Source organism: Cetorhinus maximus, chromosome 2, assembly GCF_964194155.1.
Source record: "Cetorhinus maximus chromosome 2, sCetMax3.hap1.1, whole genome shotgun sequence".
NCBI classification, from domain to species: domain Eukaryota; kingdom Metazoa; phylum Chordata; class Chondrichthyes; order Lamniformes; family Cetorhinidae; genus Cetorhinus; species Cetorhinus maximus.
The window spans coordinates 216,203,843-216,492,200 of NC_135880.1; the positions used below are offsets into that span (position 1 = coordinate 216,203,843).

The 288,358-nt window shown below is 43.5% G+C and overlaps 1 protein-coding gene across 6 annotated transcripts; it reads left to right on the plus strand.

Moving 5' to 3' along the window:
- Positions 1–441: 441 nt before the first annotated feature.
- Positions 442–242,956, plus strand: alg9 (ALG9 alpha-1,2-mannosyltransferase). 6 transcript variants are annotated; one of them, XM_078532466.1, is made up of 16 exons: positions 454–619; positions 6,401–6,593; positions 7,310–7,444; positions 9,835–9,905; positions 10,247–10,335; positions 16,169–16,304; positions 18,805–18,892; positions 21,275–21,380; positions 56,905–57,027; positions 63,933–64,087; positions 81,411–81,540; positions 83,506–83,653; positions 87,844–87,973; positions 120,080–120,165; positions 126,235–126,365; positions 242,299–242,956. In XM_078532466.1, the coding sequence occupies exons 1-15, from the start codon at positions 489–491 to the stop codon at positions 126,329–126,331; spliced, it is 1,818 nt and encodes a 605-aa protein (XP_078388592.1). In that variant the 5' UTR covers positions 454–488; the 3' UTR covers positions 126,332–126,365; positions 242,299–242,956. The 6 variants fall into 6 exon arrangements, with proteins under 6 accessions (XP_078388575.1, XP_078388592.1, XP_078388609.1 ...); XM_078532483.1 differs by lacking the exons at positions 120,080–120,165; positions 242,299–242,956 and adding exons at positions 179,153–179,329; positions 180,607–181,124; XM_078532457.1 differs by lacking the exon at positions 120,080–120,165 and adding an exon at positions 4,381–4,547 and having other exon boundaries at positions 554–619.
- Positions 242,957–288,358: the final 45,402 nt, after the last annotated feature.

Sequence of the window (288,358 nt, forward strand, 5' to 3'; positions counted from 1 at the left end):
TAGCTCTTAATTACAACACAGTTAAATGTCCTTAGCAGAGCTGCAATTATGTTGAAGGGAAAATTCACAAATTAAGGTACAAGGTGAAGCACAATATGTCAACTACCAATAAGAGCAAAAATGCTCCCAGCTCTGGTTACTTGGTGCTAAGGAGTCTTGGGACAGAAGAATGCAAGGTAAGACATCAATTTTCCCCCAAAAATAAATTACAGAAGTAAAACAATTATCTATATCAAATATTTAAATACAGTCGTTGACGTATTAAGTTGCCAAAAATAACACGCAGAACTTATTTTTGAAAATGGCTCAATGGCCAAAAGGAGCCTGGGAAATTCAGCAACAGGAGGCATCACATTTCGTTTTTAAAAGAGGTACTGCGCACTAGTAACGCGTCCGCTCTTCTTTGAGTGTACGTTTTGAGCCTCTCCGCCTCCCGTATTGGGGACGGGCTGAGCCTCGCCGGTCACCGTAGCCCCGGTTGGCAGGCAATGGCCTCGAAGCTAAGGCACCGAGCCAGCGGCAGAGGGGCAGCCGGCGGTGGCAGGCAGTCCCAGGACGGGAGCCTCCCTCCGGGGGGAGACAGCAAAGCGGAGGAGAGAAGCCCAGAGAGCAAGGATGGGTGAGTCGCCGGGAGAGGCTGTAGCCCGGTTCACGGTGGAGCCGGTGCATCGGCTGCAACCCTTGTCAACACTTTGCAACGTTCCCCTTGTCATTGAGCTGCTCGCCGGGGGCCGGCGGCCGGCACTCTCCACGGGGCTGCTGCTCAGTGCGCGTGTGCCAACTCACATTGCTACATTCATTCATTCTCGTTACAATTGTTTGTTACAATTGATTGTTGCAATGTTTTTCCTTCACTGTCACTCACTCCAGGGGTGCTTGTAGGACCCTTCTCACACAGGCAATTGCCCTCCTTTTAAATTCGAGATTTAAAAAAAATATGTAATATATATAAGAAAAATATACGAAATGGGAGTAAACCATTTGGTTCCTCCAACCTGCTCCATTATTTAATAAGATCATGGCTGATCAGATATTGGCCTCAACTCCATTTTCCTGCCTGCTGCCCCCCCATCACTCTTGGAGTCTAACTCAGCCTTGAATATATTTAATGACCAAACCCCCACTGCTCTCTGGGGCAGTGAGTTCCAAAGATTATTGACTGAGTAGGAATTCCTCCTCATCTCTGTTCGAGTGGGAGGACCCCTTATTTTGAAACTGTGCCCCCTCCCTAGTTTAGACTCCCGCACAAGGAGAAACATTCCTCTCTCAGCATTTACCCTGTAAAGCCCCCTCGGAATCTTCTGTTTCAATAAGGTCACCTCTTATTCTTCTAAACTCCAATATCGTTAAGATTTTGGTGAAGGATTAACAATTCTGGTCAGATTAGAGGAGATTTTCCTTTGTCTGTGCTGGGATACAGAAAATCCAGGACCCAGATCTGAGATAATCTCCATTTATTATATCCAATTCTAGCTGGGCTGGGTCTCTTCTCTCTTGAAAAAAGAGAATGCTGAGGGGTGACCCTGATTGAGTTCTTTAAAATGCCGAAAGGTTTTGATTGATTGGATACAGAGAGAACGTTCGCTCTTGCGGGGGAGAGTATAACTAGAGGCCATCGATGTAAGATAGCCACCGAGAAATCCAATAGGGAACTCAGAAGCGACTTCTTCACTCAAAAGAGTGGCGAGAATGTGGAACCTGCTCCCACAGGGAGTGGTTGAAGGGAATAGTATGGATGCATTTAAGGGAAAGCTAGACAAGCATACGCGGGAGATGGGAATAGAGAGTTACAATGGTAGATTTAGATGAGAAAAGATGGGAGGAGGCTCGACTGGAGCATAAACACTGGCATGGATTGACTGGGCCGAATTTCTGTGCCCTGTATCCTATGTAGCTACTGCCCTTCCTACCAATCTTGTGTCCTGTTTGCATTTTGCACTGTACATTACTATAAAAATTGCAGGTCTGTCATAGGCAATGGTCATGCTGGGTGCAATTGTAAGTGATAAATGAGGCAAATACTTTAATACTTAAAAGCAGTTTAGATTTGGAAAGGGAGGAAATAAAAAGTGGGGAGAAGATGGGGAAATATGATTAGTCGATAGTTCCAGTTAAATAGCCAAGGCTTGCAAGAGTGGAGTGGAGTGTGTTTGGAATTTCTGGGTCCCAGGTTTAGTCCTCAATCTATATTAAATCATCTTATTTTATTTGGGGCAGTACTGGGGGCATGACAACTCACCTCAGTATCCTCCAGGGGTGGGAATGAGGAAAATCAGCACCGAAGTTTGCTCCAGGATGCTTTGAATTGTCTCCAGTTCTACTCCATTAGGCACCAAAGGGTGGCTGCTCACTATAGAATTATACTGCCACGTTGAGTCAGCCCCTCATGGAGGGTATTGATTAAACCAAATCGTATAAAATGCTATCATACTTCTGCATGTGGGGCCTCGTTATGTGTAAATCGACAGCCTCAACCTTCAATTTTAGAAGGGTTTGGTCTAATGCAGAAAAAACGAACTGCAGGTAAATCTGGCACATTTGTTGGCATTAGTTCGCTTAAGCGGATGGGTTTACAGACTTGGTTGGATGTGTGGAGCTTTCAGCTCCCAAGAGTCGTTTCACAGAATCATAGAATGGTTACAGCACAAAGGGAGGCCATTTGACCCGCCGTGCTGGTGTTGGCTCTCCCAAGGAGCAATTCACCGAGTGCCAGTCCCCGGCCTTCCCCCTTTAACCCTGCACATTCTTCCTTTCCAGATAATCAATTCCACCTTGAATGCCTCGATTGAACTTACCCCCACCACACTCTCGGGCAGCGCATTCCAGATTCTAACCACTTGCTGCGTGAAAAAAATTTCTCCTCATGTTGCCGTTGCTTCTTTTTCCAATTACCTTAAACCCTCTTACCCTCTCGCTCTTGATCCTTCCACCATTGGGAACAGTTTTTTTTTCCCTATCTCCTCTGTCCAGATCCATAATGATTTTGGATATCTCTGTCAAATCTCCCCTCAACCTTTTCTTCTCCAAGGAAAACCGTTCCAACTTATCCAATCACATCCATGCAACTGAAGATGCTCATCACTGGAACCATTCTCGTGAATCTTTTCTGCACTCTCTCTACTGCATTCTCATCCTTCCTAAAGTGTGGTGTCCAGAAGTGGACACAATACCCCAGTTGAGGCCAAACCAGTGCTCAATACAAGTTTAACGTAACTTCCTTGTTTTAGTACTTTATCCCCCTATTAATAAAACTTAGGATGCTGTATGCTTTATTAGCCACTCTCTCAACTTGTCCTGCCACCTTCAATGATTAACACACACAAATACCCAGATTCCGTTGCTCCTGCATCCCCTTTAGAACTGGATTCTCTCCGCATTCTTCCTCACAAAATGAATCGCTTCATACTTCTTTCAGTTCGGGTCATGTTTGTTGGCTCACCACCCCCCGACTCCCCCAGCCCCCACCCCCAGCATTTCTTGCTCCCTGGCAGCCATTTGACTACAGGTTTCTGATTGAAATTGCTGATATTTTTCAGAGTGAACTTGCTTAGAAAGCACCAGCATCAGAAAGGTAGCTGTGCCGTTGTGGTTTGTTGCTGGATGCAGAAATTTACACGAGTTACATGGGTTGATACTGAAGTATGACACAAGAGGAATAATGGACCACACTTTTTTGTGTAATAATATGCTTGTTTGAATAACTGCGAAATAAGCAACAAAAGTTGGCGTTTTAAGCTTTTGGAGAACATTCATCTATCACGGGAATGGTGATGTGTGCGGGGAGGGGGGAGAGGAGGGGAAGGAGAATTAACTGTAGCTTGTAATAAAAGCTGAGTTAGCCACAATCTGGAGACTGCATACAAGCCTATTCAGATGGGGTCAGTTATCCCTGTTTGTACCAATGATAATGTAACACTGCTATGCTGTGTGAGTTTATTAGCTAAATCTATTAGCCTAAAGGACAGGTGTTAAATGAAAAATGTCTTCACCTGCAACATGGTTGTACAGCAACAGCTTGCATTTATATAGTGCCATTAACATAGTATAACATTCCAAGGTGCTTGCCTACTGCAGTTCGTCATGGAGAGGCAAGAGGTAGGAGGAAGGTCATGGCCTGTGAAACCCTTGCTGTCACTGATAATTGTTCATAGGAAAATATAACATTGCTTTAATCTCTCACACCATGGGGGTGCTGAACAGCGATTTCTTTCTCTCCTTTTCTGCTGCTGCATCACTATAGTGCTAAATTACATAGCTCAAAAAGGCCTGTTCAAATAGTTTCTGAATTACCGTGACACACCTAACCTAAATGGCAAATGAAAAAGAAAGTCACTGTAAAGAGAGACATGTTGCTGAAGCTTTTCGTCTTGCACTCATCAGGATAAACGCAAAAATGCCAAATTTCAAACGATCACACCAATTTATAACTACAGGAGAAAAGGATGTTGATTAGTTGGCAAGTCAACATTGATTGGCCGAAGCATTGCCATGGAGAAAGCAATAGGGATCTGTAGGCTCCCCAGGCTCTGGAATAATTCAAAAAAGGGGTAAGGCTCGAACATATTCCTTTTGTTTGCAGAGAACGGGTCCCTGTGTATGAATGAATGTTTCTTCTGGCAAATGATAAATGAGCCATGTTATGAGCTTGACTGATTGTCTTAAATTGGTTGTTAGCCTAGCCGTTAGCACACTCAGGGTTGTTCAGCAAGTGCTGCCCAATTGTGAAATTACATCTGACAGTAGATATTTTGTTTTGGGTTTTGCAAGCATGTGCCGGTTGACTATGGTCTGTACTCTGCCTATTATGATTCCATGATTGGGGCACTTGTAGGATGACTGGAGAATATTAAGGGCCATGCGTTTGGTGTGGTGTCATGAAATGGGATTATAAATTTGTTAGCAGGGTGGAAACAGAGAGAGTAGGAGTTGAGGTCAGTTTTTCAATGGTTTAAAAGCAGAAGCCATGTTACTTTTTGGCACTTACAATTGCAACAAGGATTCGTTTTCTCCGTGCTACTTAGAAAATTTACCAAAGTCAACCCTGCCTCTGCGTCTATACTTTGGAGGGAGCCCAAATGGAGAGACACTAACTTTGATTTTATGCTGTCAGTGACCCATTACAAGGACAGCATGACACCTCTCTCAAGGTATGAAGGGAATTCCATATGCCAGTGTCACCTTGTGGAGCCAGGGTGTTTGAGACCTTCACAGCTTAGTGATCTGGTTCAGGCCCTTACTCGAGGTTTGTTATCAACTTGATTGTAAAGCAGTGCCTGGATTTTGTGACGGGGAAACGGAGAATAACTGAAATTGTAAAGAGATTGCACTTGAAAGAGCTACACACTGTTGCTTCAACTGACCAATGCAGTTGGCACGCTTAATATGGTTTAAGTGGCACCTCAAATTTTTAATAATTAATTCACAGGATGTGGGCTTCACTGGCTGGGCCAACATTTATTGCCCATCCCTAATTGCCCTTGAGAAGGTAGTGGTGAACTGCCTTCTTGAACCGCTGCAGTCCATGTGGTGTGGGTACACCTACAGTGCTGTTAGGAAGGGAGTTCTAGGATTTTGACCCAGCGACAGTGAAGGAACAGCAATATATTTCCAAGTCAGGATGGTGAGTGACTTGGAGGAGAGCTTCCAGGTGGTGGTGTTCCCATCTATCTGCTGCCCTTGTCCTTCTAGATGGTTGTGGTCGTGGGTTTGGAAGGTGCTTTGAAGGAGCCTTGGTGAATTCCTACAATGCATCTTGTAGATGGTACACTCTGCTGCTACTGTGCGTCTGTGATGGAGGGAGTGAATGTTTGTGGAAGTGGTGCCAATCAAGCGGGCTGCTTTGCCCTGGATGGTGTCAAGCTTCTTGAGTGTTGTGGGAGCTGCACTCATCCAGGCAAGTGGGGAGTATTCCATCACACTCCTGACTTGAGCCTTGTAGATGGTGGATAGGCTTGACAGCTGCGGCATTAGCGACTGTTAACCATTTGCCTGATTACAAACGACTGTGTGTGATATGCAGAAGTGTAAGTGGTGGAGACTATTATATGATTGGAGATGCTGTCCTTTGAAAGAGATGTTAAAGTGAAGCCATTTCCTCTTGTTGAAATCCCCTGGCATGATTTGAAGAAGGGCAGGGAAGTCTCCCAGTGTCCTAGCCAATATTTATCCGTTAAACCATCAGCACTAAATAGACATCAGTGGATCACTGATCATAAACCAGTTGCCATATGTGCCTCCATAATAAATTTACATTCCAATAAGTGCTCCATCCTGTGAAGTGCCTTGAGTCATTTTAATCTGATAAGGTGTGATGTTAACTTAAGGTCTTTTTGTTACCTTTTTAAATAGTTTATTTCTTTTATGTACCATACCAAATCCTGTCATCCCTTTAATCTCATAGCTTGTGCCCAGTCCACTTTATTTCCCCTTACCTTCGATATTTACCCCTTTCCAGGCAACCAGGTGCTAAAGCAGGACAAGTGTGGGCACCCGAAGGTTCCACAGCCTTTAAATGTCTCATCTCTGCACGGTTCTGCGCAGCATTGCTCAGTAACATTTCAGACTGCGATGAAACGTTCAACTACTGGGAGCCAGTAAGTCTTTCAGAATCCAAGTTTTACAGTTGAAATGCGAGAGGCTTGTGAAGTCAGTGACTCGTATGTTTATTAAAACTACTATTCAGCTGAGGGAACAAATGTGAGATTTTAAAAAATTAATGTAACTTGTTTGCAGAAACTTTTAACTGTGTGAATGATTTTTCCCAGTTTAATTGCAGCGTGCAGTTTCTCAGTTTTTTTTTAATGCAGATTTCTTTCAGCACCGTAGGTGTTTATTGAACACTCCCTTGAGAATGAGCTTTCTTCTGATTCCCATGCCTTGGTACTTTATGTAGACTGTGCATCACAGTGTGAAGACATAGGTTGGTCCCTTTTGACATCCCACATGATGAGTTTCTGTTCTCAGCAAAAGACTGATAGTCAAAGCTGGAATGAGAGAGGAAAAGCCAGAAAAAATGCATGAGTAGACGAGAAGAGAGTTTGCGGCCTTTGCCTATCCTGACTGCCTAGGAAGTGATCTGTGGCACCAGTGAATGGTACAGAATAATGAGCCGAGCATCAAGACTGAATGTCGATTGTAACCGGCTAAATCGTGCCCCATAACAGGATCACAATTTGATCTTTTTGCAATGGGGTAATTTGGCTTTAGGTAAAAACGAGTGTAAAGTTTTAAGAAGGGTGAGTGGGGAAATGCGATCTGCTGTTGGGAGTTGATTAATCTTATAATTCATGTCTTCTTTCTTTGTTCCCAGACTCACTTTCTGCTGTACGGAACAGGATTCCAGACTTGGGAATATTCCCCAGTGTATGCCATTCGGTCTTATGCTTATCTGTGGCTCCATGTTTTACCTGCTTGGTTCCATGCAAAAGTTCTGCAAACCAACAAGGTACCTTGTTAATAAAAGACTTTCTGTTTGTAAGTTGATTGCTGGTCAATTACATTGATCCATAGAAGCATTGGGGACAGGGATAGGCCATTTAGCTCCTCACACCATGTTCTGCCATTCAGTTAGATCATGGCATCTCAACTCCCATTTTTTGGCCTTTGCTGCATATCTCTTAATACCCTCGCTAACAAAAATGATTTTTCAATTAACCCTCCCAGCTTCTGCAACTTGTTTTTTAGGAGAGAGAGTTCCAGATTTCCACTATTCTTTGTGTGAAGAAGTGCTTCCTGGCATCATCCCTATATGGTCCAGCACTACTTACAGGGTTATGCTCCATTGTTCTGGCTGCTCCAACCAGAGGAGTAGATAGAGAGAAACTATTACTACTGTCCTTCAGATAGAGCCCCACCTAGCCTTGCTTCTATTTGACTCTTGCCAACATTGCATGGTTGACTCTTAATACCCTTTGCAGTAGTTTAATGATGTCTCACACATCCCAGAAATAATGGGAATGAACTTAGAATCTACTAGCCCCTCTGGCATTCACATCCTCCAGAGCCATTGTTTCTGAAATCATGGTTTCTTGCTGCACAGAAGGAGGCCATTTGGCCAGCATACCTGCGCCAGCTCTTTGAAAGAGCTATCGTCCTATACCTGCTCTCTCCCCATACCCTTGCAGATTTTTCATTTTCAATATCCAATTCACTTTTTTGAAAATTACTATTGAATCCATTTCCACCACCCTTTCAGGCAGTGCATTCCAGATCATCATAAATTGCAGCATTAAATATGCTCCTCATCTCCTCTCTGGCTTCTTTGTCAATTATCTTAAATTTATGTCCTTTGGTTACTGACACTCCTACCAGTGGAAACAGTTTCCCTTATTTGCTCTATCAAAACCTCATAGTACGTTGAACACCACTATTAAATCTCTGTTTAACCCTTGTCGCTCTAAGTTGCCCAGTTTTCTTAGTCTGTCCACATAACTGAAGACCCTTATCCTTGATATCATTCTGGGAAATTTCCTCTGCACCCTCCCTCCCTGACATCCTTCCTAAAGTGTGGTGCCTACAACACAGTACACTAGCTGGAGTCTAACCAGTCATTTATGTTATTCTACCTGATGATGTCTTGTTACGATCCCTGTAGAGACCGATAATTTTTAAAAAGAGGTAGGAATTTCCTAGTGACTGACGGAAAGAATCTCATGACAATATTTCACATTTTAAGACTTTTTACTTTAACAAACAGATTAAAATCGACAAAGACTGAACATTACTCAATAGGCAAACAATATGCCAAATTACAGATAAGGTGCCTCTCCATAACTAATTAACACAACCAAAAACACGTTACAACCCATTTGGACGTTATGCCACGCTCTTAGCAGATATGTAGCCTTGACGATTAAGTCCCATACTTCTCCTTGCTTTTCAGCAGGCTCCCTTTTCCCTGCCACATCAAGGCGAGTCTTCCAGTATCCTTTGGAAGCCCCTTCACTCAGTCTTCTGAGTATCCTCGAACTGACGCTCAGCAGCAGGGCCTATTCTGGTGACTCCTTGGTGCTTAAATCTCCACAAGTTCCATCTTTTCAAACAGAAAATCTGTCTCCTTGTCTTCCTGCTCAGTGGATGATACAAAAGTCTTCCTCTCCGAGTATTTGAGCCTGAGTCCAGAAAGACCAGCTGCTTCTTTTTAAGTCAAGGTATGAAATCTATCACTTGATTTTCTATAGGTTTCAGCCTCGGTCCCTTTCCCCATGACAACTGAACCACATGGGCCTATCTCCAGACAGAGTTCAGTATGATTTTTACCGACCCCCATTCCAGGACATTTTGTTTTACCTTAAATTAAAGGAGATAGTTTGAAAACATAACCATTTAATAAAATCTCGCTTTCCTAACGATGTTGACACAAAAATTGCTCTTTTTGAAATGTAAAGCTTGAAGCATCAGCTATGCGTTCCTCTGCAAACCACATTAAAACGCATTGGTTCTGCTTTCTGCCATTTAAACAGTTTAATCTTGGCCCAAATTAATTGCCCAGCAAGGTTAGGATCTGGCGCACTGTTACTTTCAAAAATATTGATTCTGCTAACTTTAAACACGTTCATCACTGGACAAGCCCTTGTTTATATTATCCATTTTGTTCGTGAAACTGTATGTGTTCTCAGGTCACATTAGCTCATTAAAGATATGCAAACTTTGCTGGAATGAAAAGGAAGAGTGATGGACGTTTTAAGGGAGTTTACAGAAGTGCCATTAATGACATTATTATGAATACCACACTATATAAAGATCGGAGATTTTTTATTTATAATTTCAGCTCAGTAATTGACGTTTGACTTTGCAGCTTACCTTCATTTAATACAAAGTGTTTTCTCTTTCCAGGTTCTTGTCTTCTATTTCTTACGATGTCTTTTAGCCTTTTTCTGCTGCATTTGCGAGCTGTACTTTTACAAGTAAGTCAATGCATTTTATCTATTAGCTTAGACCTTTCCTGGGTTGATAATTTAAGAAAAGAATTGATAATCCTAGAAATTTGACATAAGAACAGGAAATGCAGGAAAAATATCCCATCAGGTAACCCAGCAGGGGTGAAGTAAAAACATAATGACCATAGACCACAATGATGTTTAGGTCATCAGAATTGTTGTCCAAACTCTCAACACACGCACCCACAGTATTAACCTATCCTTTCAGGTTTGTATTTGGAACTTTTTTTCTATCGTTTTAACTAATTGCATTTTAATTTGTTTAATGTACTGTCTCACTAAAAGTACGTATGCTGTTTGTGTTCTAGAGCTGTTTGTAAGAAGTTTGGACTCCATGTTGGTCGTTTAATGCTGGTGTTCATGGTTTTGAGTACTGGGATGTTCTGCTCAGCAGCTGGTGAGTAACTCCTGCATTTGGAAGCGAGAGTATGAAGTTAAATGCAAGCGTGAGAACGGCACAGCAAGAAACAGATCAAAGCTAATCTTCCTACTTATTACTTCATTGGGAAATTATCGCCGTCCCTTGATTTAAGGATGATTTCTGCTCAGTCGCGAGTTTCTGCCATGGGTCTTCATGAGATTGGACGCTGGGGACGGGGACGTGGGGGACCTTGTTGTTCGTGAAGGAAACAGTTAAACAAGTTCAATTGCTAATTGTTAGGTTGTTTGTCTAAGTACCCATTTGGTTGTTCAGCGGAGACTAGTTGTCTGTGTGGAGAGTTTTATGACAAGCAATAAAACTCTGCCTGAAGGAATCTGTCTGTCTTGGTTTCGGTCTCCATTTCTAAACAACTGTTGGAACTTAACAGTGGTAGCAGAGAATGGCTGCTGCTCGTAGGTAAAAGTTTGGAAACAGCTTTCTTTGGACAAAAGACTATATTTGGAGTTAACTTTAAGAGCAGAGTGATTTGGAGTCACTCAAAAAGAAAATGGCTGAATCAAAATGTAGAGTTTCGAGGTATGATTACCCACCGATGTTTTCTGTGAGTGAACGCTATGAGAAATGGAAGAATGAAGTTACTGTGTGGACACGGGTTACATCCTGGCCAAAGAAAAAAACAGGGAATGGCCTTGGCACTTTCGTTACCACACAAAAGCGAAATAAGATGCGAAGTATTTTCAGAGTTGGAGCCTGAGCATTTGATGAAGGTTTGGAAACATCAGATTTTACGGAGAAGATCTATCAAAAAGATGACTTAAATGCTCAAGAAGCCTGGTCCGATTTTGACAAATTTAGAAAGTTGAAAGAAAGTTCCACAGAAGATTACATAATGGGATTCAGTTATCTATATGCAAGATTGCAAAAGTTCCGTCTAGAAATTCCTCAATCGGTGTTGGTGTTCAAGTTACTAGAATGTGCCAAAGTATCGAATATGGACAGGCTTCTAGTTCTAACGGAAGTTAAGTTTGCAGAAAGACACCCGCAGCTAGAACAGATGTCAGAAGCTCTTTAAAAAAAAAAATCCTCGGAAAACATTCCTTTTCGGCAGCGTCCTTGGCACGACTGAGCCGTTCGGAGGTAAGACAGAAAATGGAGGATACAATGTTAACGGGATGGCGAGATCGTTTAGAAACAGGGCACAGGCATCAGTGCAAAAGGAGATTTGTAACTAGAAACAATGGGGATAGAAACGCATTGGACAAATATGGCAGGAGAAAAAAATTAGGGATTTACAAAATAAGAATTAACCTCAGAAATGCCCAGGGTGTGGTCAGTCGATGTTTTAGATGGGATTCAAAATACCATTATGCAATGAACTGTCCTAAACGATATAACGTGTTCAAAATTTAATATGAGACAGAAAACTCAGAAGAAGAAGGTGGAGATATTGATTGAAGAGAGGGCATTGTATTAGTTACAAGAAGTTTCAGCCCAGTGATCAATGTCTTGGTGGCAGAGTCCTTCAACTGTGTGGTGCTAGATAGCGGATACATGTCTCCAGTCTGTGGAATAGGCTGGTTAAAATGTTACTCGGACTCCTTAAATGACAACAACCGGAATAAGCTTAAAAGAATTTGAGAGTTCCACCACTTTTAGATTTGGAGATGATAATACCCTAAAATCTTTAAAAAGGGTAGTGATTCTGTGGTAAGATAGCTGGAGTCAATCATTTCATCAGCACCAATGTAGCGAAATACCATTACTGTTGAGCAAGTGCAAATGAAGTTGGGCATGGAGAATGAAAAGGCCATTATGTTTGGAAAACCTGTGGATTTATGATTTATGCTACCTGGACACTAATGTATTCCTTTAATGAAACCTAACTTTTCTACTAAGGAGGTTAAAATGTTATTAGCGTCAGGGGGATAGGAATTTAGAAGGCAAAAAGCAAATTGTGTTAAAATTACATCAGAAGTTTGCCCACCCTTTGCAGAGATTTAAAATTTTGCTAGGGGATGCAAGAATAAGGGATGGAGAATACATTAACTTACAGAGGAGATAAGCGATAGATGTGACATATATAAGAAATACAGAAGAACACCATCACGGCCGATAGTGAGTCTACCTTTGGAGAGGGATTTCAAAGAAGTTGTGATGATGGACTTAAAGGTGTGGGATAAAGAGAAGAACATTTATTTTACAATTCATAGATTTGGCAATGAGATTTAGCCAGACGACAATCATATACAGTGAAGAAAAAAAAATAATTGTGGATCAGGTATTGGAGAAGTGGATAGGCACAGGATTGGCACCACCAACGAAAAACATGGATGTAGTAGCTATGAATACAGCAGCAGAAAGTCCGTTTGGTGACGGAGTGTGTGAAAGGAATCATGCGGTTATAGATGAGAGGCTTCATAAAATATTGGCGGTTAGACCAAGCTGTAAATTAACATCAGCTCTAGCATGGGCTGTAATGCCAAGAGTTCACTGCAGATGGTTGGGGGCTATAGCCCACATCAGTTGGTTTTTGGTAGAAACCCAAAAATTCCTTCAGCCCTGAATGATCATTCCCCAGCTTGGGAGGGAGCTACGATTAGCTCCACCTTTCCTGAGCGTTTAAACGCACTACACCCGAGTAGAAGAGCGTTCCTTAAAGCCGAAATTTCAGAAGGAATTCGGCGAGCTCTAAGACACAATGTACGACCATCGGAACCATTTTCAATCAGGGAGACATGGTGTACTATAAAAGAGAAGGGCTTAAAGGGTGGAAAGGCCTAGGAGAGATTACAGGTAAAGATGGTAAAACAGTTATTTTACAACATGAGAACCAGACTATTCGGGAACACTCATCAAGGTTGGTTAGTAGACTATAAATTTGGGGGTTCGGAAAGTGTTGTAGGAAGGGATGAGGAACCATGTATTTCTCATACCCATATGTTGCATGATTGTGAGGACCAGGTAGCTGAAGTTGACAGTGTATCTGAGAATGGAGACAGTAATTTGGACAAAGAAGATGAAACGATTTGTCCCAGAGGACAACTGGAAGATTGTAGGTAGAGCAGGGAAGGCCACTGGAATAAAATAAAAACCGGTTAAACGTACGAGATAAAGGACAGGAGGTTGGGCCTATGGATTGAGAACATGAAGTGCAAAAACAGAAGGGCCGGAAACGCAGTATCAATTCAGACAGTGGGCCTGGGACTGACCATGCCTCTAGGAAGAGATCGCGAACTGTTGAAAGAACATCTATAAATGGGAGAGGGAGATCAAACAGTAACAGTCTGGAGCGTGATAGAAGGCAGGATAGAGGGCGTAGCTTAACAAGGTCAAGGAATGTGGCACAGACTGGTAATGCTACAAGGAGCAGAAGCCACGTGATCGAGAAATCTTAGTAACTTCAAACAAATTAGACGATAAATTTAATAAAGGCCAAACAGCAAGAACTACATAGTTGGAAAGAATTTGGGGTAAACACAGATGTGCCAGATAGGGGACAACCAGCTCTGTCTAATAGATGGGTATGCACGGAAAAAGATGGGACTTATAAAGCTAAAGCCAGGCTAGTGGCATGAGGGTTTGAGAAAAAATTGGGTACCGGGATATGAGTAGATTCACCTACGGCAGGGAAAGTTATGCTGAAGATCTTTTTAGCTCTATTAGCTACAAATGCTTGGGAATGTAAGTCCATTGATATTAAAGCAGCTTTTTTGCAGGGTCACCAACTTCAAAGGGAAAGAGGCGTATACGGTTTAAATGATGCCTCCAGAGTTTGGTATTTCTGTGAGGTCAGTTTTGTTAAAGTTGGGCTGTCTTCAGCTGGAAGCAGACCCGGCAATGTTTTATTGGCACCATGGAGGGGGAAACTTGCAGACATCTTTATGATGCATGTAGATGATTTTTTTTTGTCGGGTGGTAGTAGCGAACTTGAAACTATTGTCATTAATGGGCTCAGAATGGCGTTTAAAATTGGAAGTCAGGCTTCTGGTGCGTTTAAGTACATTGGATTGGAAATCAGGCAGAGCGGATCACACGTCCTTTTATATCAGCGATCCTATTTGGAGAACGTCAATCCCATTGTCATTAGTCATGATAGAGCCTCCCAGAAAGATACAGCGGCTTCTGAAACAGAAAAAGAGGAACTCGGAAGTCTAATTGGGCAACTCAGTTGGCTAGGCAAACAAACGAGACCGGACGTCAGTTTTGATGTTTTGGAATTGAGGACTAAAATGAACAATCCCAATGTTGAAGAAATCATTCAGGCTATCAAAACATTGACAAAATTAAAAATGGAGCAGTGTGTTTTCGAAACTCCCACCTTTGGGCGATGTTAGGAAAATGAAACTGATTGTGTTCAGTGATACGTCTTTTGCAAACCCATGTGATCGATTTTCGAGTGTGGGAGGATTTATAATATTTCTCATGGGGGGGGGAAAAAAGCAAATGCTGCCCTTTGGCGTGGGAATCTAAAAAGATATGAAGAGTTGTAAAATGTACGTTGGCAGCGGAGACTCTCGCCCTCGTTGAGGCGGTAGATATGGCTTCCTTTATATCAAAGGTGCTGGCAGAAGTTTTCAATGGAGAAGGGTATTTGGGAACGGTACCTATCGAATATCTTATAGATAGTAAGTCACTTTGGGGAAATGTTCACTCTACAAAGTGCGTTAAAGAGAAGATATTACGAACTGACATTGCAAGCTTAAAACAGATGCTCAAGAATAAGGAGATTGCCAAGATCAAATGGATTGATAGCAGCTACCAATTATCTGACTGCTTCACCAAAAGAGGAGCGAGCTCCATAAAGTTATTAGAGATCCTCAGAGAGGGATGTCTTTTTCTTTAAGAAAAAATACTCCTTTTGTGTGGACATATCTAAATGTGTTCTCTTTTCCTTTTTCAAGGAAGGGTGAATTTATTGAATGAAAAAATATATATTGATGTTTGTTATCACTGTTATTTTTTTGTGAATATATAATCTTAAGGGTTACTTTCTTTTTAAGAAGAGGGGTATCTGTTAGAGAAGAGAACAGTCAAAGAAGCTCAATTGCTAATTATTAGGTTGTTTAACTAAGTACCCATTTTGGCTATATAAAAGGGATAACAGCTGAGATTAGTTCCCTGTGTGGAGAGTTTTATGACGAGCAATAAAACTCTGCCTGAAGGAGCCTGCCTTGGTCTAAACAGCTATTGGAGCTTAATGGGTGCCACCATTGCGCACACGATCCTGACGGGTTGGTTGTCAGATTTTGGTGATGTGGTGAACCGTGGTGACTAGAATCACCTTGCCTTGCAGCCGCCTTCTACCTTCGCCGCCAATGCAATGCACGTTTTTCCTTTGCCTGTTCTGCCGTCGAGGACTTTTTGGAATGCACTTTGTCTGGCACCTTCCCCTGACCTTGCCACCTTGGGTGGCCTGACCAGGAGGAAGGAGCTCCCAACAGCATCGCTCAAGGGATCGTCAGAGCGTACGTACCTCTCCGCCGCGTTTAAGGTGGTGACCCATGGAGGAATTGGGAAACAGCAACTGATGTTTGAGTTTTTGGCTCCATCAGTCAGGCAGAGATGAAATCTTCTGTCTCTATGTTAGAAAGGGAGATAGCTTTTGGGTTCCTGGTCTTGATCATATCATGCGGGAAGGTGAGGTGGCTTTCTACAAAACCGGAAAGAGTTACTCTGGACGCTCTTGGCTAATCCCAGAAGTTGAATCAAGAGTAGCATACGTTCTTACCATGGGCAGCAGTTTGGACACCCCTCACGTTGCTGACACATTTGGCCTTTTCTTTAATAGCCATGAATATCAATGTGGTTTATTTGATGCTCTCTGTCTCTCTCTCTCTCCCATTTTCAGCATTCCTCCCCAGTAGCTTCTGTATGAACACAACTCTAATTGCAATGACTGGCTGGTTTACGGATAAGAATGCTGTGGCAATACTGGGAGTGGCAGCTGGAGCCATTTTGGGATGGCCCTTCAGTGCAGCTCTTGGGTAAGAATGTCTCGCTGAGGCACTTTGAAGTGGTTGAAGGTTGAAATTGTCTGGTGAGGTTGAAATTGTCTGACTTAAAGCTGCCCATCCTTGTGGAATGAATTCATTCAAAGGAGGAGGCCATTTGGCTGCAAGGCACGAGGAGGATGGGGGTGTGGGGGAGGAAGGGAGAGGGGACAGAGACAAAGGGTGGAAGAACCTGAACCATGCATTACAATCAGTTACACCCACCAAGAACAGATATGCAGAGTATAGACTTCTAATGCTGACACAAATTAACAGATCTTTTTTTCAAGAACATACTAGTTCAAATAAAATCATTTTAAAGAATTACCATTTTGTTTTTTTCTAATTCTTCCAATCCGTTGTTTCTACATGGATTATGGAGGCACCAAAGACAGACTGAGATAGGCAGTGTAAAGGAGCTGACTTAGTACCATTAATAATGCTTCGGAGTCAATTTTAAACGTTCACGTAGCTACCTGGCATTGTTGCATTCAATAAATCTTCCAAGTCAGTGCTCCTTTCTCAAAGTAAGAGTTTAGTCCATTGTGCCTCTTCAGTAGAACTATCCAGTCAGTTCTAGCCTTTCCCCATGGTTCTGAAGAAAGTCTTCCTTTTGCTTTTCCTCTATTATGGGTCCCACATTTTCTACAGAGTCTGAAATTACTATACTTCCTAAGGTTCTCTCAATGGACAGCAATTGAAGGATAGTAAATAGTGGACAGAAGCAGGGATAAGCAGGTCTGTTAAGAGGCAAATACCATGAAAAAGGGGTCAAATTTTTTTTTCCATTTCAAACATTTATACAATCTTCTTTAGAATATTAATATTGGATCTACTCATGTTCCTCACAGGCAATGCATTTGTCACGAAACTATAATAAGTTTCATAATATTACTGTGGTTTATTGTAAGGTAGGTTTATGGACGTGAGGAGGGAGCACTGATTTGGATAATTTACTGGATACAACGCCAGGTAGCTAAGTGAAGGAGTAATGATATTAACTCAGCTCCTGTACACTGTCTACCTCAGTCTTTGGTGCTTTCAGAATCCAGACAGAAACAACAGATTGCAAGAATTGAGCAAAAACAAAATGATAATTCTTTTAAAATGATTTTATTTGTTCCCTAATGTTCCTTGAAAAAAAAAGATCTGTCAATTTTTGTCAGCATTAGAAGTGTCCAACAGGAATATTTTACATATCTGTCCTAGCTGGATGAAACTGATTGTAATACACGGTCCTGATCCCTTCTTTCTCTCTCTCTCTCTCTCTCTCTCCTCCTGCCTTGTATCCATTGCATTGCTTTAGAAATGTGCATTGTGTTAATATTTATGTACAAGTTTATAATAGATTAAGTAAAAATCCATTAGATTTTGAAATAAAAATAAAAGATGAAGGACCAGTTAATGTTTATAGCCCGACTCAGATGAAAAAGAGGCTTCTCGTGTAAAGTCAACTGACCTCTTGTCTCCCTTCAGATGCAGGCAGAACGGTTGCATATTTCCAGCATTTCCCATTTATTTATTTTTTTAAGAACCCTTTATTCATTCTTGCGATGTGAGCATTGCTGGCAAGGCCAGCATTTACTGCCCACCCCTAATTGCGCTTGAGAAAGCGCTGCTAAGCTGTCTTCTTGAACCGCTGCAGGTCCACCCGCAGTGCTTTTTGCTGTAGCAGCGGAGTGGCTTGCTAGGCCATTTCAGAGGGCAGTGACGATTCAAACACACTGCAGTGGATCTGGAGCCACATGTAGGCCAGACCGGGTAAGAATGGCAGATTTCCTCCACTGAAGGACATCTGTGATCCAGCTGGGGCTTTTAATGATAATCCAGTAGTTTCATGATCATTGTTAATAAGACCAGAATTTTATTCCAGATTTACAGTAACAATTCTGTTATCCGGCACTCTACCAACCGGAATTCTCTATTAACTGGAATTCTGGGGCTGGTCTGTTTCTTTTTTTTTTTGATTGGCGATGTCAAACTCACCGGTAGTTGTTGTTATCAGCGACCTGTCCTTGCTCCTGTCTCAGCCTCCCATTGTTCTGCAGCAACATCTCCCCTCGGCGCTGCTCACTGTAATTCACGTGCTCCTGTGCCTCTGGTGGGACCTCAACACCCGCGTGATCGCCCTGGGAGTTTTCTGATCGGGCGAAAACGCGGAATTCACCTTACACCGTAGCTCACCAGCATATTTGATTAACCGGCACCTCCCATTCCCCGGGTGGATAACAGAGATTCTCCTGTGTTAATCAATAGAGTTTAACTTGCTTCAGGTGCTGTTGTGGGATTTAAACTCGTGTCTCGGGGGGCGATAGACCAGACCTCTAGATTACTAGTCCACTAACATTACCACAATGCTACTGTCGCCTTAAGAACCCATTGCATTTAGTCCTATAAAGAACATCTGTGTATGTATAAATATGTATAAACTCTTATTTTAAAATAAGGTGTTTTGTAAATCTAACCCCGTGACACATTTTCTCTTGCTTGTTAGGCTGCCAATAGCGTTTGACCTGTTGGTGCTGAAGAGGAAGTTCCAGAGTTTTATTATATGGGCAGTAGTGGCGTTGCTGCTCTTTCTGGTAGGTGCAGGGCCCAGAGGCTTGTCAAGGAGCTTAATCAAGAATTATGTGCAAAATGAGCCTTGTCCTAGCCCGAAGTATGGGTCACCCTTTGTGCTAGAACATTTATTCATGCCTGTAAGGAGCTTATTTGATAGATATTAGGCAGCTTGCCCCTGAAGCCCTTTCCAGGAGGGCACCTCTGGCAAGGCCATCATCTGTTGCCCACCCCTAATTGCCCTTGAACTGAGTAGCTTGGCCGTTTCAGAGGGCAGTTAAGAGTCAGCCACGTTGCTGTGGGCCTGGAGTCACATGTAGGGTAAGGACAGCAGATTTCCTTCCCTAAAGAAAGTGGGCTTTTACGACAGTTGACAATGGTTATCATCATCATTACTGAGACTAGCTTTATATTCTATATAAATTTAGTGGTGGGATTTGAACCCGTGACCCCAGAGCATTAGCCTGGGCTTCTGGATTGCTAGTCCAGTTAGTCCAGTGATATTACCACTAGGCCACTCTCTCTCCTGTTTCCGCCCCCCCCCCCCCACCAACCACCACCACCACTGGAGCCTCCTTTTCTCCCTTATTGCCTTCAGTTGACAAAGAGCCTTAATGATGGGGCTGACGGCACTGAACAATGTACAAAATACTTCCTGCGATACGAGCCCAATAAAGAGATTTTAGGACGCGATGAAACAAAAGCTTGGCCAAAGAGGCAGGTTTTAAGGGGCATCTTAAAAAGAGGAAAGCGAGGTAGAGAGAGAGACAGAGAGTTTCAGGGAGGGAATCCCTGAGCTTGGGGCCTTGACAGGTGAAGAGCAAGGGTGGAGCGAAGATAACTGGGGACACACAAGAGGCCAGGATTGGAGGAGCGTCAATATCTCAGTGGGTTGTAGGGCCTGGAGCAGGTGGCCGAGATGGGGAGGCCATGGAGGAAAGAAGAATGAAAACTTTCAAATCAAGGCATTGCCGGACTATGAGGACATATAGGTCAGTGAGCACAGGTTGAACCAGACGCCTATTTGGACTGCCTACTAATTTTTTTAAAATGAAGAATAATTTTACACGCTTGCTTTTGTGTTTGAGGATAAGGCATAGTGGCATATTTTGTATTTTGTTCACTGGTATGTGAAAAGGGAAAAATCTGTCTTCTTCCCTCAAGATTCCCAATTAAAGCACTGGGACTTATTCCCAATTAAAGCACTGGGACTTATTCCCAATTAAAGCACTGGGACTTATTCCCAATTAAAGCACTGGGATTTATTCCCAATTAAAGCTCTGGGATGTGTGCACGTTAGAACCTCTGTTTGCCCGATATGGCATAAACATTTTCTGTCGGGATGCAGCCTACTTGGCTAAACCCCGAGAACTTCTTAAAAACTAAAATAAAATAATGGCTCTCATCGTGTTTTTGGGTGCGTTGAAGAGGAAGTTCCAACAAACGGGCTTTAAGGATACTGCACAATGAGGTACCCGTGCAAAACTCTCTTCCCAACAAGTCCAGTCCGTCTCCTCAAACACCCTCTTGAGACATGGGGCGATGAGAGCTGAACTTGGACCTTTTCCTTCCTCCCATGAGATTTTTTGGCAGTTTCTCCCAGAGCACTCTTACCATTGCCTCCCTCCAAATTGCTCTTCCTAAGGCCACCCTGATGCATTTGTCACCTGATCTCCTATTGTGAGTTAAAGGGTTTACCAGGCTCTTGTCCACTCTGTATGATGCCGCTACATTTTTTATGCATTTTATATTAACCTTGGGACAGTCATTGCCCAGCTTCCCAGCCGCAAAGACCTTGGCGTACCCTCCTGTACCTTCTGATCAGGGTTGCATTACTTAGGAGGAACAACTCCTACCTCAGTTTCCCCCCTCCCCCACTGAATGCCATCCCTGTTCAAGGATGAGAACATGAATGAACGCTTTCATGCTCCTCTGTATTTTGGTGAGTCAGAAGGCTGAGACTTCAAGTCCCACTCCAGGACTTGAGCACAAAAATACCGAGGCGCTCTCTCACTGAGAGAGTGCTGCATTGTTGGAGATGCCACCTTTTGGATGAGACGTTAAACCAAGTCTGTACTCGAGTGAACGTAAAAAAAAAAAAAAAATTCCCATGGCACTATTTCAAAGAAGAGATAGAAAGTTCTCACCATGTCCTGGCCAATATTAACCCCTCAATCACAGAATCGCAGATTGTCTGCTCATCATCCCATTGCTGTTTGTGGGAGCTTGCTGTGCGCAATGTGGCTGCCACTTTTGCTACATTACAACAGTGACTACTTAGTCGGCTGTCAAGTGCTTTGGGATGTCCTGAGGCCAGGAAAGGTGCTATTTAAATGCAAGTCTTTTTCTTCACAACAAACTACTGAATTTACCTAAAAGTCTGGGTGTCTTTGTTTGTATTGCAGCTCCCCCTTGTGGTAGTGGACAGCTATTACTATGGAAAGATGGTGATTGCCCCCCTGAGAATAGTTATTTACAATGTCTTTACCCCACATGGACCTGACATTTATGGTAAGCTTTTGCTTGTGTGTATGTGTGTGTGTGCGGAATGTGTTTATGAAAGGCTTCTTTGTAAAAATGTGGTCAGATATTAAAAACAGCAATGTGTTTTTGTTAAAATATACTTACAAAAGTCACTGTGAGTTTGGCTTCGAATTACAACAGCTACCTTTGCTCAGTTTAATTGCTGCATTGTTTAAGGAGCTTTAACTGAATGTGTCCTGACGACTTTGACCCTCATGCTGCATTACCATTTCAGATAAAGGCAAGACGAACATGAGGGCAAAGTCTGTCAGCAATTTTTATGCCTTATGATTGATTGTGACCGTTATGCTGTTGGGTGCTAAACACCATTAAATCGTCATTTTAAAAGGGAACTGGAACCAGAACAAACTGAACTGAGGCCAGTTCTGTGTGGGGACGAAGTTCCCAAGAACAGTCATTGAACGTGTTGGGAATCTTCTCTCCAGATTTCACATTCTCTGCAGAAGAAAAAAATGAGGTGGTTAACGAATTAGAACAAATTAGACCAGTTACTTCAACAAAATATCTATTTTGTCTTGACAGTATGTTCTTGATAAATCATCAGCTTTTTTGCTCTATTATCCAAGAATTTGAATTGAGCAACGTTGAATAAAGGTACATTGTGTTTGGTTTTACAGTCAGATTTAATGAGACCAGATGGCTCAGTGAGTGAGATCATTTTCCTTTCACCTCTGCAGCCTGCAAGTAACAATTTTCTAATGGGGCATTAGTAATTTGAGCAGAATTCTCAGCAGAGCACTGAATTCGGTGATGGTGATATACCCAAATACAGATACGTTTTTATCAATAAATCCTACAAACAGTTGTTCGGTAATACAGAACTTAGAGAGTATTGCTGAAAAAAGACATGTCATTGAAGCTTTTTATCTTGCACACATCAGGTCAATTCGTAGGAACACCAAATGTAAAGGGAACAACAATTTATACTCCATGAGAAGAGAGTTGGTTGGAAGCGAGCTCTGACTGATAGAGGCATTGCCATGGAGAATGCACCAGTTAACTGATGACTAACAGTTAACTGCCAAGCTTTGTTTAAATTCAAACCAGGCAGCTGGACTCTGATTGGTCAAGGCATTACCCTGGGGAATGAACCAGAGAATGGCTGTCACCTACTTTGTTTAGTTGAAACAGGCACCCTCTGTCGCTCCCTTTACATTTGGTATTCTTGCGAATTGTCCTGTTGAGTGCAAGACGAAAAACTTCAATAATATGTCTTTTTTCAGCAATACTCAATAAATTCTACAGTGTATTTAAGTTTGATTTATAGAGACTGACTTGGAAATGGATGGTGAAAGTCCTTTTAGTAATTTGTGTTTAATTGGAAATCTTACTTGTGTATTTTCTACCCCAAATGTGAAATCCCAATTTTCAGAACACTAACCAGCTGTTAATATAGCTTGACAAGTAGACTAGTAGGTGAGCAAAATACTGAAGCTTTAATTTTCCTGTTGATCCTGTGTTATGAATATCATAATGCATGCACTAATATAATGGGAACAATTGCATTGTGGAAATCTGCATTACTAGATGATGATTTTGAAAGTAGGATCATTTGAAGAGTGTATTTCATTTTTTATTTCCACTGCATTGCACCACCTGACCACAGGATGGCTCTCTTGAGCCAAGAGCAAAGCTCTTGATATAAAACAGGGAAATATGCTGATTTAGCAGATCACTTGTAGTTGACCTTAGTGCTCCTGGGAAGTGGGGGAAACAAACCAGGGATACAACTCCTGATTGCATATGCTAGAATTTACGCAATGTGTCAGTCATGGCTCAGTTGGTAACATTCTTGCCTCTGAATCACAGAGTACCTGGTTCAAGCCCCAGTCCAGGGTTAGAATGCAAAAATCCAGGCTGACACTCCAGTACGGTTCTGAGGGAGTGTTGCACTGTCAGAGGTGCTGTCTTTTGGATGAGACATTAAACCGAGGTCCCATCTCTACGCCTGTGTGGATGTAAAATCCCCCACAGCGGTATTTCGAAGCAAGGCAGGGGAGTTCTCCTCGGTGTCGTGGCCAATATTTATCCCTCAATAAACATCACAAAAACAGATTATCTGGTCATTGTCACATTGCTGCTTGTGGGAGCTTGCTGTGTGCAAATTGGCTGCTGCCTTTCCCATGTTAGAACAATGACCACACTTCAGAAGCACTACATTGGCTGTAAAGTGCTTTGAGACTTTTCCAGTGGCCAGGAGAAGCGCTATATAAATGCAAGTTTGTCTTTTTTATATCCATGGGATGTGGGCATCGCTGACTAGGCCAGCATTTATTGCCCTTGAGAAGGTGAGAACCGCTGCAGTCCATGTGGTGTAGGTACGTCCAGAGTGCTGTTAGGGAGGAAGTTCCAGGATTTTGACCCAGCGACAGTGAAGGAACGGGCGATGTATTTCCAAGTCAGTGTGGTGAGTGGCTTGGAAGAGAACTTCCAGGCGGTGGTGTCCCCATCTATCTGCTGCCCTTGTACTTCAAAGGTGGTAGAGTTCACAGGTTTTGAAGGTGCTGTCTAAGGAGCCTTGGTGAGTTGCCGCATCTTGTAGATGGTACACACGGCTGCCACTGTGTGTCAGTGGGAGTGAATATTTAAGGTGGTGGATGGGGTGCCAATCAAGCGGGCTGCTTTGCCCTGGATGGTGCCAAGCTTCTTGAGTGTTGTTGGAGCTGCACTCACCCAGGCAAGTGGAGAGTGTTCCAACATGTTTCTGACTTGTGCCTCGTCAGGCTTTAGGGAGCCGGGAGGTGAGTTACTCGCTGCAGAATTTCCAGCCTCTAGTCTGCTCGTGTAGCCACAGCATTTACATGGATAGTTCAGTTTCTGGTCACTGGTAACCCCCAGGATTTTGTTGTGATGGTCAGTTGAGAACACGATCATGCTTGATTGTATTGCCTTCCATGGTCAAATAGCTTCCTGGCCATTACTGTCCGGGTTCATCATTGGAGAATGACCAGTGGCATGAACTCTATTCTGACAGTGAAGGTGTGTCGCAGCATGAGCCAGCATCTTCAGGGAAAGAAGGAGCATAAATAAGTTTTAATATACCATGTGCTAATGTATAGTTTTCTTGGGAACCAGTAAGCAGTTCCTGGATGATGGAATATGCTGAAAGACTCTGAAGAAGGGTTAATTTATAGGATTGGATTCTGCTGTACTGCTCTATCTTACCACAGGGTGGCGTCATTGAGACTAAAGCAAGGTTTGCTCTTTTATTTTAACCCATCACTCAAGGCTGAATGTTGATTTCTGCTTTAATGTTTCTGGCTATGCTTGCAATAATAGGAAAACGCATGATACAACAACAGCTTACATTTATTAGGCACCTTTAACATAGTGAAATGCCTCAAGGTGCTTCAAGAGCTCAGTGGCACAAAGATTGACACCGAGCTTAGAAAGGGCGCCAAGAGCTTGGTCACAGGACAGTTTTAAGGAGCCATTGGTTGCGGGATCTCTTAGCTCTATCGCTTGCTGCTTATGCTGTTTGGCACTCCTGTGTTATAGCTTCACCAGGCTGACACCTTTTTTTAAGATATGCCTGGTGCTGCTCCTGGCATGCCCTCCTGCACTCTTCATTGAACCAGAGTTGATCCTCTTGCTTGGTGGTAATGGTAGAGTGGTTGGTTGGGGGGGGGGGAAGAGAGGTAGAAATCCAGAGGGGTTTAGGGAGGAAATTCCAGCACTTAGGTCCCAGCAGCAGAGGGCACAGCCGCCAATGGTGGAGTGAAGAAATGCAATAGAATGGGAAGGGGTCAGAGTTCTCGGAGATTGTAATAGTTGTAAAAGGAAAGGGGGGAAGGTGATGGTGTAGTAGTATTGTCACTGGACTAATAATCCAGAGAGCCAGGGAAATGCTCTGGGGACCTGGGTTCGAATCCCACCACGGCAGATGGTGAAATTTGAATTCAGTAAAAATCTGATTGTTGTAAAAACCTATCTGTCCTTTAGGGAAGGAAACCTGCCGCCCTCACCTGGTCTAGTCTACATGTGACTCCTGATCCACAGCAATGTGGTTGATTCTTAAATGCCCTCGGATATGGCCTAGCAAACCACTCGGTTACATCAAACAGCGACAAAGTCTAAAGGGAATGGAACTGGACAGACCACCCGACATCGACCTAGGCACTGGAAACAACAATGGCAGTGTCAGCCCTGTCCACCCTGCCAAGTCCTCCTTACTAACATCTGGGGGCTGGTGCCAAAATTGGGAGAGCTGTCTCACAGGCTAGTCAAGCAACAGCGTGACATAGTCATCCTCACAGAGTCATACCTTACAGATAATGTCCCAGACACCACCATCACCATCCCTGGGTATGTCCAGTGACATACAGTCGGGAGCCCTGGGAATCCTCAACATCAATTGTGGACTCCATGTAGTTTCAAGGCATCAGGTGAAACATGGACAAGGAAACCTCCTGCTGATTATCACGCACCACCCTCCCTGAGCTGATGATTCAGTGCTCCTACATGTTGAACACCATTTGGAGGAAGCACTTGAGGGTGACTAGGACGCAGAATGTACTCTGGGTGGGGGACTCTCAATGTCCGTCACCAAGACTGGCTCAGTAGCGCCGCTACTGACCGAGCTGGGCGAGTCCTATAGGACATAGCTGCTAAACTGGGTTGTGGCAGGTGGTGAGGGAACCAGCAAGAGGGAAAAACATACTTGACTCTTCCTCACCGACCTGCCTGCCACAGATGTATCTGCCCATGACAGTATCGGTGGGAGTGACCATAGCACAGTCCTTTTTTTTTTATTTGTTCATGGGATGTGCTAGACCAGCATTTATTGCCCTTCCCTAATTGCCTTGTTCAGAGGGCATTTAAGTGTCAACCACATTGCTGTGGGTCTGGAGTCCCATATAGGTCAGACCAGGTAGGGACAGCAGATCTCCTTCCCGTGTAGAGACAAGTCCTGTTTTCACATTGAGGATACCCTCCATCGTGTTGTGTGGCACTACCACTGTGCCAAATGGGATAGATTTCGAACAGATCCAGCAACTCGAGACTGGGCAACCATGAGGCTCTGTGGGCCATCAGCAGCAGCAGAACTGTACTCAACCACAATCTGTAACCTCATAGCCTGGCATATCCTCCACTCTACATTACCACCAAGCCAGGGGATCAACCCTAGTTCAATGAAGAGTGTAGGAGAGCATGCCAGGAGCAGCACCAGGCATACCTTAAAAAAAAAGCTGTCAGCCTGGTGAAGCTACAACACAGGACTACATGTGTGCCAAACAGCATAAGCAGCAAGTGATAGACAGAGCTAAGCGATCCCATAACCAACAGATCAGCTCTAAATTCTGCAGTCCTGCCACATCCAGTCGTAAATGGTGGTGGAAAGTTAAACAACTCACTGGAGGAGGAGGCTCCACAAATATCCCCATCCTCAATGATGGAGGAGCCCAGCACATCAGTGCAAAAGATAAGGCTGAAACATTTGCAACAATCTTCAGCCAGAAGTGCTGAGTTGGTGATCTACCTCAGCCTTCTCCAGAGGTCCCCAGCATCACAGATGTCAGTCTTCTGCCAATTTGATTCACTCCACGTGATATCAAGAAATGGCTGAAGGCACCGGATACTGCAAAGGCTATGGGCCCTGACAACATTCCGGCGATAGTACTGAAGACTTGTGCTCCAGAACTTGCCGCCCCCTTAGCCAAGCTGTTCCAGTACAGCTACAACACTGGCATCGACTCAGCTATGTGGAAAATTGCACCATCTCCAACAAGAGAGAATCTAACCATCGTCACTTGATGTTCAATGACATTACCATCACTGAATCCCCCATTATCAACATCCTGGGGGTTACCATTGACCAGAAACTGAACTGGACTAGCCACATAAATACTGTGGCTACAAGAGCAGGTCAGAGGCTAGGAATCCTGCAGTGAGTAACTCACCTCCTGACTTTCCAAAGCCTGTCCACTATCAACAAGGCACAAGTCAGGAGTGTGATGGAATACTCCCCACTTGCCTGGATGAGTGCAGCTCCAATAACACACAAGAAGCTCGACACCATCTAGGACAAAGCAGCCTGGTTGATCGGCACCCCATCCACAAACATTCACTCCCTCCACCAACGGTGCACAGTAGCGGCAGTGTGTACTATCTACCAGATGCACTGCAGGAACTCACCAAGCCTCCTTCGACAGTACCTTCCAAACTCACAACCACTACCGTCTAGAAGGACAAAGGCAGCAGACACATGGGAACACCACCACCTGGAAGTTCCCCTCCAAGCCACACACCATCCTGAATTGGAAATATATCGCCGTTCCTTGAATTTTGCTGGAACTCCCTCCCTAACAGCACTGTGGGTGTACCTACACCTCATGGACTGCAGCAATTTAAGAAGGCAGCTCACCACCACCTTCTCAAGGGCAATTAGGGATGGGCAATAAATGCTGGCCTAGCCAGCGATGCCCACACCCCGTGAGCGAATCAAAAAAAGAAAAGTGGGTCAGGGTCTCTAGTTTTGGTTATCATCCAATAACACGTTTTAGGAAGTGTACCTGTGTGGACATGGAGTGAAGCCAATGCTGGGTCCAGGTGTGATGCCTCTATGGTTAAATAGTCTGCCGACCCTCACTCTTTGGTTTGACGGAGGGCCATTAGCCTTCAAGCTAGGGGGAGAACAATCTGGAAGAAGTCCCCTTTTTCTAGAAATGCACAGCTTCCCGATGATGTTTCTATTCATGAGGCTGTAGGGATTTTTTATTTTTTCTCACCCCCTTATAACTTTTGTTTTTCTGTGACCTGTATTGCATTCAACATCTCACTACAGAAACTCAGCTTGAAAATTAAAGGATTCAAACCCACCCCCCACCCTGCCCGCAACATATCTACTCTGTAGGCTGGAGGCAGTGTTACAGGGGTAACCACTAACGTTACAACCTGCTTTTCTGATTGTGGTTGTGTAATCCAAACTAATGTAGATTGTTTTTCCCCCCCTCCCCCCCACCGCCAAGTATTTATCCAATTCCTTTTTGAAAGTTAATATTCAATTTGCTTTCAGAAACCCTTCAGGCAGTGCATTCTACATCATAACGAAGTCACTGTGTTTATAGAGAAAAAAAACCCTGATCTCGCCTCTGCTTCTTTTGTTGATTAACTTAAATTGCATCAGGGGTGAGGGAGAGTATGCCGAAGGGCCATGAAGGCTCGAAACGTTAACTGATTTCTTCTCCGCCGATGCTGCCAGACCTGCTGAGTTTTTCCAGGTAATTCTGTTTTTGTTTGAGAGTATATACATGCAGCTTATACACACAGTGTCTTATAATCGTGCTTACATTAATAAAAAATATACTGTAAAGATTAGCTTCTACAAGAGCCTAAACTTCTACTGATCTTGTGGAGACTGCAATATTTTCGTTCCCAGATGGTGTTTTCTGATCAGTTCATAACATCGCAGAAAGAAAATCTTTCAGCGACTGATTTACATCTTTTGGAATCCAACAGCTTTTCCCTGATATCTAATCCTCTGAGCAGTGGATGAATAGACGGTAAATAATTAATTTCCAGGCTGTTTGAACAGGTGAATCATAATGGAGAGAGCAGGGCTGTGACACGCTGACCACTTAAAAAAAAACTGTGCGTCACTGGTTCAGTCAGCTGTCTCGGTGACGCATTGGTCCCTGCTCGTTTTCAAATCTGGCCTGTCAGCTTAAGCCATGCAGAACCTGCCGGGAAGCAGATCTTGGATGAGCTTCAATTATAAGCTGGAGGAGGAGAGTTGAATCATGACTTCCCCATCCCCCCCACCCCCCTCCCCTCTCCCTATTGCCAAGGTCGCGAGTAATATACTGTTCAGGAAACTCACTCCAGCCTCTGCGTGTGCTTGCTACCTTTTCTGATTGACGCTACGCCAAGATGTCTGATGCCCCTTGTGTAAAGGAGAGCCACCAATGGAATAGCAGTTGCATAACTTTCTTTTATAAATTACTCTCAGCCTGGGGAGGGAGTCCATGATTGCGGAGCAAGTTTGATAGGTCCAGTGGTCTTTGCACGTTCCAATTTTTGTAACGTTTTGAACCAATTTTCTTCCGCTTGCTAACTTGTCGACTGATATAAGCAGTTGACTGGAAGGGGCTGTAACTAACCCCCCTGTCCCGTGCCATTCGATTTCAGTAAATTGGTCTATAGTTTATTAGGGGACATTGATGTGAAATGATCCAAACATCGCTCAAAGCCCAATTTGACCAGTTACTTATTTAGCCTCCCGTAAGATTTTAAAAGTATCGCAAGTAATGCTGTAGACAAGGTCAATTTATATAGAGACGTAAACTACACAAAGAGTTTTAAATATTGCACAGGTTTCTGTAACATTCTTTACTTGGTGTGATCGTGGACTTTGCTGTGCATTTTCTTTCTTCAATAAAATAATTGTATCGCTCCTCCCACCTGTCTAGACCATCAATACCCAGAGTCTTGTTTGCGTTGATATGATTTAACCTGTGAATACCTTTTTAAGGGGAGTGATAATTATACTCGGTTAATTCCTAGATACTTTGGTTTTATGGGAAACTTATGACAACCAGGCATTCCTCAATTCTGGCCTCTTACCCAACCCCGCTTTCCTTTGGTGGCCCTGCCTTCAGCTCTCTCAGCCCCAAGCTCTGGAATTCCCTCACTAAAACTTTACCACCTCTTCCTCCTTATGAAGATGCTTCCTTCAAAACCGATCTCTTTGTCCAGGCGTTTTGTCATCTGTCCTTCTGGTGTGTGGCTGGGTTTAAAAATTCGTCTGATGACGCTGCTGTGAAATGACTCAGAAAATGTGCTAAAAGGCGCCATATAAATGCAAGTTATTGTTGTATTCTAGCCAGAAGCTGGGCAAATTCCCACATCGTTTAGTTGGGCATGTGACGCTGGGGTAGAACCTGAAGCAGAAGTGTCACCTGGGTTAACGAAAGCATCAGGAACTGCTGCCAACGAACGGAGTAACTCATTGAAGTCAGCCCTTTTGGCTCCTTGCACATCTGGTGATCGTTTCGGCTGCCCCTGAGCCCCTGTGAGCGCTGCCACACCCCCCCCCCTCCCCCCAAGACCTGAATTATTTCAAAATCACCACACCATTAATTTTTTTTAAAAAATTCATTTTCGTGGGATGTGGGTGTCACTGGCAAGGCCTACATTTGTTGCCCATCCCTAATTGCCCTGGAGAGCAGTTAAGAGTCAGCCCCATTATTGTGGAGTCACAAGTAGGCAGAGGATGGCCGATTTCCTTCCCTAAAGCACATTAGTGAACCGGATGGTTCAGGTTTTTGGACGATCGATGATCCTTTCGTGGCCACCGTCACTGAGGTGGACTTTTTCAATTTGATTCATTGAGTTTTAAATTCCACCAGCTGCCATGTCCCCAGAGCATTAACCTGGGCCTCAGCATTTCTGGGCCAGTGGCATTACCACCGTGTCACCACCTTCTCCTGTTTGGGAGAGGGAAAAGACACATTGTAAGCTTTAAAATCCTTTATTTATTCCACTAAATCAGGAAGTCAGTTTTGGCATTTATCTTTCAGTTCATTAGTTGTTTTTTCCTCTTTGCACCAACAGATGGTAGCCTGTAATTTAACACGTTTTCATGCTCTGGCATAATGAATGTGGTCTACTGGGGATTACTGCACGTTATCATTCCATTACACATAAAGAAACAAATTCCAAGTTTCCCTTCCTTTTCCATATTAACCTGGTACCATAACGTGTAGGGCTATAGAATTAATATTGGTGTCGTTACCCGCATTAGCAAGAGATGATTAAGATTCTGCAATTCTGAAGCACAAACTCTTTTGTTACAAGAGGGGGCCCATGTTTGTTTGGATTTTATTTTTATTTCAGAGGCTTCTCCCCCTTTTCCTCTCATTTCCCACCAATATCCTGAGCCACAAGCTAGTGTTATTTGGGAGGATAAACTGGTGGCTTGCCCCCAGTATTTGGGCAATGAGTGCTCCATCTTCGTTGGCAAAGTTCTGGGGGCAACCTAGGTCTCCCCATTCATTGTAACCCTCTTCCACACACCCACCCCCTCCTTTATACCAGTGCAACTGAGAGAGAGTTCAGCAAAAAGGCTGTAAGTATCTGATCCAATTTACCCTGTGGTTTCTAGGGTCAGGTACTATCTTTACTAATGGAATGTTGGGCTTTACGTCTAGAGGACTAGAATACAAGGGAGTAGAAGTCATGCTGGTTACACACACCTGGAGTACTGAGAGCAGTTCTGGGAATCACAACTTAGGATATATTGGCCTTGGAGGGCATACAACATAGATTTACCAGCATGAGAAATTGATTTCAAGAGTTGAATTACGAGGTGAGATTACGCAAACTAGGGCTATATTCCCTGCAGTTTAGAAGTTAAGCGGTGATTTGATCAAAGTTTTCAAGATCTGATGAACTGAGCGGTCACTTCTGCTGGTTGGGGAATCTAGGACTGGGAGGCCGAGCCCAAAACTTAGAGCCAGACCCCTCAGTACTGAGGGTAGGAATCATCTTCACCCAAAGGGTGGCAGAGGTTTGGAACTCACTTTTGCAAATAGTAATTGAGGCCCTATCAGTTGCTAATTTTACGATTGAGATTGGTAGATTTGTGTTAACCATGGGTGTTAAGGGATAGGGGGCAAAGGCAGATGTAGGGAGTTATTTCACAGATTCGCTGTGCCCTCACTGAATGATAGAACAGGTTTGAGGGGATAAATGACCTACACTTGTTCCCATGCTCCAATATTTTATTTTAGCTATGTTTATGTTCTTTCGAAGGCTTATTATAAATTTAGCTTAAAAGGCATGACTGTTGATTCTTTCTGTTTACATAGACACCAAATGTCAACCTGAGTGGTCATTGTATCCTAAAAGATTGTGGCCAAAATATGGCAAAATTCTATAGGATCAAATCTCTCGGGTTGGCTGGAAGGAGGTACAATGTGTCAATGTCTTATCAATTACATTGTTCAGGTTTGTTAGTGTCAGTTACATTGTTAAGGTTAAGAGAAACAGGCGATGTATTAATTGGCTTCGAGCACGTATAAATAGGGGATAGCTGGGACACTGGGTTGTGTGGGAGGAGAGCTGAGAGACTGAACAAGTCAATAAACTTTCTCAGAAAGTGCTGGAAAAACCCAGCAGGTCTGGCAGCATCTGTGAAGAGAGAAACAGAGTTTAACGTTCCGAAGAAGAGTCATATTGGACTTGAAAAGTTAACTCTGTTTCTCTCTCCACAGATGCTTCCAGACCTGCTGAGATTCCAGCATTTTCTGTTGTTAGTTTTGTTTTGCCCTGACAATTTTTGGCCAATTAGTCCAAGATTTTCCTCCCAGCACTTTTACATTCAAGAAAGTCCCTTGCATCACTGCTACCTCAAGCTCAAATAGATAAACTGATCATTCGCCTCATGTTTGTGGGATCTTACTGTGCACAAATTGGCTCTTTGTTTGGCTACAAAACAACACTTCAGGAATTGGCTGTGAAGTATTTTTGGATTTTTTGAGAATGTAAATGGTGCAAATAAATCCAAGTTTGTTCTTTGTTAACATATAGAACATATATTTTCTGTCTGTATTCTATCACTATGGATAACATAGAAACATAAAAAATAGGAGCAGGAGTAGGTCATTTGGTGCTTTGAGCCTGCTCCACCATTCAATATGATCATGGCTGATCCTCTATCTCAATCCCATACTCCCGCTCTCCCCCCCATACCCATTGATGCCTTTAGTGTCTAGAAGCCTATCTACTTCCTCCTTAAATATATTCAGTGACTTGGCCTCCACAGCTTTCTGTGGTAGAGAATTCCACAGTTTCACCACCCTCTGAGTGAATTTCTCCTCATCTCAGTCCTGAATGGCCTACCCCGTATCCTCAGACTGTGGCCCCTTTCTTTAGACCCCCGAGCCATGGGAACCATCCTCTTACATCCAGTCTGTTCATCCCTGTCAGAATTGTATATGTTTCAATGAGATCACCTCTCATTCTTCTAAACTCCAGTGAATACAAGCATGGTTGGCCCAGTCTCTCCTCAGACGACAATCCTGCCATCCCAGGAATCAGTATGGTGAACATTTGCTGCACTCCCTCTATGGCAAGTATATCCTTTCGTAGGTAAGGAGACCAAAACTGCACACAATACTCCAGGTATGGTCTCACCAAGGCCTTGTACAGCTGCAGTAAGGCATCCTTACTCCTATATGCAAAACCTCTTGCAATGAAGGCCGACATACCATTTGCTTTCCTAACTGCTTGATGCACCTGCATGCTTGCTTTCAGTGACTGGTGTACAAGGACACCCAGGTCCCTTTTGTACAACACATTTCCCAATCTATCAGCATTTCAATTATACTCTGCCATTCTGTTTTTCCTCCAAAGTGGATAACTTCACACTTATCCGCGTTATACTGCATCTGCCATGTATTTGTCCACTCACTCAACTTGTCTGAATCACCTAGAAGCCACTTTACATCCTCTTCACCACTCACATTCTCACCTAGTTTTTTCTCGCCAGAAAATTTGGAAATATTACATCTGGTTCCCTCATCTAAATCATTGATATATATTGTGAATAGCTGGGGCCCAAAACACTGATCCCTGTGGTACCCCACTAGTCACCACCTGCCATTCTGAAAAAGACCCATTTATTCCTACTGTGTCCCTTGTCTGTGAAGCAATCCTCAATCCATGCCAACACATTATCCCCAATCCCATGTGCTTTAATTTTGCACAATAACACTAATTTTGGTTTCCTTCCCCCTGACCTTTGAACCTCTTTGTAAATATCTTTACATATAAAAGAAGTTTTGAACTTTTTTGAGTAAGAGAAGGTTAAAGGGAAATGCTTTCATTTCTAATTATTATTGAGTGTACGTGCTTATTGAAGAACATTCAGCTTGCCAGCTTCCTCTACATCCTGGAAAGACATTGAACAGTTTGCAAACGTCTGAAATTTGACAGAAATTGAGCTTCTCTTGGGGCTACTGTTTTTTTTTCATTTCCAAATCTGAGTCAAAATGATTCACATCTAAAGTATTTAGCAGTCCCACTGAGAACTGGTGACAGAATATTCAGAAATGGATTGCTAAGGCAAATGTACACACCACAGTAAACGGAAAAGATAGAATAAAAATAAAAATACCTGGAAAAACTCAGCAGGTCTGACAGCATCTGCGGAGAGGAACACAGTTAACGTTTCGAGTCCGTATGACTCTTCAACAGAACTAAGGAAAAATAGAAGAGAGGTGAAATATAAGCTGGTTTAAGTTGGGGGGTGGGGGACAAGTAGATCTGGATAGAGGGCCAGTGATAGGTGGAGATAGCCACAAGATGTCATAGACAAAGAGGTGTCGAAGTTGATGATATTATCTAAGGAAAGAGCTAATAGGTGACATTAAGGGTAGAAAGCAGGATGAGCAAGGTACAGATAGCCCTAGTGGGGGTGGAGGGGGCGGTGGGGGGGGGTGCGGGGTGGTGGAAGGAATTGAAATAGGCTAAAAGGTAGAGATAAAACAATGGATGGAAATACATTTAAAAATAATGGAAATAGGTGGGCAAAGAAAAATCTATATAAATTATTGGAGGAAAGGGGGTGGGGATGGAGGAGAGAGTTCATGATCTAAAATTATTGAACTCAATATTCAGTCCGGAAGGCTGTAAAGTGTAGAATGCCTTTTCCTTTTCAGGCACATATAGAGTCCGAATAGTATAGCACAGAAGAAGTTTGGTATAGTTCACCCACATGGATTTTAGCAAAGCTTTGGTAAAGGTCCCACGTGGAAGACTGGTCAGAAAAGTAAAAGTTCATGGCATCCAAGGGAAAGTAACCAATTGGATACAAAATTGGCCAAAGGGTTATGGTCAACCGATGTTTGTGTGACTGGAAGACTATTTCCAGTGTGATTCTGCAGGGCTCTGTATTAAGCCCCTTGCATTTCATAATTATATCGATGACTTAGACTGGAATGTTGAGGGTATGATTAAGAAGTTTGCAGATGAAACAAAAATTGGCTGTGTGGTTGATAGTGGGGGAGAAAACTGTCGACTGCAAGAAGATATCAATGGACTGGTTGGTGGGGGGGGAGAAAAGTGGCAAATGGAATTCAATCCAAGTAGTATGAGGTGATGAATTTGGGGAGGACAAACAAGGCAAGAAATACACAATGAATGTTGAGAAATGTAGAGGAACAGAGACTTTGGTGTGTATGTCCACAGATCGGTGAAGGTAGCAGGAGAGGTAGATAAGATGATTAAGAAGGGATATGGCATACTTTCCTTTATTGGTCAAGGCACGGAGTAGAAAAGCAAGGAGGTTATTCTAGAATTGTATAAAACTCTGGTTAAGCCACTTAGTTTAGTTTAGAACATTTCTGTACGTTGCGTTACAGGAAGGATGTGATTGCACGAGAGGAGGTACAGAGGTGATTTACAGCGAGGTTTTCCCTTCCTCACAGGCACTGTGGGTATAACTACGCCACTTGGACTGCAGCGGTTCACGAAGGCAGCACCTTCATAAGGGCAATTAGGGATGGGCAACAAAGGCTGGCCTTGCCAGCAACACCCATATCCTGTGAAAGAATTTTTTAAAAATGTGTTGCCAGGAATGGAGAATTTTAGCTAGGAGGAAATTTTGGAGAGGCTGGGGTGGTTGTTTTTTTTTTGGAACAGGGGAGCCTGAGGGGAGATTTAATCGAGGTGTATAAAGATATGAGAGGCCTCGATGAAGTGGATCTATTTCTATCAATCAATAACCAGGAGGGCTCAGATTCAAACTAATTGGGTGAAGGATAAGGGGGGGAGGTTTTTCATGCAGGGAATGTTGATGGGGGTCTGGAACTCATCGCCTGAAAGGGTGGTCGAGGCAGAAATCCTTATCACGTTTTTATTAAAAAAAAGTTGGAAGCATTGTAACCTACATTGCTACAGACAAGAACTGGGAAGTGGGATTAAGCTGGATTGCTCTTTTTCTGCTGGCACAGAAATGACAATTCTTTTTGTGAGGAGGGTAGTCGGCCCAGCTGGTCTGTGCTGGCTTTTATTTTAAAAGAGCAACTCAGTTAATCCCATTTCCCTGGTTCTATCCCCACGTCCCTGCAATTTTTTCACTTTCAAATGTTCATCCAAAATTGCTTTAGAAAGTGACGGCTGAATGTGTTCCCACCACCACCCTGTCAGACGGCATACTCCAAATCCTGACCACTTGTTAAATTCTTTCTCAGTTCATCTCTGGTCCTGTCGAAGCCTGTAACTTCTTGCCTTACCACCTCCTCCTCCTTCAAAAGAAACTCTGGATCAGCCAAATCAGTCCCGATTCATGTTATCTTATTCCGACACCACAAGCTGGTTGTTGTGTGAAACATCGCTCGGACGCTCTTCAAGGTTGGAGCCATGGCATGGTGGTGGGGTGGAGCACACTGTGAATCAAATTCAAGCCAATTGGTGGAGCCAAAACCAGAACAAAGAGCTTTTCTTTCTTTATTGAGTTTATTGACTTGTTCAGTTTCACCGCTCTCCTCCCACACAACCCAGTGTCCCAGCAATCCCCTATTTATACGTGCTCAAAGACAGTTGATACTCATCACCTGTTTCTCTTAACCTTAGCAATGTAATTGACAAGACATTAACAACCCTTAACAATGTAATTGACATGACATTAACATACATGGTGTTTTATTCTGCATCAACCAACGCAATGCCTGGTTTGGTAAAGTCAGGATTACATACGAACATATGAACAAGGAGCAGGAGTAGGCCATTCAGCCCCTCAAGCCTACTCTGCCATATTATAAGATCATGGCTGATCTGATAGTAACCTCAAATCTGGATCCCACCTATCCCCGATGACCCTCGCTTACCAATAATCTATCCACCTCTTTGAATATTTTTAAAGACTTTGTTTCCACTGCCTTTTCAGGAAGAGAGTTCCAAAGACTCACAACCCTCTGAGAGAAAAAATGTCACCTCGTCTCCATTTTAAATGGGTGTATTAAATGGGGTTGCACCCCAACCCCATCCTACTTCCTGCCCTCATCCAACCTATGGGATTTTTGGGGTACCAGTGTCTGTAATATAAGCTTAAATTATAAACAAAAACAGAATTACCTGGAAAAACTCAGCAGGTCTGGCAGCATCGGTGGAGAAGAAAACAGTTGACGTTTCGAGTCCTCACGACCCTTCGGCAGAAGTTCTGCCGAAGGGTCATGAGGACTCGAAACGTCAACTGTTTTCTTTTCCACCGATGCTGCCAGACCTGCTGAGTTTTTCCAGGTAATTCTGTTTTTGATTTGGATTTCCAGCATCCGCAGTAGCTTTTAGCTTTTTGTTTCTAGGCTTAGATTATGTTGGAGAAAAGTGTGTATTACTTGGGGACAATTGGTTCAAATTTCTATGTGACAGAGTTCTTTCAGAAAGTAATAGAGGATGAAGGAAATCTGATGGATGCAGTTCATATGGATTTTACAAAAAAAGCCCCTTGATAAATTGCCGCCTGAGAGACTACTGCCAAAGATGATGGCACATGAAATTAAAGGGGCTGTTGAAACAATAATAGAAAAATAATTGGAAGCAAAAGACAATGACAGGAGCAAAAGGAGGTTTCTCAATGAGTAAAAGTGGTGAATTGTGTTCCAAAGAGGGCCATGTTGAGCCGATGTTAATTACTATATACCAGGCTTGTCCAATCTTTTCGCTTGGAGGGCCACGTTTTGGATTTTGTTTCGCTCGGGGGCGGGGGGAGGGGGTAGAAGCAACTCTGAGCATCCAAATCCTTTTCCTAGCCCTGGGCAGCCATCCCCAACCTGAGCACCCATCTTCCCCGGCCCGCCAACTCCGAGCACCCACCACCCCACCCTCAGGCCACCAGCTCCGAGCATCTAAACCCACTGCCTGTCCCCCAGCGTGCTGGCTCCCAGCACCCAACCCCCCTCTCCCCGCCATCCCAGCCCACCTCCTCTGCACTGCACCCCGCCCGCACAAGTTCTGAGCAGCCCAAACCCCCCCCCCCCAACCCCTGAGCATCTCCTGCGGTTGACTCCAATGACGTGGCGGGCTGGATGAAAATGCCTCTTGGACAAGCCTGCTCTTTACAGATTCGCTGTGGAAATTGTGAACAATATCAAACTTTATTAGTGAACAATTGGGAGAAAAGACAAATGGTAATGAAGATCATGAAACACTGCAGGAGTGGAGGGACTCGCATTGCGGCACAGAGGCAGCAGATGAAGCTGATTATGGGGAAAATCTGAAGTGATCCTTTTTTTGAGGAATATTGAAAAGAAACTCAGCTTAAACGGTACGATTGTAGAGTTGTGGAAGGACCTTGCTATGTCAATACTGGAATCACGAAAAGGTACTGGCACAAGTGTAGATACGGCATTTTTTAGTTTAAAAACAACAAATGGAATGCCTTGATTTTTGTACCGAGAGATATTGTACACAAAAGCAACACGTTGGCATTGAACGCGTACAAGTGCTCGGTTTGGTCTCAGTAGGAATGTTGTGCGACTTTTTGGACAATCTATTACAAGAAGCTATAAAAGCAACAGGCACCACATACATTCATTAGGACGTTACAAGGTGCAATAAATCACAGTTATGAACAAGAACCTGAAATTAGAGTGTTTTTAGAGTGTTGCTGAGACGTTCAAAAGGTTTTCCGATAGAGCCTGTAAGATTATGAAGAGTATGAAGACTAGATAAATAGCGAAAGATTGCTTCCACAGTTTGGTAAGATGCAGAAAGCACAGACATTTTAAGATAAATCATTTAAAGGCTCAAAGGAGGATGTTACATATAAGCTATTTATGCAGAGGGTGGTTGGACTGGAATCCTCTGGCACAAACTAATTGAAGCAAAGGTCGTAAACTTCTTAAAAGTTTACTATTTGCTAGTTATTTGGAAAGAGAAAGCTGAAAGGGTTTGGGAAAGGGTGGGATCAGACTGGGTTGCTCATGAAGAGAAAAACAGACTTGATGAGTTGAATGGCTAGTTTCTGTGCTGTGATGCTCATGCCATATGCCCCAAATGCGAGAGTTCCCTTCCTCTTCCTTGAGACTAACACATTTCCTCACCTCCACAGGCACAGAATGTCTCCAGGTAGTGGGAAGATTCATAATTTAAGATGTATCTTTTAATGTTAAGATATAGATGCTGTGTTAGTGGCCCCTGACTGTTTGCAGTGACCTATCATAAATATGGATTAGCTGATGTCACTTTTTTTAACAACTCCAGATAATCTGAAATTTAAAAAAAAACAGAAAGTGCTGGAAACGCTCAGCTGGCCAGGCAGCATCTGTGGAGAGAGAAACAGAGTTTTAATATTTCAGGTCAATGACCTTTCATCAGAACTCAAAAAGAAAGCAATGACAGAGAACAAGGTAAAGGGGACAAATTAAAATCCCATGGTGGAGAAGAACAGACCACCTTCAAGATGGACATTCCTGGAAGAGAAGCGGCAGTGAATTAAACGCTAACGGAAAAGCAAAATACTGCGGATGCGTGAATGCTAAAATGAAAATGGAAAATGCTAAGACTCAGCTGGCCAGGTAGCATCCATGTGGAGAGAGAAAAAGAGTTAATGTTTCCAGTCAATAATCTGTGTTTGTTGCCTATCCATTATGTTGGCTACTGCTTAACTCCTGAGGACGTCTAGTGGCTCGGTAGGTCATGCCACTGATCCAGTAGCTCCTGGTTCAAGTCCCGTTCCATGACTTGTTGGCCACGGAAGGAGCGATCAGGCCCCGGTTCAAACAGGTCGATAATCAGCCTGCTAATCCTTCCAACGCTTCTCCACTATTTCCCAAAGGGAAGAAGTGTGTGGGAAGATAGGGAACTCTTGCTGCCCCTACAAAAAGATACAGATAGGTTAAGTGAGTCGGCAAAGACCTGGCAGATGTAGTAGAATGTGGGAAAATGTGAAATTGCCTATTTTGGAAGGAAGAATAAAAGAGAAGCATATTATCTAAATGGTGCAAGAGTGCAGAGGGACCTGGGTGTCTTAGTGCATGAATCACAAAAGGCTAGTATGTAGGTACAGCAAGTAATTAGGGAAGCTAATGGAATGTTATAATTTATTGTGAGGGGAATTGAATACAAAAGTAGGGAGGTTATGCTTCAGTTGCACAGGGCACTAGTGAGACCACATTTGGAGTCCTGTGTATGTTATTGGTCTCCTTATTTAAGGACGGATGTAAATGCGTTGGAAGCAGTTCAGAGAAGGTTTACCAGACTAATACCTGGAATGAGTGAGTTGTCTTATGGGGAAAGGTTGGACAGATTAGGCTTGTATCCACTGGAGTTTAGAAGAGTAAGAGGCGACTTGATTGAAACATATAAGATCCTGAGGGGTCATGACAGGGTGGATGTGGAAAGGATGTTTCCTCCTGTGGGAGAATCTCGAACTAGGGGTCACTGTTTAATAATAAGGGGTCGCCCATTTAAAACAGAAATGAGGTGAAATTTTTTCACCAAGGGTCAAGAGTCTTTGGAACTCTCTTCCTGAAAAGGTGGTGGAAACAGAGTCTTTGAATATTTTTAAGGCAGAGGTGGATAGATTCTTGGTAAGCAAAGGGGGTGATAGGTTATCGGGGGTAGGTGGCATGCAGATTTGAGGTTACTATCAGATCAGCCGTGATCTTGTTAAATGACGGAGCAGGCTTGAAGGGCTGAATGGCCTACTCCTCCTCCTTGTTCGTACGTTCATATACTCCTGATGTGCCTGTCCTCTGAAGCTGGTTTGTGTGTGTGTAAAGATATTAAGTGTAGTTTATTTTTAGTGCCTTTTATGCTACCTTGGTTTTGTAACTGATGCCAAATGTTAATTTCAGCTCCTCCATGAATGAATAATCATTGTGTTTTTAAACCTGTTTCTCATTAGTGTGTTCCATTCTTCCAAATATCGCAGTTAGGCCACTTCTGAGCTAAGAGAAGAACATTTGAAAGTTTTTTGAGTCATTAATTTGATGTAACTATTTTTGAAAAGACCGTTTGCTGGTGATTTGTGGATCATTAATGGAATTACTGTAATTGGGCAAATGTAAAAAAGCGCAGAGGGCATTTGTAATGGTCACTTCACACCACCATTGAACTTGTAGTGCAAAGGGGCAGTTGGAGCCAGATCTGATTCCAGAGTGAAGCTCTTTTGCAATACTTGGGTCAGAAGAACACTGGAGATGGAGAAGATCTACTCCTGATTCTACTATTCAGTGTGATCATGGCCGATCTTGGGCTTCAACTCCACTTTCCACCAGCTCCCCACGTCTCTTGATCTTTGTCTATCCCAGCCTTAAATGTATTCAACAATGGAGCATCCACAACTCTCTGAGGTAGAGAATTCCAAAGGTTCGCAATCCCTTTGAGTGAAGTAATTTTCTTCCCCTCTAAGTGCTGAATGATCAGCCCCTTATCCCGAGACCGTGCACCACAGAGAGTGTAACTCGAGTGTGACAAAATGTGGAATGCAAAGGGCTCCGGAATAAAGATAAAAGTCTTGTTTTATGATTAAGAAAAATATGAACCTGGGAAATCAAAGTTAACTTTGTTCCTTCAATCGGTCTCATCATCTTATGGGCAAAGGTCAAATTCGAAGACATTTTGGGATAACTTGCTGGCCTGATGGGTGTGTTACTCCACGCCCCTATTCTCATTGGTGTATAGTGCCCCCTCTCCAGTTTATCTCCTCTCTTTTTCACTGTTCCTGTGATTTTTGTGTGTGCATAAGTGTTATATTTGGCTTAAATTCAAATGACAAAGGCAGCAGATTGCAAATCCATTTACTGTCTTAGGAACCATAAGTGAACCACTTAATCTTCAATTAGTCTGGCTTAGTTTCTGCCAGTAGTCAAGATAGGAAATGGCATGCCAAAAAAATGACTTCAAAATCTGTGCTCTTGGAAATCAGCTTGAACTTTTCAGTTAAGAATTTCTCTCCCAATTTCCTGCTTCTTTCCAGAAGGCAATGAGTGCTTTGTCAGCTGGTGTTCTGTCTCAGTGGATGTTCATGTATGCTAGTCGGCTGTTTGGCTGTGGGAGCAGCCCAGCTGATCCTGATCCTATCCTCCCATGACAGTAAGAATTTTTAACGATGAGACAATTTAAAGTCTCCATTTGGAGCATTTACACCAACAAGGTACTCGAAGCAACTGATTAAAGATGAATAATGTAGAATGTAAGATTAGAGAGAGACTCTGGACTTGGTGGTGATTATAACTTTTTTGAGTTAACCAGCTTTGCAGAATCTTTTCTTCGAGGTTTGGGTAGAACCTGAAAAGGAATGGATTGTAGAGGGTCTGGAAGGAGCATGCTTGTTGAACCAATGACTGCTTGTTCTTATTTTCCTCAATGGTACATAATTTGATGTCTAGCTTTCTTGTGGCTCAGTTCATAGCATCCTCGCCTTTGAATCAGAGGATTGTGGGTTCATGTCCCACTCCTGGAAACCAAGAACTGTGATTGTACTCGAAAGAGTTGCAATCTGTGACTGTTGATAACTCAAAAGAGTTTCATCTTAAACTTTAGAGGTGTCAGCTGTGGCTCAGTTCATAGCACCCTCGCCTTTGAATCAGAGGGTTGTGGGTTCATATCCCACTCCCGGAAAACCAAGAACTGTGATTGTACTCGAAAGAGTTGCAATCTGTGACTGTTGATAACTCGAAAGAGTTTCATTGTTTGCTAGTTGGCACAGGTGCCAATTATGGACTTTAATTGTCTACAAGCAAAGGCTTCAATTGGCAACACGAGCCACATCTGTAACCAAAGAAAATTTAACAAAGAATGTAGAGTGCTAGAGGCATCTCTGATCATTGTAAAGGGACTGGTATTGTTGACGCAGTTAATGTTTGTGTTGCAGTTTGTTCCCTGGTTAATGTGTTTTTAACATGCCTGGGCAGGTATGGGCCTGTCTGGTTGCGCAAATAAGACAAAGGAAACCTAATTTTTGCAGTGCAACATTTAATGCAAATTGGGCCAGCTGTAATATAAGCAGAAAATTATGGCTACTTGGGTTGATTAGAAGACAATGGCTTAACTGAGGGGCTCAATTGGTGTTCCACACCACAAGAACAGCTTATAACTGCATTCCACAGCAGATTGTTATGGTTCCTACTGTGCTTTGCAGTAGTTTATTAGAAAACGTCATGTAGAAGTTATTCAGCTTTGTGCCATTTATGCTAGAACACTCCATGCCTTAACACTCATACTGCATGATTATTATCAAAGAAATTATTGAGAAACAATTTCAAGTTGAGCAGGAAATTCTGTCTATTATAACAATGTATTAAGTCGTTCACTAGTCCCCTTTAGGGGAGGAAAGCTGTGCTCCTTATCCAGTCTGGCTTATATGAGAGCTTTCCTTGACTTTTAATTGTCAGCTGAAGTGGCCCAAAAAGCCATTCACCAAACTGCTTCCGAGAATAACCATCTTTGCCAAGCAAGCAGAAAGCCTGGGTGATTTTTATTTTTATTTTTCTATTTTTCCTCTCTGATTTTTTTCTTTCCATTTCCCTTCTTTTTCTTTTCCTTTCTTCCTTTACCTGTTTTGTTTCTTTTCCCCAATGCAGGATGCACGGGATTTTGTAGAGACATTACCTCTACACCAGCATCCCAACGTCCCCACCCCAGTAATGTTATTGGACTAGTAATCCAACTAATGCTCTGGTTACATGAGTTCAAATCCCACCATGGCCGCTTGTAGAATTTAAACTCAATTAATAATTATTAAAATGATTAAAAGCTACTCTCTAATAAAAGACCATGAAACTACCTATTGGTTTTTATGACAATCTGGTACACTGATGTCCTTTAGGGAAGGAAATCTGCCGCCTGTATCTGGTCTGGTCTACATGTGACTCCAGACCCACAGAAATGTAGTTGACACTTAACTTCCCTCTGAAATGGCCTGGTAAGCCACTCAATTGTACCAAACCGCTACAGAAAAGTTGAGAAAGAATAAAACCGGACGGACCACCCAGCATCGACTTAGGCACCGGAAACAATAATGGCACACCCTGCCCAATTGACCCCATAAAGTCCCCCTTACTAACGTTTGGGGGCTTGTGCCAAAATTGGATGAGCTGTCCCACAGACTAGTCAAGCAACAACCTGGCATATCATAATCGCTAGCCCCAGACTTCTCCATCACCATCCCTGAGTGTGTCCTGTTCCGCTGACGGGACAGACCCACTCGAGGTGGTGGCACAGTGGTATACAGTTGGAAGGGAAGAGCCCTTGGAGTTCTTGTTACTTGGGATCGCATGAAAGACTCGTGAGATTAGGTCAAACCTGGTCAAGGAAACCTCCTGCTGATTACCACCTACAGCCCTAATTCAGCTGATAAATCGGTACTTGCCATGTTAAGCACCACTTGGAGGAAGCACCGAGGACTGCAAGGTCATAGAATGTATTCTGGGTGGGGTCTTCAATGCCCATCTCTGAAAGGCTCGGTGTCACTGCTGACCGAGCTGGCCCAGTTCTGAAGGACATATCTGCCAGACTAGGCTTGTGGCAGGTGGTGAGGGGACCAACAAGAGGGAAAATCTACTGGACCTCACGCTCACCAACCTGCCCGTATCAGATGTATCTGTGCAATACATTATGGGTAGGAGTGACCATCATACAGTTCTTGCCAAGGTGAAGCCCTGTCTTTACATTGAGCATCCATTGTAATGTGTGCCATTACCACTGTGATAAATGGGATAGATTTGGAACAGATCTAGCAGCTCAAAATTGGGCATTCATGAGACACTGTGGGCCATCAGGAGAATTTTATACAACCACAATCTGTAACCTGATGGCCTGGCATATCCCTCGCTCTACCATTATTATCAAGCCAGGGGATCAACCTTGGTTCAATGAGGGGTGCAGGAGGGCATGCCAGGAGCAGCACCAGGCATATCTTAAAAAAAAAATGAGGTGTCAACCTAGTGAAGATACAACACAGGATTGTACCCATGCGAAACAGCAGAATATGCGTTAAGTGATCCCACAACCAATGAATCAGATCTAAACTCTGCAGTACTGCCACAACCAGTCGTGAATGATGGTGCACAATTAAATAACTAACTGGAAGAGGAGGCTCCACAAATATCCCACGCTCAAAATTGGGGGTGCCCAGCACATCAGTGCAAAAGACAAGACGGAAGCATTTACAAGTATCTTCAGTCAGGAGTGTCAAGTGGATGATGTATCTCGGCCTCCGGAGGTCCCTAGAATCACAGATGCCAGTCTTCAGCCAATTCAATCATTTAGCTGAATCATTCGTATATATACTGTGGTTACAAGAGCAAGTAAGAGACTGGGAATTCTGCAGTGAGTAACTCGCCTCCTGTCTCCCCAAGCCTGTCCACCATCTATAAGGCACAGGTCAGGATTGTGATGGAATACTCCCCACTTGCCTGGATGATTGCAGCTCCAACAACATGCAAGAAGCTCAACACCATCCAGGATAAAGCAGCCCGCTTGATCGTCACCCCATCCACCACTTTAAATATTCACTCCCTCCACCACCAGCACACATTGGCAGCATTGTGTACCATATACAAGATACACTGCAACAACATGCCAAGCCTCCTTCGACAGCACCTTCCAAACCTGTGACTCATACCACCTAGAAAGACAAAGGCAGCAGATGCAGGGGAATGCCAGCAACTCCAAGTTCATCTCCAAGTTCATCACCATTCCTTCACTGTCACTAGGCCAAAAACCTGGCCTTCCCTTCTTAACAACACCGTGGGTGTACTGACAAAAGATGGCCTGCAGCAATTCAAGAATGGGAATGTGGAACTCGAAACATGAACAGATCAGCCATGATCTTATTGAGTGGCGGAGCGAGCTCGAGGAGCCGAATGACCGACTTAAGCTCCTATTTCGTACGTTCGTAATGCAGCTCACCACCACCTTCTCGAGGGAAATCGGGGACGGACAACAAATGTTGGCCTGGCCAGCAATGCCCACGTCCCATGAAAGTAGGCGACCATTCGGCCCATTGGGTCCATGGTGGATAGTGCCTTGATGGGTGGCTAAAGCTGTACAGACCAGGGATCGAACTTGGAACGTTCTTGATCTGCATGGTTTAGCTAATTTCAATCCCAACAAACTAAGACACAAGACAGCGTCCTGCAGTTTTTCTTTTAATTGGATGTAGAATCTTGGCAGCTGATCCCTGCTTTGATACCCATTGCCAGGAAAGGAAAGGTTGGTTTCCATAGACAGCTATAATATCAGACCTTATGGTATGGATTAAAAATAATACTGCTATATATAAGGTGCGTGGGAGTGAGTGCATTAAAAATAAATGCAGCTCATGGTTGGAAGAACAGTGAATGGTTCCATCTTCACAAATGTGATGTTATCTTCAGCCCTTGACAGGATTATTTTCTCATCATTCCCACCCACCTATTATATTGTGTATAACCCAAGGTAACGTTGCATTTGACCTGAATAAACTGGAGCTATATTTATTCGAGGTGTGTGTATATTGCCACAAAATGGGGCAGTATTGACACCCTAAAGTTAACAAGGCCTGTACCCAAATGTAAGGGAAACATAGTAAGTGTGGCAAATCTGAACCAAATTCTAGAGGCATCAGGAGAATGCTTTGATGTCATTATTTTTAGAAACACAGCATTTCTTTGAAAATACTTCAATTTATATGGAATCTTAGAATAGTACAGTGCAGGAGGCCATTCAGCCCATTGAGTCTGCCCCAAACTTTTTGAAGAGCAGCCTAGCTAGTCCTATTACCCCACTATATCTCCATGTCCCTTCATTTTTTTCCCCCACCCTTCAGTTATTTATGCAATTTCCTGTTGAATCTGTGTTCGCTACCCTCTTCGGCAGTGCGTTCCAAATCCTAAACAGTGGTTGGGTAAAACTGTTTTTCCTTATGTCGCCTCTGGTTCTTAATCACCTTAAGTCTGCACCCTCTGTTTATGACCCATCAGCCATTGGAGTTATTAGAGTTTTTTTTACTCTAAACCATTCATGATTTTAAACACCGCTATTAAGTTTCCTCTTCGCCTTCTCTGCTGTTAAGGAAAATATCTCCAGTTTATCCATGTAACTCTAATCCCTCACCTCTAGAACAATTCTTGTAAATCCCTCCTGCAACCCCTCCAAAGCCTTCACATCCTTCCTAAAGTGTGATGTTTCAGCCTTTTGTATAGGTTTAGCATACTACTTTGTACTCTCTCTCTCTCTTTATTTATAAAGTACAGGATCCCATATTCTTTGTTAACCTATCCTGCCACCTTCAAAGATTTGTGTACAAATGCCGTGATGCCTCTGTTTTTGTGTCCCCTGTAAAATCGCACCATTTAGCTTGTAATGCCCCCATCGTTCTTTCTACCAAAATATATCATCTCACACTTTTCTGCATTGAACTTCAGATGCCAAGTGTCTGCCCGTTCCACCAGCCTGTCTTTGTCACAGAAAGTGGTTCTTATGACCTCGGAGTCCCAAAATTCATTTGCAATCCGATAAATACTTTTGAAGTTTGTCTACTATTCTTTTTCAGGCAAACGTGGCGGTGAATCTGCACACAGCGAGGTTCCACAAACAGCAGTGAGGTGAATGAGCAGTTAATCTATGGCTTATGTTGGTTGAGGGATAATTGTTGACCAGCCTCAAGAGAACTACAGCCCAAGAAATTTTCCATTACCTCTGCTCTCCGACAACCTTTTTAACTGCAAGGTCACATTTATTCAAACTCCGTGTGCCCATTGCATTAAGGCTCTTGGGTGGTAAATTAACAAATGTCAACTCATCAGATATGAGCCACATTGACTACATCACCTTTTTCTAACCTCTTGTATTTCTTCAGAGAATGCCATAAGGTTGTTCAGGCATGATGAGTCCCTGTGCTGACTGGCTCTGATTAACTCATATGTCCAAATATTTAGTAACTTATCCTGCATTGTAGACTCTAGTCCATTTGTGTTCTGTCCAAGGGCAGCTCCTAAATCATATGAGATTCTTGAGCCACTTATTGCAGAACAGTAGCTGAGGTAGTGAGCCTTGCCTTCCTTGTTTTGTTTAATTTTTGGTGTACCTTCTCCTAGGTGCATGGCTGCAACTAAGAGCCCCACCCTCCCTTATAATGACAGGAAGGTCACTTTCACACACCGATAAGACACAAGTACCCTCGCTGGATGTCAATCCAATATTCAGAACTAGCGCTTTGGTCTCTGTTTGCTGGGACTAGCTGGAATGGGACCTGAGCCCAACTCTTCTGACTTGGAGGTGGGAATACAATCACTGAACTAGTGAACTGAACTAGTTAGTTTAGACTCTAGTGTTAGCCTGGTGAACATCCATCTGGCAAAAGAAGAAGGTGGAGCCAGTCTGTCTTCAGCATAGGTTTATCACAAAATCCTGTCTAACATAAGTGCAGACTACTCTTCCCTTCCACACAATTACCCCCCTCACCTTGCCCCAGTGGAAACTGGTTGTGTCTTAACCATTCCCAGTGAGTATCAGCTGCTCTTAATCACAACTAGAGCATGCTCTCAATTGTCACAGCTTTTGCAACATTAACATCTAGTGGTTAACCAATAACTAAAGCAAGACTAACTGCTCTATCATTTTCTTTGGCTTATCCCTGTTTTTTTTCCAAGAGTTTCACATTTTTATCCTCCTGAATAATTTTCCCAAACACAGAATTTTGTAAAATGGGAGAGTCACCCACCATTATTTCTTTCCTAGCTTCCCCATATTGCTGAATTTCGAATGTGGTATCTATTTCTAATGCTCTTGTCTTTAACTATTCTTAGCCTCATCGCAGTTACTGCTTAAATTTGCTCATGTCTGTGCAGCAGCTACATTCCACACCCTTCATCTGCTTGTGATTTTATACCTTGCTCTCGTTAAGTGAAGGAACCAGCCAAGTGAAACCAAAGTGAGGTTTGTGTGTGTGAATTAATTTTGTGCTTCACATATTATTGTTAGGAAGGGCTAATTGGGGATTGGGAATAGAGCCAGGCGCTACTCATGTCCACACCCGAGGAGCTCAACCGTTGAGTCAGAAATGCACGAGGTGACATGCTCATGATAAGTGAGACTCTCCTACCCTGAAGAGTTCAATAAATGGAAAAGCACGTGTCCTTCCTGGCATCACTCAGAACTCCTGATAAGCAATGAAGAAAGCACAAACAACCATCTGCAGCAGCTATTTACACCAGCATGGACTCTCAAAACCATTTACCACTAGTGGCACCAAAGCACCTTCATGCATTTTTCCAAAGTCAAGGGATCCAAATCAAGACTACAGCAATTACAGGGGTAATTCAGCTATCAACAGGGGCTAAAATATTTTCTTTGGCGATGATTGCTCATGTCAAGAAGCCTCTGAAGGACAAATGCCACAAACAAAAGACTGGGTTCACAATTGAACAGATACTCCCACTCCAGCAGGTGATAGCCAAATGATGTCAATACAATAAGGCACTATATGTTGTCTGTATTGATTTAAATAAAGCTTTTGTTTGACTGAATAGAGCATGCCTCTGGCTCCTATTACAATCTCTAGTCATTCTTACAAATGTTGCATTATTAATCACTGAGTTCTATGCTTACAAAAGCAGCCAAATCCATATTGACAGTAAGCTTTCTGAGCTATAGTATGTCAGGAACAGACAAAAGTGGACGTGGGACGTACATAGAACATGACTTTTTTTTAAAAATCCGGACTTTTTTTTTTAAAAAAAAACAAAGCTTGGCTGAAACAGTAGAAAACCTCACTGAAACCCGATGAATCTTTGAGGAAGAGACATCCATCAATCTTGTCTTCAGGTTATCTGGAATAAGAAGAAAGGGCAATTGCTAGGATGCAATATCATTCCAGCTTCTCTCATACTAGAGAAAAATCCATACAAAAGCTAGCTCAGTGACACTACTCACTTAAATAGCACTATTTGCTTAGTGTGTACAGTGGCTCAGTGGTAGCACACACATGCAATGTTCTGTTGCAGAACATTGCATATTCAAGCCCCACTGCAGAGCACATAATCTTGGCTGACATTCCTTTGTGGTACTAAAGAGAGAGTTGCACTGTCAGAAGATGAGATGCCAAACCAAGATTTCGCCCGTCCTCTGGAGTGAATGCGCAAGATCCCGTGTCGCTATCGGAAGAAGAGCGGGAATGTTATCCCGGTGCTCTAGCCAACATTTATCCTTCAATCAGTTTTTAAAAATGTTATTTTCATGGATTGTGGGCATCGCCGGCCAGGCCAGCATTTATTTCCCATCTTGAATTACCCTTGTGAAGGTGATGGTGAACCACCTTGAACCGCTGTAGTCCATGCAGCGTGATTACAGTTTGGTCATTTATCTCCTTGCTATTTGTGGGAACTTATTGTGCGTAAATTGGCTCCTTTGTTTCTCTACATCACAACAGTGATTACATTTCAGATTTACTTCATTGGCTGTGAAATGCTTTGGGACATGCTGAGGTCATGAAAGGTGCTATATAAATGCAAGTTTGTTGTTCCTTTTTGCTTTCCAGCAGTGGGGGCTATTTTCCTGATTGCCACAGGTGCGTTCTCCTTGTGAGCTCCACAATGAACTCTGTATCCCATAGACGGAGATTGAGCATGAGTTGCAACCTCAAATTATGGTTCTGTGGAGCATTAGTAATAGCTACGTTTTAAATTTGGTTCAGAAGCGTGCTAACACATCAAAGTAATGAGTAGGCAAGTTGATGGATTCAGTTCTGGATTATTTCATGCACTAAAGTTTAAACCTCGGGACAAAACCTTAAATGAGACTGTATGGAATCAGCCAAATCAAGCACCGACTCCTCTGCTATTGACACCTCTTTCACCACGCCCTTGCAGTCTGACCCTGCCAGAGCATTCTCCATCTACATATCAATGCTGCGCTGACTCTTTTTGTGCCTGTAAATATACCTTTAAAAAAATTCAGGTAAATGTGACTGGGTCAAGTGGACAATGAGCATTGGTTGCACCAATTATCTCTGAAGTATAGACTTCTGTGTAGTTGTCTGAGATTTTGAGAAGACTCGAGAACCGTTCTGTTACCTTTCCAATGTGCCTGGTGTTTTTAATACAACCCACTTGAGCAGATGTTCTCAGTATAACTCACTGTCAGTCAGTGTCGGCCAGTGAGCACAGGGGACCAGTGTCGGTCAGTGAGCACAGGGGACCAGTGTCGGCCAGCGAGCACAGGGGACCAGTGTCGGCCAGCGAGCACAGGGGACCAGTGTCGGCCAGCGAGCACAGGGGACCAGTGTCGGTCGGCGAGCACAGGGGACCAGTGTCGGTCGGCGAGCACAGGGGACCAGTGTCGGTCGGCGAGCACAGGGGACCAGTGTCGGTCAGCGAGCACAGGGGACCAGTGTCGGTCAGCGAGCACAGGGGACCAGTGTCGGTCAGCGAGCACAGGGGACCAGTGTCGGTCAGCGAGCACAGGGGACCAGTGTCGGTCAGCGAGCACAGGGGACCAGTGTCGGTCAGCGAGCACAGGGGACCAGTGTCGGTCAGCGAGCACAGGGGACCAGTGTCGGTCAGCGAGCACAGGGGACCAGTGTCGGTCAGCGAGCACAGGGGACCAGTGTCGGTCAGCGAGCACAGGGGACCATTGTCGGTCAGCGAGCACAGGGGACCATTGTCGGTCAGCGAGCACAGGGGAAGCGGGGAAAAGGTAGGAGTTAAGTGGGTGGCCGTCCCAGAGCAGGCACAGGTGCAGAGGGCCAAATTACCCCTTTCCATAGTGAGATTTCATGACTCTGTGATCATCAGAGAATTGCAAAGCTAATAGCAAGATAAAACTATCTAAATGCCATTGTTGGCATTCCAAAGGGTAACCTGCGGCTGGCATATAAATGAAGAAAGGCAGGTCTTTTGAATTTTACAGCCCTGGCTCACAATGTAGACACAGCAGCAGGGTGAGGGCCAGTCTGCTGAAGGAAAGTGAGAGAGCAGCAACCAGGAATAAATGAACATTTCTCCGTCAGTTGCAGCAAGCTGTGCTCTTTCTGCTGCTCATTGTTTCCAACTCGGTGGGATTAACCGCAGCCACCGCTGTCGTTAATAACAAACCCTTCCAATGGTTTAATTTTTACAGCCTAGTCATTCATTTTATTGTGAGCTCATTTACAACCTCGATGGGGGAACATCATTTCACAAATGTTAAATTTTGGTTTCCTTTGCTACTCCAGATAGTTTTAAAAGCTTCAGCTCAGCACATGGATAAAAAAACTTTGGGTCTCATCGTTACTGACAACTTTTCCTGTTTATTTGCTCCCCTCTATTGTTTGTCAGTGTACAGTAGTCAGGAAAAACAGAAAATTCTGGAAATTCTTAGCAGGACAGTCAGCATCTGTGGAGAGAAAAGTGGTTAACATTTCAGGACTGTGATCTTTCATCAGAGCTGAGAAAAGTTAGAAACATTAACAGGTTTTGAGTAAGTGAAAGTCGCCAGGGGGAGGATGGGAAGAAGAAGAGAAGGCAACATCTGTGATAGGGTAGGAGGGCAGGAGAGACTAATTAACAAATGGTTTCATGGTACAAAGCCAAAGGGAGAGGCAATGAGACAAGCAAAGAAACAGAAGATGTCTAGATGAGGTGTGAATGGCAGGATAGCAGCCATCCAAATGTAAAAAGTGATTTAAAAAGAACCCAGAGAGAAAAAAACAAACCAGCAAGCAAACAATTCAACTCTCGGGTTGAGTTTGCCCACTACCATGTGTAATGGTATGGGATCTGCATAAAATTTAATGTAAATTTAAAGCCAGGAATGTCTGTGGCAACTCGATTGAAATGGCCGCTATTGACGATGTTTTTATACACAATGCGCAATTTCTTTAGTCTGTTTGCGTGATTATTTTCATAAGTTTTGTTTTAATATAAAAATTACTAAAAGAGGACTATAATCCCCAAGAGACCGGCTTGTTAAATAATCAGAAGATTCCAGTTGTACAGAGACATTCACATTTCTCAGTAAATTGGTTTAGAGGTATTTCATTTTTATTACTGGCATGGTGTTAGTAAGCCTTCCACACTGATGAGCACCAGCATTGCATGGTGTCGCAAGTGGAGTTGAAAGTGGAAATGCCACACTGGTGCATTAAGGGTTGCTCTAAGCTTAGTGTTGTGTTGTCAGGGATGTGTAAAGGTGGGTTTACGGGTCTTTGTCATACCTTACAGTTTCTGTCACTAGCTGAGAAGTATCTCAATGGATAGAAAGTTAGCACAGTAAATGACCTTGAAATTATTTCTGTCTTGTTCCTGAATTTGGTCCCACTGAACAAAAATTCTATTTTGTCTCAACTTGTGAAGATGATAATTGCTATTAACTTCAATATTTGTATGTAATCATCATACTTTTATGGTTAACTTCGAAAATTTTTTTAAAACTGTATTCTTGGATATGGGTGCTGCTGGCAAGGCCAGCATTTATTGTCCATCCCTAGTAGATCTGGAGAAGGTAGTGCTGCAATCTCCTGCAACAATGCTAGGTAGAGAGTTCCAGGATTTTGACCAGCAGCACTGCAGGTACAGCGCTATCTGTTCAAGTCAAGGCAGCGTGTGACCTCCCGGGGGGCAAACTGGACGCGACAGTGTTTGCAGGCATCTATTGCTCTTAAGCGCCTGGGTGGTGAAGGTTACGGGCTTGGGGGCATCCCACCAAAGAAGTGTCGGTGGTTACTGTAATTTGTCCTGTGGGCAGTACAGACTGCAGCAGTGGCGTGCTGGTGCTGGAGAAGTGTGTTTGGTGGAGGTTGGAGTGGGGAGAATCACACAGGCTATGACCAAAATGCCTAATTTTACCTAAAAGCGGAAAATGCACAGCAGGCCAGGAAAGAGAGAAAAATTAGATTATTGCTTTATTTGGGGTGACAGCACTTTCTGTTTGTATTCAGGTTTTCAGGAAGGAAAATAATTGAGGAATTCACACTGCATCAAGACACCAATAACTGACTCACTTGCTCAGAATAAAGGTCTTTGTTACTGAAAATAACTCCCATCCAGTCATTGCAGCTTGAGAGGAGCGTGACTAAGTGACGCGTTTTTATAATGATGCTTCTAAGAGACCAAAAACTAAAGCAGGGAAAAAACAGTGAACTCTCAGGACCCATTTTGAAACCATCTTAAAATTACATCTTAAGACGCGTGAAGGGAGATTATATTTAAGACAATATTTAACAATATTGTTTAAAATTCCCCTCAATTTTCATTTACTATTTCATGCATGCTAGAACGCAAGCAAAAGCTGACCAACAAAAGCTCCAAAACAAAATCACCCCAAAAGGTCAACACCTCAAAAATGACTTGGAATGTAAACTAGGATTTGCAACTTAAACTGTAGATATTCTCAACATTCCTTCACTGGTATTGGAGTGAGGTGCAGGGGGAACCTCAATGCACGAAAGTCCGAAAGGGAAAATCCAAATGTCGAAGACAGAGAATTTGTGCTGCGTTTCTTGGGTGTATGGCTGAGCCATGTCCTGCTAAATCTTTTATATGTGACATGTTCTGGGTTAGCTTTACAACGTTCACATATCATAATAGATCACCTTTTAATCTTAAAAGAGAAAGCATCATTTGGATTTTTACCTGACCAAGCAAGACTGACACTTCCCCGAATGTTACCTCGACAATCACTCTGACACCCAACCGCCTCAGACCTAGGACGTTTCACTGTCCTGTGTCAACCCAGCCTGACACTCTTCCCTCTTACCCCTGCTCCAACCCTGTTCAAGTTGTTACTCATCTTCTACCTTCCTCATTCAGGTTGTACTCTATTATTTGGCACACTGGTTCAAGCTGGCACTCTTCTCTCCCCTCCCTCCCCTTCCCTACCAGTTAATGCGGCATTCTTCCTCCTCCTCCCCACCCCAGGTGCTGCTCCCAACTTTTATACTTTTCCACTTCCCTTTCCTTATCAGCCATTGCCCCTGTCATTGCTATGCATTGCGCCTTCAATTATCATCCGTTGCCCCTTCAGTGTTATCTCTTGTGCCATCATTATTCTGCATTCATCCCTTCATTGCTATTCTTTACCCATTTCCTTCTGCTTTTATTTGCCATCTGAAAGAAAACCTTTTATTTCCAGCAAATGTTTTTCCCTCCACCCCACTTCAGTCTAATTGAGTGGACTGAGGATTTGCTGTCATCGAAGAGGTGCCTGTTTCTGATCCCTACTTCACGTTAGAGTTCCCTCTGGGATCATTGCCATTAGCGTCAGGAACTGCGTTGAGGTAGCAGGTTCCCGATCTAACCTGTTTGCTACCAAACTTTGGCAGAAGGGGGACAAGGGAGGAAAGAACATTGACTGTGACGGGAGAGACCTGTGTACAGTGAGAGTTGTAAATGACATAATGATTGGACTCCAATTTGGATGAGTGACAAATGATTGATATGACACTCCAAGCTGCAAATTTCTGTACTTGCTGTAGGTACTGTGATTTGCTGCTCAAGTTGCACAAATTTACCTTAAAATGCCCGCGAGGTAGTAAAAATGTTGCTTTCTAAGTGATAAAGAATTGCTTGGCCTGGACACTGTGAGGACTTCCCCTGCTTTTCATTGAATAGTGCTGGGGATCTTTAAAGTCGAATTCAATAATTGCTCGCCTGAATTATAGATTACACTTGGAGCATAGAGTCATCCTGGCTCAAAAGGAGACCATTCGACCCATTGGGTTCATGCCAGCTCTCTGTAGCGTATTCCGGCCATTCCCCATAGCCCTGCAAGTTTATTTCCCTCAAGTGCCCATCCAATTTCCTTTTCAAATCAATGATCCTCTCTGCTGCCATGATCCTTGTAGGCACAACTCTAACACAATGTTCAAAGCTAATGTGTTGGCTAATTCAAAACTATAGACCATTTTCCAAAAAAAAAACTTTTGAATGCAGACCAGGTGCAAATGTGTATTTAAAGTAAAACTATTTACCTTTCAGATGAGATGTTGAACATCTGACTTTAAAGATCCCCAGCACTATTCGATGAAAAGCAGGGGAAGTCTTCACAGTGCCCAGGCCAACATCACTAGACCAGATTACCTGGTCATTTATTACATTGCTGTTTGTGGAGTCTTGCTGTACAAATTGGTTGCTGTGTTTTGCCTGCACGTCAACGGTAACTACACTTAATAAGCAACTCACTGGATGTGGCTCACCTCAGAACAACCTGAGCCGTGAAAGGGGTTATGTAAATGCACCTTCTCTCTTTATTAGGGAAACCCCCCCCCCCCTTGATGAACTAAGTTGGCACATATGTGAGTGGAGACTGTAGCTCAGTTGCACCTTTCCTGACAAAAATAAATCTGTAAATATCATGCAGATACAGAAGGACTTGCATTTATTTAGCACCTTTCATGTCCTTCGAATGCTTTACAGCCAATGAAGATTTTTGAAGTACTGTATAGTCACTGTGTAATTAGGTGGTGAAAGTAAAAACCTAGAATTGAAGGCCCTGCTATGTTTGTTATTCTGCAATTTAATCCACTGAGTGGTTGGAGGTTTGCCTTTTACTAACAGCTCTATTCTCTATTTTACCTTCCTTCCAGGTACAGAACCATGGTCATTCTATTTCATCAATGGAAGCTTGAATTTCAATGTGGTTTTTGCTTTGGCTCTCTGTGCCCTGCCTCTAACTACCCTCATGGAGTTCCTGCTGCAAAGATTTAATGGTAAGGATCGCACCCAAATATGACCAGGGCTCATGGGAGAAAACTGTGATGCTGCATTATTTCCTTTTAAATCCTATTTGAATTTGACTAAAGCCAAATTCCCAAGCTGGGTTGTCTGAATCGATTAGGCTCACATCCTTAAACCTGTGTTATAAAATAAGATGACTTGCTCGCAAAATGATTATGGATGTATATCCTCTTTGTTGCTGCCTTGGATCTGTAGCCTTGCATCCTGTTAGAATTGCTCGTCTATTTGCTTATTTCAAAATCTTCTTAATCAATTGGCATTCCTTGAACTACAGAAGAGCTGGCATGTGAGACACAAAGTTGCCAAACCCTAACAATTTCAGCTGGACCACTATCTGCTTTTCTTTACATTCCCGTGACAGAAATGTGTTTGAGGAAGGTGTCTTTTTTTTTGTGCATTTACAAAAAGCTAAACTGAATGATGGTCCTCCATTATCCATTGGACGGGACCAGGCCTTTTTTCTTGTTTTCTCCATTCTGTTTCTGACTGCAGGTAGGTGCACCGACCTCTCTCGTTGCCTCTTGAACAGCTTCTTGTTGGAGTTGGTCCTGAGAGGAATAGAACCTTCTCACTCTGTTGATCTTGACCTTCATCTGAGCAATCCACAGGATGACATGGGGTTAGACTGTGGGGGAAAGGGTATCTATTAGCCTTATCTGCCAATTAGATAATTGCAGAGGGCATGACTAGAGGGAGAGAACTGAAGGGGCAAAATTAATAGATTTAGCTTCTATCCTTTTCATTCTTGAAAGTTTGCACAGCTCTGCAAATGATAAAACGCACGTTCTGGTGTGAACGGGCGAAGACAATCTCCTTTATGGTAACAAGTAGTAAAGACTAACCTGCTGATTTCAGCTGGAGCAGTATTAGGGCTGCCTTTGCCAAGGAGGGGTAAGAGTAGTCATGGTTCCAGCTTGCGAGTGGTGCTCATTGCTGGAAAGTGCGTGTGTGAGAACATCAGGCCAAGAATGAGCTTGGACATGTGGTGCCAGCACCCGCCCCTCCCTGTTACTACAAGCACAATGGGCCAATCGGCCTCATCCTGTTCTGCAAGCTTCTATGTTTCATTGTCAAAGCTTCCATGCAAAGAATGCTCACTTGGAGTTTGGTTTTGGAGTCCAAGGTCCCAGCATGAGTTCAGAAACCAAAAGAATTACAAATAAATAAAAGCAAACCTCTCTGCTTTATCTATGCACCAGAATTGTGCAAGTATAAAGATTGATGGCCTATAAACAAGGGATCGGTGTCTCTTGTTCCCCCTTACTATTCATGATAAAATTCGGCTGAATGTTCACTTCAAGGCATGGCTGAACACTCCACATTGCAGGCCATCTGATTGCATTTTACCCATAATATAAATTTAGAATGAAGCAATTAAGATATTTCTGAAAAGAGACACATGCTGCTAAAGCTTTTTGTCTTGCACTCATCAGGACAAATGCAAGAATGCCAAATTTCAAACAATCGCATCAATTTATACAACAGGAGAAAAGGATGCTGATTGGTTGGCAAGTCAACTCTGGCTGAGATATTGCTATGGAGAAAGCAGTGGGTGAATTATAGGCTCCCCGAGCTCTTGGGAAATTCAAAAAACGCACAAGGCTGGAACATATTCCCTTTGCACAGAACAGGTCCCTGTATATGAATGTATGTCACTTCTGGCAAGTGTAAGTGAGTTTGACTGGTTATCTTAAATTGCTTGTTAGTGTAGCTATTAGCGCACTCAGGATTGTTCAGCAGGTGCTGCCCAGTCACAGAATCACGTCCAACAGTATATGTTTGGTTTGGGCTTTGGAAGTGTGAGCTAGTTGAGTATGGTCTGTACTCTGCCTATTACTAACAATCAAAATCTCACGCTATTCAATCAAGGTGTCCAATCAAAAACCAAGTTTAATGCTGGTCTCCTTAAATTCTTTCAGTTTCTCTAAGTGAGGGTGTTTACTTCTCACTTTGAAATGGAGTTTCCTCCTTTTAGATTACTGCTACCTTCATTGACCTCTTCTCTTTGCACTTTATAGACTGTTAGTAGCAAGAGAGAGGAAGATTTTGCTATGTGATTTCCAAAATGGAAAACCACTAGAGAGCACTATTGGTTTATATTCCCCTTTCGTAATGACCTGAACGCATCCCATCTGGAATAGGCTCACAGATTAGGTTTAGGAATGTGATCTTTAAGCAAATTAATGAAAACCTACTTATTTTTTTTTAAAAACCTGAAGAAATGATCTTTAAATGTGCAAAGTAGGGAAAAAAAGAATGAATTTTTTTCAGTGCTGAAATGTCATTGTATTTAACCGAATATAAATGTTTTTCTTTTCATTATCTGACTTCAAAATACTGAAGTTTTAAATCGTCCATTTCTGATCTACACAAATGTTGGGTTGTGTAGATCTTGCTTTGATCGGGTGTGAGATGTCAGATATGAATTTAATATGCATACAGCACAACTGTTTGCTTAATTGCAGCTGTAAACGGTTCAGCAGAAAAAGTCCAAATGTAAGAACGTGAGAAATAGGAACAGGAGTAGGCCAAATGCCCCCTTGAACCTGTCATTCAATAAGGTCATGGCTGAGCACTAATGGTTGAAGCTAATAGTGCAGTAAAGGTGAGGCTAGACAAGCAGATGAGGGAGAAAATAATAAAAATAAAATAATATATAGTTACAATGATAGATATAGATGAGGAAGGATGAGAGGAGGCTTCAATGGGGCACAAACACTGACATGGATTGTTGGGCTGAATGGCCTGTCTCTGTGCACTTTCACTTGCACATGATCCACTTTCTCGCCTGTTTCCATGTCGCTTGATTCCCTAAATCTATTGATCTCTGTCTTGAATATACTCCATGACTGAGCATCCATAGCCTTCTGGGATAGATCATTTCAAAGGTTTAAAACGCCTCTTGATGAAGAAATTTCTCTTCATTTCTGCCATTAGGCAAGTGTTTTTTTTTTAAACCTGATTGGTAGTGTGTAGGGTGTGGGTCACTTCAGTACTTGCAGGTTTTGACCTGCAGCTGAAGTACGCCGAGAGTCTGACCCTTATCTCTGATCCTCCGAACACTGAACCTCCAAGAGCAAAGCATGCTGGATCTCTCTGTTAACCACCAGTTTTTGCTATCACAAGCTGGTGACTGGATTGGGAGAGGGTTTCCATCATGGTGGATAATAGAGATTCCATCATAGAATTGTGTGATCATTGACTTTCTTATTTAAAAAGAGCCTTTATATCGCCAATTTCCCATTTGCACTCCCCACCTACACAGCACCGATCTGAGCAAGCAATACTTCCTGGTCACTTCTTGATGTTGTACCTGAATCAGTCACTAGAGACACTCATGAGAAATCTAGGTGGTTGCTTGTCGGAGTTTCTGAAATTATAGTTTTTTTAGAGAAGCAGCTAGCCTGTCCTGAAAAACACAAAAACAACTGAAACAAAGCTTGGAACCGTTAATCATTCATTTAAATACTTTTTATGAGAAAAATAACATTTGGATTTTGATGCTGGTATTAGTCAAGGAATTTACCTTGCGTTGACCAAATGCCTTTCCATATGAACATAACATAAGAAGTAGGAGCAGGAGTAGGCCATCCAGCCCTTGAGCCTGTTGCTCCATTCAAGAAGATCATGGCTGATCTGACCTTGGCCTCAAATCCACTTCCCTGCCTGTCTATCTCAGATATAAAACAGAGTGCTGGAAAAACTCAGGAAGGCCTGTCAGCATCTGTGGAGAGAGAGAGTTAATGTTTCGAGTCCAACATGACTCTTCTTTGGAATTGTCTGACTCAGACTTGAATAAATTAAAGGACGCAGCCTCCACAGTTATCTGGGTTAGAGAATTCCAAAGACTCATGACCCTTTGAGAGAAGCAACCCCTCTTCATCTCCATCCTAAATGCAAAACCCCTTATTCTGAAACTATGCCCCTGGTTTTAGCTCCCCCCATGAGGTGAAACATTCTCTCAGCATCTCGCCTGTCAAGCCGCCTCAAGATTTTGCATGTTTTGATAAGGCCACTTCTCATTCTTCTAAACTCCAATGGGTATAGGCCCAATCTGCTCAACCTTTCTTCATAAGACAACCCCTTCATCAATGGCTTCAACCTAGTGAACTTTCTCTGAACCGCCTCCAATGTAAGTATATCCCTAGATAAGGAGACCAAAAACCGTACGTGGTATTCAAATAACTTTCTTTTTAGTGAGAAGAATCCTAGCCTTCTCAAGACTTCCAAAGAATAACGGATTCCGACTGCTCGTGCTTTTCTGCTTTAACAGGTGATCAGAGGGATTAAAAAGGGCCTTGATGTTAAATGGGTTCAGAAGCTAATGGGTGCATTGCCAACAGCCTGTCAGTAAAGTGAAGCATAATGCCTGGCTTTATCCTTTTAAACCCAATGTCACCTCACTGACATTTAGTAAATTGCTACTTATGTATTTGTCTTTCAAAGTGACCTCTTTGCTGTACGCTGTAAACAGGTCCCATCAGCGTAAACCCACGAGCACTCGGAATTGTTAGGTGATTGTTTATTGCCCTTCTGGTTAAGGTTAAAATGTTGGAATTATTTTTCAACCGATGTTACGAGCTCCAACTCAGTTTGAATAATTTCTCAATTAACTTCTCTTATTTTTAATGTATGTATAACCCTATGGTCAGGTTTATTAAACTTCACTTTGTTCTGATACACGCAAACTCTGTTCTTTCCTTCGATTTATTCTGCAGGCACTCTAACCACATCATTTTACTGGACCATAAAACCTGTCTTGATAAGTGAGCGCTAGAAAGGCAGTCCCACAGTCAATCCAGTTCATTTTACTAGACACTTGGTCGGTTGAATAAAAGAGCAAGTGACACCATCCAGGACAAAGTAGCCCGATTGATTGGCACCCCATCCACCACCTTCAACAACCACTTCCTCCACTACCGACACACAGTGGCAGCAGTGTGTACCATCTACAAGATGCACTGCGGAAACTCACCAAGGCTTTGACAGCACCTTCCAAACCCACCATCTCCACCACCTCAAAGAACAAGGGTAGCAGTTGCATGGGAACACCACCGCCTGCAAGTTCCCCTCCAAGCCAAATAAACACAAAGACATTGAAAAAATCGAAAAGAAAGAATAACTTATAATGCCTACCTAAAGATGTCAATCAATCAAATCCACATCTCCCCTTCTGCCTGTCTAAACAGACCCTTGCTGAGCTAATCAATTGGTGTGTCTTGGAGCTCAGCCAAACATTCACAGTGAGAACATCTAGTTTTGTTGATAAGGTTCCTCAATGGCTTCATTATGAATCCTTGGCATGGCTCCAAGACTCACTAATGGATTAGCTCAGCAAAAGTTCTGTTTCTACAGGCTGAAGAGGTATATTTGCTCAGGGTGGGGGTTGCGGGGGGTGGGTGGGGGGGTGCGGGGGGGGGGGGGGGGGGGGTTGGTGGTGGAGAGGGCAGCATCGAGGCGACATGGCTAAGACCTTCAAAAAGTACTTTTCAAATGTTTCCTGAATCTGGAATATGTCTCATGACTCATCTGAGGGGCCATGAACCATGAGCCTTTGAGAAACTGGACCAGATCCACTAAAATTGTGGGGATGTATGAGATGCCTATCCCCACAATACAACCGTCTAGGCCCGGAGTGCAGGGTATGGGCTTGCTACATACGCTGGTGAAAACTGCCAACGCTGGGAATGGGGGCATGAATCCCAGAATCAGATCCTGCCTGCCATTTTTAAAGGCCTCCCAACTCTGCGAAAGTCCAGGCTTATGTATCTAACTGATGCTTGTTCATTTGAAATTGTCTTTAAAGAGAGAAACATTGTAGATTGTAGTGTGATGCAATGAAGTAGTGCAACTTTTGAAAATTATGAAAGGCATTGATAACATTAACAAGAATTCAAGAGCTAAAGAATATAATTTAAGAATGACAATTCAGTGCAGCCGTTAATGCAACAGTGTGAGGAAGTTATAGAAAAAGTCCATGTGATTGATAGATAGGGTCAGTATTGACTGTGGGATCTTTTGCGCCCACCAATGAGGGCAGATGGAGCCTTGGTTTAATGTCTATTCTACAGACAGCACCTCTGGCAGTGCAGCACCCCCTCAGTACCTGTATTACACTGGGAGTGTCAGCTTTGATTTTATGCTCAAGTCCTGGAGTGGGACTTGAACCCAGAAACTTGTGACACAGAGGCAGCAGTTGACCAAGTCAGCTGCAGCTGACACTGTGTGAAGTTACTTGTTCCTCCTCATCATTTTACAATTGCCACATTTCATGTCTCAAATTATTCAAATACTGTATTCCAAAGTGTATTTTTTTTAAATAAACCTATGTAATTTGCATTTGAATGAATCAGTCTAAATTGCTTCCATCATCTCCATAGGGAGTCTGTTCCATAGATTGTCTGCTCTCTGCAACATTGTTTTCATAGAATACAACTATGCTAGCTAAGAGAAATTCTAATAAAAAAAGTTATAAATTGAATGCAAAGTGACAATTACCGGACCATGTAATCCTGGATCCCAAACTCTGTGACTGTTAATAAATGAATGCAACACATCTTAAAGATTTCCAATTGAACAAAAACTTTGATAGGCAATGTGGATTGTCAGAGGTGAATTACATTTTTTTAGTTGCTTTCTAACACCCTATTAAAAGGCCAGTTATCCAAAATGCTACACTAGGGGTGTATACCTTATGTCTTACGATCATGGTAGACTAAAACTTACACTGTTAAAACTGCAAGTTTATTGCATCAATTTACTTTCAAAAGTTATACGCCAGAAAAACTATTTTCACCTGTCAACTTTTGTCTAAGCGTTTTTCTCTCCAACTTTCCCCCATTATTTGATGTAATGTTGACTCTTTCTCTTATTACAGTGCACAACCTTGGTCGTCCTTATTGGCTCACCCTTTCACCCATGTACATCTGGATCCTGATATTCTTCACTCGCCCTCACAAGGAGGAGCGCTTCTTGTTTCCCATCTACCCCCTCTTCTGCCTCTGTGGGGCAGTGGCTCTCTCTGCGTTACAGGTGAGTGTTTGGTCTGACCTAGATCCAGCCTACCCCCTGTTCTTGATAGGAGCTGGTTCAAGAGAGTTATTTTTATGAGAATATTTTACGCTTTTTAAAAAAAAGGTTTACCTCCAATTTACTTTACCTCCACCCCTTTAGTTGCCTGACTGATTAATTCATGCTGCAATATGAACCCTTAGAAAGTACTTCTCCAATACTCAGCCCACACAAGAGTGTTTTCCCACATGTGACCCTGCACATTAATGGTAGTTTACTGTGGACAGGAGGTACCATGATGCTGAGGATCCGGACAAATGCGAGGTAATGCATTTTGGAAGGTCTAATACAGGCAGGAATTACACAGTAAATGGCAGAACACTTAAGTGCATTGACGGGCAGAGGGATCTGGGTGTACAGGTCCACAGGTCACTGAAAGTGGCAACGCAGGTGGATAAGGTAGTCAGGAAGGCATATGGCCTGCTTGCCTTCATTGGCAGGGGTATTGAGTATAAAAGCTGGGAAGTCATGCTGCAGCTGTATAGAACCTTGGTTAAGCCACACTTGGAATATTGCGTGCAATTCTGGTTGCTACATTACCAGAAGAATATGGAGGCGTTGGAGAGGGTGCAGAGGAGGTTTACGAGGATGCTGCCTGGTCTGGAGGTTATTAGCTATGAGGAGAGGTTGGAGAAACTCGGATTGTTCTCACTAGAGCGACGGAGATTGAGGGGCGACTTGATAGAGGTTTACAAAATTATGAGTGGCATGGACAGAGTAGATAGTCAGAAGCTTTTTCCCAGGGTGGAAGAGTCAATTAGTAGGGGACATAGGTTTAAGGTGAGAGGAGAAAACTATAGAGGAGATGTGCGGGGCAAGTTTTTTACGCAGAGGGTAGTGAGTGTCTGGAATTCGCTGCCAGAGGAAGTGGTGGAAGCAGGTACAATAGTGGTGTTTAAGAGGCAGCTTGACAAATACATGAATAGGATGGGAATAGAGGGATACGGACCCCGGAAGTGCAAAATGTTTTAGTTGACGGGCAATATGATCGGCGCAGGCTTGGAGGGCCGAAGGGCCTGTTCCTGTACTGTACTTTTCTTTGTTCTTTGAGATCAAGCCTGTTTTCCACTACCACCTGAGCTTGTATGAAGTCACAGCAAGGATCACTGGCAGCATTCAGAAGCAAAGATCCTGGGCCATTTGCCACCTCTGCCTACAATGGGTGCTGCTTGCAATTGGCGCCTTCACTCTGGCCCTGGTTGAAGTTGGTCGAAGGCTGTTTGCCTCCTCTTATCACTCTCGGAATTGGGAACAAATAGGAGTGGACAGTAATTTCATCTAATGTCCCTGATTAATATATTCCACCCACGTGGATGGTAAGGATCTCTAAACATGGGAACTGAGAGGCAGTGGCCTAGTGGTAATGTCATTGGACTGGTATTCCAGAGACCCAGTAATGCTCTAGGGACCGGGGTTCGAATCCCACCACGGCAGATGTGAAATTTGAATTCAATAAAAATATAGAATGAAAAGTCTGATGATTGTGGATTGTTGGTTCACTGATGTCCTTTAGGGAAAGAAATCTGTTGTCTTTGCCTTGTCTGGCCTACATGTGACTCCAGACCCACAGCAACGTGGTTGACTCTTAACTAGTTCCTAGCCAGCGATGCCCACATCCCATGAATGGATACATAAAAAAAATTCTCTTCTGATATTTCTACTAGTATATATTGGAATTATACTACATAATTCTATTTACTTTTCCATGAAAGTTGCAAGCTGGCATTCTTCATCAGAAATGAGTTTAGCAATCCATCACCCAGTTCCCACGGGATGCAGGCCTGTGAACCTCTTGGATTTTTATGACAAACCAACAGCCTCATGGTCACTTTTACTGATACCAGTTTTTTTTATTTCTAGATTTAAACTGAATTCAAATTTTCAAACTGCCATGGTGGGATTTGAACTCACGCCCAGGGTTATTAATCCAGGCCCTGTGATTAACAGCAGTACAGTAATATAACCACTTAACCTCATTGCATTAACTACAGATTGAAACCTGTATGATCAGCTCTGTTCAATCAATAGGACACACTCCAATAGTGCAGAAAAGGTTGGTTAACTGTCCTGTGTGCGAGCGTGTGTGTGTGTGTGCGCCGTTTATGTATGTATGTGCGTGTGTGTGTATGTATGTGCGCACATATGTAGTTTGTATGTGTGTTTGTGTGTGTGTGTGTGTGTGTGTGTACGTTTGTGTGTGCGTGTATGGAGCCCTGCTTTCTGAATTCTGCAGTAAGTGATCCAATGGTAAGCCTCCAATTGGCTGCTGCACAGATGACATCTGCCACCACCCTGATACAGACAATATGGGCGAATAAACTACTCTTATTTAGATGATGCACCGCATTCAGCGCTCTGTGTGAATAGAGTAACTGGGAGTACAGTGGTGAAGTTACCCATGAACAGTGTGTTTGTGACAGATCCAGCTGCGATGGCTCAGTGAAATAATCTTTTTTTAAGTACTGGCCTCTGCACCTCTGTATTTAACGTGCCCACTTTTCCACAAAAATTGGCTGCATTTCAAAGAACATAAAATCCCCATGTAGAGTCACTTTATGTGTTGTGCATGAAAGACTAGATGGCAAAATTAGTATTCTGCAATCATCACAGGAAACATATTGGAATTCTCGAAACAACATGTCTTCAGTTCATACTGACACAAGAGGACAGTACCACATTACTCTTAGACGCCTGACTGAGTATAAATGAAACAAAGGATTGAACATGCTGTATCCACACAAAATACAAGTAATCCTGTTGTATTTTTTTTAAAAAGTGGATGATGGATTATGAACTATTATGATTCCAGAATGTCATTTTAAAAAGAATTCCATATAAAGTGTAGAATAATTTTCTATCTGATCACATGCTAGATTATGTAGCTTCAGCAAATGGTAATTAAATAAATAATTTCTCACTTCTGACTGCACTTTCTACACTCTCGATCCTGAAGGAAAAATATTCTGATCCTGTGAGTATCTAAATGGTCATCAGCTCACTGTTGTTTAACTCAAGGCACCTGTCTATTTAAGGGGTACAAATTATAGTGGAATCTAGCAGTTCAAACAAAGCCCTTGTTCATAGTGAGCTGCCTCTCTTCTGATTTTATGCACGTCCAAATAAGGATTGAAATCTTGGGCACTGTTAAAGACTTGGCTGTAACAGCAACAAATAACTGAGCCACATAGGCAGATATGGTCTGTCAGTGAGGTTGGCAGCAATCTATACCAGCTCAGGGTGAATCAATCAGATTCATCATTCCTGGACCCTATCTGATGATCTCTGCATTGCAGAATTTGGGTGCGAGCAGGACCATGTTTGGTCCATGTGCTTGAGTAGATCCAATACATTTACTGCCGGGGGCCCATAATTGATATAAAAACAAAAAAAACTGCGGATGCTGGAAATCCAAAACAAAAAATAAAAAATACCTGAAAAACTCAGCAGGTCTGGCAGCATCGGCAGAGAAGAGTACAGTTGACGTTTCGAGTCCTCATGACCCTTCCACAGACCTAAGTTTTGCTGAGTTTTTCCAGGTATTTTTTTATTTTTTGCCCACAATTGATAAGCAGCCAATTGACTGACCAGCATCTGTGAAACTACACTCCGTCAAGAAGTCAGAAGGACAAAAGAGAGCTTGGAGGGGAAAGAAAAGAGTATTTAAAAACCTGTTTTGCCAGCTCTCTCTGCAGCCATGAGGTTGATCTCTGGATTCTTTCTGGTTTGCAAAATCCTACTGTAAATTCATGAAAAGCTGTTGGGAAACAGGGTTATCTCAGCTTCTGCAGCTATGAAAGGTCCCTACTGAAATTATATTGTAAAGGGCTAATAATTACTACTTTTCTCCTTTTCCTTTTGTAATGCAATGTTTGACGTGATTGAAATAGGGAGGGGAACTGCAGATTTTCTCTCCATTGCTCTGTGGTACATTCTAGACAGATGGTGACAATTGATGAGTTTTGTTACAGAGCTTAGCGTTGAATTCTGTGTCCTGTTGCCACATTCTCCACAAACTTGCGCACTGTTCTGTAACACAGCTGCAGCAGAGGGAAAGCACTCCGTGCATTCCTGATGACATTCTCATTTTAATTTTTTTTTAAAAAAAGCTCAGTTAAAGTGGAAGTTGCTGAAAAGGTGAACACCTTCGGTCTGTCCGCAAGCATGACCCAGACCTCCCTGTCGCTTGCCATTTCAACACTCCACCCTGCTCTCGTGCCCACATGTCCGTCCTTGGCCTGCTGCATTGTTCCAGTGAAGCTCAACGCAAACGGGAGGAACAGCACCTCATCTTCCGACTAGGCACTTTACAGTCTTCCGGACTGAATATTGAGTTCAACAATTTTAGATCATGAACTCTCTCCTCCATCCCCACCCCCTTTCTGATCCCCCTTTTTTCCAATAATTTATATAGATTTTTCTTTTCCCACCCATTATTTTTAAATGTATTTCCATCCATTGTTTTATCTCTACCTTTTAGCCTATTTCGATCCCTTCTCCCCACTCCACCCCCACTAGGGCTATCTGTACCTTGCTCGTCCTGCTTTCTACCCTTAATGTCACCTATTATCACATTCCTTAGATAATATCACCACCTTCAACACCTCTTTGTCCTTTTGTCTGTGACATTTTTTGATTATCTCCACCTATCACTGGCCCTCTATCCAGCTCTAACAGCCCCCCCCCCCCCCCACCCACCCCTTAAACCAGCTTATATTTCACCTCTTTTCTATTTTTTCTTAGTTCTGTTGAAGAGTCATACGGACTCGAAACATTAACTGTGTTCCTCTCCGCAGATGCTGCCAGACCTGCTGAGTTTTTCCAGGCATTTTTGTTTTTGTTTTGGATTTCCAGCATCCGCAGTTTTTTGCTTTTATCTGAGATTTTCCAGCACTTTGTTTTTGTTTTATATCTCCAGCAAACCCAGCACTTAGCTTTTCATGTTGTGTTGCCGAAGCTTTTTGTCTTCCCATCAGGGCAAATGCAAGAATGTCAAATTTCAAACGATTACAACAACTTACATACAGGAGAAAAAAGGGTGCTGATTGGTTGGCACGGCAACTTTGGCCATGGCGTTGCCATGGAGAATGCAATGGGGAGTTATAGGCTTCCAAGCTCCATGGGAATTCAAATAAGGCACAAGGTTTGAACATATTCCTTTTGTTTGCAGAGAACGAGTCTCTGCCTTTTTTTTGTTTCATATTCATTCGTGGGATGTGGGCATCGCTGGCCGGGCCAGCATTTATTGGCCACCCCTAATTGCCTTTGAGAAGGTGGTGGTGAGCTGCCTTCTTGAAGCGCTGCACTCCATGTGGTGTAGGTACACCCACAGTGTTGTTAGGGAGGGAGTTCCAGGATTTTGACCAGTGACAGTGAAGGAATGGCAATATATTTGCAAGTCAGGATGGTGAGTGACTTGGAGGGGAACTTGCAGGTGGTGGTGTTCCCATGTGTCTGCTGTCCTTGTCCTTCTAGATGGTAGTGGTTGTGGGTTTGGAAGGTGCTGTCTAAGGAGCCTTGGTGAGTTCCTGCAGTGCATCTTTTAGATAGTACACACTGCTGCTGCCACTGTGCGACAGTGGTGGAGGGAGTGAATGTTTGTGGATGGGGTGCCAATCAAGCGGGCTGCTTTGTCCTGGATGGTGCCAAGCTTCTTGGGTGTTGTTGAAGCTGCACTCATCCAGAAAAGTGGAGGGTATTCCATCACACTCAGGACTTGTGCCTTGTAGATGGTGGACAGACTTTGGGGAGTCAGGAGGTGTGTTACTTGCTGCAGGATTCCTAATCTCTGACTTGCTCTTGCAGCCATAGTATTTATATAGCTAGTCCAGTTTCTGGCCAATGGTAACCCCCCCGGATGTTGATTGTGGGGAATTCAGTGATGGTAATGCCATTGAATGTCAAGGGGCGATGGTTAGATTCTCTCTTGTTGGAGATGGTCATTGCTTGGCACTTGTGTGGTGTGAATGTTACTTGTCACTTGTCAGCCCAAGCCTGGATATTGTCCAGGTCTTGCTGCATTTGCACATGGACTGCTTCAGTATCTAAAGAGTCGCATATGGTGCTGAACATCGTGCAATCATCAGCAAACATCCCCACTTCTGACCTTATGATGGAAGGAAGATCATTGAGGAAGCAGCTGAAGATGGTTGGGCCTAGGACACTACCCTGAGGAACTCCTGCACTGATGTCCTGGAATTGAGATGATTGACCTCCAACAACTACAGCCATCTCCCTTTGTGCTAGATATAACCCCAACAGTGGAGAGTTTTCCCCCTGATTCCCATTGACTCCAGTTTTGCTAGGGCTCCTTGATGCCACACTCGGTCAAATGCTTCCTTGATGTCAAGGGTAGTCACTCTCACCTCTCAAGGGCAGTCACTCTCTGTCCCTGCCTTGTGCCTTTTTGAATTACTGGATAGCTATAGTTCCCTGTGTTTTTCCCATGGCAGTGTCTTGGTCAATCAGAGTCAACTTGCCAACCAACCAAACAGCACCCTTTTCCCACTGTAGAACAAATTGTTGTGATTGTTTGAAATTTGGCATTCTTGCATTTGTCCTGATGAGTGCAAGATGAAAAGCTTCGGCAACTTGTCCCTCTGTTCAGCAATATTCAAGTTCTGTATCAGCAAATAATAGTAATAATAAATAATAATAATTGTTGAGTTTCCTTAACTATGGAATTATTCAAATGAAAAGACCATCTTATCTATAAAATATGTAGATGTACGAGAGGCAGGGAAAAAAATCTCAAAATATGTGTCAATAATTCAGTGACATTCTAAATTATTGCATATTTGTACTCTCCCAGAGCAATTTTTTCCTCAGGTTTCTAATTAACTAAAGTGCCATACCCCTCTCCTGCCAACCCATTAGGTTCAAACCTTTCTTGTATCGTATACTCTGTAGAAGCTGAGCCTACAGCAACAGAGGCCCGGACATTAATTTTGCTACTGTTACGAGATAAATTAATAACTCAGACTGAGAATTGAACCGGGGACCTTCCCTAGTTGCTGTGACAATGTTGGTGCCACAGTTTCTAGTAATTGTTTTTATAACTGAATGGCTTGCTTGCCACTTCTCAGCCCCACAATGTAGGCCAGACCAGGTATGGGTAACAACAACAAATAGCTTGCATTTCTATGGGGCCTTCAACTTAGTAAAACATGCCAAGATGCTTTACAGGAGAATTGGCAAACTAAACTTGGCACCCAGCTACATTAGGGGATTTTGAAATGAGGTGGAATTTAAGGGACACCTTAAAGGAAGAGCAAGGGCATTCGGGAGGGAATCCGGAACATAAGGCCTAGTCAGCTGAAAGCTCAGCCTACAATGCTGGAGCGATTGAAATCAGGAAAGCCCGAGCTGCCAGACTTAGAGGAGCACAGATATCTTGGAGGGCTGTGGGGCTGGAGGAGAGTACGGAGAGGGGGAGGGGTGAGACCATGGAGGGATTCGAAAACATGGATATGAATTTTAAAATTGGGGTCAATTTCGGTCAATGAATATGGTGTGGGCTAGGACACGGCATAGATTCCTTTGAAGCTGATTACTGAAACAGATGGCTTTTACAACAATCTAGCTTTGGTTGGTCATTTTCCTGGTGCCATCCCACAAATGACCAGATTTGTTGAATTAAATTTCACATGGTGAGATTTTTTTTCTTTATTCTTTCATGGGATGTGGGCATCGCTGTCAAGGCCAGCATTTGTAACCCATCCCTAATTACAGATGCTGGCCTTGCCAGCGATGCCCACATCCCTAATTGCCCTTGAACTGAGTGGCTTGCTGGGCTATTTCAGTTAAGAGTCAACCACATTGCTGTGGATCTGGATGTGGTCACGAGTAAGGGCAGAAGATTTCCTTCCCTAAAGGGTATGACTGAACCAGATGGGTTTTTACGACAATTGATGATATTTTCATGGTCACCATTACTGAGACTAGCTTTATATTCCAGATTTATTTATTAATTTAATTTAAATTCCACCCGCTGCCGTGGTGGGATTTGAACCCATTCCCCCAGAGCATTAGCCTGAGTCTCTGGGTTGCTTGTGCAGCGACATTACCACTACACCACCACGACTTCTGGGTTCTCAATCGCTCCATCGCTGTATTATTGTACCATTCCAGCACATGGCAGGGAGCTTGAGTACTACATAATCCCGCCATTTAGTATACTGTGCGTCTGCTAATCTTTAAATCCTGGGTTTAGTTTTTGTTGTTGTTTGTGATGTGCTTGAGCGTGAAAGTAAGTCCTACCCTGCAACGATGGGCACATGACATATGCTATCTGCCATCCAGTACAACTTCTGTAGGCGCATGAATAGGAGATGTAGAAGTGTGTGTGTGTGTGTGTGTGTGTGTGTGTGGTGCACCAGGATTCTCCAAACACGCCCCACCATCTCTGTCTGTATGATTATTTGAAACCTGTTGACTCCAAGCCGAGGACTGACTTTGCTGTGGCCTTGAGCAGTTCAAGACTGAGCATGTGTTCGCCATGGCCTGTCGCTGAGAAGACTGAATAAGGGCAGCACCTAAATCCATTTGAGGATTTTTTGAGCTTAGCGTAAACTCCCCAAATAAATATATTCAAATTAGAGGACAACCAGAATGAAATGTGAAATGCAGCATCGCACAACCCAAGAAATGACACTGAGTTTAATTATCTAATTAGGCTCTCTGTTTTAACTGCATTAAAAATGGGCAGGGTGAATATTTTTATGTTTCCCTTTGAATTTCTGAATATCTTCAGTCTGTCTCAACTTGGGAATTAATGAAGCATCAGGAAAGAAATGATTGTAAGCAGCTGTTTGTAAGGTAACTAATTTAAGGCCAAGGCCTGAACTCTCCCCCTTGGAGTGCGCCCGAAGTCGGCGTGGCCGGACGCGGGTGTGAAACCCGCTCCCGGCTGAGTTCGCGCTGTGAACACGACCTTACACTGAGTCGCCAATTAAGGCCCGCCCGGTGTGAAACGTGACTGCTGGATGTGTTTTCCATGCGTTGGAGTGGGAATGCACCGGGCGCCGGGTCCAATGGGGGTGCGGCGGGGTGTTCATAAGCAGAAGAGGCAGCTCCCCGAAGGCTGCCAGGAGCCGTGGGGAGGTTGAAGGAGCTGCTTTGAAGCAATCCAAGCAGTGTCCTGGTGTGCAGTCATTGCCTCAGCACCTGGTGGTCATAGAAGGCGGGAGGGCAAATCAGGTGGGCACTCTGCCCCCCCACCCTCCCTGTTTCTTAGATGCGCATCTGGGAGTGCTGGTGGAGGAGGTCAGTGCCAGACTGCATATCCTAATGTCAAGGATGGCAATCGAAGGCTCCCTCCCCCACCTGACCAAGAAGGCCTGGACGGAGGTCGCCTCCCAGGTCAGTGGGCACGACGTAGTGCGCCGCCCGTGGCTTCAGTGCTGAGCACCGCAGAACGGACGGAGGAGTTCCCAACTTGTGCATCCTCATGAGGCACCAAGGCGATGCACTGGAGCTGAAATGCCGCCGGCCAGCTCGCTCCTCCGGGCGCGGTGAGGCCGGGTCTCTGACGAAGGTAAGAGTGCAGGCGACAGTTGCATGTGCGGTGGGCACTGGAAACATAACGGGCTCCTCTCAACAGAAACTGAACTGGCGTAGCGAGAGAGCCCACTGAATGCTGGTGCCATCATGCAGCAGTTCTCCACTGTCTCCTCAGCCCGCCTAGCATGCATAGTGACGATGATGATTGAATGTACTGACCTTTTGCCTTCCTCCTGCAGATGCGCCATCTGCAGGAGCCATCAGCAACCCGAGAACCCCCCCTCCGCCATTGAGCTCCAAGGAAGACGTCACATCTGCTCCAGCATCACACCGTCTCTCTGAACCAGGCACTGGTGCAGATACTCACATGTCGGTAGGCATTGGTTCTTTGGCTCCGCAGGCAATGCACAGCAGTGAGGGCACATCGCACTCACATGAGGAGCTGGCAGAGAGCCGACAGTGGGAGCGCAGCTGGAGATCAGGACCATGCTGCGTCCGAGGCAGATGACGAGTCTCTGGAGTCGTCCATCAGGCGACAGAAGTTGGATGTACGAGGAGATCTGGCGGAGATCCATGAGGGTCTGCATGTCATGGTCTCCGTCATGGAGGAGTCCATGTGGAACATGAGTTCTGCGTTGACCCTTAACACCGAGTGCACAGCCTCCTCTGTGGAGAGAGTGGCGACTGTCAGACTCAGGGGTTCCTGGGGTTGCACTGGGATCTGCAAGCCCTCACACATGACTCCTGTTGCATCTCTCCTCGGCCTCAGTTCTTGGGTGACCTCAGGAGGTCACTGCCAGTGTGAGAGATGGATAAGGCACCTAGTCTCTCTCTGCTAGGTGCCCGTCCATCAATGGTGAGCATGCAGACGCAAACCCACCTCCTGCTGGCAGACAAGCTGCCTGTTGTCTCTATGGGCTTCTCTCGGGATGTTCTGGATCAGGGCACCAGCTCCTCTGTCTCTCTGCCAGTGGCCACTGCATCTGATGATGCCGCGACAATTGAGGAGTTCTCAGCTATGGGGATGGACTCCCCCCCCTCCCCCAGGTGGAGCCTGCTCGGACTCTGGTGGCCAGAGGACGACTGCCAAGGTCAGCAGTGTCAGCAGGCTGCCTCCAATGCCACTGTCAGCGATGGCGGTGGGGAGACCAAGACGAAGCACCAGCAGACATAGGTTGAAGGCACCTTGAGCACAACAGGAGCGTGTCACGGGTGACATTATTTACGTTAATTATTTTGACGCTTGTGTTTGGAATGGACACTTCATTTGTTCATGTGAAGTAACATGAAAATTTATTAGACTTAAATGGGCTGAGTTGGCTGGGTGGTTTGAATAGGTGCCGATGCAGCAAAGGCTTGTAAAAGTATAGTGTTATGTGGTACTGGCGAACTGGTTTGCGTTCTCATTTATTGATTGTGCCATTGGCTTGACGAGGCATCGATGCCTTGGATGTCTAGCAGAAGGTTCGCTGCATCAAAACATCCCCGGAGTTGCTGCCTCCATGAGGGTTCTTGTCCTCTGCCTCGAGGTCCTCACCCTGCGCCTCCCCAGGCTCTTCCTCTGAGCCATCACTTGAGTCATCCTCCAAGGCCTGTGGAGCTGCCTCGCTCTCCTCAGCCACCAGTGGGTCCCCCTTGACAGAGTCAGGCTGTTCAGAGTGCAGCGTGTGACAACTATGAGGGAGGCACGCACTGGAGGATGCTGCAGTGCTGCCCCTGACCGACTCCGGCATCTGAAACACATCTTCAGCAGCCCAATGGTCCTGTCCACCACCGCCCTTGTGGAGGCATGACTCCTGTTGCATCTCTCCTCGGCCTCAGTTCTTGGGTGATGGAGTGGGGTCATCAGCCTCCTCTTCAAGGGATCACCCAGAGCCAGCCATCCATCCACTCGTGCAGGACCCACAAACAGCCTTGGTACCTGTGAGTGTGCAAGAGGTAAGCATCGTGTGAGCTCTCAGGATAACAGGCACAAACTTGGTGAATCTGTGTCCTGTGGTCACAGACGATCTGAACATTTATTGAATGGAACCCCTTTCTGTTTATGAAAGCTCCAGGTTCACCTGTTGGCGCCTTGGTGACCCCGTGAGTGCACCTATTACACCCTGGACACGGGGGAAACCAGCCATCGCAGCCAAGCCTCCTGCTCTCTCCACCTGGCTCGCCTTGTCTGCCCAGAGGTGGATGAACACGCAGTCGTGTCTAAAGATAGCATCACTCAATGAGTTTGACTCAACTGTGTGCAGCTGATTATAAACCGCTGCACAGATACCCCCACTGAGCCCTGAAAAAAAACCCGAGGCATAGAAGTTGAGGGCCACTGTGACCTTCAAAGCCACTGGCATGGGGTGTCCGCCCACACAGTTGGAGGTGATTTGTGGACCTATCATGTGACATATGGCTGTCACTGTGTCCCTGGAGAGGCGGAGCCTCCTGTGGAATTGGACCTTGGACATCCGGAGCTGGTTGGAGCGCTGCCTGAACATTCTAAACACCGGTTAGTGGCATCATCGGTGTGCCCTCCCGCTGACCCTGTACAAACTGAGCCCGTGCCTCTCCTCTTAAAGACCCGTCCTTAGGACGTTACCCACGCCCATCTGGCCTCCTTTCCCTCCTGCTTCTTCCTCTTCAGTGGAGGCTCCACCGGTGGAATACACTATCCCTATTAGATAGGATGCAGAGGAGCAGTGCTTTGTAAATGAGGGAGCGCGGTGCTGCAATGCTCAGAGGAACCTTCCTGGGAAGATGAGGGCCTGAGACGCTGAAAGACAGGCTTGACAATCAAACAAGATGCAAAGAAACTCTGGGACAACGCTGTACTCACACAGCAAAGGACTGGCAATGACAGAGATAGTGCTGCTGCTCCGGGGCGGGGGCGGGGTGCGCTTTTATCCCGCCCGTGAATGAGGAAATGATTAAAATGTGATTTCCGCCCACCCGCTTTGATCATGCGCCGAGCTAAAAATCGCACGGGCAACGCAAAATTGCCGTCAATAGGCTTTTTAATGAACTTAATTGGCTCTATAACTGTCGGCCGTTGCTGCTCCGACTCCACGCACCCGCCGACCTCCATATCGCAGGCTTGCACGATGATATCGGGACACCAGCCTGACGTCATGTTGCACAATTTTACGTGCGTTCGTGACCTCGAATGCAAGATTCAGGCCAAAGTCTTCGAGCAACACTTTGCAATATGGTATTAATTCTTATTTATCAACCCTCGTTAGTATAAACTTACATACACAATGCAACATGTTGCAGTAGTTTTGCTGGCTCTGAACCTGGAGCACTACAGTAAGTGGCTGCTGCCACATTGCATGTGAAGTTGTAGAATTTAGTCTATTTTTGAGGTGTTAGCAGTGGCTTAGTGGTTGGCACACTTGACCGAATCATAAGGTGGTAAGTTCAATTCTTACTCCAGAGACTTGAGCGCAAAATCTTGGCTGACACTCTAATGCAGTACTGAACCGTTGGAGGTGCAGTCTTTAAAGACATTAAATGAAGGTCCTGTCTGCCCCCTCAGGTGGATCCTGTGGCCACTATGTGAAGAAGAGCAGAGAGGTTTTTCCCAGGTGGCCTGCCCAATATTTACCAGATACACCAACAGGGCTAAAATAGATAATCGGATTATCACATCGCAATTATTGTCAAACCTTGCTCTGAGCATTTTGGCTGCTGTAGTTTCTACATCACAACCGTGACTGTGCTTCAAAGGTACTTCTGTAAAATTTTTGGGTGTGAAGCACTTTGGGACTGTCCTGAGGCCACGTGCTGTATAGATTCAAATACTTCCTGTCTTTCTTTAAGGCTGAAGTTATGCTTTGATCCCACCTCAGGACAGTGGCTGGTCACGAGGGGCTCCTGACAGCAACTCCCGCTTTTGTATGTCGGACTGCGAATGTGCAGCCGTGAGAAAGCCGCTCGGGCAAATCCAGAGCTCGGCCCCTCAAGCCTTCCGTATGGCGAACGCAATCAGGACTGACTCTTATTCAAAACATTTATTGGGTAGGGTGGTGGGTAAACACTGGCATCAGATCACCAACTGCCCAGGATGTCATACAACTTTCGAACCTGATTTGACGCTGCCCTGGAATTATAGTCTAGTTGTGTGCATGTGCTGTAAGATGGACTCCCCACGAGGCTAACAACATCAAGATCATATTGATAAATGATGCAGAGGATTAATGTGTACTGTTCAGAAAGCACCAGTAAAATTCACTGTATAATACAAATCCATCAATCCCGAGTTATTTGTCATTTTTTACACAAATATGACACTTTAACTGCATCCCAAGAGAAGCGCAAAATGATTAACGATGAAAATAGATTTCAGGCGGCTTAAAAAGAATACAGACTCCAGCCTGTGGAAAATACTATTGTAAATGCCTGGAAACGATAATGAACAAAGTCCAAGTTGCAGCTATATTCTGTTTGCTCTTGTTTCCGTCAATAGATTCAGTGGGAGCAGAGCCAGTGGTGGGAAAGACTGGGTTTGACTTCTGGATAGAGCAGCCTTGTTGGGCCATTTTTTGCTGTCACTTCCTGCTAGTTAATTATTCAAAATCTAATGCCAGTCTTCAGATTGCCATGTTAATTTGCATATGGGCCAGTTAACATTGCATTGGTTGGCATGGATTGCAGGCAAGTAATTTTTTCCCTATGGGGAACTTCTAGTTCAACTGTGACCTATATTCCTGTCGACATAGTATTGTTAGAGAGAGAGTGGGAGAGTGACAAACCTCCCAACATCTCAGCTACCTGGCCCTTCAAGTACCATGGGTGGCAGAATCTGCAGATCTTGCATTGGACTTATCAGTCATCACAGAACCCATCAAACCGGAGTGGAAGCAAATTATCCTTGATCCCAAAGGAATGCCTAAGAAAGAGAAGATTGTTCCTGAACCCGCTGCTGTCCAAAAATGAAATAAACCAAAACTAATGCGCATTTTTAGTAGATCCAGCAGTGTCCATAGAGAGAGAAACAGAGTTAACATTTCAGGATGATGACCTTCCATCAGATTTGTTACCTCTGTTTCTCTCTCTACAGTTGCTGCCAGAATATTTCCAACACTCCCTGTCTTGTTTTAATATACATTTGATTTTCAGCATCCACAGTATATGGCTTTTGGCTAAAGAGAATATTGTTTTTTTTTTAAACTGAACACACAGTGCAAACCAAAAACCACAGTATTTTAATGACAAATTTTTTAAAATTGTCAATTACTACTAGCTGATTCATGCATTGTTCCATAAACAAACCAGAGGATAAAATCATGGACCTGCCTGTTTGAGAAGGTGGGTTCGAACACTCTAGCAGTCCGTTCTATATCTGTTGGGCAGCATGTTTATACTGTTCCTTCAGCTAGCATTGGCATAAAATGGAAATAAAAGGTCAGCTTAATGAACTGGACAGATGGAGTTCTGTTTAACAACAAATTCAGCTGTAGGGAAAAAAAGCTTCTCTCCAATCCTACAGTAAACCGTTAGCCATCTGCAGATGCAATTTAATCAGATGTCTCCTTCAAGATCCATTGGTCTAACGGAAAATGATGCAAAGTATTCTTGACAGTATATACTGTTGAATAGTGAGGTGCTTCTGCAGAGCAGATGGATTGAAGCAGGTACTATAGTGTCCAATGTAGTATTTGATAAGCTGAGAAGATCCTGTAGCTTGTAGCGTTAAAACACATTTCAGCTGCAGAATATGGGGATACATTCTGAATGTAAGGAAAATGAAGAGGTGTGTATTTATGATGCATTTGAAAATATTATAAATTTGTTGCAATGGATATATACGGTCAGGGAGGAATGATATTAAAGGGTAATAGCACACAGAGGAAAGGTTAATAAAGAGGCAATACAAAAATCAGGAAATGTACAGCAAGTCATTGAGCACTTGAAGGAAGAAGACTGTTCACTGATCCACACAGGCCTCCCTTTACCCAAATATTCCTTACTTTTCAATAGTAATTTTTTTGTTCTGAAATTGTACACCTGCCCCAATCCCCTCCTTCTGATTTCCATTTTCCAGTGTTTCCGCAAAGCGCTGGGAGGGCAAGGACACGGGCTTGTGTGAGAAAGGGACACAAAACAAGCCAATCGTGTACCCAAACACTCAACAACCTTTGACTCATTCTTTCTAAACATTGAGTACGATGCAACTGAACTCAGCCCATTCTCTGAGTAGAATCCCTGTTAAAAATGCCAAACCCATAAACTTAATCTGTCCTCTTAAAACTAATTTGTCTATTTGATGTGCTTCAATGATGTTGAAAATAAAGTGAAGTGTATGTTATACTGGTTGACTAAAGGTACTAATGGACTGGTTTTGATCAAGTGCCCTTGAAGGAATAGGAAAGGTAAGACTGTACAAAGTGCTCCTTCATCTCTCTCTTTATTTACATAAGATTACAATATTTCCTGCTTTAGGAGATTGACTAATTTTTGTACATAATTTCTAGCCTGGTGGAGGCTTACAATTTTGGACCTTCACTTTTGCCCAAGAGCTCCCCCAATCAGGTAGCTTAAGAGGCAGCCACTTGACAGCCCGAGCAGTGATTCAGATGCAAGCCAAATCTATTAATCAGGCATTGGGGGTGTGGGTGAGAGGAGTTAACTGACAGAAAGCGAGCTTGTTACTGAAATGGAACACCAGGATAAACGATAGTAACAACTTTTCCTGAGACAACCCTACCTCTTTCTTTCTCTTCTCTGTTTATATATTGTGCTTATTGTGCAGCCAGTTCTGAATATAATTGAATGTAAAGTCAGTATATGTGAGCCGTCATTATCAGTGCCTCTGCACTAGAGCTAGCAATGTGATGAAAATATGCATGTAATGGATGTAACTGCTTTAAGTCAGAAGGAACACGTTAATTGATCTTGAATATAATGGGCTTGTTATAACATGCTAGGAACAAACAAAAACTTTAAGATATCTATCACCATCTGGAATGTTCTAGGACTGTTCATTTATGTGGGCTTGAGTGCATATCCCTGATTTATAAGTCTGTTTTCCCTTTGTTTTGCACAAGTCAGTCACAATAAGCAGTATTGCAAGAATTGTACCAGCTTCCCACAATCAGGGTTCTGACTTCCTCTGAGGCTCGAAGTATCACTAAGAATGTTTGAACATGTATATGCTGACGTGTGTCAAATGTACCTGTATGCGCAGTGATGATATAAATTGTAAAAGAAGCTGGAGCATTTAGAGTGTCTGCCTGTGTGTCTGCCTGTCGGCCTGTGAGCCTGTCAGCCTGTGTGTCTGTCGGCCTGTGTGCCTGCCTGCCGGCCTGTGTGTCTGCCGGCCTGTGTGTCTGCCGGCCTGTGTGTCTGCCGGCCTGTGTGTCTGCCTGCCTGTGTGTCTGCCTGTCTGTCTGTCTATTAGGCTGCACACTGTACTTTACTGATGCACCATCTGCCGACTTGCATTGGTAGGTAGGTAGGTTGGTTAGTGAATTTAGTTCTGTTAGTTTACAATCTAAACTAGGGGTGCCCAAAATGCTGCCCGTGTACCACCTGCAGCCCTTGAAACCCTGGCAATCTCACTACTAAGTCCAGGCATCCTGGTTCTGTTTTGCATTTACAATTCTTATTTCATGGTTTATCTCATTCAAATTTTTGTGAATCTGAGGTTCTGATAAAGATGGTGCTTGGCATTGTAACCTCACTTGGGTAAATCATAACACTCAAGAGGTGTTGGCATCAGCAACCTGAGATAAATATTAACTTGGATTTAAATTACTGAGGGGATCGATTAATGATGATACTTTCCATCTTTTTACAGAAGTGCTACCATTTCTTATTCCAACGTTACCGTCTAGAGCATTATACAGTCTCCTCTAACTGGCTTGCTTTGGGCACTGTCATCCTATTTGGATTTCTCTCTCTCTCTCGCTCAGTGGCTTTATTCAGAGGTTAGTGGCTGGAGGTGTTTGTGGAGTTTAATGTGCAAAATAATGTTTTCTTCACTGCCCCCCTCCCCCTCCCCCTCCCCCACTCTATATGTGGCACTAAATGCTCAGCGTTTGCAAAGTGGATAAAGACTCCACCCAGACTTTGTGCAAAGTATGGTTCCATGTGAAATCTTTCTCAAAAGCCTCAGTTTCATTAAACATCTTTTTCTCATACTCTCCAGATTAACCAAAGTTAAAGCTTGAAAATGCCGATCTAAAAAAAACACAACTGGTTGATCTCCCAAGGAGATACAGACAGGTAGTCAAAACAAGTACAGATTTCAGATGAATTGGAGTTAGAGGGTGGAGATAAGTAGACCACGCAAATGGCCACAGTTTTGTCCCCATTTTAAACTCTTGTATTCTGTCCATGTTTTTACATTTCCAAGATAAATCTCTATGCCTACGTTTATACTGGAAACTGCCTGTGTAAGCCAGTCACACTGTGATCATACCCTCTTGCCAGTGGTAGCGCTGAAGTTCCCAGTAGGATTGGGGGGGGATGTCCTCCTCATGATGCAAGTGGCTTCTGGCTGCATGCAAATGAGGAATCCTCCCACTGACCCTGAAAAATCTGAGATGGTCAGCCCTGCGGGGGTAGGGAGTTGACGTCAGTAGGAGCAACGGCATAATAGCTTCCTGCCTTTGGAATGTTGAGTTGCAGCCCATTATGTTTTGCACATTTTCATTATTATGTGGCAGTTTGGTTTAATCACTGCCAATTCTGTGGTGCTACTTTGGTTTTGCAGGGAACATAGGTCAAACTAACGTGTCAAATGCTCTAAAAGACTGAGGCACCCGGTTTGCATGTTGTAATGTCTTTTACCTGTTCTGAACGTCAGTCAAATGGGTCGCTAGGTCAAAATCCTGGAACTCCCTAACTGCTTCGCTGTGGGTGTACCTACATCATATGGACTGCAGCAGTTCAAGTAGGTGGCTGATCACCACCTTTTCAGGGGCAATTAGGGATGGGCAATAAATGCTTGGCCTAGCCAGCGACACCCACATCCCGTGAATGAATAAATAAAAGGAAATGAAGTTTTTCTCTGCCCATTCAGCCAAACATGCCTATGGTGTTCCATGGTTGTCCATAGGCATTGTCAACACTAACTTCAAAGCCACAGCTTCACACCATATGTTTCGTAACATTAAACTTGAGTTTTCCCACTCCCTTTAGGTAAGTTTTCCCAGTTTGTGGTTGTGCTCAGGTGCAGTGTGGTGTCGGAACCACACGAGTCCGAGATGGCAAAATCACAAATGGAGGTCAAGTTGTAGCCCTGTTTGTAGAATATTTTTTGAAGTGTAATTTAACAGAAATCTATTGTGATAATTATGGTTTTTAAAATACCATGTCCTTGGCTGAATGGATAGGTAAACTGCTCAGTTGGTTGCTGGCCGAAATGAACCAGCAAAGTCCCTGTCAGGACTCCATCTCTGTGCTGGGTTAGCTGATCCTGTGTTGATAGACTGCCCTTGGAGCTCAATGTTAGCCAGTGTTCCCAATCCTAATTGTGATCAGCGACTGCCGGAGTGTGCATTTAAATGTGAGGCTGTGATGCCCCAAGAGCCCAGATAACCAACTTGTTATCTGGGTTCGCGGGAAGAGCTATCCACTTGCGGCGCATGCACCAGAGGGCAGCTGGAATCACGTGGCCGCACGCACCCACTCAGCGGGGAGAGGGGAGAAGTCGGGCCTGGGGAGTGTGGTAAGACAAATCTGTCGCTGAAACTTCGTACTTGCAGCAACACCCATGTTGGTCGGGGACCCGCTGATTTGACTTGTGTGTTTGGAATTTTTCTTTTGTTTTATGAGCAAGAAGTTGGCGAATGATACCTGTCTATAATTTCTAAGATTCTCCCAGAAGACCAAGTAAATAGAGGTCTCAGCAGGATTGCCTATCATGTCGTCTCGCTGTTAATTCACAGGTTACCATGCCCCACTCGACCTTTATCCAGAATTTCACAGGATTGCAACAGACCTGAGCATTCATATGGTGCCTGAAGGGAGACCAGTCAATGTTTGTGTTGGAAAAGAATGGTATCGCTTTCCCAGTAGCTTTCTCCTACCTGACAAGTAAGTAACTCAGTTCTGTGGCGGTTAGACCTTATGGATTGGGTATTTTTTTTTAAAAAAAGGGCTGCTTTGAAGTCAGGAGACCTGGAAGAGTGGGTTTTCTGAAGGGCCTAGCCAAATTTGACAGCGGGGCCCAATCGGCGTTTTCTAATCTCTGTTTCCCGGCCACAGCCTGTCAGGCGGAGAGGCTGGATGGCTGTCAGTGCCAGGCTACAGTTGGAGAGAGATGGGGAGTGGGGGGGCGCGGGGGAGAGGGGAAATCAGGAAGGATGGAAGGGGGAATGATTGGACGCCAGAGGGAGGGTGGGAGTCTGGAGGAAAGATTGGGATTCCAAGCAAGCAGGGAAATTGGTGGTCGGAAGGCACGTTGGAGGCTAGAACAAGATTGCAAGATTGGAGGCTGGGGTCTAGTGAGATCAGAAAGGTTAGCAGGTTGTGGGGGGTGGTTGTGGGAATGGCTGTGCCCATGAGGGGGATTGCGTTGTCTGATCACAGAGGGTTTGTGAAGAGGTAGACAAAGTCCAGCAGTGGAAAAGCATTTACCCTCTGGATCCAGTAGTCCTTGTCTCCCCTTAGCTGGTGGGTTCCCTGGGGCCCAAAAAAACTCAGCCGCACGAATTAACTTTAAAATGGTAGCTAATACGCGACACAGCCTCATTGTCGTATTTAAATTGCTAATCTGCTTCCTGTGAGTGGGTTGACTACCCACCCCCTGTCCTGCCTCTGTCACAACCAGATGTGGGTGGGTTAGAGGTGTGTTGGGGTTGGGATTTAATTTTTTTGTATTTTGTCCTACTTCTTGAATCTATATAAAACCTGAAGACAGGTTTTAACATATCACTTAAACCCAATCTGACTATTTTGGGGAGTTAAAATTCAGTCCTAAGTCATTGCTGTTTGTGTTTAGCAGGTAGTATAACTGTCTAATGTGCTCTTTTTTCATTCAAGTCATGAAAATTTACTGAAAATCATTATTCACAAAGCATCAGATAAAATAAAAGTTAATTTTAGATCTTGCATGTTAAATGGTGAAAATGTTTCATATGTTACTATAGTTCTGTTAACGAAATATAGTTGAAGGAGACCACCTGATCTTTTTGAGAAGGAATAAGTTTGCTTAGGACTAGAATAGGTCCATCTTATAAAGTTGATTTTCCAGGCAACTTTTCTTGGTGGAAACATTAAACTTTATTTACCAGACAGCAGCAGCAGCTACATGTGTGCATCTAACTCTATAACTGAAGAAGAACTCTCTCCTAGAGGTTCCCCGCACTGCTAACTCATTGGTTTACACAGATCATGTGATCTCACAACACTGGATTATTCTTAAAGCTACAGCCCTACATTTATCAGAACTATAATTACTACAATTCATCTTTTTCTTTTCTAGAAACACAGAAGGCTAGGAAATTAGAGCATAGAAGGAGACCATTTGGCCCATCATGTCCACGCCATCCGAAAAAGAGCGATTCAGCCTAATCCCTCTTTCCAGCTCTTGGTTAAGGCACTTCAAAAATATATCCAAGTATTTTTTAAATGTAATGAGAGTTTCTGCCTGTACTATTCTTTCAGGCAGTGAATTCCAGCCTCCCACCAACTCCTGGGTGAAAATATTCCTAGATTTTTTAAAAAAATCTTTCGATCATGTGTAATTTTACCTATAGGCCCTGAGTTCTGTGGTGGTTTCAGCTAAATCGCCAAGTAACATGTTTGAGCATTCTTTAAAATACTCCTTTTCTTGTCACTCCTCCCAACACACAGACACTTGCGCACATTCAAACGCATACACACACACGAACTCACACACGTGCAAGTGCACACAGACGCAAACGCCTCATTTTTACTGTCAGCTGTATCTTCTAGTAGCAATTTGTTTCTATTTCTATTTTGTCTCAAGCGGCTGCATTTATATTACAGCCAAACAATCAGCGTGGAGATTTTGCACATCCCAAGTCAAGAACACACTTCCCAAAATCCCCTTCCACAAGTCACACGACATCCTAACTTGGAAATTTATTGGCTGCTCCTTTATTGTCACTCGGTCAAAATCCTTTACTAATAGTACAGTGGGAGCACCTTCACCACAGGGACCATAGCGGTTAAGGAAGGCAGCTAACTACCACCTTCTTAAGAGCCATTGGGAATGGACAATAAATTGTGGCTTTCCAGGTGACACCCACATATCTCGAGAATGAGTTAAAAATTATTTGGTTGGGTAGCTTGCGAACAAAGTTTGTAACTGGAAAGTGAATCAGGAAACAAAGGGGGGGAAATGCTGCTCGGGTTTTGTGCCAGCACTACTTTGGCTCAGAAGCAGGGACGTTACCCACTGTGATACAAGACCACCTATGTATTCTAAGAACTCCTACATATTATAAGTACCATCACGGGAATTGTTTGCAAAAGGAGAAAATGCTAAACATTCAATATCTGAATAACTACGCTGGTTTAATACTTTGGGTGCCGACCGTTCATCAGAAGTAAATGGTCTCGACACTTTTTCATCTAACTGCCAAACTCCTACTTAAAACAGAAAATGTTGGAAATTCTCAGCAAGTCAGGCAGCATCTGTGGAGAGAAAAAAATTGAGTTAATGTTTCAGATTGATGACCTTTTACCTGAAACTGAAAGGTCAGCGACCTGAAATCTCAACTCTGTTTCTCTCTCCACGGATGCTACCTGACCTGCTGAGTATTTCCACATTTTCTGTTCTTATTTCAGATATCCAGAATCCTCAGTATTTTGTCTTATTTTTTGACTCTGTATATTTTATCGAAAACTAAGTGAAGATTATTTAAAATGAAAGACTGTTCCTTCAGCATCCATAAGATACTAACTCTGCTGACTAATGGATCTGACTCATGGTGATTGCATATCTTGAAACTGGAACACAGCGAATTAATTCCCATCTACTGGCCTTGATTGTCCTGCCAAGGACTTTGTAATTTCAAAATAAAACTTTTTTAAAAAAAAGACATGCACGACAGTAAAGGAAGTATTTACTGAAAGTTTGAATGTGTTGTGTCTGCAGTTTGTTACATTTCGCAAGATTTATTTCAGCAATCTGTCGTGATAAGAATGAAGGATATTTTAAATTTTCCATTAACATTTACTTTTCCTTTTAGTTAAAGTTCTGGTTATGTTCCTTTTGCCACTTGGGGGAGAAAGCCCAATAATAGCCCAGGTTCTGAGTGAAGGAAGGGGACAACTGTTGGAGATCAGGTTTAATTCGACAGGAGGCCCATTCATCATGTGAGACATTCAACCAAAGCCCTTTCCCGCCCTCGTAGGTGAAACACCTTGTGACACTATTCAAAGAAGAACAAAGAGCTCTCCTGTTGTCCTGGCCAACATTGACCCCTCAACCAACACCAGCAATGCAAGCTAGCTGTTCTGAAAAAGGGTCAGAAGCTAATATGTTAGCTGCTCCGGACTCTCCAGAGATGCTGCCTGACCCGCTGAGTGTTTCCAGTGATTTTTCTTTTGATGTGACAATGGACCCTCCCTGTGCCAGTCCTGTTTTCTTCCCAAATGGAAGTCATTTTATCAACCTTGCAAAGCATGAAAGGATGAGTGAACTCTGCAAACCCAGTGCCTCCGGGCCCAGAGCTCAAGCAACTGAGCTACTGTGCTTCCAGATAGCAACTGTGTACGGTGGGACCAGTGACACCCATTCACCATCAAAATATGTGCAGAGACTGGTGATTTGTGCTTGGTGCCATTGTCAGTCATCGTGAACAAAGTGGAAGACTTCTACTTTGCTTTCTGTTAGTAAGAATTCCACAGCTACCCATTGTTTTATTGAATTGTACCGCTGAACACACAATCCTTGTGGTATTTCAACATCTCCAAAACACATACTATATAGATCATAGATTAATTTATTTGGTTTTCTCTCTGCTTGGTCTCGCGCTATCACATACTTTCCCCAGACTAAAGAAGAACTCAGATCTCCACTTCTAAAACCACCTGCGAGACTCCTGTTCAGGATGAGTAAGGCTCCAGCCTTTCCTCCTTTCTCGGTTTCTGTGTGCCCGGCCTGCACACCCAACACCTCATACTGACCCTAATGAGTAATAATTAGTACGACGGTGAAAACACTCCAATGTTTAAAAAACACTAAAGATTGAAAGCTTCATCATGTAATCCACGTCTGAATGAAGATCCAATTTTGCTTTTGTTTTTTTCAGCTGGCAGCTCCAGTTCATTGCCTCCGAATTTCAAGGCCAGCTCCCAAAGCCCTACGCCAAAGGACCAAAGGCAACTCAAATCCATCCAACAGACATGAATGACCGAAACCAAGAGGAAACATCCAGATATGTAAGTGAAGGGCTTTACTTGGTTGCTGTGAAGTTTACATTTATGAAGCTGAGGGATGTTAATGTGGGGAAATAGAATGTTTCAGTCTCAGATATCCAGTGTCCGGCATTTAGCACCACTAGGCAGACAGAGTTTGGGTTAAACATAAATTTCACTGTACTGTGCACCAACAATTCACCCTCCAACTCAACCTCAGATGAGCATCCCTCTTATAGGTGTGTAACATTTTCCAGTAACTTAGTGGCTTGAGCACCCTCGTTCTAGATCCTTCCACCAATGGGAATGGTTTCTCTCTATCTACCCTGTCCAGACCCCTCATAATTTTGAATACTTCTGTCAAATCTCCTTTCAACCTTCTCTAAGTAGGACAATCCCAGCTTCTCCGATCTTTCTACGTAACTGAAGCTCCTCATCTCTGGAAACATTCTTGTAAATCTTCTCTGCATCCTCTCTAATGCCTTCGCATAATTCCTGTCATCGGATCAGGGAGTCTCTTATTAACATACAGGGCATGCTGGCAATGCTTCAACCATGGATGCATCCCTTAACAGCCTTTTACCCTCATTCACTTGAAAACATTTGAATCTCAAAGTTTATAAAATGGTTTCCTGCTATCAGACACCAATGTCCTTTCACAAATGGGATATGCTGGTTTAATTATACTTTAATCTGTCAGATAACATGCTCACGACACACTTCGGCATCCTCTACAGATTTGCTTGGTGGAGGGTGTTGCACGCGGCAGCCCCATACAACCGAAGGAAGTGTCGGTACATGGACTCCCAAGATGCCTGCGTATTTTGCGGCCTTGTGGAGTCCATGGACCACGTGTATGTAGGGTGTTGTAGTTATTTGAAGAACCTTTTACTTGTGTCTTGTTTGCACTTCAGCCCCAGGCTCCTGATCCATGGGCACCCTGTGCGGAGGTGGGGCAGGGAGGGAGGAGGACCTCCTCGTGAAGCTGCTCCTGGGCCTGGCCAAGTTGACCATTAACAGTGGGGTTGGTGGGGGGTGGGGGGGGGGTGGTGGGTGGGTGGGTGGGGGTCATCCGGCCAACTATCTGTCCCTCTTCCACGGCTACGTTCGTGGCCGGGTGTCCCTGGAGGTGGGGTGGGGGGTGGGACTGGGGTGCTTTATTGACCCTTCTAATCACATTTTGATTTGATGTTGTAAGTTTCCTTTGTGATTTGTTTTTCCTTTGCAGTATCCCTTTAAGGGGCTGCCTCTTACTTTGTCCCCTGCTCTCTTTAGTTTATTTGGTTGTACTCAAAAGAGTTACAGAGTTGCTCTTCGTTAGAAAATGGTTAATGGGCAAACGAGATTTCACTTTTTTTTAGCTCCGCGGAAGATGTTTTTTGTGTGGGCTTTACTATGATGGTCCTGATGAAAATTGTCTTGTTCTTTTACTTTTCTCCACTCTTATGTTCTAAATCAGAAAGCCAGGTGACGCAGGATAGAACCAGAACCAATTTTTACACCTTTGTAAGCTTGTATTTCGAGATTCACCAAAATCCAAGCACCACACTCTCAGTCTGCTCCTAATTATGGGAAATGAATCCCCAGTTAATGCCCAGAACTTGAATACAAATAAACATTCAATGAATACAATTAATATCTTGCGCTGAACATCATGCTAAGCAGAGCTCTGCATGTGGCATTCAAATGGGCACTTTTTATGGGTGACCACTGACCATGAGCGTTAACAGAATGTTTCGTCATCATATCCAAGTCAGGTGCTTTCCTCAGTAATTTTTCTAAATCAAAAGTACTCTGTCCGAAGTCCATTTTTGGGTCCTAACTTTCATTTCTCAGGACTTAGGGGCTTTCCCTTGTCTTAGTGAGAAATGAGGCAGACCGAGCACATGCTTCAATCAGTGTCCTTTATTTCAGTATTGCAGTTTGTGTCACTTTGAGGCAATAGTTAGTGGTTGTGCTCATCGCTTTCGGACTGAATCGTATTTTTAGTTCTCAATGTAGCACCAAAAGCTTCAACAGCTCATCAATCCTACATCCAAGAGTGAGTCAGTCAGACTCCTGCCTCACCGAGTGTTTGCTCTTCTCATTAAATGCCTTGATAATTAAAATCTATTGACATCATCTGGCATCATGTTGAGGCCAGAAAAGCTTCTGATAAGCTTCAGCTCCGTGACTGAGGCTATCTCACTGTGAAAGATGCAATGGTGTAAGGCATTGAGTACAGAAGCATAAAGCATCATGCATATTTAGAGAAGTCTCATTATTACCTCAGCTGCCACATTATTCCGTGACAGACACCAAGATGTGTTGCCATGACAACACTTTGGTAAGAAGATTCATTCTAAATACTGATAGTAAGCTGATTTACATATTAAAAAAAAAAATCCTGAACCATTGGCGAAACAACTTTTTATTTCTGTGATTGCGTGCGAAATATTAACATATTAAATATTAGAATACAAAGATTGAGATTCAAGGTGGAAAGGTGATGCTGTGGAGGAGAGGCATCAATTTTAGTTTCTCCCTCGCCAACTTTCAGTTGTCTTTTATCATTATTACTTGTCATCTAATTTGCACAGCACTGCTGCACAAAACAAATTGCCTAAAGTGCCTTAAATCTTTGCGTTCAGGTGTTTTTATTTTTCAAAAGCTGTGTGATCAAACTTTTTCATATCCATTGTTATGTAGTAGCGAGAATGGAGAGCTTAACTGAGTGGGAACAGCTACTGAGCTACTGCGCAAATACAGTTGGTGTTATCGAAAATGAAACACATATACCAGCAGGATTCAGATAATCGCCCATTGGTGAGGGAGAAGCATGTCGGCAAAGTCTGAAAATTGACATTAAATTTAATACTGCCAGAGAGCTCTTGAGTTGCGTTCAACCTGGATCTGAGTGCTGCTCCTAGCTAGACTTGACAGCTCAGATCACTAATCTAGCACTGGTTGTAAATATCTAAACCCCAGATATTGAACAGTATATGAGAAGACAAGGAAAGTACGACAGTAAGGGATAAGTTTGCCAATCCCAAGGTTCCAGCTGGGATTGAGTTGGAAGTGGTGCACCCACTTTTCTGACCCTCTCTCTTTTTGTGTGTGAAACTGGGGAACTTACGCTTAAATTCCCAAATGCTGGTACCTTTTGCACAGGCCTGTTCTTTTGTTTACGCTGTCTTGTGTCGGCATCACAGACTAATATTCGTATTCTGCGGGGTCAGCTGTTGGACAGGGAAACAGTGAATCACATGGGACTGTTGTTGTATTGTCAGCTGTGACTCACTCTTGCCCCTGAGTCAGAGATTTTGGGTTCAAGTCACACTTCTGGGACAAGGGCACAAAATTCTAAGCTGATGCTCCAGTGCAGCACTAAGGGAGTGCTCACTGGAAGTGCCGTCTTTCAGATGAGACCTTAAAGGGCTTGTCTTATGTGAAAAGATTTGAGCAGTTTAGGCCTATGCTCGCTAGAGTTTAGAAGGATGAGAGGAGATCTAATTGAGGTATATAAGATGCTACAGGGGATAGACAAAGTAGACGTGGAGCGGATGTTTTTCCCTTGTGGGGCATTCTAGAATGGGAGGCCATAGTTTTAGGCTAAGGGGTGGTAGATTTAAATCAGAGATGAGGAGGAATTACAAAGAGTTGGTGAATCTGTGGAATTCACTACCTCAGAGTGCAGTGGATGCCGGGATGCTGAATCAATTTAATCAGGAGCTAGACAGATTTTTAGCTAGTGACGGGTTGAAAGGTTATGGGGAGAGGGCGGGAAATTGGAGTTGAGGCCGAAATGAGATCAGCCATGATCGTATTGAGTGGCGGGGCAGGCTCGAGGGGCTGAATTGCCCATTCCTGCTCCTAGCTCTTATGTTCTTAAATAAACCAGGGCCCCATCTTCCCTCTAGGATGGGCATTAGAGAACCCATTCGACAAAGAGCAGGAAAGTTGTCCCAGTGGCCTGGCCCATATTTATCTCTTAATTTGCATCACTAAAACAGGTTATCTGGTTATTAAAACATTGCAGTTTGTGGAAGATTGCTGTAAACAAATTGACTGCTGCGTTTCCTACATTACAACAGTGACTACACTTCAAAAATACATCATTTGCTGTACAGCGCTTTGGGGCTGTTCTGTGGTTGTGAAAGGTGCTATATAAATGCAAGGATTTATTTTCTTGTATTAATGATATGACCTTCACTATGCAATCTGTGACCATCATCAATCCTTGATGTACAGCTCAGATGTTTATTTGTATTTAACCTCATTACACATCATGGTTTGAAAACCGCTAATTACTTTCGACATTAGTGACGCACCCAAGATGATAACAAGTGCTTGACCAACCTCAAACCTGACGTTTAATTCTTTGTGGCTGTATCAGGTGAATGCTATGTTAGGAGTACACTGAAGGCATCTTGGTGGGCCTTTTCTATTAACCCCTTTCATATCAACGTGCAGCATTATGGAAGGCTCCCAACTCTATTTGCATGCATTCCTGGAGATTTAATTACATGAACTCCAATTGCCTTGCCCAATTAAACAGCCACTTTCCTATCAGCAATATTTTTATAATTATTAAACAAAAGTGTTGAGAGAAAATGGAATTTTTAAAATTGGCTCCATGACTTTTCTCTCATGTTGCTCACAGCTATGCAGGAGATTGATCTTAAATCGCAGGAGACACCATGACAATCCTGATATCCAGCAATACAAAATCCAGCACAGTCCCACCGGTTACTGTGGACGAATTTATGCTAATGATATTTGCTCGCTAGAGCGTTGATAAAAATTAAAAATCCCGAGTCGTATCACATCATTGCTCAGTGTCCACGGAGGAGAAATAAGAAACAGAACCAGCAGAGATTCAAAGAAAATGTCATATAACACACATAGCACTGGGCAGAGAGCATTGACCCAGTCTGAGGGTTAAGCTACTAACAAACAGCTGCAGTTCCACTACCTTGGTTTATAGTACCACCACACAGTGGAGTTTCCCAGCTTGCAATTCGCTTCCTCCGACCTACGTTTCCTGAGTTGTGGATGTGGCTTTGCGATTATTTTGCTGAGATCTGAAACCTGCGTTTGCAGTTGCAGAAGAAATGGAAGCCTGAAGCGAGTGAAGATTGCAAACTAGAGAGTAAACATAGCTGCTAATGCCTGCCATGAATGCAAATCGATAACGGATATCGCGTTTTGGCTGATATTAGCGACTGCCATTTTAACTGGTGTGTTCGTTTTAAACTGGTGGGGACTGGTGTAAACTCAGAGGTTAGGAGGTAATGGGTCTGCCAAGGAAACAGAGAAACTTACATTCTGTAACACCTTTCACAACTTCAGGTCATCCCAATGTGCTTTACAGCCAATAAAGTACTTCTTGAGGTCACTGTTATACTGTAGGAAACACAGCAGCCAATTTGAACACAGCAAGCTCCCACGTGCGGCAATATGATAATGACCAGATAATCGGATATTTAGCTCGTTGGTTGAAGGGAAATATTAGTCCAGACACCAGGTTGTGATCTCCTGCTCCCCTTCAAAGTGGACCATGGGATCTTTTATGTCCACCTGAGAGGAAAGATAGTATTTACTGCCTCATCTGAAAGATAGCACCTCTGACAGTGCAGCATTCGCTCAGTATTGCATGGGGAGCTTCAGCCTCGATTTTGTATTCGGGTCTCTGGAGTGGGACTTGAACCCCTGATTTTGCAATAAGCAAAATGCATTTTTAAAAAACGTATTCACGGGATGTGGGCATCGCTGGCTTGGCCAGCATTTATTGCCCATCCCGAATTTCCCTTGTTCAGAGGCATTTAAGAGTCAACCACATTGCTGTGGGTCTGGAATCACATGTAGGCCAGACCAGGTTAGAACGGCAGATTTCCTTCCCTACAGGGCATTAGTGAACCAGATGGGTTGTTTTTTTTTACAACAATCGGCAATGGTCATCATTAGACTTTTAATTCCAGATTTTGTTGAATTCAAATTCCACCATCTGCTGTGGTGAGATTCGAACCCCAGTCCCCAGAGCATTACCCTGGGTCTCTGGATTACTAGTCCAGTGACAATACCACTAGGTCATCACCACCCCATGAAATACTGCAAAATGAAAACTGTCAGGCAGGAATGTACCCATTGTCGTTAGGATACTTTGGTTATGGCACCAGACCGGTAAACCAGAGATCCTGGGTTCAAATTCTATCATGACAATCACTAATTCTGGAATTTGGTGGGTTGACACCACGAGCACCCTAAAAGTAAGAGTTAATGAGATCACCTGCAGGATTGGATTGGATTGTATTGCAGGAGCTTAGGGAGCCTATAGTTCCCCGTTGCTTTCTCCATGGCAGCACTTTGGACTATCACAGTCATCTTGCCAGCCAATCAGCACCCTTTTTTTCCTGCAGCAAAAATTGTTGTGATTGTTTGAAATTTGGGATTCTTGCATTTGTCCTGATGAGTGCAAGAAAAAAAGCTTCAGCAACGTGTCTCTCTCTCTCTCTTCAGCAATATTTAAATCATGTACTACCAAGTGACTGACTGCGTGAAGTCTAATGGGTTTAAGAGAGTTCAGAATGTAGGATAGCTATGATCTGGGGAAAAGCCAGCTCAGAGCTGGTCTGAGATTCGAACATGTGGTTTTTTTAAATTCATGGGATGTGGGCTTCGCTGGCTGGGCCAGCATTTATTGCCCAACCCTAGTTGCCCTTGAGAAGGTGGTAGTGAGCTACCCTCTTGAACCGCTGCAGTCCCTGTGTTGTAGGTACACCCACAGTACTGTTGGGGAGGGAGTTGCAGGCTTTTGACCCAGCGACAGTGAAGGAACAGCAGTTGAAGAGACCTCAAGTATAGTCAATTACTATACATCTTAGTGTGAGAAATGGATGTTTTTAAAAAATATTCTTGAGGAATCTTGTGTTATTCTGTGTGTGTGTGTGTGCGTGTGTGTGTGTATATATGATTTAATTAAGCTGGGCAGAAATTAATAGGAGACAGGCTGTCGGGGGGGAGATTTGAAACATGAGAAGGATAGAGGTGTTAGATTTGAGATGCAAGTAAATAGGTTGGATCTAACATTTGCAATTTTAGATAAGTGGGGAGTTGAATATCAAAGGGGATATCAGACACAAGAAACATATTTGCATCTTGCAGGAGTATCATAGGTAAATAGAAGGGCGGATATTATATTTTATTAACCCAAAAGCAAAGACAAGATGGAAACATGAAAGATCTTGTATTTGGAAGGATTTGAGTTTCAAAGAAGTGTGAGAACAATTGAACCTGAGATGAGAGGGGAAAACGGTAATTTAGAGTTACTGTGGAGATCTTGGGGGATTGTAGCTGTTTGAGCTGTTGGGCTGTTGAGATGTGAGATGTAGCAGCTGGAACTGTGGCTGAGAGAGGATGCAATTTGGATCAACCATCCAGTCAAGCCAGAAAAGTCTTGGGCTGCACGAAGCAGTTGTATTCTGAAGTTTGGATTTTCACAGCAGATTGGAAGAGAATTACAGGTCATGTGGTATGTCTTTATTGAAGCCACAGCAGTTTGCCTTGGGTAATGTTACTGGATTTTTTCATAGTTAAACATCTATATTAGAATGTTGCCTGGAAGGTGTTTACTTGTGGGTCTGACCAAGTAGAGAATCTTTTTTGGCAAAAACTTTTTATAAGACTAAGTTTAACTGTGTGTCTGTAATCTTGTGTGCTTAAGTTTCCTTTTACTCTTATTAATAAAACTTTTACTTTTTTTTAAAATCCCAAAAATGTTACTGGGCTTCTTACTGCTGAGATCAGTCCGTCCCCTTCTCGTTTTCAGAATACAAAAGAAAGGGTATGGCCCAAGTTTCCCTCTGGGATTTGGTTTCTGCAGCAATTAACATTGGCTGTGGTCATAACATTAGGATGACAAGTACAAAGCGATTTAATCTTTTGGAACCTTTTAAAGGAAACTAGAACAGTTCATGTTTTTTTTGTGCAAAGTGCATTAATATATTTTGGTCGTGGTCTGAGTGCAGGGCTTGCATATCCCAGAGACCAGCAGTTGCTCTTCATTTAACCTTCAGTTTATGTGAGATTTGTTCTCAAATGCTGCTTTTGGATATTTTCTCAGTTAAGTGTGTGGATGTCACCTTGCAATGCAGTGAACTGTAGAACTCATTCCACAGAGATCACCATCTGATGCACGTTGAATCCAGTATTTGTCCGAGAATGGTGCTCTGCATTACTGAATGAAAGGACACACAAATCTAAACAGCAAAGGAATCCAATTGTCAGCAATTGGTCCAGGGAGAGTGAAATGTGTGTGTGTTTGGGTTAAAGAATTCTACATAAAGCTGCCCTAATTCGATAGTGATGGGAAGATGCGAATTAGGCTGCAGATTTTTTTTACTCTATTGTGTAAAATTAAAAGCCTCCCCACGCCCCCCTTCCCCCCCACCCCCACAACTACCACCAACCTCGCCACGGGGAGGGCATTAAATTTCACCCCAAGTGTTGACAGGCTGTTCATCTGTGGGGTGCATCATAACTAAGCCATCCTCAGGTGACCCAAACATATGCGCACTGTTACTGGGCAGCAATCAGAAATCTGAGCCCTGGTTGTTTCTTTGTTGTCTCGTCTCCCACCCCACAAAAATGCAAGATTTCCATTTATATAGCGTTTCTCACGGCTGCCAGAGTTCTCAAAGCGCTTTATCAGTACAGCACTTTTAGAAGTACATTCCTGATTGTAATGTAGGAAACGCAGCTTCCAATTTACACGCAGCAAGCTCCCACCAACAGCAATGTGATAATGATTAGATATCTGTCTTTGTGATCTTGACCTGGGCATGAATATCGGCCCGGAGGCCGGGGATAAACCCCCCTGTTCTTCGAAATAATGGCCAGAATCTTCCGTGCGGGGGCGGGACCTGCTCGCCGACGCGTGAAATGACGCGCGGTGATGTCAGGCGTGCGTCCCGACGTCACTGCGCGTCATTCCGACCTTCAGTTCGATGGGCGCGCACCAGAGTCGGCTGCGCGCCCACTGAACTGCCAGAGACCTGTTAAGGCCGCTAATTAACTAATTAAAGTGATTGTCAGGGCTGCCCGTCCAACCTTAAGGTGGGATGAGGTTTCATGAGGTTTTTATTAATTAAACAAAATGTCTTATGAAAATTCATAAACGTGTCCTAGCTCATGTGACAATGTTTCCCCCCTCCTCCCCCCCCCGCCCGCACAGGTAGCGCTGAGAGCTTCCGGGTGCGTGTCACGCTGGGCGGGCCTAAATTGGCCTGCCCACGTAAAATGGCGGCGCGCAGCCAGTCACGGGCGGAGATCGGCGCTGGGACCGCTCCCGATCGGCCCGCCCGACGGGGAGAAAGTTCTCCCCGGTGTCACGTGGGATCTTATACTTCGACCTGAGAGGTGCCTTGGTTTATAATGCCTCATCCGAGAGACGGCGCCACCAACAGTGCAGCACTCCCTAAGTGCTGCACTGGATTGTCGGCCTTGACGTTTGTGCTCAAGCCCGGGGGTGAGATTTCTTCAATGCACAACCTTCTGACACGAGAGGTGAGAATACTACCCACTGAGCCACAGCTGACACTAGGCTGACAGAAGCCTAGAATAATTCTGTGGAATCTTACCTGCCTTTTGGGCTGTCACCAGCAAATGTATAAATCAGAAAGGGGTCAGTTTCGCACCGACTTTACTAACGCGACAGGGTGAGTTATGTAAATCAGTATGAGGGAGAGCAGTCTTAAGCTCCATGATCCTAATATTTCTGTAAAACTGTTCCAATCTCATCTTTTTAGTCCTTCTTGGATATTTGTGCAGTGGATATGAATCGCTAATTAGCTGTGCAATCAACTGTTCAAATGAAAGGGCTGCATACATGAACAGCCAAGCGATCAGTTGTATAATGGGCTGATTGCATTATAAGATGGATCAGACTTTGATATTCAAATTGGCTGCTGATAATGACATGATATGTAATGTCTGCACACGAAGGCTGGTGAATTTGTTGAGTGAATGATGTACCATTCTCTTACACTTTATGTAACTAAGGGACGTCAAGGTGTAATGCTGTATATAATTGCATGTAAGACTGGAAATTTAGGTCACTGTGGGTTGTTAGAAAGAGGCAGTTGTCTTATGGTTAAGTCAGTATGGTGAGGAGCGCGATAATAAAACAGCATCAGAGGCCCTGGGTTTAAATGATCGCAAAGTAAATTTAAAATGAATACTAGCAAGATTTGCTTTACCCAAAGAGTGGTAAAAATGTGGAACACCACCACCACAAAGTGTAGTTGAGGTGGATGCATTTAAGGGGAAGCTAAATATGCATATGACACAGAAAGGAGTAAAAAGATATGCAGATTGAGTTAGTTGGGAGGAAGCTTGTGTGGAGCATGAATGCTAATATCAACCAGTTCCTCTGTTGCAGATTCTGTGTAACTATCTAACATACTCTGCGGAGAATACTCGCCTCTTCCTGGGCCGGTTCTGTTCCCTTGCCTGTTCTGGCATTTCTAGCACTGTTTGCCCCTCTCTGGCTCACAAACATCCCCCTCTCTCCAGCTCCCTATCTGTATGAAGCAGTGTCACTGTGGAATAATCCACATACCTTAAAATCAAATGTCTTGTCCTCTGGGGAGCTGTGACCACTGGTGGGCTACCATTATATGTGGGCCACTTTTTCCCAGGCACTTTCGCTGGAAAGTGAGGCGGGGGTACTAACATTGCATTTTAATTTCCTTATATATTTAGCTTAAATCCTACTTAGTACTGTCCACGCGTGGAACATTAATAAAAATGGAAAGCCTTTGTACTATCAATAATGCATTAATAAGGATTTAACCATTATGTAAAGAGCAATGAAAAAATATAATTCTTTCCATAAATTAATCTGAGGTTATGAAGTAGACCTGCGTCAGTCTCCTTTTTTTAAAGAGATTATATTGCGTGGGACCCTACTGATGGGGAAAATCCGACTTGCTTTTATATTAACTTATAGATAAATCCCAGAGTTGGTGTTTCATTTGTACTGTGGGATCTCACTCGTGTTATATATAGTGAACGCTTTCTCCATGGCTTTGATTTAATTTAGTCGGTGAGGTAGTAAGCGGATTTTTCTAAAATTGGGAAATCTAGATGGAAGGTTGTACTACCGCTGCCCGAAAAAGCTGAAGGCCGAAAACAAGACGTAGGAACATTAGAAACAGGAGCAGGCCATTGAGTCCCCAGAACCTGTTCCGCCTTTTTAAATTGATCTGCACCACACCTCCAAGTACCCGTCCTAGGCCCATGTCCCTTGACGCCTTTACCTAGCAAAAAGCTATCAATCTCAATCATGAAAACTCCAATTATCCAAGCATCCACAGTCTTCAGGGGAGAGAATTCCAAATTTCTATCACCCTTTTGCGCGCCAAAGTATTGCCTGAAATAAAAACAGAAAATGCTGGAAAAACTCGGCAGGTCTGGCAGCATCTGTGGAGAGGGAAACAAAGTTAATGTTTTGAGGCGAATATGACTCTTCTTCAGAACCAACATTCCGAAGAAGTCATATTCTATTTCAGATTTCCAACATCCACAGTATTTTGCTTTTTATTAAAGTGTTTCCTACTTCTGCTCTGGGAAACGTGAGACGTTCCATACTGTTGAGTTTCTGGAGTGGAGTGATTTAGAGTAGCTGATGGTGCAATATGATTTTGACACAGCGATGCTGGAATTCCTTAAACGGCAATCCCAACAGCTGTGCCAGGTTTCTGTTCAGCAATGCCCTCCAACACTGATCCCCAAGAGAGTGTGTATGAGTGGTACACAGTGTGAGGAAGATTGCCTTCCTTGTTCACTCGAATCCATCTGGAGTAGTAATCATTGACGATGATAAATACTTTACCTTCAAACTCAAGTAAATCCATTCCCAGGAACTCCCATGACCTCAATGGAAAAGTGGAGAGTGACAGTAGTTTGCTCTGCTGTTGGATATTCATTGCAAAAGTATTGCGATTTGAGATTAGTTCTTCTGTAAAATGACTAATGCCTGACCAGCAGACTAACTTCTGAAACAAAAACAGAATTACCTGGAAAAACTCAGCAGGTCTGGCAGCATCGGCGGAGAAGAAAAGAGTTGACGTTTCGAGTCCTCATGACCATTCAGCAGAACTGAGTGAAGTTAGGAGAGGGGTGAAATATAAGCTGGTTTAAGGTGGGGGGTGGGGGGGAAGAGAAATTGGGGAGGGGTGAGGGGAGAGAGAAGTTGAGGGCGGGGTGGTTGTAGGGACAAGCAAGCAGTGATAGGAGCAGATAATCAAAAGATGTCACAGACAAAAGGAACAAAGAGGTGTTGAAGGTGGTGATATTATCTAAGAGAATGTGCTAATTAAGAATGGATGGCAGGACACTCAAGGTACAGCTCTAGTGGGGGGTGGGGTGGAAAGACTGACAGGGTATTACAGTTATAAATTTAAAAATAATGGAAATAGGTGGGAAAAGAAAAATCTATATAAATTATTGGAAAAAACAAAAGGGAGGGGGAAGAAATGGAAATGGGGGTGGGGATGGGGGAGGGAGTTTAAGATCTAAAGTTGTTGAATTCAATATTCAGCCCGGAAGGCTGTAAAGTGCCTAGTCGGAAGATGAGGTGCTGTTCCTCCAGTTTGCATTGGGCTTCACTGGAACAATGCAGCAAGCCAAGGACAGACATGTGGGCAAGAGAGCAGGGTGGAGTGTTAAAATGGCAAGCGACAGGGAGGTTTGGGTCTTTCTTGCGGACAGACCACAGGTGTTCTGCAAAGCGGTCGCCCAGTTTGCGTTTGGTCTCTCCAATGTAGAGGAGACCGCATTGGGAGCAACGAATGCAGTAGACTAAGTTGGGGGAAATGCAAGTGAAATGCTGCTTCACTTGAAAGGAGTGTTTGGGCCCTTGGACGGTGAGGAGAGAGGAAGTGAAGGGGCAGGTGTTGCATCTTCTGCGTGGGCATGGGGAGGTGCCATAGGTGGGGGTTGAGGAGTAGGGGGTGATGGAGGAGTGGACCAGGGTGTCCCGGAGGGAACGATCCCTGCGGAATGCCGCCAGGGGGGGTGAAGGGAAGATGTGTTTGGTGGTGGCATCATGCTGGAGTTGGCGGAAATGGCGGGGGATGATCCTTTGAATGCGGAGGCTGGTGGGGTGATAAATGAGGACAAGGGGGACCCTATCATGTTTCTGGGAGGGAGGAGAAGGCATGAGGGCGGATGTGCGGGAGATGGGCCGGACACGGTTGAGGGCCCTGTCAACGACCGTGGGTGGAAAACCTCGGTTAAGGAAGAAGGAGGACATGTCAGAGGAACTGTTTTTGAAGGTAGCATCATCAGAACAGATGCGACGGAGGCGAAGGAACTGAGAGAATGGGATGGAGTCCTTACAGGAAGCGGGGTGTGAGGAGCTGTAGTCGAGGTAGCTGTGGGAGTCGGTAGGCTTGTAATGGATATTGGTGGACAGTCTATCATCAGAAATTGAGGCATAGAGGTCAAGGAAGGGAAGGGAAGTGTCAGAGATGGACCATGTGAAAATGATGGAGGGGTGGAGATTGGAAGCAAAATTAATAAATTTTTCCAGGTCCAGATGAGAGCATGAAGCAGCACCAAAGTAATCATCGATGTACCGGAGAAAGAGTTGTGGAAGGGGGCCGGAGTAGGACTGGAACAAGGAATGTTCCACATACCCCATAAAGAGACAGGCATAGCTGGGGCCCATGCGGGTACCCATAGCCACACCTTTTATTTGGAGGAAGTGAGAGGAGTTAAAGGAGAAATTGTTCAGTGTGAGAACAAGTTCAGCCAGACGGAGGAGAGTAGTGGTGGATGGGGATTTTTCGGGCCTCTGTTCAAGGAAGAAGCGGAGACCCCTCAGACCATCCTGGAGGGGGATGGAGGTGTGGAGGGATCGGACGTCCATGGTTAGTCCATGGACTAACTTCTGGGCTTTTGCTTGACCTTTTGCTATTCTCAAGTGACCTTGATGAATTTTCTGGAGAATCTCAAGTTGAAGTGTTTTAAGAATGACTGATCTATCATTTGAAAACTAAGAAATCATCAATGATTGTGGGATGGTTTCTCTGCTCAAAGTACTGGCATAGTACTGTGTTGCTGGGAGTATAATCTGGTCATCCTTTCTGGCAGTCTTCCATTATTTGAATACTATCGTCATTCTAATGTTGTGTTTGTTCATCTCCTGTAATCTCTTTTCAGTAGCTGGTACGTGTTTGGTAATGACTGAAGTAAACACTTCCTCTTCCTTGATGAAATTCAAATCATCCATGATGATTCCTTTCACCAGTTTCTTGATAGTGCATAAAAATCAGATTAACTGGTGATTAATTTAATTTACTGCTCTTGGGATCTTGTTATGTGCAAATTAGCTGGAAATATGCAGAAAAGTTATTTTTTTATTCATCCATGGGATGTGGGATTCGTTGGCCAGGCCAGCATTTATGGCCCATCCCTAGTTGCGCTTGCAAAGGCGATGGTGAGTTGCCACCTTGAGCCGCTGCAGTCCATGTGGCGTAGGTACATCCACAGTGCTGTTAGGAAGGGAGTTCCAGGATTTTGACTCAGCGACAATGAAGGAACGGCAGCCAGGATGGTGACTGACTTGGAGGGGAACTTCCAGGTGGTGGTGTTCCCATCTGTCTGCTGCCCTTGTCCTTCTAGATGGTAGTGGTCGTTGGTTCGGAAGGTGCTGTCTAAGGAGTCTTGATGAATTCCTGCAGTGCATCTTGTTGATGGTACACACTGCTGCCACTTTAACGTGGTGATAGAGGGAGTGAATGTTTGTGGATGTGGTGCCAATCAAGCGGACTGCTTTGTCCTGGATAGTGTCAAACTTCTTGAGTGTTGTGGGAGCTGCACTCATCCAGGCAAGTGACCCCTGATTTGTGCTTGTAGATGATGGACAGGCTTTGGGGAATCAGGAGGTGAGTTACTCATTGCAGGATTCCTCGCCTCTGACCTGCTCTTGTAACCATAGTATTTATATGGCCAGTCCAGTTCATTTTCTGCTCAATGGTAACCCCCAGGATGTTGATTGTGGGAGATTCAGTGATGGTAATGCCATTGAACATCAAGGGACGATGGTTGGATTTTCTCTTGTTGGAGATGGTCATTGCCTGACTATTGCAAATGTTACTTGCCATTTGTCAGCCCAAGCCTGGATATTGTCCAGGTCTCGCTGCATTTGGACATGGACTGCTTCACTATCTGAGGAGTCGCGAATGGTGTTGAACATCATGCAATCATCAGCGAACATCCCCACTTTTGACCTTATGATGGAAGGAAGGTCATTGATGAAGCAGCTGAAGGTGGGTGGGCCGAGGACACTATCCTGAGGAACTCCTGCAGTGATGTCCTCGAGCTGAGATGACTGACCACCAACAACCACAACCACCTTCTTTTGTGCTAGGTATGACTCCAACCAATGGAGAGTTTCCCCCCTGATTCCCATTGACTCCAGTTTTGCTATTGTTCCTTGGTACCACACTCTGTCAAATGCAGCCTTGATGTCAAGGGCAGTCACTCTCACCTCACCTCAGGAGTTCAGCTGTTTTGTCTATGTTTGAACCAAGGCTGTAATGAGGTCAGGAGTTGAGTGGCCCTGGCAGAACCCAAACTGAGTGAGCAGGTTATTGCTAAGCAAGTGCCGCTTGATAGCACTGTTGTGTGACCCCTTCCATTACTTTACTGATGATGAAGAGTAGACTAATGGGGCAGTGATTGGCTAGGTTGGATTTGTCCTGCTTTTTGTGTACAGGACAAAGCTGGGCAATTTTCCACATATACAGGTAGATGCCAGTGTTGTAGCTATACTGGAATAGCTTGGCTAGGGGCTTGGCAAGTTCTGGAGCACAAGTCTTCAGTACTATTGCCGGACTATTGTCAGGGCCCATAGCCTTTGCAGTATCTAGTGCCTTCAGTCGTTTCTTGATATCACGTGGAATGAATCGAATTGGCTGAAGACTGGCATCTGTGATGCTGGGGACCTCCAGAGGAGGCCGAGATGGATCAGCCAGCCGGCACTTATGGCTGAAGATTGTTGCAAATGCTTTAGCCTTATCTTTTGCACTGATGTGCTGGGCTCCCCCATCGTTGAGGATGGGGATATTTGTGAAGCCTCCTCCTCCAGTGAGTTGTTTAATTCTCCACCACCATTCACGACTGGATGTGGCAGAACGGCAGAGCTTAGATCTGATTCGTTGGTTGTGGGGTCGCTTGGCTCTGTCTATCACTTGCTGCTTATGCTGTTTGGCATGCAAGTAGTCCTGTGTATAGCTTCACCAGGTTGACACCTCATTTTTTTTTTAAGGTATGCCTGGTGCTGCTCCTGGCATGCTCTCCTGCACACTTCATTGAACCAGGGTTGATCCCCTGGCTTGGTGGTAATGGTGGAGCGGGGAATATGCCGCGACATGAGGTTACAGATTGTATTTGAGTACAATTCTGCTGCTGCTGATGGCCCACAGCGCCTCATGGATGTCTAGTCTTGAGTTGCTCGATCTGTTCGAAATCTATCCCATTTAGCATGGTGGTAGTGCCACACAACACGATGGAAGGTATCCTCAATGTGAAGGTGGGACTTTGTCTCCACACTGACTGCGGTGGTGGCCACTCCTGCCGATACTGTCATGGACAGATGCATCTGCGGCAGGCAGGTTGGTGAGGATGAGGTCGAGTATGTTTTTCCCTCTTGTTGGTTCCCTCGCCACCTGCTGCAGACCCAGTCTAGCAGCTATGTCATTTAGGACTCGGCCAGCTCGGTCAGTAGTTGCGCTACCGAACCACTCTTGGCGATGGACATTGAAGTCTCCCAACCCAGAGTACATTCTGCGCCAATGCCACCCACAGTGCTTCCTCCAAGTGGTGTTCAACATGCAGGAGCACTGATTCATCAGCTGAGGGAGGGCAGTATGTTTGACCCCTTCATAGGGTCCTGAGTCAATGTTGAGGATTCCCAGGGCAACTCCCTCCCGACTGTATACCATTGTGCCACCACCTCTGTTGGGCCTGTCCTGCTGCGGGAGTGGTGATGGTGGTGTCTGGAATGTTATCTGTAAGGTATCATTCCGTGAGGATGGCTATATCAGGCTGTTGCTTGACCAGCCTGTGAGACAGCTCTCCCAGTTTTGGCACTATCCTCCATATGTTAATAAGGAGGATTTTGCAGTGTCGACAAGGCTGAGATTGCCGTTGTCATTTCTAGTGCCCAGGTCGATGCCGGGTGGTCTGTCCGGTTTCATTCCTTTTTTGTGACTTTGTAGTGGTTTGTTACAACTGAGTGGCTTGCTAGGCCCTTTCAGAGGGCATTTAAGAGCCAACCACATCACGTGTAGGCCAGGCCAGGTAAGATCGACAGATTAGTTTTCGGCAATGGTTTCATGGTAATCGTTAGGCTTTTAATTCCAGATTTTTATTGAATTGGAAAGACCATTTATGGAGTTCAAATTTCACCATCTGCTGTGGCGGAATTCAAACACAGGTTCCCAGGGCATTATCCTGGGAATCCCACTACGCCATTGCCCCTTTTCTATGTGTCTGTGAGTGATCTTGAGGCGGAATAAACTGGTCTTTTTTTTAATCATCTTTTTGAATTTGAAACAAAACTACACCCAGACCTGTAGGTGATGCATCTGCTACTGCTATGGTTGGCAGTTCTGGATCGTAGTGCACTAGAGTTTTAGGTGAAATTAGAAGATTTTTGGTCTTATCAAAAGCGTTTTATTGGTCCATGTTCCAGCACCACTGTTGTCCTTGCCTCAGCAGCTGTCTCAGTGGCTCATTGATTTCTGCTAAATTTGGTAGGAATTTGTCTACTTGGTTGACCATCCCAAGGAATCTTTGCAGCTCTGCAACGCTCTTGGGCTGTTGAAACTCTAGTCACCTTGGTTTTCTGTGGGTTGGCTGTTATTCCTGAGGGTTACACGATGTACCCTAGGAATTTAATCATTGGCTTTGCAAATTCACATTTTTCATTTAACTCAAACCTGTTTCCGTAAAACATTGTGGACTCCCCTCCCTCGCCAGCATGTTCTCCCCTTGAATAAATGTGCACAAGTAGGTGATCCATATGGCATATTATTCCCATGCCTTCTGGGGTCTGAGACATCGCTCTCTGGAATATTTCTAGTGCAGAAGCAATTCCGTATGGTAATCTATTAAAGCAATCATGACTGAATGGCGTTACAAAATGGTCAGCAGTCTGGACTCTTTGCCCAAAGGCAAATGCCAAAAGCTGCTGTTTGCATCTAATTTGGTGAATAGGCTACGTTTTGCTAATTTGGCAAGATTTTCATCCAGTAATGCCAACGAGTGGATGTGATTTGTTTAGTTGAGTCAAGGCCATGCCAGTTTTAATTGAGCCGTTAGGCTTTGAGCCTGTGACCATTCCAGAACACCGCTTTGTCAGTATGGTTACTGGAGAGAGAACCTCCGCTGTATGTAACATGTGCTCAGTTTCACTCTTAACTTTGTCCAGGTGTGGATGAGGGACTTTCCTTGGTGTGAAGGGGCAAATTGCTTTAGCATCAGCTGTTAGATTTACATGATATTTGGTCTTCGGCTTTCCTAAGCCTATAAATAATATTGGAAATTCATTCTTGAATGTGTTACTGTACTACTCGTCAACAGCTTCATCAACTTTGTAAATCAGCCTCAATGGTAAGCATGCCTTCCTACTTAACAACGATGATTCTTGGTTCTGTATGACATACTGAGGTTCAGTGATTTCACTGTCCTTATATTTTAATCTTGCCAGGTGTTATCCTATGACTTTCACTGTATTCCCACCTGGACCTTGTAACTGGATGGATGATGTCTGCAGTGAGATGTGCTTAAGCGATTTTACTGTATCACATAAGACTGAAACACCTGCCCCTGGGTCTAATTTAAACTCTGTGGGGCGTCTGACCACTGCTAGTTTAATGCTCCAGTAATTATTTTCTGTTTCATTCACTTCTCCGAGGGAAGTTATTGGCTTTTTCTGTGGTTCTTCCACTTGTATCTGGTTTTCCCTTGTTATTTTTTTCCTTTATTTTTGTGGGTTTTCTGTGTTTTAGATTGGCAAACAATTTTAAGATCTCCGCACTTCCTACAGCTGTGACACTCTGCACCCCTTGCTGGGCATTCTTCCCATTGGTGCAAGTTTCCCCCCCCCCCACACCAAGTGCATTTCAAGACGGCGATTGGCGAACTTTTCCCCGATTTCGCGGCTTCTATTTCAGTGTGCATTCTCTTTTCTGTCTGACATGTTGAATGGTCTCAGTCAATTATTTCCAAGGGACATCACTTCCGCCACGAACAACTGCCCTATGTTGCTTTCTGAGCTCGGTCTGTCACGCAATTTGTGCTGCCTCATTTAAAATTAGATCTTCCCTCGTTTGCAAGATTCTGATAGATCTTCATCTAGGACCCCAACTACTATCATGAATCAATTCATCCCTCAATATTCCATCGTTGCAATTATCTGCCAGTCTGTATAGGTCATTGATGAATGAAACCATGCATTCACCAGGATTTTGTTTTCTCTTATCAAATTTTGCCCGTTCAATTATCAAATTTTTTTCAAATGCTGAAGTACGACTTGAATGTCTAGAGGGCTTCATTGGAAGAGATTGAAGCCTCATCAGTCCCTGTCTCGCTATTATGTCATCGGCAATAGCTCCAACTACATGGAGTAAAGTGCTGATCTGATCCTTTTTCTTTTGTGAAAACCTGAAGCTGTTCTGTATCTGGAAAACCTATTTCTCCAGTTGCCCCACTGCTGAGCTTCAGAAAGGTTCTGGGAGTGGCAGTGTAGAATCCATGCTTGTCCCAAGCTCTGGACTTGTTGCTGCTTCACTGGCCTGACTTGTAGATTCCGGTCTGTGCTCACTGCTGTCTGGACTCCAGGTCTGTGTCTCAATTTGCATCAGCTGCACCTGCAATACTCCCAAGTTTTTCAGGTGAGTCTTCGATCAATTTTCTTTTTTTATCCTTCTTCCAAGGACCTGTCAGTCTGTCAAGTCTGTAGCCTTTTCTTGGAATTTTTCTGGGTATTTTACTCGCTGTTTGTTGCAACCATGTTTCATCTCGTGCTCGGGGTCTAGATGGGGTTCTTTAGGATTTGACTGCTTCTCTAAGAAAGCTACTTAAGACTGTAGTCCGTAAAAACCATTATTATTTACTTACAGCTCTATGTACATTGTGGTAACTCTACACAAGGTCGAACTTCTCCTTCCCTCCAGATCACTGTTACTTGGTCATGTGACATTGCACCATAGTTACATCAGCATCATGTACTTCTGATGTTAACCCTTCACTCTACAGTCGACATCTCTGAATTTAGATGATGTTGACTACTCTCATTTTCAGTGTGGTATTTAACAACTTGAGTATTGCTGAAAAAAGACATTTTGTCGAACCTTTTCATCATGCACTCATCAGGACAATCGCAAGAATACCAATGCCAGGGCAAACGAGAAATTTAACACACTGAGGATTATTTAGCAAATGTCCAATCGTGGAATCACGTCTAATGTTGGACACTGTTTTCAGTTTTTGCAAGCGTGGGCTGGTTGGGTATGGTCCGTACCTTGTCCATTGTGAACAGCAGCTGGGACATGCTGTTGGGTACGATCAGCCAGTCTTTGGGATGTATGGCCTACATACCTAGCATCACACTGGCATTGAAATTCATAAACCATGTTACTCATCAGGAGTATGCAGTATAATGTGGATAAGTGTGAAGTTATCAACTCCGTTAGGAAAAACAGAGTATTATTTAAGTGGTGATAGATTGGGAAATTTTGATGTAAGCAAAGCATGCAGGTGCAGCAAGCAGTTTAGAAGGCAAATGGTATATCGGCCTTCATTGCGAGAGGATTTGAGTACAGGACCAAGGATGTCTTACTGCAGCTTTTCAGGGCCTTGGTGAGACCACACCTGGCATTGAGAATCAAGTGCAGTTTTGGTCTCTTTACCTAAGAAAGGATATACCTGCCATGGAGGGAGTGCAGCAAAGATTCACCAGGCTGATTCCTGGGATGGCAGGATTGTCGCATGAGGAGAGATTGGGTCAACTAGGCCTGTATTCACTGGAGCTTGGAAGATTGAGAGGGGATCTCATTGAAACATACAAAATTCTGATAGGGGTGGAAAGACTGGATGCAGGAATGCTGTTTCTTATCGCTGGGGGATCTAGAACAAGGGGTCACAGTCTCAGGATACTGGTTAGACCATTTAGATGAGGAGAAACCTCTTCACTCAGAGGGTGGTGAACCTATGGAATTCTCTACCACAGAAGACTCTGGAGGCCAAGTCACTGAATATATTTAAGAAGGAAATAGATTTCTAGACTCTAAAAGTGTTAAGGGGTATGGGGAGAGCGCATGAGTATGACATTGAGATAGAGGATTGAATGGCAGAGCAGGCTCAAAGGGCTGAATGACCTACTCCTATTTTCTATGTTTACTCATTTGTGTGATAGGCAGAACATCTTTTTTGGCTTGACGGCAGCATACCGTTAGTGGTGAATATCACTTGTGTTGCTACTGCATAGTAGCAGCGTGAAACAGCTAACTTCACCTGTTGCTCAAATTTTTAAGATTGTCAGTTCAGCTTACAGTGTGACACATTTGCATGTACTATATACTACATATAATAATACACAGGGCCCTGTTCTTTGCAGACAGAAAGTAAATATACACACATTGCGCCTGTTTCAGCTAAACAAAATAAGTGATAGCCATTTGCTGGTTCATTCCACAGGGCAATGCCTTGACCAATCAGAGTCAACCTGCCTGGTTTAAAATTTGAAACAATGCTTGGCAGTTAACTGTCAGTCACCATTAACCTTTGCATTCTCCATGGCAATGCCTCTACCAATCAGAGTCCACTTGCCAACCAATCAGCACTCTCCTCTCATACAGTATAAAGTTGTTGCTTCCTCTGACATTGGTATTCTTGCGATTGTCCTGCTGAGTGCAAGATGAAAAGCTTCGACAAAATGTCTTTCTTCAGCAATACTCAAGTTCTGTACTACCAGACGACTATTTAGCAACTTCATTTTTTTTTAATAAACTTTATTTCGAGATCATCTATTACAAATAAATGACATATTGAAACAATAAAACAGTGAATGTTTGATAGTCAGGGTAGAACCATTTCTTTGAAATTAATTCCAATTGTATTAGTGTTGTAAATCATGCAAGACCATCTATTTGTGGGAGAAGAAAATTGGTTTTAGTTTTTTAAATTTTTCCTGTTTTTTAAAAATTTGTTCATGAGATGTGGGCATCACTTGCAAGGGCAGTATTTATTGCCCATCCTGTTCTTGCAGTATACAGAATACGGATTTTAATAATCGCACAAGCTATTTCAACTTCTTCGCCCGCTTTCTCTCCTCTTCTGAAGTGGGTGTGGCTCTGCGATCACTGACAACTCTGGTAATTTGTCTAACTGGCCAGCCAAATTGGGTGAGCCTGAACGGTAAATTTCAGCAGGCCATCAGATTGTGCAGGATGTCACAGCAGACTTTGACTCCACCTCCACATGTAAATGCTTTCGAGTAGATAGTGCTGACGGGGAGTGTGTACAGTGTTTCTAACCCCCTGTAACCCATAGGTGCTGAGGCCAGGTGTAGTATTTGACTGTGGCTATGTCTGAGATCAGCTAACAGCACAGATTGAGAATCATGCATGGCCCTTTGGCCCGGCGGTCTGGTGACCATGGCAACCTTGATTGCAGGTAGTGAACTGTTGTTATTCTGGAAAGGTGATTCTGGTGGAAAGAATTTTACATTGTGTGAACCTCCTACTCCCTCCAGTTCCACTTTATGATTGGAATATGTTCCATATGTGATTCACCTGCATCTTCAGAAAGGCATATAATATGGAGAACTATAACATATGTATGTGTGATTCTTTAACTCTTCATTGCACGTTGTAAGTTAGTCCATGAGATCCCGGTTGTATTTTATTGGTTGGATTGAGAGACTAATTGACTCATGCTGCTTTGACGAGATGGTCTCATGACTTTGTAACTTATGTACAGAAAAAGGAAATTCAAAAAAAGAGGGATAGTGCCTCAAAACTGGCAACCTCCAGACCGAGTCCATGCCGGATTTCAGATCTCGCTGGTTGGGTGGTTCAGGCTGGGCCAGCTCTAAGGTCACTCAGAGCATGGGAAAAGACAGGCCCTTGAAGCTGATGACTAGTCGGTGTGCCGCTGTGCCGGTGCAGCACCTGGCCCAACAAGTCAGTGAGTTATTTTACCCATTTAATAATAATAAAAAATCATGCATGGCATTTGAAAAAAATGGCTGGTTTTTGGACATCGTCGGGTTTCGGATAGCTGGATTTGAGACGCTATACCTGCAGTGGTATTCCATATCACACTGAATTGGAGCTTTTTAATGAAAATGAATCTTAGACTGAAGATCAAGCTTTGAAATGGACTGGAAACACAGAATCATTGAGAACGCTAACAATCCTTTATGAACAGGAGGAGGTGACTGTTCCTGCTGACTGGGCAAGTCGGAATGATGTAATCAATTATAATACAACCAAGGAGCTGGTGATTTATCTCAGAAGAACGTCCTTGTCACTCCCTCTTTTCTAACAGCACAACTCCGTTTGGAAAGTCTGCGACACACAGCTTGATTTGATTGACCGCGTTGTATAGGATGGGCATTGTGCATCGATTTAATCAATACTCTCTTTAACAAATAGGACTTGATGCTGATGAGTGTTTAATTTCAATATTGTGGGTCAGTGGCATTCTGCTCTTATTTGGGAAGACACTCGATCATTTCAAAAATGTAGCAGTGGGCATCATAAAGCAACTGAAATAGATAGTTGCAAAGATAAAAGCAAAATACTGCGGATGCTGGAAATCTGAAACAAAAATAGAAAATGCTGGAAAAACGTAGCAGGTCTAGCAGCATCTGTGGAGGGAGAAATAGCGTTAACGTTTCGAGTTCGTATGACCCTTCAGACTCAAAACATTAACTCTTGTTTTTCTCTCTCCACAGACGCTGGTATGTTTGAAATAGATGGTTGTCCCATTTGGTCCTCATGTTACTTGTCATTCCCTGCCCAACAACACAAAGGAGCAATGAGCTTTCAGGCCTCTGCCATTGCTACAATTCTTACTCGTTCCTATTATTTTCATTTTTTTCACCATTTTCCTATAAAAGCGTTGACATTTGCTGGAACGTAACACCAGAGATGCCAGCATTCAGTGGTCCAGTGTCTATTCCAGATGTGCAAGCCTGTTGTTAAATGTTTGTAAACTTCTTTACCAAGGAGGGTTTCGGAGCCAAGCCAAATCCTTCCCTCATGTGGGTACTGGCTCGGACAAGTCACTGGAGCATGAAGCCTGGCTGAATCTTCCATCATCAGCCCCACCTTCAGAGCTTTGGGGGTGGCTTCAAGGCTAATTATAGTCCCCTGGTGCCAGACCAGCCGAGGTCAGTTAATGTAACGGCAACTTGTACCCATAAAGCACCATGAATGTAGAAAAATATTCCAAGGTGCTTTGCAGAGGTGTAATCCGTAAAAAACGTTGCCGAGCCAAAGAAGGGGATATTGGGAGGGTGAGCAAGAGTTTGATAAAAAGCAGTGAGCTTAAGGATGGTCTTAAATATGGAGGGGTTGAGGGAGGGAATTCTGAAACATGGAACCTGGGCAGCTGCCCGTGGTGGGAGGCAGGAAGGGGGCAGAGATCCACAAGAAGCCAGAGTTGAAAGGAAATAAGTTGCTGGCTATTATGGGGCTGAGGGAAATTAGGGTGGGGCGGGGTGGGCTGGGCTGGGGTGAGGAGGAGGGTTGAAGCCATGGGAAGGGATTTAAGCAATTGGTTATAAATTTTAAATTTGAATCATGGGGCAGTGGGAGCAAGCCTAGGCTAGTGAGGGCAGATGAGCGTGTAGAATACAGCCAACAGTGTATTGGATGAGTTGGAGTTGACGGAGTTGGGAGGCCGGCCAGGAGAGTACTTGAATCGTGTCATTGGAGATGACAAAGTCAAGGATGAGGTTTTCAGTGGCGGATGGGTTGAAGTTAGGGAGAAAGCAGGTGATGTTATGTAAGGTGGCCTTTGTGAGGGAGAATACATGTGATCGGAAGCTCAGCTTGACGAGGATGTGTGCAACCTAGTCCGCCTGAGGGGATGGGGCAGTATGTAGAATGGGCTGCAAGAGTAAAGAGCACGGAAGAAGGCAATGACATTTTAGTGCGAGGAAATTGTGGCTAAACCAGGACTGGATGTGGTACAAGCAGCTTGACAATATGGAGGTAGCGGACAGGACAAGGAAGTTGGTAGAGCAGTAGTGGTGAGTGTCGTCAGTAGATGTATGGGCCGAAATTTTACCCCACCCCCCCCAACCATGGGAGCGGGCTGGGAAGCGGGTGGGAGAGTAATATCGGGTGGGATGGCAGGGTTGCCATGCCCATCGCCTTCCCATCACTGCTGACATTTTATCAATAGTGGGGAAGCTGGCAGGAAGTTTGCCTGCCCTTGGGTCAGTTGAGGTCCTTGGGCCTCCCTGCTACCACTGGCATTTTAGCAGTGGCGGCTGGACACCTTACCACCTAAAGAGGCCCTAGTAAAACCTGGCAGCCTCCCCATGGGCTTGTGGGGAGTCCCTCCAGATCGGGCACCTTGTGGCCCATGGAGGGCCCTCCAGTGGCAACGGCCACCCCTACTGGAAGACCTGTCCCCTGTCCTCGCTACTGACTTCGCACCTCACCAGGGCCTGGCTGATTACCCCCAGCCATCCCCGATCACACTTATCTGAGCTCTGGGGCCTGCTGCATTCTCTCCCCGCCACCCCCACTGACTTTCTGGTCGGTGGGCCGGGCCACCGCTACCCCGTAAAATCCCGACCATGGACGCTATTCCCAAGTCAGTGCTTAGTATTGTTGAGGAGCAGCGTGTATATGAAGAAGTTGAAGGATCATGGAGAGATCCTTGAGGGGCTTTGGAGGTAAGGGTACGGGAACGCAAAGATAGATCGTTCCTAGAGGTGTGTCTGCAATTGTATAAGTAAGAGTAGAACCATTTGAGCACAGGTCCATTGTGCTGGGCAACAGAGGAGATGTTGGAGGAGGATGGTGTGGTCATTGATGTTGGAGGCTGCAGAGAAGATGAAGATGGCTAATGCACCAGTGGTTACAGTCGCCAGAGGTTGTTGATTGTGACTTTGGTGAGGGCTTTTTTAGTACTACAGTAGGGGTGTAAATCCGATTGTAGAGATTGAAACAGAGCTGTTGGACTCCAGCCTTGGATCTTCTATTCTGTACGGCTGAACAGTGCAGGCAGTCCACTTATCCACTCATCATTGGGGATATCAGTGTCAAACCTGAACTCACCAGTAGAAGGCGTAAGGAAGCAGCCGAGAGTAAGTCATTCTTCAAACCATTTCCCTGTTCCTTTTGTTGAAGATAATCTGAAGTTGGGCTGTGAGATATTTGTACCCACACTTTGCTGGTCATCCCACATCAACATCACAGTGCAAATACGCTGCAAAGAAGGTTTTAGATACCATGGAAAACATAAATCATAAAAGGCATTATCCATTTGAAGTGAACATTAATCTATTTGCAATAAGTGTAAAGAATTGTGTAAAGGGGCAACTAAACATTTCTATTGAAGCTTGGTTTGATACTTATGAATAATCTTCAGTAACACAATTGTTCCAATACTTCCATCAAGCACATGGCTTTGTTGGTATATTTTCAGTTTAATGAACGCAACCTTCAAACTGAAGCCTTGGAAGAAGTTAAACACTTTCCATGCGTCAATGAAGTTTGGCTTGGGCTTGATTTTTGGGCCCAGCGAAGCATGGAAACGTGTGGGCACTAAAAGTGGCGCTGCCAACCTGAGTTGGGCTCCATCCATCTCCGAGCCGTTTTAGTGGAGGGGATGGATGGAGTTGCAGGTCTACCTGCCTGTTTATTGGCTGGAAGCTGATCTAAGTAATGAAGGGCCCCTAAAGGCCCTCGTATTTTCCATTCGGCCTCCAGGTTCACACAGGTGTTGGGGGCCAGTTTGGAGGCAGCCTCCTGGCGGTAGGCCGGTCAGCCTAGCGCTCCAGGCAGGCCTAGAGGCACTCCCTGACTACCGGGATGCAGTAGCAGCTGCTGGCCGGCCTGTAGAGTGCCTGCCCCTCTGTAACCCCACAGTGGCCTGGCTGCAAAAGCTATTTTTATGGTTTGTGTTTAAGGTTGGGGGAGAAGGCACCTGCATTAGCGCCTTCTCCCTCACTTGCCTTCCATTGCAGTCTGCTGCTGCTTTGAAACTGGAAGGCATCGTGCCCCCTACCCAAGTTTTCAAGAGCCCACCCACGGCCCTGAACAGTGAGCCCATCCTCTGGCCATTAATTAGCCGCTCTGGTGAAAAGCACAGTGGGTGACTTCCCCACACGGTGCAGGCTTCTGACAGGCATTTTGAGCTGACGGAGGGGGGTCAGAAACCTGCGGCGAAAATCTAGCCCAATGCCTGTGACCGCTTCACAGCACAAAGCAAACCAGGACATAATACCTAATATACAAAGGGAAGAAAAGGTTTTTAAGCGTTTCAGTGAAATGGCCTTTTGCAGCAATGATTTTATTTCCTTTAGCGATGTCTTTCCATTCACTTTGACGTTGATACTGACAGCTCATCAACTCCATCTGCATCAAACACCAATAATGACCTTCGGGTAATGAGAACTATTTTGTACCGTTTGCCCTCTTACTGTAAGGATGTGATGGAATATTTTTGTTTGTGTTCTATTCTAGTTTCCAGGGCTCTTCACCTTTCTTGTGGAGCTTGGCTAGCTTCAGCTATGGCCATTGTTTATCTTGTTCCAAATGTCAGCAAATGAACATAAAAGAGAAACAGTCAGAGCTCCAATACTTGTAAGATAAGAGATCAGTTGGCAGTGAGGTATGTGGAAGTAATTCAATCGGATACTTCTGGTGACGTCCTTCTTTGTAACTCAATAAGTTTAGAAAAATTAATACTCTGATTGAATTACCCACTTAAACTTGGTTTCACCTACTTGTTAATCTCCATGGGACTTAGGTGAATTGTTAAGTTATTCACTATGTGTGAAAGTTTTGAGCCCATTGTATCTTTCCAACATTGAATATTGTTATAGATGCAAAACATTATCTTAAAAAAAAAAGAGAAAGCAAGGAAATGAGTTCATGTTATTTTTCCTGACATTGGGGAACTTGGGAATTACAAGCATCTATCAGCCTACATGGAAACATCGTCAGCAACGGAATGTTTCCCTTAGTCGATCTCAGGATCTGGCTAAGAACCAATTGAGTTTGTCATGTCCTTATTTACTAGTGTGCCCTTACTGTTTGTTGCACTTTTTCTTCCCTCGCGCCTATTTTTCATTTTGCTGGGTCAAATGATACTGGAGATTAAGTCACTTTTCTTTTGCTTTTTCTATGCCAGTGACTGCTCCATGCCATTGTTAGTTTGTGCCAATGTTATGCTTTGGCTGAAGTCACCCTACGTGTCCTCGTAGCGGAGATCTTGACCCCAGATACCAAGTGTTCTCTGTTCCCTGTACCAGCTAATCCCTCATCCATAACCTTGTTATAATTAGCTTAGTTTACTTCTGCAAGTCTTTGTTTTTTTTCAACTCTTAATATATTTACAATACGACAGCCTTGAGTTTTACTTGTTCACAGAATCTCAGTGCAGAAGAGGCCCTTCGGCCCATCAAGTCTGCACCGACACGTGAAAAACACCTGACCTACCTACCTAATCCCATTTACCAGCACTTGGCCCATAGCCTTGAATCTTATGACGTGCCAAGTGTTCATCCAGGTACTTTTTAAAGGATGTGAGGCAACCCGCCTCCACCACCCTCCCAGGCAGCGCATTCCAGACCGTCACCACCCTCTGGGTAAAAAAGTTTTTCCTCACATCCCCCCTAAACCTCCTGCCCCTCACCTTGAACTTATGTCCCCTTGTGACTGACCCTTCAACTAAGGGGAACAGCTGCTCCCTATCCACCCTGTCCATGCCCTTCATAATCTTGTACACCTCGATCAGGTCTCTCCTCAGTCTTCTCTGCTCCAACAAAAACAACCCAAGTCTATCCAACCTCTCTTCATAACTTAAATGTTTCATCCCAGGCAACATCCTGGTGAATCTCCTCTGCACCCCCTCCAGTGCAATCACATCCTTCCTATCATGTGGCGACCAGAATTGCACACAGTACTCCAGCTGTGGCCTCACCAAGATTCTATACAACTCCAACATGACCTCCCTACTTTTGTAATCTATGCCTCGATTGATAAAGGCAAGTGTCCCATGTGCCTTTTTCACCACCCCACTAACATGCCCCTCTGCCTTCAGAGATCTATGGACACACACGCCAAGGTCCCTTTGTTCCTCAGAACTTCTTAGTGTCATGCCATTCATTGAATACTTTCTTGTCAAATTACTCCTTCCAAAGTGTATCACCTCATACTTTTCAGGTTTAAATTCCATCTGCCACTTATCTGCCCATTTGACCATCCCGTCTATATCTTCCTGTAGTCCAAGACACTCAACCTCACTGTTAACCACCCAGCTAATCTTTGTGTCATCCGCACAAACTTACTAATCCTACCCCCCACATAGTCATCTATGTCATTTATATAAATGGCGAATAATAGGGGACCGAGCACAGATCCCTGTGGTACGCCACTGGACACTGGCTTCCAGTCACTAAAGCATCCTTCTGTTATCACCCTATGTCTCCTACAACTAAGCCAATTTTGAATCCATCTTATCAAATTACCCTGTATCCCATGTGCATTTGCCTTCTTTATAAGTCTCCCATGTGGGACCTTGTCAAAGGCTTTGCTGAAATCCATATAAACTACATCAACTGCACTACCCTCATCTACACACCTGGTCACCTCCTCAAAAAATTCAATCAAATTTGTTAGGCATGACCTCCCTCTGACAAAGCCATGCTGACTATCCTTGATCAAACCTTGCCTCTCCAAGTGGAGATAGATACTCTCTTTCAGAACTTTCTCCAACAGTTTCCCTACCACTGACATGAGACTCACTGGTCTGTAGTTCCCTGGCTTATCTTTACAACCCTTCTTAAATAGCGGAACCACATTAGCTGTTCTCCGGTCCTCTGGCACCTCCCTGTGGCAAGAGAGGAATTAAAAATTTGGTTCAGAGCCCCTGTGATCTCCTCCCTTGCCTCCCTCAGCAGTCTGGGACGCAAATCATCCGGACCTGGAGATTTGTCCACTTTTAAGCCTGCCAACACCTCCAATACCTTATCACTCCCTATATCAATTTGCTCAAGAACCTCACAGTCTCTCTCCCCGAGTTTGATACCTTCATCCTCATTCTCTTGGGTGAAGACGAATGTGAAGTATTCATTCAACACTCTAGCGATGTCCTCTGGCTCCACCCATAGATTGCCCCCTTGGTCCCTTATGGGCCCTACTCTTTCCCTGGTTATCCTCTTCCCATTGATATACTTTAGAATATCTTGGGATTTTCCCTACTTTTCCCAGCCAGAGCTTTCTCATATCCCCTCTTTGCTCTACTAATTGCTTTCTTAAGCTCCACCCTGCACTTTCTGTACTCCACTAATGCCTCTGCTGATTTGCTTCCCTTGTACCTGCTAAAAGCCTCTCTTTTCCTTCTCATCGTAACCTGAATATCTCTGGTCATCCATGGTTCTCTGGGCTTGTTACTCCTTCCTATCACCCTAGAGGGAACATGTTGAGCCTGTACCCTCCCCATTTCCTTTTTGAACACCCTCCACTGCTCCTCTGTAGATTTCCCCACAAGTAGCTGTTCCCAGTTTACCTTGACCAGATCCTGCCGTATTTTACTAAAATTCACTCTTCCCCCAATCCAAAACATTTTTTTGCAACTTGTCGATTTCTTTGTCCATAACAAACTTAAACTGTAGCATGTTGTGGTCGCTATCACTAAAGTGCTCGCCCACCACCACCTCTTCCGGCTTCATTCCCCAGAATTAGGTCCAGCACTGCACCGTCCCTTGTTGGACCCTCTACATGTTGACCTAAAAAGTACTCCTGTACACATTTCAAGAAATCCACTCTATCCAAGCCCTTAACACTATGTCTATCCCAATTAATGTTGGGAAAGTTGAAATCACCTAATATAATTGCCCTTTTGTTATTGTTTTTACACACCTCCACAAATTGTGCACATATTTGCTCCTCAATTTCCCGCTGACTGTCTGGAGGGTCTATAATAAACACCTAACAATGTGGCTGTCCCTTTTTTATTCCTAAGCTCTACCCACAAAGCTTCATTCGATGCCCCCTCCAAGATATCAACTCTCCTTACTGCAGTAACTGACTCCTTAACTAATAATGCAACACCTCCTTCTCTTTTACCCCCTCCCCTGTCTCGCCTATGTCTATATGTATTCTATATCCCGGAATGTTGAGCTGCCAATCCTGCCCCTCCCTCAACCATGTCTCAGTGGTTGGTATATTTGGTGCCTTGTTAGTTTGAGTTGTGTGTTTTTCTTGTGTACCACCAGCTTCTTTGTATTTTAAACTAATGTTAGTATCAGTGGACCAATTCCTGTAATCCTCGTTGGAATGCTGTTGCTTGCATGAGTTCTTCCACAATCACAAATGTGCCTAACAACAGACCAGGAAGCAGTGACTAGGTTTCTCAAGTTGCTCCTAGACCTTTATACTCACAAATGCAGCAAGAATGTACATGGTAATTAAAGTTTTAAATTGCCACATACATAAAAACAGTGTTGCAGTTTTTTTTTTCTCTTACCCCTGCTTGGAGTATCCGCACTTCTCTCCATGGAATGCTGCCCATGATGTTCTGGGAGTAGGCTACCAGGAGGCATATAGTTTTTCTTCATTATGGCACTTGCAATATAAAAAATAAGAAGGTTAAAATCCCCTTGGTACAGCATTATAAGTGTTATTTGAAATGGTGTAAATCCCAAAAAAGCACTACATCTGCCAGAACTCCCATCCCCACCAAACATAAACACACACTTTTAATTGCAGCACAATGAAGATAGTGCCAGAATCCCATGCTGCCTGTCTACATTTCAATATTGACAAGCAGAATGTGCGCTTCACTAAAGCACTTTCAAATTCAACCTCCAATTTCACCCTCTAGTGGAAGTCCAAATTTGAATGTGGATCAGGATTACTATTTGGAATCGAAGTCGAATTCCTGATACACTTAAGGATTGCAGTTTCCAGGTCAGTTTAACAATGCACAGTTTCAACTTGTTGCTGTAAACTTACTCCGATTACTAGAAGTATATAATTAGAATTTTACTTTAAGGCTTTTCTCTCCTCACTGAACTTTGTAATACTTTTGTTGCAGGTGTGTGGATTACTCATTGAATCAAGCTTGGTGTCTATGTTCTGACTGGAAAATTATCCTTACCATGAAATTTCTTCCACAGAGTAGATCACCAGATTGGGAGCCATTTGCTAGTTATTTCATTGCAGCAAATGATGTGGTTGCAATTTAGACAATGATTGTCTCAATAAAAACTTACAGTAACTGCAATGCCCATTGTACCTTGTCAAAATACAACATCAGTATGAAAGTTTGACAATGCTGCATTATATTTTGCTAAAGAATACTCCAGGGAAGGATTACTTCTGTTTTTGAATCTGTGCCTATTAAGTGGTTGTTGATTATAAACGGTTGTGGAAATATTGGATTAAGGACAGAAAAAGGAATCTGGGAAGTGCCTTGCTTGCATCTGTGGCTCAAATTATTCATAAAGCAGTAACAACTTTGTGGCCTAAAGATGTAGACAAGATTAAATACAGCTCCATCATTGCAATAGATAACTTCCCCTCAAGGCAGCTTCTTTATGGACATTTGGAAAGGATGATAAATATAAACACTTCCTTATTGTGTTGTGTGTTCCATGGCCTAACACCAATGTTGTGTCTTGCACGTTCTCCAAATGATCCACCATTAGCTGCCTAAGCTCTAAGCTCTGGATTTCCTTGTATTAAACTTTCTGCTCTCTTCCTTCTTCTGCTCCTTTACAACACTCCTTACAACCTACATATTTGACCAAGCTTGAGGCACCTGTCCTATTATAAGAACTTAAGGAATAGGAGCAGGAGTAGGCCATTCAGCCCTTTGAGCCCACTCCACCATTCAATGAGATCATGGCTGATCATCTACTTCAACACCATTTTTCTGCACTATCGATCTCGGTCTTGAACATAATGGCTGAGCCCCCGCAGCCCTCTGGGGCAGAGAATTCCAAAGATTCACCTTCCTCTGAATGAAGAAATTCCTCTTCAACTCAGTCCTAAATGGCCTGCCCCTTATTCTGAGATTGTGTCCCCTGGTTCTAGACACCCCCAAACAGGGGAAGCATTCTTGTTAAATCTACCCTGTCAAGTCCTGTAAGAATTTTGTATGCTTGAATGAGATCACCTCTCATTCTTCTAAACTCCAGAGAATAAAGGCCCAGCCTATTTAATCTTCCCTCACAGGACAATCCCTCCATCCCAGAAATTAGTTTGGGGAAGCTTCGTCGCACTCCCTCCATGGCAAGCATATCTTTCCTTAGGTAAGGAGACCAAAACTGTACACAACACAGCAGGTGTGGCCTCACCAAGGCTCTACATAATTGCAGTAAGACATCTTTCCTCCTATACTCAAAACGCTGTTGTAATGAAGGCCAACATACCATCTGCCTTCTTAATTGCTTGCTCTCTTTATGGGTCACTGTTAAATTTTGTTTGATGATACTTCTGTGACGCGTCTTGAGATGTTTTACTATGATGGAGATATGGTATAAAGACAGATCATTTGTTGTTCTAGAACACTAGCTTAATATTAGAAAGAAAATATTCTGTTTAATACATCATCAAACATTGCAAAGAGCTTTGTATAGTTAAAAACCTTTTGGGAACACAATGACTGTTGTCTGTGCCATTCAGGAGCCACTTAAATTTGAATATGAATATTTCTAAAAAGAAATGGGTCCCTTTCTGGAACATAAATAGGAGCAGGAGTAGGCTATTTGGTAAACAGGAACAGTTTATTTTAACCACAAGGCAGGCAATTGATAGTGTGGCATTAATCATAAAGCTATTACTTGAAATCTAAAATAGAGCCAGAGATTGCTGGAAATGCGCGACAGGTCAGTTAGCACCTGACAACTAAAAACAGGTTTGGCAGTCTGGTCTGTCTGGCATCTTTCCGTTTGAGCTACCTATGTCTTTCCAGCTATTTCTTCTTTTCTCAGCAGTCCTGTATTATGGGTTGTCAACTCTTTAACAGCCATGTCTACGCAGACAGTCAGCCGGTCTAGTTATAGGGATGCAAAAGCTTTTTGAGTGCCTGCCAAACTTGATCTCTAAATTATTCTGTGGTGGAAAAAACAGAAGTAGGCTGGAACCAAACAGAAATCGGCTTTATGCCCGAATTAAGCAATGCAGCCACTTTGGAGCCAGTTAGTCTGTGGCTCTATGTTTGGCCCACTCCTTCCCTGTGGTGATGGGAGCTGTGCCGATTATCGGTCACCTCCCCGTTCAATGTGAGACTGGTTATTTGCACAGTTAATCATCGGGCTGCTTTCACAGATTGCTTGACCAGCAAAGAAAGGAGAAGGTGTCAAAAAGATCAGCGCAAGCATGATGAACGATACTGACTGAAGTAAAGACAAGGCTGGCTCCAAAGATTGTGCCGGGGCCAATTCATTTGTTGAACTTTGCAGCTTTTTTTGGAGACTTGCCAGTGGAATTGTAACCACGTGGAAATAATGCAAAGGATTTGTGGTTTCTAGAACCATTTAAGATAATCCTAAGAGAACATAGCTTCAGGGAAACCTTCTCTTTGTCTAACCTTTTTTGAAACATCTTGAGCTGGTGCTTCCAGGATATTCTAATTCAATAAAACGCACAATAAAAGCGATGCCACGTCAGGAGTTTTCTGGCTGACGCTATCTTGTCAATAGGCAAAGGTTTTAAACAGGTTTATTTAGAAGTAAGACCTTTTGCATTTTATTTGCTTCCGCAACAACGATGTCCCTCTCCGAGCTTTGTTTGCATGCACGTTCCAATATTAATCACCTGCAAGAAAAGAAATCTCGCCGAGATCGAACGTATTTGGTGCCTTTCACAACCACAGAGTGTCCCAAAGCACTTTGCAACCAACAAAGTGCTTTTGAAGTGTAGTCACTGTTGTCATGTAGGGAACTCGGCAGCCAATTAGCGCACAGCAAGCTCTCGGAGCGACTTGGCTGTAGTGTTGGGCGAGTTGACACTGAATTGTCTGGCTGCAGGCTGGGTGCTGTGTGGGTGCGGGAGATTCACCAATTATGGCAGCTGTGGGGGATACCTTGGATACTGGCAAGACAATTGGCATGGAGAGACATATGTGATATTATCCTGACTGTGAACCATCTGCATATTAATAGTCTGCAAGCTCTTCCTGTTACAGTAGACACGTGCTTTCAGTTTTTTTTCATTTTTCATGGGATGTAAGCATCATTGGCAAGACTGGCATTTACTGCCCATCCCTAATTGCCCTTGAGAAGGTGATGTTGAGCCACCCTCTCAAACCGCTGCAGTCCAGATGGTGTAGATGCACCTACGGTGCTGTTAGGAAGGGGGTTCAAGGGTTTTGTCCACTGGGCATATGGATATCATCCCTTGAATCCATTGTCGGGAAACCAACTGTATTAAGAAAATAACTCTGGTTCCCTTCATGCTGAGGGTATGTAGGGAAAATGATACATAGATATGTCCTGTGCAAATATGACCTGAAAAATGACTTCGTCGTTCACTTAACTGAAGCCTACAATTGTTAGAAGTACAGACACTGAGGATCAGTACTGACGATGCTTAATTGATAAGAATCTGACACTCCGAATCTTCTTAATGCTTTACACATATATTGATCTCTGAAAGTGGAACCTGTCGAACTAACCACTTTGAGTAAGTCTCAGAAAACAATACATGTTCAACTGGTCGATAAATTTAATACAACATCTTGTTAGCGATCAGCGATGCTTTTCTTTCAGAAGTCGAGCGTGCTCCGATATGCTTGCTGTTGATAACACCAACAGTTGCCTGCCATTTTGTGTGCTCTGTGTTGTCATTTACTCTCCTACAAACTGATGTCAAAAATGCACAGACTGAAGATTTTAAGATTGTTTCCATACAGGTTTTCTTTTGTGCTGAAGTATCTAGCTTATGTACAGGCAGAACTGATACACCCCAATTTGAGCCTCAGTCACCCTGTGCAAGTAAGCGTCTTGCCACATAAATGGAGCACGGGAAGAAAATCCAGAATTTTTATCTCTCCCCTTTTCCTCCAATTTCCTCGTTCCCCTTCTACCGCCTTCAATGCTTTATAACTCCTTGCAGCTCAGTGTGTGGTGGACATGCAAGTAAGTGTCCGTTTAAAAGAAAAGCCGATGAAGAAAAGAGGCCATTTGGACGTTCTTTCTGGAGCAGAAATCATAGAAATTTACAACTTGGAAGGAGGCCATTTGGCCCATCGTGTCTGAGTTAGCCTAATCCCACTTTCTAGCTCTTAGTCTGAGCTTTGTAGGTTGCGACACTTCAAATGCATGTCCACGTACTTTATAAATGTTATGAGGGGGTTTCTGGCTCTTTCAGGGGGTGAATTCCAGGTCTCCACCACTCTCCAGGTGAAAATGTTTTGCCTAGAGCAAAATATATCATTTTTTTTTTGGCACTTCAGATATCTTATGCCAGGAATCAGTTATGTTGCTACTTTTTAAATGTAACCTATTCGACGCCAATGTAATTTACCTTGAGGGACTGGTCTATCAGAAACTGGAGTCATGAGTCATCCCACCCGTGGGGGTGGTGGGGGGAGGTAAGTACATAAGGAAAAACCCCGAAGGCGCTGTAAGTAGATAAGGAAACACCCAGAAGGTTCATAGGGAGGGGAAGAGAAAGGGAAGCAGACATTGTTGCAGCTGATGGCTTGTATCATTATCAGTTATTGTTAAATACAATTTTACGTACATAATAATTTTGTAGCTTTGTGCAAAGTTAAAGGTCTTGTTATATCTGGTACTTGATTAGGTCTTTGCACAAGATTTTTTTTTATGCGGCATGGCCAAAATTGAACATCATATTTTTCGGATGACCAACGTATGATGAAAATGTGGCATAAATTCTGGATATATAGAATCACAATGGTTACAGCACAGAAAAAGGCCATTCGGCCTGTCATGTCCATGCTGATTTTCTGCAAGAATAACTCCACTGCCCCACCTTTTCACCATAGCCCTGAAAATATTTTCTCTTCGGGTAATTATCCAATTCTCTTTTGAAAGCCACGATTAAATATGCCCCCGCCACATTCCCAGGTAGTGCATTCCAGATCCTAACCACTCGCTGCATTAAAAAAGTCTTTCCTCCTGTCACTGTTGCTTCTTTTGCCAGTCATCTTCAATCTGTGTCCTCTGTTTCTCAACCCTTCTGCCAACGGGAACGGTTCCTCCTCACCTACTCTGTCCCGACCCCTCATGATTTTGAACAAGTCTTTATCAAGTCTCCTCTTAATCTACTCTTCTCCAAGGAGAACAGTCCCGGCTTCTCCAATTTATCCACGAAATGGGGATAAAACTGTGAAATTTCCTGCTGACCTCTGAGCATAATCAAGTGAAAATTCTCAGTTTTAATCTGGCTTCATGATCTACACTAGTGCATACGTAACAACTATCTGGATAAGACCTCATGAACAACACTTTGCATTTTTATGGCACCTTTAAAGTAGTAAAATGTCCCAAGACGCTTCACAGAAGCATCATCAGACAAAACTTGTCACCTAGCCACAAAACAATCAAACGGACCATTGGTTTATTATCCATTCAAAATGTGGCACGTTGGTCAATGCAGCACTCCATTAGCACTGTCAGAACAGTTGGCCTAGACTACATACTAAAGTCCTGGGGTGGAACTTGGTTCTACAACCTTCTAATTCAGAGTTATATTACTCGCTGAATACAGCTTGTGGTGTAACTAGATATTTGTAATCAATTATATCTTTGAACTGGGTGCATTAAAATGGGCTCAAAGTAACAAATTTATTGTGTCAACATTACAAGCAAGTTCATCTTTTCCACACACTGAGCCTTCATTTGCATTTTAAAGGTCAGAGATGGCTATAAAACACTGTTAGCGCTGATTTTCTAAACTTCCCTTCAAACGTGGCTCAGTGCTGGGATCACGGGAGAATTGAATTCGATCATTAATGTTGCCATATTTTGAGGATTACTACAGCATGTTTTAACTTGATCTTCTCAGGTTGATATCAAACAGTGCCACTTCTTGGTTGACCTCGATAGAGAGACAGAGACTCCGCGTGAGCCAAGATATTCTGCAAACAAAGAAGAATGGATGATCATAGCATACAAGCCATTCTTAGATGTCGCAAGGTGAGCTGATATTCTTTTAAACAACTAAACAGTTATGAAAAGGAGCCTCTTGCCAATGGAACTTTGACACAACAAATAGTGATTTTCCGTTTCGATGCAGTTGTTTTTCATGGCACAGTTGAGAATGCAATAAGTAGGGCAGGCAATTTGATTTAACATCATGTGAGAATTGGCATGGTTTTCTACATTTGTACATGTTGTGCAATCTGTTGTCCAAGTATCACAGATTTTGAACACTAAGCCGCAAAGGCAGTGAAAGTGCAGTTTCTGAGCAATAACAGATCGCTTGTCCTGAAACTAAGCAATGAATGTACATTCTGGTTTCTAAGTCTGGTTTCCAAGTTTTTTGATCTACTGCAAATATGTTGTTTTGTTACCTTTTGTTTATTCATTTATGGGACTTTGGGCATTGCTGGCTAGGCCAGCATTCATTGCCCATCCTTAATTAGCCTTGAGAAGGTGGCGGTGAGCTGCCTTCTTGAACTGTTGCAGTCCATGTGGTGTAGGTACACCCACAGTGCTATTAGGGAGGGAGTTTGACCTAGCAACAGTGGAGGGATGGTGTTATAGTTCCAAGTCAGGATGGTTTGTGGCTTGGAGGGGAACTTGCAGGTGCTGGCGTTCCCATACATCTGCTGCCCTTGTCCTTCTAGGTGGCAGAGATCACAGGTTTGGAAGGTGCTGTTGAAAAACCTGACAGGAGGGGGTTCTGACTGTTGTTGCCACAAACTGTTAACATACTTAGATTCATCTTAATATTGCTTTGACTTGCTTCATTGTTGACAAGCCTGATTGGTTTTCAGGTGATTACACCTAATTTACTGTCCAGTAAATCTGCTCTCTATATATGTAAAAATGTTTTCACTGTGTATTCTGACAGTCAACTAATATTTTGCTACACTTTCACTGGCAACAGAGTGGTACACCAAAACCAATCCTCCTTTTGCCCTAAGAAGGAACTCGCCTTAACAATGGTCTTAACAATGTCTTAACTCCCAAAGTGCATTAATGCAGCATTACTGCTCTGCAAAGTGCCTTATCCGTTATACCTCACATGGTGAACTTTTGATCTCAATTGTGTCGTGTTGGACATTGGCGATTGATACCTGTTCTAAAACTTGCTAGCTTTGTCTCGCAGGAGAACAGTGGGAGGAGGGGGTGGGGTGAGGCACAAATCTACAGCCTCCCTCACCCCACCAATATTTGACAGGGCTAGAGATGAAAGAGGAGCTGGCTACAGAGGTGGGCCCTTGTCTATATTATGAGCTCTGCTGCCGTAAGGATGAAGAGCCTCAGCTGAATGTGCACTTGGTACCCTGGAGAAAGCTGCAGATGCTTTTGAACAATTAATGCAATCCTGACCTCATGAAGGAAGCACCAGCAGCCTGAGATTCCAGATGAGTAGATCCTTGGTGTGGTTTGCAGTCCCTGAGACCTCGAACCCCGCGTTTGCTGGAGCCTGTGTAACAACTCCTGCAGGGGCTGCAGCCACAGTCACAATCCATTGATGAGCAATGCATATTTGAGTGACGGAATAAGAGAAATCATGCTGATGTGGTGCAAAGTTAAGCATTTCTTCGGTGAACTATAATCCTGTTATGTTGCTGGGTGCCTAGTTTCAGGAAACTGAAGGGGCATACCTGCTTAATTCAATACTCTCATGTTTTAATGGCAAATTAAAATTCAGTCCAGACTAAAGGTGACCAAAATTATACTACAGGCGTGCACATGCTGACCTCTGCAGGGGATGGGATTAAATGAAATTGTACACTCCTGTTGACCTAGACCTATATATTCCCTTTTTTTCCCTGACCTGATGCTGCTACATGCTTCTATCCTCCAGCCTCAGTCCAGTTTTGGATGGAAAGAAAGTAAGTCTTACATTTATAAAGCGCCTGTCATGATCTTGGGACATTCCAACGCACTCTACAGGCAATTAAGCATTTTTTTGAAGTCTAGTAACTGGTGTAGGAAATGCAGCAGCAGCCATTTTGAATACAGCAAGGAATGTGATAAATGAGTATTTAACCTGTTTATCAGTGATGTCTGCCACAACAGCGAGGTGAATTCCTCCCAGAAAGTGCAGTGGTATCTTTTACATCCACCTGAGGGCTGCTAACCTTCCAGGATTGGCCTGGAGTCTCCAGGAATTGAAGATCAATCTTCAAGGCACCTCCTGTGTGCATCCCTGGAGAAAAATCATTGGAGCATTAAAAAATATTGGGGTTTTTTTGGTCATTTTCTTTGAACATTTCTCTTTACCCTATATAAAAACATTGAAAATGGGTTTTAAAAAAAAACGCTGTTTGGCTGACAGTCAAACATCATCCAGTTGTGTAATGAGTCCTTTTGGTTTATGATTGGTGTAGGAAGGCAGTACATCACAAGGATGGATGTATCGGTCGATTAATGGCTGGAGTGTGGGGGCAAGTCATGTAATGAAACCTCCAGGAATACATTTAATCACAGTTGCCAACACTAGAGGGCAGACGGGTGCTTAGCTTAACATCTTGTCCGAAAGACAGTGCCGCACTCCCTCTGTACTGCCCTGGAGTAGCAACCTAGGATTTGTGCTCAAGTTGCTGGAGTGGGGTCTTGAACCCACAACTTTCTGACTGTTCTGTCATCTGATCCGCCTGTTCCCCAATGCCTCCTCTTTGCTTTTTCCATTGACAACCATTCCATTTCTTTTGGTGTCATCGTCATGAATGGCAAACAAGATTGGAAAGATGGTCAAGTCCTTCCGCAACTCAATGCTAGTCAATGCAAATGGACATATAGAGTTGGGGTGTAGGCGGTAATGCTGGCATCCCCAGCACAGATGGAAGCATTCCTGTTGATGTTAAACTTCAAGCTTGATCATTAAATGATCGTGAAGTGTAAGCCAGCACATTTATTCTGCTTGCAGTTTTCCCAGTTAATTCCCTTTGTCCCTGTTGTACCCACTCAGCAACCAGAAAGTCGACCAGCGACCACTGCACAACAGGTTTCAGTCAGTGGGAAGAGTATCCTTGGGGGGTGGGGGGGGAAAGAAAGGAGTGTTTATTCGACCTTCGTGAAATACTCCAGCTAGCAGTCTGGGCTACCTGAGGCAGGAGCTTCATTAAAACACCAAGGCATCTCATCGGTTTGTCAACATGTTGTCTCTGCTGCTGGGTCTTTGTCATTTTTCTGATTTATTTTTAGCATTTTTTTACAATTAGCTGTGTATCTGTTGACTACTCTGCTAAATGCAATAGGATGAATTGAAAAATTTTGCCATGCGCAAATTAAAACGGTAATTTCCATACGTCATATTTTTGTATGTGAGAGATTACAGTCCCCTCTTTTTGGTCTATTTCTGGCTGCCTTTTTTCCCTGATGTCCCTGGGTGTTTTTTATTCCTTCGTGGGATGTAAGTGTCGCTGGCTAAGCCAACATTTATTGCCCATTCCTAATTGCCCTTGAAAAGGTGGCAGTGATCTTCCTGCTTGAACTGTTACAGTCCATGTGATGTAGGTACACCCATACTGCAGTTAGGGAGGAAGTTCCAGCGACAGTAAAGGAACAGAGATATATTTCCAAGTTGGGATGATTCATGACTTGGAGAGGAACTTGCAAGTGCTGCTGTTCCCATGTGCCTGCTGCCCAATGTCCCTCTAGGCATTAGAGGTTGTGAATTTGGAAGGTCCTGTCGAAGGAGCCTTGGGGAATTGTTGCAATGCGTCTTGTATGATCTCTCACCATCTAGTTGCAGACTCCTCCAATACCATGAACCTCAACACTCGCAACAAGTCTCCAGGTTCTGCCCCCTGTATCCTAATTCACATTAAGCCCTATTCACCCATCATTCCTGTACTCATTGACCTACATGGGTTCCCAATTTGGCGATGCAACAGTTTTAAAAATCCTTATGCTTGTTTTCAAGCCCTCAGTTGTCTTGCCCCTCCCTAACTCTGCAATGACCTCCTGCCCCACCCCCCTCCAAGATCTCTATGCTGCTCCAATTCTGGCCTTTTGTGCATCCCACATTCTTAACCCTGCATCAATGACAGACATGCTAACAGCTGCCTAGGGCCTAAGCTCTGAGAAACCCTCTCTACCTTTCCCTCTTCCTTTAAGTTGCTCCTTAAAACTGACCTCTTTGACTAACCTATTATAGCATCTCCTTATGCGATAAGGAACTAATGGGGGATTGTGGCTACAAATGCACATCAAGTGCATTAGCGCTTCATCACTCTACACCACTGCACAGTGATCTAAATGACACTTCTACATTCCTGCAAATGTTTGCAATATTTTTGCTTTGTAAGTTTTCCTCATTAAAGATAACAGTGTGAATTTTCCATTTCCTGCTTCTCAGAAAAATTGCCATTTAAAAAAAAACTGCTGATCTGAAAAGGACCATTTTCTACATTGAGTAAACACTCAGCTCTTCCTCCATCAATTTTGAATAAGCCTTACAAAAAGAATATATTTTTTTCCTGAAGTATTTCCTGTGGTTTGAGTTAACAGTTACACGTGGCAGCCAGTGTTGCCACAAGAATTCCCAATTTTAGTTATACAATCGAAAAATGGCACAAAAAGGATCCTGATCACTGGAGCAGATAGGAGAAGCACAGAGGAATTGATTAGATCCAGCTGCCTAAGTCCTAAGCTCTGGAATTCTCTCCCTAAACCTCTCGTGTCCTTTAAAACGCTCCTTAAAACCTACCTCTTTGGCCAAGCTTTTGGTCGCTTGCCCTAACTCACCCTATGTGACTCCATGATGTAGTTTGTTTGATAATGGAACGGGTGAAGAGTTCTGGATCATTTTGTTACAAGTTGTCATTGTAATTGTTGGTAGAGAGCAGCAAGCAAGTCATCTTCCAGCCACTTAGTTGATGCACAACATGCAGTTGAAACGTTTGGCCTTAACAAGGAAAGATGACGACTGTTAAACCTAAATTGTATCAATTGGCAGGAAAAGGCTGATTTGCAATTCATTAGCTTGCGATAGTTAATGGGCGATGTTGCGGCAGACGTGCAACTCAGAGACTGAGAGTTCAAATCCGATCATAGCAACGCGTGAAGTTGAAGTCAGCAAATCGGGAGTGGTACCGGGAACCAGTGTTGTGAAATCTCCTAGAGAGAGAAACAGAAAATGCTGGAAAAAAACTCAGCAGGTCTGACAGCATCTGTGGAGTTTCTCTCCACAGATGCTGTCAGACGTACTGAGTTTTTCCGGCATTTTCTGTTTTCCTTTCAGATTTCCAGCATCCGCGGTATTTTGCTTTTACCTTGTGAAATCTTCTGTTTGGTTCACAATTCAGGAAAAGGAACCTGTCGCTCCTATCTGGTGGCTAGTGACTGACTCCTAATACCTTCTGAACTAGTTTACCAATCAATACAAGCAATCACTGGAAGCCCCACAACCATACCTGCAGGGCATCTCAAAAGGACAGAGAAGGTGATCTTGCCGACATGGTCCAAATGCTGAGAATAGGTTTTTTTAAAAAAAAGAACAAAATGTTTGTGTTTAAAAAAAAAACACAAGTAAGAGAAAGAAAGGTTAATGCTTCAGGTCAAACATTTCATCAGAAAAGAGCTCCATGTAGACTTATCGAATTTCTAGTGCTTTCTGCTTTTGTGATTTTGAATGTTTGAGTTTCCCTGTCCTCAGTGCAATAAGTTTCAATCTACATAGGTCAGATGAGCTGATCTAAGCCTTCTCTGAAAAGGCCATCGTAGTATTCAGAGGGAAAGCAAGCACGACAGCCTCAGTGGAGCTCAGAGCCATCAGGTTTCACGATAGCTGAGAGCAGCATCTTATTCCAGTTCCTGATGACAGCTAAGTCAGCCAAAGCCATCTGTGTCTCTTCCCAACCCCAGCACAGCTGTCTGATCTGACAGGAGGTGTTTGATGCAGCAGAGCCACGAGACCAGCCTTACTGCATGATTTGATGATGTTATTTATCTCTTGCAGCCGCTCACCAGCTCATAGTGTGGATGCGCGTCATGGAATTGTTTGATGGTTATTTAGGACATTTCCGTCATCGACTATTAAAAAAATGCAATTCTACAGATAAGAAAATCTATAGGACATCAGTGAGATACACTCAATTTCTTTCACCTCATTTCAGCTTAACTGTGGTGAATTCAAGACTGATTGCACTCTCTCGTATTTTTGCAATCAGGATACATTATCAAACTAATCCGGTGAATCTGGTTCCATTGAATGAGGGAATAATGTTGAACGTGCCCTTCCTCCTACATTGCAATGGTGACCACACTACTGCATTAGCTTTAAAGTGCGTTGGAATGTCCTAAGGTCATAAAAGGTGCTATATAAGGACATAAGAAATAGGAGCGGGATAAGCCACTTGGCCCCTTGAACCTGCTCTGCCGTTCAGTAAGGTCAGGGCTGATCGGATGATGACCTTACTTCGACTTTCTTGCCTGTCCCCATAACCCCCGATTCCCCTGTCAATCAAAAACCTGTCCAACTCAGCCTCGAATATATTCAATGACCCAACCTCCAGTGCTCCATTGGGGAAGAGACTTCCAAACACTTAAGACCTTCTGAGAGAAGAGGATGCTCCACATCTCCATCTTAAATGGGAGACCCCTTCCCTCCCCTCCCTCCTCCCCGCCTTATTTTGAAACTAGTTCTAGATTCCCTCGTGAGGAGAAAAAAACTACTTGGCATCTACCCTGTCAAGCTCCAAAATCAGCAGCAAAATTTAACAACAGCAGGTGTGTGAGTTTCATGCATGTTCCATTGCTCTGAAGTCACAACGGTTTCTCTGGCCTACTTGGGCAGGGTGGGGTGGGTGGGGTGTGGGGTGGGGCTCAAGCTACTTGGTGCTAGAACCAAACTTAGTGATCCAACCTAGATGCCTGCCACCAGCATCTAAAAGTTGGAGGCACATAGGGAAAGCACTTCCCAGTGAGACTCTTGATCCCTATTTTGTTTGTTTTAGTTGGTTGCCTCTCATAGAACCATAGAACACTACAGCACAGAAAACAGGCCATTCGGCCCTTCTAGTCTGTGCCGAAATATTATTCCGCTAGTCCCATTGACCTGCACCCAGTCCATAACCCTTTGGACCATAAGCAACCCTTTGGGACTGTATTTAACATATTTGGCTGCCAATCTTCAGCTGTTATTCTTTCCACACCATTTTGTTTTGATAAGTTCAAAGGGCACATCTAGCTACGAATTTTCACGAATGTCAAAGGTAAGCTCGCCAACCCTGGTTACTCCTGGATGTCTTGTCACATGACCTGCCCACAACCGCCCCACTTGGTCATACAGCCTTTTTTTTTCAATCCCCATCTCCAATATTTTTTGCAACTAATGGAAATCTTCCAAAGAAAATAAATTAAGAGCATAGTTTCTGTGGTGCCCTCATGATTTATTTTCAGGGGTGCTCACAGCAGTCCCCAGCAGATTAATCCTTCATTCCTGGAGACTCCAGGACAGTCCTGGAGTGTTGGCAATTGTAGTCAACGAGTCAGCCTGCTTATTCTCTTTTCAAATGTTGACAAACCTATTTATATCTTTTTAAAATATAGAGCTCTTTGCCTCCCCAAATCTCCTCTTCCCCCTACAATTTAAAGGCTTTTACAACCCAAACTCGGTGTCACCTAGCCATTTATTCTAATAGTTTTCTCTGGCACGATACTTCCAACCTTCATGCTGCTCTGCAGTCTGGGCCATAACTCAAAGCAGTGCCGCACGCAACTTTCAAAGTGTATTTGTTATGTCCTTGATCTATATAAATCGTTGCAGTCCTGGTGTTTTCTCCCCCCAGTTCAGGCAGGATATTAAATTGATATTCTTACTGCTCAAAGCAACTCTACTGTTCTTCAAGTACGGAACTCTGAACATGGTTGCCAACTTCATAGGATTGTCCTGGAGGAAGCAGGAATTAAAGATTGATCTCCAGGGCACTGATGCAAGCAATTTGTGAGAAAACTCATATTCATTTTCCTTGAATACTTCTGTTTACTAGTTATAAACATATTGGAGATTGATGGGGAAGGGAATGGTTATTAAACTCGGGTGTGGGGGTGGGGTGTGTGGGGGGAGGCATTGGAGGCAGGATGTGATACGTCCAGGAAAATGTCCAACTAGTATTGACAACCGTGACTCTGAGACATGCAAGAAGTTATCACTCAGCTCAACAGATTGGCTTAGGGAATGGACAACGGAAGGAAATGACAGTCCTAGAGTTGTGAAGTATGAACCGCATTTTAATTCTCAGCTTTCATAGATCAAACCAGATGTGAAAATGATTTGAATTGAAGACTCGCAGGTTGCACTTGTGGTGCACTTGTGACGAGAAAGAGTTCTCTTGCTTATTTTGTCTGTGTAGCTGTTTACGCTAACCTCAGTTGTGAGGGAGTGGACAAGCTGAGTGCTGAGCTGTTCACACTTAGATCTGAAAAGGTGAGTCTTAAATAAAGCTGTAAAGGGATCACAATTATACGAATCTATGAAATAGGAGCAGAGGTAGGCCCCTCGAGCCTGCTCCGCCATTCAATAAGATCATGGCTGGCCTGTTTGTGTTTTGAGTTCCACATTCCCATCTCTCCCTGATAACGTTAGATTCTTAACAAAAACAAAAATACCTGGAAAAACTTAGCAGGCCTGGCAGCATCTGCGGAGAGGAACACAGTTAACGTTTCGAGTCCGAATGACCCTTCAACAGAACTAAGTCAAAATAGAAGAGAGGTGAAATATAAGCTGGTTTAAGGTGGGGGGGCTGGTGGGTGGGACAAGTAGAGTCAGTGATAGGTGGAGATAATCAAAAGATGTCACAGACAAAAGGACAAAGAGGTGTTGAAGGTGGTGATATTATCTAAGGAATGTGCTAATTAAGGGTAGAAAGCAGGACGAGCAAGGTACAGATAGCCCTAGTGGGGGTGGGGTGGGGTGGGGGGAAGGAATCGAAAAAGGCTAAAAGGTAGAGATAAAACAATGGATGGAAATACATTTAAAAATAATGGAAATAGGTGGGAAAAGAAAAATCTATATAGATTTTAGCCTTTTTCGATTCCTTCCCCCCACCCCACCCCACCCCCACTAGGGCTATCTATACCTTGCTTGTCCTGCTTTCTACCCTTAATTAGCACATTCCTTAGATAATATCACCACCTTCAACACCTCTTTGTCCTTTTGTCTGTGACATCTTTTGGTTATCTCCACCAATCACTGACTCTACTTGTCCCACTCACCCCCCCCTTAAACCAGCTTATATTTCATCTCTGTTCTATTTTGACTTAGTTCTATTGAAGGGTCATTCGGACTCGAAACGTTAACTGTGTTCCTCTCCGCAGATGCTGCCAGGCCTGCTGAGTTTTTCCAGGTATTTTTGTTTTTGTTTTGGATTTCCAGCATCTGCAGTTTTTTGCTTTTAACCATAGATTCTTGTTGGGCAAGGGAACCAATCTACCTCTTCCTTAAAAATACTCAGTGACCCCGCTTCCACCGCCCCCTGAGGCAGAGAGTTCCAAAGTTACACCACCTGCTGAAAGAAAAGAAATTCCCCTCATCTCTGTCCTAGAAGGGCGACCCCTAATTTTAAAACAGTGCCTCCTAGCCCTGGACTCACCCACAAGAGGAAACTCATGCTAAGTCTGGCTTTAATGTGTTTTGGTGATCTCTTCCATTGCATTGTTTATTTATTGGCCGCTTGTATAATACATAAACGTTCTCTACTGTATCTCAAGCACAGGGTGATGTTTCTCCTGCTTTAGATGACATCCTGGTTTTATTTGGTTCTAAACTCCCGAATGAGTTGCAGTGATCCGGAATCTGCTGTCTGAAAGAGTGATGAAAGCAGTAGCTTTCAGAAGGGAACTGGATATGTACTTGAACAGGAAAAAAAATTGCAGGGCTATGGACAAAGAGCAGAGGTGTGGGTCTAATTGGATAACTCTTTCATAGGTCTAGCACAGATATGATGAGCTGAATGGCCTTCATTCTCAGCTGAGTGATTTTGTGAGGTGTGATTTTAAGACAGGCTGACTGGTGTTTTGTTGGTCGTTGTTAGTTTTGTTAAAAAAAAATTTGGAAGTCTTAAATGTACTGTGCTTGATTACAGGATTTTAGTACTGGACTAGTTCTAACCATATGCTGTTAATTCAAAATAAATGCTTGGGCTTCAGATGCCTTTCTTTTAAGTTAGTTACTCAACCATAGTATTTTTTTAAAATAAAGTCATAAAATGTGCTGCAACATTTCTTTTTAATCTGTTCATTTATTATGTAATGTAATGGCAATTGCGAAGCCCATAAGTAAATTAATTGCTAATTAAGATTTTCTTTGAAGTGAAATCAGTTCCAGCAGTCTTCGCATTGTCGCTAGTGGGAATATAGAGCACAGACTCCTTTAGATCAAATCGCCTGAACCCACAATTGAATCATTTGCATAGCGAGTGTGTCATCAGGTACATTGAGATTGTTATTGCGTTGGAGTTGGGGTTTCACTTTGAACTTCATATCAACCTCTGGTTCATACCCATTGCTTCTGCAGGAGGTTCAGCTGCACTATTAACATTCTTTCAATTTTCCGCTTTGCTTTTGTGATTTCGCGTTGAGGCTTCATTCAACGGATACTGGCAGCAATCCCCGCACCCCCAACACCCATCTTCATATCCCCATCTCCAACTCCCTATCCCCACCTCACTGTAATGACTACTCTAATGGATACTAAACAGTAAAATTGGGCAATCTACTTAATTGTGGGGAAGTTATCACAACTGATCCCAATTCTGTCTTTATCAGACACCCACATAAATATGCTTTTTTACTAAGGGCCATAAGATAACAATCTAGAGTCCTAGGTGAGTTCCAACTCCTCTTCATACTCACCCTGTACCAAGGAGGTTTTTTTTTAAATTTCATTCACGGGATGTGGGCTTCACTGGCTGGGCCAACATTTATTGCCCATCCCTAGTTGCCCTTGAGAAGTTGGTGGTGAGCTGCCTTCTTGAACGGCTGCAGTCCATGTGGTGTAGGTACATCCACAGTTCAGTTAGGAAGGGAGTTCCAGGATTTTGACCCAGCGACAGTGAAGGAACGGCGATATATTTCCAAGTCAGGATGGTGAGTGATTTGGAGGGGAACTTCCAGGTGGTGATGTTCCCATCTATCTGCTGCCCTTGTCCTTCTAGGTGGTAGTGGTCGTGGGTTTCGAAGGTGCTATTGAAGGAGCCTTGGTGAATTCCCAAAGTGCATCTTGAAGATGTTACACACTGCTGTTACTGTGCGTCAGTGGTGGAGGGAGTGAATGTTTGTTGATGTGGTGCCAATCAAGCAGACTGCTTTGTCCTGGACAGTGTCCAGCCTTTTCAGGAGCTGCACTCATCCAGGCAAGTGGGGAGTATTCCATCACACTCCTGTCTTGTGCCTTGTAGATGGTGGACAGGCTTTGGGGAGTCAGGAGACGAGTTACTTGTCTCATGATTCCTAGCCACTGACCTGCTCTTGTAGCCACAGTATTTATATGGCTGTGTCCAGTTCAGTTTCTGGTCAATGGTAACCCCCAGGATGTTGATAGTGGGGGATTCGGTGATGGTAATGCCATTGAACAAGGGGGGCGATGGTTGGATTCACTCCTGTTGGAGATGGTCATTGCCTGACACTTGTGTGGCGCAAATGTTACTTGTTACTTGCCACTTGTCTGCCCAAGCCTGGATATTGTCCAGGCCTTGCTGCATTTGGGCATGGACTACTTCAGTATCTGAGGAGTCGCGAATGGTGCTGAACATTGTGCAATCATCAGCGAACATCCCCACTTCTGCCCTTATGAAGGAAGGAAGGTCATTGATGAAGCAGCTGACGATGGTTGAGCCTAGGAGGATGATTTTTACCCATTTTACTTTGGTGCTGTTATGGTGCAACGGATGGTAAATGCCGAGCTGCTCAAATTCCAGAGGGAAGCTTGAAACAGCTGCCACAACTGTTTTGCAATTTGTAGTATTTCGAAATGTGTGTCTTGAATTCAGTGGTAATAAATCTGATGTTTTTTTTACATAACTAAATTAAACATTTATTAAGATTTGAAGCACATACATAGGTCTACAAATTACTACTGCAATAACTCCTAAATCCCCTAATTAATATGACTTCCAGTTACACCCCTGTTAAGGCAACAGTAAAAACAAATACATTTCAACAGGCCCAGGCAAAACATACAATATCCTGAACAGTGATATTCGTAATGAGTTTTCTTAGCTTCAGTTCCTGTGGACACCAACTTGATGCATAGAAGCTGGAGGTTTTTCACACTTGTTAGACCATAGAATGCCTTCCCGTTACACATAACCTCATCTCCTTTATACATGTTTCTCCCTTTCTAATGTAAATTCCATTGTTCCAATATGTCTTTGCAACTGTACTTGTAATATAAATCTTTCATTGTACTCATACTAACAGTAACCTTTGGGAAGAATAAACACATTGTTGGGCTTAGCTTTATGGCTCGCTGTAACATCTTACCATCTGTTTGAAATTCAAACCAACCTAATTTATTGGGGAGAGGGCGGGAAATTGGAGTTGAGGCCAAAATAAGATCAGCCATGATCGTAATGAATGGTAGGGCAGGCTCGAGGGGCTGAATTGCCTACTTCTGCTCCTAGTTCTTATGTTCTTATTATGCTCTTTATCTAAAAATGCAAATGTTCTTCACACCTCACATCCTAAAATTTCAGGCATGTTTACATAATTAGCATTTCAAACCTAGCTTCCCCTTTGATAACTCAAAAGCTTCAGACCAGATGCCTCCAATTCAATTAAATCCCCCACACACACATCCACACAGAGAAACTAATCCAAGCCCCACTATTAACCTACTTTTACAATAAATCTCAATAATGTTATGAAAATTATTATATTTTCATTACAGGTGCACTGACCTAAATCTCTATAAGTGTTTTTGGCATTATTTCTTAGCATAAGTTAAGATATTTGACATTTAGTCAAATTGGAAGTAATTAATATACTTTTGGCATAATTAAGCATTTTGGTGAAACTTGATCACGGGCTGTAAGTGGGGGAGGGAGGTGGTGAAATTATAAACAAAGGAATTGCTGGACAAGAAATGACTTTGCGTCATCTCGTTCACCTTCTAAGTTGCTGATTAATCATAGCAATCAATCTCTGTCACGAGTCTGCACCAGATCCAGAGATGACACCAGGAAAACCCCAGTGATGGAGAGCTTTGGGAACCAGTTTTGCCTCCGTCACATGCTGCATTTACCACGTGCCTTGTTTCCTATTGCTCATATACTGTGTCTCAAATGATGCCCTGCACTAAATGTTATCCTGCAACAATTCTTCATGCCCAACCCCATCCTAAGGTCTTGAGTGTTCTGCTTTAAATCCTAGAAGGTGCAAATAAAATTCTATTGCCGGAATTAAATGGACTATTTCCTCATCATTATATCATCATTCTTAGAACAATGAGCTTCCAGGATATGTGCAAGTTATTTGTTGCTGTTTCTGTCTTGACTGCCCTATAGACCTGCACTTATATAATTTTCAAATTTAACAAATCACAAGGGATTTGGATTACTTGTCATAATTTATAAATGGTAAATTTTTAACAACCAAAAAAAAAATTAGACCCAACGAAAGTGGAATGCTGTTGTGGCAAATCACTGAACAGAAAATAATACTCATCCCCTTCAGGTGGACTAGTGAGAAAAGACCTTGCCTGATAGAATACCAAAGTACATAGGGCAGAAGGTACCACATTTGATTCAAAGTCTGTGCAAAGTTAGCAGATTTCAAATGAGACATTAAAGCAAGGCTCCATCTACCATTTCCAGTAGATGTAAAAGATTCCGTGGCACTGTATTGAAGAAGAGCAGGGGAGTTCGCCCCACTGTCTTGGCCACAATTTATCCCTCAATCAACATCCCGGAAACATACCATTTGGTCAATATGATCTTGCTGTTGTGTGAGCTTGCTGTGCACAAATTACCTGCCTCGTTGCCAACATTATAAAAGTGATGACACATTAAAAAACATTTCATTGGCTGTAAAGTGCTTTGGGACATCCTGTGATCATGAAAGGTGCAACGTAGTTCAAAATTCAAACAAGGTAAGTCGACTCTAATTGGTCAAGGCATTGGGCCCATGCCCCAAGGCAATGACTTGTCTGGTTTGAATTTAATAAAAAATAAATTGACAGTTAACTGTTCCCAGGTTCATTCTTCGTGGCACCGCCTCTACCAATCAGAGTCAACTTGCCAACCAATCAGCACCCTCTTCCAACGTAGTATAAATTGTTGTTCCCTTTGAGATTTGGTATTCTTGTGAATCTGTCCTGATGAGTGCAAGCTTTGATAGCATGTATCTTTTTTCCAGCAATACTCAATACTACATTATTCAGTGCTACAGTACTATTGGTATTGGTTGTTCAGTTACAAAGACTACTACTTTATCTCCCTTGCTCCACCTTTTTTTTTTGTTCAAAACACAATTTCTTCCCTTTTCTCCTAAGTGACAGACACTTATTGAGGTTTGGTTCCACAACGCTGGCAATTCTCTTGTACCTCATCCAAGTGCCCATTCTTCATATGCTGGTAGGTTATTTGACCATTAAGGCCATTGAAACCAAACCTGCTCATACGCAACCCATAAGAACATAAGACAGTAACCAATAAGAGCAGGAGTAGGCCATGTGGACCCTCAAGCTTGCTCCACCATCAAAAAGATCATGGCCAGTTGTGTACCTCCACTCCACATGCTCAGCCTATCCCAAATGCCTCGATTTCCTTGGTGACCCAAAATGTATAAATCTTTGTCTTGAATGTATGCAATGAGTGAAATTTGAAAGAGCTGTCTAATTAATCCTATTCTCCTGCTCTTTCCCCATAGCCCTGCAAATTTCGCCTTTAAGTATTTATCTTTTGAAATTTATTAGCGAATTGAATTCTATTACCAAAACAAGCAGTAAATTTCAGGTCACAACAACACATACCTTACTTATTTTTAATTCAATCCAACTATAGTTCCTTTGCCAATCCCCTTAAATACGTGTAGTTTGGTTATTGACCCTGCTGGCACTTGTTTCTCATTTACTCTATCAAAATCCTACAGGATTTTAAATATCTCCATCAAACCTCTTACATTGGGCCAATTGGCCGCCTCCTGTGCTGTATCGCTTCATGACTATTGTACATTGGTTAGTCTAGCTTCGGAATGATTACTGAGACATTGATATATTTAAACAACTGATTTATTTTATACAACTGATCTATATACCGCCATCCATGACTAGGTGTTACACTGGTGAAGCCATGAACATTCTCCCCCCCCCACTCTCCTAGTCAAGAGTTCTATTATCACCATTATGAGAGGTGCTATTTACAGATTTCCACACACTAACCCTTACAAACCCTAATACTACAGCTATGTTCTATATTGGACAGTCTAATGTGATGGACTAAGACCTTACACTGCACATTTTTATAAAATACATATGTATACTCATTGCTATTTCTAAATTTTAAATTGGGCCAATAATACCCTGAAAATGACTAAACCTATGTCTGTCTATGAACCCAGAACAAAAGAAGCCCGTTTGCAGTTTCAGGGAAACTCGCACCTCATTATATCTGAGGACCCACTAATGACCACCAGGGGACTGCACAGCCCAACTTCAAAGAGAACAATACAAAGGTCATTTGCGTCTGATAACCCAGTTGGCCCACAGGGGACAGAGGGTCTGCTGAGACAAAAAGGACCCCCTAAGCATTCCTCTCAACTCATAATGGCGAGAGACGCAGCCGAATTCCAGACGAGGGATACTCATCCTTTGTTGAAGATCTGGTGGAGAGGGGAGGGTCATGTGACTTAGGCCTCTGGCTTGTTGAACAAGTAATATTACCTTGCTGAGCTGAACAGCTCAGTCTGCTCTTTAACATCTGACTAGCAGCCACACACAGAAAGGAGCTCTGCCCACATTGGACACCTGGCCCCATCTACACTACTTCTGTTGGAAGTTCTGCACCATCGCCTACAAGACTGATTCATCTCTGCGTGACTATCTCACCTTGTGAAGTCAACATCACTGGAATAGTGAATTGTATAGCATCAGTTTTCAGCCCGCTGACCTCCATGAAGGAATACCTCATTGGACTTCAATTACGGACTCTTGAATCCACATGAGCCAATACTTATTTTCTGTGTTTTCTGTACTGCAAATTCTTATTTTCTCTATCCCTCTCTTCATTCTCTGAGTGTGGAAGTGACATTGCGAACCCTCCTCCCATGCTTGTGTATGTGCAAATAAACTAACCCTTTGAGTTCACCCTATCTCACGTTTGCTGTGGGGTTATTAATAGAAAATTGGATCACAAAAAAACCGAGGTGTCAGGAAATACACCAACACTTATAAAGAGGGAAACTAATCAAAACACCTTTCTGTTTATGGACAGGTGGTGAGAGGAGAAATTAGTACTATTTAAATTAACCCCTCTCCTGTCCATAACACTAAGAAGAATTTAAAACAAAAGGCTATTTCTCCATAATGTCTGCAAAGAAGGAATAAGTACATTCATTTAACAAATGGGCTGTCGATGATAACTATCTAGGCAGCACTTTAAAAAAATGGCCATTTGGGTAAGGCACTATAAAGCTACTGGCATCTCAGACTTCAATAGAAGATAATGCCTTCAGGAAAGCAGAGGGTGGTGACGGATGGTGTTGGAATTAGAAAGGGGAAACGTTTAAGTAAGCATGTTGAACCGTCAGTCAACTTTCTCCCCAATCACCTTTGATCAACAGAACATTCTATAAGCCAATTGAAAAAAAATTCTCAAGATACAGACCACCTCCCTGCATACCGTGAACACACAGAAAACAAAACAATTCAGCAAGAGGAATCTAGACTTACCCGACCCGTCTTCTAATCATCCCAGCAACTCCCTTCCACCCTTCGCACTGGCCCAGATCACGTGCCAGGCCCCACAGATGTCCTCCACTTCTTGCACACCCTCCTCTGATCTTCTGTGGGTCATACCTTCCCAGCTGTGACCAGAAGCTCTGAATCGAACAGATGTTCTGGATCGGACAACTGCTCCGACTGAATAACGGGCATCAACTGGAAACTTTCTCAATTTATTAACAGGCGGTGGGATTAAAGAGCATTCTACAATTCTGTACCAATCCCGTGTTGCTCTCACTGACTCATTTTCACAGATGGTACACAGAAAGAAGGCTGCAGCCCTTTAAAGGGTTAAGTAGCTGCCATAACATTCTATCCGCTGATGGCCGCTGGGATACAGCTGTCCTTGACACCATGGATGGCTCATTTATTTTGCAGGTGGGGATGACATGTGCACAATAGAATGCCAGCTCCCTGGAGTTTTGTGAACAGTTCTGCATTGTACTAAAGTTCTCACTTTGTTTTCCCTTTGCGTAATGGACATAATTACCATCTGCGTGTGATAAACAGCCATTCAGTTCATTTTGCATGGAGAATAAGTGTGCAAATGCATATATTAAAAGTAAAAATGCAGCATCTCTATAGTTGCCCAGTAAGAACCAGGAGCACATGTGTGATGCGCGCAGTTGCACATAATTTTACCACAACATGGCCTGCCAAGCAACAGAGGAAGGTAGTGCCTCATTTGGTCCATAGGATAGAAAGCTACACATATCAGTTTATATCTACATTCATGTCCCAGGATTTCAAGCCATACAATTGTAGAGTGGTAATAATGTAGCTGCACAAAGAGTTTTCAGGGAACTGTTTGGATTCGAAGAAAAAAGGCTGTGTGTAGAAACTTGACATTGTTAGCTGTAATGAATGTGCATGTGGGTTTGATCAAACCCGTTTCTAAGCTGGCATATTTTGAGTTTCGGTGATCGTCATCCAGGATATGCAACAGGAACCTCACTCGAGATTAAAACCAATATTTTGATACTGGTTGTTATGAGGGTACAGGTCGTAGAACAACCTGAAACAAAAATAAAAATACCGGGAAAAACTCAGCAGGTCTGGCAGCATCTGCGGAGAGGAACACAGTTAACGTTTCCAGTCCGTATGACTCTTCAGCAGAACTAAGGAAAAATAGAAGAGAGGTGAAATATAAACTGGTTTAAGGGGGGGTGGGACAAGTAGAGCTGGATAGAGGGCCAGTGATAGGTGGAGATAACCAAAAGATGTCACAGACAAAAGGACAAAGAGGTGTTGAAGGTGGTGATATTATCTAAGGAATGTGCTAATTAAGGGTAGAAAGCAGGACAAGCAAGGTACAGACAGCCCTAGTGGGGGTGGGGTGAAGGAATCAAAAAAGGCTAAAAGGTAGAGATAAAACAATGGATGGAAATACATTTAAAAATAATGGAAATAGGTGGGAAAAGAAAAATCTATATAAATTATTGGAACAAAAGAGGAGGGGGGGATCGGAAAGGGAGTGGGGATGGAGGAGAGAGTTCATGATCTAAAATTGTTGAACTCAATATTCAGTCCGGAAGGCTGTATAGTGCCTAGTTAGAAGATGAGGTGCTGTTCCTCCAGTTTGCGTTGAGCTTCACTGGAACAATGCAGCAGGCCAAGGATGGACATGTGGGCATGAGAGCAGGGTGGAGTGTTGAAATGGCAAGCGACAGGGAGGTCTGGGTAATGCTTGCGGACAGACGGAAGGTGTTCTGCAAAGCGATCGCCCAGTCTGCGTTTGGTCTCTCCAATGTAGAGGAAACCGCACTGGGAGCAACGAAAGCAGTAGACTAAATTGAGGGAAGTGCAAGTGAAATGCTGCTTCACTTGAAAGGAGTGTTTGGGCCCTTGGACGGTGAAGAGAGGGGAAGTAAAGGGGCAAGTGTTGCTTCTGCGGTTGCATGGGAAGGTGCCGTGGGAGGGAGTTGAGGTGTAGGGGGTGATGGAGGAGTGGACCAGGGTGTCCCGGAGGGAACGATCCCTGCGGAATGCCGCCGGGGGTGGGGTGGGGTGGGGGGGGGGAGGCGGGGCTGAAGGGAAGATGTGTTCGTAGTGGCATCATGCTGCGGTTGGTGGAAATGGCGGAGGATGATCCTTTGAATGCGGAGGCTGATGGGGTGATAAGTGAGGACAAGGGGGACCCTATCATGGTTCTGGGAGGGAGAGGAAGGTGTGAGGGCGGATACGTGGGAGATGGGCCGGACACGGTTGAGGGCCCTGTCAACCACCGTGGGTGGAAAACCTTGGTTAAGGAAGAAGGACGACATGTCAGAGGAACTGTTTTTGAAAGTGGCATCATCAGAGCAGATGCGACGGAGGCGAAGGAACTGAGAGAATGGGATGGAGTCCTTACAGGAAGCGGGGTGTGAGGAGTTGTAGTCGAGGTAGCTGTGGGAGTCGGTAGGCTTGTAATGGATATTGGTGGACAGTCTATCACCAGAAATTGAGACAGAGAGGTCAAGGAAGGGAAGGGAAGTGTCAGAGATGGACCATGTGAAAATGATGGCAGGATGGAAATTGGAAGCAAAATTAATAAATTTTTCCAGGTCCAGACGAGAGCCTGAAGCAGCACCGAAGCAATCATCGATGTACCGGAGAAAGAGTTGTGGGAGGGGGCCTGAGTAGGACTGGAACAAGGAATGTTCCACATACCCCATAAACAGACAGGCATAGCTGGGGCCCATGCGGGTACCCATAGCCACATCTTTTATTTGGAGGAAGTGAGAGGAGTTTAAGGAGAAATTGTTCAGTGTGAGAACAAGTTCAGCCAGACGGAGGAGAGTAGTGGTGGATGGGGATTGTTCGGGCCTCTGTTCGAGGAAGAAGCGGAGAGCCATCAGACCATCCCGGTGGGGGATGGAGGTGTAGAGGGATTGGACATCCATGGTGGAGAGGAGGCGATTGGGGCCAGGGAACTGGAAATTGTTGATGTGATGTAAGGTGTCAGAGGAATCACGGATGTAGGTGGGAAGGGACTGGACAAGGGGAGAGAGAATGGAGTCAAGATAGCAAGAAATGAGTTTTGTGGGGCAGGAACAGGCTGACACGATCGGTCTGCCGGGACAGTCCTGTTTGTGGATTTTGGGTAGGAGGTAGAATGCTCTCGTCTGGACCTGGAAAAATTTATTAATTTTGCTTCCAATTTCCATCCTGCCATCATTTTCACATGGTCCATCTCTGACACTTCCCTTCCCTTCCTTGACCTCTGTGTCTCAATTTCTGGTGATAGACTGTCCACCAATATTCATTACAAGCCTACCGACTCCCACAGCTACCTCGACTACAGCTCCTCACACCCCGCTTCCTGTAAGGACTCCATCCCATTCTCTCAAATCCTTCGCCTCCGTCACATCTGTTCTGATGATGCCACTTTCAAAAACAGTTCCTCTGACATGTCTTCCTTCTTCCTTATCCGAGGTTTTCCACCCACTGTGGTCGACAGGGCCCTCAACCGTGTACGGCCCATCTCCCGCGCATCCGCCCTCACACCTTCCTCTCCCTCCCAGAACCATGATAGGGTCCCCCTTGTCCTCACTTATCACCCCACCAGCCTCCGCATTCGAAGGATCATCCTCCGCCATTTCCGCCAACTCCAGCATGATGCCACCACCAAACACATCTTCCCTTCACCCCCCACCGGCGGCATTCCGCAGGGATTGTTCCCTCCGGGACACCCTGGTCCACTCCTCCATCACCCCCTACACCTCAACCCCCTCCCACGGCACCTTCCCATGCAACCGCAGAAGTTGCAACACCTGCCCCTTTACTTCCCCTCTCCTCACCGTCCAAGGGCCCAAACATTCCTTTCAAGTGAAGCAGCATTTCACTTGCACTTCCCTCAATTTAGTCTACTGCTTTCGTTGCTTCCAATGCGGTTTCCTCTATATTGGAGAGACCAAACGCAGACTGGGTGACCGCTTTGCAGAACACCTTCGGTCTGTCTGCAAGCATTACCCAGACCTTCCTGTCGCTTGCCATTTCAACACTCCACCCTGCTCTCATGCCCACATGTCTGTCCTTGGCCTGCTGCATTGTTCCAGTGAAGCTCAATGCAAACTGGAGGAACAGCACCTCATCTTCCGACTAGGCACTATACAGCCTTCCGGACTGAATACTGAGTTCAACAATTTTAGATCATGAACTCTCTCCTCCATCCCCACTCCCTTTCCGATTCCACCCCCTTTTTTTCCAATAATTTATATAGATTTTTCTTTTCCCACCTATTTCCATTATTTTTAAATGTATTTCCATCCATTGTTTTATCTCTACCTTTTAGCCTTTTTCGATTCCTTCACCCCACCCCACCCCCACTAGGACTATCTGTACCTTGCTTGTCCTGCTTTCTACCCTTAATTAGCACATTCCTTAGATAATATCACCATATTCAACACCTCTTGTCTATGACATCTTTTGGCTATCTCCACCTATCACTGGCCCTCTATCCAGCTCTACTTGTCCCACCTCCCTTAAACCAGCTTATATTTCACCTCTCTTCTATTTTTACTTAGTTCTGTTGAAGAGTCATACGGACTCGAAACGTTAACTGTGTTCCTCTCCGCAGATGCTGCCAGACCTGCTGAGTTTTTCCAGGTATTTTTATTTGTGTTTTGGATTTCCAGCATCCGCAGTTTTTTTGCTTTTATCGTAGAAGAACCTGATCCTGGGAGCACGTGTGCTGTGGCACAAATTGCAATGATTTGCATATCAGGCACTTGGCAGCCCAATCTCTCAGTCTCAGACCAACAGATGCTGCTATCATTGTCTGTCACTGGCTCTCTCTCCCCAGTTGCTGCTGGTTAATATGGTAAGATTTCAGAGTCACCTTCAACCATGTCTTAATAGTGCTTCATCTGCTCTCCTCTGTTACGATATCCGGACTGCAACTTGCCATTGAAAATAGCTTTGGGAATTCTGTGTGCTCCGGAGAGCTGTGGATGCTCAGTCGGTGAGTATATTCAAGACAGAAATGGATAGACTTTTTGCCGCTAAGGGGATTAAGGAATATAGTGCGGGAAGGTGGAGTTGAGGTAGAAGATCATTCATGATCTTATTGAATAGCGGAGTGGGCTCGAATGGCCGCATGGCCGAATGGCCTACTCCAACTCCTTATGTTCTAATGAAAGTAAGGCACTGCCAATCGTGAGTCAGTTCCCAGACTTCACTCTACCAAACCTGCTTCCCTTTGTATTGAAATAAAAAACAGAAATTGCTAGAAAACTCTCAGCTGGCCTGGCCACATCGGTGAAGAAAGAAATGAGTTAATGTTTCAGGTCAATGTACTTTCATCAGAACTGAAAGATGTTAGAGTTAATCAGTTTTTGAGCAAGTGCAGATGGAAAAAGGACAGGTTGGGGGAGGGAGGGCAGACAAAGAACAAATGAGAGAGCTCTGTTATAGAGTGGAGGGCAAGAAATGAAATAACAACAATGATGATGGTGCCAGGTGAAATGAAGTAATGAGAAGGGTATAAAACAAAAGTTGTGGATCTACAGGAGGTATAAGTGGCTACAGCAAAGTAAAAGAGGAGGAAGGAAGCAGGTAAACTGTAGCCTTTGAAAGGTTTGCCAGTAACCATTGTTTTTTGTAAGTATGCTTGATGTGCCAAGTGGTGCTCGAGTGTTCCTGTGAACTGTGAATTCACTGTGCTTGCTGCTGTCGTTTGTAGCCCAATATGATGCTCTGTGAACAGAGAGTCTATTGTTATTTTAACCAGGCAGTCATCATCAACACATTTGGCCTCTGCAAACTGCATAATACATAATTACTGTCAATGACAGTCGATCTCTGGTCAAAGTTTGCAGGTTACCACTTAGAGCAGCCCAACTGTCCCCTTTTACCAAACATAAACAATTAAACAAGAAGTCCAATGTAAAAACACTGCAGCTGAATTTATTAAGCTTTTGCTTTCACATCAGATTTCATCCACATTCTTTGGATGGAAACAAAATCCCTTTAGAGGTGAAGTTTTTAAACCCTTTTTGATATTTTGTTAGATGCCGGCCAATTTCACGCCCATCTGCAGTTTCTTAGTTGTGTACGTAACTGCCAGTGGTTTCACCTGTAGCCCCTGATGACCACAAGCTGCTGGTGGTATTTGTATTGGACCCATCCACAGGCTTGTCGAGCTGTCATTGGAGAACGGGCAACTGGAGTCAGACAGTTGCAAATATGAACTGTGGTAACTTCATGGGTAGTAAAAACGCGGTGAATCCAGCTCCAGAGAAAATACATTGGGGAATCGCTTCTGCTATAATATAAAGGAGAATTGGTAGCTTAACTTGCCAAATTTCCTCTCAATTTTAATCCAATTTCTTGCATGGAAGAGTAAAATAATTTTCATGCCAAGTTTTCAGATGTGCTTTTGAATATATAATGCCATTTAGGAGGTCACATGGGCAATGCAAGATGCATCTTGTGAATGGACTAATGATTGGCTGTCTGCACATTCTGACCTAATACGGTCACAAAATAATTGATAATAGTACAGAACATAGGAAGGCTACACAGGAAGCAAATTGTGTTCTAGTAATACTTTCTGATGATCATCACATAGGGGAATTGTACGTACTTGCATATTGGATTTAAAGCTCTCTTTAGTAGATTTATATTTGAGTCTTATGAGGTGAATGGTGTATTAATGCTTGCAAAGAGAGCATAGCATGAAGGCTGGTTTCTGTCCATAAAGGGGATTGTCCTAACTTGTGTATTACCTAAGGGAGTTTGTGGTCAAGATACAATAAGGACCATCAAGTATGAAATGAAATATGGCCATCAAGCCTGCTCCTTTTTAGTAAGCATGTAAAATCTGTCCATTCATGGATTCTATCCAACTGCTTCATTGGGTGTTTGACTGACTGAAGCCAGGTTATGGAAAGTTTCTCCCTTTCCTCAACGGTAACAATAACATCCTGTAACTAAAGGATCTCATGGGACGTTTTATTTTACCTAAACCAGTTGTTAATATTCCCCCAACTATGGGGAAAAATATCTCTTTGTAGGAAACATTTGGTTCCAATATAAAGTGAAATTTCTCCACTTAAGTGTTATCTTCATGTAGGAATATAGGAACAGGAGTAGGTCATTCACCCCCTCAAGCCCTATTCCACCATTCTGCTAGATCATGGCTGATCTATAACTAAATTCCATCTACTCGCCTTTAATATGAAAAGGAATTAAAAAGTTGACCTCCCTTCTCTTTCTGCCAGTTTTATGCCCTCTTTCCTCTCCTGAAGGCATTGACTTAAGGCTGGAATATGGGTCAACAAGTGCCAGTCACTGCTTGCTCATGCAGGTGACTGAACATAGGTGAAATTTGAAAGCAAGCAGTCTATTCAAAAGTGAAAGGACATCACAGGTGCGTTTCTGTCCTCATGGGACATCGATACTTTCTATCAGAGAAAAATACTGCAGATGCAGGAAATCTGAAACGAAAATAAAAAGTGCTGAAAATACTCAGCAGCTCTGGCAGCAACTGTGGAGGGGGAAGCAGAGTTAACATTTCGGGCCTGTGGCATTGAAGGGTTCTGATGAAAGGTCACAGATCCGAGATGTATTATCTGTTCTGGTTAAGGTTGCTGTTTAATGTTGAGGAGCAGGAACCCCAGCTGCTTTTCTCTCCCTCAACCACCAAGAAGAATTGTAACACTCCGCCATGCCCCAGCTAACCCACCATTGGCTGGAGCCTGAACCCTATCTGGGTGGTTCAGCTACTCATTCTCTTCTCAAGCCATCAGAAACCAATGGAGCATGCTTTAATGTCAATGTCACCTATATATATATATTGACAGCCCAAATGGACGTGTTTCACTGTTCCAGCCAATTATTACCAGCTTTGATTGATGCTATCAGACCCAAAAATCAAATTGTGATCAAATAAGCACATGACAATCTATCTGCACCCAATACATTCTGTAATGAGACAATTTATTTAATTATTTATTGATATAGATGTATTTCCAAAGAAAATAATAAAATCTTAAGCCTGCAAAGGTGAAATGAAATGAAGGGTGTTGCAGTTAATGAGACTCTAACCACGTAAAATAAAAATGAAACTTGGCTTACAGTTTGGTTCCATATAAAAGTGACATGTTGTGGTGAAGTTACCATCCTGTGGCCACCTGTTTTGACTTTATATTCTTAAAGAAATATTTTCCTACCGCAACTGACTTTAGGTGATTTATTTTGCAAATTATGATCGCTGATTAAATTGTGTGCACTTTGTCCTGTGAAAAATGTAACTAATGTTTCTGAAGAAAGTTATCCTGTAGTGCTTCTGTTGAAAGATTCATGTAGCATCAGAAGATGGAACTGTTGTCAAGGCATCATATAGCACTTCCAGGAGTAAAGAAGGCATGCTTGAAAATGACAGCCTGTCTGGATTATGTGGCTGTTGAGTTCATTAAAATGTTATCTAACTGAATGCTAGGGCTAAGCACGGAAAAATCTGTCTACAGCAAAGGCTTCTTGGTGGGAGCACCTTTGTGCCTTCAAAATTTTCTCTTCATCCAATTTATTATTATTAAAATAATAAATAATTATACAAATTGTCTCGTTGCTGTATGCTTATTCTTATTAAGCATACAGTAGAATGTATGGAGAATGAATCAGTGTCTGAACAAAACTGCAATTATCAGGGGTGCCAATTAACTGGCATGTCTTCGGAATGTTAATCTGTTATCAGATACTTTTATACATTCCTGTTTGTTCCTGACTTAAAAGTACTGTTATAACTGCTTGTCTCACACCCAGTGCTAAATGAGCAGCAGAAATGTGCTCCCACTAAGTATTGGAAGATTGAAGCTGCTGTCTTCGGGTTGTGCCACTGGCTCTGTGCCACTCTGTGAGGCCGAACCAGACTTTTTGCAACCTTGGTATCATACTTGACCCCAAGATGAGCTTCCAACCACATATTCATGCCATCACCAAGACTGCTATTGCCCAACTCAGCTCATTTGCTGCTGAAATCCATGCCCATGTTACCTCTAGACTTGTCTATTGCAACTTTTTCATGGCCAACCTCCCATGTTCTACTTGAATATAAGAACATAAAAAATAGGAGCAGGTTAGGCCATTCGGACCCTCAAGCCTACCCTGTCATTCAATAAGATCATGGTTGATCTGCCCCAGGCCTCAACTCCTCTTTCGTGCTAGCTCCTCATAGCCCTCAACTCCCCAATATTTCAAAAATCTGTCTACCTCCTCTTTAAATACTCTCAGTGATCTAGCCTCCACAACCCTCTGGGGTAGAGAATTCTAGACATTCACTACCCTCTGAGAGAAGAAACTCCCTCACATCTCAGCTTTAAATGAGTGTCCCCTTATTCTGTAACTATGTCCCCTAGTTCGAGATTCCCCCACTAGTGGAAACATCTCAACTTCTATCCTGTCAAGGATAGAATCTTGTACATTTCAATAAGATCACCCCTCATTTTCCTAAACTCTTATGAATAAAGGCCTAACCTGTTTAGCCGTTCTTGATAAGTCAATCCTGTGAATCAGCCTAGTGAATCTCTTTTGAACTGCCTCCAATGCCAGTATATCCTTTCTTAAATACCGGGACCAAAACTGTACATAGTGCTCCAGGTGTGGCCTCACCAACACCCTGTACAGTTGCAATAAGACTTCCTCATTTTTAAACTCCAACCATCTAGCAATATAGGCCAAAATTCTGTTTGCCTTCTTAATTACTTGCTGCACCTGCATGCCAACTTTTTGTGTTTCATGCACAAGTACACCCAGATCTCTCTGGGCTGCACCTTTTTGGAATCTCTCTTCATTTAAATAATAGTCTGCCTTTTGATTCTTCCTACCAAAGTGCATGACCTCACACTTTCCTACATTAAACTCCATCTGCCAAGTTTTTGCCCACTCAACCTACTTATCCCCTTGCAGATTCCTTATGTCTTCATCACAACATGCCTTCCCACCTATTTTTGTATCGTCAGCAAATTTGGATATGTTACACTTTGTCCCCCTCCTCCATGTCATTAATATAGATAGTAAATAATTGAGGCCCTAAGACTGATCCTTGTGGCACTCCACTATTTATGTCTTTCCATCCTGAAAAAGACCCATTAATCCCGACTCTCTGTCTTCTGTGTGTTAACCAATCCTCAATCCAGGCTAATACATTACCCCCAATTCCTTGAGCTCCGATGTTGGGCAATAACTTTTTATGTGCCACCTTATCGAATGTCTTCTGGAAATCCAAATACACTACATCTACCAGTTTCCCTTTATCAACTCTACTTGTTATATCCTCAAAGAACTCTAGCAAATTTGTCAACATGATTTCCCTTTCACAAAACCATGTTGACTCTGTTTGATTGCATCAAGCTTTTCTAAATGTCCTGCTATTTCTTCCTTAATAATGGACTCTAGCATTTTCCCAACGACAGATGTTAGGCTGACTGTCCTATGGTTTCCTGCTTTTTGTCTGTTTCCCTTTTTGACAGGGGTGTCACATTAGCAGTTTTCTAGTCGGCTGGGACCCTCCCGGAATGCAGTGAGTTCTGGAATATTTCGACCAATGCCTCCACTATCTCTGCAGCCACTTTCTTTAAAACCCTTGGATGCAGGCCATCAGGTCCTGGTAACTTGTCTGCCTTTAGTCCCATTAGTTTGTCAAATACTTTGTCCCTTGTTATAGAGACTGTTACAGGATCTTTCCTCCCATTAGCTCCTTGCTTATCTGATATCTTTGGGATGTTTATAATGTCCTCTACCATGAAGACCGATGCAAAATATTGGTTTAAATTATCTGCCATTTCCCTGTTCCCAATTCTCTAGTCGTATTCTTCAAGGGTCCCACGCTCACTTTAGCCATTCTCTTTCTTGGCCCTGCTGCATCTGTGTTAACTCACTTCAACTCCTGTTCACTCAGCACCCCTATGCCTACTGATCTATGTTGGCTCCCGGTTAAGCAGCAACTTGATTTTCAAATTCTCACCCTTGTTCCCAATCCCCTCCATGGTCTCTTCCCTCCCTATCTCTGTAAACTCCCCCAGACCGCAACCTTCCAAAATACCTGTGCTCGTCTAGTTCTGACCTCTTAAGCATCACCGATTTTAATTGCTGCACTATTGTCCATGCCTTCAGCTGCCTGGACCAAAAGCTCTGGAATTTCCTCTCTAAACCTCTCTACCTCACTTTCCCCTTTTTAAGTCACTCCTTGAAAACTGCCTCTGTGATCATCTGCCTAGTATCTCCCAATGTGGCTTGGTGCTAAATTTTGTTCTGTGAAGCGCCTTGGGACATTTTATTACATTAATGGTGCAAATTGTAGTTATTACTGCTTAATGTAATTCTTGATAAAAGCAACATATTCATATCTTCCGGTCTATTATATATAGTAGAAATTAGTAATAGGCTATGTTGTTTATGAAACAGGGTGTTATTTGATTGGTGAATGTTTTATGCCTGTTACATTTTATCTGTAGAGAAATTAGTTATGTCAAACATTCTGAGGAAAGAGACTTTACAGCACTTGTCAACTGGAAGCCAGTTCTTTTTTGCATCATTTTATACATATTTGAAAGATCAGCCAGCCGAAGACAAGACATCCTATCGAAGTATAATGACCCCACGCGCTGTTAATGCATAATACAGCTCAGCTAGGGTAATCTTTGTGTGTTTGGCCCCCAACATTTGAGTTAGGACTCGGTAGAATTGGGAGGAGATCGGGCTAATCCGACCTGTTCTGGAGAGTGCGTTCATACCTATACGTGTAGTGGGAGTGGGGAGGGAGGAATATCTATGGGTCAGATCAAGCTAGGCTGGGCATCCTGTACAATTGAATACCTGTTGGTGTCTATGTTCACTCATGTAAGGCTGTTGATATCCATGAAACTGTACAGCAGCATGGAGCATTACCTTCCAGCTAAGGAGGGAATGAAAACAACAACAACGTATATTTGTATAGGGCCTTTAACGTACTTAAATGTCCCAAGGCATTTCACAGAAACATTAACAAAGTATGGCACTGAGCCACCTAAGGAGATATTAGTTCAGATGACCAAATGCTTGGTCAGAGAGGTAGGTTTTAAGGAGTGTCTTACAGAAGGAAAGCGAGGTAGAAAGAATGCACAAGAGGCTAGAATTAGAGGAACGCAGATATCTTGGAGGATTTAGGGCTGGAGGAGATGCAGAAATAGGGAGAGGAAAGACTATGGAGGGATCTGAATACAAGAATGAAGATGTTAAAATCAAAGTTTAGCTCTACTGGAAGCCAATGTAGGTCAGCGATAGGCAAATGGGACTTGCTGCAAATCGCAACATGGGTAAGAGTTTTGGATAACAAAATCAAAAATACCTGGAAAAACTCAGCAGGTCTGGCAGCATCTGCGGGGAGGAATACAGTTAAAGTTTCGAGTCCGAATGACCCTTCAACAGAACTAAGTAAAAATAGAAGAGAGGTGAAATATAAGCTGGTTTAAGGGGGGGTGGGACAAGTAGAGCTGGATAGAGGGCCAGTGATAGGTGGAGATAACCAAAAGATGTCACAGACAAAAGGACAAAGAGGTGTTGAAGGTGGTGATATTATCTGAGGAATGTGCTAATTAAGGGTAGAAAGCAGGACAAGCAAGGTACAGATAGCCCGGGTGGGGGTGGGGTGGGGTGGGGTGAAGGAATCGAAAAAGGCTAAAAGGTAGAGATAAAACAATGGATGGAAATTCATTTAAAAATAATGGAAATAGGTGGGAAAAGAAAAATCTATATAAATTATTGGGGAAAAAAGGGGGGAATCGGAAAGGGGGTGGGGATGGAGGAGAGAGTTCATGATCTAAAATTGTTGAACTCAATATTCAGTCCGGAAGGCTGTAAAGTGCCTAGTCGAAAGATGAGGTGCTGTTCCTCCAGTTTGCGTTGAGCACTGGAGCAATGTAGCAGGCCAAGGATGGACATGTGGGCATGAGAGCAGGGTGGAGTGTCGAAATGGCAAGTTTTGGATAACCTCAAGTTTATGGAGGTAAAATAACTCTCAACTATAAAGAATAAGCAATCTACATTTAAGAGGTCAGTGATAATTAGCAGAGATAATTAAAGCCCCATCAGTTTTACAAGGTGAGAAATTCTTCCCACAGCAGTGGTCCTCGGACTAGAAGGAATGGATAGGAATCAGGGGTCAGTGGGAGAAGACTGGCTCTGTGGACTGGGAAGAGGAGCCGAGATAACAGTGTCAAAATCAAGGCAGTAGGGGAAGGATACCATTGTGAACTATTTGTTCTTAGGCAGTCACTCAGGATCAAGAATGACTTGCTTCCACCCTGGTTCGATAGGTTCTGAGATGGCTGATAAGTCCAGTGTGCAATCTGCAGGCTCTGCCACATGTGGGGCAGGTGAGGAAGGGTTGGGTAGATAGGTTGTTTGAAGTACACTCTCTCCAACACCTCAGTTTCACCTCTGCACATTCCTGGTGAAGTCTCTTGATGTGTTTGATGCCTTCCCGAATAAGCCTTCTCCATTTTGGTGGGTCACAAGCCAGGGTCTCCCAAAAATCGATGGGGACATTTGATCACTTCATAGATTCTTTGAGTACATCCCTAAAGTGGTTCCGCTGTCCTCCTGGGAGTCTCCTGCTGTGACCCAGTTCCAAGCAGAGCAGTTGCTTCATGTGAATCTCCAGTGTGAGCTGGAAGGGGTGAATTGGGAGTGCCAATGTGGCCTGTGCGGTGGATAAAGGGGAGTCCCAGTGTGAACAGGGGAGAAAGGATTCATAAACAATTTAAAGTTCAGTGAAATAATGTAACGACAGTGTAATAAGTTCCCACGCAAGTTATGAACGATTGAGAACTGCTGGGCCCAAGCTATTCCCAGAAATGGTGATGAGGACACGTTTGTCCTTATTTGTTTTTCTCGCTTTAATTAGTTCCTATGCTGAACTGTTCTTCCTTAACTGTGGAAGCTAAAAACATCTTAACTACCCATTTAATTAGTATGGCTCAGCTATACGTGACTTCAAAAATTGAATTATTTAAAATTCACTACATTGCACTGCATTCTACAAATTACACTCATGCTCAAAGGACCAGGTTTCTGACTCTGGAATGCTTTTGTTCAATACTGATGCATGAAGTGCGAATTTCTATTGATAACTTTTATTTATTTGCAGAATTGAGTAAAACCAAATTTACCTTTTTGGTTACATTGAGCATGTGTTCACGTCATTAGAAAGATAAGAACCTGTATTTATACAGCACCTTTCATGGCCTCAGGGTATATGAAAGCACTTCAGAGCAAGTGAGGTACTTTTGAAGTGTAATCATTATGTTGTAATATAAGGACTGCTGGCTGTAACCACCACAATATCATGTCACTAAACACCGACCCAGCTCCCCCATTCCCTCCCATACGTTCACTGATTTCTGTTGCCATCCACTTCCATAAAGGACCTTGTCACGGGAAAGTAGAATATATCTTAGTTGAGACCAATCCTGCCCTCACATGAACTCTTTGGGAATCAAATCTGGTTGAGTTTTTTTTTTCACCTTCCTTCCCGGTCTAACATTTCTGATGCCAATTGAAGCATCCCTACTTTACCTCCAGCTGAGATAACTAGCTCAGACCCAGCCTGTACCTGGGATCTTCCTGGACGGTGCAGCTCAGTTATGCACTTGTATTTCAGAGTTGCGTGGCTGCCTCTTCTGTGAAAATGTTATCAATAGAAAAATAAATGTGGTACTGTATAATAACTTAATGAATGGCCATATCATTCTGAAACATCTCCAAACACTGAACATGATTGTAGCGCAGAGCCCTGTCTGCAGCTCTCTCCATTGGGGAGGTGTAATTAAAGTTAGTTCGATAATAGCTACTGCCTGCAGTTGAGCATTTGTTAGCCTTAGTGCAATACACGACAGAAAGATGGTGAAGAGGGTGGGATAGAATTTTCTTTTACATTTCATTTGTGAAATTAAGGACTGAAGAACATTGCGACAAATTTTTGGGACTCTTAAAGTTCATTTTGAACAAGTTTGAGCAATTCGAATTTTTGCTCCATGTGCACATTGTCGTCAGAACCAGAGAACCATAGAAAACTTACGGCGCAGAAAAAGACCATTCAGCCCACTGTGTCTGCCTGGCACTGAAGGCATATTTGGGGACAATGAGGAAATTCAACACTAACAAAGAGGACTGGCAAAATTACGAACAAAGGTTATATATGGTTTTATGATTTGGTTGAAAGCAAATGATGAGGATAAAGACCATGATGGAGCCAGATGCTTTTGAGGTATCGAAGAGACCACAGTACTATGGGCGATGCTGAAATTAATAAAATTCTGGGCTCACATTATGTCATGACTAAAAATACAATGGCACTGACAGTTATGTTCCATCAAAGGAAGCAGTTGCCAAGTGAGACTGTTGTAGATTACATTCTTGCGTTAAAGAAACTCTCTGATCACTGTGGGCATAGCGTGGACTTCAGAAATTGACCTTAGAGGCACGTTTAACAGAGGCTTAAAGAATAACAAAATCCAGGCCAAGCTTTTGCTAAGGCAATAAACTGACATGGGAAGAGGCTGGCAATGAGGCCAAAGCCATGGAAATGGCAGAAAGAGAGAGCTGCTAATTGCAAGGGAGGTTGAGAGCTGGCAGGGGAGGTCCCAGGATTTCAGCAGGATCCAGGCCACTCTCAGTATCAGAGTCAGAAATTTAGATGCTACTGTTGCCCTGGTAGCTACCAACCATTTTAATGCCCCCATTCCCAGTCAAAGTGCTATGCCTGTGGGAAAGTCAGCCACATCCAGACGGAATACAGGAGTAAAGGAAACGGTAATGTTCCAGGTCGTGGTAAAGCTCCGGACCACAGCCGTATACCAAGTCAAGGTCGTGGTAGATCTAAAGCTGATTCAGGAGTCTGGAAATCCTCATAGGATAGATCTGGAAACAGAAATTGACATTATCGAGCAGGAAGATCAAGAAGTGTACTGAGTCAGAGAGCACGAGAAACAGCACTTGGAATGAGAGCGATAGGGCTGAAGATACTATTCCAGCGCCCACAGTAAAAATGAAAGTCAGAGAGTCACAACTTACTTCCATCGGTAATACAGCTGCAGCCTTGTCTGTTATCTCGGATGGTGAGTAGAAGAAATCCCTGAGTCACATTCCCTCGCACAAAACTGGTGTGAAACTGACTAGTTATTCCAATAACAGTATTCCAGTGCGAGGTCAAGTTAGCGTTAGGATGCATCATCATATTTCAGTCTATTAAATTGCCATTGGTAATAGTAGGAGGGAACAAAGTCTCCCTGATGCAAATAAATTAGCTTAAAAAATAAGGTTAAACTGGGCTGAGTTATTTACAGCAGGAATGAATAAGCATGTCTGACATTGAGAAAGTACTAAGAGAGCACAGAGTGGTCTTTAAGCAAGGAGGACCAAATGATAAACTTAGACATCACAAGACTGAAATCAAGATAAAGGATAATATACAGCCGATATTTTGCAAGGCTCAGCCAGTGCCTTATGTACAGTTAGAAGCAGTAAGTAAAGAGCTGACTAGATTAGAAAAAACATGGTCAAACATAAGAAAACCATGGGAATGAGTCCATGTCAATTTCTTTGAAGTGGAAGGGAAAGAGTTACCTTGTTTTGGTCGATAGCTATAGCAAGTGGATAAATGTTGAGTCTATGCCCAATACCACAAGTGCCAAAATGATTGAGATTCTGAGAAGTTGGTTTGCAGTTTACGGATGTTGGTATCAGATAATGGTCCACAGTTTATGTCAGAAGAGTTTGAAATATTTCTGAATAAGAATGGAGACAAACAAACTCTAATATCACCATATCACCCAGGATCAAATGCTGCTATAGAAAGAAGTGTACAGATTGTGAAGAGGTCTTTGCAGAAGTATTTCCTAGGTGGCAAACAAGGCAGTAATTTCCATGTTTCTCTTTGACACAAGCTAGACAATTTTCTATTCTCTTACAGAATATCCCCACAGTCTACAACAGATTGCTCACCCAATGAGTTAATATTTAAACACGCTCCTAGAACAAGATTTAGTTTGCTTAAGCCTGGCTTCAATAGTAAAGGAAAAGAAAAGCAAGACAAAGGGAAGATGAGTCAAGATACACCAGGCATGAAACTTAGAGAGTTGAGTGCTGGTCAGACGGTCATGTGAGAAACCACTGAGATGATAAAGAGGAGTATGTGATTGCAATTAGTCTCTTTACAGCAACTCCATTCACATACCTAGTGAAGATTGAAGAGAGGGAATCCATCAGTGTCATATAGACCATTTGCATGAAAGAAGAAATCTGACAAAGAGAGAGCATGATAAACCCCCTATGGTCCAAATTCCTCCTATAGTACAAAGTGAAAGTCAAAAAGAAGCTGAAAGTTGCCAGTATTTCAGAATCCACCAGCAAAGCAAAGTGAGTTGGGGTCTTTGAGTAAGACAAATCAATCAATGTCACAGTTCCAACCATTTAGTAGAGCTGATAAACAGAAATCAAAGTTCAGGTTTGACACAGCCAGAGATGTTGAGTGAGCAGAGTCAAGCTAATGGAAATGTAAGGAGTTACCCAGATAGAAAGGGAAAGAAACCAGACAGGTTAATTGAACCTATTTAGGAAGGAAAAAGAAAAATGTTGATCTTTTCATTATTTAACAAAAATTAAATGATATTTTTGTTAAGCACATACTGGTGTTAAGGAAAAACAAATGTTTTTTATACATAAGTTACTCTTAAAATGTTGGTTATATATGTTTTAGTTGTGATTACAGGAACAACAAATTTGCAACCCAACTTGTTAAATTTCAGGTATTGTTGATATTGGTTTAGTTATACTGAATTCTGGGAAATTATGTACATGTATCATTTTGCATTTTAATATATACGTTTTTAAGTTTTTAATTCATTTATGGGATGTGGGCAACTCTGACGAGGTCAGCATTTATTGCCTATCCCTAATTGCTCTTCAGAAGGTGGTGGTGAGCTGCCTTCTTTAACTGCTGCAGTCTCTGTGGTGTAGGTACACCAACAGTGCTGTTAAGGAGGGAGTTCCAGGATTTTGACCCAGCGACAGTGAAGGAACGATGATATATTTCCAAGTCAGGATGGTGAGTGGCTTGGAGGGGAACTTCCAGGTGGTGGTGTTCCCATGTGTCTGCTGCCTTTGTCCTTCTAGATGGTAGTGGCCGTGGGTTTGGAAGGTGCTGCCTAAGGAGCCTTGGTGAGTTCCTGCAGTGCATCTTGTAGGTGATACACAGTGCTGCCAGTGTTCGTTGGTGATGGAGGGAGTGAATGTTTGTGGATGGGGTGCCAATCAAGCTGGCTGCTTTGCCCTGAATGGTGTCCAGCTTCTTGAGTGTTGTTGAAGCTGCAGGCAAGTGGGGAGGTAGTGCAGCATAGAGCCCTCTTTGCTGCTCTGTTGGGGAGGCATAAATAAAGTTAGTTCTATAATGGCTTCCTGCAGTTGATCATGTGTTACATAGAAATATAGAAAATAGAAGCAGCAGTAGGTCATTCGGCCCTTCAAGCCTGATCTGCCATTCAGTACGATCATGGCAGATCCTCTATCTCAACGCCATACTCCCGCTCTCTTCCCATACCCCTTAACACCTTTAGAGCCCAGAAATCTATCTATTTTCTTCTTAAATATATTCAGTGACTTGGCCTCCACAGCCTTCTGTGGTAGAGAATTCCATAGGTTCACCACCCTCTGAATGAAGTAGTTTCTCCTCATCTCAGTCCTAAACAGTCTATTCTGTATCCTGAGATTGTGACCTCTCTTTCTAGACCCCCCATCCAGAGAAAATATCATCCCTGCATCCAGCCTGCCCAGCCCTGTTTGAGTTTTATACATTTCAATGAGATCCACTCTCATTCTTCTAAACACAGTGAACACAGGCCTAGTCAGCCCACTCTCTCCTCATACGACAACCCTGCCATCCCAGGAATCAGTCTGGTGAACCTTCACTGCATTCCCTCTATGGCAAGTATACTGTTATGACCGATGCAGTTGGTTAAGTGGAGTTATTTAAAAATCCCAGAGGGAAACTTTAAACAACTGTCATAACCTACAATTTTAAGTGTTATGTTTGAGATGTGACTCTAAATTCAGGAATCAGGCCATTAGTTCCCGAGGTTTTACATTAAACTAAATGAAACATTTTATTAATTTACACAGGTTAAAAATATATGTATATACACATGGCTACAAATTACTACTGACATAACTTTTAACAAATTCCCAAACTAATCTCCAGTAAGGCAACAGCAACCCATAGACTTACACCAGGCAAAGCATTTTCACCTAACAAATTCAAAATGAGGTTCTTTTCACTTGGTTCCTGTGGAGCCAGTTCGAGGCTTACAGCTGCCTTTTGATCTCACATTGCCTCTGCCCAGCACACCCGAAAACTACTGAAGTTACACCTACCAGCCCCTTGAATATTAATTCTCATTGTATCAACAACCTCTGAACTAAACCCCTCTAACAATAAAACCCTTTTCATAGTACCAACTTTATTAGTAATATAAACATATTGCTTGGCAGCTGCTGGATAAGCATCAGTTTTTACCCCACTTCTTGAATGCTGTATTCAAAAAATGCAAATGCACGCTATCTCTCTTACATATCGAAACTAGTACCTGTCAAAGCATCCAGACCAGCTGGCTTTAATCCAATTAAGACACACCCACAGACTAAACCTCTATTTAAAAGAAAAATATTTCCCAATAATATATATATTAATAGCTTCATGACAATATCCTTCCTTAGGTAAGGAGACCAAAACTGCACACAGTACTCCAGGTGCAGACTCACCCAAGGCCCTGTACAACTGCAGTAAAAACAGTGTTGGTCTTACTTAGTGCAATGTACAACAATGATGAAAGAATGAATCTTTGAAATGTAGTGACTATCGTGTATAAGTGAACACAGCCAGAAATTCTGCACCACAGACAGTCAAATGTATGATTAGTTAGGCTGTTTACATGGTGGTATTGTATGAGGGGGAAATGTTGGCCATGACACCAGGAGAACTCTGCTCCTCTTTGAATAGTGTCACAGATAGGGAGTAAGGGGCAATGGTCTCCTCTTGTTACATGTATCATATATTAAAATTGTAAACCAATTCTTTAGAAATTGATTTATAATTGAGTTACTCTACAATCCATGTTACCATAATGTCCTGTGCCCTGTCCCCTATACCCCTGGTATTTTTAACACCTTCTTGAACAGATGGAGCTATGCTTTCAGATCTCAGATGAAGGATGCCACCTCCTACAATGCAGCATTCCCTTGGCATTGCAACAGGGCACCAGCCTAGCTAGGTTGCAATGCCGCGTGCTAGTCAAACCCACAACCTCCTGACTTGAGAGGTCAGGGTGCTACCTAGCAACAGAGTTAAACTGCAGTAACCTTCGCTTCAGCAATACATTTTGTAGGAAGCAGGCTAAAGTGTTAGTTACACAGTGGAATTACAATTTGAACAGAGGAAGTATGTTAAAACCTCAAGTTGTTAAGATTAGTTAGCTTGGGGTTGAATTCTCACATTAGCTTCAATGGGGAATTGTCCAACATCAGCAAGAATAACACCAAGTGAATGAATAAGGATCTTTATGTGATCGTCATATAACCCAGAACTGAACCAGCTCCAGTATTCTACAGACTACAGCTTGCAACATAAAGAGAATTTTTTAATCTTAAAGATTAGCAAATAGCAAGAATACTGCTAGAACCCAATTAGTCAAAACAAGTTGCAATTTTAAGTGCATTTCATGTTCAATTGTATATAATACTGTATCTCCCTGGGATTTGGAACTGACGCTTGTAATTCTGTGCAGTGGGGTAGAAGTTGAATTACTGACGCAAGTAGTGAAGAAATAAAGCAGGTACTCATATCACCAGCTAAACAAAGCATATCTATGTTCACTTTGCTTTTCCCAGAGTAAGATTTTAACCCTTAGGAGTGTAAGTCACAACATTTGTTGCACCAACCATGCTGAATTCCTGCCCATCCTGTCAGCTTTAGCAAGGTGCCCATGGTAAGCTGGGTGCTCCAGTTGCAATCGCATGTGCACACCGTTGAGCGCCTGATCTCAGTTGCGCTGCTTCTGTGAGCCGAACCTGAGGTTTGTTTGCGCAGCGAATTAGGGAGAATCATCCTAACGTCACAGTTGCAACCGACCTAATGGCAACCCAGAAGGAAAGAACAGTCTGGACCAGTACTCTTATTTCCCAGTTTTTTTTTTGGTCTAGAACTGCCACAGTACTGGATTGGCAGAGGCCCGAAAACCAGTTGCTTATCCTCTTGGTTACAGAAAAGGTATAGCCCAAAGATACCAAAGGAAAGAAAGAACAGGCGCTTTGGGTTAAAACTTGAAATCCAGAAAGATGAAATTGTTTATATTGAAAACTAAAATAATGACCTTTTATCCTGGCACCCTGTTTTCCATTTTATAAATACTGTAGCACCGATCTCAAACGTTTAACATTTTTGCTCTCTGCAACAGCCTTTACTGGCTCACCTTAGAGAGGTCTTTCCTTCTTGCTGAATCTTAAACGTTTAAATCAGTTTTAACTTTTACTACTTTACAGTTTTCTTCTCACTTGCCTGCCACATGACTTGAACTGTGAGCACACAACAAGAGGGCACAAGTGAACAGCCTCCAGCAAGTTTAGAGGCAGAACAGACATGTCGTTGAAGCATGTTATTGTTCTGCCAATTAACCCCTTCCAAAAAAAAAAGGCTAGTAAGCCATCTGATCGCCCCCAGCGTTGGCAGCTCTGCCTTCAGACGGCTAGACTCAACACACTGGAACTCGCTAATCCCCTTCCACCTCTCTCACGTCCACCCCTTTACTCTTTCACAGCCTCCTCTGATCAAAGTATTGTTTCAATTATGACTATGTAGCGCTGTGGGGCATTTTTCTAAGTTGAAGGCATTCTAAGCACAAGTTGCTGTTGATATGGAGTGGGATGGAAAACATAAAAGTAAATATAGAATGAAGTGACCAAATACAGCAGAGAGCATGATGGTTTCCAAGCAGCTGAGACTATGGAAGTGACATCTGCAGCTGGCTAAGAGTGAAATTGTGAAGATGAAAATTTTGGAGGTGATGGAGAGAAATTTTGCAGATCTTTTTGTTGGGTGGTCAACTCATTTAATTGGAGTCCTTAATGCAGCAGGTTGTGAGGAGTGGCTTGATCGCCTCCTAGTGTTCCATGTTTCGTTATTTCACCCCCACATCATTCCTGTACCAAGAGGAGACTGGCCAGCAACCTGCCCAAAGACTTCTGCCATTGCATTTCTTGAGCTGACCACTAGGAGCTGCTCAAGAGTATCCTGGATACACCAGTCCCTCCCAGATGCGACAGATCAGACAGCTTTGCCGTGTGGGAAATGACGGAGTGAAACAGTTTTCTGCCAATTTTCTCCAGCATTTTTTTTCCTGCTCCCTCTGCACCTGAAGCCACCCTTTGGTACCTCATCCAGGTGGCTATACTTTATGTATGAGCCTTAATAATGAATATCAACAGGCTTTTCCACCATATGTGGCACCTGGATTGGCTGAGGAAACTGTGTCCATGCATGCATGCCTTAGGAAGGCAATGGGGGTTACTAAACATCAAACAGGCAAGGGAATCTCGCCAGGTTTTCCCTCATTAATCTACTGACACTAAGAACAGCAGCTGTCCCCTTACAAACACCCCAACTAAGAGCTGAGCCCAGACCAGAGTTTGAGCCAGATTGACACCCCATTGACCTTTATAGCCTAGGTACTGATTGGACAAACTCTCTGATCCATCACCAGACTCCTATAAAACTATTTTAAAAAGGACAAGTATATCTTGGGCAATTTCTGACCAAAGAAAGCCCCAAAGCCACCAGCATTTGTCTGCTCCGCATGACCTTCAACAGTCTCTGGCTTAAGCCAATGCTGTCTACATAATACTACCCCAGCAGATGCTTGTAATAAAATTACATGAAGTGAATACAGGATGTAGAAAATACCTTTTCAGTGTTCCCATATGTTAGTTTGAAAAATAATTCCTAAATCTCTTACTGTGTGCGTCACCAAAGCTGGCTTCACATTGATGATCCACGCCACACTTTTAAGTCAAAGCTACAATGATCAGGTCACTGCCAAAAGCCTAACTTCGAGGCATTACTTTCAGTTTTACTTTCCTCTTGCTGTCTCAAAGAGCAACATCCATTTACCTCTTTCCCCTTTCTCCCCAGCCCATTCCTGCACCCACCCCCCCATGATTGTAAGCCTTCAAATAGGGAGACATAATTGTCTGTATTTAGCGTCCTGTTGAAGGATACCTCATTGACAACAGGTTAGGAGACTGTGAATCTGCGGTGCCTTGTTTCCATGTAGATAAGAATGCAACTGGCCAAGGAGTAAAGACAAGGTTCATTTTAATTTCCTTTCTGCCTCTCCAGACCATGACTGCCAGTGGCAAAGGGAGCAGATAGATGACCTTCTCTCAGAATACGCTCAAAACAGAACAACAGCAGCCACTAGGAGCACTCAAAAACAACTGGCAGCAGCTCTATTCTGATTTTCCTTCTCTTACCTCCACCCTTCCTCAATGTGGAGGCAGTGTTGCCAAAATTCATGATTCCGAAAGAGAATTCCAACTTGGTATCCAAGTAATAGTGTCAGAGTTGTGCCAAAGTACAGACAAAGAAGTTGGCTCTCATTCTGAATCTGCCTGCTATTGGCCACTTCATTTTCAGGTCCTAAGGTCTGGAATTCCCCCCACTAAATCTCTCGCTCTCTCACTCTCTCTCTCTCGCTCTCACTCTCATTGAAGATACTTTGTAAAACTTAGCTCCTTAACCAAATTCTTGGCCACCTGCTCTATTGTCTCCTCCTTTAGCTCAGTGTTAAATTTTTTTGACCCGATTCAAGAGTCACAGATGTTGGAATTCCTGGAGAGCGACCTAGTGAGGTGAGACCAGGAACGCTGAAGCAGAATTGTGGCCATGACCCTAGCCCATGCAGCACAATGTCATGGCTCAGGGCTATCCAAATAGATGCAACATTTGTAGGGTTCTACACATTTGAGACTCTGAGACAAAAAGTGTTCTATTTGTGAACAATCTGCATCGGTAAAAGATTTTGATTCTGAAATCATTGGTGCCTCATTCAAAAAATATCGCAGAATACCCTCTTATTGTGCTTTGTTCAACATCCCACTCTCCTATGATGATAAGATGATTTTTTTTGTAAGCTGCTACTGTTAGAAATGTAGAAAATGTGAGTGAGGTTTGGTACCTAAAGGGTTACATGTGAATCTGAACCATGACAACCACTTTATCTGTGTTTCCCCCTGGTACCAAGAGAACATTAACCAGCAAATTGAGCTGCCCAAATTGTGTTTGATTGACGGTTTGGAAGTCATTTTAGTCTGCAGAAAGCATTAACCTTTTGACAGTGATTGCGGAACTCCACCAAGAACTGAGCCAGTATCAGTTAATTAGAAATATACACAGGAATAGAGCAAGTTCGATGGTTGTGTATATCCCTTCAGTTATAAATTGGAAATGTGTAGCAACTTACTCTGTAACCGTTGTGCAATGCTCCCCTGATGGCCCGGTACAGAAATCTTTCATTTATATATTCGTACGTGGGATGCGGGAGTCACTGGCTGGGCCAGCATTTATTGCCCATTCCTAATTGCCTTTGTTCAGAGGGCATTTGAGAACCAACCACATTGCTCTGGGTCTGGAGCCACATGTAGTCCAGACCAGGACGGCAGATTTCCTTCCCTAAAGGACGAGTAAACCAGATGGGGTTTTTACGACAATCGACAATGGTTTTATGGTCACCATTAGACTTTTTATTCCAGATTTTTATTGAATTTAAATTCCACCATCTGCCATGGGGTGGGATTTGAACTCAGGTCCCCAGAGCAGCACCTTGGGTGTCTGAATACCAGTCCAGTGACAATACCACAATGCCACCGCCTCACCTTGCACTAGCTCCTATTTAGTCATACAGAAAGATCCTGGTTTCGATCCATGGTGTATGCTGAGCTGACTAATCTTGGGAAACTGCTGCAATTGACTTAAACATCTGAGCCTTAAGAATAAAGGAGGTGGCGGAAATGCTATTGGTGACTCCTGCTGCAGACTCTGCGTGCACGGGTTTTGGGCATGGACATCATCACCAGACTTACGTGGGACATTTGGCCACAAGGGGAGGCGCAATGGGTGGTTGGCACCAGATCAACTGACCCTGTGTGAGAAAAGGGGATAAAAATTGGCTTTCCAAGATCCTTCCAAGATGGATGTCGGACAAAAAGGTCAGACAATCTCGAGACAGTGGAGGGGTTGAGAGTGGGGCTGATGAGGTGAACCTGGGGGCCATCAGCCTATATGTGGAAAGTGACAGTGTGATGTGTCTGACGAGGAACAGGAGAGGGAGTCACCAGAGGTAACGGTGCAGGAGCGGGAAGAGAAGCCATTGCAGATGATTCTCGCCTACAAGTGGAGAAATGAGAATGGAACTAGGTGAGTGTAGCCCCAGCTGGCTAGATGGTGGCGGAGAGGCATGAGAGGAGGATGGTGTGGTCAGCTGTGTTATTGTTCATAATGTTATGGTCGAGGAATATGAAGAGGGATCATTAACCCCTGTCACAGTAACGTAGGACGTCATTTGTGACTATGGTAAGAGCCATTTTGGTACTGTGGCGGGGGCAGAAATCTGATTGGAGGGGTTCAAACGTGGAGTTGGGTTTGCGGCACAGAACGAGGAGTTTAAATGAGAGGTGAAAGTGGAACAAGGTGAAAATGCTCAAAAGAGCAGAAAGTGTCAGGGGGACAGACCAAGGTTGGGTGATAAGAGTCACTCTGTCACCTTGGCAGGGCGAGTGGGAAGGATACACAGGCGGGAAGGCTTCATTTACGGGCAAGTTGTCATCACTGCTGAGCCAAAGCAATGTTGATACAATCATCCACAATAAACTCATGGATGGTGAGTGCCTTGTTCTCAAGTGAACCAAAACGCTGTAGAGGGAACAGTGATCCACTGGCAAAGCCCACAGGATCAGCACTGAGGGGATGAGCCGAATGGGAAGGAGATAGAAAAGAGCCCCCCACCCCACACAGCCAGCACACTGGTGGGAAGGTCAGTGAGAGAGTAGGATGGGGTTGTTGTTTGTAAGGAGGCAGCATTACGTGCCTCGATGGGCCTTTCAGAGGATGTCAAGAGAAGCACAGGGGAGAGATGTGGACTTATCTAAGAGGGAATCAAGTCAGGATAGCGACAAGGGAGTAGGAAGGGCGAGGAGTGGGGTAGGGATTTGGAAGGGCACTAGACCTGAGAGGGGAGACATGAAAGGAGGCATGACAACAGGAAGGATGGAGTGTCAGAGGGATAAAGAGAAAAAAATATTTTTTTTTAAGAAAAGGAAAAAAATGTAAGAATGGAAATAGGGGTGTGGGTCCAGGGTGGCAGCCAAAACACACATGCGAATAATCACAGAGATAACTCTAGTTACACAGACTTGGCTATGTAGCAAGATTAGGATACAGATATCCTGGTAGTAAGCGGGGAATGGAAGCAGGACAATAGGAGGGAGTCCAGAGTTAAAATCAGAGGTCCTGTGGTCAATAAAGATGACGTAGCTAGGGCGGAGTCAACGTAGCGCATTGACAAACTGACGTCCAGATGCAGAGACAGGTGTAGCAGGCACGTGGGCCTGGAAGGGACTGTATCGGAGGATGCCACCACTGCAGGTATTTCCATGGGAATGAAGATTCAAGAAGCTGTGTGGGCAGAAATTGGAGCTCACCATATGTTCCAGAAGCAACGAAGAAATGTACTTTGGCTCAGAAGAGTGAATCCCTGGCCAGAAAGCAGACTATGCCCAAAGCTGAAAATCCAGCAGGCCAACCATAGGCTTAGTAGGTAGCTGTGGTGGTGGAGGTTGGGGGGGGGTGTGGAAATCAGCTGAACAAAATTACTTTAAAATTTAAGTAACTGTGCAGCAGGTCAGACGCAGCAGCTGCGTGTGTAGTCCAGTGCAGAAATCTAGCTGTACCGAAAAGTCAATAAAATTGGAAACCAAAGTTGAGAGGGAAAAAACCCAGCACTCGCTGTGGGAAATCCAAGTCCAGCATGGTCTGGCGGAGGAGTGAGGGGGAGAGGCGTGCGCTGGGCGGGCAGTTTAAACTAGCAGTTAGCCAGTAGTGAGGGCTAAAATTCACCCAGTATTAAAGCTAGCGCAACTTAAGCAGTGGAAGATAGGAGGTTGAGGGGGAAAGGGCAAAGGATGGCAACGGATGGTCAAGATTAGAAATGCACACGTGCGGAGCTCCCGAGAGAGCTGCCTGTCCAGTAAGTGCATAAAATTAAGTGGGGCCTATTGCCAATATTAAAGGCCTTTTAAATCTTCCACTCCATTGTCAGAGCTAATTATTTTTTGTGCTGACTGCATTATGGGATGTAGAATTTAAAAGATGTATAATTTGTTCCGATATATTCCAGCATAACTTGCATAGGAAAATTTCTGCCTAGCTGTCTGTCTGTCTGTGTAATAGGTGATTGTAAGCACTCGTTGCTAATTATTTTGAGAACTCGTTCCTGTTAAGAGACCTTGTTATTATTGAGCCTATTCAGGAAGGAAAAGTTTAATTTGTTTTTTTTTTAAGAAGGAGGGAATATTATCTCTTTGGCTGTTTTAAGTATCTATTTCTCTTGCACGCTATGGACTTCCCCTGTAATTCACACCCTTTCCTGGCAGGCCACCCACTCACCTGGCATTGTCTCACTTTTTAAATCTTATTACCTTCCCCCTGCTCTATTGAAGGAAGGAAAAATAGAAAAAAAAAAAGTCACTACGAAAGAATTGACTTTTGAGCAGCCTTCATTAAGATGGAACTTTTGTTTATATGGAGCCTTTCACAACCTCAGGATGTCCCCAAAACTTCACGTCACTGAATGAAGTACTTTCTGAAGCGTAGGCACCGTTGTAATGTATAAAACATGGCAGATAATTTGTGCACAGCAAGCTCTGACCACACCTAACTAGGGTGCCAGTAGAAGTGCCAAGGGAGGCAATGGCCTAGTGGTATTATTGCTGGACTAGTAATCCAGGGACCCAGGGTAATGCTCTGGGGACCCGGGTTTGAACCCTGCCACGGCAGATGGTGGAATTTGAATTCAATAAAAACCTGGAATTAAAAGTCTAATGACCACGAAACCATTGTCGATTGTTTTTAAAATCTCATCTGATTCACTAATGCCCTTTAGGGGAGGAAATCAGCCATCTTTACCTAGTCTGGCCTAAATGTGACTCCAGACCCCTACAGCCATGTGGTTGACTCTTAAATGCCCTCTGAAGAAGGGCAGTTAGGGAGGGGCAATAAATACTGGCCTAACCAGCGACGCCCACACCCCCTGAATGAATAAAAAAGAAATTGACCTTCAGTATTCCCGTGATAGAGTGGCAAGGAATCACAATCAGCCTGTGTCCCCAGTGCAGTCACCTGAGGCTCTGCTGGAAAGTTCACATATGAAGGGCATCTGACGAGGACATGATCGGGCCCTGCTGGGATGCCCCATGTGTTCAGATAGCTACTGACACTCCCCGTCTAAGTTGCAGCGTGATAAAAGGCCACTTTGGCAAGGCACCTGAGGGCTATCTGTAGCCGCGGAACCTTATCCAATTGTAAATTAATGACGTCGAGGGAGGGAGCAAACAAAATACCACCCTTGCATAACGAGCGTTGCTGAAACGCTTTTGCTATGAGGGTTTATTAACAAAGAAAGGAGCAAAAAGCATGGGGAGCATGTGAAGCATAGAGAGTTTGACTTTGTGTCATGTGGAAGACTTGGGTACATGTACTGATATTTAAAAACTCTTGCTACCTTTGCCGTGATAAATATGAAAATTGTTCTGTGCCCCTTGCATCTGTCGTGGCCAACGGACCGGCCAATAGTAGTGCAGCACCTCGAGCTCGCCAGACATGGGCCTGTCACTCCTTAAAGTACTTGCGTCATTCAGGCCTGTTTGTTCCCTCAGGTGGCTGAGGGAAGGTTGAAGTTGGCTGGCTATTGATAAGTGTAGGTCAGGCACATTAGTATGCACTGCACATGCTGGTTCCATGTGAATGCCACTGCTGGCTCTCTCTTTCTTGGTAAGATTTCCCTTCCCCCGTCGGTGGGGGGTGGTGGGGGAGGGGCGCGTGGAGGAAGCCAGAAAAAAAAAAGAGAAATAAAAATTCTGTTTTAAAATCTCTATGAACGACACACAGCTTGATCGAAGAGGCTTCTCAGTAGGAAGCACCAGGAGAGTACGTTGGGTTACTATGGTGACACTCCTCATTTGCATGCCACTGTGCACCTTGACAACCTCAGCATTCACAGATGCTCTCCAAGGAGATCGCTCCAATCAATTTTATTTATTCCAACAAAGAAAATAAAGGTCCATGTTTTCAGCAGTGCTCCCCGAAATATGTAAAGTATATTAAAGTTGTTTTTTATAAACTCATTTTTTCCCGCAGAAGTAACACTTTCCCGCTGGAAACGTTTGGCCGCATTGTAACCAGACACCTTGAATAATAGGAGAAGTCAGATGTGAAGGTGACGGAACTGCACGTGATTCTTACTCGAAGTGATTTTTCCAGCTCTAGTCCATGTTTCCCTCTCTCGTTTACTCTCCTCCTGCACCCCTGGTTTTATGCCGAAGTAGCCATTCTTTCTGTGTGAACCTACATCGAGGCAGTCAGCCGGACGTTTAGCTATCCTGTCCTTCACAGCTGAGCTTGATCCTAACGCCCATTGTTTTATTCATTCATAGGGTGTGAGCATTGCTGGCAAGGTCAGCATTTGTTGCCCACCCCTAATTGCCCTTGAGAAGTTGGCGGCGAACGTCCTTCTCGAACCACTCAGTCCATATAGTGTAGGTACACCCATAGTGCAGTTAGCGAGGGAGCTGCAGGATTTTGACCCAGCGACGGTGAAGGAACGGCCAGTACTGCTGGAGGTAGCAGTGCCTCCTGTCTCGTACACCGAGCCCTGATAATTGCTGGAAACAATTAATGACTTGTGGGGAAATTGTAACAGGGTGTTAACAGGCAAGTCGGTGATGAGTGTTTACATACTCTATGCTCCTGTGCATGTTAATTAGTCACAGTGCTGTTTTCTTTTTTCAATTTCTGCTCCTCTGAAGACGTCGGTTCCGATACCCCAGCCGACTGCTCATTCGTGAGCCTGCACAGTGAACCAGCCTATTCAGCTGTGGAGGTCATCACATCCGAACTCAATCCTATTCAACCTAATGTCAACGTTTGTGCATTTTTAGCTGCAGTCATTGGACGGTAGTTAACAGTAGGAACAAAAACAGGAAATGCTGGAAAAACTCAACAGGCCTGACAGTGTCGAAGGAGAGCGAGGCAAACTTAACATTTCGAGTCCATGTGACCCTTCTACAGAGTCATACGGACTCGAAACGTCAACTCTGTTTCCCTCTCCACCGACGCTGTCAGACCTGCTGAGTTTTTCCAGCATTTTCTGTTTTTTGTTTCAGATTTTCAGCATCCCCGCAGTATTTTGCTTTTAAGTCAGCAGCAGGACCTCGGCTGATCCCACTCCCTTGCCAATAGAGTATTGAAATCGTTCGTAGCCGCTTCATTGCTGCCACCAGTGGGTTCAGATGACTCGGCATAAATTGGGAAACAAACCCGGAAACTTCTAACCTATATTGCTGAGCAACAAGCTCCGCCCACGTGTGCTTTAAAATTACAGTGGGGTTTGTAACTAAGTCATTAGGATCCTAACTTGCTTGGGAAAGTGCCCTGCTATTTGTTTCAGGATGTCCAGTGGTAGCCCTGTGAAAGTCTGTGTTCTTTTAGTTGGGGTTAACTAGGCTGGGAGAAGGGGGTAAGACCACCAACCCCATATTTAGGCTCTTACCATCTCAATCATGCCAATTTTCTCAAGTGAAAATTGGCCCCATTGCCTATTAATGCAAGCAATAATCAAACAGCTCTCACTCTTTCTCTCTCTATCTTTTAATTATGCTTTGGAACTGAAGGATTCTGTATTTCTATGGTGTAAAACAGTGAAGATTTAGAACAAAAGCAAAAATACCTGGAAAAACTCAGCAAGTCTGGCAGCGTCTGCGGAGAGGAACACAGTTAACATTTCGGGTCCGAATGACCCTTCAACAGAACTAAGTAAAAATAGAAGAGAGGTGAAATATAAGCTGGTTTAAGGGGGGGGGTGGGACAAGTAGAGCCAGTGTGTCCGATCCCCCCTTAAACCAGCCTATATTTCACCTCTCTTCAATTTTTCCTTAGTTCTGTTGAAGGGTCATTCGGACTCGAAACGTTAACTGTGCTCCTCTCCGCAGATGCTGCCCGACCTGCTGAGTTTTTCCAGGCATTTTTGTTTTTGTTTTGGATTTCCAGCATCCGCAGTTTTTTGCTTTTATCTTAGTGAAGATTTAGAGATTGATTCCTACATTTAGTCAACAACTCCGTCAATGATCAGGATGGTAGATGGCGAATTAGGCAGAGCTTGGTCTTTTTGTATTCTAACAATTCCTATGTTTCGTAGTAAAACAGCCTGACCGTTTGATTTTAAAAACATCGTTTTTTTTGGTGGGTTTGAAGGAGTTAACTTGCACACTGAGTCAAAGAACACATGACCCACCCAGCATTCCCGCCTGATAAATTTAATGAGGTTCCATTTCACCAGAATGATGAAACGTCACAGTAAATTAACGGTAGGTTAGCGCTGTGTGCCTGATTAGAGCAGTTCAGAGTGTCAATCAACTAATTAAACCATTAAACATGAATGCAGACGAGCTGTTGTGAAAGAATACACTTTTTAACCATTGTTCAACAATTTACGTTTAGTGGGGGAAAAAAATCTCGTCAACAGCGGGTGATAGAACAGAGGCCACTGTATTCTTTCCCCCCCTGTCATCACTGATTATCAGCCAAGGCTTGCATGAAATCAGAGGAGAGCTTTTATTTTTCAAAAGAGGTCGAGCCCAAGGCTACAATGAAATATTTAACTTTGGCTTTCTTCCCAAATAGTTAGTAAACTGTTGTGTGCGCACAAAAAGAAATCATACCCAACACTGGATGAATTGCAGAGAACTATGAACAACTCAGCATGGGAGCATCGACTTTGTAGTTGTTGCATCTTCAGACCCCCTCAGTTGAGTTAGTGCCTTGGGGATCCTCTTGCATCCAAACCCCTATCCTACACAGGGGAATTGAATGAATTTTTGACATACATGAATGTAGGTGGAATTTACCACATTCAGCTAAAAATACCAAATATTGAAAACTAATAATGCCTCTTTTACCATTTGAAATATTACAACAGTAATTTACACTTCTGGATTGTACCTGAATAGACATTAAGCAAAGTTAAGTAGCAGATGGGTGCAGAGAAAGGTCTTTAGGAGGATTTGCAAAGCAGGAAGTAGTTGAGGAGGCAGTGGGTGCTGAGCTAGGGAGTGCCAGAGCCTGAGGTGACACTCGGTAAGGTTGATGGCATCCGACACTGAAGCCTATAGGTGTTAATTGTTGGTGAAGAGGGTGGGTTAGCTCACCCAGGGTTTAATGTCAGACAGGGATGGAGCAAGTGGTAACAGCCCTAGTAACGGGAGGAGTAACAGAACAGAGCATTCTTTGCCTAACTTGCACTGGCCACAGAATTATCATGAAGTTATGAAAACATGGAAGACACACATTACTAGTGAATGTGCTTTTATTTTTTGACCTGTTTTTTGATGCATTGAACAGGCTTCTGTCTGAATGTTGTGTTCCTCAAAGTCCAGACTGTCTAATGTAGGAATGAGCCGGTTTGTCACATGAGTCATTTACTGCTAGCCCAGTCAGTTTTTTGAAATTGCCACCAGTTGATTGCTTAAGCTGTAATCCTTTTTTAAAGTTGAAATCCAAAACCTCATCCACCAAAGAACCAGTTGCTGTCCACTTTACATATTAATAATGGTCAGCCCTATTAGTAGTAATAGTGACCTGCCTAAGGTAGGTCTTCTGCTCATTTCTCCACACGCTCAGATAACTGCATAAATCAGGAAGCTGTTGTCTAAGATGCCCTGCTGCTCTGGAGATTTCACGATAACAATATCTTGTCAAGAGACTCAGCACTGAAATACATGGAATGGCATGAGCCTGCTGTACTTATCAAATATATATGCACTAAACTTGACAGAAGAAGTTAGGTCTTGTCAATTCCAGTATAAATTCCCTTAAAAAGGCATGTTAAGTCTTAATTACTGCCAAACAACTCTCCAGCACTGAAAACTAAATTTAATAAGTGTGGAGTTTCATTCCTTCAGATTTTAATAATTATCGGAGATATAAAACATAAATTTAATTTAAAGGAAACGTTTTTCTCTCTCTTTTATTTCTCTCTCTCTGTCTCTTAATGGAGTCTTTCTTTCCCCCTCTTTATTTTGCTTTCTGAACCTGAAATTGAATTAAATGTTCCAACATACACTTGCTGGTTCACCTTCTGCTCTGCTCATTCAGAATTCTTCAATATGATTATTTAAAGGGATGCAGTTTCTTGCCCTTTGCAGACGGGTGTGAGGCTTTAAGAGGCTTTTATTCTGCTCGCTCTTGTTCATCTGTTTGTAAAATCTGAATAGAATTTGCATCTTTAGAACTTCTGTTGCCTTAAAATAAAATAGTGGAAATGCACGGCCAAAATATAGGTTAACATTTAGGATGTCAATTTTGATAAGGGGTCCTACTTGATGGCACATCCCTTCCAAGTCAGAAGGTTGTGTGGTAAGACCCCACTCCAGGAACTAAGCACATAATCCATGTTGACATTTCAGTGCTGAATTGAAGAAGTACTGTCATTCAGCTGAGACACTAAACCAAGGCTCTGTCTGACTCCTCTGTTATTATCTGCTGCTGTAAAAGTAAAAATGTCATGTCACTGTCCAAAGGAAAGAAGTGAGCTCCCCAGTGTCCTGGCCCACATTCCTTCCCTTAACCAACACCACGGAGAGCAGTTCCTTTGTTACCTCTAAACTTGATTATTCCAACGCACTCCTGGCCAGCCTCCCACGTGCTACCCTCCGTAAACACGAGGTCATCCAAAATTCTGCTGCCCATCTCCTTACTCGCACCAAATCCTGTTCACCCGGCATCCCGATGCTCACTGACCTACACTTTCTCCCAGTCAAGCAATGCCTTGATTTTAAAATTCTCACCCTGGCTTACAAATCTCTCCATGGCCTGACCCCTTCCTATCTCTGTAATCTCCCCCAACCCCAAAACCCTCTCAGATATCTGCACCCATCTAATTCTGGCTTCTTGAGCATCCTTGATTTTAATCACCCCACCATTGGCAGCTGTGCCTTCAGCTGCCTGGGCCCTAAACACTGGAATTCCCTCCCTAAACCTCCCAGCTTCTCTACCTCTCTTTGCTCCTTTAGGATCACTCCTTATAACTTCCCTGCCTGACTAAGCATTTGGCCACCTGCTTATATACCATCTTGTGTATCAAATTTTGTTTTATAATGCCTCTGAAGCACCTCGGGGCATTTTATCATGTTAAAGGTGCTATATAAATACAAGTTTTTTGGGATCTTGCTGTGTGAAAATTGGCTGCCATTTTTGGCTACAAAACAACTGTGGCTACGTTTCAAAATGATAGGAAGCGCTTTAGGATGTCTCAAGATAGTGAAAGGTGTTATATAAATAATTCTTTCCTTACTTAAAAAAGCAAATCTCTTTCTGTTACAGACTCATCTTTCAGTGTCTTGTGTTTTTATCTTAGATTTCCAGGAATTGTGGTTTTTCTTTTATAAGACCATAAGACATAGGAGCAGAAATTAGGCCAATCGGCCCATCGAGTCTGCTCTGCCATTCAATCATGGCTGATAAGTTTCTCAACCCCATTCTCTCGCCTTCTCCCCGTAAACTTCGATCCCCTTACCAATCAAGAACCTATCTATCTCGGTCTTAAATACACTCAATGACCTGGCCTCCACAGCCTTCTGTGGCAATGAATTCCATAGATTCACCACTCTCTAGCTAAAGAAGTTTCTCCTCATCTCTGTTCTAAAAGGTCTTCCCTTTACTCTGAGGCTGTACCCTCGGGTCCTAGTCTCTCCTACTAATGGAAACATCTTCCCCACGTCCACTCTATCCAGGCCTTTCAGTATTCTGTAAGTTTCAATCAGATCCCCCCTCATCCTTCTAAACTCCATCGAATATAGACCCAGAGTCCTCAAACGTTCCTCATATGTTAAGCCTTTCATTCCTGGGATTATATTTGATGTTCTTTTTTCCCTTATTCTCCATTCATTATTCATTAAAAATAAATCCTGATCATGAGGCACCATTTCTAATTATTTTTTTCCAGAATGTACCATAATATCAAGGGCTTTGCTCTTGTGGCAGCCTGAGACTTCAGGGAGATGGTGGCATGCTGGTAATGTCACTGGACTAGTAATCCAGAGACTCAAGCTAATGCCCTGGGTTCAAACCCCATTCAATTAATAAATCTGGAATATAAAACTAATCTCAGTAATTGCGACCATGAAACTATCATCGATTGTCGTAAAAACTCATCTGGTTCACTGACGTCCTTTGGGGAAGGGAACCTGCCATCCTTACCTGGTCTGGCCTACATGTGGCTCCAGACCCACCGCAATGTGGTTGACTCTTAACTGCCCTCTGAAATGGCCTAGCAAGCCACTCAGTTCAAGGGCAGTTAGGGATGGGCAACAAATGGACGCCTATATCCAGTGAGAGAATTTTTTTTTAAAAGGCATGGAAAATGGCCTTTGTTTTCTCTGTGTGGAGATTCCTTTTTAACATTCTGATTGCAATTCTCTGCTTTATTGGATTTGCCAAACATTGTCCCCTGCATAATATCTTTGAGTGGCACAGAAGCAAAGCTGAAGAGCTGAATTCCTTGAGTCGGCGGCTTCTGAATCCTCTGGAGGTGATGAACTGCAGGATTTCAAATGAAGAACTATCATTGCTGATGAAATTGAGTTTTTGGTGGCATAATTATGCGATCAAAAAGAAATGTGACAAGGTGACTTTGTGCCACAGTTCTCCGAGGTACTTTCAATTGCGGTCGATTGCTTTTCAGCATCAAACTTGTTTTAATAAAAATACGATTCAAACTCTCCTCGAGGCATAAACATTCTGTCGAATGAAAGCACCAGGCTAAGTTCTGACTTAACCTTTTCAGTTCATCCAGCACAATTAATGCAGACGGAGCCAACTCACATCGGGGTCCCTGACTCTCAGAAGCATATCCAAAATGAGTGCTGCTCAGTCACGCTTCATAAACAAAAAAGTGATGCAGAATTCATTTTACAACAATAAATAGAAAGAAATTAAAAAGGGTGTAGCGCAGTTTCTTTCTCAATGTTGTGGGGGCGGGGGGGAAAAAAGGACCTGCCTTCTTTTCCTGATGATATTGCCTCTTGTTGGGGCGCCGTTTTATAGATGGCAGCTACCCTTTGGTACTTCACACAGTTGGGTTTAGCAGGATATTGGCCTATATCCTATTGCCCTCATGTAAAAGTAATATAGCATGTTGTCATTCTGTATGGACACGACGGCTTCCCAGCATTCAACATCTGTAATAGCTGTAGGCAAAGAAAAGCTGTTTCCATTAGCTGATGGCACAATAGGTTACATAGATTTGAGGTTTTGGGCAAGAGTTACAGGGGAATGTGAGGAGGAACCTTTTTTCACGCAGCGAGTGGTAATGACCTGGAACTCGCTGCCTACGAAATGGAAGCAGAGACAATGAATGACTTCCAAAGGAAATTGGATGGGCACTTGAGGGAAGCAAACTGGCAGGGCTAAGGGGAATAGAGCAGGGGAATGCGACCGGCTGGATTACTCTGCAGAGAGCCGGCATGGACTCGATGGGGCAAATGGCCTCCCTCTGCGCCGTAATGACTTTATGGCTCTCTCAGACTCTGGGCGGGATTTTCCGCACCCTCCCGCCGCCGGGATCTTCCGGTCCCGCCGCGCATCAATGGACTCCTGGCAGGGACGCCACCACGCCCACAGCGGGTCCCACCCAACGATGGGGCCAGAAAATCCAGGCCTCTGTTTTTTTTTAAAAATTGTTGATCACACGAATCATGTTAATATTTGGGGTGTAAATAATGAAATAGGCTGACCTGCTGTGCATTTCTCACATTTTCTATTTTATTTCCCAGCATTATATATATATATATATATATATAAAAAATGCCTTTGTTTTTTTTTCTTGCAGTCATACTTTCTTAATGTTAACTTTATTGGCAGAAGATTACATAAGGAAATATTCAGAGTTCAGCCACTGTTTCTGACTTCTCTCTCCTCGTCTCGGTCAGGCTGAAACCTTATGCTGTTCCATTAGCAGCAGGAAGGTGGCGTAACTTCCCACAGGCTGAGGGGGTCAAAAGGTTGCCTGTCAGATACTCGTGCAAGTTGTCCAGATTGCAGCAGCATAGTTTTACGGAGATAGACCTGACCTTCCGTTATCCCAGGATCTTGACCGTGTGGATACTTGGGCCCGGCATTGAGCGCCGTCCTTGGTTCACTCTTTGTGCTGCAACGAAACTAAGCTAATGTTTGAGTTGAAGACAATTTTGTGCAATTGACATCTCATTGAAAATTTGACCCTTCTATCGGCTTACACTGCAGCCACAGACAAGATGAAACAAAACATTCCTGGGGAACACAGCTGTGTTTAAGTTTGCACTGCTATTTAATTCCTTTCTGTTTTTAATAGGAAGTTATGCTGTTCATGTAAAATGTTAAATCTATGTTGTGTCCTACAAACAGCTTAAATTTTTAACTGAGTTCAATAGAATGGAGTCCTAGCAAAAGACATTTATTAAATAGAAATGAACAATGATTAATTTGCAATAGCGATGCGTATATATAATGGAGCGATAGTTGTGCATGTAAGATATTGGACCTTGTGTGGCATATCTTGCTGTTGACAATATATCCTAACTGGATGCTGACAGCTGCTGTCGATTGCCATGTACTTAGACGGTTTACAGATTTACCATCAGGCATTTTCTTTTTTTTTACTTATAACATCACTGTTAAGTTTAAGGAACACAGTAAAATGTTTACAAAAAGATTCAGTTTATTTCAATTTTTTGATTTTTGATTGACCAGCAGACAGAGTTCTTCCAGCACTTTCTGCCTTTATTTTAGATTTCCAGCATCTGCAGTATTTTTCTCTTGACTCTGCAATAATTATTCAGACCGGTGGACGGAAGCTGTTTCACTTTACAGTGACAACTGTTAAGCCCAAAAAAAATCCTGCTTGATAGAATTTCAGCTCTATCCACCACCTTCCCATCTTAACCTCCCCCACCCGTCCCTTCTATCTCCAGAAACACATCTGGTTGCCCTTGAGCTAATTTATGCTTCTTTAAGTGAAAATAGCTTTGCACCATGATCTCTTGCTCTCTATCTCTCTCATCTTGAAGGCTTGACTATAGTGAGAAAGGATCTCTCCCTCAATCTCGTGAAAACTTCGACTGGGTTACATCAAAGTCTCTTTTCCAAACAAAACATGCCCCAACTTCCCTAAACCTCCCTCATGGCTTGAATTCTGGATATCCGGAATCATCTTGGTTGATCACCTTTGTACCTTTTCCCAGGAAATTTTGTCTTCTCTGTGATTAGGTGACCAGAACAGCATACCAGCAACATGTTTAAGCGGATTTCCTGTCTGAGTGCAGTGATGGCGTCATTCACTTTAATTAAGGCCATAGTTAGCCTGTAGCTACAGTGACTCTGTGAAGCCATTTCACTTCACATCAATGCTAGAAAATTGTAGTGCAAATTCTTGGCATTGCTGGCATTGGATTGTAAAGGCAGCCTTCTTTTGATCTAGTGTAACCTCCTTCAACAGCTGGAATCTGTAAAAAAAAAAAATAAACTTTTAATTGGGTAAAAAGAGATTATAAACATCTCATAAGTGATTCTTCCCTTGTTAAAATATCAATCTGCTCTCTTCTGACTTCTTAAAAACTTCAGTAACGCGATCAATTCTTCATTTAAAAGTAGGCTTAATTTGTTATCTTAATTTTTCTTCACACCCTCCTCTCCTAAATCATTGAATCATAGAATAGTATGGGCGCAAAAGGAGGCCATTCAGCCCATCGCTCTTTCAAAGCACCAGTTAGTCTCACTCTCTCCCCGTATCCCTGCAACCTTCCTAATGATGTTGATTCACTGCTGGTGAATGATGTTGATTCACTGCTGCTGTTTACAGAGGGGGCAATTCCTACACTGCATGCACCTTCTGTAGGTATTTCCTACACTGCAGAGGTACCTTTATTCACCTGTGAGTCTCCACTGCTGTTTGACCGCAGGTAGGCATCACAGCCTAGACCCACTCTCCTCCTTAGCTCATTGCATGCACCTTGTTAATAGTCACTGGCTAGCAATCCCGTTCTCTTGGACAATTGTCAGTCTTTCAAAGGTAGGCACAGGGAGCCTGATTCTTTTTATAGTGTGTGGGTAAGGCCAGCATTTTTTGCCCATACCTAATTGCCCTTGAACCATTTCAGAGGGCAGTTAATTGCTATGGATCTGGTCACATGTAGGCCAGACCAGGTAAGGACAGTAGATTTCCTTCCTTGAAGGACTTTAGTAAACCAGATGGGTTTTTACCACAAGTTGCTGTGGCTGCCTTTACTGAGACTAGCTTTCAATTCCCAGAGTTTTCATTAGCTGAATTTAAATTCCACCAGCTGCCATGGTGGGATTGTGAACTCATGTCCCCAGAGCATTTGCCTGGGCCTCTGGATTACTCATCCAGTGACATTACCACTTTGCCACCATCTCCCCTCCACCAGTGCCTGGCTGAGATCAATTACCTCAGCGCAGACTGGAGATCGGACCTGGAAGCTTCCCGTTCTGTATGGACACAGCTGTCTACTGGACACAGCTTTGAAAGAGAGTGAATGCAAGGTTATAAAATTGATCCTCATGTTTGTTTTTGAAAATAAAATTGGCTGGGAATGTTAAGGCATTGGCAAAGATGCAGTGGAGATTAGTTATAATGGTACCAGGGATGAGGGACTTTAGTTATGCGGAGAGATCGGAGACACTGGGATTGTTCTCCTTAGAGTCAAGAAGATTAAGGTAGGATTTAATAGAGGTGACCAAAATTATTTGAAGGGTTTTGATAGAGCAAACAAGGGGAAATAGTTTCCACTGCCAGATGGGTCATTAACTAGAGGACACAGGTTTAAGATAATTGGAAAATCAACCAGAGGGGAGAGATGGACAATTTTCTTTTACACAGTAAGTTATGATGCGGAATTCACTGCCTGATAGGATGGTAGAAATGGATTCAATAGGAACTTAGAAAAGGGAATTGGATATAGGAAAAATCTACAAGGCTATGGGGAAAGAGAAGGGGAGGGGAATAATTGGATTGTTCTTTCAAAGAGTTGACCAAGTCACAATGGGTCCAATGGCCTCCTTCTATGCGATATGATTCTATGACTAGATTCCCATATTTGTTTTTGTAAATAAAATTGGCCAAGTCCATCCCCTCAAAACACAGGGTGTGCACATTATAAAGCACTTTGGTAAGTAAGGTTTGCATTGAAGTACCGTGCTGTGTTTTGTCATGGGGGAGAAAACCTTATCTGATTACCTACAGTCATTCAGTTAAACATTCAAGTGAGGAAGATTAGTTTTTGTTGAAATCTGTAATATTTTTATTTGATAAAGTTGGACTGTTGGTTAGGGCCTGGGGTGGGTGGCGAAGGATGTTGTGGGCACAGAGATTTATCAGGATGATACCAGGCTTGAGTGAATTCGGTTATGTAGAACGATTGGAGAAGCTGGAATTGTTCTCTTGGTGCAGAGAAGGTTGAGAGGAGATTTAATAGAGCTATTCAAAATTGTGAGGGGTTTTGATGGGACAAGTAGGGAGAAACAGTTTACATTAGCAAATAGATTGGTAACCCAAGGCTATAGCTTTAATATATTTGGCAAAAAGCCTAGAGGGAAAATGAGAAATGTATTCACGTAGAGGCTTGCTAAGATCTGGAATGCACTATCTGAAAGGGTGGTCGAATCATATCCCATAGGAATTAACCAAAGACAATTAGACATGTAGTTAAAGAGGACTAATTTTCACGGTTGTGGGGTGTGGGACTAAATTAGACAGCTCTCCAAGAATCAATGTGGGCTCGATGGGCCGAATGGCTGTAAGATTCTATGAAACAAAGAATAGCACCTGGGTTCAGGTGTAGTGCAACATTAAACAATGGATAGGCAGAATCACACAAATCAAGGAGTAGTGGGGAAGGGTGCCGACACCTTTTTATGGGGGTCAGCTACCAGGGAAAGCCACTGAAGCTGCAGTAGGTTTAAGAGAGACCCGTTACTTATCTCACCAAGGAAAGGAGAAGTGATTTGGGGGGTCAAAAGTCTTTGTGGTTCACTGAAATCGTTTGGGTCTAAACAAAATTGTTACTGCTTTCAGTGATGAGCTGGTTAAACAATGAGTCAGATAAAAGCTGTATTCCATTCAGAGCAGACAGACTGTGAAATCCGTTGTCAGGATTTCCCTATTGTAATCTTGATGTTGAATTTGCTGCGACACTGTGAGATCTCCCGAATGTCTGTACCCAGTAGAACCTTAATGAGTGTAGTGCTGCATAAAGCAAATTGAGACTGTGTACGATGACAAGACTGATTTTACAGTCTCCACAGCTCAAGCTTAATTTCTCTGTGTGCAGCCTGGCAGCTACAATTTTTTCGTTGTCAGTTTAATGTCAGATTGATTGACTGACAGGAAATAAAGCTACTTACTGTTCAGCCAAGTTTTCATTAGGAAATAAAGCAAGCTACACAAGAACTTTATACATACGCGCACACGCACACACAAAAACACACACACATACATATTTTTATATTTTACACACACACACACACACACACACACACATTTTTATATTTTACACACAGACACGTTTTTATATTTGCTCATGGGATGTGGGTGTCACTGGCTAGACTATTGCCCATTCCTAATTGCCCTTGAGAGGGTGGCAGTGAGCTGCTTATTGAACCGCTGCAGTCCATGTGTTGTAGAAACACCCACAGTGCTGTGAGGAAGGGAGTTCCAGAATTTTGACCTAGCGACAGTGAAGGAACGGTGATATAGTTTCAAGTCAGAACGGTGTGTGACTTGGAGGGGGACTTCCAGGTGGTGGTGTTCCCATACATCTGTTGCCTTTGTCCGTCTAGGTGGTAGTGGTTAAGGGTTTGGAAGGTGCTGTCGAAGGAGCCTTGGTGAGTTGCTGCGGTGTGTCTTGTAGGTGGCACGCACTGCAGCCATTGTGCGTTGGTGGTAGAGGGAGTGAATGTTGAAGGTGGTGGATGGGGTGCCAATGCAATGGGCCGCTTTGTCCTGGATGGTGTCGAGCTTCTTGAGTATTGTTGGAGCTGCACTATCTCAAAGGTGTGGTAATTCTAAAATGACAGCATGTTATCCAGTGTCTGCCTGTACAAGCAGGGCATTGTCACATCAAAGATACCAGTTTGACCGATTCAGACTGCCCATCCTCTCCATACTTCTGGCATTTCCTTGCTGTTTCACCTGGTAAAGCGGAGCATTGATCGTGTCCACCTGTACTGAGTTCCACTCACTGGCGTCTGGATGTTGGTAAATCTCAAAATGGAAGAGATTATGATTTTCTGGGGTTGCCCGGAATGCTTTTTTAAACACCATTTTGCTGGAGCCACAGTGCAACCCGTGCGAAGCTGAGATTACCTCCGAAAGTGGTCTCTCGATACTTGTCCGAATGCAGTTCACTCCTGAATTGCAGCACACAGGTTAATGTTAGCTCCGTTTTAGGGAAAAAAAAACTATAACATTTGTCTCCTATTTATTTAAAAAATAATTATGAAGAGAATTCAGAAGACCAGCTACACTGTAAGATGAAATTTTTGCACCTTATTCTCCTAGATTCACCCTTGCAGACTGTATTTTGAGAAGGTCCACGTGCAAAAAAAAAACCAAATCAGTGACTGTTTTCCGATTTCCAGAATAGGGCAAGGATAAACCTGGAGCTCAGGACTGTAGATTCCAGAGTAATTGTAAACGCTCTGATGAGTCACATTGTTTCTGGAACCCCATGGACATTGAGGCCAGGGACTTTATTCCCATATTTGCTCTTGTGGCCCTTTTTAAAATAAAAGACATTAGGAAGAAAATTAAGGGAAAAAAATATTTTTTTGATAAATTTAAAGTTGCCTTTCTCCCCACAGTAGATTATGTGCTGCTGGGAACAGAATCTTACAAATTTGAGGAAAAATGGATATTAAAACCTCGAGTGCAGCAATCACCAAGTTCCGATCCCCTAGCGACTGTGCGGGGAACGATAGATAAATGAAGCGATCCGTTAAATTTATTATTTTCTGTTGTTATTTGGCAGCATGTTTTAAAATGAGAGGAAAGTCAATTGCAATTCTATGTATGCTTCATTACCATAAACAACACAGTGAATTGGATCTTAAGGAGAGATGGTGGTAATGTCACTGGATTAATAAATCCAGAGCCCCAGGCTAATGCTCTGGGTGAAATAGGTTCAAATCCCACCGTGGCACAGGGTTAGCTAAACCTCCTGGATTGGCCTGGAGACCCCAAGAATCCCATCGAATCCCATCAATCTCCAGGACACTGTCATTGGGACATTAAAAAAAGATTGGGGTTTTTTTTTGCCATTTTATTAGAACATTTCTCTTTTCCAGATAGAAAATGATTGAAAATGGGAAGAAAGAGCTGTTTGGCTGACAGCCAAGCATCGTCCAATTAGATAATGAGCCTTTTTGCTTTCCAATTGGCATAAGAAGGCACTGTGTCACAAGGATGTGTGTTTTGGCCGACTGATGGCTGGAACATGGGGACAAATCATGTGATGAAACCTCCTGGAGTACATTGAATCATAGCTGGAAATCCTACTATGGCAGATGGTGGAATTTAATTCAATTCATAAAATCTGGAATTGAAAGCTAGTCTCGGAGCATGAAATTATCAACGATTGTTGTAAAGTCCCATCTTGTTCACTACCGTCCATCCTTCGGGGAAGGAAATCTGCCGTCCTTACCCGCTCTGGCCTGCATGTGACTCCTGACCACAACAAATGTGGTTTACTCTTAACTGGCCTCCGAAATGGCCTTGGTTCAAGGGCAATTTTGGGATGGGCAACAAATGCTGGCCTTGCTAACGACGCCCACATTGCATGAAAGCATGTATTAAAAAAAATCCCCCCTCATTACTGTAACAAATGTAAAAAAGCAGTTTCTCTCTTGCCATCTTGATTTTCTCACTCTCTCCCGAGTCTGGAACCTTCCCCAACTTGTCTTTGTCTCTGTTTCAGACTTGCTCACCCCCTGCTTTTGCTCATTGCTTTTCAGCACAACCCCTCTCTCCTGTTGCGCAGTCAGTTCTTTTTGCACCTTCGGGTCTGACCCTGGAGTCTTCCCCCCCACTCCATTTATCCATCTAGGCTTCCCATAATGCTCGCCAAATAGGGTTACCAACCCACCAGGATTGGCCTGGAGTCTCCAGGAATTGAAGATCAATCTCCAGGACACTGCTGTGTGCAACCCTGGAGAAAAATAAGCGGGACATTAAAAAAGTTTTTTTTGTTATTTTCTTTGAACATTTCTCATTACCAGATTCAAAAAAATATATCGAAAATGGGAAAAAAAAGCCAAGCATCACCCAGTTGGGAAATGAGTCTTTTTGCTTTCCAATTGGGGTAGGAAGGCAATATGTCACAAGGATGGGAAGCGTTGGCTGACTAATAGCTGGAGTGTGGGGGCAAGCCATGTGATGAAGAGCTTTGTACTGTAATGCATGATGGAAAGTTGGGGTGTTTTCAGCGTTGTATTGCCGGACCAATCTCAAATTTATGAGAGTTTAACTGATTTGCGGTGATTTTAGTTTTTAAAAAAAGTTCCTAAATAGAAATAGGCTAAAAATGCGGCTGTTGGTTAGGAGGTGTATGCTTGTAATGTCTAACTCTGTAAATAAATATAAAAGTGGGTAAAGATTGGCTACAGTTCTATCCTTTACCAACTGGCTTTCTGGAATGGAACACAACATGCCCTCTCCAAAAAAAATAGTATAAGCCAGGCCTTAAATGTAAATATGATGGAAGTCCTAGGCAAGTGGAAGGGCTTAAAACAAATAAAACTCCAGAGTTAGGTGGTATTTATCTCACAACGCTGAGACTGACAAGGATATTTACGAAGCACTGCCAATTATTACAAGGAAATCAATGGGCTGAGGTATCAGTTGATTGAAAACAGGCTAATGTAGTGCGCATATTCAAAAAGGATGACAAAACTGACACAGGCAACTATGGGTTATTCTTCAATTCTGTGTAAAATAATGGAATTGATTATCAGGAGAAGTTTATTACTTTTCTGGTAGTATAACAAAGTCTATTATGTTCCAATCTTACCAGTTTCTGAAGAAAGGTCATCGACCTGACACGTTAACACCTGTTCTTCCTCCAAAGATGCTGCCTGACCTGCTAAATATTTCCAGCAATTTTTGTTTTTATTTCAGATTTCCAGCGTCTTCAATATTCTGATTTTTGGTAATCAAACTGTTTTTAATAATAGCTTTAGCTGGTCTACTGGAATAATCATACTTTTGAGTAAATTTCCATGATTACACTTCACGGTGAACCCTTCTACCAGCCAAACTAGGAGGTGAAATAAGGGGACCCCGAATTCTTGTGAGTTGATTTATGGACTGGGTTGAATGTGCTGAAAATCTACAACACAATATCTTCCCCTAATATCACAGTGATTTCCAGTATACCTACGGATGCAATGTGTCCAATTCTGTGCTCTAGAGAAGGTGTAAAAAAAGATTTACAAGAATGGTTCCAGGGATGAATAACTTCAGATTAAATCGTGGCTTTCGGAAGGGAATCGGATCAGTACCTGAAGAAAGAACATTTGTAGGACAGTGAAGAAAGGATCAGGAATTGGGAATAACTGGGTTGCCCCACAGACAAGATGGGCTGAATGGCCTCCTTCTGTGCTGTAAACATTCTATGATTCTATGAATCTATGATACTGCAGGTATGCATTTAATCACAGTTGGTAACCCTATCGTCAACGTGGTATAGTTTCAGAAAACAATAATAGACTGCTCTAAAATATCTGTCCATAAATTTGTGTTGGAAGAGCAGGTGCTAAACTAAAAAAAAATATAAAATGCTAATGTGTTGTGGAACAATTCGAAGGGATTGAATTCCAACTTCTCTCTCAGTACAGATGAGCAGCTGTTCCTGAAGTCAACATTCGTTCCTCACAAAAGCAAAATACTGCTGATGTTGGAAATCGGAAATAAAACCAGAAAATGCAGTAAATACTCAGCAGGTCAGACAGCATCTGCGGAGAGAGAAACAGTTAATGTTTCAGGGCTCCAATGAGGGGGGTCATCAACCTGAAACGTTGGGCTGAATTTTACATGCCCCCCCCCCTTCCCCCTAGCACCCCCCCACCTACTCCCCCCCACCCCTCCCCACCTCCCCCCACCCCAACCCCTTCCCAGGAACAGGAACAGAGTTGAAAATGCCTACACCGGTCGGTGTGCTGGTTTCTGGAAGCCAAGAAAGGCACAGCCATTTTTTGAGAGGTGGGTTCTGAGCGGGCAGGGCTACCCACCCCCTTGGGTAGCCAATTAAATTCTTTAAGGAGGCCAACTAGGATTTTCCAGTCAGCCTCCATTTTCCACATTGGTAGAGGCCAGTTTAGGCGCTTGGAGGTGAGTACCCCAAGGCAGGTCGGGAGGGGAATGAAGGGGGAGGGTGGGTGCAGCACTCCATAGGCAGCTCTAGACACTCTCATTGCCAACCTGCATGTGAGAAAAGCCACGTGTTGCCCTGTACAGGGCCCCTCCCCACCACCCCCAACCCCTACAATGGTGGCCTGGCTGCAAGAATAATTTTTTCCTAGACTTTAAAAAAGTTGACGAGAGGACAGCACCCCTCTCTGTTACCTACCTGCCAATACAGCCTACTGCTCCCCTTAATCAGGGCAGCCTCTGATTGGCCCTCCAAGCAGCTATGAGAGCCTGCTCATTGCCCTTAATTGGACAGAAAGCCTATCTCTATTCCAATTAACGGAGCATCTCTGGGAGAATCCCAGAGCAATGCTTCCCTCTGGGGACAGGTTGGGATCTGGAAACAGTCCCTGCCTCTGTTTCCCTCCCTCATTGGGAAAATCTAGTCGGTTAACTCTGTTTCTCTCGCCAGAGATGCTGCCTAACCTGCTGATATTTATAGCAGTTTCTGATTTTGTTCCTTACAACCTGGGGTCCATACCTTTTAATTACTCTGACTTTTGCAAAAGTACCTATTCTAAGGATAAAAATGACCCATAATTAAAAAAGTGTTGGAAATACTCAGCAGGTCAAGCAGCATCTGTGGAGAGGGAAGGTCTGTGACCTTCCATTTCTGATTTCTAGCATCCGCAACATTTTGCTTCCTATAAAAATACCGCCTTGCTGGAATTCCTTCTCTGGGTTTAACAGTTTTGTTGCAGCGCACAATACATTTTAAAATGACGAATGTTACAGGCAGAAGTTTACAACCTAAAGGCAGCATTTATTTACCACAATTAATGATAAGCATAGAAAACACCAAATAATAAAAGTACATATTTCTGCATAACCGGGGCATCCTCAGCTTGTCCACAATGGGTTAATTAGCATTAACAAGCATGACTTCTTATTTAGCCGAAGCCTTATTTCTCCTGTAAATTGCTTTAAGAGCGTCACGAGCCCTGTAGCATCCCAGAGAACCTGCACCCAGCTGTGGTCTGCTGCTAATTCCCATTAAGCCTTAAAAGATTATACTCGCAATGAACTCAACCTTGTGACTTTTACAGAATAAATTTGTTAGAAGGGATCATCTGAAGCAGATGCTGCTGATTCATTTCGGGTCATGTTTAAAGGCATCAGGCTTTCGCCACGGGTCTACCTTCTGAGTATTGGGCCCTCAAACGGTCTATCATTATTGCTATTAATCTTCTTTCAATTTTGCTTCCCTCCTCTCCACTGACAGCTCCTGATGGACAGTTCCACAGTGTCTGGGGCTCTCCAATCGACTGTTTTTCTTCATGGCCAATCGGCAGGTTTTTTTCACCTTCGGAGAGCACCACCACTGTTTTGTCCTGAGGTCAGGATCTAGATCGGTTTATTTAGGGTTAGCTTGTTATCTTAAGAACGCTGTCAAAGACTGTTATTCGTTAAAAAAAACACTCTTGTTTATTGACAGATCTGTGTACATCTCAGTCTCTCAGTCATGTGACATTGCATCAGCAGTTACATCAATATCAGGTGCTCCTGACGTTAACACTTCACAGATTCCAATTCTCATCTGGAGTGCAAACACATGCATTAGAGCTTGGGTCAGTACATAGCGATCGTGAGTAACAGCTTTGGCTCATATTGCAGCCACTTATGATGGGAATTACACTGCCTTGGCTGAAGTCAACAAGCGTCATAAAAACTGGAGTCGAAACTGGAACTTTCCTTGATGCACGGCTCTACAAAGTCTCAGTTGGCAACACTCTCTCTCACCTCCCAATCACAAAGGTTATAGGTTCGAGCTCCACATCAGGGGTGGAATTTTTACGGTCCCTCCCGCCAGCGGAATTTTTCGGTCCCGCCGAAGTGAATAGACTTGTGAACGGCTCGCCACATCTTGCGGCGCTGCCCCTGCTGCGACCGAGCCGTAATATTCCTCCCCAGGACGTAAACACAAAATCAAAACCCTGGATGCTGGAAATCTGAAATTAAAACGCTGGAAATGCTCAGCAGATCGGATAGCAGCTGCGGAGAGAGAAAAAGGGGTGAACGTTTCGGGTTGATGACCTTTCGTCAGAACACCCAATTCAGGCTGACGCGTGAATGCAGCGCTAAGGGAATGCCGCACTGCCAGAGGTTCCAATTCTCTCAGAGGAAAGGTTAGATCATTATTGCTGAGAAACGGGTGCTGATACAAACCATCAGAAATTGATATGCTGCTTTAAACAAAACCAGTTTATGGAACCTCTGAGTCCCGATAAATCAATGTTAATCCTGCAGGGAAGGATAACAACATTTCAGTTGAGTCCATACTAACACCAGTTGTTCCCAACAGTACAAATAATAACATTCTCCTCTCCAACTATATCTCCCCAACATGTTTGTGGATACTCCATCGTTTAATGCATTTAAGGCTGGGATAGTCAGATTTTTGGTCTCTCAGGAATATGGGGAGCCGGCGGGAAAGCGGGGTTGACGTCCAAGACCAGCCTGATTGTATTGAATGGTAGAGCAGGTTCGACGGGCCGAATGGTCTACTGCTCCTATTTCTTTGTATATGTGCTGCAAATAATGTCTTGGGACTTTAGCCGCATCTAAAATTTTCTCCAGCATCCCTTTGCAGGCAGTCCTTATAGGTATAAGTCCCATTAGTTCAGAACTGGCATCATGAAATTATGGCACGCCCAAGCCAGAATGCCAAGTCCATTATATGGACCTTGCAATCTAATTTACCAGTGTTCCACATCCTGTCCGCATACTCTGTAAGCCCCCTTGAAAAATGCCTTTCTGGAAACCCAGCTACCACAATCCCCTTGGAGCTTGGCCTCGCTTTCCAGAAATGTTATTAAATAAACAAATCTAGGGGCAGGCCGTGGAATATCACTGGACTAGTAAATCCAGAGACACAGGCTAAAGCTCTGGGGACGTGGGTTCAGATCCCACCATGGCAGCTGGTGGAATTTAAATTCACTGAATTAGAAAAAAAAAAATCTGGAATTAAAAAGCTAGTCTAATAGTGACCATGAAACCATGGTTGATTGCTGTCAAAACCCATGTGGTTCACTTTAAGGAAGGAAATCTGCCATCCTTACCTGATCTGACCTACATGTGACTCCAGACTCACAGCAATTTGATTGACCCTTAGATGCCCTCTGAAATGGCCTAGCAAGCCGCTCAGTTCTATCAAACCACTACAAAGCCTAAAACAGGAATGAAACCGGAATGACCACCTGGCATCGACCCAGGCACAGGAACGACCCTGCAAAGTCCTCCTTACTAACATCTGGGGGCTTATGCTAAGATTGGCAGAGCTGTCTCACAGACTAGTCAAGCAACAGCCTGAGATAGTCATGCTCACGAAATCTTACCTGACAGACAATGTCCTAGACACCACCATCACCATCCCTGGGTATGTCCTGCCCCACCAGCAGTACAGACCCACCAGAGGTGGCAGCACAGTGATGCACAGTTGGATGGGAGTTTTCCTGGGAGTCTTCAACATTGACTCTGGACCCCATGAAGTCTCATGGCATAAGGAAACCTCCAGCTGATTACCACCTGCCCCCGCCCCCAACAAGCTGATGAATCAGTACTCCTCCGTGGTGAATACCACTTGGAGGAAACACTGAGGTTGGAAAGGGCACAGAATATACTCTGGGTGGGGGAGTCCAATGTCCATCGCCAAGCATGGCTCGGTAGCGCCACTACAAACTGAGCTGGCTGAGACATCAAGGGCAAAGCTGCTAGACTAGGTCTGTGGCAGGGGGTGAGGGAACAAACGAGGGAAAAACCTATTTTGCCTCATCCTCACCAATCTACCTGTTCAGCTACATCTATCCCTGACAGTATTGCCAGGAGTGACCACCGCAAGTGCTTGTGGAGACAAAGTAGCGTGTTCACATTGAAGATACCCTCCATTTTGTTGTGTGGCACTACCATTGTACTAAATGGGATAGATTTCAAACTGATCTAGCAACCTAAAACTGGGCATCCATGAGATACTATGGGCCATCAGCGGCAGCAGAATTGTACTCTAATTTGTAACCTCATGTCCAGCATGTCCCCCACTCTACTGTTACCATAAAGCCAGGGGACCAACCTTGGTTCAAAGAAAAATGCAAGAGGTATGCAAGGAACAGCACCAGGTATGCCTAAAAATGGTGTCAATCTGGTGAAGCTACAACACAGGGCTACTTGCATGCCAAACAGCAGAAGCATCAAGTAATAGACAGAGCTCAGCAATTCCCACAATAAACAGATCAGATCACAATCCTGCCACATCCAGTCATGAATGGTGATGGATAATTAAACAACTAACAGGAGGAGGAAGCTCCACAAATATCCCCAGCCTCAATGTGGGGGAACTCAGCACATCAGTGTAAAAGACAAAACTGAAGCATTTGCAGTCATCTTTAGCCAAAGTGCTGAGTGGATGATCCATCTTGGCCTCGCCCTGAGGTCCCCAGCATCACAGTTGCCAGTTTTCAGCCAATTCTAATCACTCAGTCAAGAAACAGTTAAAGGCACTGGATCCTGCCCTGACAACATTCCGGCAATATAGTGAAGACATGTGTTCCAGAACGAGCCACGCTCCTAGTCAAACTACAATGCTGACATTTACCCAGCAATATGGAAAATTGCCCTGGTATGTTCAGTCCACAAAAAGCAGGATAAGTCCAACCAGGCCAATTACCACCCCATCAGTCTATTCTCGATCATCAGCAAAGTGATGGAAGGTATCATTGACAGTGCTATCAAGCGGCACTTACTCAGCAATAGCTTGCTCATCAATGCTTAGTTTGGGTTCTTCCAGAGCCACTCAGCTCCTGATGTCAGTACAGCCTTGGTCCAAACATAGACAAAAGACCTGAACTCTAGAGGTGAGGTGAGAGTGACTGGCCTTGACATCAGAGCAGCATAGCATCAAGGAGACCTAGCAAAACTGAAGTCAGTGGGAATCAGGGGGAAAACTCTCCGCTGGTTGGAGTCATACCTATCACAAAGGAAGATGGTTATGGTTGTTGAAGGTCAATCATCTCAGTCCCAGGACATCACTGCAGAAGTTCCTCAGGGTAGTGTCCTAGGTCCAACCATCTTCAGCTGCTTCATCAATGACCTTCCTTCCTTCATCAGGTCAGAAGTGGGGATGTTTGCTGATGATTGCACAATGTTCAGCACCATTCACAACATCTCAGATACTGAAGCAGTCCCTCTCCATATGCAGCACGATCTGGACAACATTCAGGTTTGGGCTGACAAGTAGCAAGTAACATTCACACCACACAAGTGCCAGGCAATGACTGTCTCCGACAAGAAAGAATCCAACCATCTCCGCTTCACATGCAATGGCATTACCATTGCTGAATCCCCCATTTTCAACTTCCTTGGGGGTACCATTGACCGGAAACTGAACTGAATCAGCCATGTAAATAATGTGTCTACAAAAGCAGGTCAGAGGCTAGGAATTCTGCAGCAAGTAACTCACCTCCTGTCTCCCCAAAGCCAGTCCACTATCTACAAAGCACAAGTCAGGAGTGTGATGGAATACTCTCCACTTGCCTGGATAGTGCAGTTCTAACAACATTCAAGAAGCTGGACACCATCCAGGACAAAGCAGCCCACCTGATTGGCACCTCATCCACCACCTTAAATATTCACTCCCTCTGCCACCAATGCACAGCGGCATCTACAAGATGCACTCCAGCAACTCACCAGGACTCCTTTGACAGCACCTTCCAAACCCACAACCTCTACCACCTAGAAGAACAAGGGCAAAAGATGCATGGGAGCACCACCTGCAGGTTCCCCTCCAAGCCACACACCATCCTGACTTGAAAATATATTGCCACTGTCAAAATCCTGGAATTCCCTTCCTCACAGCACCTACGCTACATGTATTTCAGCGATTCAAGAAGGCAGCTCACCACTACCTTCTCAAGGACAATTAGAAATGAGCAATAAATGCTGGCCTAGCCAGTGACGTCCACATTCCAGTGAGTAAATAAATAAAAATTATTTACAGCATTAAGTCACGCCCCAAAAATGGTGACACCTAGGGTCAATCACTTTGGAGCATCACATAACTCAGCATGTTTTTCACTACAAGGGCATCTACATGAACTGCTCTAAGCAGATTGCTTCCATCTGTCAAAGCAGTTCAGAAGTTAAACATTGTTTTGCGTGGAAAGATGCAACAACAATAAACTTATTGGGTAAACTGACTTGTGACTTGCATCTACATTGTTTTGCAAGAATGCCAGAAAATGTACCTTCTACGCTTCACCAAGCAAAGATGCCATGGCCCTAACATTATTCAGTGGGCAATACTAGGGCTTAACTCATTCCTTTGAAATTTTTCTCCCTGCTATCTTCATAAAAGTTTTAACACATGTAACGTATATGATTTAACTCACCCGTTAAGATAGGGGGGGAAGAGAATTTAAGACAGACAAGTATTTTTTTGGGATATGCCCTAGCACTCTGGGGGAGGGTTTAAACTAGATTGGCAGGAGGATGGGAACCTGAGCGGGAGACGCAAGAGAGAAAAAACAAAGATGGAAATGAAAGATAGAAAAGTAAAAAAGCAAAAGTGGAAGGCAGAGAAAACAAGGGTGAACAACAAAAAGGGCCATAGTACAAAAAAAGTGTAAAAATGTTAAAAAGGCAAGTCTAAAGGCACTGTATCCGAATGCATGGAACATTCACAATAAGGTAGACGCATTAATGGTGCTAATAGATGTAAACAGGTACGATATGATTGCAATTATGGAGGCATGGCTGCAGGGTGACCAAGGCCGGGAAATGAATATCCAAGGGCATTTGATATTTAGGATGGACAGGCAAAAAGGAAAAGGAGGTGGTGTGGTGGTGTTAGTTAAGGATGAAATCAGTGCGATAGTAAAAGAGGATATTGGCTCAGAAAATCAAGATGTCGAATCAGTTCGGGTGGAGCTGAGGAGCAACAAGGAGCGGAAGACACTAGTGAGAATTGCCTATGGGCCTCCAAACAGTAGTGATAAGGTAGGGGATGGCATTAAACAGGAAATTAGAGATGCATGTAACAAGAGTGCTACAGTAATTATGAGTGACTTTAATCTACATATAGACTGGGCAAACCAAATTATCAATAACGTTGTGGCGGATGAATTCCTGGACCGTGTACAAGATGGTTTTTTTAGACCAGTACGTCGAGGAGCCAACTGGGGAACAGGCTATCCTAGATTTCGTATTGTGCATTGAGAAGGGGCTAATTAACAATCTTCTTGTGTGTGGCCCTTTAGGGAAGAGTGACCATAACATGATAGAATCCTTCATTAGGATGGAAAGTGAAGTAGTCCAATCCGAAACTAGGGTCCTAAATCCAAGCAAAGGAAACTACAAAGGCATGAGGGGTGAGTTGGTTACAATAGTTTGGGGAACTTCATTAAAAGGTATGATGGTGGATAGGCAGTGGCTAATATTTAAGAAATGAATGCAGGCATCGCAACAGTTATACATTCTTTTCTGGCGCAAAAACACAACAGGAAAAGTGGCCCAACACTGGCTTACTAAAGAAATTAAGGATAGTGTAGATCCAAAGAGGAGTCAATAAAGTTGCTAGATAAAGTAGCAAACCTGAGGATTTGAAGCAGTTTAGAATTCAGCAAAGGAGGACAAAGAGGTTGATCAAGAGGAGAAAAATAGAGTATGAGAATAAACTTGCAAGGAACATAAAAGCGGACTGTAAAAGCTTCTATAAGTATGTAAAAAGGAAAAAGATTAGTGAAGACAAATGTAGGTCCCTTACAGTCCGAAACAGGAGGATTTATGATAGAGAACAGGGAAATGGCAGAGCAATTAACCAACTGCTTCAGTTCTGTCTTCACAGAGGAAGACACAAATAACTTCCCAGAAATACTAGGGAACCAAGGGTCTAGTGAGAAGGAGGAATTGAAGGAAATTAGTATTAGTAAAAAATTGTGCTGGAGAAATTAATGGGATTGAAAGTCTATAAAGCCTCAGGGCTGGATAATCTACATCCCAGGGAATTAAAGGAGGTTACCATGGAAATAGTGGATGCTTTGGTTGTCATCTTCCAAAATTCTATAGATTCTGGTAAACTCCCGGGAGATTGGAGGGCAAATGTAACCCCACTATTTAAAAAAGGAGGGAGGAAGAAAACACGGAATTATAGCCTATCATAGTTGTCGGGAAAAAGCTTGAGTTTGTTATGAAGGATGTGAGAACAGGACACTTAGAAAATATCAACAGGATTAGACAAAGTCAAAATGGATTTATGAAAGGGAAATCATGTTTGACAAATCGACTGGAGATTTTTGAGGACATAACTAGTAGAGTAGATATAGGAGAACCAGTAGATGTGGTGTATTTGGATTTTCAGAAAGTTTTATATAAAGTCCCACATAAGAGGTTAGTGTACAAAATTAAAGCACATGGAATTGAGGGTAATATATTGGCATGGATTGAGGATTGATTAGCAGACAGAAAACAGAGTAGGAATAAGTGGGTCTTTTTCAGAGTGACAGGCGGTGACTAGTGGGGTACCACAGGGATCAATACTTGGGCCCTGGCTATTCACGATATATCAATGATTTGGATGAGGGAACCAAATGTAATACTTCCAAGTTTGCTGATGACACAAAACTCACTGGGAATGTGAGTGGTGTGGAGGAAGTAAAGAGACTTGAAGGTGATTTAGACAAGTTGAGTGAGTGGACAAATACGTGGCAGATGCAGTATAACATGGATAAGTGTGAAGTTATCCACTTTGGTAGGAAAAACAAAATGGCAGGGTATTATTTAAATGATGATAGATTGGGAAATGTTGATGTACAAAGGGGTTTGGGTGTCCTTGTACACCAGTCACTGAAAGCAAGCAGTTAGGAAGGCAAATGTATGTTGGCCTTCATTGCAAGAGGATTTGAGTATAGGGACAAGGATGCCTTACTGCAGCTGTACAGGACCATGGTGAGACCACACCTGGAGTATTGTGTGCAGTTTCGGTCTACTTACCTAAGAGAGGATATACTTGCCATAGAGGGAGTGCAGCAAATGTTCACCAGACTGATTCCTAGGATGGCAGGATTGTCATATAAGGAGAGATTGGGTCGACTAGGCCTGTATTCACTGGAGTTTAGAAGAATGAGAGGAGATCTCATTGAAACGTATAAAATTCTGAGAGTGCTGGACAGACTGGATGCAGGGATGATGTTACCTCTGGCTGGTTTCAGGGGGGGAGTCTAGAACAAGGGATCACAGTCTGAGGATACTGGGTAGGCCAGTCTGAGCATACAGGGTAGGACTGAGATGAGAAATTACTTCACTCAGAGGGTGGTGAACCTGTGGAATTCTCTACCGCAGAAGCCTGTGGAGGCCAACTCACTGAATATACTTAAGAAGGAAACAGATAGATTTCTATTCACTAAAGGCGTCAAGGGCTATGGGAAGAGAGCGGGAGTATGGCATTGAGGTAGAGGATCAGCCATGATCATACTGAATGGCGGAGTAGGCTCAGAGGGCTGAATGGCCTGCTCCTGCTCCTATTTTCTATGTTGCTATTTTTCCAAATGGGTATCGTACCAGTGAAGCAATAGATGTAAGTGGAATGTGTGTTTTTCTCGCTTTATAATTGGCAATAAATGCTGGCCCAGCCAGCGAAGCCCACATCCCATGAATGCATATAAAAAAAAAAATCACGTCTGTTTTTCTTTTGTTGAAGTTGAGAGACAACAGTGAATATATCCCTTCTGGCCGGAATGAATTTTATAAACTCTACTTCAACTGAATATGTAGTTTTTCTTCGTGAATTACTATGCCTGCCTTGTATATGAAAGAAAAATTTAAGACAACACCATTCAGTGTTAATGAAGAATTGCCCATGAAAGGTTATCTCACCTTTCCCTTTCGTATATAATAATCAACCTGCTGCGTATCTCCAACATCTACTGCTCTGACATGAATTTCAGTATTTGCTGTATTAAAAATTACAGAAGGCCTTATCAACCATGCCAGCTCTCGGACAGAGCTTTCCACTTAGGTCCATTCCCCTCCCCTCTCTCCATACCCCTTTAATTCATGTTACTGGCAATGCAAATACACTGTTAGCAGTATGTGAAATGAAATTAATGAAATAATTCTTTGTATACAATTTAATAAGTTTAGGAAGCTGATAATTGTAGGGTTCGCCGAGTGTCTGTAGCATGTCTATATGTCAGACACATTGAATCCTGTATTGTGCAGGAGTGTATTTGATCTTTTCAGGATATAAAGCTGTTTGCAACATGCTGGGAACCAGCCACTTCACAGCACAGAAATGGAAGCCTGTGCTTCTGACCTCACTTGATATTCAGCTCACACTTGGGTGCAGTATAATTAATGTCAAGCGTACTGAGTGTGCTGTTTTCTAATAATCCGCTGCACATTGTCACTTAATAAACTTGCAATGTTAACTAACAGTCTTTACTCCTTCAGTGGAGACTCTGCCTTGCTTCAAAGGCACGGAAATTCTGTCCATCGATATCTACTGTGATCTTTGCTTCTGCCTAAAGTACTGAGTAAAAGAGAAAAAAATGCCATCTACAAGACAGTGCCTCATTTCAGTGTGTTCCAATAAACCATGGAGTGAAGATTAAACATTTTGTTATCTCAAACCTGAGATTTTCTTTAGCTCCTGGGCTGTGAGCATTACTGGCAAGACCAGCATTTATTGCCCATCCTTAATTATCCTTGAGAAGATGGCGGTGAGCCCCTTCTTGAACCAGAGCAGTCCACGTGGTGTAGGCACACCCATAGTTTCTGTAGCAATTTGAGTGGCTTGCTAGGCCATTTCAGTGGGCAGTTAAGAGCCAAGAGTCACATGTAGGCCAGACCGGGTAAGGATGGCAGATTTCCTCCTTGGAAGGACATTAGTGAACCAGATGGGTTTTACGACAATCCAATAGTTTCATGATCATTATTAATTATTATTATTTTATCCCAGATTTATCTATGAATTGAATTTAACTTTCTTCAACTGCTGTAGTGAGACTTGAGATCTTGTCTCCAGTGCATTAGGCCAGACCTCTGGATTAATAGCCCAGTAACGTTACCACCATGGGGAGATGTTGGAGTAATGGTAATGCCATTGGGCCTGTAATCCAAAAGCCCGGGCGAATGCTCTGGAGACATGGGATGGAATTTTCCGCTTGTGCTGGCATTGGGCGTCATGGCAGGCGGTGAGCGAATAATATGGCGGGAAAGCCAAAAATCGGTTTCATGATGTCGTGAAACTAGTTTGCAATTATCTGCTCCGCCCGTCAATGGCGGCCCACGTTTCCTGCCGCTGCACGTCAGGACCTTCATTGTAATACATTGAATGAGCCCACCTCGCCAGAATCATTCCCCCCACCCCATGATGGATCATCCAGGCATGTTGGTGTGATTGCACGGCCGACGTGTTTCACAGCTGAACACAAGCGAAATATACCTGGCGAACTGCACTTCACTCGGGACTTTGAGGCTTGTTTGCTCACCTTGCTTCAGGCAGCACTCGCAGTCATCAGTACCAGGCTTCGCAGGCAGCACCGCATCACTTTTAGAGGGGCTCATGGGCAGGTCTGTACTTACAAGACCAGCCGTCAGGCAGGGGTTGGCTTTTCAACGACTGCAGGGCTACGGCTTGCTTAAGGCAGGGGGAGAAGTGGCCTCAGGCAAGGGAAGAGGTTGCAGGGCGAGGGCATTACTGGTGAAGGGTTGTATCCCTGGGTGTGTGTTGGGCCACATGTTGATCTGTGCAAGTGGCCTCAAGAGGTTGAGGGCTGAGGAGGCAGTCTCCAGAGGAAATGAGTCCAGATGGGTGTGTGTGAGAGAGTGAGTGGTGATGTCCCTTGAACTGGCAGTGAGTGAGTTGCCAGTGATTGTGATGGACTTGTGAGTATGTGAGTTGATGAGATGGTTGCTTTACCCCGGCAGCATGGATGAGATAATTCATCTTCTTTCTGTACTGGATGGCGAACCTCTCCTGTACAGCATTGGCACTGACCACCACTGCCACTGCCTCCAAACTGGAGTGGTGACACTGATGGACCTCCTGCAGCCAGAGCAGAGGTAGAGGACATCCCAGTGGGCTCCAACGGTATCCAGAAGGGCTGCAGTCGTCTTGCCTTTCGGGGCCATGTCTTCTGTGCAGCAGCCTCGGGCTGGGAGCACTGAGAGGTGTGTGCGCAGCTGCACTTTAAATACGCCCAGCATGAGGAAGCGGAAAGGTGACGGTGTGGCAGGCTATTCAGAGGCCGCCCGGGAGTGAAACGGCATGTTTCCCGGGAATGCATGATTAATGAACCGGGATTGGGACGATACGGTGTGAAAACTCGTCATTGCGGCTGGAGGCTAAAACGTCCATTTTTGTGCCCACAACCGCACTTAGTGTAAATCTGGGACGATTCCACCCACGGTCTGATATCCCATAGCAGCTGGTGGAATCCAAATTCAATCAATAAAACTGGAGTAAAGCTAGTCTCAATAATAGTGAGCATGATAACAGTCATCGATGGTTGCAAAAACTCACCTGGTTCACTTTAAGGAAGGAAATCTGCCATCCTTACCTGGTCTGACCTACATCTGACTCTTAACTGCCCTCCGAAATAGCCTAGCAAGCCACTCAGATGGATGGGCAACAAATGCTTGCAACACCCAGCCATGCCCACATTCCCTGAAAGAATTAAAAACATGCTCCTACCCCCTGCCTGAAAGAGTAGAGGAAGGAGTTTCAGTGTTAAGAATTCAATGTGCACTTGAAGAGGAACATTTCAGGGCTATGGGGACTACTTAGATAGCTGTAGTACACAACTGGCACAGGCTCAATGGGCCCTATAACCACCTATTGTGCTGCAAGATTCTATGAGACCACTGCCTTGCAATGTATCAATTTGTGGTTATAGTATTTAACTTTTGATATCTCTAGGACTGTTTTTACTTTACAAGGTAATTTATTTGATTCTGAGGTTTTATATGAGCAAGTAATGTAAGGCCTGAACTCTTGAGCTCCTTCAGAGGTAACTATTTTATTTTCCACTTTGCTTCATGTTTTTGCCAGTGAATCCACTTTGTGTCCCCTGACAATCTGCAACATTGCAGCACAAAAATACTTTTGATAAATGTTCTACGAATATTCTTTTCAGCAGAAAGAATTGCAACAACACAAACTTGAATAAACCCACATTCTATTAATTTACGTAAGAAAAGTTATTTTGGATGGAGGGTCATGTAATATTTGGAGGGCATACACGTTGTACCTATGGTGGTGGGGTAGTTCCTCATTGCGCTTGAACTCAGAGCCCAGGCACATTCCTGTAGGAGCAGGCATAGGCCACATGACCTCTCGAATCTGCTCTGCCATTCAATAAGGTCATGGCTGGCGTCTCTCCACTTTCCCACACTATCCTCATATCCTTCGAACCCCTTCGTGTCCAATAATCAGTTGATCTCAGTTGGAATATATTCAGCGACTGAGCATCCCCTGCCCTTTGGGGTAGGGAATACAGAGATTCTCGGCGCTCTGTCCTCATCCCTGTCCTAAATAGCCAATCCCTTATCGTGAGACTAAGGCCCAAATTTTCACGGACACTGAAGGGGTCTCCGACTTAGCCAAAATGACGCCGGAGCCCCAATTCCGGAAGTTCTGCCCCCATGTTTTTGCCAGGGGGTGGGGAAACAGGCATGGGTCGTAGTTTGCACATCTAGTCCATGAAGGCAGCTGCATATGTAAAAGCGCAGCTGCCTCAAACAGACGCAATTTTAGTTAGTGGGATGCGTAAAACATGACTCATGAGTGTTGAACGTTTGAGCCAAAGGCCTAAAGCTGCCAGTGACATTGGGAGATGCAGGGTACCCCTTTGGATAGGACCAGGTACCCCTTTGGGAGAGGTAAGGTGCCCTTTGGGAGAGGTAAGGTGCCCTTTGGGAGAGGTAAGGTGCCATTTGGGAAAGTAAAGTGCTCTTTGGGGGAGGTCAAGTGCCCTTTGGTACTGTTAAAAGTAGACATGAATGTGCATAAAAAGTGGATAAATTCATTGGAACTATCAAGATGTCAAGGCATTTAAATCCCCAAGCCCTTAATTTTAAAAAAACAGCATGCTGTGATTGCTTGCAATTTCACTGTCTATTGACATAAGCCTGAGGGTTATCGTTATAGAATTAGTGTTGCATGACTGATTCCACAACCTAGCATTTTCACAGTGGGGACCTTCAAAGTTCACAGTTTGATTGACAGCTCTGAGTGGTTGATGTGGGGCTAGGAATAAAAATGCTTGATTTCATTGGGATTAAGTACTTGAAGGAATGTAAATGTATTGAATGGATTTTTATCAATGAGTGTTTTTTTTAAATTGTGAAGTCATCAGTAGACACTTAGAAGTTTATTTTATTTCATCTCAACATGGCTTCTGAGATCTGTCCATGGTGGATACTGGGTAAGTTGGCATGAAGGGTGTAAGGGCAAAGGGGTGGGTGCGAGGCATGGATTGGCATGAGTTGGCAATAAGTTGGAATAGGGACTGTAAAGGGCCATGGGTTGCAGAGGGGCATAGCTTGGAATGGAAGATATGAGGCACCATGGGGGTGTGTGGGGTGGGGGCAAGAGGTGACATGAGTTGGCATGAATGGGCCATGGGGAATGTGTGGGGGGATGGTGAGGATGTGGGAAGGCTGAGGGCTAGAGGGCTCTTTTGGGCTTTACTGTTTTTTTACAGCTGTAGAAAGTCCCAGAGCACTGAGCTGAGCCTTTTAAACAGCCCACCTCAACATCTGGCAGCCCCACGCCTCCCCCACCCACCCCCAGAATGAAAACCTAACTGTCCGAAGCACTCTCTCCCAAGTCAAGTTTGTGGAATTCGAAATTTTCCCAACTCGGGTGTGAAAATTCGGCCTTAAGACTGTTAGTTCTGGACTCACCAGCGAGGGAAACGGCTCCTCAGCATCTGTTCCTTCAAGCGCTCTCAAAATCTTATACGTTTCATTGAGATCATCTCTCATCCTTCCAAACTCCAGGGAACATAGGCCCAATCTTACACAGTCTCTCCTCATAGGACAATCTTCTCATCTCAGGCTGAAACATGTAGAAATCAGAGCATCCTGGAAGGCAGGGTTGGAAAAATTGTTGCTGCATTTTTCCCCAAACGATGCTCGCGATTGCTAGTTCAGGGTAGCGTTGATGGAGGCTTGGGAACTAGTCTGTGTCTCACTCATTCTCAATCACAGTTGATAAATGGCCACCAAGATCAAAGGGGGAAAAGCTAAAGAATTTGTGAGGGAAGGGATGGTTGTAATTGTGAAATTCTGAAGTCGTTAGCTAAATCCTTGATTAAATCTATTTATTCTTTAAAATTCCATGGGGTGTTAGTGTTGGAAGTCTAGTGGTTGATGTTAAATGCCAATGCAGCTAAATCGATCTGGACCATTACCAAATCAGAAATAGTGAAAGATAAGATAAGAATCTTACTAAGGCTTTGTATTCTGTTTTGAAGTAGAGCCTTCAGAAATGTAGTTACTTATTCAGACTGATTTCAATTTTTTCTCTAATAATTTGGGCTTTGACAACAGATTTGAGTTAAGCTGTACTGCTGTCCTCTTCCCTTGAATACAAAGAAAATGACCTTGGTCGCCTTTTGAGCGAAGACTGTAGGTAATGTCGAAGGATTTGCTGATGTTTTGTGCATTGGTTCCATTTCAAGGGAAAGCCAAAATAGCTTGCATTCCTTACAATGTCATGATTAATGGTGGGGATTCTGAGCTGATGATTTAATTATTTTTGATTTCAGGTGCCCAGTGCCAACGTCAATGACTTCCCACCAGCAGCACTACCCACCCCCCAAACCCCCGCAGGTTAGATATTGCAGGAGAGGCATAGAATAAAGCATCCACTATTGCTTCAACAAGCTATCTCAGCCCCTTATCCTATTTCCCATACCTGCCCACCATTCAAAGTGAGTTGGCCAATTTAATACAAATTTGTGATGAAATCTCTTCATTTCTGCCTGAGAGGTGGAGATGCTTCCCTACTTTCCCACCACCAGCAGGGACCTGAGATGAAAGGGGCTTTAGTATCACAAAACCCCCATCAAATTAGTCTTGGATTTTGTACCAGACATTCGTTTGAGGTCTTGGTACCGCAGTGGGTAGCGTCCCTGCCTCTGAGTCAGAAGCTCCAGGTTCGAATCCAACTCCAGGGCTTGATGGCCATGGAAGGCGCATTCATAACGCGTCCAAAGAGGTTTGTGTACCAACCTGCAAATCCTTCCAAAACACGCCAATGGCCAGCAGTAAGAGTGGGAGAGATTCCTGGTCAGCCATGTGATGGAAGGAAAGTTAGAGTCTCTACCATCACTATCCACAGCTTCAGACTACAATGCGCATGTAAAAGTGTATGTTGCCACAGCAACTTGGACTCCCTGAGTGAACTGTAACACACACACCACTACCAGACATTAAGGGCATAAATTAGGAGAAATTTGGTTGCGTTGGCTTAAACTCAAAAGGGTCTTTACAACCAATAGAAAGAGGAGATTTCCATTTCACCTGTCCAAAGTGAATTTGAGCCCAGCTCCCATAGTTGAAAGACCCAATATTAATTAAATGGATAACCCAGACTCCAGTATTATTTATTTTTATAACAGAGTGAAATCAAGACAGACTGGTCTATGAATATTTATCCATCCACCATATTGTGAACCTTGTGTACCATTCTCCTCTATCTCTAGGTCTAGAATCTCCTCCTTAAACCTCTCTATCTCAATTTCCTTCAAGATCTCCCTCTGTGACCAATCATTTGGTCACCTGTCCAAATATTTCCACATGTGACTCAGTGTCAAATTTGATTTGTCAGCACTCCTGGGAAGTGTTTTGGACTGTTAAAGGCGCTGTACAAATGCAAGTTGTATTTTGTTGCATGAATGCTTACTCAAGGGGTGGTGGGGGGGTGGTGATGCCAGTAGTCTCATCAACTATTGGGAAATTCGGCCAAGTTCAATTCGATCCTCACCCAATATCCACATTTGCACTCTCGGCAAGTGTTGCTAATTTGCCACCAACCCTCCGCTCCCGATGACCTGGACCCCTGAGACTGTAACACTCTTCATCACTCCAGCTGAGGCGAGTTAACTCTGAAAAGAGCCAAACCTGAGTTTATACTCTGTTCAGCACAAGACTAGCAAAGCCGGTGGCAAGCTTGGTCTCAGTTCGCCAATGTGTGACTCAGGTCACATTAACATAGTCCAGCCTTGGCTCCTGGCAAGAATGAAGGGAGGTGGATAGGACTGGTGTGAGTACGACATGTGGCTGCAGGAACAGTCCCCAGCCATTAGATGAGTGGATCAGAAGGGAGAGAGAGATGATCTGAAAATGATTGCAGTTGAGCCAGGTAAAGCTTAGTTTGGAGGGGGAAGTCCAGTGTTTCCTTATAGGACCTGGAGGAACATTCCTATAAGGGATACTGAATGCATAACCAGCAAGTAGAAATAGCGACCAGGTCTCAACTACATCATCAAACCCTGACCTTTGAATCTCAGCAAAGCCTTCAGCCGCCTCACACTCCCTCTAAAATATGCCTGTCAAAATGGACCATTGCACATGGCTGACAGAAATCTGGTGTGTTTCTACCTGCCACGTGTTTAATGTTATTCTTGTCATGCATGGGAAGTGGTTGTGGGGGCTAAAATTGGGGCTCAGCGATCAAGCATGGGCTTTCCTTATTTGTATGGCTGAAGGCTCCACTGGGCAGTACATTTATTGTTTCAGCTCATGCTGCATAGCCAATTGTTGGTGCCAACTTCCACAGTGGCTGATACAGGGTTTGTACATGTTAAATTGAGGGCTGAAACAGAAGGAGCCATTTAGATACTTTTGGATTAAAGCAATGTGTCAGGAGACAGTGAATACTTGTTATGTTAGGGAGCCATTCGCAAGCTTAATTCCATAAGGTCCCTCCTTGTAAAAGAGACAATTGATCAATCCATTGGAGAAAGCACAGTTTCACGTGAAAACGCTGATGAAATGTTTGCTGTTAGAGAACGATGATGTATACAGACAGTGACAACGGTGGAGTGAGACATAAGCATAAAATACCTTTTTGTATACAACACTGGTTCAGCTTCAACTAGAGTATTGCATCTGGTTCTGGGCACCACACTTTAGGAATGATGTGAAGGTATTGGACAGAGTGCATAAAAGATTAATGAGAATGGTTCCAAAGGATGAGAATCTTCAGTTACGAAGATGGACTGATGAAGTTGGAACATAGGAAATGGAGCAGGAGTAGGCCATTCAGCCCCTGGATTGTGCTCCACAATTTAAGAAGATCATGGCTGATTGTCCATCTCAAAGCCGTTATTTTCCCTGTATCTCTTGACATCATTAATATCCAGAAATCTATCGATCTCTCTCTTGAATGTACTCAATGACTGAGACTCCACAGCCCTCAGGGGTAGAGAATTCCCAAGATTCACCACCCTCTGAGTGAAGAAATTCCTCCACATCTCAGTCCTAAATGGCCTACCACTTATCCTGAATCCTGTCCCCTGGTTCTAGACACCCCCCAGACAAGGGAAACATCCTTCCTGCATCTACCCTCTCAAGCAGATGTTGGGGTTGTTTCCCTTAGAGAAGGGGAGGTTAAGAGGAGATTTAATAAGGATATTTAAAATCATGAGGAGCCTGGACAGAGTAGGTTGGGAACAAGTGTTCCCATTGGTGGAAGGGTCAAGAACCAGAGGGCATGCATTTAAGATAATTGACAAAAGAAGCAGTGACGACATGAGGAAAAACATTTCACACAGCGAATATTTAGGGCCTGGAATGCACTGCCTGAGAGTGTGGTGGAGGCAGGCTCAATTGAGGCATTCAAGAGGGAATTGGATTATTATGTGGAAAAAGTGGAAGAGTGGCACTAAATAAATTGCTCCTGTGGAGAGCTAGCACAGACACAATGCACTGAATGGCCTCCTGTGCAGTAACAGTTCTGTAATTCTGTCTATTCTGCTACAAAAATTAGTGTCAGAGTACAGAAATGTGTAGTATTTGAGTATTTTCAAAAGTAGACAAATTCCATATTCAATATTCTGGTCTTTGTTACCAGAGTTTCTAAAATGTGCAGTGAAGCCTGCCTCCTGACTCCAGGTCACCATCCATGTGAGCACGGCCAGGCAGTGAGTGTTGGTCCAATCAGCCACGTTCTTACTGAGTGACAAAACAAACTTGAGCTACTGAATGGCCAACTTCAGTTCCTATGGCAGTGCAGCTGAGCTCACACGTGTCCCCATTCAAAAACATATTTTCTAGCCAGAATCAGGAACAGGAACAAAAACAAAAATACTTGGAAAAACTCAGCAAGTCTGGCAGCGTCTGTGGAGAGGAGCACAGTTAACGTTTCGAGTCCGAATGACCCTTCAACAGAACTAAGTAAAAATAGAAGAGAGGTGAAATATAAGCTGGTTTAAGGGGAGGGTGGGACAAGTAGAACCAGTGATAGGTGAAGATAACCAAAAGATGTCACAGACAAAAGGACAAAGAGGTGTTGAAGGTGGTGATATTATCTAAGGAATGTGCTAATTAAGGGTAGAAAGCAGGACAAGCAAGGTACAGATAGCCCTAGTACCTAGTACCTTGCTTATCCTGCTTTCCACCCTTAATTAGCACATTCCTAAGATAATATCACGGCCTTCAACACCTCTTTGTCCTTTTGTCTGTGACATCTTTTGGCTATCTCCACCTATCGCTGGCCCCCAGCTCTACCTGTCCCACCCCCCACCCACCCCACTAAAACCAGCTTATATTTCACCTCTTTTCTATTTTTACTTAGTTCTGTTGAAGAGTCATACGGACTCGAAACGTTAACTGTGTTCCTCTCCGCAGATGCTGCCAGACCTGCTGAGTTTTTCCAGGTATTTTTGTTTTTGTTTTGGATTTCCAGCATCCGCAGTTTTTTGCTTTTATCAGGAACAGGAATCCTGGCTGGTTAACTGACAGTGACTGCACTTCAAAAAGTACTTCATTGGCTGTAAAGCGCCAAGAGATGTGGTCATGAAAGGTGCTATAGAGATGCAACTCTTCATATCATCAAATAAGCATTTGTGTCATGCCACTATACTGTAACAATAGTTCAGTTAGGATTTTATGCAGCTTTGGTTAGGTGGTGTCTGGCATCCCATGCAAATTCCAATGATGTTGCTAGGCTGCGATGGAATTTGAAAGTCAGAGGATTTATTGCCTGTCGGTCATAGTGCACCACAGCTACCGTGCGAGAAGATGATGTAAAGCTGGTAAATGAAATAACAATTTTGTTTTTTTGTGTGCGTGCAGGGTTTGGTGTGTGTGTGTTTTTTTAACTTAAATTCATATCTCATCCCTGCAGCTGAGTGCACTGTTACTAAACCAGTGGCAACTGGGACAGGCGGAAACTCTCTCATTAACGTCATCAAGTGCAAGTGAATTCTCAGACGTAGAACAATTCATTGCGCTGATAAATGAACCTGGTAATTGAATTAGAAAGCACACTGAGCCTTGCACTAATTATGCGGTGCAGACAGCTGCTTTGTCATTGCCATTTCATTATATCTCTGTAAAGTGCAATGTTATGGCATAGGCAAGAAATAACAATCTTTTATCTCATTGGGAGAGACTGATCTTGCACAGAGAAAGCAGCTTGACCTCCAAGTGTCAAATCAGACTGCACCATAAAATCGTGGTGTCAGAACATTGGCCTTCCCCCACTCCCCATCACCCACTCACCCAGCCTTCTTTCCTCTGTTTATTTTTTTTTTGCAGATTTTCTCTGTTCCCCTCTCCTAAAAGCACCCAAATCTGGCTGAGGTAGGATTCCGATGGCATTGGCAGCCTCCTGCATCTGAGATAGTCAGTGTTGGCAGGCTAGTTATCTGTCTACAGAACTGAGCCCCAACCAGTTTTAAGATCGTATGCAAAGTAAGCATGTGCATTTGCAGCTCCAGTTACTGGATAGCGGTCAGAAGTGTCGAATTTGACAGATTTCTTACATCTACAACCCCACCCCACCCCGCCACCCACCCAATCCCAACACCGCCTCCCACTCTGAAAATTTTAAAACTTTACAGTAATATAGCAGAACTGGTTCAGTCAGCAAGTGATATGGGAGGGGGTGGGGGGGGGGTCAACGTCCTTCATGACCCTGGGTTTCAGTTGGAAGTTGCTGTTTATTCCCTGGCTCCGTGCTTGGCTGAATACACAGCAGCGCTCAGTCAGTAATTACTGGGGAATGAGTTGCAGCTTCAAATTGGCATTCGGTGAAGGCAAAGATGGCAATCTGGTGGCTGATGTTAACTCAGCGCATTGCGGGGATCCATGCCAACATGAGTTGCCAGGTGTCCCCAGTGATGCGGAAGGCTATGCGATGCGGCATTTCTCCTCAGGACTCAGCACTTGTTAAATGGTACTTAAAAGGAGAAATAATTTGCACTGCAAAAAGCACTTCTTCCTCTTTTAAAACAAAATACACCTAAGGTGAAAGGATGAAGGCCAGCATTAAGGACACCACTTAAAGTTGAAGGGAGTAAAGTGGAAGACAAGGCAAACAAGGAAGTAGAGATTCAGTGAGATCAAGTTTGGAGTTTTAGGGCCTGTAGACTGTAGGACAATGGAAAGGTACATGAGGGTAAAGAATCCTACAAGGAATACGGAAATTGCTGGGAAAACACAGCAGGCCTGACAGCATCTGTGGAGAAAGAAACATAGTTAATGTTTGAGGTCGATGACCAGAGAAAGAGCGTTTCTTATTCATTCATGGGTGTAATTGGCAAGGCCAATATTTATTGCCCAAGCCTAATTGCCCTTAAGGAGGTGGTGGTGAGCTGCCTTTTTGAACTGCTGCCGTCCCTGTGGTGAAGGTATTCTCTCAGTGCTGTTAGGGTGGGATTTCCAGGACTTTTATCCAGCAGCGATGACGGAAGCGCTGATATATTTCCAAGTTAGGATGGAGTGTGACTTGGAGTGGAACTTGCAGGTGCCATGGCTCTTGTCTTTATAAGTGGTAGAGATGTGGATTTGGAAGGTGCTGAGGAAGATTCATCAGCGAAGTAGTAGAAGGGGGTTATCAACAGTGCTATCAAGCAGCACTTACTCAGCAATAACCTGCTCATGTTGCTCAGTTTGGGTTCCACCAGGGTCACTCAGCTCCTGACTTTTTACGGCCTCAGTCCAAACACGGACAAAAGAGCTGAACTCGAGATGTGAAGTGAGAGCGACTGCCCTTGACATCAAGGCAGCTTCTGACCAAATGTGATATCAAGGAGCCCTGGCAAAACTGGAGTCAATGGGAATCAGGAGGAAAACTCTCCATTGGTTGGAGTCACACCTAGCACAAAGGAAGATGGTTGTAGTTGTTGGGGGTCAGTCATTTCAGTCCCAGGACATCGCTGCAGGAGTTCCTCAGGATAGTGTCATCATCAGTGACCTTCGCACCATCATAAGGTCAGATGTGGGGATACTCACTAATGACTGCACAATGTTCAGCACCATTCGTGACTCCTCAGACACTGAAGCAGTCCATGTACAAATGCAGCAAGGCCTGGACAATATTCAGGCTTGAGCTGATAAGTGGCAAGTAACATTCATGCCATACAAGTGCCAGGCAAAGACCATCTCCAAAAGTGAGAATCTAACCATCTTCCATTGACATTCTGCATTTTGCTGAATTCTGCATCGCATGCATCGCTGAATTCCCCCACTATCAACATTCTTGGGTCACCATTGACCGGAAATGTAACTAGACCAGCTATTTTAAATACTGTGGCTACAAGGGCAGGAAACCTGTGGCGAGTAACTCACTTCCTGACTCTCCAAACCCTGTCCACCATTTACAAGGCATAAGTCAGGAGTGTGATGGAATACTCTTCACTTGCCTGGATGAGTGAAGCTCCCACAACACTCAACAAACTTGACAGATCAAATCAGCCTGCTTGATTGGCACCCCATTAACCATCTTCAACATTCATTCTCTCCACTTCTGATGCACAAAGGCAGCAGTGTGTACCATCTACAAGATGCACTGCAGAAAATTAACAAGTTTCCTTCGACAGCACCTTCTAAACACATGACCTCAACCGCCTAGAAAGATAAAGGCAACAGATGCATAGGAACACCACCACCTGCAAGTTCCCCTCCAAGCCACTCATCATCCTGATTTGGAACCATGACGATGTTCCTTCATTATTACTGGGTCAACATCCTGGAACTCTCTACCCAACAGCACTGTGGGTGTAGGTACATGTATTGCAGCGGTTCAAGAAGGTGGTTTACCACCACCTTCTCAAGGGCAATTAGGTATGGGCAATAAACGTTGGTCTAGCCAGTGTTGCCCACATTCTGTGAACAAATAAAAAAAGCCTTGGCAACTTGGTGCAGTGCATCTTGTATACGGTGCACACTGCTGGCACTATGCACCAGTAGTGGAAGGAATGAATGTTTAAGGTGGTGGATGGGCTGCCAAATACCAGGTACTTTGTCCTGACTAGTGTTGAGTTTCTTGAGTGTTGTTGGAGCTGCACTAATCTGGGAAAATAGAGAATATTCCATCACACTTCGACTTGTGCCTTGTGGCTTTGGGGAGTCAGTTAGATTATGTTTGACTCTTGATTTCAACACATTTTAAAATGCAGGGAGGAGAGAATTGTGGGTGCACCATCCTTTTATTTTAAGCAACATCAGAGTGTTACTATACAGCATCCCTAGGAGAGGGTTAAAAAAAAACACTTTACACATGGTGGTAAGTTTCCATTCCAATGGATGGAATGTACATTCCTCCCTGGAATAAGTGGCTATTATTACTGCAGTTTGGCCACTCCAGCATTCCCAATTTTAGTCACTCCACCACTGGTGCCTTCAGCTGTCAAGGCCCTAAGCTTAGGAATTTCCTCCTTAAATCTCTCTGCCTCTCTCTCCTCTTTTCAGCCACTCTTTAAAACCTACCTATCTACTTATGTGGCTGGGTGTCAAATTTTCTTTGCTAACTGCCGCCATGGAGCACCTTGGGATGTTTTACCAAGGCGCTATATAAATTCATGTTGATGTTGCACCAAACGTAACAAAAATAAAGTACAATTGAAGAATTCAACCTGACTGTCACAATCTGCTGCAGCACCTAGAGCAAATTGTTACTGCTTAATTGATTTAGCAAAATTGAGTGATAAACTTATAAGTGTGATAAGAGTTGCTCATCTGTACAGGGCTAAGCAACTCATTGCTTCACTGGCTGACCTCATATCTACTTTGTGTGGAATAAATCATCTGATGCAGTTCGGAAAGGGCTCACTGAAAATGCATATTAAAAATAGATGATACACTGAGTCCGACTAAAACTGTAAATGACACTCAGAACTAAATAGAAGAGAGCTGAACGTCATTGACAACATCAGCAGCAACGTATTTCAGCAGCATGTTTGGTAGAGTGCAATCCCTTACAGCAGACAAAATGGCATAGGTCAACGGTATTGAGAGCATCAGATAAATGTCTCTTCACCTCAAGTCATCAAAGCAGGGAAGCAATTGCTTTCAACTGTTCATTTCTTGAATGTCCCTGAGCGGGTCCTTACTCTTGAGTGCCTTGGTGTGTTTTGCTATGTTAAAGGTGCTATATAAATGCAAGTTGTTTTTGCTGTTAAACACAATGGAACCACACCACATCCTGACTTGGAAATAAAAGCAAAAAACTGCGGATGCTGGAAATCCGAAACAAAAACAAAAATACCTGGAAAAACTCAGCAAGTCTGACAGCATCTGGGGAGAGGAACACAGTTAACATTTCAAGTCTGTATGACTTTTCACCAGAACTAAGGAAAAATAGAAAAGAGGTGAAATATAAGGTGGTTTAAGAGGTGGGGGGACTTGGAACATGTTCATGACTTGGAAATATATCGCCATTCCTTCACTGTCACTGGGTCAAAATCCTGGAACTCCCTTCCTAACCGCACTGCGGGTGTACCACATGGACTGCAGGGGTTCAGTAAGGCAGCTCACCACCACCTTCTCAAGGGCAATTAGGGATAGGCAATAAAAATGCTGGCCTAGCCAGATATGCCCACATCACGTGAAAGAATTTTTTTTAAATTGCTGTTTGTGGGAGCTTGCTGTGTTCAGATTGGCTGCCGTGTTCCCTACATTACAACAGTGACTACACTTCAAAAGTACCTCAGAGGCTGTAAACCAATGGGACGCCATGTGGCCATGAAAGGTGCTATAAAATGCAAGTCTTTTTTATTGAAAAATAATGCAAAGTAACAAAGGAAAGAGGAGAAAAACACGCACTTTAAAAATATAATAGAACCCATAGAGCGGTTCCATTTCTACCCGTCTCCTCTACAAGTCTTTAACATCTTTTATTTCCATCTTATGCCTCCCATTGTCTCGCACCAGTACCACTTCTTTCATTTAACCATTTCCTGTTGAGAACTTTATATTATTCATATTGTTTCAGTCACCGTCAGCTATCTTCCAGGAACGCTTGTTTTAGAGAGTTCTCCTCTTCTTTTCAATACGATTTCCCCTCGTCTTTTCTTTCATTCTGTTCACTACCTTCATTGTTTTCACTTTGCCGTCATTATTTTGGCCATGGATTCGCTGAGACTCGTTTCCACGGTCACATTGTTTTTCTCAGCACCTGACTTGCTGCAGGTAGATTCCAAAACTAATGTCACCCTTCCTGTTTTGGACCCACCCATGATCACCGATACCATTCAAACTTCCACTGGTCACTTCATGAAATCCACTGTGTGCCACTAGACTCAGGCTCTCAGCCCCTCTCTCTTCATTCTTGACCAGGTCCGCCTCATTTCCTGCTCTCGTGCCCTCACCCCGGATGCTTCTCTTGCAACTGTGTTAGGACCCCTCCCTCCTTATCCTCACCTTCAACCCCACCGTTCTTTCCATGTGATGGGTTATTTTGAACTCTATCCACCACCTCCAACATGCTCCCACTACCAAACGTTTCTTTTCTTTTTCCGTCCTCTCGTCACGTTCCAAAGGGTCCAAACCCACCCCCCATGACATCTTGGGCCTGATTTTAACTCTGTGTAAGTGAACATGTTTCAGTGGGTTAAAATTGGGCCCCCTGTTTCATTCTTCTAGCATCCCAACCTTCGCCCGGCATTTTCCTATTCATGTGTAGGAGATTTTGCTCCATCTTATTCACTCCCTGCCAAACCACCACTGACGCCAAAAACTCTCCCAAGGTAAGGCAGCAGTTTACACGTTACTTCCTGTAACCTAGCCTGCTGTATTCACTGCTCATAGTTTGATTCCCTCCACAAAGAATGGGGGGTGGGGGAGGCAAAGGCAAATTTGGTGACCTCTTTGCGTAACTCTTCAGTTCACTCAACAAGTGTGACTTTGAGCTCCTTAACACTTGACAGTTTAAATCCCTATCCTGCTCCAACCCCTAAACCAAAAACAAAGTAACTGTGAATATTCATTTTCATTTTTTAATTTTTTTCATTTCATTTTTATTTTTTATCTGCTTATTTTATTTTTTTATTTATTTTCATTTTTATTCATTGTTTTACCCCTATCTTTTATCCTATTTTCTATCTTTTTTCCCACCACCATCCCCTCCTCACACCCCACCCCCACGAGGGCCATCTATCACTTGTTCATGTTGTTCTTTCCAGAGAGCTTACCCTTATCCTGCTATTATCACATTCTGCTTTCTGACCTTACTGCCACTATCAGCACCTCCTTTAGCCAGTATCACTATCATTAACACCCCCTTTGTCCTTTTGTCCATGACATCGCTGGCAATCTCTCCTTTGCCTCCACCTATCACTGGCCTTCTATCCAGCTTCACCTGCTCCACCCCCCCTTAAACAATATCAAAATTTCATCACATTTTCACTTCTCTTTAGCTCTGAAGAAGAGTCATATGGACTCGAAACATTAACTCTTTATTTTTCTCTCTCCACGGATGCTGTTAGACCTGCTGAGTTTTTTCAGCATTTTCTGTTCTTGTTTCAGATTTTCAGCATCCGCAGTATTTGCTTTTATCTTAGTGAATGCTGGAACTCTGAAACAGGAAGTGTTGGGAGTTACTCAAAATGTCAGGTGGCATCTGACAAGGGGTCATTGACCTTAACTCTGATCCTCTCTCTTCACAGATGCTGCCTGACCCACTGAGTGTTACCAGCATTTTCTGTTTTTATTCCTGCTCTGATCACACTGACTTTGGCCTGTTCTGATGAATCTCAACACAAGCATGAATAGCACCAATGAGACACTTTACGATGGATTTTATCTATTTAAAACCCTTAATTGTAGCCCTCACTTTACGCTTGTTGGAAGGGAGTGCTGCATTTTGAAAGGAATGGGTTGCGACTTGGGGTGGGGACCATTTATTGGAACACAGAACTGATCTACATCTTTGGTGGCAACCTGATTTTTGCTTCTTCCTTCTAGATTCCAGGGCAGTTAGAATCTTCTCCATGTCTATGTTATTATTTTTTAAAAATTTCTCTCATTATGCTCCTTACTGCCTTTAGCTAATATCACTTCTGCTAAAGTTTTATTTGAACACTTACTGGCCAGCTGGGGTGCGTGTGTGTGTGTACACACGCGCACGCACATGTGCACACAATTACTCCCTGCCCTTTCTCTTTGTTCCTTTTCTTTTGAACTGCTATTCATCTGCAATATTCTATCCAGTTTTGCTGCGAGGTCCACATCTGGAATATTAACTTCTGAATCCTCCCCAGAGATACTGTGCAAACCTGCTGAGTATTTCCAGTATTTTCTGTTTTTGTTTCACTTTTTCAACAGGGACTGTCTGAAATCGTATTCGTGCTGATGATTCGACATGTTTTCCCCTTGCATCTGGAATTTCAACTTAAGAGCCACTTTTTTGGGAAGGTAGATGTTTAGAGAGCGGGTGATTGTATCAATGCCCTAGCCATGAAATCCCCTCAAGGATTGACTGTCTCCTCATCTTTTGTTCCATAACATGTTCCCATTTGTTCTATAAATGTCCCTCAATTATTCATACATGGTCCCCGCTTGTCCATTTAATTACTGCAGTGAATTTCTCCTCTTTATAGAAGGGCGATTGGAGGCATCTTTATTTTAAGGGTAGCAAACATGTTTATATGTGTATGTGGTAGGATCGCAGTCTTAATTTTGGAAATCAGGTCAGTCAGCTTCTGAAAGATACTCACTTAAAAGACCAAGAGGGATTTGATAGATTTCAGCTAACTGTGTGGAGAAAGTGAAAATCTGGAAAACTGGTAGAAAGCAGATTGAGGAAAAAGACTTATCATGACCTCGGGATGTCCCGGAGCACTTCAGAGCCAATGAAGTACTTTTTGAAGTGTAGTCACTGTTGTAATGTAGGAAGCACAGCAGGCAGTTTGCGCACAGCAAGGTCCCACAAACAGTAATGATCAGATAATCTGTTTCTAGTGATGATAATTGAGGGAGAAATATTGGCCAAGGCACCGGGGAGAACGACTCTTGAGGACCGATATCAGAGAGTTCTTCATTTTGATAATCAATACAGTTTTTATTATTCAATCTTCGGATGTGACTATTGCTGATAAGTCCATCATTCATTACCCATCCCCGATTTCCCTTAACTGAGATGGTGAGGTGCTTTCTTGAACCACTGTAGTCCATGTGGTAGTTACACACACATACACTGCTCTTTTTCTCTGCAGTGGTTTGCTAGGCTATTTCAGAGGGTAATTAAGAGTCAATCGCATCGCTGCAAGTCTGGAGTCACGTGTAGGCCAGACCAGGTAAGGATGGCGGATCTCCTCTCCTGATGGACATTCATGAACCAGATGAGTTTTTATAGCAGTCCAGTAATTTCATGATCATTATCAACGAGACTAGCATTTTATTCCATATTTGATTGAATTAAAATGCCCCAGCTACCATGTTAGGATTTGAACTCATATCTTTGGAGAATTAGTCCTGGCCTTTAGCTTACTAGTCCAGTAACAATACCACTCTGTTAACATCCCCCTAATCAAATCATTGGTTGTCCAAGGCTCCTTTAACAATGCCTTCGAAACCTGATACCTCTACGACCTAGAAGAACAAAGGGCCACAGTTGCATGGGAACAATGCCACCTACAAGTTCCCCTCCAAATAACACACTGTCCTGATCTGGAAACTTATCACTGTTCCTTCACTGTCACTGGGTTAAATCATTGGAGCTCCCTTCCTAACAGCACTGAGGATGTACTTCCAGCACGTGGACTGCTGCAGTTCACAAGCTTGCAAGCAATACCCACATCCCAGGGAACAAATTTTTTTTAAAAGTAACAAGCTGTTAGACATTGTAATGGAGGAAACCATAATAATTGTGATGATTTGAATGATCTCCGTCAACCCACGTCTACATTGTTATCTAAGGTCCTTCCTGGATAAATGTCCGACAGCGCTAAATAGGGAAAGACCAACCGGTCCGTGTAGCCTGTTCCATTGTCGTGATGCCTCTGTTCACTGACTACCCACCTGGAGCCAGGTGATGTCTTGAAACATTAGCTCATCTTTCTCGGATGCAACTGTTCTTTTTCAATGTCAGCGTTTTATCTTAGCTTTCCAGCTGAGTTGCCCCTTCGTGGCATCACACATGAGGAGCGAAGACCAAGCGTAGTCTTCAGATGAGGCAGGGTCAGGAGGCACGAGGATAATTTCACCAGGGCAATTAATTCATTGGTCAGTATTTTACTGCCCCGTTGTGGCGTGGCGGGGCTGTAAAATGCGGCGAGCCTCTCAAAAGCCCACTGACCTCAGCGGGACCCTAAAATCCCACCGGCGTAAAATTCCACCCGCTCCCAATGTTAATTTATTCCTCGTCTCTGATGTCTTTGTGTTTCTCCACCTTGCTGCCTCCTTTCAATCCTTTTTGAAAATATGTGGCAGCATCCACTTCATTCCTTTATCTCCACCACTTCATCAAATAGCCCAAATAGACGTGTCAGGCGCAACTTGCGTTTTTACAGATGTTGCTGGCTACCGCAATTTACCATGTCTTTCTAAATGAGCATTCATTTTATTTGATATTGTTTGAAATCTAGAAACCTATCTACTCCTGATGTTAAGCTGACTGATCTGTAGTTACCTGTTAGAGGCACTTCTGTTTCTGTGTAAATTTGGCTGAAATGTTTCTTTGAAAATAATAAACGCTATTGAAAGACATATGCATAAAAGTTAACATTTGTGTTGTGCGCGTCATTGTATAGCAACATGATAATGTTGTGCTAAAAGGTTACAGTTACAACGTGCAGGCAAAGGATGTTTTCTTGGTGTTCAGGTTACATGATCCAATGTACGTAACACTGATTGGGGTGGGGTGTGAGTTTTAGATTATTGTTTGCTGACTAGTTCTGCTGTGAATGTTTTTCAGAAGCAGGAGCTTTGTGCCAGAAGTAATCCCCCCAGATTTTGTTTTTAAATGATTCCAGCATGGCTTGTGATTGCAAATTTTTAACGAGGCAAAGCCCCCTGAACCCCGAATCATGGTCCATTTAACGGAGTGAAACCCGGGCAGAGCATGAAGGAGCCTTTGCAGGCGCAGAGACAGAAAGTCTGGTAGACCTTTCAGCATCACTTCAGACTGCAGATTTGGCATTCATTTCATCAATTAATCAAGTGCTGCACATTGTGTTTTCCTCTTAGCAACTCACTAGATTTGCGTCATAACATGCAGTGCTCTGTGTGAAAAACAGAGCCATCATAAAGGTCACATATTTGCAAGATTTTATGTGTATGTGCAGTGGGCTGGGGGAGGGGAGAAATGATGCGTGTTATAAAAGATTAATAGTTTCGGTTTTCAATGATAAAGATATGAATGCATTTTTTTTTACATAAAAAAATACTAAACATGGCTCTTTGCTGTTTGTGGTTTTAAGGAAAATCTTGGATTTGCAGCTGCTGTTGTCATACTCTCTGTTAATTCCCTTGCTGTCAACCTTAGAGTTCCTCAAAGCAGCTGTTTGGTAAAAGTCTTTGGGCGCAACAGGTAGTCTGTAAATAATAATAATACTTTCATTTATATAGCACCATATAACATTAAAGTATATATCACAGCGTTTTGTGCAATTAATTACTTTTAGAATGTGGTGACTTCTTTGAAAAATACTTCTCAGGATACGGGTGATGCTGACAAGACCAGCATTTATTGCTGGCTCTAGTTGCCCTTAGGAGGCAGTGGAGGCTATTGTTGTGAACCACTGCACTGCACTGTTTAGTATTCTTTGAAGCAGCTGAATGACTTGAGAAGCCAAGGCACAGTCACATTGGTGTTGGACTAGATTCATGTATAAGCCAATTCAGATAAAGACTGCGGTTTCCTTTCCTGGAAGACAATCCGTATCAAACCGTGGTTCAGCACTCTCGCCACTAAGTCAGAAGGTGATGGGTCAAACCCCACTCAGGGTCTTGATGGGTCAAATCCAACTCTCGGCTCTTGAGCACAAAATCTAGGCTGACTCTTCCGGAGTGCTGCATTGTCAGGGGTGCCGTCTTTCGAATGCGATGCCAGACCGAGGTCGTGTCTGCTCTCTCAGGTGGACGTAAAAGATCCTATGGCACTATTTCATGAAACGAGGTATCTGTTATTCTCTGTGTCCTGACCAATGTTTATCCTCAATGAACATCACTAAAACAGATCATTTATTTGTTTGTTGTTTGTAGAACCTTGCTGTGTGCAAGTTGGCTGTCGTGTTTTCTACATTGCAACCCGGTAGAGCTTAAAAAATGCTTTGGGGTATTCTGAAGTTGTGGAAGATGCTATATAAATACAAGTCCTTCTTTTTATTGAACCAGCTTCACGGTCACATTTTACTGATATTTCCAGATTTTACTTAACTGAATTCAAATTCTCAAAATGCTAAGTGGGATGTGAATCAGTGCAGGCAGAGAGAAACAAGTTAACTTTTCGAGTCCGTATGACTCTTCTTCAGACTCAAAACGTTAACTCTGTTTCTCTCTCCACAGATGCTGTCATTTTTTGATGAATTTTTCCAGCATTTTCTGTTTTTGTTTTAGGTTTCCAGCATCCACAGTATTTTCCTTTTATATTATTATTAGTGCAGGCCTTTGGGTAACTTGTGTCCAGTAACATAACCACTCCACTACCATACTCGATGCATAAGCAAATTACACAAATGCTCCGTGTCAGCAATATCTCCACAAACAGCAATGAAGTGAATGACTAGGTATTTTATTTTTGTGTTAATTGGATGAGGGAAGCATGTTGGGCAAGACACTGGGAGAATTTCCTGGTCTTAAAATAATGCCATGCAATTTTTAACATCCCCAAACACAGAAGAAATTTGGGATTAATGTCCGATCCCAAAGGTGCCTACAGAAAAGGTCAAGGTTGTGGTTCAGAACTGGAATTTCTGTACTGCTTTGCTTTAAGCCAGCGTACTGAGCCATTGATTTCAATGTGTGGTTGCTGATAAGAATTGGGTAAGAAGAGAGCAGTTCTCTCATAAGTTAGGCTGACCGTAATGAAGCTGTCTGGCTCTTAATGTACCGCTAGATGATGTCAAAGTTTTAAACTGTGCGCTGCTTATCCTGATCTACAAAGACTTCATCAAACTCAGCACAGAGAATGTGCCAAGATAATGGGGTGTCTTCAGCCAGGACTCAATATTGTAGCAGCCTATAAACATATTTAGCAGCAAGCAGCAAAAGTGAACTTAACACGCCCTGCCCAAAAAAGAACGACTGAGGTATTCTTTAACAAAGAATTTAACAATTTAGTTCTAGTTTGGGGTTGAATGGAACTTAACTTTTATAAGGAAGCAGTAATGGGAATGAGAAAATGGGACGTTGACACAGTGTGGGTAGTCCTCTTGGTCTGGGGTTAAGGAGTTAAGCATTACAGAGGGAGATTTATTCAGTGGAAGGTCCGTTTTATATCTGACTCTAGTGCACAGTGCTGGTGTGACCTGTCAAAAGTGCAGATATTCCATCTTTCAGATATCTTCATGGTATTTTTTTCCTTTAACTTGAAAATTGATTTGCCTTGCAGCTTCTTGCACATGTGAACTGGTCAAGATTTGTTTTGGGTGGTGTTAGTTTGGCGTAAAATGAGATTTAAAATATTTCTATGGGTACCATTGAACCTGTACTTTCAGGCAGATACAACAACTACAACAATTTGCATTTATATAGCATCTTTAATATAGTAAAATAGCATCACGAGTGTTTTATAATTGACACCATCTACATAAGTAGATATTAGGACAGGTCACTGGTCACAGAGGTAGGTTTTAGGGAGTGTCTTAAATGGGAAAAGAGAGGTAGAAGAACAGAGAGGTTTAGGGAGGGAACTCCAGAGCTTTAGGGCTTAGACAGCTGAAGGCATGACTACCAATGGTGGAGCAGTGAAAACCTGGAATGCACAGAAGGTCAGAATTAGAGAAGCACAGAGGATTGTAGGGCTGGTGGAGGTTACAAAGACAGAGAGAGGCGAAGTCATGGACGGATTTGAAAACAAGGATGAGAATTTTAAAATCAAGGCACTGCTGGACAGGGATCCACAGGGGGCAGCCGGCCCAGCCCATGCGACTCTGTGCAAATTCGGACATGAGCAACAGAGCATGTAGCCCACATCATGTGGCCATGACCAACAGCTAGTACTATGCAATGTAATTTCTGTACAGCTAACACTTGCAAATTCTTTATCGTTCCCTTCACCTCATTGTTAAAAGAAAGAGGTTTCTGTTCCTGGAATTTAAATTTAGGAATCAATAGGCAAGTACCAACCTCAACACAACCATGGTTTAGTAACTCGCTCCCTAATTTATCACTTGAAATATTGCAAAAATATAAATCAATTTTAAAAGTCTTGTACAGCTTACTACAACCATCAAGACATTCCCCATGCTGCAAATCTTTTTCCAAGTTGTAAAGTAGATTTACTTGTATTTAAAGTCCCATTGAGTCACAGTGCCATAAATTTAGACAAGAGCTTTGACAGTATTTTTGGAGTATTAACTGAGTCAGTTGTGAAGGAAGAAGCTCATTATTCCTATATCTAAATCAAGTATTGAAAGAGAAAGCCATTGAGAAACAAAACCATGTTCAGCAGACTTTGCACCCACAGAAGAGTTTATGTATATTATTACAGTGAATGCTACTGAACCACTGAACTCTGCTAAATGAAGTTAAAAGGAAACCCAATCCTGTGTCCTTTTTACTCAGCACTATTTCAAAGAAGTGCAGAGCATTTTCTCCAGTGTCCTGTCTAATATTTATTCCTCAGCCAATATTACCAAAGAAAAACAGATGATCTGATCGTTCTTATTTTGCTAATGGTGGGACCTTGATATCCACCGATTGGCCGTTGCATTTCCTAGTGTACTTCATTGTCTATAAAGCACTTTGGGATGCGTCCTGGCCGGGGCATGGGAGGTTGTGTTATGCATTCAAGTCCCAGTCCTTGCCAATAAGAGTAGGACTTGAACCCACAAACGTCTGATTTAGACGTGACAGTGCTACCGACTAAACCACAGCTAACCCCTAAAAGACAAAGACTTGCATTTATATTGTGCTTTTTGCAACCACTGAACTTCTCAAAGTGCTTTACAGTCAACAAAGTACTTTTGAAGTGTAGTCGCTATTGTAATGTAGGAAACACAGTAGCCAATTTGCACACAGCAAGCTCTCACAAACAGCAATGTTTTTGTGATGTTGTTTGAGGGATCAATATTATCCAGGACACCAGGGATAACTCCCCAGTTCTTCTTCAAAATGGTACCATGGGATCTCTTGCATCCACCCGAACAGAGAGATGGGGCCTCTGTTTCACGTCTCATCTGAACGACAGTGCCTCTGATATTGGAGCACTTCCTCAATACTGCACTGAAGTGTCGGCCTTGATTTTCGTGCTCAAGCCCTGGAGTAGGACTTGAATCCATAACCTTGTCAGTGAGAGGGGCTACCAAGCTACGTTGGAACTATGTAACCTCAGGACAAGATGGACGAGAAGAAACTGAGAGCAAATAAAGAAATAAATTAAACCATTTGATTAATACCAATGTTTTGTACTCATGGCCGTGAGGTTAGCCTTCAGTCCAACTTTTTGCGTAATACTCAAACCGTTTGGCACCATTAAAGATACAGTGTTAAAACTGGCAGATGGACAGGGTCACTGAAATAGGGAAAGTTCTTTCAGCTGTCAATGAAGCATTATGAATTGAAACAGCCTTTATACAGCATTAGAGCGGAATCTGAAAGTTAGAAAAAAAAGCACAAAGTTTAAACTTGAATCTTTTAGCTGTCAAAGACTATAATGAACAGTTATTGAAGGTATGGAGAAAATGGATTTCCCACTGCATCTGTAAAATCAACAGATGGACAAATGTACCAACTGCAGCATTATCCCCCCCTTGACGTATTCATTACCGACTAATCTTCCCAACTCAGCTGTGTGTTCTTTGAAGCTTGGGAAGTTGTTTTACTTGAGGGTCATTGAAGATTCGTGAAAGAATTGAATAATTTGCCATTCCTGTACAGGAGCAGGTTGAATCAATCTGCTTTCTTGATTTGATTAGTCAGCCTTGGTGGGCCCATGGGTTTTACTGAAAACCCTCTCACTTGCTCTGCAACTGATTATATAGTTAACATTTGCACGTCAAGGTTGAATATTAATTTGTAGATGTTATATTGGTTCCACAAAATGAATAATGATGCATAGGAGCTTAACATTTTTGGAAGTTAGTGTTAAAGAATGGAGCACGTTACCATTTTAATCACCCAATGTCAGCACCAAGCTTACCCAAGTTAGCTACTTGGTAACACACACTCTATACTGTCATGTTAACAAGCCTTGGGCCCAATTCCAGTCGAGCAATGTCAATGGCAATTTTCATTTATATAGCACCTTAGGCAAGACATAGTTCCAAGGTATATAATCAACCAAAAAACAACTCCAAACCAAAGGAGAGATCAGGCCGGGTGACCAAACACTTGATCAAAGAGGTAGATTTTAAGGAGCGTCTTATAAGAAGAGAAAGAGATGGAGAAGGGAAGAGGTTTGGGGAGGCAATTCCAGAGCTTAGAGGTTAGATGACATTTCCATTTCTACATCAATCCTTCACCCCTCCTTCTATTAGTGAGATTGCTAATTAAGGAGAGTTTTGTGCTGGGGGTTCTGTGAGCCCTCTTCCACCAGGGCTTAGATTTAGGCTACTCAAACTTATTTTGCCAGCAGCAGAAATAAGGAGACTATCACGGCACGGAATTTGATTCTTTCCTGAGATGAACAACCTGTGTTATAGCCCAAAGCACCAACCAGTTTCCCTATCTGTGAGAGATTTAAGTTTGTGTGTTTATACTTCGTCTTCCCATTGCCACAAGAGTGCAGCCCCCAGCTATCTCCATGGACACCAATAATTTAGGAACAAGAGGAGGTCATTAGCCTGTTGAGTCTGTTCCGCATCATTCAGTGAGATCTGTGACCTAATTCCTTACACCCGCCTTTGCCCCATATCCCTTAATACCTTTGGATAACAAAAATCTTCAGTCTCAGATTTAAAATTAACACTTGATCTGGAAACAATTGTTTGTAGAAAACCTTGTGAGTACAAGTGTTTCCTAATTTCATTCCTGAAAGGTCAGGCTCTAATTTCTAGTCCTAGACCTAGACTTCGCAACCAGCAGAAAAGGGTTCCCTCCAGCTATCCTATCTGTTCCTTTTGAAACTTTGATCAAATCACCCCTTAATCTTCTAAATTTCAGTGAACACAGCCCTAGTTTGTGTTGTCTCTCCTTGTAATTTAACCATTTGAGTCTAATTATCATTCCCACGACCTCTGCCACCTAGGACAAGGGCAGCAGATGTATGGGGTAACCATCGCCTGCAAGTTTCCCTGTCATTCTGACTTGGAATTAAGGGCAGGATTTTCGGGTCTCCGGGTGGGCCTGGGAGTGGCTGGGAAACGGCCTGAGACCCCGCGATCGGCTCCCGACCGCTGAGAAGCTAAGCGCAGGTGCGGGGGAGCGGGCAATGAAAACTTCCCGAAGGCAGAGAGCTGCCTCAGGGAGCTGAAGTAGTTTAAACCAATGAATGAAGTTTTTAAATATCCAGAAAAAGTGTCCGCACAGCAGACTCACTGACCTCAACATGTATAATCTGAAAAATTCTGCCGCAAAATTTAAAAACAAAAATTTAATTACAGAAACCTCATCCCACCCATGGCTGAGGTTTCCTCTAAAATCCAAAAGCCACCTGGCCGATTCGTCCGCCCACCAACCATAATGTTAGGCGTTAGCAAAAAATACAGGTTAATTAATTGATCAATGGCCTTAATAGACCTTATAACTGATGGCGGGCGGGCTGCCGACTCTCGCGCACGCCCCCCGACCGAAATATTGCGCGAGTGCGCGATGATGTCGGAACACTTGCCCGATGTCATCGCGCGTTATTTCACGCTCCGGTGCGGAGCGGAAAATCCTGCCCTATATCGCCATTCCTTCACCGTCTCTGGGTTACAATCCTGGAACTCCCTTCCTAACAGAGCTATGGGTGTTCCTACAACACGTGGACTGCAGCAGTTCAAGAAGGCAGCACGCCATCACTTTCTCAAGGGAAATTAAGGATGGGCAATAAATGCTGGCCTAGCCAGTGAACCCCACATCCCATTAATGAATTTTTTAAAAAATTCTGGTAAACCTACGTCACACTCCCTCCAAGGTCAATATAGAACTGTGCCTAAAATTGCTCACATTGTTCAGCTTGTGGTCTAACCAGCACTTTGTACAACTGAAGCGAGGCTTCTATTCAGTCACATTCACCAACCAAAAAGAGCGTGCAGCTCTGCCCTGCTTAAGTCCGACATTCCCCGCTAACAAACCCAGTAGGGGAGAGAGCTTTTGTGCGCTGCATGTAATGAAATCTAAAACCCGCCCTTACATTTTAAAAAAGAAACATTAATTATTCCGCTACATAAGGCACACAGAGGAAATCTCCTCCCTTCTCCCCCCCCCCCCCCAGAACTGAATGCAAGGAAACAAGTTCTACTCATGTACAATAATGGTTCAGTGGGTACATTCCCCTCCTTTGTTGTTGTAATGAGCCATTGAGATCAGGAAGATGCTGGGTTCTATTCCTAACCCATGCTGCATGCGCTAGAGAAAGTTGCCAACCCTCTAGTATTGTCCTGAAGGCTCCAAGATTTTTTAAATTCCCTGGGACGTTGCTGCGAGCAACCAAGGCAAAACACCATTGGGGCATTTCTTTTTTTTTAAATGGTGCATGTTTCCCAATTTTCTTTGAATATTTGTGCTTTATGGTTATAAGCAAATGTTGCAAATGCAAGGAAAGTTTATGCGATCTGGTGGAGCAGTTGGAGGTGATGTGATATAATCCCCAGGAAAATGTCCAACCCTAGCATCAGCACATCAGGAAGGAAAAGAATAGGAACCAATAAAACTTTAAATTACCCACCACGCCACCCTTTTTAATTCTCATTGTTACTGATGTGGCTGAATGCATTAAGTCTTTTCTGACAAAAACGTCTTGAGTGTAAGTTTCCACTAGTTGGAGATACTTGCGACAGTGGATGGAGTTAAGACTTGGCTGCGTCCCAGCACTGTAGTGAAGAAAAGGCAGTAAAAGAATAGGGTATATACAATAGCTTGATCTAATGTCATCATTGATTTGGAATAAATCAGTAAATCCACTAGCAGGAAGGAGAACTTTTCAATGTGTAACCGGCTAAATATTTGTATTAACTGCATGCCCTATGCAGATAAAACCCCACTGTTGAAGCCGAAATATGAGACCTACCCTTTGAGCATAGGGACGCCGTTAGTCTTAAATAAAAAGTTTATGTTGTAGCAACTTCAACTTGTACAGCGAAACATATCCTCTTTACTCTGTCACGCTAGTTTACTGTACCCTCCAGTAAAACATTCGGGATGATTGCTTTTCCATTTGTCAGACGGTTGTCAGTATCTGTACAGAAATCTTCTTTTAATATGCTGCATAATGAGGTCATGACTCTAGCTGCGAGGATTCTCAATGAACTCAGTGATGTTTGAAACATTTTGCAGTCTCAGGGTATCTTCCTGTCTACCCAACAGAAAAAAAAATAAAGCCAGTGGTGTGTACATTTAAATTCTCATTTACACTCATTACGTCTTGAATTTAAACCTCTTGTGATTTTGGATTAAAGGATGACATGCAGGCTTTTTAGGTAAAAGGTGATTAATATAATCAGGTGGTTTCAGGGCCTGTTGGCCTTTGCTGTTGTTGAAAGATTGTTAGTGTGAATCTCATTTTAATAACCACCTCTGGGGCTGTAATAAAGATGTCTAATATAGATTCAAATGTAAATCATTAATTTACTGCTAAGACTGATGTGTCTCTAAAGACAGGCTTCACTCAATTTCCACAACTGCCCAGAGTGCTGCAGGCCTCTTAAAAATAAAACCAGATTGAAAGCCTTTTCCAAATACTGAAAATTATCCAAGTGAATTGCAACTCAAAGACGTTTCTTTGCGCAGTGCCAGATTGTATAAGTCCCATTAATCAGTTTTTGAGCATAAAAGGAATGTTCCTTGTCTCCAATATGCCTTCAGACAGAATGCCTTTGTAACACATAGACCTGTGATGTTCAGCGCATTGGCAATGTTGCTTTAAAGGTGTTTGGATTGCTGCATTGCGTCTCAACCTCATGTTCAAATCCCTCCATGGCCTTGCCCCTCCATACTTCAGTCAACAGCTACCCCCCCCCCACAATCTCCCTGACCTCTCTGCTATCCTCCAGCCCGTCCCCACTTCCTCTGCCCCACCATTGGCGGCCATGACTTCAGCTGTCTGGGCCCTAAGCTCTGCAGTTTCCTGCTCAAACCCAATCGCCAACACCCCAAATGTACCGCAATGCATTTGAGTCCAAAGAATAAAGACTGGAGTTATACTGCCACTTTTACGTCAACGAGCTTCACCTCGATATGCAAATGGCGGCCTGGAGGTGTGGCCTGCTCTAGTTTCAGAACGTGCGAAACAAAATGGTATTTGGCCTCCTTGAGAAGGCCGCCTCGCGCATACTTCTGGCATTCCAGTGACCGTGGGGAGTATAACTTGAGTGCAAGATAACAGGTGCTACTGGCAGTCTGTTGAACCTTCTGGCATTTTATAAAGAGTCTTTTTAATTTCGTGTCTGTGCTCTCAGCATTAAAATTGTGTGGACACGTGCACTCATGGAGCACTGCTGACAGGAAGGAGAACATTTGCAACCCAAAATCGAATCGTGATCTTGCTGCCTGCGCGTTGCATTTAGGCCAACAGTGTAACCTGACTGAAACCTGAAAACTCCACATCGTACATCTGTGCATAGTTTCTTTATTATTCTCGAGCGTGCAGACATTTTTTTTAAAATTCATTTTCGGGATGTGGGCGTCACTGGCTGGGCCAACAATTATTGCCCTTCCACTGATTGCCCTTGAGAAGGTGGGGGTGAGCTGCCTTCTTGAACCGCTGCAGTGCCTCTGATGTAGGTACACCTACATTGCTTTTCATCACCTCGTACGGTACTGATTCGGTATGAGGCACATCTTATTTTTAAGCATGTTGCCTATTTTGAAGCATTTCATTCTTAAGAGTAATTGCCACTGCATTTACTTTAATCGCTTTACTTTTGTTTTTACTTTTTGCCCTCATCGTTCTGACTCTCGCTGCTGACAGTTCTAGCCCTGCTCCTTGCAAAAAAAAGAGGACTGAGGAACTTAACAGAAACAAAAATCCCAATTTAAAATTGTGGATATAATAAAGACATTTCTGCTGAAATCGAGCCACTCTGAATTACAAATCGGGCTAATGTCTTGGACTTCATTCATTTCTGTGATGTGAATCATAGAATGGTTACAGGAGGCCATTCTACCTGTCATGCCTGTGCTGGCTGTCTGCAAGAGCGACTCAGCCAGTTCTACTCGCCCGCCTTTTGCCCAGAGCACTGCAAATATTTTCTCTTCGGACAATTATCCAATTCTCTTTTGAAGACCATAAATCTGCCTCCAGCACACTCTCAGGCGATGCATTCCAGATCCTAACTACTCGCTGCGTAAAAGAGATTTTCATGTCAACGTTGGTTCTTTTGCCATTCACCTTAAATCAGTTTCCTCCGGTTCTCAATCCTTCTGCCAATGGAAACAGTTCCTCCCCGCCGACTCTGCCCAGACCCCTCATGATTTTGAGCTCTATCGAATTTCCTCTAACCTTCTCTTCTTCAAGGAGAACAGTCCCAGCTGCTCCAATCCATTCACTTAACTGAAGTCTCTCATAATTCTTTTCTGCACCTTGTCTAAAGCCTTGACGTCTTTCCTAAAGTGTGGTGCCCAGAATTGGACTCAATACTGCAGTTAAAGCCAAATCAGTATTTCAGAAAGGCCCACTGTAACTTCCTTACTTTTGTTCTTTGTGTCTGTATTTATAAAGCCCAGGACCCCGTATTCCTTATTATCTAAAATTGGTATGCGGGGACTGGACCCCGTATCCGGAATCTCCGGACCGGACATGTGCCGGATTTGGGGATCTTATGGATTTTGGGTCCTAGGCCTAGCATGTACTTACAATACAGAAAATGATGTATGAAAAACAAAGAATAAAAGGGTTTTATTCAAATTGCTACCCAGGGTGCCAGCTTAGAATGTAGTCGGTTTTCAGGATCTTCCAGATTTTGGGATCAGGTACCTGTAATATCAGTCGCAAACGCTATTGGACTGTTGGCCTGTATTTAGCATTGCTCTGACAATTTCTACCCCTCCAAATCTGGATTAGCATAAAATGATTTTAAAAAACTTAATGTTAAGGCACTTTAATGCAACTATAGAGATTGGAACAAAGTATTCACTTTTAGATCCTAAGCAGACCTGGCTTTAGTGAGATTATCGAACAGAAAAATTACAAATTATTACCGCAGCAGTGACAGGACAAGTACACATATTTTTTAATCAGAGTGTAATTGCTGCAATGTAGTTTTCCCAGTCGACATTGAATGATTTTATATGGCAGCCATGTGCTCCACGGATGGATTATCAAACTCTGATATTTGTATCAGTTAAATGGCGCATCACCTGTTGAGCAGCATTAGGAGATCATTAGAGAATCATTAGAATTAGGCCTACCTTGCTGGGAGCTGGTGCAGAATGGACCTGCGGGAGACAGTCGGGAGCTGAGGAGCGCTTACAAATACAGACCAGGGATCGCACAGCGGCCTACCTTGCTGGGAGACGGAGGGGGATTTGCGGGAGGTGTGCGGGAGACAGTCAGGAGCTGAGGAGTGCTCTGTTTCAGCTGCTGTGAGGCAGCTAGAAGGGAGGGAAAGAAGCAACTGTGACATCACAGGAAGCTAGTAAGCTGATTGGCCGGTAAGTGCTCAGTCTAAGGGACAGTGTGTGAGAAACCAGCTTAGGGCAGGCGAGTTCAAGTAGATCTATAAATAAAAAGAACTAAAACTTTAAAATAATAAACCAAAATTTAAACAAACATCTAAAACATACCTTGCAGTTAAGAAGCATATAACCTTTAGTTGTCAGTGGTACTAGCATTCAATAAACACACTAAATTATAGGATACGTGGGAAAAAAGTAATTAAAGTGAATTAAATAATATAAATTAGAATGGCAGCACAGGTGTTATGTTGCAGCTGTGAGATGTGGGAGCTTTTGGACGCCAAGGCGATCCATGACAAACACATCTGCAGGAAGTGTAAGCAGCTTGAGGAATTCCGGATCAGGATTATTGACCTGGAAGCTAAAATGCAGACACTGCGCAACATAAGGGAGGGAGAAATACCTGGATACTTTGTTCCAAAAGACAGCCACACCTCTTAGAAGAAGGCCATCTGTTGTGGTCAGCAGTGAGGGACAGGAGGATGTGACCGTCAGTGAGGCAGGTAATGGGACCGAGCAGACAGTAGTGGAGGAGCCTCAGACTTTGCAATTGTCAAACAGGTTTGAGGTGCTCACAACCTGTGTGGATGAATGCGAAGTCTGCAAGGTGGTCATGGCACTGTGGTACAGGAAGCCGTTCAAGCGGGGTGGGAGGGTTGGCAAAAGGAATGTAGCGGTAGTAGGGGATAGTATAGTGAGGGGGATTGACACTGTTCTCTGCGGCAAAGAACAAGAGACTAGACAGCTGTGTTGCCTGCCCGGTGCCAGGGTTCAGGACATCTGCTCAGGGCTGGAGAGGAACTTGCAATGGGAGGGGGAGGATCCAGTTGTTGTGGTCCATGTAGGTACCAATCACATAAGTAGAGCTAGGAAACAGGTTCTGCAAAGTCAGTATGAGGAGCTAGGTACCAAATTAATAAGCAGAACCTCAAAGGTAATAGTCTCTGGATTATTACCTGAGCCATTTGCAAATTGGCATAGGGCAAATAAAATTAGAGGGATGAATACGTGGCTCAAAGATTGGTGTGGGAGAAGTGGATGCTGGTTAGTGGGGCACTGGCATCAGTACTGGGGTAAGTGAGGGTTGTACCGCTGGGACGGTTGACACCTGAACCGTGCTGGGACGAGTCCTCACAAATCACATAACTAGGGAAGTAGAGAGGGCTTTAAACTAAACAAGAAGGGTGAGGGATCAAGCTTGGGTAGAGGTAGCAATTCAAGGTGTAGAGTCAAGACAGGAGAGCAAAATAGTAATATGAGAAATGAGGGTCAGAGAATGACAGGAAGGGGCAAGGAGAAAAAGCCTAAGAATACATCAACAGTCAAATCTAAATGTTACAAAGGTAACAAAAAGTCAAAACTGAAGGCGCTATCTGAATGCACATAGCATTCAAAACAAAGGACATGAGTTGATGGCCCACATTGAAGGAAATAAATAAGAGGGCATTGGTGCAATAGTTGGAGATGACCTTGCTTCAGGAGATCAGGATGTAGAATCGGATTGAGTGGAGATGACGAATAGTAGGGGGAGAAAGTTATTAGTGGGAGTGGTCCATAGGCCCCCTAACAGTAGCCACAGTGTAGGGCAAAGCATTCAAGAGAAAACGTTGTGTACTTATGATAAAGGGACAGCAATAATTATGGGTAATTTTAATCTACACATAAACTGGAAAAATCAGATTGGCAGTAGTAGCCTGGATGAGAAGTTCTTAGAATGCTTTTGAGATAGTTTCTTAGAGCAGCATGTTCTGGAACCATCCAGGGAGCAGGTTATATTAGACTTGGTATTGTGTAACGTGACAGGATTAATTATTGACCTCAGGGTAAAGGCACCCCTAGGTAGCAGCGCCATAATATGATTGAATTTTACATCCAGTTTGAAAGGGAAATGAGTGGATCTAAGACTAGTATCTTAAACTTAAATAAGGGTAACTATGTGGGGATGAAAGCTGAGCTAGCTGAAGTGAACTAGGAAACTAGGCTAGAGGATAGATCAATAAGGAAGCAGTAGCAGACATTTAAGGGGATATTTCAGAGTATTCAGAATAAGTACATTCTACTATAAAGAAAAATTCCAAGGGGAGGACCCAACATCCGTGGTTAACTAAGGAAGTTAAGGAAAGCATCAAATTTAAGGAAAAAAGCATACAACTCTGCAAAAGTGAGCAGCAGGACAAATGATTGGACGGAATATAATGTATGACTAAAAGATTAATCAGGACAAAGAAATAGAGACAAAGAGTATGAGAGGAAGCTAGCTAGAAATGTAAAAATGGATAGCAAGAGTTTCTATAGGCACTTAAAAAGGAAAAGAGTAATTGAAGTGAGTGTTGGTCCTCTAAAGAGTGTCACTAGGGAGTTAATAGTAAATAATAAGGAAATGGCCAAAGAGATGAACAAATATTTTGCTTCTGTGTTCACTACAGAGGATAAAAAAAACATTCCAGTAGTAGCTGCAAATCAGGAGGTGAACGGGAGAAAGGAACTTGGTGAACTTGAAATTATTAGTGAAACGGTACTGAGCAAATTGATGGAGCTGTGGGCTGCCAAGTCTCCGGGTCCCAATGGACTACACCCTAGGGTCTTAAAAGAGGTGGCTAATGAGGTAGTTGATGCGCTGGTGTTAATTTTCCAAAGTTCGCTAGATTCTGGAAAGGTTCCATCGATTGGAAAGTAGCAAATATAACCCCTCTATTCAAGAAGGGAGGGGGGCAGAAAATAGGAAAACATAGACCTGTTAGCTTGATGTCTGTCGTGGGGAAGCTATTAGAATCAATCATGAAGGAGGTTTTAACTGGGCACTTAGAAGAGCTCAAGGCAATAGGGAAGAGTCAGCATAGTTTTGTGCAAGGAAATTCATGTTTAACCAATTTATTGGAGTTTTTTGAAAGAGTAACATGCGCAGTGGATAAAGAGGAGCCTGTAGACATCCTGTACTTGGATTTCCAGAAGGCATTTGATAAGATGCCACATTAAAGATTATTACAGAAAATATAAGTGCATGGTTTAGGGTGTAACATATTAGCATGGATAGAAGATTGGCTGGCTGGCAGAAAGCAGAGAGTATGCATAAATAGGTCTTTTTCAGATTGGCAGGATTTGATGAGTGGAGTCCCACAGGGGCCTGTACTAGGGCCTCAACTTTTTACAATTTACATCAATGACTTAGATGGAAGGAGTGAAGACATGGTAGCTAAACTTGCAGATGACACAAAGATAGGTAGGAAAGTATGTTGTGAAGAGGACATGAGGAGGTTGCAGATGGATATAGATAGGTTGAGTGAGTGGGCAAAGATTTGGCAAATGGAGTTTAATGTGGGAAAATATGAAGTTGTTCACTTTGGCAGGAAGAACAAAAAAGCAGAGTATTACTTAAATGGAGAACGGCTGCATAAGTCTGAGGTGCAGCGGGATCTAGGTATTCTAGTACATGAGTCACAAAAAGTTAGTATGCAGGTACAGCAAGTAATTAAGAAGGCCAATTGAATGCTATCCTTTATTACAAGGCACATCGAATACTGTGTGCAGTTTTGGTCTGCTTATTTAAGGAAGGATGTAAATGCATTAGAGGCTGTTCAAAGGAGGTTTACTAGATTGATACCTGGAATGAGCGGGTTGTCTTATGAGGAAAGGTTGGACAAACTGGGCTTGTTTCCACTGGAGTTTAGAAGAGTGAGGGGCGATTTGATTGAAATTTACAAGATCCTAAACTGCCTTGACAAGGTGGACATCGAAAGGATGTTTCCAGAATCCAGAACTAGGAGCACTGTTTTAAAATTAAGGGTCGCCCTTTTAGGACAGAGATAAGGAGAAATTTTTTCTCTGAGGGTGTGTGACTTTGGAACTCTGCCTCAGAAGGTGGTGGAGGCGGGGTCATTTAATATTTATAAGGCAGAGGTAGATAGATTCTTGTTAGGCAAGAGAATCAAATGTTATTGGGGTTGGATGGGAATGTGGAAACTGAAACGCAAGAAGATCAGCCATGATCTTATTGAATGGTGGAGCAGGCTCGAGGAGCCGAATGGTCTATTCCTGTTCCTATTCCTTAAGTTCTTATGTTCTTATTACGACGGGATATCTGATTTGCTGCTATTTTCATTGTCATTAATAAAGTCCAATTCTCAGCAATTGCATATTTCAAAAATATGGATCCCAGGAATTTTGTTAGCAATTCAATCATCTCGACACAAAAGAAGAGATTTCACCCATTTTTCAATAAGAATATTAGTCCTTTATTCTTTGTACATGCATACACACAGGATTTAATTTTAAGTTGTCTGAAGTTTTAACATGTGAGGTCTTGTGGCGCAGCGGGTAGCAAACCTACCTCTGGGCCAGAAGCTCTGGGTTCAAGTCTCACTTCAGGACTTGATGGCTGTGGAAGGTGCATTTGTAATGTGACCAAACAGATTGATTATCAGCCATTACGTTTGATGGCAGGCGGTAAAAGCGGGAGAGGTTCCTGGTTAGCAATACTGCAGAAGGTAACGGCAAATCACTGCAGTACTTTGTCAAGCATAATCATGGACCAATCCAATGGAAGTCCATGGTCACCAATGCCCTCTTAGGGCACGGCACCTGAAGGAGGACAATCGAATGTACTTCAAAGTTCAGCTTTGCCCTGAAATTCCAGTCCACCTGGCTAGTAATTTAGTAATTCTCTATAAAGGAATGTGAAAGAGATTATTCGTATGTAAACAGTGGCAGTAGCCTGAGTACGTGGACAGATCTGTTTCTCTCTCTACAGAGGCTGCCTGACCTGCTGAGTATTATAAAGTGTTCAGAGCTCCGAAGTAAGCCATTTGACCCAACAACTCCTTGCCAGTGCTTACGTTCCACATGAGCCTCCTCTCAGCCCTCTTCATTTAACCCCAAACCCTTCCACTCTTTCTCCCGCATGTGCTTGTCAAACTTCCCCTCAAATGCATCAACTCTATTCATCTCAACCACTCCCTGTGGTAGCGAGTTCCACATTCTCAACACTGGGTAAAGATTGGTCCCTCCTGCATTTCCTATCGGATGTAATAGCCACGATCTTATATTTATGGCCTTTAATTTTGGTCTCGTCTGTAAGACATCTCTTGACAAACCCTTATCTAATCCTCAAGACCTCGATCAGGTCACCGCTTGGTGCTGCATTTCCTGTTTTTATTTTGCTTTTGTTTTACGCGGAGAGACAATTCCTAATGATTTTATGTTGTAGATGGGAACACTACCACCTGGAAGTTCCCCTCCAAGTCACTCACCCATCCTGACTTGGAAAGATATCACTGTTCTTTCACTGCCGCTGGGTCAAAATCCTGGAACTCCCATCCTACCAGCATTGTGAGTGTACCTACATCACATGGACTGCAGCAGTTCAGGAAGGCAGCTCACCACCACCTTTCCAAGGACAACTAGGGATGGGCAATAAATGCTGGCCAAGCCAGCGAAGCCCACATCCCATGAATGAATTAAAAAAATTAAAGTTAATTAACATCATTGATATGATAAAAATTGGGTATATTTTGGTTCATGACATGTTTTAGCTAGAACCTGAACTTTCATATTAAAGAGAAGCCTAAATTTTACTTATTTTGATTTGAATGTGAGTGTTGAGTCTAACCCTTGTTTCTGGATCAATCATTGTAATTTCCCACCCATTGGGAACCATAACTCACTCTGTTTTTTAGTGTTTCAGTCCTTTAAAATCAAAGGTTTAATGATCCTGTGCTAATTTGCTTTACACTTTGACTATGAACAAATCTAGTGATGAGCAGTATCTTAAGCACTTCATTGTGCGGTTTATCATCTTCAAACCTCAAACATGATTTATCATGAAAAATTTAATGTATCTTCTGGCATCAAGCAATTAAATGCTGTGAAATAGTCACAATCACTGAGCATTCTCTTATATATATGGAGGGTCTCAGACCTGCGCTGAATTACAAAAGCTCATTAATCAAACTTATTATTACAAGGCCCATTTTGCAAACTCGATTACAGATGAAGTGCATTGACAGGCAAGTCCTGAATGAACCAACCCACCAGCTCTCGCACTGTCTGAACAAAGTGCAAGATGGGAAAAATGAGTTCCAGGCTCTAATCAACTGACTGTAAATTCAGACAGCTGCTTAAATTGCTCCAACTCTACTCTGATGGTTTAGCACATTATCTGAACCCATCTGAGTATTACAAATTTAACCCAATTAAATTACAGCTTGTGACTAAACTCCCGTGTAACTGTTGCTTCCTCTTTAACTCTTAGGGTGCTGAACTCCCTTTGCACATTTTTCTATTTCTTAACCATTTGCCGATTCATTTCCAGCATTGACTCCTTTTACTCTCTTAAATGCACAAACCTCAGTGAAAAGTCAAGGCCCAGAGTGCAGGATGTTAAAAGATCGGAAAGACGAGAGGAGAAATTTAAACTCCTGTCGGAACTGGAGTTCAGATGAAGGCAGTGGCCTTTCTGCACATTTTCCAAAGCTGCGCCACTTTAACCGCAGTTGTTTCCTTGGGTGGTTGAGGTGCTTAATTGATTCAAGTGTAAACCTCACCGCACCAACAACAACTTATATAGCGCCTTTAATGTAATGACACATCCCAAGACGCCTCCTCACAGGAGCATTATAAAACAAAGTAGGACACTGAGTCACATAAGATATTAGATCAGATGACCAACGGTCTGGCCAAAGTAGATTTTAAGGAGTGTCTTAAAAGAGGAAAGCCATGTAGGGAGGCAGACAGATGTCGGGAGGATTTTCCAGAGATTAGGGCCTGGGCAACTGAAGGTGCAGCCACCAGCGGTGGAGCAGTTAAAATCGGAAGAGGGCAGAATGAGAGGAGCACAGATACCTCAGAGGGTCATGGGGCTGGAGGAGGTTGCAGAGATAGGGAGGGACGAGGCCATGGAGGGATTTGAAAAGAAGGATGCGAATTTTAAAATCATCAACACATACAAATCAGGGTCCACTGTCATTCGGATCCTGGTGCAATTTTAACTACCAACTGAGCAGAGTTTTAGCCACAGACACCCAGCGAAAGCGCTGTCAGGTAAAGCTTAGAACTTAATCTTTGTGGGACCAGGAACAATGGGCTCTTCTGGGCCCCACAAAGAAAGTTGCGGCAGTGCTCCCCTTCAAAGGCCCAAAGCCAGCTTGCTGCTTCTATGTGCCCACTCTGTACTGGTTGGCCCTTTGACCTGTCCTCCCAGCTCCTGTGCAGGAGTCCCACAAAATTCCCAGCGATTTTCCACCTGTGAGTTAAAATCCCACCCCCGCCCCCCTTCTCTCCACCCCACCCCCACCACCCATTCCCCCTACCCCACCCCAACCTTACAACCAAGGAATGAAAAAATGATAAATTAGGAAAAAAGTGGTTCAGTGCTGCCTAGCCTGGGTACTGAAGCCCGCAGATCCTAGGCAGGATAGCAATATGTCCATAGCTTTGAGCTCCTGACTTGCAATGAATGCAGAGCTATGTGGAAATTCAAAAGATCACTTAGTTCTTCAATTGATCTAAGAAATATGTCATCTTATCATTTTCAAGCGAAGCTATTGCTGTAATCCTGCCCCTTGTTTTGGCTGTATTATTACGGAAAAGCTTTCCTTCAGAACTGCCTGCAGAGTACTGAATCAAAGATCTGTTTATATTCAAACAATATCAAAGGAATGCCTTCATGGGTAAATTGATTTTCTTTTTCTGATAGACAGTAAGGTTGTTACAGTATAAACAAACTTGATTTTCAACTGGGCTGAATTTTCCACAGCTCCCTATGTGGGTGTTGAACCCACGCATGGCATTAGCGCGCTCACAGAACGCGGCCTCTTAATTGGCCGGACAATGTCGGGGAGACATCTTGACAGGGTTTCCCGCTACTTTCCCAGCCCACACCACCTCCACCAACACATCTCCACAGGCCAGGAAAATTCACCCCATTATCTAAAAGGTAAATGTCAGCTTGGTTCAGTTGATAGTGCGTTCACCTCTGACTGACCAACCTATGGGGTCAATCTCTTGAGACAAGCATATAAGCCAGACTGACACTCCAGTACAGCACTAAAAGATAACACAAGCCAGTTACAGTAGTTCACTTAATTACAAGGGAGAGGATACACCTCCTAGTGTCCTAGCCAACATTTCCCCAGACCATCACCCCCAAAAATAGACTAACTGAGTGTCACAGTTGGACACACGTACTTTTAATGGAGCAAAACCTTGAAGCTACTGAATTTGTATTTTTAGAACAACGTTGCACCATGGGCCTTATCCAGCTTCTTCGCAGTCCCTCTCTTTTATTGTTAAGAATTGTAATGTAAGTCACTTACAACCTCTGCACATTTAACTACCTGGATTTCAGCTCCAGCACCTCAAAATCGCATTCCAACATTGCAGAATCCGCGAATGCATAATCAGATGTCCATCTCTGGGTCATTTACGTCATTGGTGTTTGTGGACAATGTGATTACCTTTGTCTAAATGATGACAGTTGCTGGCCTTCAGTGTGATTCATTGTAGAGAATCACCTCTATATTGGCAGCTGCAGGTTTTTTACCCCCTCCAGCTTCCTGCTGGGTTCTTCCTTGTGTTTCCTGTTGGTGTTAACGTTTTTATGGAATGCCATTCCATTGGTGCTCCGTCAAAGTGAGCCCAGACATTCAAAGTCAGCAGATTTTCCAACCACGTCCATACGTACGCAATTCCCGGAAGAGGTCATTGAACGGAAATTAGGAGCTGGAGCTGAAACCCTAATTTTCGCTAATAGCGGTCTCACCATTTCCTTAGCTGAGGTCCACTAATGCAGCGCAAGTTATTGAAAGTTAGGCTCAATAGCTCATTACACCAGAAAATTAACTTACCACCTCATGAAAACGGATGGCAGGATAGCAAAGAGCCTTTCCAGCAATTTAACATGAGATTCCATTTCATTGGGTCCCAACATTGCAGGGCTGTACTCACTACTGAATAGAAACTTGTGCTCCTACCCCATTTCAGTGCGATACTGAGGGAGCACTGCACAGTCAGAGATGCGACATTTGGTTGAGATGTAAACTTGTGCCCCTTCTACCCCCTAAGACAGATAAAGAAGTTCCCATGGTACCGCCTGGGCCAATATCTATCTCTCAGTCCACATAGTTGAAAATAAAGACCTGATGTCATTGCTGTTTGAGGGTCAATTCTCCAGGGCTTCAGCACAAAAAGCTGACACTCCATTGCAGTACCGGGGGCGTGTAGCACTGCTCGAGGTGACATTTTTTCAGATGAGATGTTAAACTCGGGGCCCAGCTGCCTGCTCAGATGGACGTAAAAGACCCCATTGGATTATTTCAAAATAGAGCGGGGGATTATTCCCGGTGTCCTGGCCAGTATTTATTCCTCAATCAACGTTGCAAAAGCAGATTATCTGGTCATTATCACATGGCTGCTTGTGGGAGCTTGCTGTCCATAAATTGGCTGCTACATTTCCCACAACAGTACTACACCTCAAAAGTACTTCATTGGCTATAAAGCACTTTGAGACATCCATTGGTCGTGAAAAATGCTATATAAATGCACGTCTTTATTTTCTTCCTGTGTATGGACTAGCTGCTGTGTTTCCTTACATTATAATTCAATACTTCAAGAGTATTTATTTGGCTGTAAAGCACTTTGGGACCTCCTGAGGCCGTGAAAGATGCTATATAGATGCGAGTTCTTTCTTTTACTGTAAGCAGCCATCATCATTGCAATTCTTAATTACTTTCACTGCTGTTTGTACCTTTTTAGAATTTGCATACAATTACACTGCACTGATTCCATTTTGGTTTTTCTTGTGTCTTAGGTCATCACAGCTCTTCCGCGCTTTCTACATTCCCATTTTGTCTGAGCAGTACACAGTGTATGCAAACTATACGATTCTCAAACCCAGGAGATCAAAGCCAGTGCGGAAAAAGAGTGGAGGCTAGCACACTGCAACTGCAAGAGAGAGGAAGGGAGGAATCTCAATCAGAGACACTGACTTCCAAGTTCTGTACTCTCTCGTCTCGGTTAATGAATTAGATGTTTACATTTCTTGCCTGTCCTGTAATAATGTAAGAAAAGTCCGTCGTGTGCACTGCCTGCATCTTTCCTTTCTCGTCCGTTCTCTGACAATTATTGTGACTTTCGGGCAAGACTGTGGACCATCTGCTATAGCCCACAGAGGATAAATTTAAAATGCATTCCACATATCAATAAACAAATGTGTGCGTCATTGTGTGTTTTTCTGGAGTGATAGTGGTACGTTCCCATCTGCTTCTGCCCAAACCAGCAGCTGGAGTCCATTCCGAAGATTGTCAGAACAAAGGCTGTGTCTTCAGATTCAGCTTTATGCAGCCAGGAGTTTCTTGCCATCGTGATCTGGGCATTGGTTTCTTTGCTAAGTTTCCACATTTCCTTTACTGCCTAATGGTTAAAAGAAAAAGTGAACTACGATGTAAATAAAATTATGTTGTGCTCCATTGAAATTTCTGTGACATTTTATCCTAAATTGCTGTTTGATTTGGTCTTCCCTATATCACCAGGGTTGAGGGAGAGTAAAAGCCTGAACCGCGCACAGCTTAATGGCTGCTGTTAGAGTTGCTCCAACACCTGCTAATATTGGCAGGGCTGCTTCAGTATCCTCTGCTGGTCTGCTGCTGGGCGGTGTCCAAGCTAACAGCTTCAACCAGAGCTGGTATAAGTTTAGCATAGTGAAGACATGCCACCTTTGAACATTGGTTAGGATTCAAAATTGGGGGTCTTAGGTTGCTTGGCTGTCCTATCATGTAACCACCACAAGAAGGTAAATGATCCTGTGCATCCAACAGATGGAATCGATAAGTGCTTGCATATTTTCTGGAAATATCCTTTAATATTTATTGTCTACAGTGCTGAGGGCTGGGAGGTACAGTACATTAGCACTCTGATATTTCATTCTGAGCTCTCAAGTGATTGAATCTAATATTGAAACATGACCAAAAGTTCTCTTTCTCACTCTCTGCCATTATGATTGAGTGAACTGACTTGGGAACAATTCCAACCAACCCCCTTAAAAAATCTCCCCCTTTGCCAGAAATAAATGAGAAATAAACTTGGAGCAACTCAGCCAAACTCCTTGTAGGTGTGGGCTGCAATAACATGAGTGCCCTGAAATACAACTAACCTGCTTATCTCATTCAGGGAGCCTGGCCGTTATATTGGAATTTATTCAGGCAAGAATGTTCTATCTGCCACATGTGTCAGAAAGAGAGCACTTCTCTTCACCTGCCGGGTTACTGGGGGTGGACTAGGACATATTGTCAACATAATTCATACCAGTTGCTTGGATTATCGTTTTGATGTTGGTGGAAGATTTCATAATGTATATGCCCCCTGTGTCCTTTCTATTTGGTACAGTTTTATTGTTATCCAGTAGGGTCAAGCAAATGAATCTGCAAGAGGACAAGCGGTTGCAAATGTCTGTGGTGTATAAGAAGACTGACTACATAAAATATGGATGGAGGACAAACACACTGGCAAGTCCTCCTCTAGTAATGTGAAACCTAAACAAAGTAGTGAATAATTCAGGGCTGGGCTGTAGTTGCAGATGTACTGGTGCCTATCTGAATGTAGAATATTTACAACCTTAAAAAGGCAACTTAGGAAAGATAATGGAATGGTTAGATAAAACGATGGGTTTGGTGGGAAGGATGACACTGGAATCAAGACTGAAGGGGATGGAGCAAAGCAGTGAAAGCATTCTACGATAAAGATAAAGGTTTTAAATTAAATGCAATGGGGGATTGGGAGCCAGGATAGGTCAATGAGGATGCGGGTCATGATTAATTGCAATTTAGTGTGGGACAGGTTGTGGCCAGCTGCATTTTGGGCAAGTTAAATTTATGGAAAGTGTTTAATGGAAGGCCATTAAGGTGACACAGCTGTGAATAAACATTTAAGCACAGGGGTTATGGGGAGGTTTCAGGTAGGCAGGTAGGTGTTGCTGCCGAGTTGGGTGTAAGCAGCCTCCGTGACGAAGAGGATGGAGTTCAATTAAGGTGAACAGACATCAGCCTTTTGCATTCATAATGCACCAGGAAAATATCTGGATACAGAATAAAGAAAGCAGTCATCACCTAGTTAAATGACCATCAGCTCTATCTGGGCCAGAACCTCAAAACAGGAATCCTCGTCCTTCCTTTATATTTCTATTCATCAGTCTTTTAAAAACCAAACTTGACCATTCCAAGTAATTATTTCATGATTTATCTTGTTTTCTTGTTTATCTCACTTATTCTCAACTTTCATCTAGGTAACCTTAGTTTCTCAATTTAGAAAATAGCTGTGCTTAGAACTATAGATAACTCACACTAAGTCCTGTTCACCCACCACCCCTCTGCTCACTGACCTACAGTGGCTCCCCAGTCTGGCCTTTAAAATTGTCATTCTAGTTTTCAAATTCCTCCATGGCCTTGCCACTCCCTACAACCTCCTCCAGTCTGCCAACCCTCTGAGATCTCTGTGCTCCCAATATTGGCCTCCTGCCCAACTTGCAATAATGCATCTCTGGTAAGCATGCCTTCCGCTTCCTAGGCCTTGACCTCTGGAATTCCCTTCGGAACCTCTCCACCACTCCTCCTTTAAGTCCTCCTTAACACTAGCTCTTTTTGGCCAAGCTTTTGATCAAAGCTAGCCAAGCTGTTCCAGTACAGCTACGACACTGGCATTAGTTTATTTAGTTTGTACTCGAAAGAGTTACAACATTGGCATCGACACGGCTATGTGGAAAATTGCCCAGGTACATCCTGTACACAAAAAGGACAAATCCAGCCCGGCCAATTACCGCCTCATCAGTCTACTCTCAATCATCAGTAAAGCGATGGAAGGGGTCAACAACAGTGCTATCAAGCGGCACTTGCTTAGCAATAACCTGCTCACTGATGCTCAATTTAGGTTCTGTCAGGATTACTCAGCTTCTGACCTCATTACAACCTTGGTTCAAACATGGACAAAACAGCTGAACTCCTGAGGTGAGGTGAGAGTGACTGCCCTTGACATCAAGGCAGTATTTGACCAAGTGTGGCATCAAGGAGCCCTAGCAAAACTGGAGTCACTGGCAATCAGGGGGAAAACTCTCTGCTGATTGGAGTCATACCTAGCACAAAGGAAGATGGTTGTGGTTGTTGGAGGTCAGTCATCTCAGCTCCAGGACATCACTACAGGAGTCCTTCATGGTAGTGTCCTCGACCCAGTCATCTTCAGCTGCTTCATCTATGACCTTCCTTCCATCATAAGTCAAAAATGGGAATGTTCGCTGATGATTGCACAATGTTCAGCACCATTCACGACTCCTCAGATACTGAAGCAGTCCATGTCAAAATGCAGCAAGACCTGGACAATAGGCTTGAGCCGACAAGTAGCAAGTAACATTTGCGCTACACAAGGGCCAGGCAATGACCATCTCCAACAAGAGAGAATGTAACTATCGCCCCTTGATGTCCAATGGCATTACCGTCACTGAAGACCCCATTATCAACATCCTGGAGGTTACCATTGACCAGAAACTGAACTGGACGAGCCATGTAAATACTGTGGCTACAAGAGCGAATCAGAGTCTAGGAATCCTGCGACGAGTAACTCACCTCCTGACTCCCCAAAGTCTGTCCACCATCTACAAGGCGCAAGTCAGGATTGTGAAGGAACACTCCCCATGTGCCTGGATGAGTGCAGCTCCCACAACACTCAAGAAGCTTGACATCATCCAGGACAAATCAACCCACTTGATTGGCACCACAACTACAAACATTCACTCCCTCCACCACCAACACACAGTAGCAGCAGTGTGTCCAATATACAAGATGCACTGCAGGAATTCACCAAGGCTCCTTAGACAGCACTTTCTGAATTCATGACTGCTACTATCTAGAAGGACAAGGGCAGCTGATAGATGGGAACACCACCACCTGGAGGTTCCACTCCAAGTCACTCACCATCTTGACTGCCGACCCTTTACTGTTGCTGGGTCAAAACCCTGGAACTCCCTTCCTAACAGCACTGTGGGTGTACCCAAGCCACTTGGACTGCAGCGGTTCAAGAAGGCAGCTCACCACCACCTTCGCAAGCACAACTAGGGGTGAGCAATAAATATTGGCCCAGGCAGCGAAACCCACATCCCGTGAATGAATAATAAAGTAACTTGTCTGCATATTTCTAGCTAATTTGCACATAGCAAGATCCCAAGAGCAGCAAATGAAATGAATCACCAGTTAATCTGATTTTTATGCTATTGGTTAAGGGAAGAATGTAGGCCAGGACAATAGGACAACTCCTTACTTTTCTTTGAATAGTGCCCTGAACAGGCAGATGAGGACCTCAGATTTACATCTCACCCAAATGATTGCCCCTTCAACAATGATGCAGTCCCTTGGTACTGTACTTGAAATAGTTGGTGAGTGGAATTTCCCAGTTCTTAGCCAGAGTTAAATTTTATTTTTTTTAAATAAAAGCAATTATCTTTACAAGCTTCAAAAAGATGAACAAAAATAATGGAATGCTATTAAGAGGAAAAAGTCAAGCCTATAAAGGAAATCGAATTTGTTACGTACTGGTGGTTTTCCTACAATAAACAGTTTCAAAAGTAACTTGACCATATGGCATTCAAATATTAAAAAGAAGCCCCCCGTGACATGAGAAGGGAAGTTCAGAACACATGGCCATTATGCTTTGAGAGGAAAGAATGAATTATACATTTGGTTAGAAAAGAATATCCAGTTTCAGCCTGAAACTTACTTTGGATAAAAGAATATCGACTTACTGGTACTGTGATTAACACTTACATATTTTATGAAAGTACAATTCAGGACACATGTGTCCATATGTAAATATACACAATATCCACCCTGATGTATCCAAATGTATATATCTACAGATCGCTCTGCCTCTCCTTAAAACCTACCGCTTTGACGAAGCTTTGGTCACTTTTCCTTATATTTTAGTGGCTCTGTGTCAAATTTTATCTGATAATTGTTGTTGTGCAGAGCCTTGGGACATTTTAATATGTTAAAGACATTATAAAATCTACGTTGTTGCTATATTGTTCTACTCCAGGATGAAGCTAACCTATAGCTGTCTGAGTGATTATAACTTTGCTGTTTTTTTAAAGGTCTGTTTGTCGCTGCCCTGGGCTATTGCTGCTGTCTACTTTTTTAAATCGATTGAATATCAGGAAGTTCAATTTCCTCTGGTAATAGATTGATTAATGTATTTGAGTAGAATTCTTTTGTGTGTTCCTTGATAGTTGTCAGCCTGCCAAAAATTAACAGGTTAACAATGGCATAAAAATAAATAACATAGAAATTTCACTTGCCTGCATTAACCAACCCACTACCAGAGAAAATAAAACATCCCTTGTTGCTTGAAGCACTTAGTGCCTATTTTTAGTGGGTCAAGTGGGCCAATAGTCTTAGCAAGTCCAGTCATTTGGTCTGCAGCCAACTGCACAACATCTACACCAAGAGAGCTCAATGGCACCAGGCTTCTCTCAGTTCCATTTGGCGCAGGAGTCACTTGAGGCTTGACGTAAATCAACGTATAGCTCTCATGTGATCTGCATCTCTTGTTTCTCCGTTCACATCAGTGAGTGCTGTGTTTTGTGTAAACAGGTCATCTATCCATTTCTCACTCAGCTTATCTACAGTTGATCAATGACTTTGGTTGCCTGACCAAACCTTAATGACTTTTTTCAGGATTCATTAGATCTGGTAGCCCAGCATATGAAACTAAGCATTACAAAAATTGACTCGACAGCCTTGGTTTTGCTTTTAAGCAGAATGACTGGGTATGTTCCAGCTCCAGGTGTCCCAGGGACCAGTTCCTTTATAATGTGGAGTGTGTGTCAGAACTCATGGAAAAGCAATGCTGCACATTGAGGATCAGGGAAAGCACATACTAGCAGATAATGCAGAAACTGCATCAGTACAGGCAGTTAAGAGCTCAGCTCAGCCTTGATTGCATACACCTTACTCCAGAAGGATTCAAATCCCAGTCCCACATATTTCAGACTAACACTTCAATGGACTACTGAAGGAATATTTTTGGAGGTGCCATCTTTTGGATGAGATATCTGCCCTATCAGGTGGACATCAAAGATCCCTAAGCGCGCTAATCGACAAAGAGTTCTCCCGCTGTCCTGGCCAATATTTATCCCTAAATCAGTTAAACATCTGTTTGATTGCTTGTTTGTGGGAGCTTGCTGTGCTCAATTTGGCTGTCGAGTAGCATACGTTATAAAAGTGACTGCATTTATTAAGTACCTCATTGGTCAACATAGGACTTTGGGGCATCCAGAGTTAATCAAAAGTGATATAAACATGATCTTTATTTCCTTTGCTGTGATATAAACACTTGGTTTTATAAATCATCCAAGTGCATTCATCTGATTCTGAAATTCATGGAACAGACCACAGCAGAATTAGACACCCAAAGGTCCTCTTGCACCCTCAGAACACCCTGAAGCCATCGTAGCCAGTAAATGTATTTACAAAGTGTAGTCACCATTCTATACACAAATGTAACCAATTAATGACCAGATAAAAACAGAATTACCTGGAAAAACTCAGCAGGTCTGGCAGCATCGGTGGAGAAGAAAAGAGTCGATGTTTCGAGTCCACATGACCCTTCTACAGAACTACACTGAACAATTTCTCCTTTAACTCGTCTCACTTCCACCGATGCTGCCAGACCTGCTGAGTTTTTCCAGGTAATTCTGTTTTTGCTTTGGATTTCCAGCATCCGCAGTAGTTTTTTGTTTTTATCTTTGTAATGACCAGATAACCTGATTGTGGTTAAGAGAAGATTGTTGCTCTTCATAATAGGATACTTCCTGTTCATTTTCCAATAGAATTGTTTACATTCATTGTGCAGGTGGCACCTTGTTTTAGCATCTCATCCAAAGGGCTACACTTTTTCAACCACGGTGGTCCAACTATACTGCTGAAGCACCAGTTTATGCATTCAATGGCAACAATAACTTTTGCAATTATATAGCACCATTAACTTAGGAAAACACTCTTAAGGTCTTTCAGAAGTGTAATCAGATAAAAATCGACACTAAGCTGAAGAAGTAGACATTGGGACAGATGAGTTAATGCTAGAGAGTGCCTTAAAGGAGCACAATGAGGTGGAGGGCAGATGAGATTTAGGGAGAGAATTCCAAAGTTTACAGCCTCATGTTTACAGCCTTATGAGTGAACTCATAATCTTTGGTCTCAGAGAAAAGAGTACTTCCATCTGAACCAAGCTGGCACTTGGAGTCTGTGCCAGTTCGTATTTTTTGAAAAGGAATTGCAGAGGGAAATTGAGGATTACAAAACTGTTAGCAAATCTGTCTGGTCCATTTGCAAATTCAGAAGAGGATGTGGAGATTTGGTGGTGGTATTCCATACTTTAGGTAGTCAAGCATAGAATGTGGAAGATATGCAGGCGTGATAGATCAAACAGACTTTTCTCATTCAACCTTACTGATATTCTTGGCATTGTCAGTCCCAGAATGTGTTGAGTTTCACGCTTAGCAACTTTTGGCAGACGACTACAGTTCAGAAAATAAGTGCACCAGCGTCATAGAGTCCAGTGTGTTATTTCTGGAGTAACATTGAGAAAAGAAATCATGTCCCAGCTAACTAAGACAGCAGATATTTAAAACAAAAATGTTCTCTCCTTTTTCTCATGAAGTTGCTGATTTAAGATCCAGCTGTGCCCTCAGTATCTCATCCAAGTGTCTACATGAGAAATTTAACTTTTGGCAGGCCAATCCACTAGCAGGGTTATCACAACCAAGACAATCCTCGTTCATAAAGGAGAAGAGAGAGGTGGAGATGCTGCGACGTTAAAGAAGGAAATTCCAAATCTTAGGGCTTTAGACAGCATGGCAAATAAATGATTTGTGTATTTTGATCTGATGGTAGTTCTACTTTTGGCCCAAACTAATTAAGCATTCTTGAATGAGATCACATAGAGAAATTTTTGCCTTGCATTTCCCTATTTTGTCCTGGCAATGTGCTGCTCTCACAAGTAATCTTCCTATTGCCCTATTGCCCTAATATAAATCCCCATTTCCCAAACCTTTCATCCTGTGAGTAAGATTAGTGATTCTGTACTTTCTAGTGGGCAGTTTAGCTTTCTGGGCTCATAGTCATTGTGAACTGGGTTAAAACTGACCAACCGTCCATAGCTCAGTGACTACAGGTATAATGTGACTAAGCCAGCTACACCTAGCAACAAGGTCTACATCTAATTCCCAGATTGTACTAAGACAGCTCTTCTCAGCCGGGAGGAAGTTAGGGCACTGTAAATAACATGATCTTTCCCTCCTCCAGGGCTGGGAGGGAGATGGGTGTAAGGAATTATCTAACATCTTACTGATGTTGCAACAACACACTACAGCATGAAATGATGGGACAAAGCCTGTTTCTGCATTTCCCACACAGACAAGATCATGATCTCAATTGTACTATATATGGGAGTTACCATGTGTGAAGTCACGCACTTCTCCAGAAAGAGAAAAACAAAATCCATAGGATCAAATAGAATCATAGAATGGTTACAGCACAGAAGGAAGCCATTCGGTCCATTGTGTCGGTGCTAGCTCATTGGAAGAGCAACTCACCTAATTGCTCTTTTCATTTCTTTGTGGAATAAGATAAAACCAAATCACCTAATTGAATTCTTTTGGCTGCCTCTTGTTGGGGAACATTATAAAAGGAGAGAGCTCTATACTTAATTCCAGTGTGGTCGACATCCCACAGCTAGAAAATGAAGACCTTGAGGGACATGGAGCAGAAAGTCTGCCGCTGGTGTTGGCTGATGAGGGCTGTTCTTGAGGCCTTCACTCTCATAGCTTTCAAGTGGTAAAAGGGAACGAACCAAGGCTCCTTTGACAGCACCTTCAAATTGCACGAACACTAACACTTAAAGGACAAGGGCAGTGGACCTAAGGAAATGGCACCACCTGAAAGTTCCCCTCCAAGTGACACAGTTACTGTTGCTGGGTCAAAATCGTGGAACTCACGTGGATGTACCTACACCACAGACAATTGTGGTTCAAGAATACGGCTTGTGAACACCTTCAAAAGGGCAATTAGGGATAGGTAATAAACGCTGGCCTTGCCAGTGACACACACATCTCATGAATGAATTAAAAAAAGCATCAGTTATTAAAAATGAAAACTTGACATCATTGAAACCCACACTCATGAATTTGCTCGTAAAATCAATTCTGGAAACCGCTGACAGGATTGGTTTTATTTCCTTGTTGCAAGTGCAGAGTGTAACAGGAGACAATGGCTCATCAGAAACTTGGCAATATCCTGGGAAACTATATGTCTGAGTCAATGCATCATGGAATTCCCAGAAACAAAGCTTTACTGTGTTGCTATTTGACTAGTAGCCATTTATAATTTCACTCCCTAGCTTGACGGAGCTATATCTCACCAAGTGTGGCAGTTTTCACAACATGTTTCACAACATGCTTCACAAAGGGATAGAGAAAGAATGCATATGAACATTAAGAATTTTTTTTTTCCTTTTTGCCACCACTGTCCCCTCCCCCCATCCCACCCCCACAAGGGCCATCTGTCATCTGTTCATGTTGTTCTTCCTAGAGTGCTTACCCTTGTCCTGCTATTATCACATTCTGTTTTCTGACCTTAATGTCACCATCAGCACCTCCTTTAGCCAGTACCACTACCATTAACACCCCCTTTGTCCTTATGTCCATGACATCTTTGGCAATCTCTCCTTTGCCCCACCTATCACTGGCCTTCTTTCCAACTTCACCAGCTCCACCCCCACTTAAACAATATAAATTTCATCACATTTTTACATCTCTTTAGCTTTGAAGAAGAGCCATCTGGGCTTGAAATGTTAACCATGTTTTTCTCTCCACAGATACTGTTAGACCTGCTGAATTTTTCCAGCATTTTCTGTTTTTGTTTCAGATTTCCAGCACCCACAGTATTTTGCTTTTAAATTTAAAATCTGATTCTGAGCACTTCCTGGGCTCATTAGTACAGCAAAGACACAACACATAAGCAGAATGAAATAATTTTCATTAATCAAATGCAAGTCTTTCTTCTTTCGAATAGAAGACTGATTTGTTATTTCCAATGAACTGGTGGCAATGGAGAATAGCTTTCAGTGAGGGATAGGGTAGCTTTCAGTGGTCAATAGGTGATAGGCTGTTGTCTAGTTGCATCCCAATCCACTGTATGCTGCTTTTTGGCATTTTTGTTCAGTATATTACCACTAATAAACTGCCCCATTTTCAAACTTAACAGACCTTGAAATGACAACATGATTTTTGTTGCTGAATGCCAAGATGTCAGTGCACACAGAATCCATATTCTACTAGATCATAAATCTGACGTACCATTAACATCTGTGCAGGTAACTGAAGTTGTCCCCGGAGGTAGAGTGAAGGAGCTGAATTTGTATCAACAGAGCCAGTCAGAAGCAGACTATGCCTATTAACATGTCACCCACTGAGAAGGCTGAGACCATGACCTAAAACCATAGCTAAGAAAATATATAAAAAGATTAATAAGACCATGAGAAAGCAAACAAAGCACGGGGGTTCATTTCTAGAGAGGTAGATTGAAAAGCAGAGAAGCTATGTTTAACTTATATATAACCTTGGTCAGACCACATTTGGAGTACTGTGAACAGTTCTGGTCTCCATGTTTTATAAAGGATACAGAGGCACAGTAAAAGGAGCCAAGATTCCAAATTCCAGAACAGAGATGTTATACATCTCAGGAAAGGATGTACACGTTGGGCTGCTTTTCTCAGGAAAGAGAATTAAGGCTGAGTGGGTGAGGGGTGGGGGCTGGGATTGGGGTGGGGGTGGGGTGGGGGGGTTCAGGGGGTGAAATGATAAAAATTTGAAAAGGTTTTATAGAGTAGACATAGAGGTGTTCCATTTGCGGTGGGGAAGATCAACACTTGGAGCCATAACTTTGAGATAGTCACTAAAAAAATCCAATTGGGAATTCAAAAGAAATTAATTAGAATGTGGAATTCACCAGCACAAGAAGTAGTTGAGGCAAGTAGCGTTTAACATTTCAAGGGAAAGTTAGATAAGCACATGAAGGAGAAAGAAACAGAAGGTTATTCTGATCGGGTTCGATGAAGAGGGCTGGGAGAAGGTGCATGTGGAACATAAATACCAGCATTAACCAGTTGAGTTGAATGGCCTGTTACTGTGCTGCACTGTGTAATTCTGTATAAAAATTCATTAGGCTCAAATTGAGGGAGAGGAGGACTCTGCCAATGCCTCATCAAAGCATCATTTCCTTCCCATCTGAACCCTCCAGAAGTCCCACTGGCCACTTTCCCCCACTCACCTGAGGACAATGCTGAAGGGGAGCAGTACCTAGCCTTCCAGTCAATTTTATTCCATTCCACCCTTCTTACTGTCTCTTCCTAGGTTTATTTGGTGAGAAATGACATAGGCCCAGGGTAGCAGCAGTAAGACCAGTATTTTGTAAATGGAGGGTGAGGGTCTGGCCCCCTCCCTCTCTCTCTCTCTCTCTCTCTCTCATTCTACCTCTCTCTCTCTCTCTCTCTCCAGTTTCGCTCTGACACACTTTCAAGGCCTTGGCAGTCTACAAAACTGGTAGACTTCTTCACCTTTTCTGCCCCGAGCCTCTTTCTCCTATTCAACACTGACAGGATCAGTCTTAAATGGGCTTCCCTCCAGCAATCCGCTTTCTATGGCAAACAGATCATGACTCAGGAAAAGGGGGTTAGGCTTAGGGTGGAAACAAGTTGGGGGTCCCACCTCTTTGCACCTAGCTCCATCTTAAAGAGGACAGTGTCACTAGACTTTTCAACCATAGGGGGAATCGCAGTATCCATCCTGTCTTCCTCGCTTGATGTCCACACATGCACGTTTTCAAGCAGGGTTTGTCAGATGCTCACCTGGTGTAGCATGGCTGATTTACTTTTCTTTCCCAAACCCAGAGATGCAGAGACCATATGTAGCATTTAGAAGCATAGAAACTGCCCCTTGAGCCTGTTCTGCCTGTTTAATGAAATCATGGTTGACATGTATCCTAACTCCATCCCTCCATGTTGGCCCCATTAATAGCCTTTACTTGCAAAAATCTATCGATCTAGATTTAAACTTATAAATTGAGCTAGCATCCACTGCTCCTTGTGGGAGAGACTTTCACACGTCTACTGTTTTGTGTGAAGAAGTATTTCCTAACTTCTCTCCTGAATGGCCTGGTTCTGATTTTAAGGTTTAATTCCTCTGGTCCTGAAGGTTTCTCTCTAGCTACCCTATCAATTCCTTTCAAAATCCCAAAAAACCTCAATCAACTCCTTAACCCTCTACACAAACTTAGTTTTTTTAAAAATCTCTTCTCATAATCTAACCCTTGGAGCCATGGTAATATTCTGGTGACTCTGTGCTTGTACTCCTTCAAAGGCCATTGTACAGAAGCTGTGGCTTCTGTACAAAATGCTCTGCAAGTGGCCTAATCAAGGCTTTGTAAAACTTAAGCAAAACCTCCTCCCTTTAAAGCCTTTCCCTTTAACAGGCTAATATATCCTTAGTCTTTCTGGGGCTTTTTTTATGTACCTGATTATTACATTTTGATAATCTATGTACATGAACCCTTAAATTTCTTTGGACCGCCACCATTCCTAACTTTTCACCATTGAAAAATACTCGGACCCATCCTGTTTTGATCCAAAATAAATGGGCTGACTCTTGCCAAAGTGTAGAGGACCTTAGGCTGTATGTCCACAGATGCCCAAAAGGATCATGAACGAGAGGGCACAGATTGGTAAAAGAAGCAGAAGTAACATGAGGAAAAGCTCTCATTCATTCATCATGTGGTTAAGATCTGGAATGCACTGCCTGAGAGTGTGTTTTTTCCTATTCATTCTTTCATGAGATGTGGGTATCTTGCCAGCAGTGTTGCCCATCCATAATTGTCCTTGAACTGAGATGGCTTACTAGACCATTAAGAGACAATTACATTGCTGTGCATCTCAAGTCACATAGGCCAACAACAATCAATGATAGTTTCATGGCTACCATTACTGAGAATAGCTTTAGATTTTTTATTAACCCAATTCAAATTACACCAGCTACTATGGTGGGATTTTGAAACCATATCCCCAGAATATTAGCCTGGATCTGTGGATTACTAGCTGAGTGACATTACCACTACACTATTATGTCCCCATAAGCATGGTGGAGGCAGCTTCAACTGAAGCATTCAAAAGGGAAAGAGGCTGAAGATGAAAAATGTGCAAGGTTAATGGGAGGAGGTAGGAGAATGGCACTAATTGCCCATTCGGAGCACCGGTGCAGAAACAATGGGCCGAACACTGTAACAATTCTGTGATTCTGAGATCCCTGAAGGTAGCCTTACAGGTAGATAAGGAGGCATATGGGGTACTTTCCTTTCTTGGTTGGGGCATAGATATGAGAAAGGAGATTATGCTAGAACTACATTAAACATTAGCTAGTCCACAGCTAGAGTAATATGTACAGTTCTGTTCACCACATTCCAGGTAGAATGTGATCACACTTGACAGGGAGGAGATTTCTGATGATGGCTCCAGGAATGGAGAATTTGGTCATGAGGAAAGATTGAATAGGCTGAGGTCCTTTGGAATAGAGGGGGGCTGAGGGAAGATTTAATGGTGGTGTATAATATTATGAAGGGCCTAGCTAGGATAGGAAGGACATATTTTCCTTAGCAGAGAGGTCAATATCCAGGAGGCATAGATTTAAAGGATAGAGGGACTAAAGGGGAGTTGGGAAATTATTTCACCCAGAAGGTGGCAGGGGTCTGGATCTCGCTCCTTGAGAGGGTGGTAAGGGCAGATATCCTCATCACATTGGATGTGCATTTGAAGTGCGCAACCTAGAGGCCCATGGACCAAGAGATGAAAAGTAGGATAAAGTTGGATAGTCCTTTTCCAACAAAAGTTCAAATTGGTTTGTTATACACGACCTATCCTTTATAAATCCATGTTGCTCTCTCTCTCTATTCAGCTTAAATTTCTCTAAAAGTGTTCAGTTTCTCTCTGTCCTTAACTGTAAATTCCAATAACTTCCCTTCAATATACGTAAGTCTAACAAGTCTATAATTTTCTGGTGTCTCTCTCCCTTAACACAATTAATATAATGCTGTTCAAAGGAATGCAAGATTTCAGGGCCAACGCACAATAGAATATTTCAGACTCGGGGGTAGAAATATGGATTTGTGTGCAATATTGCCATACTGTTTGTGTCAAGCTACCATCTTTTGAGACAAAACCCAATTCTGTTGCATGCGGTGAGCTCGCAAAAGGTAATTCAAACACATTTTCCCAAAATGCCACTTCAAGTCCTGCGGATTAAATGTTCCCTTTAATTCATGCATAACACTAATGCATGGAATGAAAGACATCAATTGCTCTTGAAGTTTAACTCAGCCAGCAGAACATAACATCTAATCAAACATTGAATGCTAAAGGGTTGAACAGATGTTTTGCCATTTGTTATGACCCTCTCCCAGGGTTGCCCTGCTCTTTGAAGCCTTTACATTCTACATTCACAACCTTGAACTTTATGCAAAATAAATCTATGCCACACCAACTCATAGAGCGTGTAAAGCTTCTGGTTGACTAATTAATTACATCTCCTGGGAGCAGAGAGTGAATGATTCAGGAGCTTGTTTTAGCTTATGAAGTAAATTATTGCACTTGCAACCTTACAGCCATCAGCTCCGAGGGTTTAATAATATGACCACAGTGTTGGTCAAAGTACTACTGCTTGAAATGTTTTCCCTCTTTTTCAATTAAGCTTGTTTGGAAGTGATGGGTAGGTTTGTTGCTTGTTATCACATCAATGATTCAAAGATCATCTCTTTTCTGCATATTTCACTCTCTTTGTTCTTGTTACTGGGCCCTCTACACATCCTACATCTGGAAAAGTAAGCCAACAGTCAGAGATTACAACTTCTGTCACCACTTTCCTGACACATATTTGTTTGTTGGGTTAATAACTCTTCAGGGAATATTTTTTCTTCCACACACCCAGAAGTAGTTCCATTCTATACCTGCAATGATAGTCTGAGACGGTTTTCATTAATGCTGAGGAAATTAAGGTGTCATTTGATAAAAGTGTTTAAAATAATGAACTGGTGGGATAGAGTAAATAAAAAAATGACTATTTTCAATGTTGAGGTAGTTGGAACAAAGCAAAATAGGTAGATGATTAATTAAGGACAGGAAGCAAGAGATACATTTTTGCACATTAAGGCTGCGCACTGCACCACTGGGGTTAGTGGCTGCACACACTATGCTGAGATAGCTGGTTAAAAGTAAGGGGAATGAAGGGATAGGATTAGCTCTACTGTTCCCGTGTCATTCTTCAATGTACAGTGTGATTCCCAATTAAGAAACACTGAGATGCAGTATGTCTCAATTAATCTCACTTAACTTAAATTCAGGAACTACCAATCCAGATCCAAATATATATAAGATAAAAACAAAAAACTGCGGATGCTGGAAATCCAAAACAAAAACAGAAATACCTGGAAAAACTCAGCAGGTCTGGCAGCATCGGCGGAGAAGAGCAAAGTTGACGTTTCGAGGACTCGAATTTTGTTCCAAATATATCTAATTCACAGATTCCCAGTTACTTTCCACTTGCCCTGTGTTATGCAGAATTTCAATCAGCTCAAACATTTCCCATTCAATGTAAAGAATGTCTAAATCATTTGAAGACTGAAAAAGAATTTCAGCTACCAGATATGCTTTCAAAAGTCAAAGTGTTACAAAAAAAATTATTATTGATCTTTGGACACTTTAAGCAGTCAGTATAGATGATATCCTCAAGAGTACTAGTTTAAAGGAATCTGCAATTGTTAACCTATTTAAAATAAAGAGGCTAATGTTTTTAAAATGTTCTGAGTTTTGCAGAACAAAAGCAAAAGAGTGTTAAAATTAACCGTGCTTCTTTGTAACAGGCCTTTTGAGATTGATGGTGATCGAGGAGAACATTAGACACAAGCCTTTCATCACTGGTGCCCGAGATTCATAGCCAGCCAAGAATGTTAGTTCTGTTAAATTTCTGGTGGCTGTAAGGTTTCTATGTGGAAATAAGATTATCCACACTCCAGTTTCTGGTGTTCACAACTGGCACACAGCTACATGTAGAAAGACCACAAATGAGCTGATATGGAAAAATGTAGCCCTTCAGAGACTGGCTTCAGGCAGTGAAAGCTTTTCTCTGCATCTACACAGAGTGAGACTGTTTGAATATATGACTCTTATCCAAGTATTAAATATTTTCAAAACAAAAATAAAAATACCTGGAAAAACTCAGCGGGTCTGGCAGCATCTGCGGAGAAGTTAACATTTCGAGTCCGTATGACTCTTCAACAGAACTAAGTAAAAATAGAAAAGGGGTGAAATATAAGCTGGTTTAAGGGGGGTGGAGGTGGGACAGGTAGAGTTGGATAGAGGGCCAGTGATAGGTGGAGATAGCCAAAAGATGTCATAGACAAAAGGACAAAGAGGTGTTGAAGGTGGTGATATTATGGTGATGATATTACCTTCGGTCTGTCCGCAAACATGACCCAGACCTCCCTGTCGCTTGCCATTTCAACACTCCACCCTGCTCTCATGCCCACATGTCCGTTCTTGGCCTGCTGCATTGTTCCAGTGAAGCTAAATGCAAACTGGAGGAACAGCACCTCATCTTCCGACTAGGCACTTTACAGCCTTCCGGACTGAATATTGAGTTCAACAATTTTAGATCATGAACTCTCTCCTCTATCCCCACCCACTTTCCGATCCCCCTCCTTTTTTTTCCAATAATTTATATAGATTTTTCTTTTCCCACCTATTTCCATTATTTTTAAATGTATTTCCATCCATTGTTTTATCTCTACCTTTTAGCCTTTTTTGATTCCTTCACCCCACTCCATCCCCACTAGGGCTACCTGTACCTTGCTTGTCCTGCTTTCTACCCTTAATTAGCACATTCCTTAGATAATATCACCACCTTCAACACCTCTTTGTTCTTTTGTCTATGACATCTTTTGGCTATCTCCACCTATCACTGGCCCTCTTTCCAGGTCTACTTGTCCCACCTCTCCTTAAACCAGCTTATATTTCACCTCCCTTCTATTTTTACTTAGTTCTGTTGAAGAGTCATACGGACTCGAAACGTTAACTGTGTTCCTCTCCGCAGATGCTGCCAGACCTGCTGAGTTTTTCCAGGTATTTTTATTTTTATTTTGGATTTCCAGCAGTTTTTTGCTTTTATATTAAATATTTTCAAATTGTTCATTACAAATAGCAGAGAAACACAGCAGCCAATTAGCACATATAAAGCCCCCCAAAAAGCAGTGAGGTAAACGACGCAAGAATTCGTTTTTCCGGTGATATCATTGAGGGCTAAATGTTCGCTTGGACATCGGTAAAATTTTCCTTCTCTTCTTTGAATAATGTGTGGGATCTTTTACGCTGAGAGGGCAGAAAGGGTTAATGTCTTATCCAAAAATTGGGACCTCCAACACTGCAGCACTCAATACTCCATCGGGCTTGCGTACCCAAGATTCTGCACCCAGTTGTACCACTACATCCAAGCCGTCAAGTGGAAAGACCCTCAGTAACAGTCAATCTGTCACTGCTGCAGTGGTATTTCCCAAACCTGCCCCTTCGTTAATGTTACTAATGTCAGGTCAGACCTACAGAGGCCCTTTCACCCACCAATGGCTCCAACTGATGAAAGCAAAATACTGCAGATGCTGGAAACCTGAAATAAAAACATAGAGCTCTGAAGGAGAGTCATGCAGACTCGAAACGTCAACCCTGTTTCTATCTCCACAGACCTGCAGCCAGACCTGCCGAGTTTTTCCAGCATTTTCTGCTTTTATTACTGCTCCAATTGAATTGCAAGTTGATCAGTAATACGTTGGAAAAAAATAGTCGTGTCATCCATTTTCCGGTAATGTTCATTAACCCATTTTAGAGGAGTATGAGATTCTTAGTGCAGAGCTGAACATGGCTGAATGAGCTGTCCATGCTTTGTATCAGCATTGCTCCACTTTGTACTTTTTCACTGAAATTAGTAATAAGGGGGAAATACAGTAACAAAATTTTGAATTGGCAATTAAGAACACATTCGTGCTAATCTACAATCATACACTGGGCTTTGAGGTAACCTATAATAGTTTTTAATTGAAGAGAAGTGAACAAGAAACTTAAGCAGTGCGGGATTACATCATCTGAAGAGGTAATTTACCAGAGTTACCATGGCGAGGGACCCAAAATTAATATGCACAATCAACATTACTGAAACCATCATCACTGACTATATAAAGAATGCTGACAATATCATAGAAACCTGTTATCAGGGGTTGCTGAACCCAATAGAGTGAAGGGGCTGGATTACATCAACAGAACCACTACAATGACACAGGTCAGAGGCTCATTATTCTGTGACAAGTAACTCATCTCCTAACTCCCCAATGCCTGTCTACAAGGCATAAGTCAGGTGTGTGATGGAATACTCTCCACTTGCTTGGATGAGCGAAAATCCAACATCACTCAAGAAGCTTGACACCATCCAGGAAAAAGCAGTCTGCTCGATCGGCACCCCAGCAACCATCTTAAGCATTCACTCCCTCCCCTACCAGTGCACAATGGCAGCAATATGTAACATCTACAAGATGCACTGCGGAAACTTGCCAAGTGTTCCTGGAAAGTACCTTCCAAAACCACAACCTCTACCACTGAGAAGGACAAGGGCAGCAGATGCATGGGAACACCACCACCTGCAGCTTCCCCTCCAAGTCACAAACTATTCTGACTTCAAGCTATATTGTTGTTCCTTCGTTGTTGCTGGGTCACAATCCTGGAACTTCCTCCCTAACAGCTCTGTGGGTCCTTTTTTTAATATTTGTGTATGGGGTGTGGGCATCACCAGTAAGGCCAGCATTTCTTGCCCATCCTTTGAGAACAGTTAAGTCAACCACATGTAGGCCAGACCAGGTAAGGATGGCAGATTTCCTTCCCTAAAGAGCAGATGGGTTTTTACAACAATCAATTGTTACAATTACTGAGGCTAGCTTTCAATTCCAGATTATTTTATTTGAATTTAAATTCCACCAGCTGCCATGGTGAGACTTGAATAAGTGTCCCCAGAGCATTATAATATAAAAGCAAAATACTGCAGATGCTGGAAATCTGAAACAAGATCAGAAAATGCTGGAAACACTCAGCAGGTCTAACAGCATCTGTGGAGAGAAAGACAGAGTTAACGTTTCGAGTCTGTATGACTCTTCTTCAAAGCATTAGCCTGGCCCTCTGGATGGCTAGTCCAGTGACATTGCCACTATGTCCTCATCTCCTCACAGGATAGGCTGCAGCAGCTCAAGAAGGCAGGTCACCAATGGCAAATAGGGGTGGGCAATAAATGCTGACATTGCCACAGGTGCCCACATTCCAAAAAAAAAATGTTATTAATCTGTGATGAGCCTTTGGTCAAGTTGTGGGACTAGAGAAACTGGGGTTACTCTCCTTAAAGCAGAGAAGGTTAAGAGGAGATTTAATAGAGGTGTTCATAATCATGAAGGGTTTTGATAGAGTAAATAAGCAGAAACTGTATCCATAACAAAAGGGTTGGTAACCAAAGGACACAGGTTTAAGATGACTAGCAAAGGAACAAGAGGTGGGATGAGGATTTTTTTCCCACCCAGTAGGCTGTTCTGATCTGGAATGCCCTGCCTGAAAGGATGGTGGAAGCAGATTCAATAATAAATTTCTAAAGGGACTTGGATAAACACTTGAGGGGGGAAAAGTCGCAGTGCTCTGGGAAAAGGGCAGGGGAGTGGGGGCTTATCTGACGAAGAGTTGGCATTCGCTAGAAGGACCGAATGGCCTCCTTCTGGTCCCACCCACCGCGGGACCGGAACTTCCTGCCCAAAGCCAGCGGCTGGTCCGTCAAATTTTCTGTCCCTCCCGCGTCGATGCCCACTATGGGAGGGACAGGAAAATCCCAGCCTAATGATTCTATAACTGTGGAATGATTAACGCAGGGGGACTTGCATCATCTGCTCATTCAATTGTATACATTTAATTAAGCTCCCTAACACAGTTAGCCAAAGCATGGTTCCTATATCTCACTGTTTAAAGAAAGGGGTTACACAAAACGCATGCACATGTGTGTACAGAAAGTGAAAAAATAAATACATAAACAATGCAAAAATATAATCCAAATAGACAATTATCTGGTATTTGTTTAAGTTTATATTTCAGCTTCTCCTCTCCTCTCCTATTGGCTCTCTCACTGGGGTACATTTCCACAGGCAACAATGTTAAAATATTCGAAAATTCAGCATGGGCAAGGTCACTTGACACTCATTGAACTGTTTTAATTCTGGGACCCTTTCAGTCCACACTGAGAGTAGCATTTGTTTTATGCTGGGATGCATAATTATGACGTGCATGGTTTTTTTCTTTGGAAGTGAACAGATAGCAGCTGGAATATTACTGAAAGGCCTGCGGTATCAGTCAATATTTATGTCAGTGGCTGATCAGGAACAAAGATAAATTGCACAATGAGAGCCACGTAACTTCAGCTACACCACACACTGATGGCATGGAACGATTGGGCTTGGTGACGTCTGCCAGCTTGGCCCCAGGCTACCTAAAGAACGTCAGCTTCTACAATGATACTCAAAGCACTGCTAATCGGTACAGCAGCTTCCATCTCTCTGAAGATCTGATGGAATATTACCACCTTTAAGGGTCACTTCACAAGTTCATTGAAAACTGCTTCCAAATGTGTGGTGTTTAACAACACTGACCAAAAGTACCTGCTTTAAATTCTTTAGTTGGAAGCATTTCGTCAGTGGTGCCAACAGTAGCGTTTTAGATGAATACTTTTTTGTCAAGTACTAAACAGGAAACCGATGACTCGGATAAATGAGTGAACCAGATGGGCCCTGAAGCACCTCAAAAGGATAGATTTTCAAATACAATGCAAATATCTTTGCACATAGGAGAACGTTTAGTGTTAACAGAACTTAATAGAGAATAAATGGGTGTCAGCACAAATATATGAATACTATTTAATTTTTACAGATTTCAAGCCCCTAATTAACCATTTGCTTGCCAGCAAGAAAGTAAACAGTGAGGATTGGGCCTATCTGCTCGACTACTTCAGCCTCCTCTCCTTTTTTGGCATTCCCTTCCCAACCTACTCCCCACCCAGGTTGCATTCTAGTCTGGAATCAAGTTGTGGATGAACCAAGACTTTGCCCAAGTTGATGCACAGTGAGGTAGTGGTAATGTCACTGGACTAGTAATCCAGAGGCCCTGGCTAATCCTCTGGGGACATGGGTTCAAATCCCACTATTTCAGCTGGCGGAATTAGAATTAGTGGTGACCATGAAACCATCATTGACTGTTGTAAAAACCCATCATTAATGCCCCTTTAGGGAAGGAAATATGCTGTCCTTAACTGGTCTACATGTGAAATCTGGCCTATGTGTGACTTCAGACCCAAAGCAATGTGGTTAACTGTCCTCTGAAAAATGGCCTAGCAAGGCAATTAGAGATGGGTGACAAGTGCTGCCCACACCCCTGTTTAGCCCTAAACTGAACTTCAATCACCTACCTCGGCCTTTACTGCACTGCTGCTGAAATCCTTTCATTATCTTCAGGCTTGACTTCCCCAGTGCCGTTTTGCCACCATCTTAATCATAAAGTCTTACTTATCCAAAGCTCTACTGCCCCATCCTGTCCGTAGCTTAACTTCAGCTACACAATTTAATTTGTGCTTGCTTATTTTGTTACTCCTATCCTCACCAACTCTAATCATTCCCTTTGCCCCAACACATTCAGTTCACAATTATCATCATTTTCAAATCCCTCAATGGCTTCACTCAATTTCTCTCTCTGACACTCTACCATCCTACACTCCTGTCCTTGACCTCCCCCCCCCATCAGCCTCAGAATTGCAGCCAGGCGAGAAGCAGCCCTTAAGTGGCCATTAATTGGCCTCAGTTTGATGAGGGTGAGCAGGTCACTCTCGGCCTCACCTGCCCCCTGTAAAATTGCAGACAGGTCAGGGGCAGGCAGGTAGGCAGCGGGAAGGCCTACCGGGGAATTTTGTGGACCACCCCTTCCCTTTGCAAACCGCTCAGCGGATGCCTGTAAATTTTTTTTCCCAATACGTGCGAAGATTGGCAGCATAAACCTGCATCTTTTTTGCAGTATGTTGATAAATTAACACTGTAAAAGCAAATTCCAGAGATTGGTTGGCACAATGTTGTGTCATTCTAAGGCTGTGTTTGAATCCAACTTAGATTGTCTCCTCTTATTGATGGATAAAAAAAATCCTAAGTGAAACAAATTTGGAAGCCTCTTAATCCAATGGCTAACGGGAACTCACATTGTCTCTAAATACCAAACCCAGAAAAGTTTAAAGGTTAATAAGTGGAGAAGGAAAGTTCAAACTTCAGCAGGTGCTGTCCTCCAAATGTTCAGATGAGGTACATTGTAGAGGCTGAGCAGAAAGGCTTTGCTCTATATGGCTTATTTTCCAAGTATGTGAAACCCTTAGGCTTTCCAACACGAGTTGGTAGCTGATGAGTGTGTCAGTGCCTCCATGGAAAATGATCCCTATATAAAGCCCACATATTGGCTGAGCTGGTAGTGCTCCATGTGATACAGGAGCAAAAATAGGCAAGGGAAAAAGAATTCCCCATCGCTGACGTCAACATTAATTGCAGAAAACTTACACATTGAGAGGGATAAGTTTAAGCAGTTTCACACAGAAAGGTAAACATCATGGATGATCAACAACACTCAAGAAGCTCAACATCATCCAGGGCAATGCAGCCTGCTTGATGCCATCCCACCACCATCTTACACATTCACTCCCTCCACCACCAGCACTCCATGGCTATAGTATGTACCAGCATCAAGCCTTCTTCAACAACATGTTCCGAACCCCGACCTCCAACATCTAGAAGATCAGGGCAACGGGCACATGAGAACACCACAACTTGCAATTGCCCCTCCAACTCGCATCCTGACTTGGAACTATATCGCCGTTCCTTCATCATTGCTGGTTCAAAATCCTGGAACTCCCTACCTAACAGCACTGTGGGTTTACCCACACCACATGGACTGCAGTGGATCAAAAAGACAGCTCACCACCGTCTTCTCAAGGGCAATTAGGGAGGGATAGGCAATAAATTCTGGCTGAGCTAGTGACACACACATCCCATGAAAGACATAAAAAAAATGTTCTAACAGCTTGAATGCGAGAGGTACATCACCTTTGGAACAAAGCGTTTATACCCCAAGGCTAAGCTTTCCTATTCAAAAATAATGCATGACAAATTCTCTTAACAACTTTTAAAATGTCAGTGCACCTTTATGTCCCTGACAATTTGACTTGAAAGGTAGGTAACCTTTGATTATCAAGTATTAAGCGATAAACAGCTACTTTAGCAGCCAGGGAAGCAGAATCAAGAGAAATAAACTCAGGATTTCATGGCAAGGTGCATTAAATCTGAAGTGTTGATTGTTGGATAACCTCCTTTGTGCATCCATCTATGCAACTATTACTGTTCCATATCCCATAAAAGGGTTTGGATACATCTTGTAATTCTGTATTTATTGAGCTATGGGGTCTTCTCAATCAAGGATCATGCTTAGAGAACCTCCACAACTCTTCCACACCAGCTATTGTGTTTGTCAATGCAGCGTTGCAGAGATGCTGCAATTTGGAAGAAAAAGCCATTCGATCCAGCCTCGGACGACTGGTCTCACTCAGTTGAACACGTTTTTCTTCCAGGTGAATGACATTGCGGGGGAGGAGAAGGGGCATTCGATCCTTCTGTCCATGTGTAGGAGTAATTTGAAATTTGTTGGCGCTCAGTGCCACAGAATCCAAAAGGTTTGATGACTTAGTGAACCTCAAAGAAATCATTATCAGCCCAAGCTACCAGTGACCATACAAAGATTTAAGTTCAACTCAAGAATCAGAGCTGTGGGGGAGACTGTTGCTTCTTATGTAGCAAGTCTGGGCCAATTAACTGAATACTGAGAGTTCAATCAAAGATATGCTTAGAGATCAGTTGGTGTGCGGTATAAACGAAAATTCGATTCAGAGGAGATTGTTCGCAGAAACAAATCTCGATTTTCCGAAGACGTTCGAAATCGCTCTTGCAATGGAAGGTGCAGCGTGAGACTCAGAAGCCATTTGAGAAGCGCAAAATGGCGCCATCCTCCATGCTGGGTGGGGAGCTTCAACCAAAAAGAGTGCAAAAGTACAGAGCTTCATTCCAAAGTGGGAAGCAGCCACCGCTAGTGGGCAAATTAAAAAGGAGATCTCAGCAGCAAAAGCTTGGCATCATACTAACAGAGATGGAAGTAGACAGCCCTGTAATGAAAGACAATTTAAAAAGATTGAATGTTTCTTCTGCCATTGACATAGACACCTCATGGGAAATTATGAAGATAGAATCAGGCAGACTGTCAGGCAAAGGCAAAGACACAATGAGATAAACAGCATTGAAAAGTCTGAAGTAATAGATGCTGATATCTATTCACTATATAATTTAAAGGTAGGAAGCGGAGCCTATCTTTATAACCATGAGAGTGAATGAAAAGCCTATCAGACCGGAGGTCGATACTGGTGCAACTACTACGGTGATTGGAGAGCATACTTTTCAATACTTGAATCAGGGAGAACATAAGCTGAATTTAGAAGAAACTGTCAAAGAATTAAAGACTTATACAGGCGAAAGAATAGAAGTCAAGGGCTAATGCAAAGCCTTAATAAACTATAAAGTTCAAACAGAGAGGTTAGCCTTGAAGGTAGTAGCAGGCAAGGGGCCTAGTCTCCTTGGACAAAACTGGCTGAAAGAAATTAAATTGGAATGGAATGAAATTTTCCAATTAAGATCTAATGGACTTGCACAGTTATGACAGAAATTTGCCTCAGTTTTCAAGGAAGAAGTTGGAAAAATTGAAGGGCTACAAGCAAAAATTCATGTAGATCCTGAGGCAACACCAAGATTCATGAAGGTAAGACCTTATAAGTACCTTATGCAATGCAGGATAAGGTAGACATTGAATTGGACAGATTAGAAAAGCTGGAAGTGATACAACCAGTACAATTTTCAGAGTGGGCAGCCCCAATTGTACCTGTTCTCAAACCTGACTGAAGCATTAGAATATGTGGGGACTATAAATTAACAGTCAATAAAGTGGCAGAATTGGATAGACACCCAATACCTAAAATTGAAGATTTATACACTAAATTGGCAGGTGGTACATGAGGTTAGATTTGAGTCATGCCTACCAGCAATTGGAATTAGAGCAGGCATCCCAAAAGCTTGTGCCGTATTCCAAAGAACCATGGAAAGTTTACTACAGGGATTGCCCTATGCTGTAGTCTATCTTATCGACGTTCGTGCAACTAAAGAAATTGTCTGGAAGCTAAATTAGCACGATTTCTATCCCACTATCGAACCACCCTTCATTCAACAACAGGTGTCACACCTGCTGAACTCTTAATGAAATGCCGTCTCCATTCGAGACTGAGCCTAATTATGCCAAACTTGGGTGGGGTGGTAGAAAGAAGGCAGGAAAATCAGAAAATGGGACATGATTGTCACAGTCTGGGCAGAACATTTCATGTAGGAGAGAAGCCATTTTCCCTATGACAGATGTTAGGCTAACTGGCCTACAGGGCAGAACCTTCGGCTCAGCGAGCGGGGTCGGGGCCCGCTTGCCGAGGCATAAAATGACGCACGGTGACGTCGGGCGTGCATCCCAACATCACCTCGTGCCATTTAGATTTTCAGTTTGGCTGCGCGCCCGCCAAATTGTCAAAGGCCTATTAAGGCCATTAAAAAAGCCGATAAAGCAATTAGCTCAGCTGCCTGTCCAACCTTAAGATTGGCAGGGGGCAGGCGAAGAGCCCAGGTGGCCTTTGGATTTTTCATGGAACCTCATCCACAGGCGAGATGAGGTTTCATGAACATTTTTAAAGTGTTTGAAAATTTTAAAATAAAATTGATGGGCATGTTCCAGCTCTTGTGATAGTGGAGACCGAAGCAAAACACCTGTTTAATTCGTCCGCCTACTTTCCATTATCAATTCCCCAGACCCACTCTCTATAGGACCAACACTCACTTTGTTAACTCTTATCTTATTTAAATATCTCTAGAAACTCTTATTATCTGTCTTTATATTACTAGCTAGCTTTCTCTAATACTCTAATTTATCCCTCCTTATTCATCTTTTTGTCATTCTTTGCTGTTCTTTATATCCTTTCCAATCTTCTGACTTTCCACCTGTCTTTGCATAATCATTTGCTTTCTCTTTAAGTTTGATGCTGTCTTTAACTTTTTTAGTTAACCACGGGTGGTGGGCCCTCCCCTTTGAATTTTTCTTTCTCATTGGAATGTATATATTCTGTATATTCTGAAATATCCCTTTAAATATCTGTCACTGAACCTCTTTTGACACATCCCTTAACCTTGTTTGCCAGTTCACTTTAGCTCTACTTTCATGCCCTCATAATTGCCCTTATTTAAGTTTAAAATACTAGTCTTGGATGCACTCATTTCTCCCTCAAAATGAATGTAAATCTCAATCATATTATGATCACTGCTACCTAGGGGTGCCTTCACTAGGAGGTTATCAATTAATCCTATCTCGTTGCTCAATACCAGGTCTAATTTAGCCTGCACTCTGGGAGGCTCCAGAACGTGCTGTTCTAAGAAACTATCCTGAAAACATTCAATGAGCTCTTCATCTACGCTACCTTTGCCCATCTGATTTTTCCAGTCTGTATGTAGATTAAAATCCCCCATGATTATTGCTGTACCTTTCTGGCAAGCTCCCATTATCTCTTCTTTTATACTCTGTCCTACTGTGCAGTTAGTTAGGGAGCCTGTACACCACTCCCATGAGTGATTTCTTGCCTTTATCTTTCCTCATCTCAGCCCAAACTGCTTCTACATCCTGAATTTAGTTCATCCCTCGCTAATGTGCTAATACCTTCATTAATTAACAGAGCCATCACCCCACCTTTTCCTAACTTCCTGTCCTTCCTAAATGGCATGTATCTTTCAATATTCAGGTCCCAATCTATGTCATCCTGTGGCCATGTCTCTGTAATGACTATCAGATCATACTTATTTATTTCTATTTGTGCTATCAGTTCATCTGTTTTTTGTTAATGCAACGTGTGTTTAGATAGAGCCTTTAGTTTTGTCCTTTTATTATTTTTGTAGCATCAAGCCTTATCTGTTGATTTACTCTTAGACTTGTACTCTCTGTCCCTTCCTGTCACAGTCTGTTTATTGTTTCCCATATTAATACCTGTCTCTCTTGCGTTGTCTCTACTCTTTGGTTTACCACATCTTCCCAAATTTGATCCCTTGCCCCCACTGTTCAGTTTAAAATCCTCTCTACTTCTCTAGTTAGGCAGCTCGCGAGGACATCAGCCCCAGCACGGTTCAGGTGTAGACCGTCCCAATGATACAGATCCCACTTTCCCCAGTACTGGTGCCAGTGCCCCACAAACTGGAACCCACTTCTCCCACATCAGTCTTTGAGCCACGCATTCATTTCTCTAATCTTATTTGTCCTATGCCAATTTGCACATGACTTGGGTAATAATCCAGAGCTGGCACCAGCACTGTAGTACCTTTGAGGTTCTGCTTCTTAATTTGGTGCCTAGCTCATCACACTGACTATGCAGAGCCTCCTTCCTCACCCTGCCTATGTCATTGGTACCTACATGGACCACAACCACTCAGATCCTCACCCTCCCACTGCAAGTTCCTCTCCAGCCCTGAGCAGATGTCCTGAACCCTGACACCGGGCAGGAAACAAAGCCGTCTGGACTCTCCCTCTTTGCTACAGAGAACAGTGTCAATTCCCCTTACTATACTGTCCCCTCCTACCACTACATTCCTTTTTGCTTCCCCCACTTGGATGGTTTCCTGTACCATGGTGCCATGGTCAGTTTGCTATGCAGCAGGGATGATCCTACTTAGAGCAGAGAAGGTTAATGGGAAATTTAATAGAGGCGTTGAAAATTATGAGTGGTTATGATAGAGTAAATGAAGAGAAATTGTTTCCACTGGCAGGAAAATAGGTAACCAGAGGACACAGATTTAAGACGATTGGAAAAAGAACAAGAGGTTAGATAAGGTGATTTTTTTTTATTCAGTCAGTTGCTATTTTTTTGGAATGTATTCCTCAAAAGGGTGGAGGAACGGATTCAATAGGAACATTCAAAGGGAAATTCAAAAAGTACTTGAAAATGAAAAATGTGCAAGGTCTATGGGGAAAGAACTGGTGAGTGGGACTAACCAGGTGGTTCTTTGCAAGAGCTGGCATAAGCATAATGGACTGAATGGTCTCCTTCTGTGCCCTCTGATTCTATGATAGGCTTGAGAAGGAAGCTTCATGATATCTGTACAAATTACCTGCTTCTTCATTTTAACCAAACTCCTCACCCAACTTGTTCTCATTCACACCCACAGTCACTCCACACAGTGCATATAGGAAACCCCAATGAAGTAATTGTGGTTTTGTTAAATGTTGGACTGTACCTTTAAGAATAGTCCTGTGACGTAAGATCACATGATCTGTGTAAACCAATGTGTTAGTAGCACGGGCTACCTCCACGGTCAGTGTAGAGATGGAGATGGAATTGAAAGCACACGTGTAGTTGCTGCCATCTGCATTGTAAATAAACCTAATATTTCCACTTAGAACGTTGTCTGCAGATCAACTCTATTACAAATAGGTGACTCGGCCACACTACAACAAACTGGCGACAAGGATAAATCAGGATAAACCAGAATCAGTACAGTAACTCACCCAGCGATTGTAAGTATCAACGTCTGTTTAAAAGGACAGAAGATGTACTCACTCAAAATCCCACAATTTGGTAGAATCGATCCTTTTGAGCCAGCCACAGACGATTGGCCTCAGTTTATAGAACGCCTCGCATTCTTCTTTCAAGCAAACAAAATCACGGGAGAAGAGGAGGCGAGCGATCTCTTGAGCGCTTGAGAGCAAAATCTACTGTTTGATTCGAAGTTTGACAGCACCCAGCGCCCCACATTTGAAGAATTCAGAGAATTGGTTGTCCTCGTGAGGGGACGTTTTCAACCAAAGCCCTCAGTTACAATGCAGAGGTTCCGGTTGAACTTGCGAAATAGGTGAGGCAATTGCTAGCTACATAGTGAATTTGAAGCAACTAACAGAACATTGCGAGTTCAGTGAGACTCTGAACAACATGCTCAGAGATTGTTTAGTGTGTGGTGTGAAAGAAGACGCTATTCAGAGAAGATTGCTGGCTGATGTGAATCTGGATTTTAAGAAGGTGTTAGAAATAGCGCTGGCCATGGAAAGCGCTGTAAATGATTCACAAGCAAAACGTACTCCAAATTGGGCGGGAACAGTCAGCCAAAAGGGGCGCGAAAAAGCGAGACTCCACCGTGAAGCAGGAAACAGCCCCCCGCTAACCGAAACATAAGAAGAAATAATTTAGCAGCTAAATCGAAGAACAACTTTAATTGATGTGGAAACAATCAGCCTGTTAGCGATTGGCAGTTTAAAAAAAGTAGAATGTTATTTTTGTCACAGAAGTGGACATGTAATGAGACAGAACAGAGAGATTTAAAAAGGCTTGCAAACAACAGAAGAAACCCAATGCATCTACAGTGTAGAAGAGCCTGAAACAACAAATTCTGACATCTACTCATTGTTTAAAATGAAAGTTGGGGAGACAGAGCCAATATTTGTCACAGTACAAGTGAATGGTAAATCAGTAAAAATGGAAGTAGACATAGGATCTTCCACTACTGTAGAACACACTTTCAGATATTTAAATAAATTTGGAACATCTTCCAAGTTGAAAACATACACAGGCGAAGAAATCCAAGTGAAAGGTATCAGCAGAGTGACTGTCCATTATGGAAACCAATCGGCACAGCTGCCAGTGATGGTATCGAGAAGCAGAGAACCAAGTCTTCTAGGGCGAAACTGGTTAAGGGAAATCAACCTTGATTGGCCAGTGAGATTTCAAAGGAAGCTGGAAGAGTTCATGTCTTGAAAAAGGAACAAGACAAAATATGGCAGAAAGAGCCTGGAGAGTTCAAGGACCGCAACAGGGTGAAAAAGTAATGTGTGAGGACTCAACAGCCTGAAGAAACGCAGTCCCTCTCAAACAAAAACATGGAAAAACAGCAGAAGGAACTCAAGGAGACCCTAATGAATGCCAGAGTTCAAGACAAAGTGAGTAACCTTCGCAAGGAAAAGGAAAACCTGTTGATAAACCTTCAAACAAGATTCCCTCAGGTCAAAGCTTGTGCCACTGGAAGAGTACGAAGAGAAACAGAAAGAATTCAGCTTCTCTCTGAACAAACTAAAAAACCAGTTGGCAGAGAAGACACATCAATGTTCAAGTTTCCAGGAGGCAGCCATCAAATAAAAGAGACAGGAGAGCCGAAGAATCAGCTAAATAAAGTCAAAGAGACTTTGAAAACAAAAATTGGAGGGCTTTCCAAGAGTGAGCAGATAAACCAAGTTTTGGGAGACTCAGCATCTGAACTAAGACAAGTTGAGGTTTCACCTGAGTGCAGCCTGGCTGACAGCGAAGTAAAAATGAAGGACGAGACTAAATTCAGTGGTAGAGAAAAGGAAGAAGTTTCCGAAATTGCAATAAAATGGTGGCTGGTAGCATCTATAAACACTCGAAAGAGGCAATAAACAAATCATCGAACTGTGCTTACTTTGATATTATTCCAGTCTCTCACAATGGTTTACTGGATGATGATATTGAAGATAAAATCATAGAGGTACAAGTTACTTCCAAGGCCTTATCTGGAAAGAATTCTAGATGCCGTGGACAAACATGAAGAAGTTAACGGGTGATTCGTTGGAGACCAAACTTGCACGATTTCTTTTCCACTACAGAATGACCCCCCACACAATGACAGGAAACGTACAGAATTGTTGATGAGATGCCCTCTTCGGACAAGACCGAGCTTAATATTTTCAAATTTGGAGGGGAAGGTGGAGAAGAGTTAAGGAAACCAAAAAGCTGCGCATGACTTGCATAGTCGTGAGAGACAATTCACTGTTGGAGAGGCAGCATATGTGGAGAATTGCGATGGAGGACCAAAGTGGTTATCGGGTACAGTAAGTTCAGTGACCAAACCATTATCATACCATGTGGAAGTGGAAGGCTGGATCACCTGTAAGCATGTGGACCATTTAAGAAAAAGAGAGAGACCACAACAAAATATGGTTCCACTTGTAGCCATTCCTGAACCAGTGTTTCCTGTTGTAGATGCTCAACCAAGGACTGACATGTCTGATGTCTCTATCAGAGTGGAAGACATTGAACTGCAAGTGCCCACTGAGGTACCTGGTGTTCATGCAGTCCCAGAGAATGTGGTTCCTGAAAAAGAATCTGAAGTTGTGGAGCTGTGACATTCCACAAGAATCAGGAAACCACCTGAAGGTTTGAACATGCAAATTTCATGACCTGTGTAAATATTACAATGTCATGAGATAAATATACCTGTAAATTCATTACGCACAGCAAGGTTAAAGGGGGAGAATGTAATAATTGTGGTTTTGTTAAATGTTGGAGTGTACCTTTAAGAATAGTCCTGTGATGTAAGATCACATGATCTGTGTAAACCAATGTATGAGCAGCGTGGGCCACCTCCACAGTCAGTGTAGAGATAGAGGTGGAATTGAAAGCACACGTGTAGTTGCTGCTGGCTGCATTGTAAATAAACCTAATGGGAGGAATTTTCCCAAATTTGCATTAAGTGCCAGCCGCAATAGCGGGTTTTCACGCTGTATTGTCCCAAACCCACCTCATTATTTATGCACTCCTGGGAAACACACAGTTTCCATGGCGGGTGGGCTCTTATTCACCCGCCCGCCATCACCCCCGCTGCATCACGCCAGGCGCCATGTTTAAAGTCCAGCTGCAAGCACACATCTCAGTGTTTCCAGCTCACCACTGCTGCATGCAAGACATGGCCCTGAAACTGAAGAAGATTGCAGCCCCCAGGTTTAATGATGAGTCTCTTGAGCAACTTTTTGATGTCGTGGACTCCTGCCGGGATGTCCTGTACCCCGCTGTGGCCGCAGGATGGGCAGCAATGTGACCAGTCCGCAGTGGCAGGGGTGGTCAGCACCAACATCCTGCAAAAGAGGACAGCCACCCAGTGCCGCAAGAGGATGAAAGATCTCCTCTGTTCCGCCAGGGTAAGTCACTCTTTTCATCACTCTCAACTCACACACTCACAAACCCATCACACATCCACAGGGCTCTCACTCACTGCCAGTTCAAGGGACATCACTATTCACTCTCTCACACTCACCTTCATTGTCCTCATTCTATCCATGGGACCACTCACCACTCACACATGCCAGGCATACTTGTCATTTGGCCTGGCAGGCATCCTGCTTACACTCTCTCCATTTCTATTCATGCAGGGCAAGCTGGCACACAACAACAGGGAGAGGTCACTTACCGGTGGCAGAATGCCCGAAATCAAGGTCCTCAAGGACTTTGAAAACAGATCCTCCAGCTGGCCGGTGAGGATCTAGACCAGTCAGGTCTGTGAGGTCGGTGCTGCTCTACCAAGTGAGGATCCAGCAGTGCAACATCCATCAGACACCAATGCCGTGAATGATGTAGGTGACTCCAAGAGTGTCTGACCCATCTGACTCCCCTCTTCCTGTGACCTCAGCAGCTCCAGCTCCACAGGCTGAGGAAGGTGTCACTGCCACACAGCAGGACCCTGAAAGCAGGCCGGGGCCCTACAAGTCTCAGCCCTCCAGAGGACGCCCACCAAGGTCATCACAGACAGGGTGTCACAGTCAGCAGGCTACCTCCACCTCTGCTGTGGATGTCCGGGGAGCACCAAGACGTAGCAGCGGGGTTAGGAAAGTTAAGGAAAATTAGTTGCACAACCTGGGCACAGGTGTTGATCACCTGTAGATATTGTTCATTGTTGTCAATAAATTCCCAAGAATGTCTCCCTGCCTATGGCTCCTTGTTCTGATGAACAGTGTTCTTGTCACTCAGATGTGAAACCTTTCTGCACAAGATAAAGGCAGGTGTCTCAGTCCAGGGCCTCTTCCCTGTGCTTTGTGCAGCCTTCTGACTAAAGTGATGGTCCAGCCTCAAACTCTCTGGAAACATTACTGATGCCTGCACCTCGGTGGTTTTTGTCATTGCTGCCGGAATGTAGTCGGCAGGTGCCACAGAGTTCTCTCATACTCTCTGTGTGCTCTCAGCACCTTTAAGGCGGGGCTGGCCCCCATCTCTTTTCAGCATCTGTGACCAGTGATACTGTGCTCCAGCTCCTGAAGGGCCCAGGTGCTGAAGGCGGACAAAACATCAGAAAGTTTCATGGCTGCATCTCAATGATATGATCCTGATCACAGAGTGCAAGTGGGTTGCCCTCGGCCAGACAGGAGTCAGACATTCTCAGAGGCTATGTGAAGATTTATGGAGCGTCCTCACTGCATGTTGTCATCATCCTCCTGCGATCGAGTGTCTATTAGGGCCTCCACTGCGCCTCTATGACAGGAGCATTCTCACAGAGGGTATTCGCGCTGCCATGTGGAGTCAAACATTCACAAATGTGATGTGAGGCACTATGGGGTCACCTCACTTCATGTTGTCATCACCCTCCACAAATTTAGCAGCTATGAAGGCCTCCCACGTGCCTACCTCATCTAGTCAGTGTGAGGGCCTCATCCCCATCATCGTCACCTCCGAGGACCTCCTCAGCCCCATCCCCATTGGCGTCCTCCTCATCCGAGGAGATTTCCAGCTCCTCCGTCTCCTCCTCAGCCAGCTCCTCTCCCCGTTGCAATGCCAGGTTGTAAAGGGCGCAGGAGATGACAACAATGCGTGACATCTTCTGTGGGCTGTATTGCAGGGCTCCACCAGACCGGTCCAGGCACCAAAACTGCATCTTCAGCATCCCGATGGTCTGCTCCACCAAGTTGCGAGCTGCAGCATGAGCCTCATTATAGCGTTGCTCTGCTGCAGTCTGAGGCCTCCACACGGGTGTCATCAGCCACGGCCTCTGTGTGGAGCCCTTGTCCCTGAGGAGCCAGCCCTGCAGCTTCTGTGGACCTTGGAAGACTCCAGGGATCTGCCACTGACTGAGGATGTAGGCGTCGTGCACACTCCCTGGAAACAGTGCGCATACCCGCAGGATGCGTTTCTGGTGGTTGCACACCAACTGCACATTCAGCGAATGGAAGCCCTTGCAATTGATGAAGTCCACTGAGTATTGCGATGGAGATCTGAGCGCCACATGGGTGCAGTCGATCGCACCCTGCACCTGTGGGAAACCCGAGATCTGGGCAACTTCAGTCGCTCTTGTATCCTGGCTGTCCTGGTCTGGGCAAAATGCAGAAAGTTGTGTGCCCTTGCAATGATGGCATCCGTGACTTCATGGGTGCAGTTACGTGTGAAGGCTTGTGAGATTCCACAGAGGTCACCTGTGGAGCCCTGAAAGGAGCCACTGGCTTAGAAATTGTGCACTATGATCACTTTCACAGCCACTGGCAGTGGATGCCCTCCATGGCCCCGTGGCACCAAATCCTGCAGTAAGTGGTAGATGTGACTGACCAGTTCCCTAGACATTCGCAATCTTCAGCGACACTGATTCTCGGTCATGGCAGGTATGAAAGGCGATGTCTCTAGACCCTGGTTGTCGCCAGGCGCCGGCCTGTGACAGCTTCTGTGGCTCTTCAGTGGTGTGTGCGGGAGCCCCAGCCACTCCTTCTTCCTGAGGTAGCTGCTCCTCCCTCTACGCAGCCAGGAGCCTCCGTCGCTCTCTCCTCCGTTGTCTTTGTGCTCTGTAGGCCAACAGACATGCAGCTCATTCACTAGGCTCCATGATCCTGATGTACTCCTCCTGCAGGAGGAAAGAAAGAGACACGTTGTCAGCTTGGCTGTACTGAGAACCTGTCCTGGTTAAGTGTGACAGCCACTTAATGCTTCCCGGAGAGTGCTGACCACCACTTGGATGGCCAGAGATTAGTGCACTGCATGGCAGCTCTGTCAGCTTGAACCATGGGGGACACTGGTCCAAACCGGGATGCTGACATTGCAAGGGGCTGTGAGCACCTGCAGCAGTGACTGTTACATGGCCAGCTTTAGCGAGGAGATTGTACAACGTGTGCAGTCCAACTTCTCTGCATCTGCTAAAGTGCTCATGAATTTGCAGTCTGTACCTGAGGTGAGGGTAGGGAAGCAGATCTGGAGAACGTAGCGGCACTTTGATGCCTCTGCGTTGCTTGAGTGGGCAGGTAAGCTAGGAGCTTGACCCCCAATCATTTCAATGTGGCTGCGCCTGAACTGTCTCGGTTGCAGCCTTTCTACAGGTTTCCCGAATGCGTGGCCCCTTCTCTCACCCACCCTACCCAACCCATGAATGATTGCGTGGTATATTCAACAGCAAGGCTGCACTTGCCCCCTGCTCCCCCTCACCCTCAAAATTCACCTCTGAGGCAGGGCGACACTTAACCCCGACCCCCCCCCCACACCCCCACCCCTCCCCAGCGCCCCTGAAGCCTGCAAAGCAACAGGCGACCCTGGCGAGCTCTGCAGAACATTGCTGCGCACCCAGCTCCAGTTCACTCAAAGTAAAGGGCACCAAGTGCACGTCGCCTCTGTGCTGTTGTGAAATACGCTGGCGCACTTTCCCGCTGACCTGGACGGACAATCCAGCGGGGCTGCAAGAGCCTGGGGAGGGGGAATGGCCTGATAATGATATGCTGATGTATTACAATGAGGTTCCCAACGACTGATGGCAGGAAACGCGGCCCGACATCGGTGGGCTGAGTGGACAATCGCAACCTGCCTTCCTGCCATTGTGAAACCGATTGCGTCATATTGTCCACTTATGCCACCTATCACGCCCGCCGCCAGCAGGCATGGAAAATTCCACCCAACGTTAGAAAGTCGTCTGCAGATCAACTCTATTACAAATAGGCAACTCGGCCATGCTACAACAACCTTGCACTTTTTATCTATCACTCACCTTGGAGTTCTCGGCATTTACATTGAATCAGAACTTGTCCAATAAATAGGGCAACCCTTGTGTTGAAATACTTCATGGGCATTTACTACAGAATCAATTGATTGGAATAGGGATGAATGCAAAAGGACTGGCTGGAAAATGTTTAAGCACTAATGTATTAAATCAACCACGTTACGATCTGGAGATTTTTTAATGTTTGTTTTTCATTTTCAGTACCAAGGATATATTTTTCCCAGGAATTTCTGGTCCTTGTGATTTAATTCCCACTGTTTGGTTCCTTTGCCCAGGGAATTCCATTCCTGGGGTCCATTTTCTCCAGTGAATTCTGATCCTTATGTCCATTTTGCACAGATAGGTCAGAGCCAAGGATTGATCGTTCCCAGGGAACGTGGTGGCTTAGACCGATGGTCAGTGCTCAATTTCTTTTGACTATCAAGTCAATTATTGAATTGAATGGCTTAAATTACCCAATGGATATCACGCTGCTGAGGACACACATCTTTTTTCTCCAGTGGTCAACGATTGAAAATCAGATGTAGGACCATCAAGTCCGACGGAACTTTAGATCCAACATTTTTTGCTGTATTTGAAAAATATAAAAGAGTTATCCTTTACCCCAGCTTTAACTTTATTAACAGAAATTCGGTAATGATATCTTATGCAATATGTAAATGAAGTGATTGAAATTCCCTGTATGTTTTGCTGGCAGGTTTTTACAAGCAGAATTCCGTGCGTACACTTTGCATTGGTTAGTATGCAATGTGTGAGGAGCAAAGAAGCTTCATCTTGTTTTATAGTCAGCGCAAACACAGGAAAATGAAACAATTACTGAGGGTGCAGCAAGGAACTAGTCTGAGCTGATCATTAAAATAATGTGGAAAGCAGCTATTGTGATTTAATTCACTGGCAGCTATTGAAGAGACTGCAATCTGACAATGAAGGAAAGGAGCCTTATTTTAATTTTTTTTCCCCCTCCCCCCCGCCCCCCGCAAATCCTGAGCTTTTGAGGCAAACACCATGGGGCAGAATTTTATGCCTCGTGGGCGGGCGCGCACCTGACCCAAACGGACGTGAAATAGCGCGAGATGACGCTGAGTGAGCATCCCGGTGTCGTCCCGCACGCGCGCAATCTTCAGGTCGGCGGGCACGCGCGGCTGTCGGGAGCGTGCCCGCCGACAATCAAGCAGGCGATTGAGCCCAAAAGGAGGCAACTGAAAGCGGTTTTTCGTGGCCCGTCCACTTTTACGGTTGGCGGACGGGCCAATCGCCCAGGCAGCCTTTACTCAAACCTCGATCCAGGGCGGGATGAAATCTCCGTGGGGAAATAAAAATAAGAGGAGATATCTGGGGACTGTGTTTTTATGAGTTACGCTTTCAGGCGCTGATTGTGCTGTGTGGACGTGGTTTGCAGCATTTTTTGCTGTTTCGTCTATTCTGTGGCGGCCTGCAGCTCCCTGAGGCACCGGTCTGCCTTCAGGGAGCTCAGTGGAAGCGCTCGCCAGCACCCGCTGGTGCCATCGTCGCCCAGCCTCTTCCCGCTCCCCACCGGCAGTGCTGAGCCTTTCTCAGCGCCCGTTTCACGCCGGTTGGCCGTTACTGGCTGTACTGAGTGCAGTCACCAATGCATTTCATTTTTGACCTTGGATAGGTCTGACGCAAGGAAACCTAATTTCACATTAGTGCTTTCTTTTATTGGCTCAATAACTCTGTGCAGTCTCAGTACTGAATGTGCGTCATAGACCGACAGTGTAATAAATGTGTAGCTCCCACTGGACCAGACCCCTAGCTCCTACTTCATTTCTGTTCATCTACCATCTTTTAATTGACACTGATTCACCACAGCGACCAGTAATAACGGCGTGTGATAACCCCCACAGGAAAACCACTGTATCGCATTAACTGATAGGCTTCCCATTACTGCAGGCAAAATTCAATCCTGATCCAATACGTAGCTATCATTAGATTTATGAAACTGATGGTAGTTTCTCACCAAGGCTGAAAAGCCAATTTTTAAGATAAAAAAATATAATCAGCCCAGTCTGTTCCCAATAAGTCTCACTGCTTTCAGCAGACAAAAACCTTGCCCCTTATCCTGCCGGCTAGAAAGCTTCCCATGAAAAGGTTCCTTTCTTTAACCTCCAATTTTCCCCGCTTAACTCCTGAAGGCACTGACTCATACAAGGGTTCAGTTCAATGTATACTGACTGCCCTCACCTCACCCATTAGCCCTTTGCCTTATGTGTCTGCCTTGGCTCTGTGGAAAGCACTCTTCCTTTTGACCCAAAGGGTTGTGGGGGGTTCAAGCCTCCCTCCAGGGACTGGAAATATATACTCCAACACAGTACTGAGAGAGCACTCCACTGTCAGAGATATGATCTTTCAGAGGTGTTGTTAAACTAAGGCCCTCTCAGGTGGAGGTTAAAAGATCCTATGACACTCTTTGAAGAAGAGCAGGGAAGCCAGCATTCTAATCAATGTTTAGCGCCAAAGCAGATTACCTTGTTTCTTGACCCCAGGACCTCCCAACGTGTTTTACAACCCATTAATTACCTTTGTGAGCTAAGTCACTGTTATAATGAAGGAAACATGGCAACTAATTTTGCACACAGCAAGGTTCCACAAATAACAAGGTAAAAATGATCGGGTTTTTTAAGTGTTCGTTGAGGGATGAATATTGACCAGGATACTGGTGAGAACTCCCATGGTCTTCTTCAAAAAGCACCATATGGAACCTTTTATATCCACCTTGAAAAAGCAGACAGGGTCTCGGTTTAAGATCTCATTGAAAGAAAGCATGCCCGACAGTGTAGCACTCCTTCAGTACTGCACCCCCTCGGTACCAGGATGGAGTGTCAGCCTAAAGTTTTGCACTCTAAGCAAATGGTTTGCCAGACAGCCTTACACAAAGGCAAAGGCCATCCAATCATTGGCATTAACTATTTGATCATTTTCTGCTGGAAAACTGTAGATCTTACTCTAAAGACTAAATGATTACTGCTGCTTTACGAGTACTATCAGATTGTTACATACTGCTTAGTTGTTACACATGCTTTGCTTAAATATATAACCAGCAATAACAATTTTAAACTGCACGCAGAAGCAGATTGCAAAATACCCAAGCTGTGGTCTATGTGCAGATTATTAATATATTCCTATAAAGAGCATTGACACACAGATCTTGCAAAGACATTTCCAATATGTTTCATGCTGAAGCAGCACTGTCGACACTTCTGAGTAAAGGATAAAATTAATATGGTGCACTTTATTAAGAAAAATAAATGTAAATGATTTGTGTGACCATATTTATCTAGTGTCTAACCAGGTGATCATTCTGTACTGACAACCAATTCCTACAACAAAGATGAGAGAGAAATCTGTTGAAGCAGCTCAAAACTGAATATATATATTATATCTTACTTAAAATAGTTTGTTCACTTCCATTGTGAAAATGCAATGTATTTCACCAGCAGTCACCATGGACCTGCAAGCCAGACATATATTTCAGTTTATTTATTTGTCTTTGAAAAATCTAAATGCACAGGTCTTTTGAGAATAAATATTTTGTAACAGACAAGTTATCATCAACAGGCAAAGGACATTTAGTGAAAAGCGCTCAAAGAACAGATAATAGAATGTGTGGGCAAGAGATGCAAAAGGTTGCAAGCGGAATGGTTCCCTATCACAGAACAAATGTCATGAGTAAATATAATTTCAGTACGGGTTTTATGCAGACTAAGTGTAGATATTGCACTTCAAAGATAACCAGATGGTGTTGCATAGTTGTGCTTAAATATGTGATGATATGCTCATGAGAAAGGATGCAGTGCAAGGAAATGGAAGAGGTACTTATTGAAGTCCTCAGCCAAAAGCCTCTAAAGAATACCAGGGAAACCACTTAAGAAAGCTTGGTGCATAAACAGGGCACTTGCTCTCCTCAGTCTGCTCCTGCCACAGGGCATGTCATGGACTCTATGCATTTAACCCCCGAAGCATTTCTGGTAGAAATACTGATTCAACAGCAGGGATTACTGTGTACTGTGTAGATTAAAAAGTCCCATTCCCAGTGTTTATCCATCACACTAAATTCAACCTGGTGAGTTGTCACAGGCTCAGTCTGAAAAGGAAACTCATGGTCGAGTTGAATTCACTTGCTGTGTGCACCAACACCACCAGCAAGTTGGGGTGGGGGGGGGGGTGGGAGGAAGGGACAGAGTTCAAGAAAATCCAGCCATTCGTTTTAATTGTGTCAAAATAGCATCGGCATCATCAGCACATCAGCAACCAGTTAAAGAAAATGCTATAGTTTCCATCGAAATTCAGAACCTTGAAAAATGTCCACCAGTGACATTTGAGCGAAGGTCCCAGTGTGAGGCAATGGGCTGCATTTGTAAGGTTTGTACATATGATTTTACTGTAACATTAGCACGAGACAAAAGCAGGAATAAATCAAAAAGAAAAGACTTGCCTTTATATAGCGCCTACACTGTCGGATGTGCTTTCTTTCAATGAGACCTTAAACTGAGACCCTGTCTGCCTTTTCAAGATGGATATAAAAGATCCCATATGGTGCTTTTTGAAGAAGACCATGGGAGTTCTCACCAGTATCCTGGTCAATATTCATCCTTCAACTAACACTTAAGAAATCCAATCATTTCTACCACAGGATGTGGCAAAGTGCTTTACAGCTTCTGAAGTACTTTTAAAATGTAATCACTGTTGTAACACAGGGTAGTCAGCAGCCGATTTGTGCACATCAAGCTCCCACAAACAGCAATGTGATAATGATCAGATAATCTGTTTTTGTAATGTTGATTGAGTGGTGAATATTGTACAGGCCACAGAGGATAACTCCCCTGTTCGCCTTCAAAATAATGCTATGGAATCTTTTATGGCCACCTGCAAAGACAGACAGGGCTTCAAGTTTAACATTTCATTGCAAAAGACAGCATCTCTAACAGTGCAGCACTCCCTCAGTAATAATTGGAGTATCAGGCAAAATTTTTGTGCTCAAGCCCTGGAACCTGCAACATTCTGACTCATTGGTGTCAGTGGCACCAACTGCGTAACAGCTGACACAGCTGTCGCCTGTAGTTCAAGTCACCTGTAGTTCAAATTTGGCAACACTCCATTAACATTATTACCCACTGATTTTCAGTTAAAGTGGATGTGTCACCCAGCGATATTTTGGAATGCAGGAAAGAGCGACATATTGTGCCAAATATACAAAATGCTTTAGCGACTCCACATGGAGTTTACAGGGAAATTGGCTGCTGGAATTTTACAATGATATACGTGTTTGACACTTTAAAAGATAGAGGTTCAATGATATGAATGTATTATAATGAGACACGGATGTTCTAATCAATTCTTATCGATGGTACGGGCTGTGATTTGTAGGGTGCTTATTTTTAAAAATATATTTTAGCAGTCTTGAATAAGCTTTTAACATTCTTTCAGAATGGATGAGCATGATTTATGTGGTCATAGTCAGGAAAAATATAATCCAGTACTGAATATCTCAGAATAAAGAAGCAATTCACCAACTTTATAATACACTCTTAAGTACACTGAAACATTTTACAGTTCTAGTCAGTTGTTTCGCATAATCACATCAGCCACTGAAATTTTACATTGTCTGGTAATGTGCTTAGGCATGTTACTCAGGTTAGTTATATACAATATGTATGATGTTTCTTTATTTACTCCCGGTTCAGTCAATAACATTAAGAGTCAGAAGGCTGTTGGTTCAACTGTAGTGCACAAATCTGGGCTGACACTCCGGTGCGGTACTGAGGGAGTGCTGCACTGTTGGAAGTGCTGTTTCTTTTGAGGAGACAATAAACCATGGTCCTGTCCGCCCTCTCAGGTGCATATAAAAAAAAATCCTATGCCACTATTTCGATGAAGAGCAGGGGAGTTGTCCCTGGTGCTTTGGTCAATATTTATCCCCAGTCAACATCATAAAACCAGATTATTGGTCATTATCACATCGCTGTTTGGGGCACAACTTGGTTGCTGTATTTCCTACATTACATTTCAAAAGTACTTCATTGGCTGTAAAGCATTTGAGACGTTCGTTAGTCATGAAAGGTGCTTCACAAATGCAAGTTTTTTTTTTCTTAATGCATCCCAACATGACCCTCATGATATGTTTAGAACTTACCTATTTAATAGATACAGACACTTTTCCTCCCTGGAGTCCTCCTCTTACTGCTTGCCTCCAGCAGGTGACAACTCCTGCCGATGCCAGCAGTCCTTTAATAAATTAAGTTTAACCTCTGTCTAATCCGAGGTAACTCAAGTTGGCTGGGGGCAGCAGTAAGAAATACAAAACAAAAGCAAAAATACCTGGAAAAGTTCAGCAGGTCTGGCAGCATCTGCGGAGAGGAACACAGTTAACGTTTCGAGTCCGAATGACCCTTCAACAGTTCTGTTCTGTTGAAGGGTCATACGGACTCGAAACGTTAACTGTGTTCCTCTCCGCAGATGCTGCCAGACCTGCTGAGTTTTTCCAGGTATTTTTGTTTTTGTTTTGGATTTCCAGCATCCGCAGTTTTTTTGCTTTTATCTTAGTAAGAAATACAGCTGGCCTCAATGTTCTTGGACTAGGAAATGAGGGGAACAATTCAGGTAGGATATGTAACTCTTGATTATTGTAGTGAAGCCTGCTGGAAAATGCATGTGTGTGGATGTTAGGTTTGGCTAGGATCTGATTCAATTGTTTGAATCGCCTATCACATGAAGAATAGCCACAGGATCCAACTTTTTTTTAAAATTTACTCGTTCATGGGATGTGGGGGTCACTGATAAGGCCAGCATTTGTTGACCATCCCCAATAGCCCTTGAACTGAGCATCTTGCTAGGCCATTTCAGGCGGCAGATAAGAGTAAACCACATTGCTGTGGGTCTGGAATCACGTGTAGACTAGACCAGACCAGGCAAGGGCAGCAGATTTCCTTCTCTAAAGGACATTAGTGAACCGGATGGGTTTTTACAGCAATTGATGGTAGTTTCATGGTCATTATTACTGAGACTGCCTTTAAATTCCAGATTTTAAAAAATTAATTGAACTTAATTTCCACTAGTAGCCGTGATGGGATTTGAGCCCACGTCCTCAGAGCATTAGCCTGGACCTCTGGATTACTAGTCTAGTGACATTACCAGAGGGAAGAAAACTAGAAAAATTGCATTAAAGATAAACCATTGTGAGCATGTGAACGATAATTCCATTTATAATAATGGAATTATTTGGACTGTTTTACACAGAGATTGCTGAACTCTATATCATTATGTGGGAAATGAGCTTGTGAGATAGGGCAGGTTAATTTTAAGTTTACACCATTGCTCAGGAGGTTGGCAGAGTTGGCATCCAGCATAGCTATCATCTTCGATTATGTTTGGCACTAAACTCGCTGATCACATCACTAACCTGTCAAGTGAAGCAGCAATCATTATTAGAGGCAGCTCATGAGCACAAGGTTGCGCACATTCTAAGGAAGATACCGGAAGTGTCAGTAGCATTTAAGCACTTTATTCAACATCAAACAAAGGTAAATGACACCAAAGACAAAGTGAGATCTGGGATATTAAGTTTCCTCAGGAAAGATATGGAGTTCAGCATCCAGCTTGCTCAAGGCTGCGCCAAGTTGAGACCATTCACAAGGGGCCCTGGGCTGAATCTTACACACATATATAGCCGGTGGATGGGAGTTGGATCTGGAAGTGTGTGGAACGCCAACTCCCACCCCCCACCCCCACCTTTGAGCGATGTCAGATAATACATGTAGCGGCGAATTAACGGTTGCCTGGTGGAGAAGTCAGTCTTCAGCAGTGACCCATGGTGAGCAGCACGCCCAATCAGCTATGAAAGATGAGGCATCTCTGGGGACAGAGGGGCACAACATGAGCCCCTGGCAAGGAGCTGTGGCAGATGCACCAGAAAGCATTCTTTGGCCACTGAAGAACTTTGTGTGGGAGAATTTAAATTCCAGTGAATATTGCAATAGGTAGGAGCTCGCCAGGGAAGAAAGAACATTTGAATGTAGGTGACCCATGTCATGTTGTTATACTGGTATGAACACCAATTGCTCATAAGGGATTGTGTAAACATGTTGCGAGTTCATTTATTTAGAATAGGCACATGAGAACATTTATACATAGGTAAAAAGCTTGAAGGCAGCAGCAGCAGAGATGGTGTGTGTTTACTCTGCTCTAAGGCAAAAGTGAAACTATGACTGGACCACATGACACACTTCCCTTCTAGTGATGCCATGCTGCTATCCCTTAAAGGCATATTGCAACAACCCATTCCCCTGATGAATAGCAAGTGTTTAGGGAGCTATTCAGAATCAGCTCTTTAACTCTCCTTGTCTTTCCACAGATGGCATAGAGAATGGAGCCAGGAGCTAGGGTGGGCCCAAGACCAAAGATGACCCTAAGGCTTGACGATGACTCCGCGCTAAAAGTGACAGGCAGGAGGTCCTCATGCCTGCTGAAGGGGAGAGGACGTCTCCCAGCTAGATGAAAGCAGCCTGGATGGAGGTCACAGCAGAGGTCAGCAGCCTTGGGGGTCATCCAGCGAATCTGGCTGCAGTGCCAGAAAAGGGTGACTGTGTCGTTGTCCTGGAGATGAACATAGGTGTGACGCGGTTCAAATATGGGATTGTCTTATGTGATGCACAAGTCTGTAAGGCGGCATGATGCAGACATGTCGCTCTGCATGGCAACAGGGGTTATGGAAGTGGTGGGGCGGGGGCACTGCAACACGTGTTATTTGTCAAAGAGCACTGAGAAATGTTGGCCGCTAACAAGGTACGTATTGGCCACACTATTGAAGGCCTGATTGTAGCACAGAGTCATTGCTATTTCCCTCTTTACTTCAGGAGAAGAGGGTGCACAATGCCTGAGAGAGGAACAGGACTCAAGGTGATGCACCAAATTTGACCATCCTGACAGCCATTGAGGAGGAGGTTCTGGAGTTTGCTTCCAACGACTGGAGCTCGGCCATAGGTTGAGGCAAGGTTGGAGGAAGGCCCTAGCATGGTGAGATTCCAAGCGCTCAGATCTACAATGTCAGAAAATATTGCTAAAGGGACTGGGGAGGGGAATGTGATTGAAACTGGGGGAGCTGACAGGAAAATAGCATTGATGGTTTGTGACTTCAGAGGCTTGAAAAATTTGAGGAGCAAGACATGCCTCTATGTCGAAGGGTCTAGGGTTCAAGCACTGGTTAACATCTCCCAATGCTTCCAGTGTTTGCAATGAGGAAGCATGTCACAGCAAATTCACCTCAAAGGATGGAGATGCCTCTAACAGTACAACATCAGCGGCTGCAGAAAAAAACTCCAAGGGACCAATTGTATCCTCTGAGGAGGATGAAGAAGCCTCAGTGGGTGCAGCATCAGATCTTTGCTCCACACCTTGCATCATCGCAGATACATGCAGTTCGATGCGTATGCGTGTTTTGGCTGTAATGGATAAACACACTGGCGACAGCAGATAATAGTCACATGTACAGCTGCCGGAGACTGAGATGGAGCAGGACACTGCCACACGGAGGAGTGCTGGAGGTGACCTGGATGCTGAGCCCCAAGATGATGATGAGCCTCTTGGAGTCATCTGTCAGGCAGCAGATGCTGGACATACAGCATGAGGCGCGTAGCGATGCGGCGGAGATACCAATGGTGTTGTGCATTCTGACACAGAGTTTGGAGGAGTCCAGCCAGGCCATAAGGTGTTGCGATCACC

Excerpts from the sequence above, each read along its gene's own strand:
- alg9 (XM_078532483.1), top strand. The coding sequence starts at position 489 with ATGGCCTCGAAGCTAAGGCACCGAGCCAGCGGCAGAGGGGCAGCCGGC. Across the intron at positions 6,594-7,309 it reads CGTTCAACTACTGGGAGCCA|ACTCACTTTCTGCTGTACGG; the intron begins GTAAGTCTTTCA and ends CTTTGTTCCCAG. Across the intron at positions 83,654-87,843 it reads AGCTTTCTCCTACCTGACAA|CTGGCAGCTCCAGTTCATTG; the intron begins GTAAGTAACTCA and ends TGTTTTTTTCAG.